The sequence below is a fragment of the Syngnathus floridae genome, chromosome 11 (assembly GCF_059516105.1).
Source record: "Syngnathus floridae isolate MCC-2025c chromosome 11, RoL_Sflo_1.0, whole genome shotgun sequence".
In the NCBI taxonomy this organism is placed as follows: domain Eukaryota; kingdom Metazoa; phylum Chordata; class Actinopteri; order Syngnathiformes; family Syngnathidae; genus Syngnathus; species Syngnathus floridae.
The window spans coordinates 13,222,808-13,444,370 of record NC_142423.1 but is presented as its reverse complement, the minus strand read 5'-3'; the positions used below and the strand labels follow the sequence as shown (position 1 = coordinate 13,444,370).

The 221,563-nt window shown below is 46.0% G+C and overlaps 22 protein-coding genes, 2 long non-coding RNA genes and 1 pseudogene across 39 annotated transcripts; 13 read left to right on the top strand and 12 right to left on the bottom strand.

Annotated features, from left to right (window-relative positions):
* Positions 1 to 18,133: 18,133 nt before the first annotated feature.
* LOC148391230 (uncharacterized) lies at positions 18,134 to 22,381 on the bottom strand. The gene is made up of 3 exons (XM_088389496.1): positions 21,859 to 22,381; positions 20,128 to 20,693; positions 18,134 to 19,532 (listed from the first exon to the last, which is right to left on the bottom strand). The coding sequence occupies exons 2-3, from the start codon at positions 20,684 to 20,686 to the stop codon at positions 19,003 to 19,005; spliced, it is 1,089 nt and encodes a 362-aa protein (XP_088245622.1). The 5' UTR covers positions 20,687 to 20,693; positions 21,859 to 22,381; the 3' UTR covers positions 18,134 to 19,002.
* Positions 22,382 to 23,049: 668 nt separating this feature from the next.
* On the bottom strand, positions 23,050 to 32,947 carry LOC148391229 (uncharacterized). Its single transcript, XR_015861289.1, has 6 exons — positions 32,711 to 32,947; positions 32,370 to 32,611; positions 26,953 to 27,022; positions 26,595 to 26,820; positions 24,917 to 25,035; positions 23,050 to 24,851 (listed from the first exon to the last, which is right to left on the bottom strand). It is a non-coding gene; the product is annotated as an uncharacterized LOC148391229 (long non-coding RNA).
* On the top strand, positions 29,759 to 33,813 carry LOC148391228 (uncharacterized). Its single transcript, XM_088389497.1, has 3 exons — positions 29,759 to 30,128; positions 31,396 to 31,873; positions 32,387 to 33,813. The coding sequence occupies exons 2-3, from the start codon at positions 31,402 to 31,404 to the stop codon at positions 32,887 to 32,889; spliced, it is 975 nt and encodes a 324-aa protein (XP_088245623.1). The 5' UTR covers positions 29,759 to 30,128; positions 31,396 to 31,401; the 3' UTR covers positions 32,890 to 33,813.
* A 960-nt stretch (positions 33,814 to 34,773) lies between these two features.
* On the bottom strand, positions 34,774 to 41,552 carry ergic3 (ERGIC and golgi 3). 2 transcript variants are annotated; one of them, XM_088389493.1, is made up of 14 exons: positions 41,355 to 41,552; positions 40,760 to 40,830; positions 40,382 to 40,469; positions 40,104 to 40,223; positions 39,930 to 40,026; positions 39,679 to 39,844; positions 39,473 to 39,530; positions 38,596 to 38,610; positions 37,933 to 37,964; positions 37,688 to 37,784; positions 36,500 to 36,564; positions 36,296 to 36,432; positions 36,136 to 36,191; positions 34,774 to 36,064 (listed from the first exon to the last, which is right to left on the bottom strand). In XM_088389493.1, exons 1-14 carry the CDS (start codon positions 41,440 to 41,442, stop codon positions 35,985 to 35,987), a joined length of 1,170 nt encoding a protein of 389 aa, XP_088245619.1. In that variant the 5' UTR covers positions 41,443 to 41,552; the 3' UTR covers positions 34,774 to 35,984. The 2 variants fall into 2 exon arrangements, with proteins under 2 accessions (XP_088245619.1, XP_088245620.1); XM_088389494.1 differs by lacking the exon at positions 38,596 to 38,610.
* Positions 36,718 to 37,645, top strand: romo1 (reactive oxygen species modulator 1). Its single transcript, XM_088389498.1, has 3 exons — positions 36,718 to 36,885; positions 37,111 to 37,247; positions 37,419 to 37,645. Exons 2-3 carry the CDS (start codon positions 37,111 to 37,113, stop codon positions 37,525 to 37,527), a joined length of 246 nt encoding a protein of 81 aa, XP_088245624.1. The 5' UTR covers positions 36,718 to 36,885; the 3' UTR covers positions 37,528 to 37,645.
* A 448-nt stretch (positions 41,553 to 42,000) lies between the features above and the next one.
* hesx1 (HESX homeobox 1) lies at positions 42,001 to 43,029 on the bottom strand. The gene is made up of 4 exons (XM_088389637.1): positions 42,996 to 43,029; positions 42,499 to 42,632; positions 42,320 to 42,421; positions 42,001 to 42,239 (listed from the first exon to the last, which is right to left on the bottom strand). Exons 1-4 carry the CDS (start codon positions 43,027 to 43,029, stop codon positions 42,093 to 42,095), a joined length of 417 nt encoding a protein of 138 aa, XP_088245763.1. The 3' UTR covers positions 42,001 to 42,092.
* A 1,298-nt stretch (positions 43,030 to 44,327) lies between these two features.
* Positions 44,328 to 45,014, bottom strand: LOC148391224 (B9 domain-containing protein 2 pseudogene; annotated as a pseudogene).
* Positions 45,015 to 45,392: 378 nt separating this feature from the next.
* On the bottom strand, positions 45,393 to 47,999 carry LOC148391223 (purine nucleoside phosphorylase-like). The gene is made up of 7 exons (XM_088389660.1): positions 47,842 to 47,999; positions 46,893 to 47,056; positions 46,724 to 46,827; positions 46,299 to 46,474; positions 46,038 to 46,228; positions 45,881 to 45,960; positions 45,393 to 45,748 (listed from the first exon to the last, which is right to left on the bottom strand). Exons 1-7 carry the CDS (start codon positions 47,862 to 47,864, stop codon positions 45,608 to 45,610), a joined length of 879 nt encoding a protein of 292 aa, XP_088245786.1. The 5' UTR covers positions 47,865 to 47,999; the 3' UTR covers positions 45,393 to 45,607.
* Positions 48,000 to 52,807: 4,808 nt separating this feature from the next.
* On the top strand, positions 52,808 to 56,945 carry LOC148391222 (tribbles homolog 3-like). Its single transcript, XM_088389659.1, has 4 exons — positions 52,808 to 53,190; positions 54,701 to 54,976; positions 55,080 to 55,372; positions 55,502 to 56,945. The coding sequence occupies exons 2-4, from the start codon at positions 54,701 to 54,703 to the stop codon at positions 55,998 to 56,000; spliced, it is 1,068 nt and encodes a 355-aa protein (XP_088245785.1). The 5' UTR covers positions 52,808 to 53,190; the 3' UTR covers positions 56,001 to 56,945.
* Positions 56,946 to 57,086: 141 nt separating this feature from the next.
* LOC148391221 (struthiocalcin-1-like) lies at positions 57,087 to 59,699 on the bottom strand. The gene is made up of 7 exons (XM_088389661.1): positions 58,951 to 59,699; positions 58,791 to 58,853; positions 58,659 to 58,686; positions 58,118 to 58,206; positions 57,668 to 57,796; positions 57,488 to 57,584; positions 57,087 to 57,392 (listed from the first exon to the last, which is right to left on the bottom strand). The coding sequence occupies exons 1-7, from the start codon at positions 58,951 to 58,953 to the stop codon at positions 57,262 to 57,264; spliced, it is 540 nt and encodes a 179-aa protein (XP_088245787.1). The 5' UTR covers positions 58,954 to 59,699; the 3' UTR covers positions 57,087 to 57,261.
* A 157-nt stretch (positions 59,700 to 59,856) lies between these two features.
* On the bottom strand, positions 59,857 to 64,564 carry atrip (ATR interacting protein). Of its 2 annotated transcripts, XM_088389657.1 has the most exons (17): positions 64,218 to 64,563; positions 63,586 to 63,905; positions 63,385 to 63,467; positions 63,137 to 63,307; positions 62,811 to 62,914; positions 62,539 to 62,657; positions 62,388 to 62,462; positions 62,166 to 62,304; positions 61,930 to 62,061; positions 61,494 to 61,686; positions 61,354 to 61,416; positions 61,133 to 61,281; positions 60,873 to 61,009; positions 60,681 to 60,772; positions 60,533 to 60,607; positions 60,169 to 60,454; positions 59,857 to 59,995 (listed from the first exon to the last, which is right to left on the bottom strand). In XM_088389657.1, the coding sequence occupies exons 2-17, from the start codon at positions 63,902 to 63,904 to the stop codon at positions 59,922 to 59,924; spliced, it is 2,211 nt and encodes a 736-aa protein (XP_088245783.1). In that variant the 5' UTR covers position 63,905; positions 64,218 to 64,563; the 3' UTR covers positions 59,857 to 59,921. The 2 variants fall into 2 exon arrangements, with proteins under 2 accessions (XP_088245783.1, XP_088245782.1); XM_088389656.1 differs by having other exon boundaries at positions 61,133 to 61,416; positions 64,218 to 64,564.
* A 1,479-nt stretch (positions 64,565 to 66,043) lies between these two features.
* Positions 66,044 to 72,864, top strand: LOC148391219 (uncharacterized). Its single transcript, XM_088390577.1, has 7 exons — positions 66,044 to 66,378; positions 68,145 to 68,377; positions 68,460 to 68,562; positions 68,641 to 68,736; positions 68,847 to 69,364; positions 69,537 to 69,955; positions 70,129 to 72,864. The coding sequence occupies exons 1-7, from the start codon at positions 66,337 to 66,339 to the stop codon at positions 71,025 to 71,027; spliced, it is 2,310 nt and encodes a 769-aa protein (XP_088246703.1). The 5' UTR covers positions 66,044 to 66,336; the 3' UTR covers positions 71,028 to 72,864.
* Positions 72,865 to 73,136: 272 nt separating this feature from the next.
* LOC148391218 (transcription factor HES-4-like) lies at positions 73,137 to 74,720 on the bottom strand. Its single transcript, XM_088390578.1, has 2 exons — positions 74,367 to 74,720; positions 73,137 to 74,277 (listed from the first exon to the last, which is right to left on the bottom strand). The coding sequence occupies exons 1-2, from the start codon at positions 74,466 to 74,468 to the stop codon at positions 73,957 to 73,959; spliced, it is 423 nt and encodes a 140-aa protein (XP_088246704.1). The 5' UTR covers positions 74,469 to 74,720; the 3' UTR covers positions 73,137 to 73,956.
* A 2,619-nt stretch (positions 74,721 to 77,339) lies between these two features.
* Positions 77,340 to 79,295, top strand: LOC148391217 (transcription factor HES-5-like). The gene is made up of 2 exons (XM_088389910.1): positions 77,340 to 77,579; positions 77,668 to 79,295. Exons 1-2 carry the CDS (start codon positions 77,478 to 77,480, stop codon positions 77,992 to 77,994), a joined length of 429 nt encoding a protein of 142 aa, XP_088246036.1. The 5' UTR covers positions 77,340 to 77,477; the 3' UTR covers positions 77,995 to 79,295.
* A 226-nt stretch (positions 79,296 to 79,521) lies between these two features.
* On the top strand, positions 79,522 to 82,373 carry LOC148391216 (uncharacterized). Of its 3 annotated transcripts, none has more exons than XM_088389955.1 (3): positions 79,522 to 79,660; positions 81,190 to 81,342; positions 81,716 to 82,373. In XM_088389955.1, the coding sequence occupies exons 2-3, from the start codon at positions 81,287 to 81,289 to the stop codon at positions 81,951 to 81,953; spliced, it is 294 nt and encodes a 97-aa protein (XP_088246081.1). In that variant the 5' UTR covers positions 79,522 to 79,660; positions 81,190 to 81,286; the 3' UTR covers positions 81,954 to 82,373. The 3 variants fall into 3 exon arrangements, with proteins under 3 accessions (XP_088246081.1, XP_088246078.1, XP_088246079.1); XM_088389952.1 differs by having other exon boundaries at positions 79,532 to 79,660; positions 80,243 to 81,342; XM_088389953.1 differs by having other exon boundaries at positions 79,533 to 79,660; positions 81,013 to 81,342.
* Positions 82,374 to 82,904: 531 nt separating this feature from the next.
* On the bottom strand, positions 82,905 to 84,182 carry LOC148391215 (transcription factor HES-5-like). The gene is made up of 2 exons (XM_088389951.1): positions 84,054 to 84,182; positions 82,905 to 83,602 (listed from the first exon to the last, which is right to left on the bottom strand). Exons 1-2 carry the CDS (start codon positions 84,156 to 84,158, stop codon positions 83,255 to 83,257), a joined length of 453 nt encoding a protein of 150 aa, XP_088246077.1. The 5' UTR covers positions 84,159 to 84,182; the 3' UTR covers positions 82,905 to 83,254.
* Positions 84,183 to 86,738: 2,556 nt separating this feature from the next.
* Positions 86,739 to 92,448, top strand: pank4 (pantothenate kinase 4 (inactive)). Its single transcript, XM_088389948.1, has 19 exons — positions 86,739 to 86,886; positions 87,199 to 87,281; positions 87,470 to 87,678; positions 87,880 to 88,063; positions 88,150 to 88,242; positions 88,383 to 88,536; positions 88,600 to 88,781; positions 88,841 to 88,922; positions 88,998 to 89,098; positions 89,685 to 89,840; positions 89,927 to 90,039; positions 90,150 to 90,237; positions 90,330 to 90,481; positions 90,614 to 90,669; positions 90,744 to 90,793; positions 90,910 to 91,014; positions 91,323 to 91,423; positions 91,496 to 91,564; positions 91,658 to 92,448. The coding sequence occupies exons 1-19, from the start codon at positions 86,757 to 86,759 to the stop codon at positions 91,878 to 91,880; spliced, it is 2,331 nt and encodes a 776-aa protein (XP_088246074.1). The 5' UTR covers positions 86,739 to 86,756; the 3' UTR covers positions 91,881 to 92,448.
* Positions 92,449 to 94,239: 1,791 nt separating this feature from the next.
* On the top strand, positions 94,240 to 100,813 carry draxina (dorsal inhibitory axon guidance protein a). Of its 2 annotated transcripts, none has more exons than XM_088389950.1 (7): positions 94,240 to 94,491; positions 99,011 to 99,407; positions 99,521 to 99,703; positions 99,771 to 99,888; positions 99,998 to 100,090; positions 100,169 to 100,258; positions 100,355 to 100,813. In XM_088389950.1, the coding sequence occupies exons 2-7, from the start codon at positions 99,036 to 99,038 to the stop codon at positions 100,465 to 100,467; spliced, it is 969 nt and encodes a 322-aa protein (XP_088246076.1). In that variant the 5' UTR covers positions 94,240 to 94,491; positions 99,011 to 99,035; the 3' UTR covers positions 100,468 to 100,813. The 2 variants fall into 2 exon arrangements, with proteins under 2 accessions (XP_088246076.1, XP_088246075.1); XM_088389949.1 differs by having other exon boundaries at positions 94,260 to 94,491; positions 99,011 to 99,411; positions 99,522 to 99,703.
* A 349-nt stretch (positions 100,814 to 101,162) lies between these two features.
* Positions 101,163 to 104,409, top strand: agtrap (angiotensin II receptor associated protein). 2 transcript variants are annotated; one of them, XM_088390170.1, is made up of 5 exons: positions 101,163 to 101,322; positions 101,799 to 101,833; positions 101,978 to 102,086; positions 102,201 to 102,411; positions 104,163 to 104,409. In XM_088390170.1, exons 1-5 carry the CDS (start codon positions 101,296 to 101,298, stop codon positions 104,285 to 104,287), a joined length of 507 nt encoding a protein of 168 aa, XP_088246296.1. In that variant the 5' UTR covers positions 101,163 to 101,295; the 3' UTR covers positions 104,288 to 104,409. The 2 variants fall into 2 exon arrangements, with proteins under 2 accessions (XP_088246296.1, XP_088246297.1); XM_088390171.1 differs by lacking the exon at positions 104,163 to 104,409 and adding an exon at positions 103,323 to 103,948.
* Positions 104,410 to 104,786: 377 nt separating this feature from the next.
* LOC148391210 (RING finger protein 207-like) lies at positions 104,787 to 115,497 on the bottom strand. 3 transcript variants are annotated; one of them, XM_088390167.1, is made up of 18 exons: positions 115,273 to 115,411; positions 114,517 to 114,707; positions 111,150 to 111,282; positions 110,926 to 111,070; positions 110,618 to 110,699; positions 110,439 to 110,514; positions 110,103 to 110,228; positions 109,755 to 109,801; positions 109,157 to 109,229; positions 109,007 to 109,075; positions 108,852 to 108,920; positions 108,657 to 108,763; positions 107,450 to 107,582; positions 107,205 to 107,390; positions 107,092 to 107,143; positions 106,887 to 107,004; positions 106,542 to 106,637; positions 104,787 to 106,443 (listed from the first exon to the last, which is right to left on the bottom strand). In XM_088390167.1, exons 2-18 carry the CDS (start codon positions 114,705 to 114,707, stop codon positions 106,383 to 106,385), a joined length of 1,764 nt encoding a protein of 587 aa, XP_088246293.1. In that variant the 5' UTR covers positions 115,273 to 115,411; the 3' UTR covers positions 104,787 to 106,382. The 3 variants fall into 3 exon arrangements, with proteins under 3 accessions (XP_088246293.1, XP_088246292.1, XP_088246291.1); XM_088390166.1 differs by having other exon boundaries at positions 104,788 to 106,443; positions 107,450 to 107,612; positions 115,391 to 115,497; XM_088390165.1 differs by having other exon boundaries at positions 104,788 to 106,443; positions 107,450 to 107,612.
* Positions 111,476 to 113,485, top strand: zpr1 (ZPR1 zinc finger). The gene has a single exon (XM_088390169.1). It carries the CDS (start codon positions 111,637 to 111,639, stop codon positions 112,999 to 113,001), a length of 1,365 nt encoding a protein of 454 aa, XP_088246295.1. The 5' UTR covers positions 111,476 to 111,636; the 3' UTR covers positions 113,002 to 113,485.
* A 784-nt stretch (positions 115,498 to 116,281) lies between the features above and the next one.
* On the top strand, positions 116,282 to 117,753 carry LOC148391209 (large ribosomal subunit protein eL22-like). Its single transcript, XM_088389571.1, has 4 exons — positions 116,282 to 116,371; positions 116,675 to 116,788; positions 117,052 to 117,176; positions 117,567 to 117,753. The coding sequence occupies exons 1-4, from the start codon at positions 116,360 to 116,362 to the stop codon at positions 117,706 to 117,708; spliced, it is 393 nt and encodes a 130-aa protein (XP_088245697.1). The 5' UTR covers positions 116,282 to 116,359; the 3' UTR covers positions 117,709 to 117,753.
* A 768-nt stretch (positions 117,754 to 118,521) lies between these two features.
* chd5 (chromodomain helicase DNA binding protein 5) lies at positions 118,522 to 137,921 on the top strand. Of its 4 annotated transcripts, none has more exons than XM_088389568.1 (39): positions 118,522 to 119,111; positions 122,478 to 122,632; positions 125,033 to 125,254; positions 125,432 to 125,550; positions 126,180 to 126,415; positions 126,490 to 126,602; positions 126,676 to 126,805; positions 126,911 to 127,077; positions 127,286 to 127,507; positions 127,603 to 127,812; positions 128,024 to 128,235; positions 128,345 to 128,476; positions 128,550 to 128,649; positions 128,720 to 128,911; positions 129,030 to 129,230; positions 129,302 to 129,439; positions 129,628 to 129,749; positions 129,869 to 130,042; positions 130,141 to 130,282; positions 130,358 to 130,489; positions 130,555 to 130,672; positions 130,767 to 130,891; positions 131,074 to 131,323; positions 131,432 to 131,604; positions 131,680 to 131,854; positions 132,424 to 132,489; positions 132,754 to 132,842; positions 133,124 to 133,257; positions 133,353 to 133,497; positions 133,578 to 133,737; positions 133,837 to 133,907; positions 133,985 to 134,246; positions 134,455 to 134,613; positions 134,704 to 134,812; positions 134,894 to 135,026; positions 135,094 to 135,289; positions 135,366 to 135,529; positions 135,596 to 135,725; positions 135,860 to 137,921. In XM_088389568.1, exons 1-39 carry the CDS (start codon positions 119,045 to 119,047, stop codon positions 135,976 to 135,978), a joined length of 5,964 nt encoding a protein of 1,987 aa, XP_088245694.1. In that variant the 5' UTR covers positions 118,522 to 119,044; the 3' UTR covers positions 135,979 to 137,921. The 4 variants fall into 4 exon arrangements, with proteins under 4 accessions (XP_088245694.1, XP_088245692.1, XP_088245696.1 ...); XM_088389566.1 differs by having other exon boundaries at positions 132,403 to 132,489; XM_088389570.1 differs by having other exon boundaries at positions 118,524 to 119,111; positions 135,599 to 135,725.
* Positions 137,922 to 138,655: 734 nt separating this feature from the next.
* Positions 138,656 to 195,754, top strand: arhgef10la (Rho guanine nucleotide exchange factor 10 like a). 4 transcript variants are annotated; one of them, XR_015861286.1, is made up of 28 exons: positions 138,656 to 138,970; positions 144,330 to 144,575; positions 145,588 to 145,615; positions 148,177 to 148,271; positions 149,345 to 149,416; positions 149,492 to 149,622; positions 150,492 to 150,587; positions 151,290 to 151,398; positions 151,844 to 151,944; positions 152,069 to 152,146; positions 153,141 to 153,320; positions 154,472 to 154,588; positions 156,396 to 156,488; positions 156,613 to 156,783; positions 158,928 to 159,073; positions 159,644 to 159,819; positions 162,541 to 162,656; positions 163,444 to 163,571; positions 169,937 to 170,037; positions 175,616 to 175,737; positions 181,785 to 181,871; positions 185,683 to 185,900; positions 186,246 to 186,403; positions 188,138 to 188,280; positions 190,852 to 191,023; positions 192,922 to 193,044; positions 193,214 to 193,928; positions 194,985 to 195,754. XR_015861286.1 is itself a non-coding variant. In XM_088389490.1 (27 exons), exons 2-27 carry the CDS (start codon positions 144,335 to 144,337, stop codon positions 193,762 to 193,764), a joined length of 3,753 nt encoding a protein of 1,250 aa, XP_088245616.1. In that variant the 5' UTR covers positions 138,656 to 138,970; positions 144,330 to 144,334; the 3' UTR covers positions 193,765 to 195,754. The 4 variants fall into 4 exon arrangements, 3 of the variants coding, with proteins under 3 accessions (XP_088245616.1, XP_088245617.1, XP_088245618.1); XM_088389490.1 differs by having other exon boundaries at positions 193,214 to 195,754; XM_088389491.1 differs by lacking the exon at positions 150,492 to 150,587 and having other exon boundaries at positions 193,214 to 195,754.
* LOC148391207 (uncharacterized) lies at positions 167,659 to 184,284 on the bottom strand. Of its 2 annotated transcripts, none has more exons than XR_015861287.1 (4): positions 183,998 to 184,284; positions 182,296 to 182,380; positions 175,146 to 175,330; positions 167,659 to 169,012 (listed from the first exon to the last, which is right to left on the bottom strand). It is a non-coding gene; the product is annotated as an uncharacterized LOC148391207 (long non-coding RNA). The 2 variants fall into 2 exon arrangements; XR_015861288.1 differs by lacking the exon at positions 167,659 to 169,012 and adding an exon at positions 169,629 to 170,457.
* Positions 195,755 to 221,563: the final 25,809 nt, after the last annotated feature.

The window sequence follows — 221,563 nt, the reverse complement described above, 5'->3', positions numbered from 1 at the left end:
AGTGACTGACTCAGCGGCCACGTCACGGTGACTCGGCACAAATTTGGCTGGCGCTTGTTGCAGTCACATTGCACCAGCTGATCGTGCCTGCTCGCACCAGAAGGGGGCGCAGCACACCGTGACGCAACTCCTGAGAAGGGGGACAAACAGCACACTGCAATGGCAAAAACATTTTTATTTTTAATTGTAAAAGTTCATCAAAAACTAACACTTCATGTATAGTGTATCTGAATAGTTTTAACAGCACTTACTTTTTCACTGTTTCCAAAATGAAACAAATCATTTTTTTGCCCTCAAAATCCAACATGGCACTTTTCATAACAGCAATTTTTTCTTCACACTTCATTGATACACCTTCAGGAATGAAGGTTGCACAAAAAGCCAAAGAAAAAACTGATGCCAATTCTTGGCTTTTTTTTTTTTTTTTTTACCCACACAACTTTGACCTTTGACTTCAATTTTTTTTATTCCTGCCGCATTCATCTCTACCGCATTTTTGTTCTTGTTGTGTTTGCTGCCATAAAAGACTCCAGCAGAGCTCACGAGATGCCCCTATCACATAGCGGGCGGCGGTGCTAACGAACTCAAGGTTAGCTGATAATCGAGCCGCTGTTGCCCCCACCAGTTATCACTAACCAAACAGTGGCGGCGAGACCAAAAGGAAGCAGAAGGCCGGCCGGGCGCGCTGTGCAAAGACTTGAGGCAGATAACATGTAAAAAACAACCAATCAAACTAACTGATGTTTCTACTCGCTCTTGAGGTGCTTGACAAAGTTGCCCTTTGAATGTCAAGGTGGTTGTGGGCATCACCTTGACGACGCACGGCCATTCACGAAGGGGTGTGGTTGCATCATGGCGTTGTGTGGAATGTTCACAATGTGATGCTCTTTGGCACACCACAACATTAAATCATGTATGATTAACGCTAAAATTGTTTAATATGATTTTACTTAGTGGTTCCGTACAAGCCTCGCCTCAAGTAGATGCCTCCTCCTATCTACATGCGAGTAAAAAAAATTCTCCGAGCCTCTTTTTGAGTCAAGACTTAGATGAATGTGTAACGTACAGATAAAAAAAAAAAAGTTTGTCCAAGACTTTCTCAGATGGTGGTTTCGGTGAGTGGGGGCGGTTTGTGTAAAAGGAGGTGGTGGCAGTGGGGGGTAGATTTATGCACAGCCGTGGCAACTACCCCGCTGAACTTTTGTACCCACTGCGTGCTTCCTCGCTGACGACAGTGGCGCTAGTCACGAGGAAAGGAAAAAGCCCGCCAAAGTTCCGAGCCTCTCAGCCAATGGGCAAGTGGCGGGGGCGGGGTCTGGTGTCTTGTGTGTGCGTGTGACCGCTGCAAGAAGTGACTCAGTGAGACTGAATGAGTCTGACTTGTTCCACTGGAGCTCACTTTTTGACTCAATCAAAACTTCTCTCTAGTTTCCATACGGAAAGTTATAACACTTACTGCAAAACATCATCATCTTACCCAGCTGTCAAGTACGCAAATTGTTATGCCTTGGTGGATTCCCGTGACCTCTTTACTTAACAACGAGCAGCAATTTGGCACAATTACTTAAAAATGAGGCTTCAGATAGCCAACATAATACTCACTGGCATATATTCTTTATCCTCCGTGAGTATTGCAGCTTACCAATTCACTAACAGTAGCTGTGAAACTCTTCTTTTCTTTTCAGTCCTCATGACTGTTTCACTGCCCTTGGTGGAGAAGTTAGACACGCTAAAAGGAGATGCAAGGTTTCTTATTCATTATCATGAGCAACCCGTTTAAGTCTTTCTATTTTGTTTGTTACTTTTATGACTAAGGCCTGACCGATATGGATTTTTTCACGCGATTATGGCCATATGAAATTCCGAAAGCTTAGTGTTCGGGTAGGTCGCGTTGACTTAAGTCAGGCTAGTTAAGGTTACGTTTTGCTAAGGATAAGACGCTACTTGAAGAAATGACCTTTCACTGCTCACACTTGTTGCCGTGCTGTTTTTTTTTTCCCGCCGGCGTGGTCGGAGGAGCGCCCGCTTGGCCTCCCGCCAACCGCGCATTCCACCGAGAGGGAGCGCACACGTTCAAAGGCGCCCGAGTCGAGGAAGGAACCACACACGCTGACGGCACTTTTTCATTCACAAATGACTGTGTGTGCATGTGTACTTTGGCCATGAAAGGAAACACTTATGGAGGTCCGCTCACCTAGCATTTACACTTTTAACGCTGACATACACGTGTAAAAAGAAGCTGGAAAAACAAATCTGTACAGAAGAAGCTGCAAAATGAATGCAACCAATACTCGTCATTATGGATATAATAACTGTTTTCCTTTTAAAAATAATATTATTCATATCCACCCAATTATTGTAGTTTTTATTTATGAATTAACAAATATCACATATTAACACACACCCACACACACTGCCTGTTGCGGCAAAGCAAACACTTCGTCTTTCAGTGGAAGGTGCGTCCACATGATACACATGCTTGCTTGACAAGTTGTGTTACATATTAACACACACAAGCGAGAGTGCAAGTGTACACCCACCTACAACGGTGTGTGTTTAAAACGACATTACCGGCAGAAAAGGCTTTGACGTTCTCTCAGCGCCACACTGACACATGTTGATGCACTCACATGTTCACACACTTTCACTCCACACACACACACAAGCAAGTTGGGGTATTTTAAGGACCCACTTGATGGTCAGGAGTCTTTGCTGAAGAGGGAAGACTCAATAGCGCCGTTTCGTGGAAAATGTCGTTGGACATGTGAAATCCAAGTCACACCTCAGCTGCAAGATAAGCCCCCTCGTCCCACCCACACTGCCCCCCCCTCACACTCACACACACACATACACAACGGTGCGTTATCACACCTGCTTGTCATAAACCATGTTACGTTATGCGGTGCTTATGTGAGGCCATACCAAAAAGAAAATCTACCTTGGTATCCACCACTGGAATTCAGCCCCTAGTGGGAGTTGCACAAGAAATTTGGTTGACTTTTCTACTGTAAGTGGGCCCACAGAAAAGGATCAGGCCTGAGAAGACTCAGAAAGTCTGACGCTTGGCTTGAGGTGGCCATTTTGCCTTGGACACCATGTCTGAAAAGTTGCGGAATGCTGCTGTTTTGTTTTGAAGCGTCCCCTTGAAAGACTTCCAGAGAACCAGGAACCCAAGTCTTGGCCCAAAGCGGAGGTTGACCTTGGTGTCTCAATGAGGAGAGGCGAACATGGGGTCAAGGGTCGACGCAAGATATGAGACAGGGGTCAAGAGGGGTCACATTCAAGCGGCTACCTTCTGAGAGCGGCTGGACGAGGGAAATGTCTTGGAAATCTTTTGGAGCGACCGCCTTCGCTTTCACACAGAGACGCAGCATCTGGCAAGTGGAGCCTGAGATGGGTGCGCTGACGATTGCTTCCAACACAAGTGGGCTGAAGTTCACAACCTTTCTGGCAAAGGTCGAAAATGGCAGCTTAAAGATGATCACCTTCTCAAGTTCGTGCCAGTGTCGTGGAAATGGCCACTTTGAAGGGGATGGAAAGTTACGACGGAAAGGGCCTCAACGCAATACCTCGTGCTGAACTTTGAACTTGAGAACAAAGACCATCATTAAGGACCCTTCACATGACACACAGCGAGGAAGACATCGTTTCCTACACGCACACACACAAGCTCACACAACGGGGTCATCGCTGATTCCTTTTGTTCCGGATCGTTCAGGCCCGGACACAATTGTGTGTCCTTTTCTTTGTGTGTGTGTGTGTCGAGGGATTTATACTACCAAAATAAAAGTATAGGAACCCCCTGCATCGCAAACGCCCCGGCCTGGAGCCCTACCCACTGCCCTCATTGCCCCCACCCCAATATGTCATTTTCCCGTGCCACCATCATGTGAATGAAAGCTTGTTGCTAACATCATCGGGGGGGAAAATGAATGTTCTGGTAGCTTCACACTTTTTTCAAATTTTTCAAAACTGAGCGAAGCATAAGAAAGCATTTCACTCGTGTGTGAGAGCATTTATGTCATGTGTCCCGACACGTTTATGTTGTGAGCACATGAGGGAAGTGGGTGGAAATATTTTTGCCAGACATCATTTCAGAAGTGTGTATGGTGCGGAATCGTTCACCTGCGAGGGTGACAGTCGTGCCTGTGAGAAGGTGAGATCTTTTCAATTGTGTGTATGAGAACGTTAGTCGCTTCCTTCCTTCCTTCCTTCCTTCCTTCCTTCCTTCCTTCCTTCCTTCCTTCCTTCCTTCCTTCCTTCCTTCCTTCCTTCCTTCCTTCCTTCCTTCCTTCCTTCCTTCCTTCCTTCCTTCCTTCTGCCCCGCCCCCTCCCACACACACACAGCCTCGTCCAATATCATCCCGCCTCCTCTTGACGTGGCATCTTGGCTTTTGGATGCACACCAGCTTCTACTGAGAAGTCGCTTGGCCCGTAGCAGCTGCTGTGTGTGTATGTGTGTCAGTTCTTGTGTAGTAAAACATGATATGCAGTTCAGGGAACTCTTAAAAGACTCACGTGTACAGGAGCGGTTTGCCACAGGAAGTGTCCCATATATCATGTGTGCTTCCCCCCCCCCCCCGTTTGTCTGCTCTACTCTAACAATGATAATGAAATTGCTTTTTTTGAATGGGTGAACATATTTTGCGTCTGTAGTTTATATTTTGTAAAAATTATATTTTTCTCATTGAAAATGTGCACTCTTTTCGTGGAAATATTCACGCGGCGGCTCAGTGGGTACCACGTCCGCCTCACATTTAGGAGGGTTTGGGTTCGATTCCACCTCCGGCCCTCCCTGTGTGGAGTTTGCATGTTCTCCCTGTGTCCGTGTGGTTTTCTCCTGGCACTCCGGTTCCCTCCCACATCCCCAAAACATGCTTGGTCGGCCGATTGAGCACTCCAAATCGTCCCTAGGTGTGAGTGCGAATGGTTGTTCACTCTGTGTGCCCTGTGATTGGCTGGCAACCGGTTCAGGGTGTCCCCCTTCTACTGCCCGATGACGGTTGGGATAGGCTCCAGCACGCCCGTGACCCCCGTGGGGACAAAGCGGTACAGAAGATGGATGGATGGAATCATTCACGCCCGCACAAGCACACACATAGCTGATAGTGTGATTCACTCATTCCTCAAAAGACTTTCCCACACTCGTGCCTGCACACCTTTCACACAGAGATCTTGCCAAACAATTGCATCAGACCTACTATAACATTTTGATCCACCTTGGCACTTCACACAGAACCCAGCAAAGACAGGAGAGTTAAACATAGGTTCTGTGCCCAAATTAATTGTGTATGTATATTAACACTTGCTTCTCTATTTTTGCTCTTATATGGCAAAAAGTATGAAGCAGGCTTGTGTGCATGTGATAAAATATCCTGCCTTTGCTGGGTGATGTGTGAAAGACAAAGATGAATACATGATGACATTACAGCCAGGCAAAAAATAAGAAAGGAGAGAATGAAGAGGGAACATCAAGACATAAGAAGCAAAAGTAGCAAGAGGTGGAAAGGAAGCAAAGAAGGCAATGAAGGAAGAAATGAAGGCAGAGAGAGAAGAAAAGGAGGCGCAGGGAATGAAAATAAGCCCTCAGCTTTTTCTTTTACAGCTCAAAATAAGAAAAAAAATAAAGAAGGAAAAAGCCACTCGAGGAATTCCATTCAAGCTTTTCGCAGAACGTTCGGGAATTTCTTGGAAGAAGAAAAAGCTCCCGTGGGAGAAGCTGTAAAAAAGAAAGGCTTCTGCCGTCGAATGTTTTTTTCTTTAAAACTTCGACAGAGCAGTTGAAATTGTGTGACTTCGTGTTAAACGGGGGATATTAAGATGTCGAAGGTTTTATTTAATTTGATGTCACTCAAGGTGGTTTGTTGATGTTGTGCTTTCTTTTGTTCTGAGTCTTAACCTGATTGTTGGTGAAGTTTGTCTTAGGCGGGTCAAAAGTGTGTCGGACTTTTTGTGAAAACAATACGGCGCTTTTGTTCCACGTATTTGACCTCTGTGTGATCTTGACACAGTGTATAAATATCAGTGTGTGCTCCGCATAAGTTATTGTCGACCAAATCTGCAAAATGTGATTGTGGTTAATTTATTTATTTTTTGTAGCATGTGTGTGTGTATAAAATGTGTGAATGTGTGTGTAGACAAGCCCTTGTGAAAACAACAGCGAGTGAATGAGTGCCCTGAGAAAACATGCGCCGACTGAATGAATGAAACTTCCCCAACGTGTTGTTCCAGTTGCAGGATGTGTGTGCGTGTGTGTCTGTGTGTGATGCCGGCCGCAGAATTCTAACCCGGCAAGCCTGTCTTTTGTCACGTGGTTGTCTCGACTCGGCTCGTCTGCACCGCTACTCGTTTGATTGAGCTCATCACTTTTCTTCTTCGGTTGTGTCCTTCTCTTGACTCCTTCATTTGCATCCTTCCCTTGTGCCCTCTGTTACGGCCTTCCCGCCAGACGTTAAACGTCTTGTGGTAAGAAAAGTCAAGTTGTTGTCATGTGTGGCAACTCACGTCCGGTGAGTAAATTAAAACAAGTCGTTTGTGTGTGTGTGTGTGGAATGTTTGCCTTCATCGGTGGCAACAAAGACGGGAAACAGGTTAGTCATTCGGATGTCAAATTGGAAAAAAATGTCTGTTAGTCACCCGGATATCAAATTCCGCTGCCAGCTGTGCTGAGAGCTGAGGTTAGTTCAAATACTCCTGCCTTCCTTTTTCCGGCCAATGGTTGCATTCTTGGCCGCCCACATGACTCTCTCGACCAATAAGAGCCCTTGGAGGGTATTCCATTCATTCCATCATGCTGAGTCCTGCTGTGTGTTTAAATTCCTGTATACTTACATTTCTATATATATTTTTTTTAGTTGCACACATCTTTTTTCTCCTTTCCATTTGTCCCTATCTTGTATTCTTTATTTGCATCCTTTTTTTTGCCTTCTCCTCTTGACATCCAATTGTGACTTCTCCTTCATTTGTGTGCTTCTTTCGCTTTCTACTTTTGCGTCCTTCACTTGTGACTTGACGCATCTTTTGCATCCTTCACTCCTCCACCTTTTGACCCCGTTCCTTCATGAATGTCATTCTTCTGATGCCATTAAAGCAACATAGGGGCCTTGCATCCTTGCAGGTGCCGTTTGCGATCAAATTCATTAGCCCTGGGATCACGGCCAGAAGAAGATGAAGAAAAAGTGAGCGTAGTAAAAAAGCTGGGTGACATCTTAACTTTTACGCGGCACCCGGAGCATCTCCCGGGGGGCCGAACATTCCATGACCGACATTCCACGTCATGTGATCTGATCGGCCTCAGAGCTCAGCACTTTCACGCTGGACTTCCGCAAGTCTTCCAGGCCTTTTTGAGGACCCCCCCCCTCCCACACACACCACTCCAGTCTTCCAACCTTTAGATAGAGCTCCTGCATCGTGTGAATGTATATTTTATACTGCATGCAAAATGCTTGAGTGACAGCAACAGCTGCGAGCAAATTCCTTCTGTGTTTTAACATACTCGTTTCGTGAGCTGGGGGGCAGGGGGGGGGGGGGGGGGTTACGACTCCCATACGAATGTGTATGTGTGTGTGGAAGGGGGTAGTGACTTAAAGAACCAGATGTTTTGGGGCTAAATGAATACATTGTTAAGAGAGGGAAAATGTGAGGCACAAATTGTCCCCAGCAGCTTCACCGATTGAAAATGTTTCTGTCAGTACTGACACAGTTTGGTAGTAATTTAAGTCAAGCCCCCGTTCCAATTCCCAGTTTGGACTTTGGGGTTCTTCGAAAAGCGCACACACATTCCCTGGAAAGCTGCAGCGAGTCATGTGTACAGTTAGTTGCGTAACCTTTTTGGGGGCGCCACGAGCAGCTGGCGTGCAAGCGTTACGCTTTCGCTTAATGGCACCAAACTGGTGTGGACAAGAAAATCCTCTCCAAGCACAGGGATCATTGTGGGAGGGGGGGCTTCTTCTTGTTGCTCATCTTCCTAATTCTTGTGCTGTGGCAGCTTTTACTTGACCTTTATTTTCCCTTCAGTCTTGTCGTGGTGTGTTCATGGTTTCACGTGAATTTGTAATTTGAAAGCATAACATTGCAAACCTTTGTGCAGCCAGCAGCGGCTGGAGGTGCTTCCAAGCTGCAGCAATGTGTTTTGGGGCAGGAAGCCAAGTTTCCTCTTGTCAAATTCCCCCACTTTGAAAGGAGTTGTGGCCCGAGGGTCAACATTTGCCTGAGATTTGCATGCGTGGGTGAGGCAATCTTGTGGAACATTCCTGTCCCTTATCTGACACCTGCTACCTGACTTGCGGGATGGCTGGGAATGCCTTGCTAAGCTGCTAGCATCTAGCTAACTAAATGCTACCTTTGACTTCATGCTTTAATTCAAAGGGCATGCGCTGCTCCTTCTGGTGTGTGCACCTCGACCACTAAGGGGCACTATAATCGTCAATTTGCAGCTCATCTGTAGTAATGTAAAACAAAACTAAAAGTCTCTATGCTATGCTTTCTTAAATATCAGTTATTAAAAGGTGAATCACAACTGCCGCAATATCAAAATACAAACGACGCATTGTGAAATGATCTTTAATTGTATTTCGTTTGACAGTAAAAGTCAGCTGGAGGGTGCAGTCTACATCTTGAAGTAAGCACACTTGACCTCTTTGTGTGACAATCATTGGGACTTTAACTTTTTTTTGAAGTGCCGTTTTCTACCTTCCAAACTCCACACGGCAGAGGAGGGCAGAAACTAATCTGTTGTTTTTGGGGCAGAATAACATTTGTCTTCCCCGCAACAATCTCTAATGCAGCAGTAGCAGCAGCAGAAGCAGCAGCATCTTCTTCCACTTCCGCTTGTGGGATGGCGGGGGCAGCCCACTTCCCTCGCCCCAGACACTTGTTTGGTCCCGTTGATGCAGAAGCATACCGAGGTCTTCACCGGCTAGCCAGGAGACAAAAAACCACTCTAGCGCGTCCCAGCTCGTCCTCTCCCGGTGAGACGTGGCCAACTACTCATTAAAGTGAACTGAAATAGAAAGATCTAGCCCACTTTTCAGGCTGCAGGGGCCATACCAAAACGAAAGTGTGAGTTGAGGTATCTCTCTGTGTGAAAGTGTGTGTAGTAGCGTGAAAGGGAGTATTGACGCCCCCGCAGAGCGGTTAGGGTGTGTGTTGGCACGTTGCTGCAACGGAAGCATCTGTCAGTCTCAGCACAATCACGACACAACGTGCCTTGAAATGGGCACAGGGAGGCTTTTGAATGACTGCATGTGTTCGTCTTAATGTTCTTGGTGTATGACAAACCATTAAAAGAAAGTCGACCATCTGCAGGGAGCATAAAAGTGGCTGTTGGGAGGGGGGGCACAAATAGTGTAGTGTCAGCAGCAAACCTCATCTGCTCAACTTTATTGCCTCCTCCAAGAAGGTTAGCGAGGATTTTATCAGTGTCAGGTTTGCTCCTTTGTGTTCCTTTGCAATTCTTCGCCTTTTCTATCTTCTCAGAACCTTGAAAGGCTGACATTACATTTTATTTTGTTGCCATATATATTCCAAGCAATGTGAGTGAGGGTCCTATAGTGCAGTGGTTAGTACTTTGGACTTTCACCCCAACGACGTGGGTTCAAGTCCTAGTAAGACCACAAACATTTTATCATAGAAACATTTGCAACACAGTTGCTCGTGTGCTGCCCCATGTAACCTTTTTAACTAGTTGCTTGTGAGCTGGTCCATAAGACCATATATATTCCGGTCAATGAAAGCAAGGGTTCCATAGTGTAGTGGTTAGTCCTCTGGACTCTCACCCCAGTGACCCGGGTTCAAGTCCCAGTGAGACCTAACTTATTTTATCATAGAAGAATTTACAACACAGTTGCTCGTGTGCTCTCCCATATAACCATTATAACAATTTGCTTGTGAGCTGCTCCAAAAAAAACATATATATTCCATTCAATATGAGTGAGGGTACCATAGTGTAGTGGTTAGTCCTCTGGACTCTCATCCCAGTGACCCAGGTTCAAATCCCAGTGAGACCTAAATTATTTTATCATAGAAACATTTGCAACACTGTTGCTTGTGTGGTGCCCCATATAACCATTATAACTATTTGCTTGTGAGCTGCTCCATAAAATCATCTATATTCCATTCAATGTGAGCGAGGCTTCCATAGTGTAGTGGTTAGTGCTCTGCACTCTTACCCCAGCGATCCAGGTTCAAGTCCCAGTGAGATTTAACTTATTTTATCAGAGAAGAATTTACAACACAGTTGCTCGTGTGCTCCCCCATATAACCATTATAACAATTAGCATGTGATCTGCTCCATAAAACCATCTATATTCCATTCAATGTGAGCGAGGGTTCCATAGTTGTCAAGCTCTAGTCCTCGGGGCTGCATTCCAACATGTTTTCCAAGAGTCCCTCGTTAAGTGCACCTGCGTGAAAACTTTTAGCCACTTTCACATTGAAAAGAAGCTAAAAGTTTTCACGCAGGTGCGCTTAACGAGGGAATGGCATGGACACTCGATTAGGTACACCGCCATTTTCAAGTGTACCTAATAACAGGCCACTTTATTAGGGTGCACTTAACAAGGGAATCTTGGAAAACATGTTGGAATGCGGCCCTGAGGAGTTTTAGCTCCTGTGACCTTTGACCATGATATTTCCCTAATAAAGTGGCCTGTTATTAGGTACACTTGATAATGGCGGCGTACCTAATGGAGTGTCCGTGTGATGCCCTCGTTAAGCGCACCTGCGTGAAAAGTTTTTGGTCACTTTCACGTTCCAAAGGAGCTAAAACTTTTCACGCAGGTGCGCTTAACGAGGGAATGGCACGGACACTCCATTAGGTACACCGCCATTTTCAAGTGTACCTAATAACAGGCCACTTTATTAGGGTGCACTTAACAAGGGAATCTTGGAAAACATGTTGGAATGCGGCCCTGAGGAGTTTTAGCTCCTGTGACCTTTGACCATGACCACATTTGCAACACAGTTGCTCGTGTGCTGCCCCATGTAACCATTATAACTAGTTGCTTGTGAGCTGGTCCATAAGACCATATATATTCCAGTTAAGGCCTGCAAGGGTTCCTTAGTATAGTGGTTAGTCCTCTGGACTTTTACTCCAGCGACCCGGGTTCAAGTCCCAGTGAGACCTAAATTATTTTATCATAGAAGAATTTACAACACAGTTGCTCGTGTGCTCTCCCATATAACCATTATAACAATTTGCTTGTGAGCTGCTCCAAAAAACCATATATATTCCACTCAATATGAGTGAGGGTACCATAGTGTAGTGGTTAGTCCTCTGGACTCTCATCCCAGTGACCCAGGTTCAAATCCCAGTGAGACCTAAATTATTTTATCATAGAAACATTTGCAACACTGTTGCTTGTGTGGTGCCCCATATAACCATTGCAACTATTTGCTTGTCAGCTGCTCCATAAAGCTATATAGATTCCATGAATGTCAATGAGGGTTCCATAGTGTAGTGGTTAGTGCTCTGCACTCTTACCCCAGCGATCTGGGTTCAAGTCCCAGTGAGATTTAACTTATTTTATCAGAGAAGAATTTACAACACAGTTGCTCGTGTGCTCTCCCATATAACCATTATAACAATTTGCTTGTGAGCTGCTCCATAAAACCATCTATATTCCATTCAATGTGAGCGAGGGTTCCATAGGTGTCAAGCTCTAGTCCTCGTGGCCGCATTCCAACATGTTTTCCAAGAGTCCCTCGTTAAGTGCACCTGCGTGAAAACTTTTAGCCACTTTCACATTGAAAAGAAGCTAAAAGTTTTCACGCAGGTGCGCTTAACGAGGGAATGGCACGGACACTCCATTAGGTACACCGCCATTTTCAAGTGTACCTAATAACAGGCCACTTTATCAAGGTGCACTTAACAAGGGAATCTTGGAAAACATGTTGGAATGCGGCCCTGAGGAGTTTTAGCTCCTGTGACCTTTGACCATGATATTTCCCTAATAAAGTGGCCTGTTATTAGGTACACTTGATAATGACGGTGTACCTAATGGAGTGTCCGTGTGATTCCCTCGTTAAGCGCACCTGCGTGAAAAGTTTTTGGTCACTTTCACGTTCCAAAGGAGCTAAAAGTTTTCACGCAGGTGCGCTTAACGAGGGAATGGCACGGACACTCCATTAGGTACACCGCCATTTTCAAGTGTACCTAATAACAGGCCACTTTATTAGGGTGCACTTAACAAGGGAATTTTGGAAAACATGTTGGAATGCGGCCCTGAAGAGTTTTAGCTCCTGTGACCTTTGACCATGATATTTCCTTAATAAAGTGGCCTGTTATTAGGTACACTTGATAATGGCGGTGTACCTAATGGAGTGTCCGTGCCATTCCCTCGTTAAGCGCACCTGCGTGAAAACTTTTAGCTCCTTTTCAATGTGAAAGTGGCTAAAAGTTTTCACGCAGGTGCACTTAACGAGGGACTCTTGGAAAACATGTTGGAATGCGGCCACGAGGACTAGAGCTTGACACCTATGGAACCCTCGCTCATGTTGAATGGAATAGATATTGTTTTATGGAGCAGCTCACAAGCAAATTGTTATAATGGTTATATGGGGTAGCACATGAGCAAATGTGTTGCAAACTTTTCTATGATAAAATAAGTTTGGCCTCATTGGGATTTGAACCCGAGTCACTGGGGCGAGAGTCCAGAGCACTGACCACTACACTATGGAACGGTCACTCACATTTCATGGAATCTATATTGTTTTATGAAGCAGCTCACAAGCAAATAGTTACAATGGTTATATGGGGCACCACACAAGCAACAGTGTTGCAAATGTTTCTATGATAAAATAAGTTAGGTCTCATTGGGATTTGAACCCAGGCCGCTGGAGTGAGAGTCCAGCGGACTAACCACTATACTATGGAACTCTCGCTCACGTTGCATGGAATCTATATGGTTTTATGGAGCAGCTCACAAGCAAATAGTTATAATGGTTATATGGGGCACCACACGAGTAACCGTGCTGCAAATCTTTCTATGATAAAATAAGTTAGGTCTCATTGGGATTTGAACCCGGGTCACTGGGGCGAGAGTCTAGACCACTATCCACTGCACTATGGAACCCTTGTTCAGATTGCATGTAATATATATGGTTTAATCGAGCAGCTCACAAACAAATAGCTCAAAATTGCAAAATAGATGTCCAAATTCACAAGGTCAAAGTTTACATTTCACCTTTGAACTTTCTTCTGTCTTTATCTTGAGTGGCCTCACTGCCTTTGTTTCCCTCTTCGTCATCTTGCATGCAGAGCTGCTCTCCCATTGGCCGAGAGCAGAGCTTCCTCTAACACCATTGGCCGACGGGCCAAACAGTCAAACACGGCCCCTCACGTGCTGCTGCATGCCTGCATGGCCCGCTCCAGATGCGTACATGCTGTACTTCGAGTGAATGCACCGCTTGAACTGGCTTTCGATGTGTCTGCGCGATTCCTGGAAGTGGGGAGTACGGCGAGATGTGAGACTGACTGACTGACAGCTGTTTTGCATTGCTTGCGATCATTTGCTTGCAACCGCATCACGTTCATTTGATTCCAACCGTCGACACCTCGCCAAGAGCTTCTTCTTAACCCAAACTTTTTCTTTCATATTCTCTTTCCTTGAAGTTTCTTCCCAGTGGCCTCCCGCAGCAGTGTGCACATACGCACGTGTAAAAAAAATAAAAATGTATTTGGCAAGCCTCTGAAAGGCTGTTTCAGCCTGTTGGAAAATTACCCTGAGTGCTTTTTAAGTGCTACAGAGTTGATATTGACTTACAACACACAGCAAGATTATAATGTCTTAACACTTTATTTTTTTTTAAATCTCATTATGAATGACCTGGTCCATCTGTCCCTTTCCAAAACGGAATGCGGCGCTTGAACACAACAATTACACACAAATCTTTTTGAGTGCATTGAATAGGAATGCATGGCGAAGACTACCTTGTGATTAGTTAAGACGGGCTACCCCAAAGAAGGGGCGGGGTGGGGGGGGATTAACCTATTGTTATAGCTTCTTGTGTGGAGGACCCCCGCCACCCTCACCTCTGCTGTCAAGGCCCATTGTACCCCCCAAAACAATGGCCGACGTTTGATCATGTGTGCAAGCCACGATGACCAGTCAGGACACTTTCAAGGTGCCCGCTCAAAACAAGAACGGACAATCATAAAGAGTGAGGGGTGGTCCTCGCAGCACATTACAGAGCATGGAAAGCCCACCCTACCCCGAGTCTCTTTTTCTATAGTACGCTTTTTCAAAGGCGCTCTTGGCTATAGGTGGCAGTGGGACGCATTCCGAGAAAAAGATGGCTACTTCTTGGGAAAATCTTGCGGGGGGGGGGAACATGAAGTAAACGTGATCCCAGAAGTGCTATCTGTCCATGTCTTGAGATTCTCACATTCTTCTTATGTTACAGCAGATGAATTCTCGCAGCATCTGGATTCCTTTCAAGTATGGGAAAGTCCAGCCTTTTTTTTTTTTACACTGGTCAGAAGTACAAATACTTTGTGACTGTCAATCAGTCAAACCAATGTCACAGAAGTGTGAGGCGATTTGATACAATTTAGGGACGGTTTGAGTTTCAAGTGGAAAGATTCGATTCGGTTTGATTCGGTGGACTCGTGATTACCATTCACTTGCAATGGCTTGAGGAGTTCCGCCTGCACAATAGGCCGTTCCGAGATTTGCACGGTAATGGCAACACTTAAGTTTTGCAAGATGTCATCTTTGTCACGTAAATGCTCGTGATTGAAAATGCAAAGACATTGAAAAGTCTTGGACATATGAAAGACTACCGCACCCAAAACTAATTGCATTTAGCGTATGGCGCCGACGCCCAAGATTAACGCTGCTTTGAATCCCAAATGCGAAGTATCCAAAGGAGGCATCACCGGTCCCAAAGAACAGGACTCCTTTGTTTTCCGGAAGTGAATCTTTTGACCCGTTGAGCATTTCAGATCATTAACTGCTGACCCCCACTCCCCTCGCTACCCCCGACGGCCAAATCACCTTTGTGCCCCCTCATTTGCAATCCCCTGGGAGAGGATTACAGCCTCAGTGAAGTACCCAGGATGGTGTCTCCACTAGATTAGGAGTGACTCCAGTTTCTTCTATGGAAGGTGCAGGGGGAGGGGGAGTTCGTTCACGGCCCATCAGCTGATCCTGCATAGCCGCATTCGTTTGAATGCCTGGCCTCTCTGCCCCCGCACCCGCCCCAACTTTCACACTTCCATTTCAACGCCGTGTCTGAGCTGATCTTCGTCACTGTGGCGGCCAGAGCCTCCTGCTGAGGGACCCCCAAGAGCTCACCAGGAGGGACATTTTAAGAGGGGGCACATTTGGAAGTCAAACGGATTGACCATTGTTCCTTCTAGCTATCTGTCTGCCTGTCTGTCTGTCTGTATGATAAGAAATGACAATCAATGAAGTGTGCAAATGCCCCAACACACTTTAATGTCGTTTCTGCCTCTGTATAGTCAAATCTGTCGCAAAGCTTAGATTTTTTTTCTGCTTTATTGTAATGAGTCTCAGAAATGCCCCCAAATTTACTGCAGTACTGGCACGCTGGCCTTCACACGTAACCCAGCAAACGCATGATGTCAAAGATTAGCAATTGACCGAAAAGACATCCACTCACAACGGCGCCATAAAGAATAAGTGCAAAAGTTAAAAGTCAGAAAAGCAACATAGACAATAACAAAGGAAAAAAGGAACAGCAGGCCAGCTGGGGAAAGGCCTAAATATTGTAAATGATCCCGAGGTCCGCCAAACAGCCTCCTTCAAGAACACCCCAAAACACACAAAAAGCCTCCACAAACGGAAAGAGAAAGGAGAAAAGAATCCCTTCTTTTAATAAAGAGAAAAAGAGGGAACAGTCTATCTATCAATCTACCCATTTTTCCATCAATTTTTCTATCAATTTATTAAAACTTATAATTAATGGTCATTTTTTCATGCTAATTTGGCAACACGTCACCTCAGTCTGTTCAGGTCAGGTGTGCACAGTTGCGCACTCTTATCTGTCAGTATGTGAGTAACATGTTGCACGTGAGAAGACTCTATTCATCCGTATAGTCCACTGACAAATGTTTCAAATTGTTCATACACTTGTGTTACGTGTGTGTGTTTGTGTGTTGCAGCTGTGCTCATCAGCAGTTGTAGCTGTTACCGTTTGGCGCTGCCTTTTGCTAGCATTAGCGTTGCATTATGCTTTGAGACTTCAAATTTTGTGCAAATATAACATTTCACGGTGAATAATTTACGTGTGATAATGAGTAAGAATTCATTCGATTTTTGGAAGACCAAAAAAAGTACAGTAGAAATTATATCAAAGCAGCTGTGTGAAAACAAATAAGCTTGCCTTCTGCACAAACCAGAGCGATTTTGCAGAAGCCGGACCCTCACGTTGTTTTTGCAAGAAGTGCAAAGTCAGACAGACCCCTTTGCCTTTTGCAAGCGTCGTCACCTTGAACCTTCAAGAAAGCAAATGTGAAGCTGCTGGCGTGTTTGTTGCCACCGACTTGTGAATGGTCACTGCAATGACGCAGGGACCGGGCGGGACTTTGGTTTGATATGCAACAGACGGGGCCCCCAAACTACTTCAATGTCAACAACGTCCTCCAAAAAGCACCGACTGGAGCTCTGCTTGCCCACATGCGAGGGCATCGTTGTTGCAATTGTTTAGGTGCTTCACTCAAGCATGACTTCACGTGCTAGCCTACAAGTCCTTTCCCGCACATACTTTTACTTGTGGGTCTGACTTGTCTCTGACACGGAGAACAAGGGTGGGGTATTTTTTAGGGAGCCCCCCGTTTCGTTTCTCAGCTTTCTTTCAAACTATACTAAGACAACAGCAAACACAGCTGGCCAGGTTTTCCCCTAAACAAGATGGCTGATCATCATAGGGGTGGGGGGGACAGTGCGTGTGTGGAGGAGGGGGGGGTTGAAGGAGCCCAAAGTGGGGGTTGCATGTGGTGATGGTGGTGGGGAGAGTATCACAGTGGCTCGCAGCAGTAACACAAACACTGCATCAGTTTTGATGATCTATCTTGAAACCCTAATCCTAGTTTGAAACACTACTTTGACACACTAATTTCAAACCCTAACCCTAGTTTGAAACCCTAACCCTACTTTCAAAACCTACTTTGAATCCCTAAGCCTCATTTCAAGCCCCTACTTTTTTTTGGTTGGGGGAAGAAAAGAACTATGAACTTTTACTTTTTGGAATGATGCATAAAATTTCCAAGTTCATTTTGAAATTTGTGAACTGAACCCGTTCATGTAGAACATCAACTTTCCCAACACTGATGTTGATACATATTCGGCTCGTTCTGCTCTCGCCTCGTTGCTTGAAATGACAAAGCCCACTCAAGTGAGAGGTGAAACGAAGGCGTCGGCTCAATGCATGCAAACTAGGGGCAGCACCAGGGAGCCCAAAGGGGCCAAGTTTGGAGGTTGCAAAATTCCCCTCTCTCGTCACACATCTTGCTTTCAAGTGACAAAGAACGGTCATCTTCTTAACAAATGACAAGAGTTAAAAAATGATGAATGTGTTGTTTGCTCAGGCTTGAGCAAGAGTGAAAACCACTCAAGAGCTTTTACAGCATCTGACCAGTTCACTTGCTTATCTTAAAGCTGACTCTCACCTTGGCCTACATAACTCACTCACACACATGGTAATGGATGTTTGCACAATACATGATTGTCATGTCAGTGCAGGTAGGAGCCTTACTCACACTTTGGCCTCCTGAGACCACGCTGGCAAATCTTGTTTTTCTGGAGAGGAAAAAGATGAAAAGCGCTTCTTGGACTCATGTTGGATAGTTTGGTGATTATCGTTTTCCTCACTTACACCACCTAAAAAGAAAAAGCATCAGATTTTATTGGACCAGTCCAAACTCAAGGTCACGTGAGGTCCTAATTTCATAAGAAAAACAATCTACTATGGAAAGACAATCAAAGTTCAGACACATTTCTAAATCAATGTGATAAACGTCAAAACTTCTGAAATCAAGTCTTCGTCTGATGATGAATGGATTAAAATTATAATTCTACTGCAGGAATGTACTTACCTTGGCTTCTTCTGAGCTACCCACAACAAAGTTCAACACAGATTCCTTGCAAGAGAGCACATGAGGCAACTGACATGAAGTGATACCATAAAAATTTTAATTCATAGGCAAAATCATTTAGTCGAAAAAACACATGGTACATTTTAGGAATTTCATATTCTTACATTCCTGAGGTGGAAAAAAAGGCACAATACAAAACCGTTGTATGTGCATGTAGAGAATCCATGCAGGCACAGTTCCCAACTGTCATTTGATTAAAAAAAAAAAAAAAAGGTGCTGATGAAAAGGAGAAAAAAAAAAATCACTTTTCAACAACCAAAACTAAATCAAACAATTGAAGAAAAAGAATAAGCACAACTTAAAATAATTTAAAATACAATAACAGAATGGACATTGAAATAAAGAAAAAATAAAAATGTACAGGTGATGAAGGTGGTCACAGGCGGGGCTGTTGAGGCGGAGGTAGCTTTTTGTCCATAAATGACTGACACAAAATTCTAAGAACTCGACCTGCCCCGAAAAACCCCGAAGGCCATCAAAAGGTGACGGCGGAGGGATTGGTGGTTGCTATGGCTACAAGACATCCTGAAGACATGACTCGCAAAGTTGGCCTTTGGTGTGAAAGTTCACGATGAAGCAGGGATGAAGCGGGGCTGCCTGTCGAATTTGCCCAGCCTCATTTTTTGCTTCACCCTGAACTTCCACGTGCAAGAGTGCCGAGCTTTGCCGAGACGTGCAGGTTCAAGTTTCACTAACCAGAACTGACCTCGTTCATCATGTGTGCGTATTTAAACAGTCGGCAGTCAAGGCATCGCAACGTGTGTGTCTCAAGTCCACTGAAAAGTCTGTCTTTGTGCATACACGTGCTCCTCATTCCTGAAAGCAAAACGTCAAGTCATTTGTACAAAAAAAAAAAAAAAAAAAGTCTCATTTCCTTCCATCTTTCACGAGCGTGCGGGTGTCCGGAGTTGCCGCAGCCGCGCTTTGAGCTGCTCCTGCTTGGCACGCAGTTTGTCCCGCTTGGCGTGCAGCCGACGGTCGTGCTCCTCCAGGCCGTGGATGCAGTCCCGGGCCTTCTTCAGGATGACCACCTTGGAGGCCTTGTCGTTGCGGGACAACTCGGGGACGTTGTCGCGCAGGCGCACGAAGCAGTTCTTGAGCTCGTTGCGCCGCTGCCGCTCCATCACGTTGTGCGTGCGCCGCCGCTCCTCTTCATCTTCTGTCTCGGCCGGGTGCCGCCACGACGCCTGGTGGTGGCGGGTCGACGGCAAGGCGTGATGGCCGCTGGGGCGGGAGCGTTTGTTGCACGAGGAATGCGGCGGCGGCGAGGCCGGGCGGGGGGCGGCGTAGTTGTGTTGCAACTGGATCTCCAGGTGGTGGCGCCGCAGAGCGCAGCGCTCTTCCTCCTCGTCCTGCTGCTTCTGCCGGCGGGCCGACGAGCAGCGCCCCACTGTCACCACGTCGATCTCCTCCTCTGAAAAATCAAAAGTCAGGACTTTAACAGTGCGTTCAACGGCAAAAGTGGCCCAAAAGCTATTTCAAGATGTTTTGAATTATAAAATAAATGGAAAGGTATTTTAATGATTAAAAATATAGTAAAGAAATTAAGTCATGAATAAAAAAAAAAAACTAATTTAACATGTTTATTTCGATGAGGTCAAATGTTCTATTTTAATCTATAATATTCTAATTGTTTTTAATGTCATTCAGAAATCTGTAAAACAGGAATACATTTAAAATATAGGTTAAGTGATTTCATTCATTCCAAAATTTGAAACAAAAACTTTTCCCTGCAATTGTTTTCTCATGATAGAAATTCAACGTTAACCAAAGCGGTTCACCACTTCCTGTGTGGTTAACAGTTAGTAATGCTGGAGAACCGAATGAGTCATGGCATGTTCATGGACGGAGTGCACGTGCACGCGCACACCCACACTTAAGCTGAGCTGTCAGTCACCAGCTCAGACTCCGCCCATACTGCCTTTAAAAAACGATTACGTTGGCAAGCATGTGTGTGGTGTGTATGTGTGTGTAGGCTTTTGGAAGAGCAGCGAAACTTTTGGTCTCACCGGAGTCGCTGGACGAGTACTGGGACACGTCCCCTCCGGCAGAGTAGTAGTCAGACGTGACCTCAGCCGTTTCCTGGCCCCCCAACAGGTTCTGGCAGTCCAGCGTGGAGCCGGCAAGCCCCTCGAAGATGCTGCCGTCAATGTCGGACAGCAGCGGGCTGGAGCCTAGTACGGCCGCTGCCAACTTCTCCTCCGGGCACTTGTCCGATGCCAGGCAGCGCCACAGGCTGTCCTCGCCGTTCTCCTCCTCCTCCAATGTAGGGGAGAGTGGCGGCCCCCCTCCCCCGCCACCTCCGCCCCCCTGTTTGTCGTAGATGAAGGTGCTCCAGTTGATTCGCGTGTCATCGTCCTCCAGCAGGATGTCGGACACGAAGCTCAGTTGGTCTCCGCTAGAAAGGGGCTTGGCCGTCCCGGCGGCGCCCTCCTTCATGGGGGGCGACTGCGGGGGAGTGGGCAGCGACTGCAGGTCCTTCATCAGAATTTGGCAGATCTCTTCTTCGTCAAAGAGCAGCGGCTCCGAGCAGAGCCAGTCCGGCGACTGGGCGAAGCTTTGCAACATCTTCAAACTGCAGACCAAAAAAAAAGACAAAATCACAGTTAAAATCTTAAAATGCAGATAAGCAAGTAAATCCAAGAGTGAAAGTGAACTCGACGAAAAAAGTGAGCTTTACTCGAAGTGGGCTGCCTTTTCTCCATGTTTACATCACTCAGGCTCCACCCACTCCTTTCATGGCTGCTAACCCATGAAAGAAGGCCACACCCTTTTCTCACCACGTCAGAGCAACAGCTGGAGAAAAGGGGTTGGGGGTGGGGGGTCAGCAGCACCTTCTCGCCACAATTTACGGTTTCAAACAAAAACTTGAAAGAGGTCAAAATATGACAACTTTCACTTTGGACACGCACACACTCGTAATAGTTTTGCACCCAGACGCATTGAAGCCACCAGGCGCGTGTCCGCAGGGCGTGGAGGTCATGTCACAATCACATGCTGCGTGGAGGGATGCGTTTCATGCTCGCCGTGGACAAAGCCACACTGTTTGGGATTAATGCATTTAAGACACGCACACACACGAGTACTACGTTTATGTATCCGGATGAATGGAGCTCCAGTTTTTCTTTTTTTACGCCCTTGTGTGCAAACAGGATGCACGCGTAGAGTGCATTTGTAAAATTTAAAGTTTCACCGAAACACGTCCACGCCGATTTTCTCTCCATGACAAAACGCGAAACCAGGCATCGCTTAATTTGCATAGAAAGACCCAGTTCCAGAGCAATGAAGGAGCGAGCAAAAAAAATGCGCATTTTCTAATGAGGGTTTGGCTCCTCCGCAATGACTTACAGAACGCCCTAGTGCGGCGTGAAACGGGATCCACGTGTGCGACTGCGGGGCAATTTCATGGCGTTTTAAGCACAAAAACTGACGCCGATTTCTTTCACAACACATTACACACAAACAAAGATTTTGAACGATTTGCCGAGCGTGGCGTGGATTCGAGTCATCAAGCAGCTTGTGAAAATTTCAGCCTTTCGTAAACGGGTTTCGACGCAGACGACACCCAGCGGCGCGTTTGCGCGACACATTTCTCGACTACCATTTAAAAGCCACGCTCGTTCCACTCCATGTTAACACGCGTGGGGATCGATCTCCGAAGCGTTTCCGTCAAGCAGCACCGGTTGTCGTCAGTGACTATGAATCTACTCGACGTCAAGACAAAAAACGGGCGTTCTTACCGGCAGTTGAGCTTCAAAGAGGCACTCGGATTTCAATAAAGTGGAAGAACAACATCCACGGAGGTCAAAGTCCAAGCAAAAGGAACGGTCCGTGGAGAACGGCGACTACTTGGCGGCGAAGACCAGTTGCTGTTGTGTAAAGTTGAACCGGGACAGAGGAAGCATGGTGCGGGGAGAGTTGTCCTGACCTACCGGTTAGCTGTTAGCACACAAAGTGGGTGTGGCCGACGTGGCCGCAGCGCTTTTATCGGCGCGGCTCGCCGGTGTGCGTCCGCAGACAAAATCCGCGCCAAATCGTTACCCACGATGCACCGACCCAGTACCGATGATTTAATCATTGGCATGAATGGGCATTTGCATCGGGTCTGGGTTGGAACGTGGCAGGAGAAGCGGCACCGTTGAATCTATCGTGGGAGCTGGGTCTAGTTCGTCTCGCCGGCGCAAGGATACTAGCGCAAGCTGGGATTCAAGAAAAGGGATGGCGGTAAATGTTAGCACATTCACACGTGGACCGAGAGAAGAAGCCGGGTGTCTCTCTGCCTGTCTGTCGGTCGGTCCGTCTGTCTCTCGCCAACGCCTGTCTGTTGCTTTCGTCGTTATTTAAAGTGGCAGTACTTGACCGAGCACCACTGCAACGCCGCATGCAAAATATCATTCAAAGTATATTTAATAAGTAAATTAATAAGTAAATTGTCGTGTTTCTATTATGAATTGAAAAAAGTTGTACATGTTATGTTTTTCAAAATAAAAGGTTTCATACAAAAATCAAATAAAGACGAAATTGAAAAAGCAAAATTGTCCAGATTTTTGAGTTCTTGAAGGTTTTTAAATTCTGCATGTACTTCAGCGTGCAAAAGTATATTTTATTTAATAATAATTTCTACTGTTATTACTACTACTACTACTACTACTACCGGCCCCCTTACATAATGGGGGTACTCGGTCGTACGGACACGTGCTGGCCCGTGCAGCCAATTGGAGCTGGCGTGGCCCCACTGCACGTGATTGCTCGGCATGCTCCAAGGAATGCTGCGAGTAGACGCCAAGCCTTCCGCTACCACTAGTTGAGACCCAAAATACGCATTGCAACTTATGCGCCACATATGCATGTCTCCAAACATGCATGTCCAAAAATCAAAAAGGAAATGGTCTTTCTATGAGATGATAAATAAAAGAGCTCGTACGAATGAATGCTTTCTAACGAATGACCCAGAACATTTTTACTCATTTCAAGTTTGGAAAACCCTCTTCTGAGGGAGAAACCAAAATACAATTGAGGGGAAAAAAAGTTGTTGAAACAATCATGAAAATACAACATCAAATGTATTTGGTCTTCCGTAGTTGTTTTTAAATATATTATTTCATTATTTCTTTTAAATGAGAACAATTTGATTTGATAAAAATATAAAATTGTTTTTAAAGATAATTTGACTCATTTTAATGTAGTTTTAAAGAAGTTAATTTGATTCAAAATGATCTTTTTTGTTTTAGAAATGATCAATATTTTAATGTCAAGTGTTATTCAAGATAAATTAGTTTCGCTGTAACTGAATAACATATTGCTAGTTGTGTGTTTTCAAAGGTTGTCTCGCGATTATTTGGTTTAAAATGACACCATAAATGCATTCATTCTCATGACTATATTTTTGAAATAGAGAAGATTATTTTAAAGCTGCTTTTTATGCCAAACATGTTTGTCCCATCACACAACGTGCTGTGTACGCCATGCATATGCTTTGTGTTTGCATGTCGCCCACAATAGACATAATAGTAGAATAGAAATATAAAGAGGCCATAATTGCAGCCTTGCAGGGAGTCTGACACATGGGAGCTATTTCTGCTGGGTGCAAATGGATTTTTATATCTCCCTAAATGGTAGCAAATTGCAACGTGATCTTTCCAATTAAAGATGGTGCTCCAGATTTGTGATAGGGGCGGGGCGGAGCGGCGGGCGGGGCTGGAGGCGCATTCTCTCGCACAAAGAAGGGAGGCGGCCCAGTCAAGAAGTGGGTTAATGTGCCACCTACAGGCTGACTGGCTGACTTCAGTGGGGAGCAGGCGCTGTCATGCGCCGGCTTCCCGGCTGCAAATCTGCGGCGGCTCATGAAATCTGTTTGCTTTCCACTCGGCGCAATTCTGCATGACACAACGTGTTCTTTGTGAATCGAGCTATGAATGCAAATATACAACTGGATTGAGGGCAGAGTTGGGCTAAGGGTTAGGGCTTGAGTTGCCGTTCAAATTATTTTCGAGTGAAGAGGAGTGCTAATAATGGGTTGGGGTTGGGGTCAGAGAGGTCACATTAGGTAATATTAGCAAATGGGGTTCAAGTCCCCGTAGAGTGATAAAAACGTCTTCTAAATTTAACTCACCACTGAGAAGTCTTGCTAACAAGCTAGTTAAATTGAAAATAAATCATAAGATTTCGCCTCATAACATGTGCTCAGATCAGGTCACACATAGGGTCAGAGCCAGGTCACCAGAGGTCGGATTAGACTTTGGCTTCGGTTTAGAAGCAAGTCCAGCTTCATTCACCTCACAGATGGAATGAAATGGGGCGTGAGGGGTGAATGAACCCACTTGGCCTGCTAAACTCTGGAGCAGGACACAGAAGTAAGTAGGGTGGGATTGCAGCCACATAGCGGGGAGGTCTACGGATGCGTGCGCTATGCACCCACCACTACGGTGATCTCGTCCTTATTAGGACTCTGCGTGCAGTCGGCGTGCTTGAGTTATGCTTTAATTAGACTGCAGCCTCTCAGTTGGCGCGCACGAACCTGAAGCCGAGAGCAGGACGGTGTCTGCTCAACAAGCTTGTGGGAGTAGAATCACTTCAATTGATGGCCTTTACAAATTCAAACTGGACTGACATAGAACTTCCTGTCAGGACGACGTCTGTGTTTTGAGCAAATGCCAACAAACGTGTTTTTTATTTTTTGTCGAGACAAGCAGACGTTTTAAACTTGACTCACGTCTGAAGCTTCTTCACTTCCCTCTCAGAAAAATGGAAAATATCAAACATGGTCCAAAATAAAACCATTTTGAGAGTGTGACTCACACTGATGGTTCTTCGTAGACCTTGAATAAGGGAAAACATTTCAAGGGTGCATTCCAACGTTTCTACATCGAGTAATGTTGGAGGAGGTTGTTTGTTGACATGCTTTGGGGGGGGTACACCTGAAAAAAGAAAGACAGATCAGCTCGGCTGATGTCATGGACTGCAAAGGTGGGGGCGGCAGTTCGGGTGCGCAATGGAGGGTTATGGTTACATGTGGTGAGGTTAGCAGGAGAAACTTTCCATGCCTCTGTCGCCCACCGCTTGCTCATGTGGGGGTTCAGTTAGGCTTCATTTGGGGCTCCTCTGCTGTGATTTGGTATTTGCTCTTTTAGGCTAGTGTGACGTTGAACACCGCACATGCCGTCCGGAGCGGAGCTGCAGATGTTGGCCCGCCCACCGTTAAACATCTGCAGTTTTACTACGCATCCCTCCATGAGCAGGAAGAAAGCGCACACTTCCATTTCACGCTCGTGTTGTATTCGAGGCTGGGAAAAGCGGAGGAGGCGCCAAATGACCTCGTCCGTCACGTGCCGAGCGGACGCCACGTCAGCCGCGTCGGCATGAGCGAAGGAAGGTCCCGATTTCATCATCACGGTTTCACGTTTCATGCGCTAGGAGCTTGCCATTCAGGATTCGCGCTGGAGGTCTCGACGTGCCTCAGGCGGGATTGACTGGTCTTGTCCCCTGCGATTGACTGGGAACCGGTCCGGGTACTTCGAGCCCAACGTCACCCCTATAATAAAACGGAAGGAATGGCAGTCCGGGGGGGACGTCGGCCGACGCATTCCCGCCTAAATTTGCAAGCGGTGTCGCCTTGCGTCCACCCGATAGCTGGTGACATGGTAGCACATTTACTTTCAGTCAGGCCTGTGGGGGTGCAGGGAGAAGCGGTGCAAAAGGTCAACCCTCATTTCAGTGCTGTGGTTAGCATAGCAACTCTTAGTGTGTTAGCATTTGGTTAAGTTTCATTTGAAATAGATGACGTCAAATCTCGCTTTTTCTGCTCTGGTTTTGCTATGTGCTAGCGTAGCATTTGTGAGTATTTTAGCAACACATTTTAATAGTCATCAATAAATATCGAGTTGCCATAGCTGTTCCTGAATTCAAATTGCAACATATGTTAGCATGTTATACATTTTAGTCTTATATTGTAAATAGTACCTTTCAAGTGTGCATAAAGAAGGAAGGGGGTGTGTTCTTGGTTTCGAGCCCAGTCATGGAGAGAGGGAACTGCGCAGGAATGCATGTGTGCAAAAGCGTGCATGTGTACACATCTGCCAAATAGGGGAAGAGTCAAAATGTGTCTGCAGTGTCTGAACTTAGCGGCTAATCGAATACAGAAGCCAAGCGGGACAAAAAGGATGGATGTCTACGTTCTGCTCGTTCGATTCAAACTGTTACAGTCCATCGAAACAAAGCGGTGACAACAACTGATGTTTGTTACACCAATTTGTTTTCGTTGACGGGAAACAGAAGATGGTTTTCGATCGCTGTCAGACAAATCGAGACTGCCACATTGGGTGCTGCTGTTCTGGTTAGCAAACAGAGTTGCATATGTTGCTTTCCAAGAAGTTCAACAGGGACTAGTTCCCTCTGCAGCGCGATGCAGAAATGTTCCTTTTTTTTCTGGTTAGCCTAAAAATAACGTGGGCGAGTGACACCACTCCACCGCACTAACCTGGCTCTCCCACTCCAGCCCGCCTCCTCCCCTTGATCGTTCCTCAAGTTCTCAGAATCCTGCTGCGGTTGTTCTGGGACGGTGTCCTGTGCCGTCCGCGGCTTCACATGCCGCTCGCATGTGCGTCGTCGGATTGGCCCGATGAGCTCAAGTCGGCCTTTCTCATTGGGCTGGGAGTTGTCTGTTGCTTCGTCGTGCCGTTGTAGCTCCTCCAGCTCTCGCAAACCTACACATACAGACTTGAGCTTCACCACAGGGTCTCGTTGGCTTAACAGGTTAACGTTTCCAAGGTGAACGGGCGGGGTCAAACTGATAAATCACAAAAATACTTTCCATCACATTTATTTGATCCTCTTACACATGGGAGGGAGCTCGCCAGACAGCTGCTTCATTTTGGTAATGATCGAGCGTGACCTTCGGTGGGTCGCCTGAGGTCAAAGTTCACAGGTAACAAGTTGAGAAAGGTCCTTGAGGCAAAGCTAACCTTTACAGGTGGAGAGGACAAGTGGGAGTAAAACAGGTCAAAGTTCAAGGCATGTCTCATCTCATCTTTCTCTTTTAAAGAATGCAAACTTAATTGATCTGTTCCAGTTTCACAAAATAAAAACAGAATTAAGAACAGCACCAAGAAAACAGTAAAGGCTTAGACATGCAAGGAGGCTGCCATGACACTTTGGAGGAACTGAATCAATTAATGATCGTTTTTATTCATGGGATTTCAATCTTTTTTGGTCTATGTGTTAGCTAGCAGAACTGAGGTCAAAGTTTTGTATCGGTTTTTGTTTGTCGATTGACCTCGATGGTGCATACGATCAACCGCTGGTTCATTGAGCAACAAGAAATACGTGGTAAGAAACGTTTGTCTAAAGTGGTGTGGCGTAACAAAGCCGCAGTCCTCCATACCACTTGCGACACAGGCGGCATAACGATCAAGATAAGGCTCGCTATCATTCAGTCGCAGAAAGAGGAAGAGCGAGAGCGTGGGGTGGGCAGGGTGGGGGTGCCCCGGGAGGCCCCTTCCTCTTCCGAGTCATGAATGAAACGGCAAACGAGAGGCTTCCGAGCAGGCTGAATGGAGAAGTGATGCGTTTGCAGACTGCAGGAACATTTTGTCTCCTGCAGCCTTCCTGTTGATTCACTCTTCTCTGTGTGTGTGTGTGTCTGTGGTTTGTGTGTCTGTGTGTGTTGGGATTGGGAATATTCTCCTCCAAATATGTTAAAATAGCTTTTTTTTTTTAATTAGAGTCTCAAGCTGCAATAACTTGGGTTCCCAGCCAGGCTTGAGGTTCAGAACAATGCCTGGGCTTTGGTCACACTTGCAAATTAGGGTTTTTAATTTGGGTTTCAAGACAGAATTAGAGTTGTCCCCGATGATGGTTTCAAGGTTGGGTTTCAAGTGTGTGTGTGTGTGTGTTGTCATGTAGCTGCTGATAGCACTCTGGGGATGAACAGTGTGATTTCTGTTTACTGTTGATAGTCTGATCATCACTCAGGATTCACTTATCTGCCCGAACACAACTACTGATTAACACACACACACACAGTGCAACTGATTTCCTCCTAATCCAGCCCAGGTTTTTGTAAGATTATCTCAACTGGCACAATCCCCTAAAATACAAAAAAGTTAAAGTGAATAGAAATTCATCATTCTCACTGAGCTGTGCTGCAAAAGTTTTATGACATAAATGATTTCAATTGTTGCAATTTTTAATTATAGTTTGAGCTTTGGGTATGAGTTTCAAAACAAGGATTCGGGCTTGTCTTTGTTATGGTTTGGAAAGTAGGGCTTCAAGGCTTGATGGCAGTTTAAAAAATGTTTCATGCAGGGATTGGAGTTAGGGTTTTGAATTAGGGTTTCCAAACTGGATTAGGGTTGTAAACAAGAGTCTACAAGGATCTAAAAGTAAAATTTCAAGATAGGGTTGGGGTTTTCATCTGGGGTTTTAAGATCAGGTTAAGGTGTTTAACAACTACTTTTAAGCCATATTTCAAATTAGGGATTTACACTTCGTGAAATAGATTGTGCTTCAAATTTCGAGGTGATTAGCTGACTGAAAGAATAATTCTCACGATAATGGCAACCGCATGGATTCCTTCCACAGCGTCCCGAGGTAAGACAGACAGACGCTTGCGATCCTGTCATGAATTCCTCGTCAAGCTCCACCCAAACCACTGGAAGCCGTCACAGAAGCAACCCCACACGGTGGTCTCTGCGGCCACGCGCCGGGAATATTCCCGTGCTGGGGGGAACAATAGTTACAGGCCCGTCACATTCCGCGCAACCTTGGGAAATAGCCAAACCAAACGCAGCTTCTCATTTTGGTCAGCAAAAGTTAAAAAAATAAAAGGCCAACGAAGAATTTGATGATTCAATTGTGTGGAAGAGTTCAAGTGTGACAATAGACGACTGCTTTGAACACAAACTTAGCAGCAGCCAACCCTGAGGAGACCCAAAATGGAGCCCTGCGGAACCCCTGTGACCAACTGCAGGATTCCTATATCTGTCCTAGCTTTCTTGCCAGGAAAGTCCTGGATTGGATTGCATCTTGCAAGTCGATTTTCAACAGACCCTCCTCTTCTTCTTGTTCATTGGATTGACCGGATTCAGACTCTTGAGGATGCGCTCACATTGCCTTCTCGGGAATGTAGGAAGTCTGTCATTACGCTTTGGCGACAAGGAAACTCGTAATTTTGGGGGAAGGATGGGAACACCGCGAGCATTGCACTCTTGCTTTTTGCGTGTGCGTGTGGGGGGGTACGTGCACGTGTGACTACTTCATGCAACAATCCGCCAGGAACTTTAAACCGTATGCAACCGCCATCGTCCCTCACTGGTGCTTGCTTAAAATGATCAATGAGTGCGTTCTCATAGCTGCAGTTTGAATAATTCTAACCAACCAATCAAAATCAGTGAAGAGTTCAACGAGTTGTGATTTATCCCAAAACGTGGAGTTTCTTAATTCAACATAAAGCAATGGCCGGGGACTCCCGGTTAAAGATGGCGACGAGGTCTGCTCGTCTTCAAACAGCCGAGGCCCACTAGTGGTTATTTATCTCTATGACAGTCGGCATCTCCGCTCGATCCACGTGCGTCAGGATCCTCGTTTTACCGCCTTTCATTTCCTGGAATCCCAACCCCTCGTAAATATCCCTCCACCGGATTTGATGATCTAGACCCGATTTGAAGGAACGATTGCGCACAGGGACTTTCGCCGACAGTTTTCCGGCTGAGTATAAACAGTAAAGCCGACTCATATCGTTTTCGAATCGATACGTTACGAGGACGTTCACACTTGGAGGCTCGTACGAACATTTTGGCGCGGTTTTTCGCCGTGGAGGGATACCGGCGAGTCGCGTTCATGGAATAGCACTGCGGCTCCTCGGGCCACGCCTACTCCGCGAAGTAGTAGCCGGCTTGGAAAGACTTCCGCACCACGCCGCCTCATCCCCGTTGTCTCCTTTGGATCTCAGCGTGGACTTATACAGGGACAATTTATTGAACGTCCACAATCTATATCCCTTTGAACGTGCAAGGTAAGAACGCGTCTTTTCTTTTTGTAATGACAAGACACTATAGACGATTCTATTCTGCATATCCAAAACCCTTGTTAGGAAACGCCCATATTTTAAATTTGCTGCTAAATTAATCAAAATAACATGCGAATCCCAAACAATTGTGCGGCATTTGTGTATGTTATGTGTTAGCAAGTAGATCGGCGTGAGTGTTTTTTTGTTTTGCAAGTTAATAAGAACATTTACTACAGAAACACTAATTTTGTTCAACTCCCTTATGTGCAAGCTTCGCTGGTAAACGTCTACAGTTATAACAAGGTACTAAACTATTCGAGTACAGCGTTACTTTCTACTAATCGTGCGACATCGAGGGTTGCGTCATGGGTTTAACAGTAGATCGGCGCGTATTTTAATTGTGCTAACTCTCGGACCTGGGTGCAACACGCATAGTTTGTCGTGCACATGGCATTTGAGCCATTGCGGAGGTGTGCGGAACAATCCCAAGAAACCGCTCGCATTTGTTGAATGCTGCTAAATTGGGTGTCAACCAAGTTTAAATCATGTTTTCGAGAGTCGATCGGAGTCGTTGTGAGTCGAAAATAAATCACACCGGTTGCTCCTGTTCCCATGCTTGCACAAGGGCGTTCCAACTCTTGGTGCAAAACCCTCATGAGAAAATGCGCACATTTCAAAATGCACGCAAATCCTGTTCCATCCTGATCATTGTTTGTCACCTATGTTGTAAATGTGTAATGCGTTTAAATCCCCCGTTTCCACGCCACACAAGGGCGCTCGTTCTTTTAACTCCGGGGACGTGTGTGTCCGCAGCACACAGTGTGTCTTTGTTGTGCATCGCAAGCATGCTCGACATCCAAGCGCCATGTGATTGTGACATGCCCTCCACGCCCTGCAGACAAGCCGAGTGTGTTGTTTGTCAATGGCTGCAAATGTCGTATCTGACTTGTGCGCCGTTTGCGCACTTACGTGTGAAATTGCTCAGTCCCAGACGTGACATGCTGGGAAATTTAATTAGCGGCCACCCAGTATAGATAATTTAGATCATTTGTGGGCATGAGATGCTAAATTGTGGCCGCAGAACTGAATTAAACTCTCTTCACAAATATCAACTAGTGATCGGTGAAACCGTTTTTTTTATATATATAAAAGGAAAAAGGGTTTCAAGTTGTTTGTTTGCTAAAGTTTAAAGTGTGGCTTGGTCTGGAGGATCGCTGTGGAGGTTTGGGAAAAACTGCAATTTTAAATCTCTGCTTGATCACTCTCCCTGCAGGAGACCATGTATATTTTGGAAAGAAGTATGGAGTGCCTGCCACAAGCCTTCTCCTACTTGGATGATGAGTTCTGCCAAAGTTTGAAGGATCTCCAGTCGCCTCCCGTGAAGACGGGCTTCTCCAAGGGTGATCAGCTGAGCTTTGTGTCCGACATGCTCCTGGAGAATCACGACATGCAGCTCAACTGGAACTGCGCCTTCTTCCACTCTGATGATGAAGACGATGGCGGTGGGGGGCGAGGGCGCCCCCAGTTCCCCGCGGTGGAGGAGAGCGGCGAGGACAGCTTGTGGCGATGCCTGCCTTCCGACAAAAGCCTGGAGGAGATGCTGTCGGACATGGACGGCAGCATCTTCGAAGGGCTCGTCGGCTCCACGCTGGATTGCCAGAACCTGTTGGGGGGCTGGGAGACGGGCGAGGTCACGTCCGACTCTTGCTCCACCGGAGGAGACGTGTCCACGTACTCGTCCAGCGATTCCGGTGAGCTTTTTGGCATCAAAGCTTTTTAAAAGCATTGGGCGGGGTCCGAGCTCAATAAGTGTGCTCTCCATCCTCGAGCTCCTAATGACTCATTCCAGAGCCGAGCCCTGTGGCATCGCTGACTAAGAACCACACAGGATGTGGTGACCTTGTTTGTTCAGTAGCCGGTTGTTTCACTGACAATAATGTTTGTTTAAAACTATTAACCCAAAAATAAAATTGACTATATAAAAGTTATTTTATATACTTCATTTCTTCTTTTACATTTTCAGATTTTTTTTTTTTTTTAAATATTTCACAACTGTTTTAGATTAAGATATTAAATTAGATCATTTTACAGTCATTATAAAAATACGTATGAATTACTGTATTGTAATTTTTACAAGTTTCCTGTTATTATAATGCTAAATACTTTTTAAAAATGTCATTTGAGGCAGCCGTGTCACTTTGAATAACGGAGCTAAACTGTTGCTGTTGAGTGTGATGGAAGTCTTACCTTTTGTTGTCTTGCAGAGGAGGAGATCGATGTGGTGACGGTGGGGCGCAGCCCGTCCAGACAGCAGCATGACGAGGACGAGGACGAGGAGCAGCGTGTTGCTCTCCAGCGCCAACTCCACTTTGACATCCAGCTGCAGCACAATTATGCCGCGCTTCCTCCCATGTCTCCGCCGGCCTCCTCATCCAACAAGCACTCCCGTCATCACCACCACCACTCGTCATCACGACATTTGGCGGAAACTGAGGACGAGGAGGAGCGGCGTCGGACTCACAACGTGATGGAGCGGCAGCGGCGCAACGAGCTGAAGAACTGCTTTGTGCGTCTGCGCGACAACGTACCCGAGTTGTCTCGCAACGACAAGGCCTCCAAGGCGGTGATCTTGAAGAAGGCCCGGGACTGCATCCACAGCCTGGAGGAGCACGACCGCCGGCTGCGTGCCAAGCGGGACCGACTGGGCGCCAAACAGGAGCAGCTCAAAGCGCGGCTGCGGCAACTCAGACGGCCGGTCCGCTGGTGAAAAGAGTGAGAAGAGACTTTTGGACTTTGCTGTGAGCAACGAGAGCGAGTTGTTGACGTTCTTGTCATTCAGGTTTCAAAATGTTGCTGGAACTAGAATATGTATAGTTCGCCAAATTTCCCGCGTTCAAGCTGCCAACTTCAATATGAAGAGACTGTCGTGTTCGGTCAAATTTTGTCCGACTGTTCTTCTGCAAGTTTGAATATTTTCGATACACTTGTGCAGAGTTTCTCATCCTGCCCGAAGGTAGAGGTTTTTCAGGCTTTCTGTTCCAGCAAGAGGTTTCTAATCCCCTGATACGGTTCTAGGCCAGAGACGCTTTCTAAACCTGTTTCCCGTCCTTACGAGAGTAGGCTCATCGTCAATTAAGTCCAGTTTCAGACTTTGAGTGAGGGGGTAAAGGAAGGTGAAGGCTCCAACAGGGAAAATGGCCAACTTATTTGAAAGTAGGGTAGCATCTATTCAGGATGTCTTGTAGCCATAGCAACCAGCGATCCCTCCACAGTCAGGTTTTCTCTGACGTTTAATCATTTCAGAAAGTTCTTTATCGTTTTTTTCAGGCGTGCTTAAAGCTCAAAGGTAGCCATAATTGATCTGATTAACACTGTGATGCTCATCAAGATATGCTGTCCTGTTGAATGGATTGTTTGTTACCAAAGCAAACATGGGGTGTCACATATCACAGGATCATGGACCTCTCTCCCCTTTTGAAAGTAGCCATATGATGCAATCTTCCATAAGCTATGAAGCAGTTCCTTAATTCAATCACTGCCGTTGATGACTACAGAAGTCAAAGACCAATTTCAAGTGGGCTGCCAGTGAATGAGTTAATGAAACGTTATGCAGAGGACCTTTAGTCCCAATTTTGTTTGTCTAGTTCTCTTGTCGCTATTAAATGACTTAAATAAATGTTTTATAAGATAATTAGTAGTCATTTGTTGTTGTTTTTTCTCCTTTTGGACTACAAATAAACTTGACAGCATCCTTCAATGCATTGAAACAAAGTGCCTCGTCAGCCAAGATGTCCTAAATTCTACTCGGACATTTAGTTATAGGAGATGCTGTATTGATTGTGGAAATGAAGCACTTCCTTCCATCCTCATCTTCCTTCCACTTCTCTGCCCTACTTTCCTTTGTGCTCTTTCCTTTTATACATCCTTGGAGGCCAAAGAGGAAGTTTATGGATGTGGTGAGGGAGAACATGCAGGTGACAGAAGGCTGATGTGGAAACTATTGATCTGGTAAACGGGAGCAGCCAAAAAAAGAAAGAAGGAAAAGTGCACCTTTTCTATGCAACGCATCTGACTCTGAAATGATCGGGATCATCATCCAGCTTCTGCTGATGATCTGATCATTTGAATTGCGTGACATACAAAACATGCATGACATCGAACCTCCGGACCGGAATTGTTATCTACTTTAAGCCGAACGTAAGAAGCCGAAAATGCTCGTGACACTTTTGTGTAAACAAGTTGATTGCTTTCCTGACCACTCACGAGGCGGCATTACACATAAAGCCAAGCAAACACACAGGCACACTCAATTGACCGATATTGTGCTCACATTTCCAGGACAAAAGTATCCCGTGAGGAATCTTCTGGCGTCATACTGACGGGAAGTTACTCAACCGCTTAAGCTACTTGAACAGGAAACGGGAAGGACACCACCTTGTGGTGACGTATGGCATTGCAAAAGTTGCGGCTCAGGCATGCATTTTATCTTTAGATAGAAATTTGGATAAAAGCATACAATTTGCATGCCTTTGTGATATTCATGTTACATGTTCGATCAAATTTGATCTAACATATGAGATTAACTCCAACTCACCCCCAGTCCTAACCAGGTTCCAGAAAAAGGATGGCGAGTCAAGTTTGTTCCAAAGTATTCAAGTGAGTGGAGGCTTGTGTCTTCCACATTTATTGTTTGTCATTTAAAAAACGTTTTGAGGACAATCAAAATATAAATACCCTCACACATTCACTCACACAGAACATAGACCGTACCCCCAATTTCACTGGGAAAGGGACCCCCACTTTTGTTCACACTTGAATAGTTCTCGGAGGTCTTCATGACCTGAACGCAACATCTAATAGTATGTAGGACTGCCTCGGCTTTACGGAGACAAAACTTGGGCAACTCCAAATAGAAAGGGAGGCAGCTCTTTGCTCGGATCATTGATCAATATAATTTGCTTACTTGCCTGATTATTCACATATGATTCAAACTTTCCCTTTCACGCTTGCTGTGATACTGTGTGGCCATTAGAAGTCGTCTGCAATTTACTTTGTGATCTCAAGCCACACACGCTGACATGTTGAGATGACAAAGTAAATATTGACATGACCATTTAAACGTAATGGGGGAAACTGACTTTCCATGAAGCAAAAAAAAAAACAGTAACAGAGGACCAAAAGACAAATAACCCCCTTATAGGATGCAAACAAAAGGACAGGGTAAAAGGACAGAACTTCGAACCTAGCCACAAGATAGGAAGCAAAAACAAGAGACCTGGTCCAAGAGGGCAAGGGGTGTCTCCATATAGAATGCAAACAAGGCACAGAGGAAAAAGAAGCAAACAATTATAAAAGAAAAAAGAGACAAAAATAAAGGGCCTAAACAAAAGACCAGAACAAGGCAAGAAACTCAATGAAGCGACCCAATCAGTGTATCGATCCAGTGGACACATAAGATGGGCAAAGAAGAGGAAGGACCTAATTAAAAGGACCAAGACAGACCAACATAAACGAGGGAGTTTGACTTGGGGTTAGGGACCAAGATGAAATGACATCGAGGAGCGTAGCCGTAGGCCATGCTGTTGTTTCCATGACAACGCACAGGTGAGATGGCATGGCACACCCTCTTGCTCATCCGACAGTTTGACTGTTCGAGCGGTGTTGAGCCAGCAGGGGGAGGCCTAGCGCTCGTAGAAAACCAACAAAAAGGGAGACCCGGCTGATGTTCCAACCCTGCCTCTCCATTCGTCTGTCCGTCTGTCTGACAGGACGACGCAAAGATGCTCGGTCCTCTGCCTGCCTCTCGACCCCCGTGCGTCATGCTCGGGGGGGCCACAGGGAGACCGGCGGGAGGCGCTGTTGTTAGGAGGCCTTCCCCAGTTCTATCTTCTTCTGAATGACACGCGCCGAGTGGTAGATGAGAGAGTCAATGAGGCCGGCAACTGCGGTGGAGTAAAAAACGAGACTGCTGAGAATTCATCCCCGACGTGAGGTGATGGACTTTGAGACAAACCTGTGAAGACGCCCCCGATGATGGCGCACACTCCGGTCAGGAAGTGAGTGAAAGATCTGAAGGACAATGACAACACAAAATGCATGACTTGGACTCCACGAGTCAAATCACGACGCAGATCATCTGTTGTTGTTTACAGGAGGCGTGTGTGGACACCTACCTGTGTTTCTCTGTGAATTTCACCATCATGGGCGAGAGCTCGTACAAAACAAAAACCCCGGGTAGGCCCTGGTCACCCACCAAGCCATTGGCCACCTTTTCGTGCCTGGTGACTGAAAACTGGTTGGTTTTTACAACCTGCCGACAAGACAAATAGTCCACGTCTGCGTTTCGGCTCAAAATGTTGGCGTAATGAAGCACTTACCTCTCCGTCCGTTTTCAGGTAAATGGTGGGGACGATTTTGACAAAATACTGGTACATCATTGAGGCTGCGGGACAAGAAACACAATTAGATTAACGCATTTACATTCAGTTTAACTGAGACTACGTTACAGTGGTTCTCGAGCTAGGAATGGGGAAGGGGCAATTCGAGCGTGAAGGCTGCACTACTGCAAAGCGCCACAAGACGACGCTGTCTGCATTCCTTTCACGTTTTTGTATCCTTCGAGCTCACTTCCTGTTTCCTTCTTCCTATATCCTGCTATGGAGCTCTGACATAAGGCGTTTAAACGTTGCTGCGCTGAAGTACGTCTGAAATCTTCAACCGAGGAGCGACTGAAGAAGCTAACGTTCATAACATTTTAGTCAAGGTAAAGAACATTTTAGTTTTAGCTCTTAAAAAAACGCATTTCCTTCGCAGGCCACGATACTTTAGCCCGCTAATGCTATTGAGTTAGCACGCGAATGCTATTGCTGGACATTGGCATGTAAGCAGGGTCAAGTCCACTTGTTTTTTTCTGGCGACTTTGTTGTATTGGCTGCAAAAATCATATCTTTTTTTACAAAGTTATCTATTTGACGTCTTGCTGGTCCAGATGCCCGTGGCTGTCGCACCTTACGGTCAGGGCCAGGCCCAGCCCAGCTGTTTCGACCGGGTCAAGATGGGCTTCATGATGGGCTTTGCTGTGGGCATGGCTGCCGGGGCCATGTTCGGTACTTTCTCCTGCCTCAGGTATTACATGAAAATAAAGCCAATGTAATTCTCACTAATGCGAGTAAGCGCTCCTCCAAACAAGTCCTAAACACTCTTTTAATATTGGAGTTAGAATAATAATTTAATATTCAATATCTGAAACGCTTATCCTGACCCTTGCCGATAAACTGACTATTGACTCCTCCGCAGAATTGGTATGCGAGGCCGGGAGCTGATGGGAGGAGTGGGCAAGACCATGATGCAGAGCGGGGGCACGTTCGGCACCTTCATGGCTATTGGGATGGGCATCCGCTGCTGAGGACGACGACTCGGCCCTGCCGTGCAATCCAACAACACTTCTGGGACTTTTGCAACGGCGGCTGCATTTTGGTCCGCTCGACCTTGTCATTGCTTCCATTAAAAACTAACTAAACATGGCAGAGTGCTTAGTAGAGTTTTTGCCCTCTCGCTGAACTGACCTTGTGGCGCCGTCACCTCCGTGCCATCCAGCGGGTTCACGATGCCGGGATAATCTTTCCCGAACGAGAGGTGTTTGATCCAATGGGTCATGTTGATCTAAAGCACAGGTTATCCATATTTAGCAACAAATTCAAATAGATCATAAAGGGTGCAATGCTTTAAGTAGCTTCCTTGCATCATATGAGACTTAAGTTCAGCGATTCACCATTGAAATGTTACATTCTGCGTTCAATCAGTTACTTACGTTGTCCAAGCCGAAACTCTGCAGGTCATGAACTGGGGGGAAGAAGAAAAATCGCATATCAAAATGAATGACTTGGGAACCCTATTTTGAAGAGTTCAACCAGTGCAATCTGTGTGATGACTTAGCAGTGAGGTGCACATGCGGTGGGGATGCAAGCTTCTCTTTTCTTGCAGTGGCCCAGCAAGAGGAAAAAATGGTTGGAGAGGCCACTAGCTAGCATCATAATAGGATTTCACAGAGTTGCCATTGCAAAATCTCCAACTTCTCAAAGACATTTGCACTGCTGTTGCTCTCGTGCGCTTTCATTAGTCTTACATTTTTGACTTGGTACAAAAGCACCTCTACGGCAACTCTTGTGTTCACTACATTTAAATGCATTCGAAAGCATTTCAGTTCAGCATTCACATGCAATTTCTACATAGAATCCATTTTATAGTTCTCATGAAAAGTGTCCAAATTTAAATATTTATAAAGTGAACCAAAAATGTCTGGCTAAACTTTCAACAACATGAATAATATTTGAAAGGGGAGGGGGGGTGTCACTGAGCACCAAACTTTCAAAGGAAGAAAATAGACAGGGTCAGTAGTAGCAGCACTTACAAATAAACAGTCATCTTGTAATAGAGTTACAAAAAAAGGTCTGCAAGGAAAAGATGGACTTACTTTCCACAGAATGCACTGCAGGAAGAAGAGAGAAGAAACACCACATGATGACTTTTGCGCAGACAACACGGCGCAAGTCATGTTTGCGCTCGCTGGGGCTGCACGGCACTCAACGCATGCGTCAAATTGTACTCCAAAAAAGCAACACGGTTCTGCCACAATGACAAATTCATTCGTAATGTGACCGTGCAGCACCAGAGAGAAAAAAAATTGTGGGGGCAAGATGAAGGCTGATGTGCTTCCCGTCTCATCTCCGCTGCAGAGCACCGACGTGTCGCACAAAAAAATGCGTTGGCGTGAAAGCAGGAAAGTACAGAAAGAAAACAAAGGCGGCACCATTTATTGAATTGACTCTCAGCACTTGAGTCAGAATAAAAGGCTGAGTTTGGTTGTCTTTAAATTCAAACTGAGTGGCACCTGCTAGCCTTCACGGTGATTTGAGTTTTCCTACTTTCCTGCACCAATGGGATGAGATGGTGATGAGGGGGAGGGGCTAACACTTTGGTGGTTCTTGATTGCTTTCAGTGTGGAGGCGGCCATTGCACCAGTGCTCCCTCTCACATTCCATTAAGAAGCATTTTTGCTTGTCCAAAGGTGCGAATGGTCTCTTGTCTATATGTGCCCCGGTATGATGGGAGGAGTGAAGGTGGAATTGCTCGGAGGGAGAATGCATACAATCAAAAGTTTCTGAACTGCAAATTCCTGCCAAATCGCCAAAGAATGTCTTCATTTTTTTTTTTTTGTCAGCGATGTCGAGTGAAGCATTGAAAGCTGTCGCTCTTGATGGTGACCAATGCCATTTTTACTATCTGGCCTCATTCAGAGTTCAGAAACCTTTGCGAATTGGTGAGCAGAGAAGGCTGACGGCTGTCCTTACCGTGCACGTGCGACTGCTGAAAACTTTTTCCCGGAGCAAAGTGGAAGTTTCCCGCTACCTGAAAGCCAAAGTTGAAATGAAAGGAGCATGTGCCTCGTCAACGACAAAACCGAATTTGTCAAAATGCTAAAAGCCAAGCACGCTTGCCTTTTCTTCAGGCTCTCCTTCGAAGGAAGTTGAAATTGCGCCTGTATCAGTGTAGTTACCTTGTTGACCTCCAGAACGCCGTACACTTGGCAGCCTTCGTTCTTCTGCTCTTGCATCTTCTGCGTGAAGCCTTCTCGCTTGCACTGCTCAATGGTGTCGGCATTCTTGAAGGCCCAGCCTCGGCGCCGGTACGCCTCACGCACGTCGTCGCAGTTATTGCAGCATCTGGGCGCAAACACCATTCGGGTTTTTTCATAGGAATAGTGCCGAAAGGTCCCCAAATCCAGGCGTTACATAAAATCCTCCTTACTTGAGTTCCTCCGTCTCGGCGCCGTAGCAGCTTTCGCACCGATCCGGGTCTAGCGTGCCGGGGTCAAACGCTTGGCCGTTGTCAGCTTTTCCGAGTTCTAAACAGAAATCCGAGCCGATGTCAAGAGTTTGTCTGGTGAAAAACTGATTCAGTCCATGGCGGAGAGCATCTTACCATGTTTCTCTGCCTCCTTCGTGACAGCTTGGAGGTCTTTGTCCAGCCGCTGCTTGAAGAGGTTGTGCTCCACGTCCAGCTGCTGCTCACCGGCCACATCCATGGCGTCGATGCTGAGATCTGATGGGGGGCATTGCGGACATATGAATCTGCTCGCAGAAATCTTGCTAAAGTGTATTTGAGCGTTAAGTAGTGTAAGAGTGTATTTGTATTTGAGCGAAATTTCAGCATGAACCAAAAAGGCACAAATGAAGCAGAGGTCCCGGAGTATTACTCACAGGCGCAGGGCATGTGAGGGAAGACCACATCAAGGTTGATCTTCAACTTGTCTCCTCGGGACGTGTCCACGTACAGTTCGGGATGCACCTGCCAAACAGGGAATTTGACTCCGGTTGATTTCAGTCTCCGTATTTTAAGTGACTGACAACATATAGGTAACAACATTTAAGTGACGAGAGCATGATGTTAAAAGATGTATCACCGCCATGTAATTTTGACCAATTAGGATCCTGTAAAACCGGTCCTGCAAAGGAATCCTGAACATGCCCAACTAAGACAGCCATCTTGAGCAGCACGACTACCACTCTTACAAAGTCAATAGAACCTCGAAGATGTTAATATTTATCAATTCTCCTGCATGAGAAAAGTCCACTCACCTCTTTGGTGAGATAATACTGCAACTCAGAAATGAAGAGGATTAACATGATAATGCCACTGATGATTGTCACTGTGGAGAGAAACATAATTTGATTAGTGAAATCCTACTTCGGAATTAAAAGACAGCTTTGATACTGGACGACTGCAGTGCCTTTCATTGTGCCATTTCAGTACTCCTCAAAAGAGACAGCTTTAATGAATCTTTTAGGCAATTCGATATCGTTTAAGCAGAGCAGAATGTCGAGTCCTAAATAGGGGGAAAGAAATCAGAACTCTGGATTTATATGGACGGCGTGGTACTTTTCACAGAATAAACATAACATTACTGAGGGAAATGTAGACTTTAATATTCAGCAGCCCCTTTCACACCTGTATCGGTACCTTTCACACAAAGTTAGAACAAGTCTGTAAAATGGTTTATCTATTTGTGACTCCCGCTGTGTATGCGTTTAAACGCAAAGGTTGACGTTGAAAACAATTACTTATAACAAGTTTGACCTGGAGATTAAACGCAACCGGCTAGCCTTGTTGTTAGCCGAACCAGCTAGCGCGGCAAATGACTGTTTCTCTCTCGGTCAAATTGAAGCCTCTCACCGGTCGCGCCGCCCCAAGTCTTCACCCGAAAATCCTCCAGAGTCTTGGGATAGGCGTCAAACTGTTTGAGTTTGTTGAGTGTGTCCATTTTCCGTATCGGAAACCACAAACCACTGACACCGACACAATCGCAGCACTCCGATCACACACATCAGTCCTGGGGCTTCCACTTCCGGGAAAATGGGCAAGACCTGTGTGTGTGGACCAATTAGAGAAGGACGCGTTAACCGCTACCACGCCCCCTAGAATGTTGGTTGCGATCCAACGCCGGCAGACTATAAATGAATGAAAATAAAATAAAATTAAATTAAATTAAATTAAAAAAATAAAGTAAAATAAAATAAAATAAAATGAAAGAAAAACAATTGTTTTAAAATATAGACTATACTATAGCAGACTATAAATAAATTAAAGAAAATACAAGAAAATAAAATTAAAAGAAACCATGATTTCAAAATAACTATCAAATGAAAAACTAGCAAAAATATATATTTTTAAAATTCTGCTTTGTTTAGCTCAGAAAGCAGAGGCACGCACACGCACACAGACGCACACACGCGTGCGCGCGCACACTGATCCAGTGTAGATCAATACGTTTACAGTAGGACTCCAAAATGATCAGGTGTAAACAGTTTAATCATGCTGATCACACAACAGTTAGAAAACATGACAGGTATGTATTATTATTAATTGTGAGTTAAATGGTGATTTGTATATAGAGGGATTAATGGAGAAATGTCATTCTTCAACTTCAACCTCGAGATCATCTCTCCTCAGCTGATCAATGACTTTCATCCCAAGATGAGCCACGGCCGATTGAACCGTTCTTAGTCGGCTTTCTCTGAGGGATCGTCTTAATTTGGCTCGTCGGTTCTGAAACCATATCTAGAGTGTAGAAGGGGGGAAAAAAAAGTAGGTTTTATTTTCTTGCATATTCTGTGTGTGTGTGTGTGCATGTTCCAAACCTGTATACGGTCCTCATCCAAATCCAAGCTCCTGGCCAAATGTTCCCTCAGGTGGATGCCTGGATAAGAGTTTACCTGAAACACTGCTTCCAGAACATTCACCTAGCCCACACACACAAAACACGGTCAAGACAATCCATAATCTACACGCCCAGGCTGCTTACGGGTTCCTTGATTACTTGGCTGCTGGTGTAGGCAGTCCGAGGTCGGCGTCCGACGTACCAGCTGGACGTCAAACTCTGAATGTTCAAGCAGGGAGGATGGTGACCGTGTTCTTGATGGTGAGCTTTGTTCTCCTCGTCGGACTCCGCCTCTGCATGAAAACAGTAAAACCATGTGCTCGTGCATTTGTCGATTAAAATACAATGCATCGGCACGATCTGAAAGTGCTCTAATAAATTCATGAGAAATAACACAAGATGCTTCCAGTCTTTGTTTACACATACACTGTATACATTTTCAGATTAGTTGGGCAGATTAGAATGAAATAAATCTGACCGGACAATAAAAAAAGAAAGAAAAAACGACGTTTCATGACTTCTTAGTTCTCACCATTGTCACTGCCAGAGAAGTCTCCTAAACAGATTGCTGAGCAAATAACAGACTTTCCTGCATTCTGTGTGAAATATTCTGTAGCAGGTTTCTTGGATATCTGTGTAAAACTAGCTTCACCCACCTGCTGTCTGGTCCCAAGGTCTGTGGAGTTTCATGCCTCTTCCTGCTCGTTTGCCCACTAAACCTAAAATGCGCTCGATTGAAAACTTTGCAACGATACTGACCGCTATAAAATCAATGCTATTTTGAGTTCATTGTACATGTTTTCCAAAATATGCAATGCTCTCCTCATGTAAAGCTCTTGGCGACTTGTGTGAGGAACGTGTGAAGAAGCTCTGATGACATGCCTCACGCTTAAATGGAAGGGGAAGGATTTAGTGAGACTGGCTGATGACCAATAACAATGAAGACATGTTTGTTTCCATGTGAATAAGATTCCCCGGGGTTCCGGCTAATCCGGCAAGTGTGTGTGAAAGACAACGCATTTACATTCTTAGTGGGTTTAGTTCAACAAATTATTAGAGCTACAACACGGGGTCAGGGGTCATGCTAATCAGTTCCGTTTTACACGCAGTGACAAGTACATAAATTGTGCTGGAGAGGTTACTTTCACACTATTTGTGTCATTAAAACTGTTTTCTGTATTTCATTAGCTAACGTAGCAGTCTATGTTGCTTAGTACTCTTGTCAAAAACGCACAAACATGCAGCACACTCGCCAGATTCAAGTCCAAGTTGCTCAATATTGACTCAATTCGAGAGTCCCATTGAAATGAACAAAAAATAGGAGGTAGAATTTACAAAACAAAATAGTCAGAGCAGTTAACATTGCTTAATGGAAGCAACACGCCGACGCAATTCAAATCAGCTAACGAGTTCAGCGTTAATGACAGCCAATACGAGCGATCCAGTGCTAATGCTATTAGGCTAATCTGCACGACGTTGTCATGCAGATGAAGTCTCGTAGCATGTGAATGCAGGATGAAGCAGCGGGGAGGCAAAGAATCTTTCAGGAGAAAATTGGTTTCTAATGAAGGCCCAGAGCAGCTTTAAACCAACAGGCACACTTGTTTATTTGATCCTCACTGCCAGTAAAGAATGCCGGGATGGACAAATAGAGGAGCAGGGAAGGCCCACTCGGTAACCTTTAATGAATTTAATAAGTAAGGTTTCAAAACAGGATAGAAGTTTATATGCAGCTTTCAAAATATGGCTTCTTGCCATATGTTGAACAACTTTAGGGTTTCAAGCTAGAGTTTAGGTTTTAATTTATGGTTTCCAGGCTTGGTTAGGGCTTGAAAATATGGCTTCAAGTCAGGTAATGAAAAGATGATTTGTAGGCAAGGTGAGGCTTAGGTTTTAAATCAAGTTTACCAGACTAGGTTCAGGTTTCAAATTAGGGGTTATAGGCTGGGTTAAAACATGCATATTATACATTTTAGTAGAGGGAGCAGTCAACATCCGATCACTTTTTTATTATTAAAATAACAAAACAGTAGAAACATTTTGAGTAGAAGTACAAAAAGGTAGAAAAGTGGAAGGTTATTTTGTTGTTAACTCTCCACTCCATGTTTGTCAAAGTTTCTCATAATGACGCCGAGCTCCAGCTTCACGATGCCCATGGTCTCGGTGTGAAGTCTGTATCTGTCCGCCCCGCTGTAGATGATGTCCGGGCTGCGTAGTTGCGGGCCTCCGCCGACGAACATTCGTGACAGCTGCTCCCACCACGAACCGAGTGGCCTCCAAGTGCCACAGCTGATTCTGTGATGCCCGGGGCTGGAGGGGACGTGACAGTAGCCGTATCCGAGTAGCTGGCAGCGGCCGAACGAGTCCTGGTGCCACACCTGGAGGTGAAGCTTGGGCCAGCCTTGGAGCCCCTTGGTTGCGTAATGGACGTCGATGGGGTGGCTCCAGTACGCCATGTCTCCCGTCTGGGGGTCGTCCACCTGAGTCTGGCCCTGCTTGGAGCCCGAGAGGAGACGCCACGCTCCTCCCGTATGAAATCCCCATTTGCAAAAGAGGCTATTGTGGGGGAAACCGGCGGCTCCGACGAGCTGGCCGATGATATGAAGCTCCGCCATTTCACCAAAAAGACGCTTGTAGCTATTAGCTTAGCATAGCAGCTTATATCTCCATGGCAACCATTAATGTTCCCCCTCTTTGTATTCTGTCAGGCGAATTTACTTCACTTAGATAAAGCCCCCAGATGCACAAGAAACAAATTTGTGCAACATATGACGCTGATAGGAAGAGTGAATTTGTCGTTATGTAAGATAATTTTGCAGTAGACTAGTGTGAAGAAGGAATAGCTTTCCTATAAGACAAGAGGGATGATGAATTTTTGTGCTTCACGCGAAGGCAATTCCATTTTAACTGCAGCGCCATCTCTGGGAGTTTGACAAATTACATTCAGTCTCTATTGATAATTAGTCCCGTCATAAATTATCTCTAGTCGCTATTTAGTGAAGGGCTGCCTTGTGCTTGGCAGCGATCAAAACGGGAAGGATAAAAAACAAAAATCAAACAGTATAAATTTTTAATTTGACCATAAAATAACAAAATGGCTGGATAAACGTTTTCTTAAATCCTACAACTAATATAGCCCCGCATTACATTGTATAAATATTTATTCTAACATATGTTGAAATAACAGCGGTTGATTAAAAGAAGTTAGCTGTACCATGTGACATCTGTACAAAAAAGAAAAAGGCGTCCCCTCTTAAAGAGTGCTATTTCAGCTGCCGCTGTTGTTGTTGATTTCCATCCTGGCGACCAGTTCGGTCACGAGCTGCTGCAGCGTGTGCGAGCGCTGCCGGCCCACCTCCAGAACCCCCTGGTGGTCCACACTTTCTGGGTCCTCATAGCTCTTTACCACCTGATGCAAACACAGAGTCAACTTAAAAAAGCATCTCATTTAGAATGCTTTTCGTTCCGTAGAATCTCAAAGTGATGAAGGTAAATCGTTAAAAAAAAATAAAATAGACTGGGCTCATTTGTGTGTGTTTACCTTGTTGGTGATAAGAGATAGGCCGAAGACCCTTAAGCCGCAGTGGGTCGCAATGACGACCTCGGGGGCAGTACTCATGCCTGGAAACACCAGTTTGTTGAGGTGCACGTGAAATATAAATCGGTTATATAAAAATCAAACAAAACGTGTGCCATACCGACAGCGTCCACACCCAGTCGATGCAGCAGTCTGGCCTCAGCGATGGATTCAAAAGTGGGTCCCCCGACCATGGCGTACACCCCCTCCTGCGTGAGGTTGCCCACGCCAATCTGCTTCGCAATCTCAATGGCCAGGGAGCGCAGACCTTTGTCGTAGCATCCCGACATAGCCGGGAAGCGCGGCCCGAACCTGCAAACACGGCAAAAGCTTCAGCGAGAAAACAACCAGGACGGAATTCATCCGCACGCGTCCGCCTCACTTGTCGTCGTTGGGTCCGTTGAGAGGGTTCAGACCCACCAAGCCGGGGAAGTTGATGTGGTCCTTGATGATCATGATGTCACCGGGTCGCAGGCCATCAGCCAACGAGCCGGCGGCATTGGTCACGATTAAGGTCTCCACGCCCAGCAGCTTGAAGACTCGCACCGGAAAGGTGGTCTGAAAGGTGGCACGTTAGAGGGGTGCGTGTAGATTTTACATAATGTTGGTGGTTGGAGCACTTGAGGACAAATAGTTTTAAAATGGGCATGTGACCACATACATACAAGCCTTCTTGAACATCTGCCCTTCAAAAGAATGTATGATATGATAAGCAACCTCCCCCTTGGTTTGGAAGGAACGAGGAGAAGCTCCAGAACATCACGACGGCAAGATGCAAGTTAGGCTGCGGTGCGTGTAGCGTGTTACCTTGCATAGCGAATGTCCCTCATACATGTGGAATCGACCCTGCATGCACACGCACGTTTTCCCCTTCATCTCCCCGAAAACCAGCCGGCCGGCGTGACCTTGAACTAGAGGGCGACATCGTCAAAGAACATCCCAGTTCCAAATTCACCGCCCGAGTTGGGGAGTTTACCTGTGCTCTGCGGGAAACCTGGAATGTCGGTGTAAGGGAAGGAATCTTGGCATTTGAGGGCGTCGGCCAACATGCCCAAGCCCGAGCCGCAGATGATGGCCACTTGGGGGCGATGTTTGGTGTGAGACTTCAGCCACTCCGCCGATTTCTGGTATTCATCGTGGCTAACATGGACACAAATGCCGAGGGGGTTTCGATTATGTTTCTAACCTCGCATATATCTTTTCTTATGTCATGATTGTTTTTATCATTTCCCGTGTGCGTCCTGGGCTAGCCGTGGCATTTCCTTCTAGCCGTGCCGTGAGCGCGGGTCACAAGGTGAGCATCACGGGAGCGTTGGCGGGAAATGTGTCCGCATGTGAGCTACCGTTTGACTTTTTGTCTCTTGGGGCGCACTCTCTCTCTCCCGTGTCCGCCTTGTGATAACACGTGGCCAAAAATGGGAAAAATGTGAATCCCACATTTCATTTCTACATCAAATGCCCTTCAAAAGTTGTCGTACCAACAGTTGATAATCTGAACATCTTATCCTCATGAGGGTGGAGGGCATGCTGCTTACATTAGAGATTTAATTTGAAAATATCCCAATCTTAAAAGTCTGTTTTGAAAAGCCAAAACTTGGTCTGGGACCCCATTTTGACACAGCAACCTTGTCTTGAACACCAACCTTAATTTAGAAACCCCCACACTGGCTTTAAGGCAAAAACGAAATCTAAAGTTGGCCTTGAAATCCTACCTTGAACCCCAAACCCAGGCTGGAAAATCTCATTTCCGCTTAGAATCTCAATTTAAATGCTGAAATATTGAATATTTAAAACAGTGCTTCAACTGTTAGGAAAAGTTGAACAACAGCACCTTCTTATATTGCACAAGATGATTTGCAAAAAAACTCAATGATGAAGATGATGTTGAAAGACATGATGTAGAAAAAAATTAACTTTTTTCTTACCTGATATGGTCTTTGCTGTGCATGATGGATGCCGCTTGACTGGCGTGTGTGTGTGTGTGTATGGTGTGTGAGGCTGGTTCCCATCAGCAGCCATATAAACAGGTCGCATTCTTCTGATTGGCCAACAAGATGGCCATTCATCAGCGGCAACCAATGAATGAAGGCGTTGTTTGTGCATGTGGATTCCTATCTAAACAAGAATGTGGGGGGGTGTTGTAGTTTTACTACAGAAATAATCACTTAACTCTCACAGTCACACAAGTGAATGAGAAGGATCTTAATAGTACTTATCAAGTGCTAAATCAATATTCAATGCAGTAGAGCGACCAAGGAAATCTGATTTGTTTCATAACTTGCTCGTGAAAGAAGAAAAATAATTATCACCAGATCCATTTTCTTAATTTTCTTATTTAGGCTAGCTTGTGAGCAGGCCTCCATCTCCGGCTAGCAAAAAAACAGAGCTCTTTTTGGTAACCACGAGGATCAGCAGCGTTGGCATGGTTAACGAGAAGCAACTGGGATGAAATTGCACCCGTCTCATGACCTCTAACACGCTAACTCACTGCACATGCTGCTGTGATCAGCTGACCTGACGCCGTGATGACCTCAAACGTGACTGACAAAGAAAACACAGCAATGTCAATCCCATTCAACCCACGTTGAATTAGACGCTCATTTTCACTATTGAGTGTGTAATTGTAACAATGTGTGATAATTGTGTTTGATATACTCGAAGAAGTGCAGCATTGTCGTCAGGCCGCAAGGAAAGCACATTAGCGGCTTAATGAGCAGAGCACTGCAGGCGGTTACGAGGAAATTAAAGGCATCGCCTCAGGGAGGAAAAAAAATGAGAGAAAAGATGAAGAGGAAGCACATGTTTGAAATTTAAGGATCACGGGCTAGGTTTATGTCAATGGAAAGCGCAAGGCTTCTTAGTGTGCATCCTTAACAATGTCAAGGTCACGTCAATAATGTGTCTTTTTCATACAATGTCACCAATAAATACATCAATAATTAAAATGTAGCCATTTTGTTCCTACACTCCCATCATTTCAAGCAAAAGCTGCATTTAAGGTAAAAACATTTTGTGTCTCTGCGATAATAATAATAAAAAAAAAGGGCTTGTTGACCTTGAATTAGTTAGGCTCCATTTTAAATGATTCGTATTTGGGCCACAATGCAAACAATGTCAACTATGTGTGCCAGTCAGACAGTGAGGCATTCAGTCTTACGTCAAAGCATCATTATAACCTGATATCCTCATTTTGTCCTTACGTGACCAATCAGTCAAAATTCCACAACTTAAAATCCAAATTTAAAACCCTAAATCTCGTTCAAGACACTTTTTTTTGAAGAATAAATTCAAACGAAGGTTTTTAAGTATTTTCCTTCAGTGATTAAATCTGTTGTGTTGCCTTCAGTGCCCCTCGTTAATAGGAAAAACAAAACACAATGTTTGTAAACGCCTTAAGAAGGGTTTGACTTTGCAAATCTCATTGTTATCACGTCAAACGAAGTTGATGGTCAGAAGTGGCCAAAAGTAAGAAATCAAGCTTTTAACGCCCTCTGGTGGTCGTGGTTGGTATTGCTCTCGCACCACCCCCACCAAAAAATCTACTTTGCAGCAAGACAATGTTTTGAATTAGACATAAGCATTTTAATTTGTAGATAAAATAATGCATTAATGTGAACTAAAACTGTGAATTTATTTTGTAAAATTGGTCATTTTAGTATTTTTCAATTTGTTTTCCTTTTTCTATAGCATTTGTCAAAGTTCTAGAACGCCACAATAACTTTTTGTGAACACGCTGCTGCCATAATGACTGGGCCATCCAAGACCTTTGACCTTTTGGGACAAATTTTTTAGTTTTGTTCAATCTGGGAGCAATTTTTGCAATGTTCAAAATCAATGTGGTCATTTTACCGTCTTTGCCCAAATTTTCCATTTTTGTCTAGCTCTTCAAAGTTCCCACAGTTTTGATTAAATTGATTTTCTCCTCAAAATTATTAAAGTGAAGCAAAAGGAACATTTTCAAGGCAATTATTAAACGAACAAACCTACCCACTTAATAACCTGGTTGGGGCAATTAAATGTCACAATGCTAGTGTTATTTTAGCATATGACAAACTACATCCAAAAATATTATGGCGGCTAACTAACGAGCTATTATGACACAGTGTTACTTATTGAAGTCTTGCCGACACACACACACACACATACACGTGAATGGAATGAGTCAATACTGTAACTCTTCTGCAATCACAGGCTGACTTCATCCTTCAACCAGCCCCGTGTGTGTGTGTGTGTGTGTGAGGGAGCATGTGTGTGTTGGTCAGCGTTGCGTGTTGATTGCACATCGTTACGACAGAAAGCAGCCTGATGGTGATGGAGGGAGCCAGTGTGTGTGTTTTATTTTGTTTTGTTTGTTTCAGTGGGAGATGAAGAGTGTGTGCGTGCGTGTGTGTGTGTGTGTGTGAGTGAAGGCTATTGCCAAAAGTTGCATTTGATGGGCAGGAGAGCAATCAAAGAATGGAAACACACACACACACACACACACACACAAATGATGCATTAATTAAATGTACGTATTTTATATTTCTGTGTTGATGAACATTTTTGTGTTCAACTGCAACACGCACGCAGAGAGTCTCGTCTTATATCACTTTTGCGTCATCCATGATGACCTCTGTTTGTGGGTATTAACACACACACACACATTCACAGACACACACACACAGTGGGCTGTCTCGGATTGTCTCTGTGATGAAACCGGCAGTAACTGTTGAAATGTCACCTCCATCCTCGGTGACATAGCGTGTGCGTGCGTGTGCACGTGTGCAACCTTTGACCCTCGAGCAATGTCGATCAACACTGCTGTCATGAGCAGAATCTTTAGTACAGGCGGCCATTTTTTTTTTAGGATTCCCATGAGAGCAGATCCAACAACAGGAGAGGAAATGATGATGAGAAGACTTCCTGTTAGTTTTCTGGGAGACTTTCTCTACTCATAAAAGACACAAAGTGGATGTTGCTAAGCCAAACTTCACAGTCCAGCTGTTGCGTCAAGATGATTCAGTGGTTAAAAAAAAGCCAGCAGTGACACGCGTGGCCTCGATCCCGTCGCAAATAACAAACAGCGTTTGGCAATCATGTGCAATAATGTCAGCCTGATGCTCCGTTGCTGGAGTCTTGCAATGTCGCCACTTCGGGCTTGATTGAAAAGACTCCAGCCAGCGAGCGAGCGAGCAAGCTGGCGTCAGTCTTGACACGTCTCCCCAGGTAGGTTGCATCAGTCCCTCCTTCGTTACGTCCGCTGCCGCTAAAGACTCATTAAGGAAGCGGTCTTGTCCCCATCCTCGCAGCAGGCCAGCCGACCTCCGATTGACGCTGATTGAATGCATTATACACAAATGATTTAATGATCGCCTAATTAGGTCAGAACGTGCCGCTCCATCACAATACTTGGATGTGACAGAGCTGATTGGTTCTAATTAACAAACCATTCATCCAATTAAATGACAGTTCACACCAATTATGATATCTTGGGACTTTTGTTTGAATCTGCTTTGAATCTAAAAAACAGTTGGTTGCAGTTGGAACAGGTTCCCCCCCCCCCCCCCCGGTTAGTCTTTCAAATATTTGGCCTAAATACATCAAATTCATGATATTATTGATTCTATTTAGCCTGATGGGGCAGCCAATGAGACGCCTCCGTTCGACCGTTTTGGAGGCACGTGCATGCACTTCCATGAACAATTTGCTCAGAGGTTTATTTTATCTCGTGTGCAGTCCAAGGCCTCTCTCAGAGCTGCCAGTGGGGAGGGGGGGGTTCTCCAGGGCGGGATGCCCTGGAGCTACGCAGACGAGAGAGCGCACGGCAGGAAGTAGATTCAAATCACAGGAAGTGGCATCGGGTGGGGATCAAAGCAGCGCAGGTGGCACAGCAATCCAGAGTGTGCGTGCGTTCGTGCATACGTGTGCGTGTCGCTCAGGCCGCAGTTAAGTCAGACACTTGGCCTCTGATTTCATCACGTCGCTTATGAATAAGAGTCAAGTTTAACGGGCTCGCACACACACGCACACACACACACTGCGCCTGTGTTTCTTCAATATTTCATCATGTGGCACAAAAACACACTAACCACGTGAAGATAACCTGCTGTGTGTGTGTTTGTGTGTGTCCAAACAAGGCGAGCAGAACTTATTACTGCGACGAATAGTAATATTATAAACAATGGCAACAACAATACTCAAAACATTGATTATGGCACAGGAAATATGAAATGATTTTGCAAAACCCAGACTACTTTTGCAGGAATGGCCGCTTCAAACCATGGCGGACATCACTCACTCACACAAAGCGTGGTGAGGTCGACAGGAAGGAAGCCGAAAAGCCAGGCCATTTCCCGTAGTTTCTGCGTAAAAATGTCTGCAGATTTATTTGGTTGGGGGGGGGGGGGGGGGGGGGGGGGGGAAGGGTGCGCCCTTCCACACCTCACCAAACTCAAGCGAGCACGCCTTGATGGTGTCACATTTAGGGTTGCAAAACTGTGTCCATTTTGAATTTACATAACTAAAGTGGAAACGTGTTAGAAGTGTTTTAATAGTAAAAAGGACACACATTGCAGAAAAAATGTTATAATAATGAAATTTTGTTTTATCCTCCAATTCTGTGCACTGGTGATCACTAGGATTTTAAAATTGTATTTTGTTTTACTTTCAATTTCTAAAAATAATTTGTAATAGTTTGCATGCGAATAACCCGTATTCTTGTCGTTTTAAAATCACTGTTATGGCTTGATAAGTGATCTTTTCAAACAGGAAGTGTGTCAAAGGTCGATTCAGACGCTGATATAATTAGTTTTGTTTGTGAATTTCACATTATGCGTGAGTGACGTGTCTGCTGTATGACGACGGATCGACTGTGGATTGCAACATGTAAACCCCGCCCCTTTGTAGTGACGTCACACCGCGAGGAGTGGAACTAAACAAAGGCGAAGTCGCTCGGCGTTCGTCCGCTTCTCGAATTTCTCAATGCCACGAGAAAGTTCTACTAAACCCGATCCGGACTACGTGGTTCAAGCCCACCCCCAAAAAATCTAATCTAAAAGTCAGTTGTTTTGGCGTCACCTGTTTCGGAGGTAGAACATTTTGTTTTTGTCTTGCTTTTCATCGCGCGTCTGTCGCTCTTTTGCGCAACCGAGGAGCAGGCGTCACACCCCGGCCAAGTCCGTCCAACCTGACCCGGGACGCAACTGCTGCTATGGCCTCGACGACTTGTCCTTAACGGGACTTGTTGTCCAGCTTCGCCAGGGTCTGCTGGACCCAGTGGTACCCTCCAGTCCAAGGTAATTTCTTTTTAATCTCTTTCTATGAGGAGCTCAATTCCAATTCAAAAAGCTATTTGTATTTGCCAACTGGACTTACACAAGATTTTTAAAGTGTAGTTCGTGGATCACTAATGGTAAAATATAACCCTTCAAAAGCGAAAGATAGCAGAAATGCGGAATTAAAAAATGCAAAGTTTATTATTGCTCCACGTTGCGCTCCTGTAAAGTAACCTCGTTGTAAAGATACATAACGCAGCGGCTCGGTGTCTTTTTTTATGTGTTTACTCTACACTTAGAAAATAGTGAAAACTGAACGCTTAAAAAACCTGCAAACCTGTTTTGTAAGTTAACATATTAATAATTCATGGTTCATTTGCCTTTACTTGAGCAGAAGCCTAACCTCTTAAACCAAAACATTCATATTGAGGGGGGAAAAATAATAATCTAATTATTTTTCAAAATTGTTCTGCCCTAATAAAAACAAATGAATCCAAGGCAACTCTCGATCAAAACTTAGGAAATGTCCTATGTACACCCATAATGAACTTTACAAACTTCTTACCTCTAGAAATGTGCGTTCATAATCAACCACCAAAACTTAGTCAAACATAGAAAATGTTTATCAACCCTATAAACTTTTTTGTTTGTAAAGTGATGTAAAGTGTCAGTCACATGGCACTTAGTTTCTCTATGTGTCATAATGAAACTATTTAGTTTATGTGTCATAATGAAACTTGCAAAGCCAACAAACCAACCTCCCCCGGGCGTGTGTCACAGGATGCTGTTACCATGGTGACTCAGCGTGTTTCACCAGAGCAACGTCAGTCAACAATATCTCTTAAAAAAAAGAAAACAATAAAGCAAAGCAGTTTTCGGGGAATAGGAGTGCGCTTGTTGATCGCTTGCTAAATGTGTGTGTGTGGTCGGGCGTGTGTGCGTGCGGTCGCCGCTATTTAAAACGGTTAAAACTATAAAGCCTTGTGCCCTGATGCAACGATCTGAAAGCGTCTGACAGCTTACAGGAAGTTGCATCATTGCAGCCTATAGACGCCTTCGCACGTGAGGGGCGCAGTTGGAGTTGGTACCCTCCCCGCTTTTTTACCGTACCAATATTTACGGGTGGCGGGGGAACAACAGAGGGTGCCGTTAAGTCAAGAAATGTAGACCTTCGTAACTATGCTCATAACTTTTCAAGCATTAAGTTCAGCTCAGATGTTTGTAGGTGGCCATTGAAGACTTTGAGCGCTGTATTTGCTAACCAAAACAGCAGGAACCTCTCAGAAGATTGTAGACCTTATGCTTATTATTTATTTATTTTATCACAAAATGAACCCCTGCTATTAATGTCCCAGTTCAAAAAAGTCTGTAATTGTAAGTCGATGGCGACAAAACACTAGTTCTGTCTAAATTAAATTTGTTTCAACTCACCTCAACATAGTAAAGTAGCGCTTTGCCACCATCTTGTGGCGAGGGTTGACTTTTTAAGGGAATTTTGATTTCACAACTTGTTTCCCTCCTCCACTCACAGATGAGCGTGGCCGAGCGCCGTTTGAAGAGATTACTGGACCAGCCCCAGGATGCCTCACCCAAATGTAAAAGGGTCTGTCGGGAGCTTCCTTCGCCGCCGCCTCCTCCCGACACAAGCCCGGTGTTTCCCCTTAGTCCGGCTAAAAGTCCCGCCCCTAAGTCCAGTCAGAGCCAATCCAAAGTCAGGGTTGGGCCTTACTTCCTGTTTGAGCGCTGCGAGGGCGAGGATACGTACAGAGCGGTGCATTCTACCACACAGCAGCAGTATACCTGTCAGGTAACTTTAACGTGCCTTCCTTACTTGCCACAGTGGTGACCACATCGATAGGTGGACGACCCCCCCTTCCCTCACTTAACCCGGCCGGTTTCCATGGTTACAGGTCTTGCCCCTGTCCAACCACCAGGAGAAGTTAGCGGCGTACGCCCGGCTGGGTCGCCACAGCAACATCTGCGGGGTCCTGGACACGGTGATTGGGCAGGACGGCGCCTATCTGTTCCTGCCTGCCCATCACGGCGACATGCACGCACACGTGCGCAGCAGCAAGCGCCTCAGTGAGGACGAAGCGGGGCTCCTGTTTGCGCAGATGCTGGAGGCTGTGGCGCACTGCCACCGCAACGGTGTGGTGCTGCGGGACGTCAAGCTGCGCCGCTTCGTCTTCACCGACAGATTCAGGTGAGCCCACAGTGGCCGCTGAGGTCTTTTATTTTGGGCTGTCGAAGAGTTAGGAACTCAGACATCGGATTTTCAGCCCTCGTCCTGCCCTCATCGTGTTTCAAACTCAACGGTTGTTGTTCCTCGCAGGACCCGCGTGGCCCTCCTCGGCCTCAATGACTGTGTCGTCCTCCAGAGCGGCGAATCCGACTCCCTGTTGGACCGCCACGGCTGCCCCGCCTACGTGGGCCCCGAGCTACTGGCCAGCGGCAAGGCGGCGTACTCTGGCCGCGCTGCCGACGTGTGGAGCCTGGGCGTGTCCCTCTACACCATGCTGATGGGGCGCTACCCCTTCCAGGACACCCAGCCCGCCGCCCTCTTTGCCAAGATCCGGCGCGGGGCCTTCAGCCTCCCCGCCTGGCTTTCGCCGCCGGCCAAGTGCTTGATTGCATGCATGCTGCGCAAGAATCCCGCCGAACGTTTGCGGGCGTCCGAGCTGCTGATGCACCCGTGGTTGAGCAGTCGCCACGTGCCGCCAGTGGCGCACCACGCCGCCACGCAGCGCAACTCGGGCCGAGGGCCGGAGTGGAGGCACAAGGACGACGAAGGCGGCGACCAGGTGGTGCCAACGTGCACCCAAAAGCACTAACAAAACTATCTCCGACTTGACACTACTCCAGCGTCCTGGATTACTTGAGCCTCGAGTGCCTTCTGCAACACCGGCTCGTTTTGAATCACCAAAATGCTGTACACAAAATACTCATTTGTTGTCTCAAAGTAGCAACGGCTAAGCACTTAATTTCACAGCCTGAACAAAAACCCACGCCCCCCCCAAACAAAATTGATTCGCCACAAAATAGCGGCTCATTTTTAAGTCAATGAATCGCCTCCACTTATTTAAATATAGTTACAAAGGTGCCACAAGATTTCCGCTGTACTCACTTCAACATTGTGCCTTGACAACAAAACGGTGGCAGAGTGTCTAAATGGAACTCCACACATTATTCACTGATGCCAAAAGATGGCGGGCAAGCCAAAATGGTGGGAAAGCAGAATTCTTGTCTAAAATGTCTAGGTGAAATGCGCCAAGATTTCACAAGGTGGCGCCAAATCTCAGTTGGCTAGAAATGTGCTTTAGCACCAGCTTGTGGCATCATTGTATCTTGGAACGAATTGATGGGGGAAAGTTTATTTTATTTAGAGTGCTTTTGTACCAGGTTGTGGCAAATGCAAATAATTATTAACCTTTGGGGGAGAGGGTGTAAGTTACAGAATTTTTTCCTGTTAAGTGTCCACAATTTGTGCGACATTCAAAGGCCTGTTTGAAAATGACAACCTGTCGGTGTTTTGCCAGCCTGACATGTTTACTTTCCGTGGAACTACGCCACATGCTCCCTTGTCTACCTCAGTTCTTGTCATTTTGCTTCATTTCTCCAAGATAGTCCTTTCTCATCCCCGCTAAACAACTGTTCGCTCCACATCATATCCAGTTGTAATCCCCCCCACACATTTCATATTTTGCAGTTTCGCAGATAATCCACCAAAAAACAGTGAGACCTGTAATAAAAAGACGTGACATAAATATACAAGTGTATCTATTTGAGTTTGTGTATTTGTGAGTTGAGCTGTCTTCTTCAAATAATTTTGGCACATATATTTCAACGGATTGACTACTGATTGATAATCTTGAGGCCAAAGTCTTCACTAAAGAACTTGAAGATAAAACACGATGCAGTTTTCAAGAGTTCTCAAGTGAATTTATATAATGAGATTAACATTCTCGGCTCAAAACACAAATGAGATCAAGAATTTCTGCAAAACTTAACATCCGTTTGTAACGCTATTTAGGGAGAATGACTCTGACTTTAGGGTTCGTATACAAGCAATTAACCCTCTTTACCATTCGAAGATCAAGAAATCTCACTCTCTTTGCCCAATATGTTGAAAATCTGGGTCTGGCATAGTGACACACACTGGAACACATCCCGGACACAAACGTAGGGCAGGTCTTCGTCACAACCGGTAACAGTCCATACAAATCCTGGAATAGAACACACAAACATGTTCACAGAATATAAAGGGACAGAATCCTACATGACTTTCTCTATTATCAAGGTGAATAAAGAATCCTTTTACCGTCTGGAATAATCGAGTAGCAGCCCAAAGGAAATACGCCAGAAAACTGAAGGCTGGCAAAATTGGTTTCTGAGCCATCAGTCCACATCAAACCGGTCTGGAAGAACAATATTTGTAACAAATCAAATCAAAGTTGATCTCTTTTGAAGAGAGGGAAGGGTGGTGGTGTTTTGATCTCACAGAGTTTGCAGAGAGTCCAATCCAGACACCGGTTAGGTCTAAAGTCAGCTTCGTGAACTCACTGACCACGGCCTGCTCGAAAGCATTGTGGATGGAGGCCAGATTGCCGCCCAGTTGCTTGCAGGACTGCTGTTTGGACAAAGAACAAAGCATCAACATCTGTACACAGTCGAGTGCTCCCTGCTGATAGAAGTTCCATTTATGCTGTGATCAGGTTTGGAATTTAACACACTTGTCTCTCGAATCAACTTCAACAAAATGGATGGATGGATTATTAGGTGGTGACTTGAGTGGAGTTCATTGCCAAATTAAGTTCGCGGCCAAAAGTCGGAGCAAAAAAAAAAACCTCATCCAACAGAGGACTCGAAAAATTTGCGAGTGGAGCCATTAGTGTGATAAAGAGTGACAAGCACTGGATCACAGAGTACTACGTCTGGAACTCTTGCCAACCTCTGCTTCATCAAACGGCAGCTGGTCCCCTGGGAGGAAGAAACAATGATTGTTCAGCTGAACCCAGCCTGGAGGGCATCTGTTGTTACCTGCAACAAAACAAGTCAACCAGTAGCATTCAATCCAATCTTTCTTACGACCTAAAGTAATCAACACGTCAGTCAACAAGTCGGAGGAGTCCTCAGATGCCGCCAAAGCAGTTAGGTGTCAATGAAATATGTTGAGGATCATCTGAAAAGTCAAAACAGCCCTCACATTCTTTAATGTCTTTATGAACAGCTCTTTCTTGATTCCTCTCATACCTTGGTGAGGTTCTCGCCTTCTAGTCTACCAAGGTGTGCCACAAGGTAGCTCCATAGCGAGCATCCAAGATACAAGAACCAGGGGATGGTAAGATTATAAAATTGAAATCTTGTACAAAGTGCAACATTGGATGGTTGGACCATTGCTTGAGGGTGAAATTTGACTCTTTATAAGAGAAACCTGACAAGATAATTCCCACAGAAGCAATTATGAGTTAAGTTACGGGTAGGTTACATACTTTGCGAGTGTATCAGGTCTGCAGCAGACTGTAATGAGAAAGAAAAGTATATGGTGTTACATTTGAAATATCAAAAATGTAAATTTTGAACAATTCTTCGTCATCTATCGTGAACAGTCGAGTTTGACTCACAGGCGTAAGGAACAGTTGGATGATTCCACAAATGAAGAGGAGCGAGCCAAGAGAAGACATCATCTGCGGAGTGACACAAATACATAATTGTTATTGTTTGCCTTTAGAATAAAACATGATCTTGCGAGGGAAAACAAGAGTAAAAAAATTAAACAGTTACCATTGCAGTAGAGATGTTCAATGTGTAGGATAGGGAGGAGCCATCTTTTTAAATATTGGCTGACATGTCACATGACTCACTTGACGAGTTCTGCCTGGAAAATGGAAAACAACAAAAAAAAAAAGCCATCTGCTGGCTAAAAAAAAATTGTTTAGTGCCAAAGCCATAATCTTGAGGTTTTGGATGACAAACAAAATGTAAAATTACTTCAGGCACATGCACACTTAACCTCTAAATTAGATTCAAGCATCTGGACAAAACAAAACAGTCCTTTTTTCTGCATCAAGATTTTCTTCTAGTAGATGATCGATGCACAAGGATTTTGTTATTTTTTTGAATGGCAATATTTGGTTCCGATTCATGAATCTGACTCAATATGAGAGCCTCAGAGCATGTTCCTGAAGCAGAAGGATCACAATGACACGCATTGAAACAAAACAAAAAAATCCCCTCAATTTACGTGGACTGCATTCCCGCAAAGTTACTCACGGAAGACTCCATTAAAGGTCTACATTCCGTACATATGCAACCCAGTATGCAAAGTCACTGTCGTGGGACTTTACAAAACCTCAATTATCATTTCCGTTTGCGCTCTGAGCCAGCCGCACACCCAGGAAAGAACGGAAATCCAGAATCACTCAAAACAAAGAAGCATCATTTTTCAGATTCAAATTTTTTACGCCCAATCCTCGGAACAACATTCCGACAGTATCGGGATGTGTTCCATCTTCCGCTGACTTAGCAAAAGTCAGCAATCAGGAAGTGCAAAGCTCAAATGGCACCAGAGGAGGCTATATAGGGGATAATTGACAATTACTGCCACTACTCTTACTGTAAGCACGGGAAGGAGAACCGGTTCCCGTGATTTGAAACATACGTCTTGTTTTAAAAAGCGAATCTGGTTGCTCTGGTTTTTTATGCCTGAACTGAACTTTATTGCACAGAAAGTGTCCATCATCAAGGCGACCCAATCAGGAGCCGGACTCAGTGTCCATGTCATCGGTATCGTCGCATTCCGGACGGGAGATTTCCTCAAAGGCCAGCTCTGACAAACAAAAAGGAATAAGTTTCACTTGAGTCATCAAAACATCCAAAAAGTTTTTTTTTAAAATGTCAATAAATTCTATTTACTTGTGACATACATGCATAGCATTTTTTGGCTTCTTAATCACCCAATGGAAGAGAGGAAAAGCATGCATCTCCTCGTTTTGAGCTCACCTTCGCTCTCGCTGAGCTCGGGGATCCTCTTGAGGACGTCGCGCAGGGCCGGGACGGCCTGGTCGTACATGTGCAGCAACGGACGGCAGCTGGCCGAGAACCCGCCGTGATGGTGGAGCAGCCAGTGAAGGAGGAGCACGCATTCGCGCAGCAGTGACGCCGGCGGGTTGCGCCACCAGGGCGGCGACGGCGAGGAGCCCGCGTCGGTCGACGTGTCCGGCAGTGCTGTCGAGTCGTAGAGCTCCAACCACTGACGGTGGAGAATGAGCACCGACGTCTGAACCACCTGCCGCGCACACGCGAGGACGCTGAGGCAAATGTTTTGGCCAATCTGGGTACATCATCATCGCCATGTGTGTGTTACCTCGATGTAGCACTGGCAGCTGCTGCTCTGCCAGTTCTCCGCCGTCTGACTGAGGCGGTTCAACAATCGGACCACCTCGAAGAGAAGAAAGAAGAGCCTTTGAGTCGTCTCCAACAAAGTGTCCCTCCCGCCGGGAGCGGCCGAGCACCTGCAAGGCCATCCGGGTGAGCTCGGCGTGTGGCGCCTTCCTGACGGGTCTTTTTCGCACGTGCTGCAGCAGCTTCAGGAGGACGCAGGGCTCTGCCCAGACACGCAAGACACGGAGATTGACGCAGCGTCACATGGCGGATCGAACAGAATGGAGCCAAAGAAAAAGCTTTTGAGGAGAATGAAAGCTCACCGTGATGGGAACAGAGTTGCCGAGTCAGCGCGTGGTGGTCGCACGCGGCCACCAGGGCGGCGGTGCACTCGGCGAGCACACGCGGCTTGCGGTGGGCCAACACGCACGCGCGCAGCGCCTGCAGCACGCACGCCAACCTGGCAGACAGCCAGATATCGTGTGAATTATTCCCCCCGCCACTAATGTTTAGAATTCGAATGATATCCTACATAGTGATAGACATGCATGCATCCATATTTCCCAAAGTACAAAACGGTTACCTGTCAGCATGCGTAGACGGCGTCCTCTCAATCAGGATACCGGCGACCTTCACGGCGTTAACCACCATCTCCTCCAACTTTCCATCGAGGACGCGCAACACGGAGCGCAGCAAGGCTTGGTGGGAGAGTAGTGCCTCGGTCGCATCAGTCTGTGATTCAGTGATGATCATCAAAGGTGGCAAAACACCCCCACGGACTTTGCGCTTTCTGTGTCCCAATACTTTAGTCTGGAGCTTGCTTTCCGTGCGGGCTTCGCTCTGTGTGCGGAGAAGCGCCTGGACCACCTGTGGAACATCAAGCACACCCAAGGGCTTCTAAATTCACGCACACACACGCACGCACGAGCGGCGTGTCAGCACACCTCCTGGCTGTGGTTTATCAGCAGGTAGAGGATCCTCAGCGCCGCCAACCCCGCGTCTTCCACACTAGCCATGTCTGCCTCGTCCCATCGCTCCGTCGACGACCCGGAGGCCTCCTCCCGTGCATCCAGCGCTTGGCAGAGGCGGGACAAGTGCGTGTCCAGCAGCGGCAGGAGAAGCACAGCCCCGGGACATCTGAGAGCGCACACACAGCTTATTTTCAACATTTCGAAGGAATGTCCACGGTACACGCATGAGTCATGGGGTGAGACAGCAGAATGAACAGATCGATGGACTGTAGTGAAGTTAAATTCAATTGATAATCTCTGTGAAGGTTCCACCGCACAGCTCTTACACCGTGAGATTGTGTACTATGTGGCCTGCACAGCAATTGGCCGCTAGAGGGCGATACGGAGCACGCTTGTGTACACGGCGCACCCATTTTCTTGCTCCTCTGCTGCAACAGGTTGGCTTTGACTCAGCATGTTGAGTCCCGTTATGGCCAAACTCTGGACTGGACTGAGGGTCGCTCGCAGGGCTCCGCCTTTAGTCCCGCCCGCACCGGTTGACCTGCACGCAAACACGGAAAAGTAGCTGAAAGCCGAAGTTCGGTTGACACGGGCATACATCACACAATATGTCTCGACAGACAATCCTGCATGTATGGGGCATACCTCATGTCCCTCATAAGAGTGGCTGAGTTGGGCCCTGGCGCCACGCCGACATCACTCGGGCAGACGGACAGCAGGTGCGAGAGGCAAAGACTGCCGGGAGACAGCGGCTGCTGCAGCAACAAGCCCAACAGGACGCCACCTACGAGCCGAGCCGAACGGAAGGCAAGTTGAAGAAAAGAAGAGCGTCTGAGCGAGCGGCAAGGGTCCACGTGCGGCACGGACCCGGGTGCTGCCGGTGCGGCGGCTGCTCGGACAGGAACGGATCGGCCCCGGCTACTTCCCGCTTGTCAAGTCCTTCTGCAGTGCAAGATTGGCACGGAAACATCCGTTGGGACACGGCGCAACGTCACCCTAGACAGCTATGGCGACTCACCGTTTCTGCGTGTCTTGCCGGGAGTTTTGAGGCGCTCCTTGGAGATAAAGCCGCTTCCCGTCGGCAAGGAGGAGTTGCCACTGCTACATAGCTGGGAAAGCCCGTTGGGCACTTTGGGGCTAAGCAACACACAGACACACACACATGCTTAGAGTGGCCATCTTTGATGTGTCAGATTAAGGCGTGCGACATGATTACCGCTCTTTTTTCTTCAGGCCTGAGCTCGCCTTTCACACCTCACGGTGGAGCCTGGACGAAGCAGAACAACTGACCTGTTTAGCGATGGTGACTTGCCCCTGTCGGCGCTCAGCAATTTGGTCTTTATCTGGTTGATCTCGGCTTCTTTGAACTGCAGCTCCGACTGCAGCGACTGAACCTGTGCTCAAAACGTCGCAGGGTCACACAACACAACATAACACAACACAACACAACACACATGCGTGACAGCAAGATCTTGGTGAAGCACCACCAGTACTTTTATCTCGCCGAAGGTTCTCAACTCATTTCAACATGGTGCCTCGGCACCACCAAACAGTGACTGGTGAGTTTTTCAGTGACAAATCTGTGATCAGGTGCATCCTCAATAATCTTGACTTGCCTTCTTGTGGAGCTCCTTTTCCTTATCGCTCTGCTCTCTCTGCTTCTGCTTCTCCAGCAGGGCCAGAGCCTGCCTCTGGGTCTCCTTCTCCTGCTGGGCTCCTTTTAGGGAGTCCCGGAGCAGACGGATCTCGCCGTTTTTCGACACAATCTCCTCCTCCACCTCCTTCAGCTGACACAAAGACACCGCAGAGGTCACGCTGCTGCGCTCATCCTCCACACTGGATGTTTTGAGACGCGCCCGCTCACCTTCCTCCGGAGATCCGCATGCTGAGCCTCCAGCAGGGTGTAGGAGTTATCTCGTTCGGCACCAGTCTGCCCAGCCTTGTTGCCTGAACACACGCAAACAAAGCCACGAGGATCAGATCAGTGTTTTCATGCCAAGGCAAGCAAGAATGTCTCAAAAGGTGTGTGCACAGTTTTGGAGAAAAATTGCTGGCACAAACCCACCAGTTGGCTCTCTGTCAAGGGACACCAAACGTCCTCCCTTGCTACCTTGACCGCCTGCGTTTTCTCTGTCCAGCGGCGGCCTGGTAGAGGGATGGAATCCTGAACAGTGCGCTTTGTCCCATTCAGGTTTGATCCCCTCTTTGGAGCCAAAACCCGACCCGGCCGCCAAGCCAATGGCCTGCGAGGCAATGATGTCGATCTCGTCCAGGTCATCTTGAGTGAAGTCTTCTTCATCCCCGAAGGGGTCGATTTCGACAGGATCAGCCCTTGGGACATCGTAGTTCGGGCCTCGCAGTCGCTTGCTGGGAGGCCAGGCCATTCTGCGTGCGGAAGAGTCACATGCGTTCATTCAAGAACTTCGCCCAAAGCACAAATACACAATCAATAATACACACGTGTGTATGTTTTTGTTGCGGCGTATGGGATAAACGTTTGTGTATGTTAGCATATTGTAAGATTCAAACAAGCAGACATTAAAGAACAATAAAATGCATGTAAATACTTTACATAATACACAAAAGGTTTTTGTTTGGGCAAGTAGAGGCCGCGTGCTAATTATTGCAATGGTGCCTCTGATGCCTCAGTTTGAATCAAGAATATGCTTAAAATGTGTATCAAATCACTACACTCACATGTTAGTGATCTTTTGTTATGTTTGTCACCTTTGAGTCCGATGTTGTCAACTTTTGATCAGCACATCCACCAAATTATCACCCAAACTTCTTCTGAATGGCAGGTTAGCCTGCTGCTCGGCTAACAGAGCACAATCCCCGTCAACAAGACGTTTGAACGATATCTAACCACTGGTACACCGACTATCCGCATCGCTCTGTCACTAAAACAATATCCGTCGAGTTAATGTACTTTTTAAAGACGTTATTGAGAAGTTCTAACCACAAAAAGAGCGTGACTACCAAAAGGAAGTGACTAGCTTTCATTCTTCTCCCTCCAGAGCAGGCTGCTAATCTGACCAATTAAAATACGACTCGGATTTTTTTTCCGGCCAATCAGAAAAGAGCCCACACACTCTGCTACGAGTACCTGGTTGGGACAAACAGTACCGATTGAGGGAAAAAAAAGTGAAAAAAAAATAAGGGAGCCTCAAAACACGTTTATAGTATATATTGGTTATATTACACTACTATTCATTAGAACTCGTTTTTAATGTGTGCTCTCCAATTTTAACCCGAATATTTTATATTATTATTATTATTATTATTATTATTATTATTATCATCATTATTATTATCATTATCATTATTATTATTATTATTATTATTGTTAAATCATTTTTAAAATTGTATGATTATTTTAATGTGGAAAAGGAAAGCTACAGTCACTGGTGAATTTTTTAACTGTTTATTGCTGTGAGAAGAGAAACCACCCCCGAGTTTGTTGCTGTTAAATATATGTGTGGGGAATTTTATAGTTATTTATCTTGAAGAGTATTTACTGTATTTGCCCCCGAGTGATCTGCTGGATGCTGTCCTGCTCCTCATAAACAGGAGAGTGTCCGTGCATCTCACTCAGCAACAGCAATTGTGTGTTCCATTTATAGACATAGTCAGGTCTGAAACACTGTGTGTGCGTGCATGTGAGAGAGGGAGATACATGCATACACACGATCTCTCTCTCTCTCTCTCCCCGCCTCCGTTCTCTAGCTCAGAAGTGGCAGAGCTCAGCGAAAGACACCGTGATCCATTACTGCCATCACACACATACACACACACATCTGCACACACACTCATCGGCACACGCACACACACATTTACTTTAGTTGGTATCCATAGCAACTAAAGCACCAGGGCAGGATCGGTAATTGCGAAAGAAGGCTTCATGCATGCAAGGTGTATCATTGCACGCGTGACTTCATCCCGCCTCTGTTACAGATCTGATACTACTTGCAAAGGTGGAAAATTGCCAGGCTGATTTTTTCACCCATTCTGAGTTTGTGTTGTGTCTACAGAATGGCAACATGTGGAAAAAGGCCCAACATTTGCATGTTTTACAGGAAGCAGCCTCTTTCACACAGAGATCCTGCAAAATTGCCACATCGGCGATATATAAGCAGATTAGACCTTCCTTCCCCTGACCTGACATTGGATCAATTTTGTATTGGTATTATTCCTTATATGGACCAAAGGTATGGCATTTAACAAACATTTCCTGGCCTGTTTTGAAGAAAGCAGTTTTCATCATCTGGAAATTCCAGACGGTGGTCCTGATGTCATCTAATTGATACTGTTAATTGACTGTGTCTCTACATGAAAGCTCAGGTTTGGCTATTTTACATGATCTTTGCATACGATGCAAAAAAAAAAAATACACGTTCTGCAAAGATGGATGAAGTGTTTCCTCTGCATTTGTCTCCGCATCCAGGCAACCCCTCTTTGCGCACGTCGCTTCTACCTCGGAGGCGCTGACATCCCGAAGGGAGCCCGCAGCAGCCCTCCATTGGCTCCCAGTCCGAGGAGGCGGCCAATCTCCTTCTTCGCCGTGATGCGTGTGTCCCCCCCCCCAGCTCCTCTCCGACTCCCAGCATTGCACATCACTTTCAGGCTTTCGCAGTGCTACATGGATTTTCGAGGGCTCGACAGCGAGTTTTTCAGAACCAAGATGATGGAGGAGGGGGAGGGGCGGGATGCACTTGATGCGGAGATGCTGAGGAAATAGACGAGGGGTGCGCCGGAGAATTGTGACGAGACAACACACGCAAGGAGGAGAGCAGGCGTTGTTGGATCTTCTTCCACTATGGGCTGCTGGCTCTCCGGACCATGGGTGGGCGACCCAGCGGTGAGTACCACCGAGCCCAGATCTGGGAAAGGGGGGGTGTGAGTGAAATGGGAGCATTCTATGGCTCTCCAGGTTGGCTGGGTACGTACGCATATATATCTCGAATAAGTAGCAATCTCTCAAATACATATATATATACATATATATGTATATACTATATATGTATATATACATACATATATTTATAGATATATATATGCACGAGAGATTGCTACTTATTCGAGATGCAACCACATATTCAGGTCATTACAGTACATCTGCTCATAGCAAAAAAACATGCACTCCGTCAGCCATTTTGTGCTTCTCAGATCAGTCTTCGTGTGTGTGCGTGCATGTGTGTTTAAGTGTGTGTGTACGTGTGTGTGTGTGTACACGGCCTCGCCACAATATCAGGGACACATCTCATGATGTTCAGCACAAATATTCCGCCTTGAAAAGACAATAATATTTTCACTCAGCGTATTCGTCTAATGTTTATTAATGAAAAGGATGGTCACAATGATCAATACATTGATTTATGCCAGACTCTACATGAGGAAATATGATTATTGCTGCAGCTGAACGCTGCCACCTGTTATTTCCTTTCCCTAAGAAGAGGCGTTTATTTGTTGAAGTGGATGACGCACCCTGGCACATAACAGCTCAAAAGAATCTGACTAATATTTACACTTCTGCTGACTATTTTAGGGGAGGCATGTTGAAATGGACAATTATTAAGGCCAACGGCCCACCAGAGAGAAATAACCTGACCGGTATTCATTCTTCTGGCTATTGCAGGAGATGTTTTTTGTATTACCTGAGCTGCTCAATGTAGACGAGATATAAAGACGCACTTTGAGTATGACTAAGTTCAACAATGAACATGCTGATAAATACATTGACCTCAATAATTGTTCAGCGTGTGTGTGCGTGGAGCTAAAAGTTGGTGACTCATACGTAGATGTGATGTGCAGCAGCTCATGCGTCTTGGATGGGCTGAGCCGTGCACGTCCGTGCGTGTGCCACCACGTCCGTCTTCCTCCCGTCACACGGTTGCAGCAAACCCAGAAAGAAGGCTGCGTGCGCGTCTGTAGGCAGAACGCCGCGTTCTGACCCAGTTGCATAATGTCGACTGTGGCGTGGTTAAAATGGTAGCTGCGAATGTGGGTGACGGTGTGTGTGGTGCAACTAAATGGGCAACGCTGGCACGCTTGCGAGAAGACGTTCTTAAATCGCACTTCTCAAATGTGCAAAGCAGCTAATTACATCAGGGTGACAGGGTGGGCTTCTTTTTTCAGCTCTGACGAGAACACGGCGAGCTTGTTCTCACGTATGAAAATAAGACGAGGAAGAGGAGGTGGAGGAAGGAAGTGTAGGGAACGCCTGCTGTTTGCCTCCAAGACAAGATAAAGCTCACGAGCTGCAACTGGAGCACATGAGCACAATCATCCAAGAAGCAATAATAGTGAAGACTGCTTCCAGGGACTTGACAGTAATGGTCAGGTTTTCTGGAGTTCAGGTGTATCACCCATTTTAACAAATTAACACCTCTCCTCAAATAGAGGCTTTCCTCAAAAGCCATTGCAATGGATCAGGTTCTCGCTCCCCAGAGTTCTTAATAGCCAGAAACGTCATTCATTCATCTACATAAATAGCCCTCAACTACACGCAGCTCCTGAAAATAGCAGGTTGTACCGCTAATTGTCTGTAATTACTATAAACACTTCACATAATCAACCGAAGACAAATTAAACACCTCCCTCAAATAAACACCTTTGTGGTTTCAGCTAAGCGGCGGCCGCAGTCTGGCGCACTTGAGTCAACGGGACGCCCTGCGTATCCTTGCGGCGAGTCAGCTCCCCGTCACCATGCAGGTCAAGAGTCAGAGGGGCCGCGGCGTTGTGGAGGCGGACCCCCGAGGCACCTGGGAGCCCCTTCCCCTCAACTTGCAGCACCTCAACCTGCCCCTGCCCAGAATGTCAGCGGGGCTCAACGCGCCCAGCCCTACCTATCAGGACAGGTGAGCTGCACCTTCATTGTCACACGTTCGATGGTTGCAAAAAAAAAAATGAAGCTGTAAAAGTTGTTCTCCTTCCTCCCAGACATTATTTTGGCCACTTGTCTCTACCGCAAGATCACTGTGACAGAGGACACTACGGGTACCTGTCCAACTCTCCGAGGGACACCGTGGACATGAGCCACCAGGTAACGGCGTGGATCGATACGGACGCCTCGTAGCCGTCTGTTCTTTTATTCACTTTTGATGGGCGCTGGCTCACTCAGGATCCAGAAGTGAGTGGGCGGCGAACCAAGCAGCAGAACTGCCTGATGGGATGCTGTGACGTCAACCTCGATGAGCCCAAAGGCTACCATAGCCAGGTAACAAGCCCGAGTTTCTGTCATAGTGCAGGGTCATGAAAAAAAGGATTCATCTTTACTACAGAAGATTTACAACGTGGCAACAACGTCTCACTCTGTTTTCCTCGCAGACGGACGATGACGACTTCATGCTGGACAAGCCTCTGGGCTTCCTGCCCCTCCACCATGAGCTGGACAGCGGCCTGGGCTGGACCGACGGGTCCCTCCACCAAGGTGACCTCTCCGGCCTGGAGACAGAGGAGGCTGGCTTGGAGGACTGCCACTCCCACAGCGCCTTGGGCCCCGGCGGCTGTGGGGTCTTCGGACCCGGTGGTGGCGGCTCACCTTCCTCCGAGTCCTTCATGTCGTCGGAGCTCAGCGACTCGGGCTTCTACAGCACTGGCGAGTTCCGCCACTTCCAGAGGATGCTGGAGAAGCGCATGCGGCTGTACAACGCCAGGCTGCAGCACCAGGGAGAGACGTGCGAGCGGCGCGAGCGACGCGACAGCTGCCCCATGAGCCACCGCGAGCTGCTGGAGGCCATCCCCGAAACGCTCACCATGCAGCCGCCGTGTCAGCGCATGCAGATGGAGATGGACGAGGCCGCTGGGGTTGCCGGCTTAGACGTGCCAAACCGTGGACTTTTCAGGTATGTTCCGAGTTAATAGATAGTATATGCTTCTATTCATACAGAACATGCGAACCCCAAGATTTGAACCCCGATCCTCAGAACAGATGTGCCGACTCATCCATGGTGGTTCTGCCCACGAAGCAGAACATCATTCATGCAACCGCATTCATTCTAAGGCGATTGTTTCCAGGGTGTCATCAGTCCAGTTCCACAAAGCGGACCGTCCCTGTCTGAACCGCCACAGCTCCAGCAGCGGGGCCCTCTTCAACCCCTCCCACGGCCACGCGGCCCGTGTGAGTGGCCCGGTCCTCTCCACTTGCAGCACGCCCTCCAGCCACCGGAGGCCGCTAGCTCCTGTGCAGCAGCCGCATCACCAGGGTTCCGCCTCGCTGGGGATGCTGAGGAGAAGTCGCACCCTGCACCACCGTCCCCCGCAGCAAGAATACCGGCGGAGGGCCAGTCACCCGGCCTCGCCCTCTTACTGCGCGGCCACCCTGCACCACTGCGGAGGGATCTCTCCTCATGGCGTCTTGCAGGCCGGGCTACCGGAGGAAACCGAGATGGGGGCGGCCACTGTGGCTTCCCCGCTCTCTGCACAGCGATACCCAGGTACCCTGGGCCACACTCTAAAAATTCTGTGTCTGTCAAACTCTTTGCAGTCCAGGGGCGACATCTAACCCGTAAAATCAAAACATAACTGCCCCCACCAAAGGTGTCATTTGAATACCCTGGTGCCAAACTCAGGTGAAAATATGACATGTCTTCTTTTCTCTTTCACCCAGTGCACATCCGGGTGCCCAGCGCTCACGAGCTTCATTACAATGCCAACCCCAACCCCCACCATGACTGGTGGCAGCAAATGAGCTTGATGCCTGACCCTCTGGCGGCGGAGCGAGACGACCAAATGGAACGGGAACAAATGGAGGAAAGTCTGGAGAGAGAGGCACAGATGCAAGAGGAAGTGGAGCGAGAGATGCAAAGGAGCCGAGGAGGCAGGGAGCAGCAGCAATTCCAGGGGTCGTTCCATCTCACCCAGCCAGGCGACATCAACGACACCTGGCCCAAGCCGGCAACTCGCCAGTCCCAGGGCGGCGGCGGAGGAGCCCGAGGCCTTTACAGCACCCTGGAGGGCCACATGGGAGCTGTCCCTCTTTCTGCTTCAGATGCAAAGAAAGACCAAGTGGAGGCGCTGCCGCCGACTTGTGGTGCACAACCCAAAGCCAGCACAACCTCACGCGTGTCCAGGAACCAGCTGCTGAGGGACCGGGCATCGCAGCTGGCTGACGAGCGCAGCGGGATGAGCACGGACGAGGAGACCAGCGCCGACATGCTGCTGGGCCGCTACTGGAGCCGGACGGAGAGGCGAGAACACTTCCTGCTGGCCCGCGAGCAGAAGCAGCAGCAAGCCAGGGGAGGGGGGCTGTGCGGCCCGTGCTCCGGCCCGGGCTCGGGCCCGCCTCGCTCCCCCATGCCGGACGGCCGGGCCGGCGGTACGCTGACGGACGGACGGTGCAACACGGTGCTGGAAATGAGCCAGAGGAAGCTGAGTCGTCTGAGGAACCGCAAGATGTTGGACGACTGGACCACGGTGGAAGAGCTGCTGACACACGGGACCCGGCTGGACAGCCACGAGCACTCCCTGCTGGCACATAGCCCCCTGCTCACCGTCACCACAGTCTAAAATGGGCGTTCATGAACCAACACCCCCACCCCTCATCCTTTGATCGTAATGCGCAGGTGGCCTCCAGAACTTTAGCAGCACTGTTGTTGACCAAATTCACACAAGCACCCCAGGGTACATAACCTTCCAACACCTTTTTTCAACTTATATTGATCCTCGTGGAAGGGTCACACACAAAGTCCCATAGAGCGATGTTGCTCAAATTTTATCGAGCCCAGGCATTAGAAAAATCTCATGACACGCCACCAAACAAAAAGTCTACTTTTGGCACCATTTCATTTTATTTGTTTAACTTTTCATCCTCTTGAATTAAGTTTCCTACTTTTTTATTTGGGCTTCAATGGGATTCTCATAAATATGTTATTTTGCTTCGATTGGGCTGCTGTTTTTTTTAATTCAATATTGAAACAAACAGCTTTCCTCAGATTGCTAATTACCGATGACCTAAAATGTTACTATTTGCAACAAAACCAACATTTCAGAGCAGCTGGGATTGTGTCATAAACCAACAACAACAAAAAACTGTGCAAGCAATTTACATTTGTGTTGTTTTTGAGCACCCGGCTGCCCGAGACGTGCTGCATACGGCACATCTGGCTTGACGCGGCTGCGTGTTTACACACCGTACCTCCCCACATGTTTACTGATAAACAATGCACGGACTGAAAGGATTGGTGCGCATCAAGCTGCTTGGATCTCCATGCATCAGCAGGTCAAAGGTCAAAGGTACAGGCAGGCTATCGTGCAATAATACCTCAGTCTCAGTGCTGCAATTTTAAAGGCAGACCCCCCCCCAAAAAAAAGCTGCACAAAGATCCTTGTAGATATTTATATATCAAGAGGGACCTAAGATAACAAACGATTTTTGCACATTTTTCGTTTTATACAAAGTTATAAGAGGTTTTCCCTACCTATCGCTCTCTCACAGGGACCGAGGCCAGTGGATGACTGTAGATAGAACACGTGTGTGCGAGTGTGTGCGTGTGTGTTGATGTTTTATTTATCAACTATCATTCAAAAAAAAAAAAAAAAAACACTTGACGTGTTTGAACATATTTCAATATTTTTCTTACTGTACTTCATTTGTTTTGGTAATCTTTATTGCACATTGTCTGCTTTCCAGAAAGATGGGACTCCGATTTATTTATTTTTTCTTCAAGTGAACACAAATTGTGTGATTATTCTCGTCTCCTAATTAAAATTTGACTGTTGTTTTGTGTCACTCAGTCGTGCGTACTTGCGTATATATTGATTTGCGGCCAGCGGGGTACTGGTGAAGGCGTTGCCAGTAGAAACAAGATGTGAAGCTTTCATGTTTGATTCTGTACAACTATTGCTGTTGATTTGGAGGCTGTACATAAATTGCATTGACACGATAGTTCCAGCTTTTTTTTTTTCTAGCAAGACTCGGACGAATGATGCCGTCTTCCAAACTGTTTATCATTTAATCATACTTCCTAACCACCAATCCCTACTTGCGTATAAAATAAATAAATATCGCTGGGTCTCTCTCGGCCTGTGACGCAAAACACTATGAATAATAGATGTTTTTTTTTTCTCCATCCTGCTCTCTTATAACTAACACAAGGACAGAAGGGCTGAGAATAGCATGTCCAATAGCGGTTCCTCATGTGATGTGAAATCCAAAGCACACTGGAGCGGAAAGTCTCGCTGCTGGGCCACGGCACACTCATCCACCCCTCCCTCCATCCATCAGTTCATCTGTCCACCCATCCTTCATCCATCCGTTTGAGCCTACAGCTTCTTCACAGCGTACCTTTCGGAATACGATGTACGTGTGGTAATAAGAATAAGAATAAATACGAGATTTTAATTAGCTGTGGCCCTCTGGTTCTGTTCTGTGTTAACCCATGCGGCAACAGCAACACATGGCTGGAGTCATTTAGACCTCAGGCAGATTCAGATTGGATTTTTTTTTGGGTGAAATAAGTTTCTTTTTACCAGCATGCTCTCAAAAGCTAAAAGAACTGTCCATCCACAGCGCATACATTTTTAAATGAATTGTGGATCACAAGCGTCTGCTGCTTTGGGGAAATACGAATGACTATTTATGTTTTGACGTGTATGAAAAAGACATAAATGACAATATATTTTCACATTACAATGTTTTTTTAATTGCTCAATAAGCCATATTGAGGCAAGTGATGATGCATCACAACGTAAGAACACAAGTCTACTCAAGACTAAAACATCGAATTATACATTTGTTGCTTTGCAACAGATCATACTGTTTTTCAACTCAAAGCTTTTATGAATAAAAGACTATTATTCATTGACCCTAAAACAGATCATAACTTGATGTCCACAGAAAGGACAAAATAATAATACATCATCATGGCATGACAAATGAAAAATATTATCACTAAACAACAGTGATTGCATGTCTTAATGGATTCTTTCACAAAATGCAAATATAATTCAGTCATAATTCAAATCTCAAGTAATGAGATTCACCAGAATAGATCATACAACATGCATGAAAAACATTCTTGCAAAAGATGCTTTGCTATTTTTTCCCGATTGGAAAATTCCTCCTACAAAAAGTAGGAGATCAATATGATCAGAAGTAACATCATCATGTAAGAATACATGAAAAGATTCACAAATGCTTAATAATGATTGTCAAGGCAATCAGACTCTTTATGCAACATGCACAACAAGATATTATTATTGCTGTTGTTTCCATAGGACCTCAACCAGCAAGACAAAATGATCAATATGATCAATAACAAATGAACATTTTCATATTTGAAAAAATATGGAAAAGAAGAAAATTGCAATTGCAATCAGATGTGATGAATGCATCGTGCATAACAAAAGATATTCCGTCGATGCGGAGTTTCCATTGGAAATAAAACAAGTTGTGGTCGTGTCATGAGAACGGCTCATGGGGGTCAGTTGAGTCTGTCTACCAGGGCCTCCAGGGGGCGCTCTGGGACAAGCACTCCTTGCTGCTGCTGCTGCTGCTGCCTGCAGAGCTGGGAGGAGACAAGTCCTCCTCCGCCACACTGTTCTCACAGGAAGACTCGAGTCGTTCAAAGCACGCCCCGGTTGGAGGGACGGACTGGAGTCTCCTGAGGACGCAAACGGTCATCTCCAGAATGTCTGCCTTCTCCATCTTGGAGTCTTTGTGCTGCTGGAGGAACTCGGCGGACAGGAGAGACTTGAGCTGCTCGATGCTGCTGTTGATTCGCTCTCGCCGGAACTTTTCCACCAGAGGCTTTCGAATCTGCACAGGGAATAAACCAAGGATGAGAACGCTTGTCCAGCAGCGAGTGTGCGACCATGATGAAGAGGGGACGATGGAGATGAACGTACCTTGTGAGTGGGAGTCAGTGAGTCTTGCAGAGAGGTTGCAGGTGCCATGGCTGGATGCATTTGTGTGCTGTCCATGCACAGTGTGTCCTCCCTGCTCTTCATGCCTCCTACTTATAGTCCCGCATCTCCATATCAATGTGGGCCTCTGCGCTTTCTCACGCTGGCAGGCAGCCAATCAGAGAGCAGCGTGGGGGGGCACAATAGTTACGTCTCAGGGGAGCAGCTGGACCACTGCAAGGGACCTAAGGGAGGCTTTGTGAGGGCTCTGGTGGGAAAGTGCTGACCCTGTAGAGAGCACATCTGCTGCCATCAATGACTTGGACCTGCCACACGCCATTATGAGTCTTCGTGACGTCAAACAGGGAGAACGCATTCCTCTATGTGCATCCTTAAGAAATAACCAGTCGGGTCATTTTTATATCAGTTGTGTGATGATGACCAAAATGGTCGAGTTAAAATATGTATCTCCTCATCGGTAGTCATGTTTATCAAACACGTGTGTTGACGATCCACTTGTTGCCCACGAGACACGTCGGTGGGAAGCGCTCGCGAGCCCGCGGGCCAAAGTTGACCCCACACGCCTAAACGCTCCGCTTAGCTGACTGGGGCTAACTGATGGGCTGCATAATGACACGCGCTCGCATTGTGGCCGCTGTGGGAAAGCGCGCCAGAGTCTCTCTCAGGGCAGATGAGCGACAATTGAAGCTGACTTTTGACCTCTGGTTATGGGACGAGCGTACAATCAGGATCCAACTAGAACCCAATTTAACTACCTAGCTACAATGTCACATCTGCTATCTTAGTGTTTGGTTTTTAAACACACGCTTTTAATTAATACATTCAGATAAAAAGATTTCCATCCCATTTTTCAAACAGGACATTATTTCAAATTGTGCAGAAGATACTAACTAACTCGGTTATTCCTGCTTTGGTCTGTGTCTTGCCGGACAAAGATGTTGATCATTGTTGTTCTATATTGGCTCATTTTGAAAGCCGAGCGTGTGAAAGTGCTTCGTGGTGACCAACGAGGAGGGTACCACCAGCGGGCTGCTATTCTCCAAACTCCAAAGGGAATTGGCACACTTCAGGAAACAGCTGCTGTCATTGGCCAATGGCGCCCGTTCCCTCCAGATGTCCCCTTTTGTGTGTGTAACCCGATCGGCCTTCATGCCGTGTCTTTGGGCTTGCTTTTGAAGCAGCGTGTGTGGGAAAGCGGCACGAAGCTTCTGCTCACAAGTCCCAGCAGTCACCATCAGACTGCTGCATGCCTGACAAGCGCCACAAGAACCAACACAAACAATAAGTTGACTCATAAAAATCAAGTTTGTCCGTCATGGCCTCCCTACGGGCGGGTTTAGTGGCGCCCGCCTAATGAGACACGCTTGGTGGAAGTGTGGGAACTGGAGGAGGGGGGCCCTCCCTGAGGAATCCCCCTGGGACAAAAGCCCCGGAGACGCCACTTCACACACACACCCTGACGTCCATCCGATTTGCACGTGCATCTCTTAGCATCTTGGCATAATGGCCTCAGTGCTTTTGAGTTTTAAAAACAGTAACACAACACAATAGCGATGCCATTCGTTTCCCATAAACTCATCATCATTCATTTCCAGGTTTGGTCCATAACATGTCAGAAAATTAAGTTTGGCGATGGCACCAAACGATTGCTTGATTCTCAAAACAGTCAACAATTCATCTGATCATTGATTAGTTGCTAATTGTGAGACCGCTAAGTTTTGCATGGATTTTTTTTTCTTCACTGTTTCTCATCATCAGTTGTGGTATCTACGTAGCGATCCCCCCCCCCCCACACACTCCCAACCAGCATTATCATGGCGTGTGCCGGGTCAAAGCTATTGATGTGCTCTCTCAGGGTCACCGCTTTCCCACGTGTCAATGGAGTCACACACACAAACACACACACACAGGATGACATCTGGAGGGAACGGGCACCATTGGCCGATGACAGCAGCTGTTTCCTGAAGCGTGCCAAATCCCTTTGGAGTTTGGAGAACAGCGGCCTGCTGGTGGCGCCCTAAACCAGTGAATTAAATACAAGCAAAGCGACGCAAGCGCAAGGCACTCCTGGAACCGGTTTGACGAGATCAGGTAGAAAAGAAAACTTACTGAGCAAAAACGGGACACAGGCGAAATATTGTCAGTTTGTAAAAACGACGAGCAAAATGTTCTTTACTACAATGTTAAGAAGATATAGACTTTTTTAGTTGTTTTTCGTTGCAGACTCATTTTCTATCTGTTGTCATTTATGATTGTCATATTGATGTGCTGAGGATTGTGTGCTCCACTCAGAGGTCAAAGGTCAGCTTCAATTGTCAATCATCTGCCCTGAGAGAGACTCTGGCGCGCTTTCCCATCGTGGCCACAATGCGAGCGCATGTCATTATTCAGCCCATCAGTTTGCCAGCTAAGCGGAGTGTTTGGCGTGTGGGGTCAACTTTGGCCCGCGGGGTCGCGAGCACTTCCCACCGACGTGTCTTGTGAGCAACAAGTGGATCGTCAACACGTGAACACACACACGTGTTTGAAAATGTGTTTCGAGGCACTCTGCTAATATAAATCACGGACTGTGATTGCTTCTAGCATTTATTTTCCCGTACCTTATTTTTCAAAACCACCTGCCTCTTTTTGAAAACAACAAACGGAGGTAATCTTATGAAACAACTGACTTTTAAGCGACACGTGAGCGCCGATGCGAAAATAAATGCGACACTGACGAGGAGATATTTTAACTCAACCATTTTGATAAAGGTCAAACACATCACACAACTGATATAAAAATGACCCGACTGGTTATTTCTTAAGAATGCACATAGAGGAATGCGTTCTCCCTGTTTGACGTCACGAAGACTCATAATGGCGTGTGGCAGGTCCAAGTCATTGATGGCAGCAGATGTGCTCCCTACAGGGTCAGCACTTTCCCACCAGAGCTGTCACAAAGCCTCCCTTAGGTCCCTTGCAGTGGCCCAGCTGCTCCCCTGAGACGTAACTATTGTGCCCCCCCCCACGCTGCTCTCTGATTGGCTGCCTGCCAGCGTGAGAAAGCGCAGAGGCCCACATTGATATGGAGATGCGGGACTATAAGTAGGCGGCATGAAGAGCAGGGAGAACACACTGTGCATGGACAGCACACAAATACATCCAGCCATGGCACCTGCAATCTCTCTGCAAGACTCACTGACTCCCACTCACAAGGTACGTTCATCTCTATCGTCCCCTCTTCATCGTCGTCGCACACTCGCTGCTGGACAAGCGTCCTCATCCTGGTTTGTTCCCTGTGCAGATTCGAAAGCCTCTGGTGGAAAAGTTCCGGCGAGAGCGAATCAACAGCAGCATCGAGCAGCTCAAGTCTCTCCTGTCCACTGAGTTCCTCCGGCAGCACAAAGACTCCAAGATGGAGAAGGCGGACATCCTGGAGATGACCGTTTGCGTCCTCAGGAGACTCCAGTCCGTCACTCCAGCCGGGGCGTGCTTTGGCCAGCTCGGGTTTTCCTTGGAGGAGAAGAGCGTGGCGGAGGAAGACTTGTCTCCTCTCAGCTCTCCGGGCCGTGGCAGCAGCAGCAGCAAAGAGGAGCGCCCATCCCAGAGCGTCCCCTGGAGGCCCTGGTAGACAGACTCAACTGACTCCCATGAGCCGTTCTCATGACAACTAGTTTTATTTCCGATGGAAACTATCGACGGAATATCTTTTGTTATGCACGATGCATTTATCCCATCTGATTGCAATTGCAATCTTCTTCTTTTCCGTATATTTTCAAATATGAAAATGTTATTGTTATTGATCATATTGATCATTTTGTCTTGCTGGTTGATATCCTATGGAAACAACAGCAATAATAATATCTTGTTGTGCATGTTGCATAAAGAGTCTGATTGCTTTGACAATCATTATTAACCATTTGTGAATCTTTTCAAGTATTCTTACAGGATGATGTTACTTCTGATCATATTGATCTCCTACTTTTTGTTGGAGGAATTTTCCAATCGGGAAAAAATAGCAAAGCATCTTTTGCAAGAATGTTTTTCATGCATGTTGCATGATCTATTCCGGTGAATCTCATTAGAGTCCGATTGCTTCGACAATCATGATTAACCATTTGTGAATCCCTTCATGTATTCTTACATGATCACAATGTTCATTTTCTTGTGTGTTATTGATTATATTGATCTCAGCTGTTTGCTAGAGTTATTTTCCTATCGGGAAAATAGCAAAACGGTCTTTTTTTAATCATGCATGTTGCATGACTCATATTGTAATTTTGCAAGGTTATTTTGTGACATTCTTATGGATATGGTTCCAATTTTGTTACTGATCATGTTGATTATTTTTTTCTGGATGACCTTTTCCATGAAAACAAAAGCAATACTCATTGTTTATTTAAAGCCCTTTGACACATTTTTGTATGTCAATGATGTTACTCCATCATGTGATTGATCATACTTATCTCCAGTTTTTGCTGGGTTACTTTTCCTATGGAAGCAATAATATCTTAAAATAACATGTTTATCATGTATGTGGCATTAAAATTATGATTGCTTTAGCAATTGTATTTTTGATTGTTGTAAGACCTTTTGATACATTATTGTATGCAAACGTGAGGACATTGTGTTTTATAGCAATGTTCTGGATCATACTGATCTTCCGATTGCTCATGTAAAATGAAGAAAAGATTGTCTTTTCAGTCTAATGTCAGATTAACATTCTGACCTGTTTTAAGGTGGCTTTTGTCACATCAATGCCTTTGTTTTGTTTGTTTGAACAAGTTGTGTCTTTTGTAAAGACAAATGTGTTTCCGACTGATTGTGTTATGTCTCATCACATTGCTGAGTTGAGTCTTTGTCACTAAACAAAAATGTCATCGGAAACACTTTGTGTTGTGATTTGATTTTGTATTACCAATTTACTGCATAGCATTGTCAGATTTTATATTTTTTATTGGTAAATATAATAAAAAACATTATAATAATTATAACTTCATCTATCAATACAACCATCCAACTTTGACTCATTGAAATAAAAAAAAAATCTGCGACAAGAATCAAAACGATGCTTGAGTAAATATAAATAACATTAACAGAAAAATAATTCACATTCGTCAATGCCGGAACTTAAATGAAGTAGCGTACCATCCCGGAACATAAAAATAAATGCACACAACACCTCGCAACGAAATTACTCTCAGGCAGAAATGATAATAAGAACATAACATAATTTAACCTGATATAATTTTCTAAAAAATTGCCTCGATCATGATTTAACGTCCAAATGGCAGCTGGTAAGAGTTTGCACTTAATTTCTTCTGTAAATGTTCGTTGTAGTTCTGTGCTAAGCTAACCCGAAAGTAGCTTGCCTACTTTGCGCATGCGTACGTACAGCAACGTTAATATTCATTGTTTTATTACATTTCATATCAGTGTCTTTTTTTTGTTTTGATTTTTTTGTTTATGAACGTGGCAGGCTTATCCTTATTAATGTGATTTTTCTTGAATTTTACACCCCTGATGCCATTCAGTGCAAGGTAAGGGCAAATGTGAGTTGTATTGTGCAATGTGGGTTCATGTATGTTTCAAATTCAATTTCAAAAATACTTTACTTATCCTAAAAGAGAAAAAGGAAAGAAAGAATACACAATATTAAATCCTAATGATAATAACTTAAATAATGATAATATAGAAGAAATACATTTATGTTTTGCATTTTTATTGTAGGTAGATCATTTTGACTTGGTCAGTTCTTATCTTGGTTATTACCTCTGCTCCATCTGTGCAGAGGTTTATTTTTGCCCCCACCCTGCACATGACTGGACATGCACAAGTGCCTACCCGTATCCCCCTCGTGCCCCCACCCCTCCACACAGGGACCTGGGAGCCGTGGTGACACACGACTTCCCACACTGGTGAAAGGCGGCCATCACAATAGAAGTGTGTCTAGTCCCACAAAAGCCTCGGCGCGATTCCCAGGCCTTTACGGGAGGCCATTTGATTCAGCCGCCATCTGCCCGCCGCCCAACCATGATCCGCTCGTGGGAAACACACAACAGCCTCAAGACACACACACACCCACAGGTCACTGTTACCATGGCAACAGCACAAGCACATGATGGAACGATTAAGAAGAAAGATGAAAATGATGGCTGACAGGAAGAAAAATAAATTGAGGAAAAGGTTTTGATGGAAAGATAGAAGGAAGGAACATGATGGATGGATGGATGGATGGATGGATGGATGGATGGATGGATGGATGGATGGATGGATGGAAGAAAGACGTATGCATGACTACTGCAGGAAGACTGAAGGATGGAAGAATGGTGATAGGAGTGATGATGATGAAGAAGCTATGGGGAAAATAATGGAGGAGGAAATAACGGATGGCTGGGTGGTAGAAGAAAGATAGGAAGAAGGAAGGATGGAAGCAAAAAGAAAGCTGTTGGAAAATAAGCAAGAAAGAGGGGAAAAGGTAGTATAAGGAAGGAAGGAAGTACTCATGAAGAATCATCCGTCATTTTATTCCACATTCTTTGATGCGATTTAGAATGATCATTTATGATTGGACACTTCCACTCTATCCAAAATAGTAAAGCATCCTTTCCATATTTCATAAATATTTTTCCTTGTGACTCTTTTCAAGTGAGACTCTGTCGCACGCTTGAGTCTCACGCTCGGGCCTCATCTGGGAGTCTCGTGGAGGGGGTGTCGGTCGTTTGGGTCGTGTCCACCCAAGGAGGAACATTTTCCCACTGACCTTCTGTGAACCGACCGGCGGCCCACCTGCTCCGCCATTCACGCCATTGTCCCCCGCTCGCAGCGCACCGGCCTGTGATTGGCTGCCGGTGAGCATAAATGAGACACGCTGGATCGGCACGTCTCATCGCACTCACTTGGATTCCAAAGCATAAGACATCATGTCTCTGTACGTAGACCTCGAACTTCAGGACAGCATCAAGGAGCAGCTCTTCAGGTGAGGCACCATTCATTGGCATCTTCTTTGCTTTTATTTTTGTGTAGTTTAATGTCATACTTCTAATATTTTGGTTCCCTTATTTAGTGACATAAGTGGGTAAAAATATTAGAACAGAACATTAAACGTTTGTAGCTTTATGGAGGGACACAGATGCATCAAAATATTAGGAACAGCCTTCAGTTGGATGCAGGTAAAGCCCTTCCTGTTATTTTGGTCACCTTAGTGAAGGTCAAAACATTAGGAACAGCCTTCATTCGGGTATGCAAATAATGAACCAAAATATTATGCAGAGTTGGATACAATTTTCTGCAAATTCTATCAGTCCCAATTTGACCAGTTGACAAAGATGAAATGCTTTTCTTTTGTTCAGGTGCAAGCTGCACACACTGGAGAAGAAATGCAGCGGTGGCTTGGAGAAAGTGCGCGCCCTGTTGGAGGATCTGGTACTGCAGCGCGGGCTCCCGCTGACCGAGCTCCTGGAGAAGACCAAGTGCTTCCTAACGCTGCGCAGGACGCTGCTTTCTCACCAGGGTTACTCTAAACCCGCCCGGGAACTCCTGCGGCTTTTCACCGACGCGGACGAGGACCTGGCGCCACTTTGCTGCTAGCCTCTGACCAACAATCGACTCCACAAAGACTCACTTTTGCCTCACTCAGGCAGTTTTGGAGGCGAAGAGAACGTTGGTGGCGGATCGTTGATGACTTTGCTGCTATTTTTGTCCCCACACAAAGTGTCTTATGGTTGTGTTTTCTTTGCAACCGCTCATTTTTACTTTTTTCTTAAGGCTGCAATCGTTTTTTGGATTGCCTTCGGAGCAGAATGTGCTTAGTCAAACTAAACCATGTGAAAATGTGCCATAGCGCATTTCCCATACATGTCCTGCCTTGTTTCAAGGGCTCACTTGCATTATATACCTTTTATTTTGTTTAAAAGGACTTTGCCTATTTGCATATGTTGTATGCTTTCAGTTTGTTTTGTGTTATTGACATTTTTTTTAAAATGAAAGAATAAATAATGCAATAATGTATGTGCGCCTCACTTGTTTCATCTTTTTGACACTGAAGGGCAATTTGGAGTCTTCAGTGAAGCTAACGTGATTTGAATTTGTGAGTCAAGGTATACCTGCAGAACATGCAAACGCCACACTAGTGCGGGAGTTTAGACTCAAACACAGAACCTCTGAACTGTAAGGCAGTATGTGCCATCCACAAGGCCACTGAGCTGGCCCGCAGTGACAAAATGGGAAAAACGAAACCCTCTTAACTGTGAGGCGGACGTGCTAACCAGTGCGCCACCGAGCCGCCCTGCAGTAAAATCAATAATACTAAAATGACAATTGTGGAAAAAAATAATTTAAGATTTCCGCAGGTGTGACGATGTTGTGTTGTCTGCAGCTCGTCGAGAATGCGACAAAAAAACAAAGATTAGAACATGCAAGACAAACATGCTGCATCAGCATTTTACAGATGTCTAGTTTAATTTAGCTTCGTGCTACAGAGGGACAAGAAGACATCAAAAAAGGTAATAAAATAAAAAAGAAGCACCAGAGAAACATGCATTGTTTTTTCATGATTGCTTTATTGCGAATGCCTTGGTTTGAAAGCAATACATTCATTGTGACACCTTAAATGAAGGTGTGTGTGTGTCATCTGCACAAACCCTAAAACACATGTGTAAATCAGACACATGTTCAACATGTATGACCAACGCTCCCACATAGAGGGAAAACCAAACACACCATTCAACGGTGTCATATAATGTGTATGCATGCCCAATGAAAAAAGTTCAATTTACTACACAAATTAACACTTGAACACTTTTTTTCAACAAAAAGAACAACAATGCAAAAGCTGTCTGCACAGCAACACTTCGGCCTTCACAAAAGGCGAGTTGAACTTGTTTCAATGTCTACCAGGGCCTCCAGGGGGCGCCCTTGGCCGAGCTCTCTTCCTTTTCGAGAGCAGACAGGTCCTCCTCTCTCAGCTTCTCCTCGCACGAAGAGCGCAGCTGGCTCAAGTGCTTCCCGGCTCGCTCCTCGGAAAGGAACGTGGCCGCCTCCCTGGCGCATTTGGCGTAACCGCCACGGGCGGACTGGAGTCGCCGGAGGAAGCAAACGGTCATTTCCAGCACGTCTGCCTTCTCCATCTTGGAGTCGGGCTGCTGCTGGAGGAACTCCGGAGCCAGGAGAGTCTTCAGCTGCTCGATGCTGCTGTTGATCCGCTCGCGCCTCAACTTCTCCACCAGAGGCTTTCGGACCTGAAACAGAAACAAATGAAAATGAGGATATGGAATTCTAATTTTTATATAAAAATACCAAAAATGCATCATATTAAATAGCTTTAAAATACAGGAGAGGGTAATCCCAACTATTGATTGTCAAAAACAAAAGCAAATATTTCAAAATTCCAATGAATTGTGCTAAAAAATAATATGGCTGTTATTCAATATCTTTGATATCCACTTTGACTCATGTAATTTTTGTCTTCATTTTAAGACTATTCCACCATGTCTTACCAATAATGTAAAAACCTTTCCTTTTGTATAGACAATTAAACCTTCAAATAAATCACTGTGCTGTACGAGTGTTGCAAATTTGCGCTATTTCAAAACGTCACCATGAAACTTAATTTTTCCTGCGAGTTCTCCCTGCAAGCATCCGAATATTGTTCAAACAATGCTTTCTATGAGATGCTGAAGATGAGCGTACCTTGTGCGTGAGAGTCAGGTGAGAGTCTTGCAGAGAGCTTGCAGGTGCCATGGCTGGTTGCGTGTATGTGCTGTCCACGCACAATATGGTCTCCCCGCTCTTCATGCCTCCTACTTATAGTCCCGCATCTCCATATCAATGTGGGCCTCTGCGCTTTCTCACGCTGGCAGGCAGCCAATCAGAGAGCAGCGTCACAATAGTAGATACGTCTCAGGGGGGCAGCTAGACTGACGGGAAAGTGGGGGTCTGACTGAGCTCTGTGTGAAAGTGCTGATCCTGTAGGTGGCACATCTGCTGCTTTCCAAGACGGGCAGGCACGCACGTGTCCCATAACTGGATTATTTCTGCAATTATTTGATGACAAATCTGTCTGTGGCAGCAACAGTGAGTGGCGAGCACGTCTGCCTCACAGTTCAAGTCTTGGCACAAACATAACTGAGCACTATTAAATGGTTTGCAATTTATTAGAATGGGGAAAATGTTCAAAATGCAAAGTTTAAGTGAAAGAGGTCAAATGTCATGGAAATTGTGGAATAATACTACAAGATGAATAATTTTTTGAATCCTTTGAGGGAGGTGGATGACGGAGGTAACTATGTCTGCATTGTTTGTCCTGGATAAAATGGTTCCCAAAATGTCCTGAATTTTGCACATTTTTCAAGTCAGCAGGATTTGACTTGCTTGACAACTATGGAAGGATGAACGAAATGTATAAAATGTCAACTTCACGTCTATGAGATTTCCTGCCACAGAAATGTGGAATTGAGGGAAACTACGGAATTTGTGGAATGTGGCAAAATATTTGCCAACTCGGGGAAATGATATTTGGTTGGTCATTAAATCCAACCCGATCGATTAATTCATTGTGTCCATATCATAGTTGATGAAACAATAAGCGCCATCTCATGTGATTAAACACAATGAGTGACGGGCGTCTCTTTCTTCCTTAAGGCTGAATACAAGCGACATAAACAGTCGGCTGGATTGCTGGCCGAGTCCTGGGAATCCTGTGCGCGTCTGCATTCTTGTTGGCCCTTGAACAAAAAAAGCTACGGAGACCCCATTGAGGAACGGTGGGAGTGGAGCTGTAAAGTGAGTCTCGCTGTCATCAATGTGATGTGCAAGCAGACACACTTCCTTTGTCCCGCACGAGTGTGTTGAATGGAAGCCAGTGTGGGAAAGGCCAAGCAAAGAGACTCACAAGCCCCACAGGCACAATAGACAAAATGGGAGGGGGGGGTTGGTCTCCTTAGATGTTTACATCAAGCGGATCATTCATTATAATCCGTATTTCCAGACCAAATATAATTTAATGATCTTTTGCCTGTTTTTTATTTTCTGGGAATTGCAAAAAAAAAAAAAAAATACAGCTTTTGCCTTTGTAGCATACATTCATTTGTTTGGCCATGCATTGGGCATGAGTGCCATCTATGCATTTGGAATGACATCTCATAAATGCAAATTTCCCCAGAATTGTTGTTTTGGGGCTCCTTTGCGTTTAATCCTGGTTTATGGCCTCACTCAAAATAATTTGCATTGTCTTCAACCAGCAGAGCCTCTGTCCAGTCCAAATATTTGCCCAAATTCCTCTCTCATTAGCAAGCAGCCGACATTAAAGATGAAGAGGAAGAGAAGGAGGAGAGGCACAAGTGGGTGGTGGTGGTGGTGGACTGTGTGTCTGGGGATGGGGGGAGGGAGACGGTCCCGAATGAGGGCGAATTAGCATTTAACGAGGCACATGTCCCTTCAGCGGGCGCCGGCTCAATCATGTGAGGAGTGTGGGAACGTCTCAAGCGCAGAGTCACAGTGCACGAGGTGTGATTAATCATGGACAACCCCCCCCCACCACCACTAAACAGCCCCCCTCCTCTCCACCCATCCCTGAGGGGATTTGGCACACTTCACAGGGGAGATTTGGTTGACGCCCTGCCACTAGTTAGATGCCTTTATTTAAACTCTCGTCGTGCCTTTTAAATGCCTGCAAACATACACAAAGGGGAAAACTTGGCTACCAGGCTGGGGTATTTTTTTTACAGTAACATTAATCCATCCATGCATGCATGCGCCCATCCATTGCGTTTGCTCCTCTTACTAAAGACACTGCTGACCTCTAGTGGTTAATAGGATTACTGATGATGCCATATGCATTTTGAAATTTTAATGAAGCATGAAATCGTTTTAACGTGAAGATTAACGAACCCAAATAGCAGATATTTTATTTATGGATATAGCCAGAATGGTAATGCATTTTGGGGTATATTATTTTGTTTGTATTTTCAACTCGATTCTGAATGAAATTTAAAAATATGATAGGGCAAATACGTAGTGAGAACACGAGAAAACCTCAACTCAAAATGTAAAGTAATCAGTAGTGTGATTGCTATTAAAGAAATAATAGCATAAACCGTAAATATCTTATTGAGAACGCTTCATTTTCACTGATATAGTATTGGTATGGTATTTTGTAATATATCCGTATAGGGGCTTTTAAAATTATGTTCCAAATAAAAGGTCAAGTCATAAAATACCGTACATTAAAGTATCAACCTAATTTCAATGTTATCATATTTTGTCGAACATTTTAAAATGTTTTTAAACCCCAAATGTACGGAATGTACGGGACCCCGCCCACCAAACTTTGCGTGCTCGCTGATTGGTCCAGTGCACGTACGCCTGCCTGGCTACGTCAGCACGTCGTCCACTATGGCGGAATGTAGCCTTCCTGACAGCAGGGACGTGAGCCGTCACCATACCATGGATAAAAGCATCACTCTACCTCCAGACGAGATATTCCGCAATTTGGAGAACGCCAAACGCTTTGCCATAGACATAGGTACCTGCAAATGTGCACGTTTACTTTCACCTTAACGCCGTTCGACTAAAATATAAAAGCGCAAATAGTGCTGCGTTCAAGAACCAAGTACAAGTCAAAGTCAGTTTGAAAACAGGCTGCCTTTATCAAAACCATCTCACATTAAGATGCTTCTTTTGAATCTAATCTAAACAAAATACGGAATTTAATTGTTCAATATCCTCGACGAGCGTGGAGTTTAGCAGCTGAAGCTAGCTGAGTTGTTTATGTTGCCCCCTCAGTTTACTTGGGTCACGTCTTTATAAATCTCCACTTTTGATTTCTTCTGTACAGGTGGATCTCTCACCAAACTTGCTTATTATTCTACAGTTCAGCACAAAGTGGCCAAAGTTCGCTCCTTTGACCACTCGGCCAAGGTAATTATTGTTTTGTTTTTATGACACCCTCCAACTGTATTATTTGACCCCGTTTTTTTCCCTCCAACTTAATTGTTATTGCCGTAGAGTCTTCAAAGTCCTGGGAATGTTTCACTGAGATTTGTGTATTTCAAAAATCACCAAACCGAAGGAAGGTGTAATGGACACAGATTTTTTTTGTCTCCCAGGAGGCGGCCGGCGACAAACTTTATGAGATCTCGGTTCAAGAGGAGGTGACGGCGCGCCTGCACTTTATCAAGTTTGAGAATGCCTACATTGAAACTTGCTTGGACTTCATCAAAGACCACCTTGTTAACACCGACACCAAAGTCATCAAGGCCACAGGTGGCGGGGCGCACAAATTCAAAGAACTGCTGGAAAAGAAACTGGGACTCAAGTGAGTGTTCTTTACAATATAAAAACTTTCTTGCAGCTGGGAGATGAGTCTCTTCATGTAAGGCCATTTTTGGTTTTAATTGTTCAATTTGAGCCAAGGCAGACATGCACACTTTTTTGGGGCTGTTGCAAATTTCCTGCTCCCTGCTCGTCTTTGTCACTACGTGTCGTAGCTTGATGATTGATTTGTTTGTGGTATGAGGGTGGACAAAGAGGACGAGATGACGTGTCTGATCAAGGGATGCAACTTTGTGCTGAGGAACATCCCTCATGAGGCCTTCGTGTACGCCAAGCACGCCGACTCCGAGTTCCGCTTCCAGACCACCCAGCCGGACATCTTCCCTTACCTCCTCGTCAACATCGGCTCCGGTGTCTCCATCGTCAAGGTCGGAACTCATTACCAACTCGCAGTGACGAGTGGAAAACGGATGCACGCAGCTCGTCTTTTCTTACTGTCTTGTCCTGCTGACAGGTGGAATCGGAGGACAAATTTGAGCGGATTGGAGGAAGCTCAATAGGTGGGGGGACGTTCTGGGGCCTCGGGGCGTTACTCACCAAAACAAAGGTATTTGGTTTTTTTTTAACTGTCAAAAGTCTCCGATGAATAAAGCAGTCGGGACAGTTCAGCATCCAAATTATGTTTGAGTGAGAAAGCATTTGGGGTCCCCAAATTTCATACTGAATATTTTTCCTCCTGTCCCGCAGAGGTTTGACGAGTTGCTCCAACTGGCCTCGAAGGGGCAGCACACAAGCGTGGACATGCTGGTCAAAGACATTTACGGAGGATCGTACGGCTCACTGGGCCTCACCGGTGACTTGATTGCCAGCAGCTTCGGCAAGTCCGCCACGGCCGACAAAGGTGAGGCGCCGCGTACCTAATGTTGTGGCCGGCAATACAGCTCTGCCGTGCGGTCCCTTTCAGAGTTCTCCAAAGAGGACATGGCGAAGAGTTTGCTGCACATGATCAGCAACGACATCGGGCAGCTGGCCTGCCTCTACGCCAAACTCCACCAGCTGCCGCGCGTCTACTTCGGGGGCTTCTTCATTCGGGGCCATCCGGTCACCATGCACACCATCACCTACAGCATCAACTTCTTCACCAAGGCAAGGACACACGTTCAAATTACGCTTGCGAGGTTCATTGACTGTGTGTGCGTGTGCAGGGCGAGGTGCAGGCCTTGTTCCTCAGACACGAAGGCTATCTGGGAGCCATCGGGGCTTTTCTCAAAGGAGCCGAGGAAGACAGTAAGAAGACAAGTCATTTTCTTTTTGCCCGTTGTTCTCTCAACTCAAAAGCTTGACGACTTGTGTTTGCTCCAGATCCAAACCAGTACAGCTGGGGGGAGAATTACGCGGGAAGCTCCGGCCTGATGAGTATTTCTCCGGAAATGAATCCCATGCAACGCGCACGAAGCGGAACGGTGAGCCTTCCGACAGCCCATGGCAACCATCATCTCATTTCCCCTCCGTTAAATTTACTTGAAATCTTTACCTGTCATCTTTGATTTAATCATGAAATCATCATCATCTTCTTTTTATTTTCTTCTGTCCCACTCTCCTTCAGTTTCCCGTAAGTACCTCCGCCGGGCCTCGCCTTGGTGCCTCGCTGACTCACCTGCTTGCACATTTTCTTGTGCACGTGGTTTGAGTTCTGCAGAGGGACAAACTTGCAAACTGTCATTTCTATGTGCAGCGTGTGAAGCGTCCAGTTAACCATTGAACCTTGCCGCCTGTCTTTTGTGACTGTTTTAATTTCTAAAACCGAATGTAACACAAATGAATCTCTCGTCAAACCCTTATTAGCTGCACAGTCAATGTAATACTTAAACTGCAATGATGTAAAACAGACTTGACATTGTTTTTTTTTTTTACTGAGCAGCGAGACCCTTTCCTATTTTGTAATAACTTTTATTTATAGCTTTACCGCTACTCATACCTCTACTCAATTTTTTTCCATAATTTTTTTTGGTTCACTTTTTGATTGATTTTATCTGTGGGGCGCTCCAGTTCGACATGCTTGAGATGGACCGTCTGGAGAGGCAGCTGGTGAATCTCCATCTGCTCCAGGACCCGTCTTCCTACATCCCAGACACGGTGGACCTCACCGAGGACGCCCCGGCCCGCGAATACTGGCTGGACTGCTTTGAGGAGGCCCTCGACGGGGTGAGAACACACGTCGAATCCTCTTCTTTAAGCCAGGGAACAAACTAGGACGCCATCTGGACTCGTGTTCTTGTCGTCGGGCGTAGGTGGTGAAGCGAGCCGTGGCCAGTCAGCCCGACATGGCCGAGTCGGCGGAGCGGGCCGAGAAGTTCCGCCACAAGTACAGACACAAGCTTCAGACCCTGCGTCACCAACCCTTGTAAGATGTTCCTACACTCCTCCCGCATTGGAATGGTTCCTGGTGTTAGCAGAGCTATTTTTTGCTCGTTTTTGTTTTGTCCATGGCTAACGATTTTTCTCATCACCCAGCGCTTACGGCTCTCTCACGGTCAGAAGTCTGCTCGACACGCGGGAGCACTGTTTAAATGAGTTCAACTTTCCCGATCCCTACTCCAAGGTCGGATCGCAGTCTGCCCACCGCAAATGTTTGCTCCTTCGTACATTTTTAATATTTCACATCGCCTCGGCCTTTCTCGCGTGTGCGTTTAGATCAAACAAAAGGAGAACGACGGCGCGCTGAAATACTACCAGAAGGCCGTCCGGTGTCTGGAGGCTCTGGGCTGGGAGCAGAGACAGTTCGCTCTGGTCCGGGGCGTCCTGGCTGGGAACGTCTTCGACTGGGGAGCAAAGGCCGTCTCCGAGTGAGTGCGCTGCCAATCTGGGGCCACTGGGAAGACATCAAGATGCACAGCCTGTTTCATTCTCCACATTCTGTTCCATGATGTTACTATTAATTGACTTGCTGAGGTCTCTCAACACTTCCTTCTGTGCAGCGTCCTGGAATCAGACCCAGAGTTTGGCTTTGAGGAGGCAAAAAGGCAGCTGGAAGGTAGTAATGAGACTAAAAAAAAAAAGATGGTAACCGCCATCCAAATTCATTTGTTTGTCTGGTTCTTCCTTCAGAGCGGCCGTGGCTGGTGGATTCATATGACCAATGGCTCCAGAGACTTAAGGTCAATTGTTTGTTGTAACCCCGCCGGCCGTCCTAAGTATTTCCTTTTTTTGCTCGCTCGTTCGCTGGCTGGCCAATGAGTGCTTGAATGCAATCCGTCCTGGTTGTGTCTTACAGGGGCGTCCTCACAAGTGTGCCTTGTTTTTCGTAGATAATAGCGGCGTAGACATCATTCTAGGAGTGATGCCTTTTGTCAGGGAGCTTCTCTCTCGCGGAACAGAGGTAAGACCAAGACCAGGGGCTCTCCATGTATGCTACCCGGACAAAAGTATTGGGGACACAACTCCTAATTGCTCGGGCCTACCTTATTACTGGTGTGATGTCAGTTCTGTCTTGATTATACTGCCCCCAGGTGGCCAAGTCATGCACACCAGAAGGGACAGCACGATGTTCAATTCTTTACATTCTGTTGATTTATGTCAGTACTCTTTATGATTTTATGAAACCCAGATGAGCAGTCGTATTTTCTTTTTCAAGTCAAACTACATCACTCGCATTTGTAACAATTGTTTCTTGTTTGCTGCGCGTAGGTGGTGCTGGCCAGCAACTCCGGTCCGGCCCTGAACGATGTCACGAACGGCGAGCTGCAGATTCTGACCGAGAGGATCGCCGCCATGGACCCGGTCATTCAGTGAGTGCTGATAAAGACCCCGTTAAACTTTTTTTCTTGCCACTTTGAGATCATCAGCCATCTTGTGATCAGGGCGGGGCTGAGGGACGACAGATTGACCTTGATTCAGAGCGGCTCCAGCTCTCCTTGCCTAGATCTAAGGTACCTTGAGATGCCAAGCACAGGCAAAGTCATCTCCCGGTGTTCGTCGTAGCGTACACGTGACGGATTTGTTGCGCGCTGCGTCACCTCCAGCCGCCTGGACAAAGTTTTGGCCATGGTGGTGCGCGAGCGTCACACGGACCTGGTGATCATCGAGGGCATGGGCCGGGCCATCCACACCAACTACTACGCCACGCTCAGCTGCGAGAGCCTCAAAATGGCCGTCATCAAGAACTCCTGGCTGGCTGATCGGCTCGGCGGGAAGCTCTTCAGCGTGGTCTTCAAGTATGAGGTGCCGGCCGGGAACGCCGTGTGAGCCTTTATGGACTCAACGTAATGAATGTAAGATGGATAAGTGAACGTTTTACAGGCGCAGGCAAGTATTACATTTACACTATTTCAAAACCATCATTCTTTTATTGTTCTGAGTCACTTGGCTGGATTTAAACTATGAGTCCAGGTGACTAATTCCACTCCAGTGCCAATATCATTTGTGTCTTTTAGCCTATTTATTTGCATTGAGCAACCGATATGCAGATATCCCCCGTAAATAAGAAGTCGAGTTGCTGTAAGTCGCAGGCAACTAGTCACAAAAGGTATTTGTCATGATCATAAAGCATCAACGCTGTGTTGCTAATATTGGCCTTGACAACCGCAAGTACTCAATGAGCCATCTAGAACCTCTCCCGCAGAAGGAGCCACAAAAGCCTTTTAATATCTGAAGTGAGGATAACACTGCATTTTTTTAGCTGTGTATCACAGTGGTGTGTTGCGTTTTTGAACTCAACAAAGTGCTACAGAGAGCACATTTTAATTCTGCATGAACTGAGAAAAACACTTGGGTGAAACCTACTTTGAAATAAAATAAGTCATTGTGTATTTGAGTCCTCTTTGTATTCATCAGCTTAAAGCCAAAGTATTTTATCTTGTGCTGAGCAGGCAAGTCAACTGTCAACTTGAATTAAAATGAACTTTTTCATTTATCAATGTGAAATGTAGTGAATTAAAATATATCTGAGTGGCTATAGTTGGGATATTTTGGATATATTTTGTGTATATTTGCGCTCGCATTGACATACAGCTGATACAAATTATTTTTTTGTATCCACATTTGAAAAAGGCCTGATTCTGATGTGTTTGTCTTCATGGTCCCACAACAGCTCCCAATTGTGTCACGTGAACCTTGCAGTTTAAATCCAGCTTTAGTGTTACTCACGATTTGGGAAGTTCCTATCAAGTCAGGTGTTATTTTTGACCTTACTCAAAATTGTGTTGAATGTGCCTTGGGGTTGATGGAAGTCATTAGTATTGGTTCTCAAATTTACCGGGATCCACAATAAATATTTGCACTGACTAAACACCACCACAAGATGGCAGTGTCGTACTGTGACAAAAATAATTTACTGCCATACTGATCAGTCTACTTTTATTCGAGTGGCAAAGAACAATTTCAAGCGCCTTAATAGTAAACCGTGCACCTTTACATCTGTTGTGTTCTAAGAATATATATATAAAGCACATTTGATTCATTGTTATTCTCCTGATTCATTTTTCTTTAAAAGAAAAAAAAAAAAGGATGACACTGGGTTTGTTGGTGGAAGTGGATCACAACCGAGGCCGCGCGTGGTCGTGATCTGCCGGCAGCATTCAAGTTTGACATTGCGCCACACGAGGCGTTTGATGCCTGCTGAGAAGCTGCAGGCTGCAAATGTACGAGGGAGCCCACCAGGGGGTCTTCCCTGCTCTTCATCTCGCTCCACACACATAGACAAATTCTGCCAGACACAGGCACTGCCATTTTCAACCAAGATTTCCCATCACAAGTTGGTGAGTATGTGTGTTTTGAATGTTAACATGTTTACTATGACATATGTTTTACACTTAATAATATATATGTAATGAAAAATGATGTTGGCTACTGAGTAATTGATTTACAATCCAGTGGTCCAAGTCTTGGTGAAAATGTATTTGTTGTTTCTCCGCTCACACCAAAGCAGGATTATTATTTGACAAATGATCTACCTTTCACAGATTTGTACAAATATTTGGTCGTGGCTTCATGTTTTCAAAAGAGATGAGCTGCACGACTTGACGTGCAAACGAATTTCAAGTGAAAATGGATTCCCCAATCCGATTGATGGCTTATTAAAACCAGTAAGCGGCCTATGGGTTTATAAAAAATACTTGACAATGAACATTCTTGTGTGCAGACACGCACACACGCATTGCAACACTTGACGCAGAGAGCGACACATTTCTTCCAGCATTACAAGTTGCACTTGTTATCTGTCCACTGCAGCCTTGGCATATTACACTCTTCTTTAAGCGCTTAAAGCAAATTAGCCAATCTGAATAATACGAACAACAATTTGTTTTAGCCAGACATTGCTTAGGCCTATTTTGGAAATGCCAAGCATTTCCCTCCAGATGTTAAAGTCAGTGTCATCTCTCTGTATTCACCATGTAGCCATCTACTGGGATGTCCCAGCATCCACTAGGAGGCGCTCTCCTCTGGACATTCGTGTGATGCTGTCATCTCAGCATCCTTTGCGAGATAGAGAAAACTGTTGCTCATCATTTGAAATCTTTCACTTGGGATATATTTGGAGTATGTCTTCAACGTGACGTCATTTTCTATCTCATCCCCAATCGCGACACCCAGATTGCAATCAAGAAACAAAAAGTCAATACTGGCCTAGCCCCTCCTCCTTCACGGGCGTGGACGCGCTCCCGGGCGCGCGCTCGCGCACGAAGCCGCCAGCAACTCTCGCCGTGTGACTTGTCTTGCACAGAAGAAGCCGCAGCCGTGTCGATTCTATCCGGCGGAGCCCAACCACCAACGACAGCAGCAGCATCACGATTGCAACAAAGGTTGCTTGCAACGACGTCACCACCCACCACACAGCTGATCCGAACAACAAACGCAGGTGAGACGCTCTTTACGTTTTTATGTGTTGTTAAATATCTCAATATTCCAGTAGAGAGATTTTGGACACAATTAAGACAAGCTATCTGTATGCTTATTTGTTTTCCTGTCTGTCGTGCAGAGTTAGTTCATCCCGCATAAAGTTCGGAGTTATCAGATTGTCCTCGTATCCCAGACTGATGAGTTGAACTTCAAAGTAGAAATAATCTAATTTTGACGTCTATCAAATCACAGCATATCATAGAAGAGTGGACCCCCGCTATTCACTGGGGATACTGTCTGGGCCGTCAAGTTAATAATCTGTGTATAGTAATTGATAAACGCATTGGGGGGGAAAAACGATTCTTTTTGGGTTTTTTCTTAACCTCAAAGAATCTTGATGAACCTCAATAAGGCCTTTCCACGAGAAAAAAAACCTCCTCCAGAAAATATATACAAGCATATAAAAAATGGGAGGGGGGTGTCGGAAAATGGATGAATATGCAGTGAATCCCCACCCAACCCGATTTTCTTGAGGTAGGGGAGGTAGTTCAATATGTCCATTGTAATTAGAATATTAGTCACCTGTTTAACAATGCATATTAACTTCATCCACTGAAAATAAACTTCAGAGACTTTTTCAACCAAAAGATACCAATTTTCATATTGTAAAAAAAAAAAAAAAATCTTCAAGAGGGATTGTATCAGATTCCATTCAGATGTAAATTAGCGGGTGGACAGAACATATGGAAATACTACACCAAATAAATCAATACGAGTACAGAAACAAGAAATAAAGAACAAATAATTGTGGTATAGAGATTTCATATTAGTCTTCCCGTGGAAATCTTCATGATACTTCCTTGACACCGATTCCTATTTCAACATGGTTTGCCAGCATCTCGTTCTTTCCGAAGGTGATTTGCGGTGAATAGCCGGGGCGAGTTCCCACAGGGGGAAAAAAAAAAGTGAATTCATGAATAGTGAAGCGCCAGAATGCGATGGATTACCTCTGCGTACCTTTTGGCTTGGCCTTCAACCTCAAACCTGAGAAGCTGCAATGAGTTTTTTCACGCCTCACTTGGGGATGATTGCTGCAGCCGTGTTGAACAAGTGTCCAAATTTCACAGGCAACGAAGCGCAAAGTTTGTTACTGCTTTGGGAGAGGAGGAAAAAAACTTCCACACACACGTTCCATTTTTAAAAAGGCAGCCTTTGCTTTCCTCCTCTTCATATTTCTTCCTCCTCTAGCTCCATCCTTTTGTCTACTTGCCGCTTTTGGCTCGGCGGGGAGCCGCCGATGTCGCTGGTGCATTGGAACTCGCCTTGGTGGGGAGGCTGGGGGGGGGTGGGTGCCCCTGCTGTGCGTGCGTGCACGTGAGGCCCTGCTAAACGCTCGATAAGGGCCCCATGGGGAGCCTGTGCAAAGCTCCTCATCTATTCGGTTTTCTTTGAGTTCCACCCCGATGAAGCCATCCTCTTTTTTTTCCCTTCTTTTCTTCGCTAACCATTTTAACAGCCAATACGCAGTTAATGGCTGCTAAAATAAGCAGCGTTAAGAAAATTGCTCTGCGCCGTTGTGAGTGTGACGGTGTGAGGCAAATTTGTGTTCCAATATTACTGAAGAGCATTGGTTGAACACTAAAAAATGTCTTCAAGGTTTACAAATGCACACTTGTTGGCTCACCTCCAGCCACTCGTGTCATGCCCAAGGTGTGCCTCGTTGTTTCGTCACTCTGCTTGTATTTAGTGGGCTGCTTTTACTCAGTCTCTGTTTGTGCGTTGTTTTAGCTGTTACTTGTCATTGTGTGTTTTTGGTTCCTTGTTGTACAGCATTTGAACCTTCTCATGTTTCATTTTTTGGACCTTGGTAGTTTAGTGTTTTGAAATTGTCTTGGTCTTTACCTAAATAAGATTGGTTACATTACGTTTGTTGAGAACACTAAGTTCTTCTCAAGACACGCTACGTAAGTTGGATGCGCTTCTGAAATAAGTATCATGCCCAAAATGAGTATGGTGGTTCATGGACAACACTAAATTGTCTTTGACGTGTGTGAGGTTGAAAATTGTTGCCGTTAGTGAGCGAGCATCCATTCCTGCTTTTGATTCCAAGTCAGCCAGGATAGATGTTAGCATCAATAACGGATTACACACCTTGAAACGGAGGGTCCGACTATTCGCGGGGTTGTGATGTTGTCCAGTTATACTCAAGTATATTTTGGGATGCAATTACACTCACAGCCAGTAGGCGGTAGATTCACCAAGGACTTTAAGACATTTCATGTTGTGGTGAAAATAAAAGTTATGCCGGGGCAGCGCATGGATGTGAAGGCCCCTCGATCACTAATTACACCTCCTGCTTTTGTACACCGGCAATCACCAGCGCAGCCGTGGCCCCCCCGGATCGGGGGAGGGTCTCTGCTCTTTGCTTCTGCATCCTTTTGTCTGCTGCATCCTTTTGGTTGCTAAGAGAGATCCGAAGAGGAGCAGCAGATGGCTGCTGGAGGTTTTCCATCACAGCAGGCGTTTTGTTTTCTTCCTTTTTTTTCCCCCAGCCGTCACGCCTTCTCATCTTGTCCTCTTGTGCATCTATATGATTTTATGGCACTTCCTCCCCCCCACCTGAAGTGAGCGTCTTTTGCAATTTCTTGCAAGATTAGCCATCACTTCACACGAATACGCCTCCCAATATGACGCTCGTCACCCTAGAGGAGGAAATGGTTGCACTCTTAAGCAAATAGAAGTATGTATGATCTCCACGCTGTCGCCTGGTTGATCTATAACTCAATTTTCAAGCTTTCATATGTTGGGAATAGGCCGTGCACACTTTCCACCTGGCTCATAAAGAGGTTTAGATGCCTAACTGGGGGTTTTTATGACATCTGTGTTGGGAATCCAAAAGAGGTCTCTGGGGAGGGGGGGAGATGAGTGACTGTTACGCTGATGGATAAGCTTGTGTGAAAGTGAAAGTCATCAGTTCCACATCAGCGCCTTGGCCCGGCATCGCCGTAACAGATGCTCAACCTGCTGCTAGCCACCCGCGAGACGCGCTGCTGGAAAGCCACCAGACATAAATGCATCTTTGCTTCATTTCGATTCAAGTGGATTCCATTTCAAATATGGATGAAAACCCTCAATGTGGTCCACTTCAGCAAATTCATGAATGTTACCTGTGTTCATAAAATAGCAGGAGTGGAGGTTACCTGTCATTATAAATCTCATTTACCATATTTTAAAATAGTGCAAACGGCAGCCTCGAATTCGCTGACGGAAATAGTCACCACATTATTTAAGCTCATCCGAGGAAGATTAAAAAAAGAAAAAAAGCTCCCCAAGCCGGTTTCACGTAGCTTAAAAAAGTCCCAAGACCAAAAAGGTGTCACCTCATCGTCTTGATTACCTGACGTCCACTTGCACTTTGAGCATCCCCCAACATGCTTTGCTCTCCACATCCCTCACTGCACACACACAAGCTGCCAAGCAACTGATAAGTCCTTGCTAAAGATTTCCTACTGGATGCGTAATCAACACACACACACCATCATCAGTCGATCAATACTCGCACCGCATTGATTGTCCGCAGCGCCATTTGTCTTTTGAGCTTTACTACACACATTATTATGCAGAAGAAATTCCCAGAATTTTACATTCAGTGCACTTGCATGCCAACTATTCATTCATTTGCATATTCATGAAAATATTAAAAAAAGATCCAATTTTTATGATGCATATTACATATGGTTCAAGGAGAAATGTGATCTTAGTTGAATAAAATAGTATTTTTGGAAAATAGACACTGATGCTAATGAGGCTATAGTTACATTTTCAACAAGATTCTTCTCAGCCTCCTTTTTTCTTGGATCCTGCTCGTTGTTGCCGAGGCCACCGAGTAAACGCTTTCCGTTAAAAGGCCAAATAAAAAGCGCTGCAGATTAAAGGGACAATCGAGTGCGCCCGTCGTTTCCCCTCGGGACAAAGCAATGCAGACATTCTCCGTCCCATTCGGCTTCCGTCACACCTCACTGAAGTGTTGACTCGCGTAATGAAAACCTGGCGAGCTGCGGAACGGACCGTTTTGTGTCGTTTCGCCCACAAGTCGCTTATTTGTGGGAGGAAGCACGAGCGTGTGACCCCGCGTCCACTCGAGATAAATGTGAGACGAAATCCCGGAGGACCAGCCCACGGATAACGGCTGGGACTTTGTGTTCTCTGCCGTCAACGGCTGAGAGTTGTTTTTTTTCTTCTTATCTTCCAAAGTGCCAGGCCATCCTACAATGGCAAGATGGATTGCCTCTTCACTTACAAACGGAGAGCCGGGTTTTGTGACTACAATGTCAGGAAAGAAAAAAAGATCATGTTTCGGAAGCACATCTGTATTGATTTGCTAACCGAAGAGCAGGAGGATTTTCAGAGGAGCTGAGTTTTTGCTGAAGATGATTGAATATCAATTCCTCTTCGATCCTGCCTTTTTCGTCTACAGAAAGCGACACATCCATCTTTGCGCAATATTAACCATGACCGCTGTTTTCTCCTCTCGTCAGGTGGCGCCATTGCGCTCGAGAGACGATGGCGCCCTCCTCGTTCCTGACGCTGGCCCTTCTTCTGGCGCTGGTGTCTTTTTCCCTCACCGCCGATCCTTCCGGCGTCCCTCGCGGCAAGAGAAGGCGCAACTCCGGAGGACGCTCACGGCACTCTCTGCGGGCCGCACCGGGCTACGGCAACTTGCGGAAGGGCCGTGGCGGGACGCCGCGTCACCCGAGCCGGTCAGAGGAGGACGGCATGGGCTTGGAGGGTCTGCGTCCGGTGCGGGTGGAAACGGGGCCGGGCCGAGCCGGCCTGAGAGAGAACCGATTGATGGGTACGCGTAAGGGAAGAGGACACGCCCAACAATCGCAGCTCCGGAAACAAGGGGGGAGAAGGGACAGGGGACGTCATGGACAAGGTGCGTGAGTGCACAATGTTATGCTCATGTGGCAGCTTTCACTCTGTCAAAAGACGATTTCTCCAAATATTTGGACCTCGCGAAGTACATCAGTGGTTTCCGTTTTGCAGGCTTGTTTGCGGAGCCCCAGCCGGGCGTCTTACTGGACCCACCTTCGTCCTCCTCTTTTTCGGCCCCTCTGGGCGACGGTGTCTCCTTAAGCTCCGTGACCTTCGGCTCCGGATCCTCCATGGTCGCCACGGTGACCAACGGAGATCCTCCGACGCTACCCCCGGCCTCCACCGATCTCCAGGTGACCCAAAACAAGCCGTCGAAAAATCTGATCAACATTGACGTTCGATCGGTGCTACTGCCACCAGTTCGGACGGGAGAAGGGACAAGGCGAGGTGATGCCCACCCTGGACATGGCACTCTTCGACTGGACCGACTACGAGGACATGAAGCCGGTGGACGCGTGGCCGTCCTCCAAGAAGAAAGGTCCGGCTGCAAAATCTTGGCACAGGCTTTCCATTTGTTCAAATTCTGAATTCATTTTCTCGAAGGTTTCGACGAAACGGTCTCATTTTGTAGTCATCTCCCTCCCCAGACAAAAGCCGGAGTAAAAACGTCAGCAGCGGAAACGCCACGGCGGCCTCTGATGACATCGAACCGTGTGACCACCATCTGGACTGTCTACCCGGTCAGTCGCCATCCGACGGCAATTTTCCACCCGTCGATCTTTGCTGGTCATTTCAAAGGTTTTCTTTGCCCGCTGAAGGTTCATGTTGCGACTTGCGCCAGCACGAGTGCCAAGCTCACAACCGAGGCTTGAACAACAAGTGCTACGACGACTGCATGTGTGAGGAAGGTGAGGATGGAGCTGGACTGGCTATACCCAAACTGATTGGACGCCAACATCCTGTACACTCCTTTTCCTTCAATATTTCTCTCTCTGACCTCACAGGCTTCCGTTGCTATGCTAAATTCCACCGCAAGCGACGCGTGACGAGAAGGCGTGGCCGCTGCGTGGTGCCCGAGTCGGTCAGTAGTGACCGAGGGGGCTTCATCACCGTCTGAGGAGGAAGAGGACGCCGCGACGCACTCGAGGAAGACGCCGACTGCGACCACTCGGACACGGGCGACGAGTGGATGTAAACGGGCAGACATTTGCAAGCACAAGGGAACGTCAAACCCATAACCCTAACCCCCCAACCTTAACCCAAGTGTAACCCAACCCAACCTGAATATCATCTGCAAGGTGATTGCTAATAACAAATAGCATTTGTATATATGAAGTTGAACTCGCATCATTGCATCAATTTTACTGATCCGCTCTTAAAATATTGCTTATTTATTTATTTTGTGTCTTGTGCTTCTACAACCTTGGTCGCGTCCAAGATTAAACTATTTGTTGTGTAACAAATGAGCAGTGGTCAAAATGTTATTTATTTATTTATTTATTTATTTAATTTAAAAAAAAAAATTCATTTATTTATCACGTATAATGAACTAATTCCAACATTTTTCTTCTAGGAAACAATGTAAATTTAAACAAGCCATAAAATGTTTCAGGTCACATTTTATCTTTTTTTTTTTAACTGGCGTACAGAAAATATGTCAAAATAATAATATTTTATAATAATAAAATATAAATAATAAATAAAAATATAATAATATTTCTATTTTCATCAAAGCAGGGAAAAGAGTTATGTTTGCTGAGTGGGTGGGGGTGAGTTGGCGGAAGGCTGTTGCGAGAGTGTGCGTGTGTCACATGGGAAGTAGTCAGGGTGCCGTCACATGGTTTGTGTTTGCAAGCCGAGGCTGACAAAGAAAAAGACAAAGTTTGTGCGCTGTGCCGTTCTTTATTTCCAAGCTCTCAAGTAGCTTTGAGCCCTGCTGCCTGTTATGGAAATTCCTGCCATCAATCTAAAGGTGAGTCTGCTTTTTCAATTCTTGTTTTCTAATCCCGTGGCGCCTTTTAGAACTTCAGCACACCTAACAAATAATAATTTAAAAAAAAAAAAGCATAAGTTTTGCTAGTGTGTGTTTCGAATGAATTAAAAGGGATTCAAATGGGCGTGACGAGAAGACAAATGAAAGGTTGTTGATGGCACCTCACTACGTCACTGCTGGGTAGGGTTTACAAACGACGGCTTGGGGGCCCAAAAGTGAATCTTTGCGGCAATCAAATTAATTTGGATCATATTTCAATCAGGCTAATAATATTGAAACACTAAATGTTTTTAATTGTTTTACTTTGGAGTCTCTGTGATTTCTTAAAAATCCTCCTGTTGTTTTGTGCAGGTCAGTATCATTACAGTTGGGCATTTATTTTTTATATATTCTTTTAAAAATAGTTATTTATTTTTATTTTTTTTATTGCTAATTGCAATTTCTTTGCCTGTCAGGCCATCGTTCTGGTGCACTGGCTGCTTACAGTCTGGTGAGTGAACACGCTTTTCTTCACAAACTTGAGGAATTTCTCCCCTTGTCGACCCGCCATAGGTCACCAAACACACACACGCACACGATATTGGTCTATGCTGTGTGAGTGTTCAAGTGTGTGTGTGTTTGTGTGCGTGGCCAGGGGTTGCATGGCGTGGCTGCCCACCTCGTTCGCCTGGGGCAACTTCAGCGTGCTGGCCGTGGGTGTGTGGGCCATCGCTCACAGGGACTCCATCGACGCCGTGCTGATGGTGAGCGTGATCCTTCAAAATGCCCAAACCAACATGTGGCCTCTTTGGTTTCAAAGTTGAGGTGATGAGGTTGTAACTCAGTTGTACGTTCTCTCTCTTTTTGTCATGTGCAAGTTTCTGATCGGGATGACGATGACCATCCTGACGGATATCATCCACTTTGGCATCTACTACTCGCTGAGTGAGCTGGCGTCGGAAAAGGGACGAGACGTGTTTCGCTTCAGCGCCGGCATGGCCATCCTGAGCTTGCTGCTCAAGCCCGCTTCCTGCTTCTTCGTCTACCAGATGTACCGCGAGCGAGGGGGCGATTACAACGTCAACTTTGGTGAGTTCTTGGTGGACTTGGGAGCGAGTGAAGGCCTTTGAGATGGCTGCGCTATTGTCACGCTGTCAGACTTGATCATTTACAGTCACAAGACTGTAAATGGCATGAAACCACGTGAAGCCACTTTGCCACTGTGGAGACACAGCGTGAAACTATCATTGCAGGCTCGGAAATTGTTTTCATCCCGCAGCGATCGATAAAGGCGAATCCATCTTCGGAAACAAAACAAGTGCATTTGGCTTGAGGCTTTGTCAGATATTTTTTTTTCAATTTAGTGGTGTCAAGATGAGTTGTTGGCAGTATTAGGTTTAGTGTTGTGGGAGGGCTTAGCATTGTCCTCTTTCAACGGACACATTCAAAGCTAAGCGGTTTTCCACTCTCACAAAGCAAAGTTGGAAAAGCAGGCCAAGTTTTTGCCCAGCTGAATATTTTGTCTTTATGTGGCTGATTGAACCGCATATTGATGTTCTACACCGACGCCAGCCGGCAGACTTGAGATGCTTATTAGCTGCGCGACGACTGATGTGCCTTTTAATTGGCGCCCCGCCGCATCCAGGAGCATTTAGGAGTTCCCCGCAGGCCAAAGCGCTTTAATGGCCTCGCAATCAGCCGACTTCATCTTAACAACACTTCAAATGTGACATCAGGTTTATACTACACACAAATACAGAAAATGTTGTCTTGGAAAAGCAACACCCAAAAACACCCATTTTGTTTGCATTTTAAAAAAAAGCACATTTCAAAATGAACAAAAATATTTGTGTGGACGTGAATGGTTTCATGTGGAAGATTCTCCAACCTTCTTTCCTCGCATGCCACATTCTCCCCGTGTGTGTCTCGTCTGGGAATGTTCTCACGTCCTCATTTGTCTCCTCCTCCCTCCCTACTCCCCTTTACCTTTGACCTCTCAGACTTAGAGACCTCAGTGGACAGTCGCTGCACGACGGACAGTGCTGACAGTGCATTTATCGGCCGCCGCTATTGACACCCCCCATCCCAACCCCCCCTCACTCTCTCTGCCAATCATCTCCCTTCCATTCCCCTCTGCACAGGAAGTGAGCTCATGAACAGGGAAGGACAAAAAGGACACTTTTTAGTTTCTCTCTGTCGTTTGTTTGTGTATTTATAAGTGTGTGTGTGCGTGTGTGTGTGTTCTCATCATGTATTATTCATGCCTCCAATCTCCAGATGCCCTACATGTGTGAATATTTGCATAGTAATCATAATACATTGGTGCTTTTAAATACAAGTAACCTGACTTAAGTTTGTTTTAAGATACGAGTCGTCATGCGGCCAACATTTTGGTTTGAAGAGGAACTGAAAAAATAGTCTTGGAGATATTTATTGCCAACCCTAGTTGAAGTTCGCTGCTAAACGAAACACATAAAAAAGACAATTACACCTTTCTGTTTAAAGTCCGCTTAACAAATGATGCAAAACAACATTTAGATGGACTATTATCTCATCAGTCAATTACTTTTATAAAGTAACATTTTATTGAATGCTATATTCACTTTAAAAACGCTTGTTGTTGTTTTTTAAAAAGAAGCTTTGAACAGATAAAATGCATTTCCATTCATCTCTGAAAAGTTACTGATTGAAGGCATGTCCCGCTTTGCACGTTACAATAAATGTGATAAGTGATGATTGCAAAGAACAACAAAAGAGTGCAAGTCTGTGACAGTGTGCCTTCATTGTCTTGTCACGATGGGTGTGTATTTACCCCCCCCCCCCCCCCCCCAACCTTGTAGGTTTCCCTTCCATGAGCCGAAACAGAGAAGCGTACCAATCCATCGACCCCCAACAAGACGCGTCCACCAGCACCGCCAACCCCTTCAACCAGGCACAGGACGTCAAGCCGGCTCGGGCCTACTGACGCCTGCACGCTCGCACCACTTATCTGCTATGATTCAGGTTGTTGCTCTTATTATTTTCTAAGTGTTTTCACATCAATATTGTTCATTGCATTTTTATTTTAAATAAAGTTTTGTAATTTGCCGTGGCGCTCGTATGTGGGACTTAATCGTACAGTCTGCAGTCAGTTTGTTAGGCACATACATACACTTATTATTATTTATTTTTTTAAGCATGATATTTTTGTACCCTCAAGATCCATTGGGGAGATGAAGGACATGAATGTAGAGGTGGGGGAAGGTTAGCAAAAATGAGTTGTTGATTAATAAGAGCAAGCTCGCACCCGTGACTCCTCTGAGTCAAGGGCGAGCGCGCGCTCGTGGCTAATTGATGCGCGATCCCGGAACAGCGAGTCAATTTGTTAACGCCGGCCGCCATTCTCCCCTGAGATGTTTGCGTGGAGTGTTCAGCAAAAGAAGGAAAGACCTCATTAAGTTACGATATCACGTTTTAAACAGCACACATATTTTATGCCACCGTTTGTGTTTTATTTTGATACAAGCATAAGCAAGCCTCACATCATAATAAATAGAAACATTGAATTTTCCATGACCATAATGTCCACAACGTTTGGGGGGAAAACACGCTACACACTAACCCTAAATCATATTCATCACAATATGAAATTATAGGGAACAAATAAATAAAATACATCTTAAAAAATCGATATATTTGTCCTTAAGTTACCAAAAAAAAAAAATATATATATATATATATTAATGCGCTAACGTGATTTTTCTTGTTTTCCTTAAACGTTGAACTACTTGACGACTTGAGCAACTACTATCTGAAACTATTTCAGTCACTTGAGGGCTTGTTAGCGTGATTTAAAAAAATAAAGGGCTGCTCATTATATAATTATATGTGTGGGTTTTTGTTTTTGCTGTAATTGTATTCTTCACTTTCCTTGCTGACCTAAATTCCCCTTCGTGAAGATGATTAAACTTTCTCTTTATCTTCCTTCTCCATCTTTAATGCTCAATTAGGGGCTGAAAACATGCAATGTGGCTTCTCACTTGCCCCCGAAACTCTAAAACGGAGCGCCAAAAATAAACTTTCCCGTGGCGTGAAATAACCTTCCGAGCGGGAGAATAATGAAAAGCAAGTTGGTGGACTGTCGGGTCGGCGTGATGAACGACCTCGGGGAGGCGACGCGCGAACGCGGTCGTTTGTTACCGGCCTGTCACAAATGTATTTTTAATGAACGTGCACCTCGGACCTTCTCGGCGCTTCCCTCGGGCGAAACAACGACTCGATATTTTCCCAACTTCATGAAATGTAAATAAGTTTTTTCCTCCCATTAGTCACGACTTTATTATTATTATCCACAAGCAGTTTGTGCGCCTTTGACAAAATTATGAAATGCATGAAGTAAAGCTATGAGACACAAGACTAGTTCGACTCAGCAAAATAAAAATTGAGTAAACCAGCCATAAAGTCTCAAGAAGCTGTACCCCAAAACCCACAGCAAGTTTTATTTTGGTGTCATCAATCCCAGAGGTCATACTTTGACGATCTCCTACGCTTTGATTCTATCGGAATCATTTTCATGGGGAAACAATTTTAACTTCAAAGTTGGCCTTGTGACATTCCACAGGGTTGATATTAAGTCATTAACACTTGGCCCCTTCTGAGCGGAGCGACATCTCTTCCTTCGGCCACTAGAGGGCACTAAGCTACTAGTTATGGTTGATGACATCCTGTTGCGTCACTCTTTCCAGTACGTGTTACCTGGTCATGTCTTCTCCGGAACCTTACGTGTAGGTTGTATTGCATCGTCAGATTTACCCCTGTGAGTTGTCTCATTTAATTATGATTTGTGTGTTCCTAGTGTTCTCTGCATGTTAAGTTTATTATGTTTGCAGAGCTCCTTCATCTCTGTCAATTTATGTTATCTGACATTGAGGAGAGCGACAATGAAGTGCGGCCCTGACATGGCCACTTAGCGCCGACACGCAAAGTTTTCTCACCCGCTGACAGACCCCAACCCCACCCCTCCCCTCCCAGCCTTGCTGCTCGGGGATTGTCACGTACTCCAGGTTTGGTACGAGGTGGTGTCACTTGAGCATGAGCGGGCGGTTGCTCCTGTCCTGTTCTGGGACGCGTGTCTGCTTGTCACTGTTGACAAGAAGATTTGCTCGGTGAGGCTGCACATTAGCTTTTGTTGGGCCCCCAAGCTTCATTCTGGAGCTGTGCAGAATGGACTTGGGTTTTACCTGTCTTGACTCTCTGTTGCCATTGTTGTGCAATCTTCGTAAATCTTCAACATGGTTTCAGTGCGGTCATCGCGGCATTCTATGGGCTCCTGCAGCCTACAAAATATTGACGAAAATAAATGTTCGTGACGTGCGACACTGGAGAATATCTTGTTTTTGGATACGGAATGATAATTTAAGTCAGGGGTGTTCTACTCTTTTTTTGCACATGATGCCAACTCATCTAATTGTTGACATTTAATTCGCAGAGGATGAAGAGAAAATCAGTTCATGCCTAAAGAAATCAATATTTTTGATGGATGGAAGGTAAACATTGTGGAAGATACGTGAAGCTTAATCCCCCACCTGGGTTCCAGTCGCTCTTTGACCTTGGCGATGGAGAGGATGTAGGGGCTGATCTGCCTGGCGATGGTGGTCAAGTAGGAGTTCTCCTGCTTCAGCTGCATCAGGTCGTGAAGCTGGGCTGCAAAAGTCCAAACGGAACAAATTTTAACTATAATTACCGACATAAATTCTTGTGTGGAGAAAAAGTCAGTCAAGCGAGACAAACCTTCGTAGATCTCCTGCTCGTTGGTGACCCTCTGAAAGGTCTCGTCCCAAATCTGTGAAAGGAAAACTGTGACAAGCATGTCAAAGTGAAAAGCTGGAAAAGATGAAGACAACCTCTTCAAACATGGCCCTCATGGTCTCCACTGTGGTGTATTGGGACGAAATCTGGCTGTCGATGTGCAGCGAGCGGTCCATTATCTCGCCCATTTGCTCCGTGTTGATGATGGAGTGGTGCTTGGTCAGATCTCGGTGCAGCTCCTGGACCTGGTCCTTCAGGCTCTGAATCTCGCTCTGAAGCGTCTGCAGGCACGGAGGGGCATTTTAGATCTGTCACGGTTGATGGTGGCTAAGGCGCTCACCCTGTAGGAGTTCTCGTAGTTGTTGCAGTGCTTGGTGAAGGGCGTCTCGCGCCCCTCGGCCAGCAGCACCTTGGTGCAGATGTTGCGGTGAGACGTGGGCCTCCTGCCGAACACGGAGCCGAGCGGCATCTCACTGAGAGACATGGAGAGAGGCGACTGCAGCCTGAGGTGAGGTGAGGTGGGGAAAATATCGATCACTGCTGCTTTCTTTTGGCACGCTCGGCCATTTCACAGCAACACGTGAGCACCAGTACGGGAAAATGAGGCACCCGGTCAATGGCACCAATTTGGTGGAACGACCCTTAAAATCAAACAATTTACAGATACAGTTTGATTTTGGCGGTAACTTGGTACTGATGACCCAGGTTAAACTTAAAATCAAATCGATGATCTTTTCGAGGAATTTCTGAGGATGCCTTGCACGGAAAACAACGTTTTGAATTGCATCTAAACATCATCAAGGAGTAGTCACGCTCAACAGGCATTCCGGCATTCAAAGGTCAAGAGCGCAGAGCGACAAACATGCACAGCGGCAACTCACGCCGATTTATCGATCAGTCGTCACGGATGCTCGAAGACGAAAAGCTGCGCTAAACACACCGAGCCAGACTCCCGGACGCGCCGCACCGCGCCCAGCTCTTAATAAATGCCTCGCCCGCCCAGTGACATCAAACGGCCTGGAACAAAGCTGCTGAGACGTGCCAACTCGCAGATTAATTCCAGAGGGTTCTGTGAAATTACGATAAAAATAGTCGCGGCCGATCCCCGGGCCTCTCAGCGTGTTGAATGGTGAGCGTCGTGATGGAATTACACGTGGAGAAGGACACAAAGTTGAAGGAAGACTTATTTGTTTTCAATCCTTTCTTTCTTGCGAGAGTGCCAAAGTAGAAATACTTGGTTGCTGTGTCCTTGAATTAATTTTTCACCTCTCTTTACTTGAGTATCTACAGTTCGGGTGTCTTTGTACTCACTTCAGTGGAAAATCGAAGGACTTTTCGCACTGTAATTAGCAAGACGCTGTCGACAAACCAAAAGCATCGGAGTGACTGTGTTAGCAAAGCGCCAGTCGTCACTCAGCCTTTGTAATTGCAAACCTTTTGGGGGATTGCGAGTCGGGATGCCTCGCAAAGTGCCAAATGTTCCCGCCGCCTCGTCGGATTTCCCGGAACAATCGATGCGGAAAAGGCAATGTCGGAAATGACCTCACCTCGTGGCCACGCTGGAAGAGCCGGCCACCGAAGGGGCACGGCGCTGGCCAATCAGGAGCAGCGGCTCCAGACAGCGGGCAAACTCGCTGCGGTAGTCGGTGTTGATCTGATGGGAAGGTGGACGCTATGCCGTTACGGTGGGAAGATTTCAAAGCAAAATGTTTGCATCAGACATCGCTGGACTTTGCACTGACTTTGCTGCTCTGCACCGGTCTGAGGCGGTGGGGAAGCTTGACGATCCGCTTCAGTCGCTCCATCAGTTGCTGAGGAGCAAAAAAACATCTTCATCCAGCAGATTGAATGGGCCCACGTGAAGACTACTCATTGGTAATTTGTGGAAATCACTCACGTAACCCATGTCCAGAAACTCAAACATGTTGGCTGAGCTTAGAAAGGCTGAGCATGTGACCAGATGAACCTGCAATCACAAATGAAGAGTTTGAAGTTTTTAAATGGGAGGCTTCAAGATGAGATTACTCTTGGTGTGTGTGTTGACTACCTGGAGTGTTGGCAGCAGTGAGGTGAGGTGTGAGAGCTGCTCTTTGAGGGCTTTCTCCTTCTCCTCGTGTTGGCTGCAAACATATTGCTATACATTAGTGATTTCATTTGGGTGTCTTGGGTGTTCAGCCCTCGCAATATTCCATCGACAGAAATCGTTTGATAGTGGTCATTCACGACTCTCAAATCAGGATGGAATTGATTCTAAAGCTGGAACGATTAATCGAATAATTTTTTTAATGACAGCACTATGATGGGGCGCAATTGTGGACGTGGAAGTTAATCTGTCAGTGCTCTCCTGTAACTTGCACTCAGGCCCGGCACGTAAATCGCAACCCAAATAGCCTGGATCGGCCTTCCAGGAAGCGACCGGCCAGCCGTCGGTTGAGCTGGACCGCTTCCAGCCAATGGCACAAAACATCCGCAGGGCGCAAACGAATCATTTTCCTCGCAACCCGAAATGGTGGAAAAGGTTTTGTTCAACAATGTGATGTTTTGTTGCAAATGGACGCCCATCAGTTATCTTTCACTTGTATAAGGAATACATTTTAATTCAACTCTTATCAGTTTACGGTAGTTTTATTTTGAGTCTGTTGTACCTCTGTGCAGTCTTCAGCAGAATCTTCTTCCTCTCAGCCAGTTTTTCCTGCAAAACACAAAAGCATACACTGCTCGGAAGGCTCAACACATTCTCACAAGTGTGAAAATATTCAGTGTACTGCGCTCTAACAATGGTCATTAGTCTCGGTTGTCTCACAATTAGCTCAACAGCGACCTCCAGTGGTCGCAGCGTGACATTTTTCTTTGGCGCACGAGATTAAAATTACAGTCCATTCATTGCATTGTCCACATTGCTAAAGGGGCCATTAACCGCCTCGCATTTCTAGATGAATCCACATTTGCAAAAATGTGTTTTGGTTGCACTTGAGATGGACTCACTCGATTACCTGCAGACTGTTGAAGAGAGAGCAGATGGCGCTTTCCTCCTCCTCCACGTTCAGACACACTTCGCCTATCATGGACCTCAGCAGGAAGATGGCCTCTCGGGTGGACGTCTGCAGCTCCTTCACCACCTGCAAGTAGAGGCTTTTAAATTATTACACGCAAGTCCAGATGGGGCACTAACAAATTCATTCAAATGGATTCTTGGCGAGATGAAGCCCATGTCTGTTGAGATAGTATCGGCACACTTTATGAGTATCGAGTATGGAGTCATTTTTACTTATACTCAAGTGTGATTACTTTTGCCACCTGAGCACAGCTCTCAATGCCACCTCTCTTACCAGCACGGCCTGGTCCAACATTTCACATCCTTGCATGTAGGCCGTCTCAATGTCAATGCAGTGAGTGCGACTCTCCCTATGGCACACACACACACACCGAGGGAAGGTGATGTCAGATGATGTCAGAATGAGGACAGTATTGCGTCATCAAATCGGTTTTGTGCGGCGTGTTCACTCACACTTGCATATCTCTGAAACACTTAATGCAGAGCATGGACTTGTTCTCGGTGGAGAAGAGGATGTAGGGTTCCTCGTGCAGAACTGGCAACACATACATATTCACTGAGTTTAACTCAAAAGTTCCAAATGACTGTTGAAGCACTCATGGGAAAGACTGCATATTTTATGGAATAAATATTCCAATTGAGGTTGTAAATCTAGGTCAGTGCTTCTGATAGTTGGGTCAGCGGAGAAGGCCTTGTTGGCCTTGACGTCCCACCACTGCCAGACTCGACATCATGGGCGAGTTTTCCCAAGTGTCACTCACCACATTTCCTGTGCTTGGCTTTGCTGCGCTTGGACAACGTAACAATGTCGTGGTGGGCAAACATTCGGGCCTTGTGTGTCAGATCCCTGCAGGCGCAGCACAGGGGCTGGTTACAGGTGTTGCAGTAGAACATCATGCCTGTGTCCTGAACACAAAGCAATGTTGGAAAGATCACAATCAGAACTTGTGACACAAAAATATACTTTTTTGTTGTCACTTTGAACCTTTTTGTTGCTCTCCTGGTCGCAGTTGGCACACTGTACAATCTCATCAGCGTCTGCGTTGTTGTCCACCAGGAATTTGAGCAGACGGTCTTCTGGCGGGAGGCTGTTGTTCCCCTTTATGATGGATAGATATCTGCAAAAAGTGAAAAAACGTCTAAAAGTAATCAAATCATCTGATTCCTATACAGTTGAAAGTTGAATTCAGTGCCAAGAGTAACTCAATTTTGAATTTCTAAAGCACTTAATAAGTAACAACCAACAGTGGAAAAAAGTAAATACATATCAGTTGCAGTACTCGGAAAAATCTGAGGAGGCAGCAGAGGCTTCACAAGTCGCTCACGCCGAAGAAGAAAATGCGGAAGAAGCCGTGCAAACGTCAAGCTCGCGTGTGTTGACGGTGTGCTTTCTAGAACTGTCCTCCGGCTCAGCGTCAAACGACATTTCAACCATATAAGCCAGCGAGAAAGATTTTCATCGACACAACGAGATGTCTGTCATTGCCCAAGAGCACGTTCGAGGTGGGAGCGTCTTCAAAGACCTGAGCGCCGACGATGAAGACTGGCAGCCCACCGAGATCGAGAGCTTGTGCATGAACTGCTACCTGAATGGGACCACTCGTTTGCTCCTCACCAAAATCCCCTTCTTTAAAGAAATCATCGTCAGCTCGTTCAGTTGCGACAATTGCAGTTGGTCTAACACCGAAATCCAGTCCGCGGGGCGCATTCAGGAGCAGGGCGTGTGCTACACTCTCAAAGTCACAAGTAAAAGCGATTTAAACCGCGAGGTGGTCAAAATGGACAGTGCGACGACCAGGATACCCGAACTGGATTTCGAGATTCCTCCGTTTTCACAGAAAGGTGCATTAAGCACCGTGGAGGGCATTCTGGACCGAGCCGTGGCCGGACTAGAGCAAGACCAAGCGGCCAGGCAGGAGGCAGACCCCGAAGTGGCTGACAAAATCCACACATTCATCCAGAAGCTGAAGAAGTTAAAAGATGTAGAGGAGCCGTTCACTGTGGTGATCGAGGATCCGTCAGGCAACAGTTTTGTGGAGAACCCGTTCGCCCCGCTCAAGGATGAGGCCCTGACGGTATCATCGTTCCGGCGCAGTGTGCAGCAGGAGAAGCAGCTGGGCCTGCGGGCCGATGACGAGCCGGACGATGAGCCCCCGCCCGGTGACGACCTGGACTCGATGCGGAGCGAGGTGCTGGTCTTCAACACAAACTGCCCCGAGTGCAACGCGCCGGCCTCCACCAACATGAAGCTGGTTCAGATCCCCCACTTCAAGGAGGCCATCATCATGGCCACCAACTGCGACGCCTGTGGCCACCGCACCAATGAGGTCAAGTCGGGCGGCGCCACAGAGGAAAAGGGCACCAGGATCATCCTGAACATCACCACCGCGTCCGATATGACGCGGGACCTGCTCAAGTCAGAGACCTGCTCGGTCTCCATCCCCGAGCTGGACTTTGAGCTGGGCATGGCGGCGCTGTGTGGCAAATTCACCACGGTGGAGGGCCTCTTGACGGACGTCAAGGACCTGGTGGTGGCCAAGAACCCCTTCGTGTGCGGGGACAGCGGCGACTCTGGCCGCGCACAGAAGCTGAAGGAGTTTGGCGACAAGATCGACAGCATCATCGCAGGGCAGATGAAGGCCCACCTGATCCTGGACGACCCATCCGGCAACAGCTACCTGGAGAACGTGTACGCGCCCGAGGCCGACCCGGAGATGACGAGGGAGACGTATGAGCGCACGTACGAGCAGAATGAAGAGCTCGGGCTGAACGACATGAAGACGGAAGGCTACCAGGATGACACTGGAGAAAAGACAGCGCCGCCCCCAAAACCTTAAATCTCAGATTTACCTCCAATCTCATGTTTGTGTTTTATGACATCACGTTTTTGAGGCGAGCATGATAGCAGGATAATCTCAGTTCCATTTGATAGGGCGCTCTGCTTAGTTACTATTGAGACAAAGCAAGGCCACTCGTTGACAACTTTCAAGTTCTAGCAAATAATATATCGATGAAATACTCGGACCAGCTTTCCATGATCATTATTCATTGGCCAGGAAGAAATATTTTAAGGGCACTCAAGGATTCTGTCTTGTTTTAGATTTGCCAGCATCATTTGTCAGAAAAGCATTCAAAGTGGAAAAACTCAACTGGGCACTTTAGTAATTGTGTCAAATTTTATTTGGATGCCCTGCTGATAATTTTGGGGACCGTTTGAGGCTGCATACCCCACTGAAACGAATGTATCATGTTTCAAAGATAATGTGTTGACATTGAAGTCCAAAATGCTTTTCAAATAAAGGTGTCATGATGTTATCAACATTTGACGATGGCTCATCTTTGTATTCCCGTATCAATCCAAATTGATTATAGAACATATGAACATTTGATTGACATACCTGATTATTATAGTTTGCGGTGGTGCGCAATCAATGCGAGTCTACAAACAATATTAATCCTGATTCTAAAGAAGTGTAAAGTTGACCAGAAGACCATAACTTTTACTTTGATATTAACGGTAAACTCATGATCACGCTCAAGACTTTGCCTCACACGGCGTGACCCCGGCCGGCCTGAAGGTTACTGTACCATTTCATCGGAATGAAATGCATTGCTATCATGTGACCGCGTTTGATTTGCTGTAAGCTGCTGGCTATGTTGCCAAATGCCGCTACACTTTGTTTTTGCAGTGTGACTCGTAGAGCTAAATCTGAGACTGGGACGACCCCCCCCCCCACACACACACACACACCGACTCCCCGAGCCCGGCAGCTGTTCTGGCTACTCAGGCCTGACTGAGCGCGGGCCAACGGAAACGTAGAGCCGACACTCACCAAAAGCCGCAGAATTTTCCCCCAATGGTCCAAATACAGCACAACCAATACGTGAATCCCAGCGGACGGGGGCGAGCGTGGGGATGCTGCGCTCGGCTCAAATTGCATCATTTGTGTCATCATGCTGTAAGTCAACAATCAGCCCTTGACCTTTGACATCTGGCTGTTAACACTTAATTCATTAGACTTCAAGGAAGTATTGTTCATGATCCATGCAAGTGTAGTACGCTTTGGGTCAATTTTGATGAGAATAATCATCTATTTAAGTTGATTTGTAATCTACAATTTTATCTTAAATGACACAGTAGTTATTGTAAAAGTATATAAAAAGTCAGTTGTGAATTGTGTGTGGATTTGGGAACGGAGACTCTCCACACTTGGTTGGGAAAAGCTTAGATAGCATTTTTGATTAGCCATTACATCTCCAGTGGGCAAATATTTGTGGAATAAATCATTTTTAAAATCATCTTGTTATGATAATGGTGATTTGGACTCCTGAGTTACGCTTGGATCTCTTACCCGCAGAGGGGGCAGCTGAGTCGACTGTCGTTGGTCCGGCCCAGCAAACATCGGGCGCAGAAGATGTGGTAGCAATCCAGCAGACACGGCGACTGATACTGCTGGTGGCAAAGGTGGCACACCAGGGGGTGCACATTGGCGCAGTCCACGTTGCACAGGTTGTCCAAATTGCTGACAATCCCTCCGGCCATCTGTGATGGGGACCCACAATGAGTCAGTGAGTTTTTCTTCCCTTCCCTTATCGGGTGCGTTCCATGTCAGATTTATAATTGAATCACAGCTACGTTCCTCCCTTTGTAATGTTGGCAAACCTGATGTCACAATTTGGCTAATTTACATATTAACTGCCCCACATCAGGTATCTCCATCCATGACTTAGAAGCTGGCCTAGGTGAAACACCAGAGCCACTTTCAAGCTACAGCTGAACTACTCACGTCAAAGCTAAGCACAGCTAATGACAAACTGATGCGAATATAAATAGATATATAAAATGTAATATAAATATTATATAAATATGTATAAAATGTGGTGGTTCACAGCCCTGCAAGTGACTGGCGAGCAGGCCAGGGTGTCCCCTGCCTCTCGTCTCACCGGGCCGTAACAAATTCGGTTAAGCGCTTTAGAAAAGGAATTGCAATCTCCTTCAAAAGCCTAGAAACATGTTTCATACAGTCGCAGCTAGCTTGCTGCTAGTGTAGCGGGAATCAAATAACTCCCACAGCGATTAAAATAAACAACAGGGGCTGCGCTCTTACCTTGACATGGGATCAGTGCTTTCAGCGCGAGAAAATCCACGGACGAAACAAAACAAACCAGCTCAGACGGAACAAAGCCAAAGTGTCCAGCGAGCGCAAAGGCCAGCCGCTGTCTTACCTTTCAGTGGCGCTATCGGCCTGCCCCCCCACTGCCCCCCTCAACAGGAATGACAACAATGCTTCAATAGTAGGCCCTCGGGCCGCCTCTGCCAGGCAGCTGACGGCACACACCTCATGCCACCACCCCTTGCTGACACCCTCGCGCCACCAAAGTGCAACAGGGAAGGGGCATACAAGTGACGAGGACTCAGTCCAAGTGCACGTGGGGTGCCGATGAAGGTGTGAAAATGACATCGTAAAAGCTAAACAGTGGAACGTCCATTCGGCCAACGCAATTTCTCCTGGTATAAAAAAGCAATTGGCGGTGAACTGCATATTCAGCATTTGTGAATTTGCCAGATATTTATGGAGAACAAGGCCATGTCTAATAGAAAAATATGACTTTGGTGTTGGATTGTCAATACTATTCCCACAATGTATATGGCAATGTATAAGGGGTCACCATGGGGTCACCACCACGCAAGGATCACATAATCACAGAAGTAACCCACAGGGGTGTTCTAAAAATAGCTCGGCAATGATATTTTCTAGAAGTGTTAAAAAATCATTTAAAAACATGAACACTAGTCGAGATTTGTGAAACATTGTGATGAATCATTAACATGATCAGTGTCTTCACAAAGATGAATGACAATACAGTATTAACAATAACACACACACACACACACACACTATTAAGTCATGTCAAATTTATTTATTCACAAGCCCTCAGATAACAAATGTGTTATTTCATTATTATTATTATTATTATTATTATTATTATTATTATTATTATTATTATTATTATTATTATTATTATTATTATTATCATTATCATTATCATTATTATTATTATTATTATTATTATTATTATTATTGTTGTTGACTGAATCGATCACCGAGTCATCGATGCGAGCTGGCTATCGCAGGCAGGTATGACACGTCGTGCGCAGCGCCCCCTACTTCCTTTTCGCTGAACGTGTCAGCCATGGCGCCGATTGTGAGTACTTGGGCGACCAAACTACCCGCACGCGATAACTCAATGCTCACATGTTTCCTCACCGGAAGAGTATGACAATATAGCCGAATGTCTCGCCTGCCAATCGGGGTAGTTTTGTCACTACTCGGCGTTTTCGTTTCGCGGAGGTTGTCCAAAATGTTATTGCTAACGTTAGCTTAGCAACAGCTGCACCCAGTCAGCCTATGTGTTGCGTAGCGTGATGATTTTTAACGAAACAACTTATGCATGTCTTCTTCAGCTGTATTTTGTGTACGTAACTGGCTGCATATTGTGTTTCATTAGAAGAAGCATGTGATGGTCAAAAAGACCGGTGGCAAGAGGAAGAAGCAGGTCTTAAAGTTCACGTTGGACTGCACGCATCCGGTGGAGGATGGCATCATGGATGCTGCCAACTTTGTGAGTTGACCTCAAAATATGTTCTTGCCAAACAGCTGTAACAGGAGCTACTCCAGGTCACTGTCTGAGGTCTAGGCGCCAAAGTGATTCAATAGGAAAGTGATAAAGAAGAAATGACGCAATTAGTCTGCTGGATGTAAACAAGTCGGTCCATCATGCACACCCACCCCATCCTCTGATTTTGCTAGGTGAAGTGTGTAGTTACCGATGATCATGCCTCACATCAACTGTCCCACCATTTGCTGTCATCCTTCCCTCAACAGGAGCGATTCTTGCACGAGCGCATCAAAGTCAACGGCAAAGCGGGAAGCCTTGGCGGCGGCGTGGTGTCCATCGAGAGGAGCAAGAGTAAAATTGCCGTCAACTCTGAAGTTCCCTTTTCTAAGAGGTATGTGCGTGTTTCTCTACAAACAAGAAATGTCATCGACACCTTTTTGGTGTCGAACGTGATTACTCCATTTATGACAGTTGTGCCTGCTGAAATCTGAAATGATGATTGTGTTCTTGACAGCTTTACAATCTCCAAAAGAAAGTCTGGAAGTGAGTCAAATTCAATGAGGATTGTTATTGTCTCAATTCTCATGACGTCTTTTGCTGTACAGTGCGTTCTTTTTCCGCTAGAGGGCGACACACAACAACGTTTTGTTTTTATGCCCTTCCCCAAACTGCAACTAAACCTGGCTCTGGAATGTATAAATGCAAGTCAAAATGTGCCCCCCCCTCCCTAATTTATTGCTGTTGTGTCACAATATCTCCTATTTGGGGGTGCACCTACTAGGTACCTCAAGTATCTGACCAAGAAGTACCTGAAGAAGAACAACCTGCGGGACTGGTTGCGTGTGGTGGCCAACACCAAGGAGAGCTACGAGTTGCGCTACTTCCAGATCAACCAAGACGAAGAGGAGGAAGAGGAGGACTAAAGCCGACGACATTTTTAATAAAACGTCCCAAAGGTGGAAGCGTAATCCTGCCTTTTGTTTTCATTTTACTTCAGGAAGACGTGCCAGAATAGACTAACAACGTCTTAGGCTTTTCGGGCAGAAGTGGTGTACTGCCGAGGTCAGATTATCATTTTTAGGCTCAGTAATCTACCCCAAGGGGTCAGAATATACCAGCCATCGATGATCCAATGCAGCTGGGTGAGCTACAACCACAAAGCTGACCATGCTAGATTGAGACATCAAACCTGAGCTTTATCTTTTAAATGGATAAAGTGCTTCAAAAGAAAAACTTCATAGTATTCAAGAAGTGCAAAGAAAATGAAAGACAGAAAAAAAACCTCTTCAATCATGACAAAGAAATTATTTATTTTGCCGAAAAAGCACTGTTTACCTTGAACACTTCAAAAATGACAAAGAAATGATTTTGTCATTGCCAAAAAAGCAACATTTACCTTCAACACTGTTCAAAAATGACAAAGTAATGATTGTTTATTTTGCTAGTGCCAAAAAAGCAACGTTTACCTGGTGAGAGAAGAATGTGTGACTGTTTGTTGGGGTGCATTGGGCATCCCGTGCTGATGCTGCGGTAACCATGACAACCAGAGAGCCTGTCCCCTTCCTCAGTCTGCGTCCACTTCGGTTTTAGCGAAGCAGTAATTTTAAAAAAAAGTATTAAAACATGCATGGATGCATGAGCCCCCGTGCATAAATGACTGAGCCTCCATATATGGCTGCAGACGGGTGGCTGTGTCGGAGGGGCGGCGGGGGAGGGGTTTCTTTTCGAGTCTGCAGCAAAGAAGTTTGCCGCTCAATTCTGCGGACGTCTGGCGGGAAAGCTTCCTCCTCTGGCGCCTTTTTGGTTTTTTGATTTATTTTCGCGTGTGCACACATTTGGAATCCTTTTTTATTCTTGATCTCTTTTGCACTAGTAGTAGAACTCTGCAGGCATGCCTAACTAGTTGTGGCTGAAATTATGGGATGCATCGTCATGGCAACAGACCAGACGTCACAATCTGGGCATGTGTGTTCCATTTTTTCCCCCCTCTTCTCTTTCTTCAGTGTGTGTGTTTCTTATTTTAATTCCAGACTGGCAGCCCTGTTTTTTTGCTAAGAGAGCCCCGTGAGCGGATCTCGCCTCATCACATTTGAATGTTTTTGTTTCATCACAGTGCTGCGGATTTAGCGGCGGCTGACGAGGGGAGGAAGAGCGCCAGGAGGTGGAGGAGGACGAGAGCGGCGTGCCGAGGGTTAACTTTCACTATTGTCAGCCTAAAAGGAGCTTTTTGGAAGAGGAGGAGGGGGCGATGAGATCAAGATGCCCGGGTCGCTGAGCAATGAAGACGAGGCGCAGGACGACATGGATTTTGACGACGAGATGCCAGGTGAGGAGGGAGGGACGAAGGGAGGGAGGGAGCGAGGGAGGGAGAGGCGGAGGGGCGAAGGGGGAGGCGGAGTGTCCTTCAGTTTATTTAGCGTCGCTTTGAATGTTGGCCCAAAGAGAAAGGGCTTGTCTGAGGAGGAGGAGGAGGAAGACGAGGAGAAGGAGGAGGGATGGGCTGCAAAAATACGCACAGTCATGCTGTTATTTTTGCACGATTTTTGAAAGGAGACACAGAATAGGGGACTGCGTGGGGGTGGGGGGGTTGTTGCATGGAAAGAAATGAAAAAATAATCATATAAAAAACTGCTTGCATGCTTTTGGAAGCAAGAGGGGGTCCACCGACTTCCAATGTCAATGGCGTGGGGGTGGTGTTTAAAGTTGATTGCAAGGATTGTGTATGTATGTGTGTGTGTGTGTGTGTGGGGGGGGGGGGGGGGGGCTGCTGCTACGGCAAGACAAGAAAGCAGACGCATTCATGAGTTCAACTTTAGAACAAGTCAACAACATGATCCTCAAGACCACTGGATGGAGGGACCATTTGTCAGGCATGGCAAGACAGGGCAGAACAGTTTTAGCTCTGGAGCACATTTCATACACAAAGCAATTCGGTGCACAGCCAAAGTCATTCAAGGCAAAGCAAAGAGAGCAAAAGTAGAATGATTAAAAGAAAAAGCAATTTTCTAAACCTGGGTTGCCGAGTAGAGTATTTACACTTCGCTTCTGTCGGCAGCTTATTCGCTTGCGTGCAGCATCACGGTTAAATTCCGCTTCACCGTCTTTGCTTTGAGTTCTGGGTTGCGCTAATCAGCCCTAGTCTGCAGACCTCAGAACCCGACGGGGTTTTTGTTCAATGAGCATTGCTTGAATGTAGTTTAGACCCAAACCATTCGGGGATTTTAAAGTCTGGGTGTCACATTTTTATATTTTTGTTAAAACACACACGCACACACTCTCGGCACCACGTAAGCAACCTGCAGCAACGAGTGCACCTAAATAATAATTAGCTTCTCGCCACAAAATCACAGTCAAACCAAATAGCTCATTGTGTGATGCTCGCTGAACTCTTTGCGTCACAAACCATCTTACCAAGATTTTGCATTTGTGTTTTGGTTCCATCTTGAGATGGGAACGATGCACCCCAAACCACCCCCAACATCATCAGTCCCACCCCCACCCCTTTGATTGGAACTGCGTCTATTTTTGTCTGGTCTCTCTGAAAGTTGACACCATTTCAATCCATCTGCCTGTGCTGCATTCCCTTTCCGTCTCCTCCCTTTGATGAATGCGTTATAAGCATCACTGGTTGAGGCACTCCGGCTAGCTCCAGTAGTTTGCTCCCTCATTGGAAATAAAACCTACATGCTAACATTAGCATGCTAGATTTATGGCCTGCAAGTTTTTTTCCTTGCACTATAGTCGTTGTGTGATGTGTTTTCGGCACTGTGTGTGTTTCTGTAGTGTGAGAGTTTTAGCTGAGCTTTCCAATTATGTGGAAAACCGTGTTGTGTGCGTGAGGGTGTATGACATTCCGATTCCGTGGCTTATCCGAGAGTGTTTTCATAATGAAGAAGAGCAAAAAAGAAAACAATCCTTCGTGTGAGTGAGTTTCAGTCGGCTGGCTCAAATAGTTGCAGTTTGCTTTGAGAGCGTTTCGTTCTTGTCCTCGGTGTGTCGCGACTTGCCAACAAAAAGAAAAGCTGCTCTATGGTTAATTTTTCTGTGAAATTCCAAAGAGTCGGACTTGGGTATGGATTTTCCATGCGGGGCCCGAGTGTCTTCGCTGCGGCGGTTCTCATGAATCTCCCTCGGCTCCTTTCCGCCGCCAAGAAGGTCAAAAGCGAGTCTGTCGTCTGTCGGGGCTGCGCGAGGCTTGTTAGCCTGGCCCAGCTGTGCTCCCGTGACTAATACAACCTGCTGCTGACCTTCACCCTAAAACTGCCCCTCCCCTCACGGCACGCTCAGCCGGTTGTCGTTCCCGGGAGGGGACGTCACGGGCCATTTAGCGGCGAAGGAGGGGAGGAGTGCGAGGGGAGGCAGGTGTTGAAGGCGGCGAATTATCACTGCTGCTGGATGGGAGAGGCTGTGATCTGTATGACGGCTCGCCTGTAATTCACAATTGCCTCCCACAAACAGGACGGAAATATTCTCAGACACTCTTGTGAAAGGTCCTCTGAACATCCTCCTCAACTGTATATTTCCGTTCAGTGTCATGCGTTGGAGATTTCAGTACTTGTTTGAGTAGTTTGTGTCAGTGTTTTAGTAGCATCTGTGTATTTCAGGCACAGGTGTCAAACACAAGGCCCGGGGGCCAGATACGGCCCGCCACATTATTTTATGTGGCCCGCGAAGACAAATTGTGCATCAAATTTGTGTCATTACTAGAATTGCAAATTGTCTTCACTTTTAATAATATCTTTTTTTTTTTTTTTAATATTTGACCAGTTTTTACTCGTCTGATTTGAAAACGAGTTTTGTAGCTTTTACTGTATATAATAAGAGGTAAATAGCTTCCCCAGAAATGAGAAGAGAAAAGCCAGGAGACTTCCCGGCTTGAACGTTTCCATGGCAGTTGTGTCCAGGTACTGAACACAAGCATCCGCCACTCTTGATATGAACATGCAGTGTGACTGCGTGAGTGGTGCTGCCTCCTGCTAGCGCTGCTAAACTGTTTGTTTTGCTCTGTCTGCTTGGACCAGGAGCCAGACCCCCCCACCCCACCCCGCCCTCCCGGCCAGGCGGACAAATGTTGGCAGGTTGATCCCACACGCTGTATTATTCATGTTGTGTGTTTGTAGCCATGTAGTTGGCCCGGCACACGAGCGAGGCGGGCCGCCGGGCTCAGCAAGTGGGCTCATTTGTACGCAGACGCTTCGACAAGCGGCAGCTGGGAAAGGCTCAGCGGTCCTGCGGTCCAACCAAGGGAGTCCCCCGTTCCCCGCTTGGCGCTCCATTTCTCTCTGCTGTGACGTTTTATTTCCCGCGCAAGCGATTGTTGTCCCATTCGGACACGTGGTTCCGGCCGTTAATTCACGCTCGTTCCTCCAACAACACTACTTGAAGCTCTTCTGGCTGACTTCCAAATTTCAATATTTTCCCCCGAATGGAAAGAATCAATCCGCCCATTTTCTATTGTGCTTGTCCAAATGAGAGTGGCAGTGAACTGAACAAAGTCTTGGGGAGAGAGGCGGGGTACAGCCGCACTGGTCACCAGCCAAGCCACAAATTCTCTCCACAAGCAACCGCATTAGAACTGTCAACCTAATATTCATGTTTCGGCTATGTGGGAGGAAGCCGATGGAGACGCTGTGTACCACCACCATGTCGTAAATACCTGCCTAACGTTCCATGCCTGTTTTTACGCACGCAGATGAGGAGGACACCCGCCCGGTGCTGCCCCTGGCCTCCATCGGCAGCTTCTTCTCGGACGACGACGACTCCCTCAAGCAGCAGCAGCAGAAGAAGAAGAAGAGCAAGAAGATGAAGGAGGGGAAGGTGGCCAAAGTCAAGAAGCGGAAAAAGGAGGTGGGCCAACAAACGCAACAGTCATCCGAAGCACTAAATCTATATTACAGCTTCTCGATATTAATTTGTGTTTTATTTGACCTTTTTCACTTTGCCGCACGCTGATTACTACGTTGCACGGGATATTTCAAAATACATGCTACTTCATCTTATATGTGATAATGGAGACTTTGTATTGTATGCTATTGCTACATGCTAGTTGCATACATACTTCTGCTATGGCTTACTTCATACTACAGATTGAATGAATAAATATTTTTTGCACATTATTGACATTTTTTTTGTTTAGCACAATTATCGTCAGACTTTTAGGATTTTGCAGACAAAAATAGAGTTTCACATAGTGCCGCTGCCCTCGAATAGTGTTGAGTTGTGATCTCCGGCATCACCAGCGAGCTAACTGTCCATCAACCCAATAAATTTCCTTTCCATCTTCCCGCCAAGCACAAGCAACTAACGTTCATCGATCCAGCCAAGCTCCCGACCAAGCGAGACTTGATCCGATGATCTTTTCTTCATCTCTAGCACGTCACCTTCCTTCCTTCCTTCCTTTAGTCACAAGAATCCCAGTCGGGATTTCCTTGTTTATCCAATCGGCAGTGAAACAAAGGCGCTCGAGTGTGGAGCCAAGCGAAGCTGTTTTTGAACCAGGCCTCAGAACAGCCCGCCGTGTTGATTTTACAGTTCAGCTGTGAGGACAAAGAGTTGTTTTTTTTTCTTTTTTTTTTTTTTTTCCTGGATCCCACTACAATATTCACCAGCGTGCTCATTGGCTGCCTTGTGCGGGGCTGAGCGCACTGCACTGCAGTTTTCCCCTTCGAGGCAGAAGCGATATGCAGGAGCATCTAATTTGATTAGGCTATCAGCAGTTATCTGATTGTTCTCCCTCCGAGGGGGCCAACCTTCCTCCTCTTTTGTCCTCTTTTGCCCCTTATGCCATGCGCGGGCCTCCTCCATCTCGCCCTCGCCGGCTGGTTTCATCAGCCACCTTGGCTCCCCTCTTCCATTTACGCTCCTCAATTTACTGCCCTCCTCTCCCCCCTCTTCCTTTTTTTCTTCCTATGCATAAATGAGATTTGTCTAGACGGCAAAGGGTGGCGGAGAAGCACGGGCCTTTGCATAACAAGCTCGTTATGTGGGGCTATGTGATTGGATGGCGCTGTTCTATTAGCTCCTGTGTGTATGTATGTGTGTGTGAGTGTGTGTGTGTGTGTGTGCCCAGGGTGAATGGAAGAATAGGAAGGAGTGAGAGTAGAAAATTAAATGGGGGTGAGATGTGCAACCAGAGGAAAATGAACAGTGGTGTGATTTAGTGTGTGTGTGTGTGTGTGTGTGTATTTTTGTGTTTGTGGGCGATGAGAACGGCAGCAAAACTGGGGGGGGGGGGGATTGAGAGAGAGAGAGAGAGAGAGACTGCTCAAATGTGGTCGCCATGGCAACACTGCCAGGCTGCTGGTAGGGTTGGCGGGCGCTGCGGCAATGCGAGCCTTTCCACTGCGCCACAGAGCGAAAACGCCCGCAAGTCTGTGTGTGTGTGTTTGCGTGTGGAAGCAACAGGCCGCATGCACACACACACACATTCACATGCTGGACTTTATTATGCACAACATGAAAGAAATACAAACAGGAGAGACAGAAAATGCATGCAGATGTGGAAGGAAGCAAAATACTGAGCTAACATGGAACACACACAGGCGTGTACACACACACACACATATACACACACACTGGATGTGTTCTTCTGCACCTGGCCAGTGTTGAATCATGCAGCCTTCCAGATGTCTCTTCGCTAATATGACATAGATGTTCTCTTTGTTCATGGAAAAGAGCAGCATTAGAGTTGTTGCAGCCTAGTAACAACCGTGTCGCCTCGAGAAACATGTGACCCGACTTAGCGGTTTGCTGATATACAAGCAATTCCTTGGGTTAAAAAAAAAACAAAAACAATTTTTTTCAAACAGAGTTTTCGAGCACTCTATTGCCACTCCCAGTTGAAGCTTTCTGCACAAAACAAAAGCAGTCACGCATGAAAGCAACCACGTAACTTGGACTTAAAGTGTGTTAGCCTAATGGTACCATAGCCAGGCGAACAAATAGCATAATTAACCCTTGCAAAAATTCTTACATTCGTCCTCTTCTTTTAAATACAATATTATAGATGATTACTGTATTATCGAGTGCTATTTTTCTATTAAAAAACAAATTACCGTATTGGCCCGAATATAAGACAATGTTTTTTGCATTGAAATAAGACTGAAAAAATGGGGGTCGTCTTACATTCGGGCAAAAGGTATCCAACAATACAGGAATTTATTCTCTCTGCAACTTGTCTGCCTTAAAAATCAGCTTTCCTAAAATGGCTCAAAGCTGAACAATCAATGCACATTGTCTGGTCCTCAGGGAGGCATCCAGGTGAGCGTGGATAGCGAACAGGAACGTGCATCTGAAGTGGAGGAGGATGAGCCGGACCGTCCCGAGCGAGGCTCAGGGAGCGACACCGGCATGTTCGGTCTTCCCAAGAAGAAGAAGAAGAAGCCCAGGGAGAAGAAAGAGAGGAAGCCCAGGAAGAAGAAGCGAGACGAGGAGGACGACGATGAGGACGATGACGACGGGAGCATGAAAGTGAGTTGTGAAACGGTGAAGCCAAATTTGAAATTTCTGAACGTGACCCCTCACATGATGAGAAAACAGACAATTTTGCTCACCGTCAGAATCTAATATCGCCTAACCACATGCGGAATATAAATAATCTTTTCGAGACACGCCCTTTCATCAATACTCAATTTCGCTGCACCTCAGGAGCCCAAATCGTCCAGCCAGTTGATGCACGAGTGGGGCCTGGAGGACGTCCAGTACGGCTTCACCGAGGACGACTACAAGACTATCACCAACTACAAAGCCTTCAGCCAGTTCCTCAGGCAAGCGTCCAACTTTTTTTGCTCTGTGGAGCAGCGCACATTACTGCTTTTGTGTCAAGCCGATCCAGCTTCACCTGGGGCGCTCTCGAGCGTTTAAAGCACACGCGCAGGCCAATATGTGCAGTCAGCTGCTCGCTGGAAGACTGTCAAAGCGGGGGAGAGGGGGGGGTCCCGGGGGCTCGGACCCGCCGGTCTCTTGTAGGCCGACGTGCCAAAGCTCAAGCTGCTGCCTGACAAATGACAAATATGACACAGCAAAAGTGTTTTCCGAGCCACCACGTGCGTTTGTTTTCAGAATTGGCATGAATGCCACCTCGGCTTTGAATGGAGGACAATTCATTTCCTCATACAGAGTCAAGACCAAACTTTTTTCTTCAGTTTCTTGTTCATTTCAAATACCCTAAAGGTGGCCGCTCTCAGCACGGATATCTTTCCATTTCCATTAACAATACTGCCCTAATTAGGGGTAGGTTCAGCAAAAGATGGATTTATTTTCTGAAATGTCAATACACGGTCAAAACCGTATCGTACACTCTTTCATTGGTCAAACTTAAACATGAATCATGAAAATATTTCCAAAAGCTGACGTGCCAGTGTCATTTTTTTTCCATGGTCTTGTTTCCTCCCAGACCTCTCATTGCCAAGAAGAACCCCAAGATCCCCATGTCCAAGATGATGACGGTCCTGGGAGCCAAGTGGCGCGAGTTCAGCGCCAACAACCCGTTCAAGGGCGCCTCGGCCACCGCCGTGGCTGCCGCTGTCGCCGCTGCCGTGGAAACGGTCACCGTGGCGCCGCCCACCTCTGTTGGCCAGCTGGGCGCTCCGCTTGGGCCCATCAAAAAAGCCAAAACCAAAGAGGGAAAAGGTACGAAGAATTCGTAGAATTCGGCCACCATTGCATTGGATTGTGCTGGGGTCCCTAATGGAGTGTCTGGTCAGGGCCCGGTGCTCGAAAGAGGAGCAAAAGTGCAAAAGACATGAAGAAGAAAGTGAAAGCAAAGAAGACCAAATCCAAGTCGGGACAAAGCGGCAAGAAGAAGAAGACATCCTCGGTGAGCCTTGCTGGCTTTTTTTTTTGTTGCTCCGTCCAGTCGTCGGGCAAACTGACTTTTGCTTCTGTGTCAGAGTGACGAAGACTTTCTAGACGAGTCAGACTTTGACGACATCAGCATCCTCAGTGCCTCGGTGCTTTGTGACGCCTCGGGGCCCATCGCCGCCAAGAAAAAGGCCAGACGTGGACGCAAAAAGAGGAAAAGTAGGATGGGAGCCTCTATGAGAAAACACAAAGCAGTCCTCGTGACAAAAAAAAAAAGATGTTCCATCCATCCAATAATTTGGGAACTTCTTCTTGTTCTTCCAGAGGAGGACGGCGACGGCTACGAGACGGACCACCAGGACTACTGCGAGGTGTGTCAGCAGGGCGGCGAAATCATCCTGTGCGATACTTGTCCACGGGCGTACCACCTGGTGTGCCTGGAACCAGAGTTGGAGAAGGCTCCCGAGGGCAAATGGAGCTGTCCGCACTGTGTGAGTAGCAAGAGTTTGTACTTCAGCATTGTACGTAGCAGTAGACAAATATCTGTCGGAGTTGAGTGAAGGGGTTTCCTTCCCAAGAAGGGGCTTCAATGTCCACAAAATGGCAGCAAAGACCTACTTTTGTCTAAATGAAGCTCCTCCACTCACTCCAAAGCCTTCCCTTGGCACCATTCTTTTTTTAAAAACTCTATGGCCTCAGGAGAAGGAGGGCATCCAGTGGGAAGCCAAAGATGAAGAGGACGAGGAGGAAGACGAAGCAGGAGGGGAGGAAGAGGACGACCACATGGAGTTTTGCCGAGTGTGTAAGGACGGCGGGGAGCTGCTGTGTTGCGACGCCTGCCCGTCTTCCTACCACATCCACTGCCTCAACCCGCCGCTGCCCGAGATTCCCAACGGGGAGTGGATTTGTCCGCGCTGCTTGGTGAGCCCATCACATTATTAAATGAACTACGACCCCCCCAAAAATGCAAGAATTTAATTTTATTGCTAATTTTTTTTTTTATACTCTTTTCTTAGTGCTCACCTCTGAAAGGCAAAGTGCAAAAAATCATGCACTGGACGTGGGGTGACGCCCCCCTGCCCGCCGAGCCGCCGGCAGGCCCAGACGGTCACCCGCTCGTCGATCCCCTGAGCAAGCCCCCGCTCAAGGGCCGCCCCGAGCGGGAGTTCCTGGTCAAGTGGGCCGGACTCTCCTACTGGCACTGCTCTTGGGTCAGCGAGCTGCAGGTGACAATTTTAGGAACGCTTGCCCATTCTTTATTAAATTCTTAAGCTGAGCTAAAACTTGTGAAACCCAAATACAAGGTTGAAGTTGTAATTTGAAAGCATCACGCCTCTTTTGAAACACTAACTCGGAATTGAAACCTTAAAAAGTATAAAAAAAAAACAATCATTGATGAAAAATCAACATTGTGCTCATGATGTTGTGTTTTCGCAGTTGGAACTGTACCACACGGTGATGTACCGCAACTACCAGCGCAAGAACGACATGGACGAACCGCCGCCGTACGATTACGGCTCCGGCGAGGAGGAACTCAACAGCGAAAAACGTAAGAGCAAAGACCCTCAGTACGCCGCCATGGAGGAGCGCTTCTACCGATATGGCATCAAGCCCGAGTGGATGGTCATTCACCGCATCCTCAACCACAGGTGCGCCTGCTACACGCCTGTAAAAAAAAAAAAAACTTTATTGAGAAACAAAAAACAACAACCTGCATGGCTTAAAAGAATTTCCACGGCTGCTGTCGTGTGTGCGTAGTTTTGACAAAGATGGCGACGTGCACTACCTGATCAAGTGGCGGGACCTCCCTTACGACCAGTGCACGTGGGAGGTGGACGACTTTGACGTGCCGGAATACAACAGCCATAAAGTGTCCTACTGGGACCACAGGTTCGCCAAAGTCACACTTGGCATCCCAGTCCGCTTCGCAGAGCAGGCCGAGACCTTCTGTGTACTTGTCCAGGGAGCAAATTCTCGGCGAGGACCAGCGCCCCGCCAAAGCGATGACGCAAAGAGAGGAGCGGCCCAAGCGGGAGATCCCCCCAGATGCTCCCATCATCGACGTAAGCTCTCAAGTCTGACAAGACGGATGGCTAAGCGCCGTTGCCGATAACGACGGGTTTGCTCCCGCAGCCGACCATCAAGTTCGAGCACCAGCCGTGGTACATCAACGCCACAGGGGGGACGCTGCACCCGTACCAGCTGGAGGGTCTCAACTGGTTGCGCTTCTCCTGGGCGCAGGGCACCGACACCATCCTGGCTGATGAGATGGGCCTGGGCAAGACCGTGCAGACCATCGTATTTCTCTACTCGCTCTACAAAGAGGTCACACAAGACCTGCACGCCTTTTTTTTTTTTTTTTTACCCCCCTCGTGCTTGCCGTTGTCTCGCCCGTGTGCCGCGTGTGAACGTGTTCGTGAACGAGTGTGCTGCGCTCATCCAGGGTCACTCCAAGGGTCCCTTCCTGGTGAGCGCGCCGCTGTCCACCATCATCAACTGGGAGCGGGAGTTTGAGATGTGGGCCCCCGACTTCTACGTGGTCACCTACACCGGAGACAAAGATAGCCGCGCCATCATCCGGGAGAACGAGTTCACTTTCGAGGACAGCGCTGTCAAGTTGGGACGCAAAGCTTTCCGCATGAAGGTTCCTCAAAGTCCACTTACTCGCTATTAAAATGAGGAACTTTGATCTCAAAGTGTTTTGCCATCCGGCAGAAAGACACGCCCATCAAGTTCCACGTGCTGCTGACGTCCTACGAGCTGATTACCATCGATCAAGCCATCTTGGGATCCATCACCTGGGCTTGTCTGGTGGTGGACGAGGCCCACAGGCTGAAGAACAACCAGTCCAAGGTTTGATGTGTTTTTGGACAGTCCTTGAATGCACCTTGAGGACAATCAAAAGGGGGGAGATGACGTTTTAGTATGTTTAGTTCCATTGAGTCTTATTTAAGCTCGTAGCTATTCTAGCTAACACTTTTGATGAGCCTCATGTGAAGGCAGTTTATGAAAGAATTGAACTCTAAGCTTGTCCCTTGCAGTTTTTCCGAATCCTCAATGGCTACAAGATCTACTATAAGCTGCTGCTCACCGGAACTCCTCTCCAGAACAACCTGGAGGAACTTTTCCACTTGCTCAACTTCCTCACGCCGGAGCGCTTCAAGTAGGTCCAGCTACTTCAAATCGTTGGCCATTCCGCTCACTCAGATATACTGTAACTTATTTCCGGTTGAGAATGATTTTGCATCGCATGAATCAATTTTTTTTTTAACTACTGCACAGTAACCTTGAGGGATTCCTGGAGGAGTTTGCTGACATCTCCAAGGAAGACCAGATCAAGAAGCTCCACGACCTACTGGGCCCACACATGCTCCGGAGGCTCAAGGCGGACGTCTTTAAGAACATGCCGGCCAAGACGGAGCTGATCGTGCGAGTGGAGCTCAGCCCCATGCAGAAGTCAGTGGTGGCCACAAGCTACAATGTTGCAAGCTCTGAGCCCAGTTTGAGAAGCCTGAAGGCAAACAGTGGGTGATTTGGTGTGTTTGCCCCCTCAGGAAGTACTATAAGTTCATCTTGACGCGGAACTTTGAGGCTCTCAACTCCAAAGGCGGAGGCAACCAAGTCTCCCTGCTCAACATCATGATGGACCTGAAGAAGTGCTGCAACCACCCCTACTTGTTCCCCGTGGCCGCTGTGGTACGACTGCAGGCCGAGATGTTTCCCGGAAGAGCTCCGTGGCGTCATTGACGTTGCCTTTCCTTCCTTTTGCAGGAGGCTCCCGTTTTGCCCAACGGCTCCTACGACGGCAACCAGCTGGTCAAGTCGTCGGGAAAGCTGACGCTGCTGCAGAAAATGCTAAAGAAGCTCAAGGATGAGGGCCACAGAGTTCTCATTTTCTCCCAGGTAAGTGCAGGAAAAGTGCGATTCAGTATTTTCTCTTACATCCCCCATTTTGGATTCTTGTGCAGATGACCAAGATGTTGGATCTGCTGGAGGACTTTCTGGAGTTTGAAGGTTATAAATACGAGCGCATCGACGGCGGCATCACCGGAGGCCTGCGGCAGGAGGCCATCGACCGCTTCAATGGTGGGTTTTGCTCAGGACTCGGAAAGGAACCCAGCGGAGTGGAGGACGGTTGTCAGGCCAATGTGTCTTATAAATGGCTTGTGTTGGGTTGCAGCGCCGGGCGCTCAGCAGTTCTGCTTCCTGCTCTCAACCCGAGCCGGAGGTCTAGGAATCAATCTGGCCAGCGCGGACACCGTCATCATCTACGACTCAGACTGGAACCCTCACAATGACATCCAAGTGAGCCTGATTTATTTTGCAGAAAGGGAACCCTGCCTAGTCACAATTTGCTCTTTATAGCTATCATAGGCTCATAGGAAAGTAGTCATTTTTGTATTTTTGACTTGAATGAGCTCATATATAAGTATTTTGGGGTAGCACATTACATCCTTGCATTGTTTTTTTTTTGTACTTCTTTTCAGGCTTTCAGCAGAGCGCACCGCATCGGCCAGAACAGGAAGGTGATGATCTACCGATTTGTGACGAGGGGCTCGGTGGAGGAGAGGATCACTCAGGTGGCCAAGAGGAAGATGATGCTGACCCATCTGGTGGTGCGGCCCGGTCTGGGCTCCAAGACGGGCTCCATGTCCAAGCAGGAGCTGGACGACATCCTCAAGTTTGGCACGGAGGAGCTCTTTAAGGACGAGATGGAGGCGGCTCGCAACATGGGCGGTACATATTCTTAAATTCATACAACTTTTATAGAGAACCGCAGTAATCAATAAAACGCCGCCAAGCTTTATTATGTTGTCCAACAAGCTCAACGAAATATTTCGTCAGGCGACAACAAAGACGGCGAGGAGGGCAACGTGATCCACTACGATGACGACGCCATTTCCAAGCTACTGGACCGCAGCCAGGACGCCACGGAAGACACGGAGATCCAGAACATGAACGAGTACCTCAGCTCCTTCAAGGTGGCCCAATACGTGGTCAAAGAGGAGGACGGGGAGGTGAGGAACGACAATTTGTAGGGGCATAGGTCTAAAAAAATAGGGCGCTACGTTTAGCAAGACGTGTGTGCGCAGGAGGAGGTGGAGCGCGAGATTATCAAGCAGGAGGAGAACGTTGACCCGGACTATTGGGAGAAGCTCCTGCGTCACCACTACGAGCAGCAGCAGGAAGATCTGGCCCGCAACCTGGGCAAGGGCAAGCGCATCCGCAAACAAGTCAACTACAACGACACCACCCAGGAGGACCAAGGTAGGTGCCACTACCAAGCGAGGTTGACGCGCTTGGTGTTAGTGCCCGTCTTCGCGGCATGCTTCAGTCATGTGCGGGATGGACCACATCTTGGACCGTTCCAGTGGAACTGGAAATCTGGCACCACTCATGAACACTATTTGAAGTATTTTAAACGATGTATCAAATTTCTACTCCAAATGTTTTCAGTTTTTTTTTCCAAAGGGAGAAAATATTTTCTTGCTCGAGGTTGACGTTCCACTGGATTTGTCCCCACAAACGAAAGTGACATGCATGTACTGCAAGTTTGTCTTTGTTGTTCGATGCCATGAGGACGTCGCCTTGTCCTCTTTTAGCGCTGTAAACGAGTCCAGCTTAGCTTTTGCACTCTTGCATTTTCATACTGAAGACATTTCAATTGGCTTCCACGTCCAGAACAACCCAACGAGCGTTGTCTCTTTGAGTTGTTCAAACGCTAGGGCGCGCTTGCTGAGCTGGCCGGCGCGACGCCCCCAGGTGGCATCCGACGGAAGCGATGTACTGTGCTGTTTCTGATGTGTGGTGCTCAGAGTGGCAGGATGATGTTTCAGACAACCAGTCGGAGTACTCGGTGGGGTCCGAGGACGAGGACGAAGACTTCGAGGAGAGGCCGGAAGGTACCCTGCTCCTTTCATTTGCGACTGTCTGTTGTTGGTGTACCTAATGCAGTGTCCGGTCCGTGCTTACAACACGATAAAGTAATATTCAACTCTAACATGCTGCAAAGACTCTCCATAACATCTGCAAACAACCCAGGCTAAACTTGGGCTCTTTCAAATAAGTCAATTTGTAAAATATTTTAGTCACAAGGCGGGGGGGGGATGATGGAAATCATTTATCATTATCATTTTGATTTTATTGACTGTTTTTCTTTGTGGCAGGTGGGCGCCGACACTCTCGCCGCCATCTGAGGAATGACAAAGACAAGCCCTTGCCCCCCCTGCTGGCCCGAGTTGGCGGGAGCATTGAGGTAAAAACTAACCAATCTGTCAGTTGAAGTAAAAGTATTTGTCCCATCCTCTTTTTGGATTTTCTGCTAGATGTATCATCTGTTCATCAAGTTCGTTTCTAATTTGATTTAATAAGGGCAACCTTTCAGGGCCTATGGGAAAATGTAATGTATTGCTTATTTTATTTTATTTTTTAAGCTAATTTATTTGCCTTGCGTTGAGACAAAAGCTGAACTTTTTCATGTTAGATCTAGAGCAAATAGTTTTTCCCTGTGTATGTACGATGTGCATTGCTGTCCAGGTTCTGGGCTTCAACGCCCGGCAGAGGAAAGCCTTCCTGAACGCCATCATGCGCTGGGGCATGCCCCCGCAGGACGCCTTCACTTCCCACTGGATTGTGCGAGACCTGAGAGGCAAAAGCGAGCGCGAGTTCAGGTGAAACTTGCTCCATTGTGACTCAAATGAAAAACACACTTAATGTATTTTTTTTTCTTTAAACATGACCATGGTCCTCATTGTGTCTTCACCAGGGCCTACGTGTCTCTATTCATGCGACACCTGTGCGAGCCTGGCGCCGACGGAGCTGAGACGTTCGCTGACGGCGTCCCACGCGAGGGCCTGTCACGCCAGCACGTGCTCACCAGAATTGGAGTCATGTCGCTGGTCAGGAAAAAGGTCAACCATTCAGTTCTTGCAAACATAGCATGCCGTTGGTGTAGCCGTGAATGATTATTTGCCGTTGTTTACTTGGGAAGGTACAAGAGTTTGAGCACGTCAACGGAAAGTTGAGCTCGCCGGACCTGATCCCGATCGGCATGGAGCTGAAGAAACTGACCGAGAGTGTTTCGTCAGACCCCAACACCCCGCTGCAGGCCAGCCCGATCGCCACGCAGCCCGGCACCCCTGACCTGCCAGGTCAGCAAAAATGACCACATAGCAGATCTGAAAATGGCTGGATTGTGTCATTTCCAGATTGCCCTCGAATGCAACAAATGTCCTTTTGTGTATTTGTAGAAAAGACCGAGGGTCCCACTGAGGACAAGGACGCAGCTGAGCAAGACAGCAAGAAACAGTTGGAGCCAGAAGTGCGTCGTTTTCTTTCTTTCTTTCTTTTCTTTCTTTTTATCAAAATGTGACAGCATCATTTGTCACATCTGCACAGACTTGCATAGCGCCGACACATGCGCACGAAGAGGAGGAGGATGCGCACCGACGCCAGGAGAAGGACTCGGCGGACGGCGACGAGAGCATGGCGACCTCTGAGGAGAAAACGGGACGAGACGACAAGGAGGACAAACAGGCGGATGGGCCGGGCGGTCGGAACTCACCTACAAGTGAGACTCGGCCTACATGTGAGAGTCGGCCCAAAGACTCAGAAAAGCCTCCTGAGAGAGGAGAAAGCAAGGAGAAGGAGAGCAAAGCAGGTAGGTAGGCTGTGGACTGCTCCTCAAAATGACCACCTGCTATTAATTCATCGGTTGTGTGGTTCTTTCCAAAAAGGGCCGACCGAAATGTATTCTCTTAAGATCACAAGTTGTCTCTTTGTTCTTGTAAAGATTGCAAAAATGTTTCTTGGTTGAAAATACAACTCTGAATAAAGCCAGAGTGATTTTCCGTGTGTTGCCGGTGCAGATGAGGTGAAAAGCGAGGACACTGCCGCCGCAGCAGCTGCAGATGCTCGCCTAAACGGTGACAAAGACACAGTGGACGAAATGGAGGACGCCAGGAAGGAGGATAAGAACGGATTCAAGACCAAGTTCATGTTCAATATCGCCGATGGAGGCTTCACAGGTGACTTTGGATCGAAGGCAAAAAATAAAAAAGCTAAAACAGAAGCAAGTTTCTGCTCTTCACGCACGCTAATACGTGTCCCCGTCTCAGAGTTGCACACGCTGTGGCAGACGGAAGAGCGAGCGGCGCTGTCGTCCGGCAAGATGCCCGACATCTGGCACCGTCGCCACGACTACTGGCTGCTGGCGGGCATCGTCACGTATCCTTGAAAGTGGACTTCGGGGACGGGTGGGATTCGGATGCCTTTACGCACGCGTGTGGCCCCTTGACCGGAGAGCAGGCACGGTTACGCTCGCTGGCAGGATATCCAGAACGACCCACGCTACGCCATCCTCAATGAGCCCTTCAAGAGCGAGATGCACAAGGGCAACTACCTGGAGATGAAGAACAAGTTCCTGGCCCGCCGATTCAAGGCCAGTGGGGGAACAAACGGGTGGCGGAGATGCCGTGTGTGTTTCAACATGTGTTTCTGTGGTGCAGTTGCTGGAGCAGGCGCTGGTGATCGAGGAGCAGCTCCGGCGTGCCGCCTACCTCAACATGAGCCAAGACCCCGGGCATCCCGCCATGGCTCTCAACACGCGCTTCACCGAGGTGGAGTGTCTGGCCGAGTCCCACCAGCACCTGTCCAAAGAGTCCCTGGGTGGCAACAAGCCCGCCAACGCCGTGCTGCACAAAGGTCATTTTTTCACACTGATGCCGCTGCCTTCATCTTCGGGGGCAAATGGAATTTGAGAGTGTGCGTGTGTGCGCAGTGCTGAACCAGCTGGAGGAGCTGCTAAGTGACATGAAGGCCGATGTGACGCGGCTGCCAAACATGTTGTCCCGCATCCCACCCGTGTCGGCTCGACTGCAGATGTCTGAGCGCAGCATCCTAAGCCGCCTCACCAGCCGGGGCGGCGAGCCTCCGCCGCAGCAGGTGAGTGCTCCAACACTTTGGACTTAACACAGTTTCCCTCACGCTCTCTTTTTTCTTTTTTTGAAGCAGACTTTCAGCCAGGGAGGCTTCACATGCTCCCAGTTGTACGGAGGCACATTCGGGGGTGCATTCAGGGGACCCGGAGGGCAGCCCATGGTCAATTACAGTCAGATGCCTCTGGGGCCATACGTCAGTGGTAAGAAAAAGCATTTGTCATAAAATCACAGAAATGCTGAGCAAGCTTGGTGATGATTAAGATGTGTTCTTTTTTTTACTTTGTTTGTTTCTTTTGGTCCATCCGATATGAATCCGTGGACGGTTTTCTTTCAGTGTCCAACGGTCCTCCCAGCAGCCACCTGGACAAGAAGACCTTCGAGTCCCTGCGAGACGCGGCCACACCCGACCTGAAGTCCGGCAAAGCCAGCGACGTCATCTGCATTGAGGACTGAGACGCTCTCTCCTTTCATTTGATTTGTTTTTCTTTTCATTTTCAGACATATTGAATCTGAAGAATTGCACTTTTACCTTTGCAGAGGTTTTTTAACTTGATATTTTGACTGAAAAGCCTCAGACGAGATGTCAGGACTGAGGTAAAATGTGACTTTTTCCTCATTTTTTTCTCCCCAGTGGACGTTTGAGCACTGTCTGTGTTGTCATTGACCTAGTGTTGATTTTCTCAAAGTCTCTTCATGGATGCAGTAGAAGGCTGGAAGTGCGCCACCCCCTGGTCGCGATGGTCTTGACCTCACGTGGATGGCCAAATTAGCGACACCTGCAGGACCTTTGATGCATTGCAGCGTGTTACGCGTATGATACTGGTGATGTTTTCCATTTTTTCCAGCGTTTGTTGCACCCTCATTGAAACTGATTCATTTGCCTTTATTTGTGGGACTGTTATTCCGAGACTTTTTTTTTATATTTACATTTTCCCCTGCTCAAAAGATGCCTTTTGCTTGGTTTTGATTGTTTTAAGACTGCAATGGGACCATCAAAGCTATATTGTGTCCTCAGTTCTCCGTGAAAGTTTGTATTTGTGGTTTTGATAGGCTTAACACCCTAATTGGAAGCCCTGTCTTGAAAGCCAGGTGGTTTCAAGGCAGATATGGGAGCATCAAAGCTTAGTTTGGCTACACTCCTGGTTTTGTTGAATTCAAGTAGGATTTCTCTTTTCAAGGCTCGGAACCCTAACCCTGTATCCAAATCCCAACCCAATTGCCATCCAAGCTCAATTTTGGCTTCAGTCATCTCCAATCGTTTGTGGTTTTGTGTCAAATGGAGAATGTTGTCCAAGGCTTGCAACCATACCTTGAAATCCTAGTATGAGTTAGAAAACCCAAACTCAGAGGCTTTAAGACTGCAACCGGGCCATCACTTCTTGCCTCAGTCCTTCACAACCGTCAGTTGTTTCAACTTCAGCTGCAATCCTCACTCCTGTCTTCAAACCCTATTTTTTTGTCGCTAACCACAGTAAGGCGGCACCCCTAAGCCAGCTGGTTTCAAGACCACAATGGGTCCATCAAAGTTCAGCTCTGGCCTTGGTTCTAATTTTATGGTTTTGTGTCAGTTTGTCACATCAAGATGTAATGTAAAGACTTGAAACCCTAATCCTGTCTTGAAACCTTAAAATGAAGCTCAGTTTTGCTATACAATGACCATGGGCCCATGATTTTTACAATCTATTTCCACAATGCGTAAGATGTGTGTAACAAATGGAATGATGACCCCTTTGAGATGATTGTGACAGAAGGTCCGGTCAGATGACCTTCTGGAATTATTGTCCAGTTATGGATGTGTAAGAACCCCAATGCCCCCCCCCTGCCCCAAGCATACTATTTATTTCATGTGAAAACTGTGTTTGAAAGCATCTTTTTCTTTTTGCACTATTTGTTGTTTTTGTTGTTGTCGCAAACAACTGGTGTTGCGGACGAAACCTCAGAACCGTGTAAATAAAGCGTCAAAATTCAAATAAAAAATGAATGTCGGCCGCGCCGTCACCTCAAAGGGACATCAGCGACAACATATTCTGATCAAATGCAATCAAACTGGAGTCAGGATGAATGTACTGTCTACAAAAAACAAACAAAGCAAGACTTCAGTCTAATATTATAAATATTGCGTATGTACATGCTTCAAATGAACACGGCTTCAAAAGCTAGAAAAAAAAAAAGAAAGAAAAGACCTTGACGAGGCACCTTTTGTTGCAGCGAATGCACAGCTTCTGAAGCTTTTTCTATGGCGGTTCACTTTGGGGCTGGTGGGGCGTCCCGAGACGCGCAGGCACGTTCTTCTTCTGACTTGTGCTGTAAAGCGACTGGACGACAAAGTGAATGGTCATCTTTTGATTTGTACTGTGGATTTGTCTCATTGTGTTTTAATAAATCTTCCGATGACAGGTTTGTGCTTCTTGTTGGCTAATAGTGCTGAAGAAAAGGGGACATTTAATCAATTAATTAATTAATTAATTAATTAATTAATTGATCAATTCAGTCAGTCAGTCAGTCAGTCAGTCAGTCAGTCCTTCATTCATTCAGTCATTCGCTTCGTTCATTCATTTATTCATTCGCAATTTAATATATATATATATATATATAATACTAATTATTATATTATAATATTATATAATATATACCATTAATAATTTCATCCAGCAATAACAATACTAGGCTCGCGTAATTTATTATTTTCATTTGTTTGTATTATTTGTTTCTATATGATTGTAGTTATTACCATAAACCGTGAAGCTATTTCGTCACATTTTAAAATAAAAAAATATGTATAATTATCTTTGCAACTATGATGCATCAATTTATTAAATTTATTATTAGGCCACAGTGACAACACAAAAGTTATGGGAAAATAATGCACATAGACTTATGGTAAGATAAATCAAACGCTGGCAATAAAATCTTTACTTTCGCTTCTCTATGGTTGAATTTGAACTACAACTACCCCAAAACTTATAAATGTGAAGCGAAACGCGGAAGTGGCCGTAATTGGCCACAATTCCTTTCCACCCGCCTTCTTTGCCCCCTCAACCTCTGTCACAATTGGTCCAAACCCCTACCCCGACGCCTCCCATTGGCCACTTGCGTGGTTTTGACCTGCCTCGCCATTGGCCGGCGTCGCGTGAGAGCTCTCCCTCAGTAGCGGAGCTTTTGTGCGGCTGTCTGGGCAACAGCGCAGGGTCGCGGAAGGTGGGAGCAAGGAGGCGAAGCAAAGAAAGGACAGAAAGGGATGGAAACGGGGGCGAAAGCGCCGTTGAAAGGGCGGCGAGGGCTTTGCAGAGAGAGGCACGACGACGCACAACCGTAGCCGGCTAGCGAGGTGACGTATGAGCGAGGACAACTTGCCAGCAGGACGCCAAACAAGGAACCGCCAATGATGAGAAGTTGCATTTTGATGGGCGTTTAGCAGGAATAAAGCAAGCCAGAGGACGAAGAGGTGAGCCTTTTTTCTTTGCATTTTGCAGACGCAGAGGGAATCATTGATGGGGGTGGGAGTAGTGCTGGCTCGGTGGAGACTTGGGGGTCCAAGGGCCTCAGTTTGGGGGTAACGTTCCATCCATGAGAGGAGGATGAGACTTGTGGTGGCTTGACGCCTTTCAACAAGGCCTGCCTGCATGCACTACTCGGAGATGCCCTTGTAGTCCATTCAATTTCTTTGGGTGAGGCACGGGTTGCACCCTGTACTGGTCCCCAGCCAATCATGGGGTCACAAATAGACATGCATGCTTTCATTTTTAAGCAGCCGTTTCGGTCTCCTCTGAACAGAACATGCAAATCACAGATTGAAGAAATCAATGCTATTGGTAAAGTATAAATAACTCGCTGTCTATAATCATACCATGTTTAATTACAAACAAAATGAATAATTATGATATTGCAGCTGATTCTACATGACAGTGACAATGTGTGTCTGTCCCAGCTTGCTGCTGGCGAGAGAAGTGCTCCACAATCTGGACTGGTCGCCGGCCGGTCTCAGGTCACATGCAGTGCAAGGGCAAGGTCAACACCTTTGTCGTTTAGTACTGAAGACATTTGGGTTTCTCATCGAAAGGTCAATATTGGCTATGCTGTTTGTGCAAATAGCTCTTATGGTTTTTCCCTCTTCTTCCCAGCTTCAAAATGGTTTCGTTTTCTCCCACAGTCAACTCTTTGCTCTTCATGTTTGCCTAACAGCAAATGAAATATTTGTGCAATCGAACGTAAAGGCAAGTCACTTGTTGCAAGACTTGAAAAACCAAAGCTGTTCAGTTTTGAGTCACAAAGTAACACATCACAAAGTAAAAGCTATTACTCTAAACTTTCATTCATGTTATGATCCGAAACCCAAATGTCTTCAGTGTGCAACAAAAGCTAAGGAATTGAGAGCTTCCCCTCTGGAGACGGACGTCACGCTGTGTCTTTGGGGGTCCCGGGCTGGGAAATTAAAGAGGAAGAATTTACATTTCCTCCATCTTGAAGGGAGTGGGGGGCGCTGGGGGTGAACGGGCTGACTGTATGGCATTGTTGTCTTCTTAGTCACAGATTTTAGCCCGATCCATTCAGGCACCCCGGAAGCCCGCACATGCACGCAAAGGCCTCCTTTGAGAGGCTCGCTTGACAACAGCACCCGGCTGGGAAATATTGCACAACGGGGATGTGTGCCCGCTGCACAACAAGGAAAGGGAACACTGAGCCTCTGGTCTGGAAGACTTCCTGATGGATGGCAGGAGAGTGTGCCCGGGCTCCTTTTTTGCAGTTTGTCCCAATTCTGTTGAGCAGTCTCAGTTTTTTTTTTTTTGCAGTTTGTCCCAACTCTGTTGTTGAGCGGGTTTGCTCGTCCCCACCAAAGTCATCGAAACACGCCTTCGCCAAACATGCTTTTTGAATTAGGAACAAACAAATGCCAAATTTCAGAAAGTCTTTCCTAGATGAATAATTGTAGGCAATACAAGTTTTGTTTGATAACAATTATGTATAATGAGGATATTGATTTAGCTTGCCTCATATGGTTTGTTTGTGTTGACTATTCGGAGCGTCCAATCAGAAGGGGGCATGTTTGCTATGATATGATGTCTCTCAGCATTTGTTATCTCTAGACCAAAACCATATCCTGCTTTGTTTACTCTCTATGATCTTCCAAGCGTTTCCAATGAGTCTCAATTCACTCATTGTGACTCAGGGTTATTTTATGCAACAGGCGTTGTGTGTAAATCTTCTCGGGAGTCTGTGAGCTCCAGAAGCCTCCCACTCAGGTTAATAAGTCTTGGACTGCCAACCAAAAACATTTTGGGCCCGTCCCCAAGGACCCGGGGTTTGCTAAATAATCTTTTTCAAGATCGGAAGTCTTCAGACAAAGCGGAAGGAAACGCTGCAGGATCATCAGCTCCCTGCAGCGTTTTTGGAGCCTCGTCTTGCGTAGTCGCTTACCCCGAGTAAAATCTAAAAAATTGCATTTCCTCGTCTCTGCTCACCCCCGCTTGTGTTTTGATCGGTGCTCTCATTTATTCTTAGACAAGACTTTTACGGTCACTTGGTGCACTCTCGCTTTTTTGTGCGTCTGATGGCAGATTTACAGTTGTTTGCAAAGTCTTAAGTGCTCCTCACGTATTTCAAGCGGCCCAGTAAACTGCTGCTTTCAACCAGGCTCGTGTTGCTACCGGCAATGGCATCGGTGCAATCGGCGTTGCCACTAATTTCGATTGCTTTGGTCCATTTGGCAATCCTACTCCAGTTGGTTCATTGGTCACTCCACTCAATACCACCTTTGCTCAACAGTGGGGGGATTTTTTTTTGTATGTAGGTCAGGAGATGGGTGTGTAGGAGTCAGTTTCATCTGCATTATGTCATCTTAACCCCCCCCCCCCAAGAAGAAGAATAGCATTTTCTCTGTTCACGCCCGGCCTCTTTGTTTTGTCCAAACTGGAGTCCTTTTATGACTCATCCAAAAACCTTTCATCCCACAAAATCTGCACGGACTACCTGTCAGGTTGGTTCTTCAAGCCTAACCGAGAACCTGGATGAATTTTAACACTATTTTTTTGTGCATCAAGTCATGTCAATCACTCGTGGATTTTTGCTATCGTAACATTAATATAGGGGAGCGATCACAAAATCAAAGTTTTCATGTGTCACTTGTCAGAGAAAAATATACGTTTGCAAAAATAAGCCTGTATGCAGGCTGAATTGGACTGGAAGGCGTCAGTTGCTTTTTAATGCAAACATATCCATAACAGCAGTCACACCTCACGCACATTCCACTGCAGGCTAAGGCGGTGCGTCCCGGCAAAAAACATCCAGAAATTAGTCAGCGAGACTCGGGTTGCGAGGACATGCCAGAGCTCGTCGTCAAAAGCCAAACTGACTGCATTGTGTAAATCGGAGATGAAAGCAGTCAAGAAACCTCAATGATGCCTTCACCCCAAAAAAAGTTAGCTGGCTAGCTGGCTAGATTGATTCTGTAGATAAGTAGATATACTCAGGGCTGTTGTTTATTTAACTTTTTACAATTATTTAATATTCACCTCCAAGGTCTGGTCAGACTTCAGCTTGGTTTCATTCCCGGTCGCTATGGCAACCAAGCTACAATGTTCCCGTGACGTTCTAGCTCCTAGGTGATATTTTTCTTGGTCCAAGTATGTATACTCAGGAAGCACTGACCTAAAGTGTCATCCATTCATCTGTCCATCCGTTCATCATCCGTCCCCTGTGGAACACCACATGACATCACGCAAAAATGAAACCTTACAAAACAAAATGGCATGAAGAAAAGCCTTGCTCATGGGCAGTGTTCAGGAAACAGACTACCTGTAGCGGTCTACCTGCAACTACATTACATATTTGGTCATATTTGTGAGGATTGAAGTCTTCCATCCTCCACCCCACTAAGCCAAAAGCTGGTTATGCTTTTATTTTGGACTTTTCTTTCAGCCGTTGTCCCACGAACAGGAAGTGTCCTTCTACTTTGACACGAGAAGCGTCAAAGCACACAGCTCGCAGCCGTGGCCCAAATGACCTGTGAGCGAATGAGCAAGCACGGTGACGAGTGAAGAAACAATGCTTTGCTGCAGGCCCATCCGAGGTTTTCTCCCCACAGAAGGCTCATTGTTGCTGGCTGGGGGCAGCGAGCGGGCCGGCTGGACAAAACCGGAGGATGAGACCAGCCGTGGAATCTCCTCTGCTTGTAAACAGAAAACATTTTTGAAGGCGCTTGCACGCTTTGCTTCGTCGGCTTTCAATTGATTGAAAAATATGCACGGCCGGGGATTCCAAATTCAAAAACGGCATCGTCGAAAAGCAATGGTGAGATGTAATGAGATGGTGACAAACATTTAGATGCTGACGACAACTTTTTTTTTTTTAAATTTTGGACAATTGACACGTCGTTCTGGCCTGCTGGAGCCCGAGAATGTGTGGGTAAGGGAGGCGCTGATTAAAATGCAAAGCAGATGTGACGGTCTCACTGGGCGCTATGTTAACATGAGCAGAGAGGTTGTCGCATAAAATCACTGTTTTGTAGAGCTGAGAAACAATTAGCCTGCGTATCTTGAAACTGTAAACTGGAGCTCAAATGTACGATTTAATCACAAGCCTTGATTTATGTGCTGCTTTGTTGAAGGAACATGATTTCATTGCCATTGGGGTCAATGTTTCATTGTCCTTTAGCACCTCATAAACTAGTTACTGTGGTTAAGCATCCTGTGATGTGGTGAGCCAAATTGACCCATTCTCAAGTTTTAAAATGGAAGAGAAAACAAAAAAAACAGTCCTATTCTTTTATTACCCTCATTTACTTTAAATGTATTTATATTTTTAAATTTCTTCAATTTTTTTTAAATTTAATATCTATTTAAAAAAAATCTTTAATTTTCTTTAAATTCCAACATCATATTAAGAGAATTGTTTTAAATGAAACAAAATGCGTCATGATTTGTTTGTGTAAATATATATTTTTAAATTTCTTCACATTTGTTCAAATTTAATTTAATTTTTTAAAACGTTTTTTTTCTTTAATTTTCTTTAAATTCCAACATCATCGTATTAAGAGAATTTTTTTAAATGAAACAAAATGCGTCATGATTTGTTTGGCACACCCTGTCTATTTTTTATCGACTAATCACGCAGCAGTTCACGCTGACCCTTGAATATTTTTGTTGCAGCAAAAGCAAACATACTGTAAGTGGAGGGCTCGAACTGTAAAAGCAGTCCAGGCACATTTCCTCTATTTTACTACCCACAGAAGTAACAATTCCTTTCGACCGATGGACGACGTGGTCGGACGCTGTGGCCGCGGGGGGGAGACACACACGTCTTAATTAATCCGCCCCTAAGCCGCCTTCGGACCTTTTGATTTAGCAGACAGACTTGCGAACCACCATATGTCACACCAGTTTTGCTCTTTTTATACTCTTACTGCTTCCGCATTTTGTTTGGATTTACTGGCCCCCAAAGCTTCTGCATCAACATCTCGCTGGCAGTTGTGTAATGTTTTTAATAGGCCATTTTATCTCAAAGGCATTATATATGATTTTGTTAAGAAGCTTAGGACATTCCGGCCCCCGCAATCTGTCTGCCTCATTCCCTCTACCCAGTTAAGTCTTATCACAAATGATAGAAATAATAGTTTTCTTCCTGTTTCGCTGCCCGCAATGGTGACGGTGAACATTTCCTTCCGCAGTGAAAATCTGGCAAAGCAACGAGTCTTTGGAATATAAGGCCTAATTTTGTCGTTTTAATGAGACACTCTCAGTAATTTCTTTTTGTGCTGACCAAGGTAAAAATGGCTTCCAACGTTTGATCTTCCTAAATGTCTTCTTTAGGAGCCATGTCCACCGCCTTGTCTCATCAACCGCCAAAGCAGGACAAGGAGGTGGTGGAGGAGGAGGAGGAGGAGGAGGAGGAGCAAGGCGAGGAGTTTGTTTTTGACGACAGTGAGGACGAGGAGAAGCCCCCCGGAGACGGTCACCGGCTTCAATTGTCAGGTCCGGAAGTCCTTAAGACGTGCGAGGACGCGCCGCGGGACGTCAATGACGTCACGCCACAGGAAGGAAGCAGCGGCAAGGAAGGTGAGACATTCCTTACCGGCATTTCGGACCTTCCAGAGAGGGCTCGGCTCCTGTTGACTCTCTTCCAAGTGTTTGGCAAAATATGAACCTTCGGAATTTTGTATCGTTTGATTCCTGGCACGAACCGTCATTCTGTTTCGCATTTTCCTGTTTTGTGTTGTGACTTTGGTGACGCAAGGGGGAATTCTAATCAAGTGTAATGGGGCTCCTGTTATGTAAGAAGAAGAGTTTTCAAATCACCCACGTTTACGCCTCGGGCTCGTGACACTAGTTTAACCCGCCGTTACCTTTGTCGGACGCAGTAAAGTCGCACATGTCCGACCCTGGTCCCGCTTTACGACCCGACTCGAAATAAGCGTCTGCAATCACTTAGCAACACCGAGCACCTCCTGGGGATGCTTTGGCCTCCCGCGCAATGTTGCACATGTTTCGGCCAAGAACGCAAATCAAAACCAGATGGCTGACATCATTGCAGTTTTGCAAGTCTCGTAAGATGGAAGGCCCCGGTGAGAATTGATCTCGCACGACCATGCAGTGGTTCAAATGAGTGGTGTAATCACTGAGCCTCAGCCTCCCCCCCCGAGTTGTCACCGCGACCATCAAAACAGCTCTCAAAATATCTGTTGACGAGCCAAAATTGAAAATACATCACCAACGCGGAAATGGAGAAAATGAGCAATAAGTGCTTCTTCTTGTTTTGATGGTTCTTTGAGAAGCTAGCAGTGAGAGTAGCGATAGAAAACTGGTTTACTAGACCAACCGCTGAGCTACCAGGCCACGTGTTGACCCTCAAAAAAGCAAATTAATCTGGTTCTGGCCTACATCCTTTTATCCAGATCATGCTTAACATTGCCACTTTGACCACCAAGTCCAAACGAAGCCCCGAGTACATCTGCAAAACGCTGAAATAATCCAGAAACACAACAATGCCACAAAATTGCCAAACCACGTTGACTCAGTCAAGGTTGTCATTCTTCTTGCTTTCATTAATGCCTCTTTCTCTTTTTGACAGATGTTCCAGGTGCCGATTCAGCTCGTGGGTAAGTTGCTATCACATCCCAGAGATGCTTTCGAACAACGGTAAAGTCGAGACGTACTTTAAATGACTTTAAATTTGAGTTGTGATCACGATGACTCCCGTGGTCGCTTCATATTGACCCCCCCCCCCGCCCACCTGTCCCGGTTGCCCCAAAATGTGGCCTTCTAGGAAGTGTGCTCAGAAACCTTTACTCTCGTAGGCAGGATTCCTGTGGACTTTCCTGTGCTAGGAAAACTGGCCCAGGTGCAAGTCGATTTGGGTGTAGTCTTGTTTCCCACTTTAGTGGGTACCACCTAGACCGTTTTGTGCACACTTTGGTTCTCTTTTTGTTCAAATGTATATATTTTGGATTGATGTCATTTGTAATTCTAAAAATTGTGATTGAAAACTACTGCATATAGTACTCAGTGGTCAAGATGTCACGTTAAATAGTTTTTTTTTCCAGGCGTGGCTAAAACAGCGGCCAGTTTGGCATCCAACGTGAGTCCACAGTGCTGAACGAGATAATAATTTCGAGCTAGCATGTGCTTTGTTATTATCCTGAAGATTTATGGAGCATCACAGAGAAGAAATGTCTCTGGAGCCTGCTTCTATTTCATGTTCTCAGGTGGCCCAACAACATTAGCGATAGTGTACAATACAAAATAATTATAAAATACACGAATGAAAGGTACAATAAAATCAAATACAATAAAATAAAAATAAAACTTTGCTAGAACTTTTCACCTATTTTATTTCTCACACTGTTTGCTAATGTCAGCAAGCCTGCGAGATTGTCGAGCTACCTCATCAGCTAACAGTTTTGCCCCCATTTTGAGTTTATTTGTGCTGCTTTATTTGCTTATCACCACTCAGTATGGCGAAACTTCTTCCTGTTTACATTCTTGTGTCTAATAAGAGAGTGAGGTCACAGGGTACTTTGGAATTTTACTGAAGAGCAAGGCGAGAAACAGACTTTGTTTACAAACATGATTGGAACCGGAGACAACATCTCATTTTCTTTCCCAAGAAAAACAGACTTTGATTCGCTGCTGTCTACAATTTCAAATGTACATAGCGAGTTGCTGGTTTCATTTAGTCAAGCTAGTTCTGTGCAGGACATTAATAGAGGAGTGGCGTGTATATCCATGCAGACCCAAGTTTTGGTGCCTACAAGCCCAAAAAGTTTGTTAGTAATTGAGCATAACGTGATGAATTTATGCTATATGTAAATGCGAGGGCTGCACAGGGCCCAGTGTGTGTGCGAGTGCATTTGCGTGTGTGTGTGAGGAGTCACGACAAGGTCCTGACTATTTCTTGTGCAGGAATAATTTCTGCAGAGTCCACAATTTCTGCGTTGCCTCAGTCAATAAGTTGAGCTCTAAAAACGGTGAGCTATCAATAGCAACTTCCCACCATGGAGGTGTCAAGAGTGTCAGCACTTTTAGGAAAAATATTACATTACTTTCCTTTTGTTATTGTCGATATATTTCTCCCCCTTTTTTAATATAGCCGTTACTAAAGGCAGCGTTCCTCTTGTTCCTTAAGGCCAACATTTACTTTTGTTCCTTCTTTTTTACACGCTGACGGATAGTCTTCACGAAGCCCACCAAGAGGCAACCATGACAACTGAGTGCGACTTTATTTTTCAGCACTTTATCTCCACCTTGGCTCTCTTTCTAGTTCACGCTCCTCCCGGGAAGCTCCTTTCAAGTGCGTTTATCTTTCACGTAAAGCCCTCCCGTCACCTTGGCTCCATGTGCTGCATAAGCAAAAGAATTAGCTAGTAGGTACCATGAAGAAGTAATTTTGTAGACTGGGAGAATGGATAATGACAGTGAAAATTCATTTTTACGTTTCTACTCAAGTATCTTTCAGTTTGTACTTGGTTACTTTCCCTAAAGTAAAGGATTTGAATCATTCATTTTACGCAGGTGGATATTACGCGATAGTTTCAGCAAAGCTCACAAAGCCCAAATGATCGCCTCCTGTCACCTCATATTTATCTACTGTCGAGTCGTAATGAGCCTTGTAAGTAATTTAAAACAAAAATCACTTAGACGTCCCCTTTAAGTGGAGCGTGTGAGTACTTTTGCCACCTCTGTTTCCACTCCATTGCAGGAGTGGTTCAAAGAGAGGAGATGTCAGTTGATGGGTCTCAGGCCTCCAAAATGTGCAGCACTCCCTGCTGGAGGCCAGGGGGCAGCACAGGAGGAAGGGCGGCGGGCTTAAGAAAAACAGATGGAAGTCTGAGGGATTTCACATCCACTTTGGGCCAGAGTCGGCGATATTTGCACTGGCCGAGAGATTCTCACGCCCTCTCCTCCATAAGCTCCCCGCTCTGCAGACAGGCAGTGTTTGAGTTTAAACAGGAAAATATTTGCCCTATGTTGTAATGTGTTTAGAAAACAGTTAATAATTGGTTAAAAATTGGTCTCGTTTTGCCCAAAAACTAATATCGGCCGATTAAATGAATAATATATATTATTCATTATACTGTAAACATTTTTGAGGGGAGTTAATCTCTTGTTTTTTTTTTTTTTACTGTTGGCCTCACTGTGCTGATGTTGTGGCATCTCGCAGGGCCCCTGCAGCAGTCGAGCCAATAACGCTGGAGCAGGATTTGGGAGGCGGCCATGCGCAAACCGAGAAGGAAAGCTCCGGGGACACGCCCGAAGGTACGCGTCGGAATGACTTTGACAACGGGAAGTATCGCCGCCGTAGATTAAAGCCGAGCTCACCTCAGGAATCGAGTTCATTCCGACATTTGGCTTGGATTGTTAAAGCGGCTGCGGGCGACAACGCGGTGACGCGGGCGGCAGGGGAGCTTGATCTTAAATGGAGGCAGCGCTTCTCACGCTTGATTGATTTCTCCAGCCAGAAATAGGCAGTGGTTTCTATCAAACTACGTAATCCTCTGTCACCGCGCAAACCTGAGCCCAATCCGATTACGACGGGGTGAGGATCAATTGCAAAACATTTCTGTGCGAGACAACTGCAAAGAAAAAGTTGCCTTGGAAACGAGAATTCCAATACAAATCGGTATTTTCATCAAATTCATTTTAGCTGACTGTTGTTGGTCTGCTGGATACTTCCAGGCTACATTAGCAACACTTTGTACTTGATTTCACATATTTTTTTAAAATATTTTTCTTTTACAGTATTGATCAGAATACCGTGTTCAGGGTTGTTAGGTTGCACCGAGCATGATTGTACTTTCTTTGACTTAAATTCCCTGCTTCGTGCAAGAGCCATTTTCCCTCCAAATGCTTTGAAGGCTCACACTCGATAGCTGCAGTCGTTGTTTTCCCCCGGCAGCACAAACGTTGGTGTTGGTAATCCTCTTTTGTTTTTTGGTAGGAAAAACAGCAGCTTTTTTTTTTTGCAGGGAGCTGCCTTGGAAATCGGCTGAGTAATCCGTGAAGGAATAGACTTTTCTAATCAGATAAATAGAAAACAATGATTACGTCTGTTGGGCGGCTCAGGAGAAAAGCCACGCAGACAAATGACAAATCGATGAATGCTTAGCGGGCTAAATTTGGCTCGTAGTGACGAGGAGTTAAGACGCCTTGCAACGTGCGACAAAATTAATGGATTATTTTTATTTTTTTTCCCTTGATAGTGGTGAGAGTAGTAGGTCTCAAAACAATCACTGCTCACGTACTTTCATTGCAACACATTTGCATGTATTTTTAAATTTTCTGAGGTGAAATTGTCACTTAATCGTAATATGCATACATGTCTCCACCAGCCACACGTGAGGTCGAGGTTGACGTCATCTATGACGACGTACCGTGCGAGGAACCCCTCTCCCCCGATGAAGGTGCGTGCAAGATGATTCCACCTGGAACCTCATGTGGGATTTATTTTTTGATACCAATGGGTGTGCGGTCCGTAGATACGCTCTACGAGGACGTTCAGCGGGACTCGTACGCTCCATCCAGTGCAGGCACCGGATGGAGCTCCAGCGAGTTTGAGAGCTATGATGAGCAGTCGGACGGCGAGAGCAAAATGCCTACACGCAGCAAGGTAAATTACACTCGGTTACATCTGCCAAGCAGCCCGAGCTGTTGCTGGGAGTTCTTCATACGTCCCCTCAACCAATTCTGCAATGTTAATAGTGTTGGGGATTCATCTTTGTTTTTTTTTAAGTCACTTTCTAAGTTGTGATTGTTTTTTTGGGCCGGTGTTTGGTGAATTTTGCCAATTTACAAACATATCCCAACGACATCTGTTCCTCTTTCATCCACTGGACGGCGCTGTGGCCACATCTCACCACCTGGCCTGTGCTCTATGTAATCTACTAATATGAGGGAGGTTATGCTTTTTTTTTTTTTTTTACCCAGCTGCGTGCAAGAGTTTGTTATTCAAGGGACGCTCAATCGATGGCAGCGCGAAGAGGGGGAAACAAAAGCGTGATATATGTAGACACAGAATGACTTGCTCAGGTAATTAAAGTGCGGGGGCCTTTGGGAAAGTCTGTGCACTTTTCAGTCTGCTGAAGAGCTGACTTTAAGAAGAAATGCTGGAGTAATTACTGAGGAAACATTAACTATTAGGTTTTGTAGTTCCATAACACATTGCTTTTAATTTGTTTCACCCAATTAGTTTTTTTTTTTCCCCCTTTCCTTTTTTTTTTTGCTTTCCCACTGTGGAACTGCGGGGCTTGATTTTTCTTTTACTTTCACACTTGACCCTTTTTGACGGCTCTCATAAATCAAACTCCCCGAAACACATTAACTGCTCCTTGCTTTCACTCCTTGTCACTCTTCTGACTCCCGTTTTGGTTCGCGTTGATCATTTGCGTCGCTGCCACCCTCCTTTGCCCTCTTTTTTCCGGCTGCCTCCCCATTGTTTTTCCTTAACGCTGACTCGCCACCCCCTTGCCTCACCTGTAGCTGTCCCCCGAAGTGCGGCGACTGAGGGAGCGCTGCGCCCGGACCAAGCGTGAGCTGGCTATCAAGCTGTCTGGCAAGCACAACTATGACCTCAAGGTATCTCCCATGTGTGTTTACGTGTTTGCCAACAGGCTCTGCTGACTCTCGGGCCATACTCATCCTTTCCTGGACGTCACAGAGACCTTGTCTTTGTCATGTCTATTGTAGTTCTAAAAAATGAGTGTAATTCGACGACTGAAGTGATAACTGCTAGTCGGTTCAAAATGCATGCTGGCTACCAATCCAAGCATCTGCCATATGTGTTTTTTTTTTTTAAAGCCAAAATATCTGAAAGTTGAATTGTAGAAATAATTATAACTTGAGTGGAGAGGCAGGGGGTGCTCCCATTTATTTCAGCTGCTTGTGCTTGCAACTCATCCTATTGTACCGTTAAATATGAAAATGTCATTGTTGAATGCTATATTTTTTTGGGGGGCATTTTCTAACCGCTTTCTAACAATCTTTTAATGCACGACCTACTTGTCGTGGCGTGTCATCTAAAAATATGACAATGATGTGATGCGTAGTGTATTCTGGGCCCCACGCGGGGTCGGTTTGCCAGGCTCAGGGGTGGACTCTGACACACTCGTCCTCAGACGTGACTCTCCCTGCACCGCCATCATCTCGTTCACCGGTCTGATTAGGACTCGCGGGGGAGCCGCCAGATGTCGAGATTCCCACCATGATCACGTCCTGTTAGTAGGCCATGGAGCCAATGACAGAGCTCTGATGACCCCCTCCCCTTGCACCCCCAACCAGGTGCAGCAGCTCATGAAGGCGGCCAGAAGCAACACCAAGGATGGACTTGAAAAGACCAGAATGGCTGTTATGCGCAAAGTCTCCTTCCTTCACCGGAAAGACCCCATCGGTAACCTACTTAAATATCTTTCTTTTGAGCTTTAGCCTTGACTAGTAGCTTTTAACTGTTCACTATTCAGCAGCCCTCTAGTCTTGGTGGGGCCCATCGTTTTTCTTTATTAACCATTCAGGTGACCTTTTAAATCCTTTATCATTCTTAACTATTTATACAAGTTAAAAGACAAGGTTGAACACTTTATCAGATTTTGAATTAAGCCTGTGTGGCTTTTTGCGGGTTGTATTGATTTAAAGTTGAAAATTCAAGAACGAAGACACACAAAGGTCCAAAAGTGGGCGAGAACATTTCAAATCCTTTTTCTCTTAATAGTCACCCTCACAAATATTAAGGAAAATAAAATTTTAATAAATTGGAAATAATCATATACATTAAGATTATTATTCAGTTAAGTCTGTTGCTTATCTTTTTTCCCCCACTTGTGTGTTTGTGGCGACAGTTGAAGAGGACGACGCGGGCTACCTCGATGTGGTGATATCGGACGTGACGCATCCGCCGCCGCAGCTGAGCGCCATGCCGGAGGGCCTGACCTGCCACCAGGTTACGATTTTAAAACTATCATCCTCCTCTACCTGTCGCCGCACGGTGATATGCTCTAGCATCCGTAAGCCGCAGCCCCGTGCCGCCGCGCCATCTCATCCTCTCATCCCTGTTGTCTTTGCAGGTTGTCAGGCGCCACATTCTGGGCTCCATCATCCAGAGCGAGCGCAGCTACCTGGAGTCCCTGCGGAGGATCCTGCAGGTGAGCATGGGGCCTCTCCACTGCCACATGCAACCGAGACCTGTCATGTGATTAATGGGATCGCTCCTCTTGCCAGTTATTCGTCATTACCTCCACCTTGAACAGTAGTGCGAGATCAAAGATTTCATTCAGCCGTGGGAACGCACACTTGCTATTAATGCAGTCTCTGCTCTCACTTGTTATTAATTACGACCGCCGCCTCGTGCAGTAGAAATGAACAGAACGACTAGAAATAATATACGGAGTCAAATAAAAAAAAAAAAGTCCATAGCACATTCGATCACCTGGGAGCTTATGTGCTCGTGTCCTACAACTAACACAATCGCTCCTCTTGACAGTTGTTCATGATAGCCGGCGCCTCGCACAATAGAAATCAAACACGAGACAATCCCGTGACAGCTTTATGAGTGATTGTTCACGCGGGACAAACAAACAACACAGCCAGATGGGATGCTTTGCAATGTGCAGCTCGCTGGAAAAATGTCTGTCTTGTCACAACGTCCAGTCGAGTGGTAAAAGGCGGCTTGTCCACAAGCCCAATTAGACACTGAAGGTTGTGACGTTCTTCACTGCTGGATGGATTTTTCGGGAGGGGGTGGATGCGGACGAAAACAAAAAAAGCGACCACCTGGCACACATGTCCACTTGAAGACATGTGCCAGCAGGCTCCTTCTCGGAGGCTTTAGCAACATCTCAGTGAGTCCTCACGCCTCGCTCACCTTTTTACTTCTAAACAAGTTGAAATCACTCAGCTTCACTTTTCTCCTCGTCTTGTGTTCAGTAGAAGAGTCACAACTCTTTGCTTTCGTTCGCTAAACTAATGGGCGCTTGTATATTTGATGCCAAGTTCAGTAGATCAGTCACTTGAAAATCTCCCGGAATTCCCGATGGCCACCACGTTCCCCGATCGGAGGGAAACATGAACGTGATGGGTGTCTTCACATAGATGAGCATCGCAGACTGACTGATTTCACTTGCTACTCTGTGTGTGTAGGATTACCACAAACCTCTGCTGGAAGCCGAGCCTCGCATCCTGAGCCCTCGCAAGATCCGGCCCATATTCCACAGAGTCCGGGAGATCACCCATTGCCATTCCATGTTCCAGATCGCGCTGGCGTCGCGCGTGGCCGAATGGGACAGCTGCGAGAAAATCGGAGACTTGTTCGTCGCCTCGGTCAGTATGAGAAGCTGTCTTTCCGTTCTCAGTGAATAATGCATGGCTGGCTCGGGTGACCCTCCACCCGAATGAGCACAAATGGTATCGATGCCTGAGGTTTGAGCTGAGTCACTATCTGACTCTCATACAGCATCCCTGTTGCTAACCAAAACAGGGGCACCTTCTCGACTCTGTGCAATGTTGTGGGTGCTATTTATTTTCCTGCGTTAATGAAAAAGCGTCCGTGATAACTTCTCAAAAGTAAGCATTACTTGCACTGAGGAGGCTTGGTTATTTGTTTGCACTCGCCGTGCTCGCTCGCTCTCTTTCTTTCTCTCTCTCGCTCTCTCTCTTTCGCTCACTCTCTCTCGCTCTCTCTTTTCAGTTCAAGTGAGCTGCAGGAGTTTGATTGAGAAAATTGGCAAAGGTGGGGGGCTTGCATTGTGGCCCCAAAATGAACGTGTTCAGCAGGACTTTTTTTTATTGTGCAGCTCCGCAGCCATTATCTCTACTCATTTGTCCATCAGCGCCATGGGGTCCAGCCTCTAATTCTCTGCCGGGCATCACGCAGTGTTGCTTTATTGCTGTCCGCAGACCGAGTGCCAAATGAGGCCTCGGTGGAAAAGAAAAGAAAAGAAAGTGTAGGATGGGATTGACCTTTCTTTTCATCCAGGAAGAAAGCGCAAGGAAAGCATTGCAAATACGTAGAGTATGTGAGTAGATTTTTCAGGGACTTTATATTCTGTCAACTTTTTTTCTTTTTCTAGCCTTTCTTGCTTTGTCAAAATAGACTATGATGTAAAAAAGATGTTAATGGAGCGAGGGCAAGTCAACCACTGTTGAGAATAATCCCCATCCATGGTTTTTAGAGCTTTTTTTTTTTTATTATAATCATGATAGCTAAAAATGATTCACGGTGAACGTGTTGCCACCAACTTCAAAGTGAATCATTCTAATCATTCGCTAATTTAAGCAAAGCTGGGAGAACATGTCAGTAATAGTTCTTAAACAACAACACGCCACATGTATCTTTTTTTTTTCTTCCTTTCAACATATGCCCCGAATGAATTAAACTCATAAATCGCATGAAGTTCAGTGTGAAAGCACCTTTGCCAGAGTGAAGAGAGTAAACACTGCTCAAGCCGCTTTGCTCCTCGGTGTGTCCTCAGTTCTCCAAGTCCATGGTGCTGGATGTCTACAGTGACTACGTGAACAACTTCACCAACGCCATGGCGCTCATTAAAAAGGCCTGCCTGTCCAAACCAGCCTTTCTGGAATTCCTCAAGGTGAGCTTTGGTTTTACACGCCATTTTTCCCCTCAAATGAAGATGTGTTGTTTGTTTTCCTCAGCGACGTTTTGGGCTGATTGTGACTCGTCTCTCGTGCCCCCAAGGGTGGTGGCCCTTTAATAATGCATACGTCTTGGCTTTGGAAGAAGACAATCGAATACTTTTCACAACTTACCTTTTTATGTGTTTTATAAATGTCCCGCTCTTGTGAAAATAGGTCCTATTAGATGTAGGCACATTTTATGGTTTGGGGATATCTACTCCATTTTCTCAAATTGCAGCCAGGGGCAGTTTATTTACTAGGAAGCAGCAGCGGGTGTTTATTTGACACAGGTCGACGGAGAACGGTTACTTCCGTGTTACGGTGGGAAATGTCTTACTGCCTCATATTATTCCCTTTTTGGCTCCCTTTATTACTAATTACAGTCCATAAAAGTAGTTTAGATGGAGTCAAAGTGAACAAAATGAAGCTAAGCAATCCATGTGTGTTACTTTGCTTGTGTCACGGCCCTGGGTTGAAACCGTTGAACTACAGCGCAATTGAGAATATTCGCACCGGCTGCACAAAAGTCAGCCATGTGAGTCACTACGCTTTTTTTTTTTTTTGCTTCTAATGCTGGCTTCAAAGTGTACAGATGAAAGGGCGTGACGTCGCTTGCAGACTGAAGCAACAGCCGTTATCTCTCTGGTGGTGAACAAGTCACATGATCTGACTCCGAAATTGTACGTGCTTGAAAAACTTGACTTTGAGTTGAACTACATGAGTTATCCTCGGAGCATTTTCACCAGAGAGTGCCTTTATTTATTTTTTACAGAAATACTTCCTGTGTCATTTGCACAAACCAGGCAACGCTGTGACCCGCAATGCCTTTTGTACTGCTGAGTGAATTTGTGAGGAGCAAACCAAAAATAGATGGAGGCTAGACATATTAGTTGCTAATGCCCCCCCACTCCCTCCACCATCATTCCCTTTCTACAGCTCCACCACTCTTACTGATCCTCCAAGGAGAGGACCACTCAAGCTAATGGTGGCAGAGGAACATTAGCACCTTGTAATTTCCATGGCGTCAAGCCGCATCACTTGGATTCTCCTGTCGCCCGGCCACCTGGAAGTGACAGCGCAAAGAATAACAAATCATAAAGGAACCCCGCCGGGGGTCCGCACTACCATTTGCCGGCTGGCGGCTGTGACTCCGCTTGATGCCTCCCACAAATGATTACTGGAGGCAGGATTACTGCAGGTGCTGCGTTTTGTATCCGTAGAGAAATTCAGGTCCTGTCCTCAATGTTCAGTCAGGTGGTGTATATTATTGTGCCAGTCATTCCCGGCCATCTCTGTGAAGCCTCTGAGCTTTGAGCATCACTGGCCTGATTAAGAAATTGCAATGTCCTTAATCACAGCCGCTTATGTATTTTCTATTATTCATAGCATTTTGAATTATTGAGAAGCGTCTCCACTAGTGGAATTGAACGGATTCTCCAGCTTCCATCTTTAGTCATACCCCAATAAGCCGTAGGCTTTTCACAAATTCACCCCAAGGAAGTGTTTTGGAATGACATGGCTCGACTATTTGAGATCTTGACAGTATGACTCGAAGGGGTTATGTGGAGCCTGGGTGGCTGTCTTCGATGCATGAGAATATGATTTGGGATTAACGCTGTTTTATAGTTTGTTTTATCGTTTTGGTTGAAGGTATTAATATAGGCAAACGATTACTCATGTAGAGCAGCAGGTCATCGATTTTCTGTCAATGACAATGTGCCGTTGTGCCCTCCTCTCCCCCTTGGGTCCTGCCCTCTGCAGAAGAAGCAGGCGTCCAGCTTGGACCGCATCACGCTCTATGGACTGATGGTGAAGCCCATTCAGCGATTCCCCCAATTCATATTACTTCTGCAGGTAGGCAGTGAATAAAGTGTGCGCTGCTTCCGCCACATACACAGATCCGTGGCATAAATTTAAAATGGGAAGCGCCGCTCCCGTGAGTGAAAATGCCAACCTTCGCTTTTACGGACCCCTTCAGGACATGCTGAAGAACACGCCCAAGGGCCACGTGGACCGCCTACCCTTGCAACTCGCCCTCACCGAGCTGGAGACGCTGGCCGAGAAGCTCAACGAGCAGAAGCGGGTCGCCGACCAGATTGCTGAGACGCAGCAGCTCGCGCGCAGCGTCAGCGATCGTCTGCTCAGTAAGGTGACCAATCAACATCTTTTGAGTGCAAATGAAAAATCGGACATATAGCATCCATTTTCCATAACGCTCCCATAGACGCATAAGACGCAATTTATCAAGAATCAATTCCAGACATTCTCCAGAATTCTTATTAGTAATCTCTAGTGGAGAGGTGTTTTTTTCATTTTTATTTTATTTTGATTAACTCCAGAAAACGACGCCTATTATCATAGCCACTCTCCATTAGCATCCCGAAATGAGATCTTGCAGCCGCACGTCTCAACAAATGCTCCACTGTATAAAAAGAATTAGACGCTAAATGACACATTTAATTGGAAGCTGCGTAGAGCGCTTTACTTTTACGCTCCCACAACGGAAGCGGCACCAAAAGCCCCCCCTAACCCAAAGCCGCCCCCCCCCCACTACTTCCTCCTCCAGGTCTTCTAGAGGAGCCGATTGGGCCAATCCGCCTTTATCCCTCGCACCCAATTCACCGCAGTGACACTGCAGAAAGGGAGAGCACCTCTTCTTCTATTGCCCCCATAACTGTCCAATGAAATATTCATTCTGCGCCTCAAACTGTCTACGCTGGCCAGATTGAACAGATAACAGTCAGAGTGTGAATGCGTAGCCACACGCACACACACGCACCCCACACATAAATGTGGCGCAAAGCCCATTGTGGCCTGATACTGCCGACTTTAAGGATACGGTCTCACAGGAAGGAAGCCATTAAACCACCAATCACTCCCTTTATGGGCGCGGGCCGCAAGCAAAGCGCCGGGTAGACGCTGCGGTAGTAGGATGTCCTCCAAGATGCATCCCCGCACTGCGGGTGGCGGACACGCCTTTTTCGTCATATAAACATCACATTATGAGAGGCTTGAAATCCCAATTTTCAACGAGCTACTCGCTGTTGGCAGTATTGTGAGACTTGCTTCAAATTGGCAAAAGTGCTCACACGGGCAGATATGTGTGTTAAAAAAATACGAGTAAAAGAAGTACAGTGGTGCCTTGAGATATGAGGCGTTGTGAACTCTTTCGTTTTTTATTTTTATTTTTTAACTTCGACTCGGAGGTAAAAAGTTGGCCAGCAGCAACACGGCAGATAGTGAACAATTTTTCCAAAACAAGTCTCCAAGCTAAGGTTTTCTGCTCCACTAAGCAAAGAAGAAAGAGAATCACATAATGTGGATTGAAAACAAGCTCACATTTTGCCTTGTGCAAGCTTAATACTTGGGCAGATTGCAAAACACCATAGACGGATTAACAAATAGCACCAGTATTTGCTTTGACTGCCAAATGTAAACAGAAAAGACAATAATCACATTTCCCTTATCCTCCATGACAAATGACTCACATTACTGTTTACTGAATCACTTACTTGTGAAGGTCTTCTTCAAATGTTTCTTCTTCCCCCAATGACCAAAGCATGCGCACCTGAAGCAGTAACAATGATTTAATCATGATGCACAACCGGTTTAATATTTTACATTCCATTTATTTCTCATTCATTGTATGTTTGTTCAAGTAGAGAGTGCCACACGTATTTCCCTGATAAATAACACAAATGAAAAGTTAAACAAAACTATATTTGCTGTCAGCTACTGTATTCATAATACCTTGATTCGACATTGATGACTTCTCTGCTCGCAAAATAGTTGGCCTCTTTTATGAACTTGCATAGTGCCCGTACTGAGAAAAAAAAAAACAAATCCATATTCGACTGAGCTCTTCACTGCCGGCAGCTTGAGATTGGCGCGTGATGCATAAAAAGCAGGCGGACGTATTGATTTAGACACTCGTAAAAGAAGCGGGATAAAGAGATAAAAATGCTTCCTTCTGAATAAAACGTTGTTATTGGGTGCTTAAATTATGTATGTAGCAAACCTGATACGCAGCAAAGTGCGTCTCTATCGTGTTTGTGGATATTCTTCTTCATCCAGTCATTGCTCTCTGAAGATGGATCGCAACTGGACCGCGTCGGTTGTCAAAATCGAAGTCGCGGTGGTGCGATGTCACATATGATAACCCATCAAAATGCACGAAGGTTTTCACATAGGTGAAAATTACATTGCGGGTTACAAGCGAGCAAGATCTTGAGCTCCTCACACCATCCTCACCGGACTCTCCTCTGATCTAAGCCATTCAATTGTCCCACGCAGCAATTGAACCTCGAGCAAGGCTCTCTGGTCCAGTGCGAGACACTCATCGAGACCGTTTACGGCGAGCGCGGACAAGTCCTCAAGTCCAAGGAGCGCAAGGTCTTCCTCTTTGACGACGTCCTAATCTGCGCCAACATAAATGTCAAGTAAGTCCCGCTGAGAGAAGCAAAATGCCGCCTTTTTCTACTGGTGTATTTGCGGGAGTTGAGTTTTCCTCAGGGGACGAGGGGCAAATGGCAATGAGGTTACTCCATTTTCATTTGAAATCTTTTTTTATTTCTTTATTTGCTAAAGATGCCGCTTCCAGCCTTCTTGTCATAGCAATTATCGTTCCGTGTATCGAGTCCCCAAGTTGACTTTGCCCGCCTTCTAGTCTCTTGACAAACTGAGCGCAGTGTTGATTGTCTGCGTGATTGCACGAATACATGAATGGCAATGAGCTTGTCGTCGCAGCATGTTGTCTAGTTTGGGTTGGCAACACGTGTGATGCGCCACATCGGAATTGCAAAAATACAGAAGACACAAAATTGTCCGCCAAAAACACCCGGAGAACCAGTACCAATTCAGGATATAAAACCAAAAATATGAGCGGCCGGTTCAGTTTCAAATTTTCAAGCCGTTGTGTGCTGAAATTCCGGAAACGTATTTTTTTGTACGTGGAAATGAAAGTGGGCCGATCGATCTCTGACAGATGCTTGCAATGTTGTCCCCACCAGGGGCTCTCCAGACATAAGCAGCCTGGTCCCGGTGGGGCCCAAGTACACCATGAAGTGGAGCGCCCCTTTGCAGCAGGTGCAGGTGGTGGAGGTGGGCCAGGATGTTTCCCAGGGCAAGGAGCCCGCTGTCTACCAGCAGAATGCGAGCAGGCGGCAAAGCAGCTCACAGGCCTCAGGTGAGCCCGAGCGTCAACCGCTTCATCCAATTGCCGCATATGCGTCTCCGTCAGATTGATTCATCAATTCCATCTTGAGACGTGTGGACCGCCAATGTTCTTTGAGCCGTAGTTTGGACACCCCAGAGTTGATCTCATCACGTACGCTCACTCGGCGCGGTTAATCTGTTCCTGCCCTCGAGTGTTCCGCGCAGGGCTGCAGATGAGTCCGCTCTGCTTGTCACTCTGATTGAGGACAGATTTTTTTGCAGCGATGACGGCCACTTGTTCCGGCGCCAGCCTTGACCCGCTTTATCTCGGACAGAGATGCCAGGCTAGACGAGCCGCACCGTCACCGCCGGCTCATTTCCCTCTGATAGACCACAAACACATCCGCAGTGCCGTCATCAATCTGGCCGGACTGTACCGCCATTTTTCAGGTAGAGGGCCCCATGCGTTAGTTTGGAACTGGCGGCCAAGAGATTCAGACACAGCTTGACCAGATTGAATGTTAGAAATATTTAGAAGGAAGAGAACAAAGCCACCGAGTGCGAATCTTACTCTCCTCCTCCTCATTGGAGTGCCTTCATCGTCCTATGTGTTTCGGCAGGCTTTGGATGCGGATCAGACAAGGCTTTACATTCACCTGTTCCCGCGGAGAGACTAGAAATCCATCGGCGAGCGTGAATGCCGTCACACTGGTGCGACTTAGTTGCAGAAAAGCCGATGTTTAGAGCGAGCGCTCCCGGCTGGCGGCTGCCCGCGCACGGCCATTTGAGAGCGTGAAAACCCGCATCCCGTCTTTACGGGATTACGCTGGATTACAACTCAGCACATTCACCTCGGGAGGGTTTTTCCCAGCTCAAATTGAGGCAGAGGTGCTCCTGTTCTGGTCATCCGCACTGTATGGCGGCCTCATGTTTTCTTTTTTTGATGTATTTTAATCTGATATTTTCATGATTTAGTTCTTGTTTTCGTTGTCTAAAAATGCTTGTCGCCACCTCGCCTGGAAAAACACGCTTATTGTACGACGCGTAATGGGAAAGTTAAATCCAAAATGTCCTTTACGCTATGCAACCCCACTAATCAAAACAGGGTATTCTAATGAGTATTGTTAGTGGCGTATGTATGAAGCAGCAAAATCCATCTCTGGGGGCGGCCATTGTGCCGCTGGCTGTCAAATAAAATTAACATCACATTGCTTAAGGGCACTGCTTGCAAACACCACATGACCAAACCCAGAAACCAAATGAGCCGTAATTGGTCGTTATGAAGAATAATTTCTTGAAAAAAAAAATGCAACAAAAGTCTGCTTGCCTTCATGTTAACAAACTTTGCAAAACGCCATAGATGGGCTGAAAAGCAGCATCACTGCCATGTTCTTAAAACATCTTTAAATCTATTATGTATTGACAGAAAATATAACAAGACTTTCAGACATTTTCTTTATCCTCATCGAAGAACCACGGTTACTGTCCGTCATATGTTTTTATTGTTTTGCCTCCGTGTGGCCAAGTTGCACACACCAGAAGGAGCGGCACATAATGTCCAATGAACTGAAGTAACCAATGTAGCAAAATCCATTTGGTTCTTCTGGGAGTAACCCGAAATTAGGTGCAGGAAGCCTCTTAGAAATCCCATATTGAGGGGAAAAAAATTTCGTCCCGCCTGTGAACAAGTCCATGCAATCCTGCGCTTTCTTTCTTCCCACCCATTGATTTCCTCACACGCACGGCGGCTGTCTCGGGCTCCCCACGTCTGGGATGCTATTAAAAGCAAAGCCCTACCATAGAGCTTCTTAAATGAACATCTCAAGGCCATCCAAACATCCTCCCGTTTCCATTCACCAGGATAGACAAGAAGTCCTCAGGGAGGGGTCGCTAAGCCCGCATACAGCACCCTGTGATCTGTCTCTTTGTTTATTACACGCTGGCAGTGACGGTGCGCGACACCTCTGCAGTCAAATGCACCTTGCCGATTTAATTAGGCACTCGCGGAGGCGCGCCATCGATTGGCGGCAGTAGGCAAGCGAGACTTTGAAGCGCCGGCTGCGAATCGATGCCGTCTTTTGCGTCTAATAAGACACCTGCGCTCCTCTTGGCCCAGAAAAGGGCATCATAGGCCCAAATAACACTTTCTACATTCCATGGCTGGAGCTCCACTCCATAATGATGAAGATCGATCCAGCCGCTACGCAGCACACCTTTTTCATTTCTACCTCTGCAGTTTGTGAAAACTACCGCTCCTATTTGTTTTCCGTGTCTACCAAATCCTTATCCGTTAGCCAAGAGCACGTAGATTCTTTAGAGGAAGTGCATTTTACTCTTGTTTGACATCATTTCACATGCAGGATTAGCGGTTAGCACGTCTGGAGTTCCACTTTGGGGTCTGGTTTTCCTCTGTGGATTTTGCATGTTCTCCTCGTGCTCGAGCAGCTTTGCTCGGCATTGTCAAAATGTCAACTTTGTCGTACCTACTTACAGTATGTGAATACTTTTACACGATGGAAATCATTTTTCAAATCTTATCTATCAGTATTCCAGACGTTATTTCATGTGCACAGCACGTTGCTCATTTTCTAAAATATTAGCTCACCTGCTATTCAGAGTGTGCAGTGCAGTCATGAATAATAAAGTGTTAAAAGAAAATTGGCTACTCCAAAGTGTTTTAAGTCATTTCTTTGCTCGTTGATTTCTCCTCTGTCATCTATTGTAGTCTTGACGACCATTTTGAATGTTTTAGGGAAATCCATCCTGGGTCCTCCTCGGCTCTACCAAGAACTGCAGGAGCTTCAGCATGACCTTTGTGTGGTGGAGGACGTGACGCTACTTGTGGGTACCCTGGAGGGGACCTACCAGGTGCGTTTAGGATTTAAACGTCAATTGAATTTTTTTCTCACAGATCATTTGTTTTATTCCAAAAAGTAATATGCAAGGAATTACTTTCGCCATATTTGCATTCATGAAATCGTATTCACATTTTGTCTTCTCCATAGTTAGTGACTGAAAACCTTCCTTTTGCCTTGATTGTATTGCTCAAACCATAGTGTTGTCAAATAGAAAAAGGTTTTCATCAACCAGGCAGGGGCGATACAAGGCTGATGCCAGAGTCCGCCACTCATCCCGCAGTGTTAAAAATCAGAACAGTCTGCAGCTGACACTGTGGTGCATAGTGCGGGCAGAAGACGGGTGGAGGTGATATCTGGCAATCACAGAAGAGCCTCTTGAACTAATGGTGGCAGTTTTGCCTTCATGTGCCAAGAATGTACTCATTGTCCTCTGGAGATTGCTGCTCTGCCAGCCAAAGAGGCAAAATTGATTGAGACTCGCCAGTTGCATCCTTTCAAATTCTGATGACAGTATGATCAATTGAATTTTGACTCGCACCAAAGCCATTCAAACCACTTGGGACCTGGAGTTTGCCAAGTGAGCATGCTGGGATGATGAGAGTCAACTTTGCAGTAGAATGATAAGAAGGACTCCAGGTAATCCACCAAACAGAGTCCACAGTGGTGTGATGTAACACAAGAGCCTTCATGCAATCACCTCCCAAATTCCAATGGCCCTTTTTCGAACGGCATCTGATGACTGTGCCGTTTGTTCCCGCCCCCTTGTAACTCCGCTTTGCTTTTGTCTCCCATCAAAGAACCTGAACACCACCGTGGCGCAGGACTGGTGTTTGGCTCTGCAGAGGCTTATTCGCATCAAAGAAGAGCAGATCCAGAGTGCCAACAAATGCCGCTTACGCCTGCAGCTACCTGGGAGGCCAGACAAGTGAGTCAAATATCACCCAGCAAACACTGGTATGCCAGTAAACATAGTTTTTTTATTTTTTTATTTTAATCTTGTACTTTACTTTTAACACGCAGTTCAATCTTGAACTTTTAATTACAGTATCCTACATTGTATTTAATTCAAGCCCTTAAGACATGTTCACTGAACGACATGACCTTTTGTAGACCCACAAAAATGTCACAGGAAGCCATACCTGAAAAAAGTCATTTTTTTATTTTTTTTTATTTGAGTGGTCCTTTAGAGATATTTGCTATATTGTACAAGAGCTTTTGGCAGACTGCTCCCAAATTTGAGCCTTGCGTGCTAGAAAAATTGCAGAAAATGTCTTTGTCATTGTGTGTAAGCATGACATACATGTGGCACACTTGGATCACGCTTGTGATGCGTGCTGGGTTTTGTGCCATTTTTTTTTGCCTCTTTAAACACTCTGAATTTCTTCCATAAAGCATTTCCACAAGCAAACAAACAAAATAGCAAGCGTAATCCTAATGGCTTGTGTGCAGCTAACAAATGTGCTATTTTGGACGACGTAGGAAGCAGGAAAATGAAATAATGGCGTTGGATAATAGATCCCATTTTTCCGCCTTTGGCGGGGGAAAGAGCAAGGATGCGGCGTGGTGAGGGATAAAAAGGACACTGATTGCGATGTCGACACTTGAGTCTTTCTGAAAGAAAGAGTAATAATAATAATAAGAAGAAAATGTAATGATTGAGCTCCGCAGTGAAACGCTCGAAGCGGGCCGACTGCCCGCGGCGCCGAGCTGAAGTGACAGCTTGAATGTACACATTGGTCGCATCCGCGTCTCCCGCTTCCCTCGTCAACTGTCACAGCGGACTTGCTGGGCCGATCTGCTTACGCAGGTGTTTGATGGCTCCAGATGTTGCCCTCGCGTGAGTCCCTTGAAAGGGCGGGATCCCCGTTTTCTGAGAGAGGGCTTTTCAAACTCAGGGACTTTTTTCCCCCAATATGCAGCAGACTAGAAATAATCCAGAGAGTCAGGAAAGAGAAGATTTTTGTAGTATTGTTAAATGAAGTGAAGGCAGACCTCAAGCCCGAATGCTAGATGGCGACTCCACAAAATTGGTCTGGAGAAGTAAAAGCCAACAAAGCCAACTGCAGGGGAGACAACTCCCGCCAGGTCATGGAAGCAACTCTGCTTGCGTGCTTACAACGGAATTGTGCCGTGATGTTGTTGCAACCTGCCGGTGCGGGCGCTGCGAGCGGGGTGGGGGGGTGACAGGTTGCACAGCGGGCGCCCGTTCTGACGCTACCCAGGGTCTGGCAATGGCAGATTACAAAGGGAGCACAAAACAGCAGGCAGGTGGACAAACAAATCCACTTTGACTTGATTTTGCCGGCCTCCTCGCCAAAATGTTTACATGTCATTTGTGGGAATTTACTGCAAGAAAGCAGATGAGCTGTTTGTCTTAAATCATGAAACCGCTGATAGTCATTTACGTGACACGGCTTCATGATCGTATACGTTCAACATTGTCGGTACTTTACGATCAGCTCTGTTTTAATTGCTTTGCCACCATCTTGTGGCATCTACACGCATTACAAAACATTCAGCTTTTCACGGCATGAGCTGCTTCCATCATGTGTTTCCAAACGTCTCCATCTCAACTTTCATTTGAACATTTCCTACAAATCTCACAAAGTACAAAGGCCTACTTGGCATCGGAAAGAACTCGGCGTGCGACGCGCATGACCGCGCCAGAGCGTGGGAGCGCAGCAGGGACCTCCCTCTTCTACCAAGCGGCTGCCTTCCTGTCTGGCCGCGAGCGACGTTCTGCAGTCAGGCAGGCACATCACAGGCTGCACACCGCAAACAGCGCGTACGTGGGGAGAATCCCGACACGCCTCCTCAAAGGCAGCGAGCAGGCCGCTGTGTGTGACAGCGCTTCATTAATATGCCGCCTTCTCGCGCCGCTGCGGGAGCCGCCGATGCGCACTTCAAATCTCATTCAACGCTGACGTCGCTTTATCTTCCTTTTGCTAATGGCACCTCATTGGAAGTTCATCCAGGCAGAGAGGCTCGCCCAAATAATGCACCCCCGCTAACACACACACACACACCTCGGAGACTCCTTGTGATCTTATCTCGGTGACCGCGCACTACGTGGCACTACAATGACTTTGCGCCGTAACTCCCGTGAGGAGTGGAGAGAGAGGCGTGGATGAAAATGGACTCGCTGCCATTCTCCACTTGCAGCGATTTGATCTGAAGGAAATAGACTCAACTTCCATCATCGGGTACTGGAGCCTCTACCAGTACCGGTGCTTGTGCACAACTCGTTGGGCCGGATTTTATTAAAAGTCAAGCAGCAGCGAATGAGAAGATAAAATAACACACTAAAATAAAACAGCACGCTCATTTTTAGTTTTAATCAAAAAGGTTGCTTTTCACTCTGTATTTGTCTAAAGCAGTTTATCAAGTTAGTTTGCATTAACTTGACAGCCAATAAAATAGCCGCCAGCATTTCTCTCCCGGTCGGCCACCCAATAAAAATCAATGCAAGTGCAGGTTTTGTAAGCAATACTTGAGGGAGATGAGGTCAAAGATCAAGTCGTGCCGTGTTTTCGCCGACGATGCATTATTAAAAAAAAAGTGGGTGCTAATCCACATGCATTATGCGGCGACCCCAAAATGGAGATGGGGGGCGGGTAGTGACATTTAGCCCCTGCCCAAACATTCAATACGAGTTCTTGCATTAACATTTCATAGCAGAGTGGAGGAGGCAGAAAATAATTCAGGGCCGGTGCCAGCAGGTCAATGGCTGCAGGCTGCCGTCAGTCCAAAGAGCGCCGCAACTTCAAGCCGCCAACGACTCGGAAGCTTTGCCACGCAACTGTTATTCATCCACCCGCCTCCACAAACATAAAACGAAGCGGGCGCAGCATTTTGACGGGCCGTTATAAAGATTTGATGCATGGCGTGAAAGGTGGACGGACAGAAGACAGCCGTTATCTTACCCACAGAATCACTGTTACTCCTTTTTAATGCTGACTGACTGAAAATATTTCCCATTGAGCTCAATTATGATTGGGAGTATGTATCATAAACTTGCACCATTATCAAACTTTAACAATGTGTGTGGTCGTTCGCGGTGAAGGAATGCCTTCCTTTGTGGCAGGGCTCGTTCCACATCCTCCGAGAATAGCCAGACTTGACTGTATCCAAGCAATTATAAAGACATTTTCCCATAATATGTCCCCTTTAATCCACGTTGACACTCTTACGCAGCATGTTTCCGCTCTGATGATGGCGTCTTCTTGATGAGCAGACTCTCACTGAGCGAGCAAATGTCGGCCTGCCGCTATCTCGCGCGTCCGTCCCGGTGCGGCCGTGTCCTTGTGCATCGGTGTCACGCCTGCGCCTCTCCGCTCACCTGCCGTCATAAATCAGCTGGATCCTTCCACCCTCTCCATCTTCTCCTCCTGCTCTGCCTCCCCTACCTCCCAGCGCCTTCATCTCTTCCGCCAGTGTGGCGCGCATGCACTGCGGCTGTCAATCATCCAATCAGAGGCCGCGTTATCACATCGCAGGCCCTGTGGGCTCGAGCTGTTGTGAAAAAGAATCCAACTGAGTGAGCAGTTGCGTTTACCTCACACGCCCCCCTCCGTCTCCTTCTCCGTCTTTCGCAAACTGCCTTGGCTATATTTAGACAGCAAATAGTGTGAATGACACTTGTGCTTGTCCGTTGCATCGTCATCTTCTGGTACCTCTTTTTGGAGACGGCATGTGTCAAAGACAAACAACAACTTCAATTGGCATGCAATGGAGAATAACAAACCTCTTGTCTTCCCTTTATGTAGTTTTGCACTGTTAATATATTATTATTATTTTTTTTTTTACAAAACCATTGTAAGCTATTGTTAGAAAACTAATTTTAGGTACGATATTCTGTATATACTCTCCCAAACATATCAATGATGTTTATTATCAAACTACAAGAAACACAAAACGTTGTTTTTATTTTCAAAAAGTACACATAATGCCATTTTGTTTAATTTATTTGCATTTTATTAAACCTACAAATGTGTCAGATCATTTTGCCGGACTCTGTTTGATGGTACACTTAAGTGTTAAAAATAGATGACAGACACCTGAAGTTAAAAAAAAAAAAAAAAGGCATTCGCTTTCAGAGGTCAGAAGGCTGTGTGAGAAAATGATGAGCGCTGAGTGCTGTGGCCTCGCCGGTCACTTGTGCTCCAACGCCATTAAACACCAGTTAAAGATGTCACGCTCCTGAAAAAAGACACGGACCGGGCCATGGAATCGGAGGCTTCTCGGTGCACCGCCATAATTCCATGGCTCCGAAAACACTTTCAAACTTTAATTACACACGCACACGCACGCACATGTCTTCATGGCCACAACCATCTGCTCACTCACTCGATTTTTGTTGTTGGCGTTACAAGCAAGAGAGCCGCTACGTGACTTGGACCTGCAAGGTCAAGTTGGGCTCCGAGCTCATGATGAAATGCAACACACACACACACAGACACACACGTGCATGTGTGCCTGCACACGCGTGCATGTGTGCCTTCACCTTGGGCCATTTCCCATGTGTGATTGTCACAAGCTGCCATGAATGACGACTACCCGCCCGCACTCGGGCACTTTGGAGTGACAAGCATGCAGTGGTTGCCCTGCTGACAGAAAATTCTGTGTATTAAACTTAAAGTCCCATGAAATGAAAAATGTACTTTTCTTTTCCACCTGTCGGCCTCGCACAAAAAAAAATCTCTCCTTTTGGCTTTCTTCTTGCCATCAAAGTCGTCCTTGTGATGTCCAGCTTTTTGCCACAAGAGGACGAGGTGATTTTAGTGCATTTATGTCTTTTTGCAGGGGAACAGCGTTTATTTTCAGCTGGTACCATTCTGACACGGGCACTTTGCCGTGCTCAGACCAAAAAGCTTTTTCCGGGAAACTTTTAAATGTATTTTCGCTGTTCAAAGCGAACTTGGTTTATTGTTTATCAGAGCACCAAAATAATTGGAACAAGGGATACGCCATTACTCGGAAACTGCCTGATGGCGAAATGTCCTGGCAAACAAACAATACGCAAATCTGAGATGCTTAAACTCGGGTTGAGTTTTGTTTTTGCACCTAATTGGTATATGAAAGTAAAACAATATTATAATTCCATCCTTAATTACAAATCGTTGTAGATGTTGGGAGTTGAAAAGAAAAACCTGTTAATGGTTTACGGAGTGATTTCAAACTTTTCCTAAAAAACAACCAACAAAAAACGGTTTTGCAGCCAAAGGTAGGCCAAAATTTGGTGGAGGTGTTTGTCTTCAAGTTGGAGATGCGGCAAAATCACAGCGGAAACATCAAGAGCTCTTTTTGTCTTGTTTTTTAGCCCACGTCGAGTTTGCCAGCTCGCTCTTTGGCTGCTTGTCAATCCATCTGTCGAAAAGAAAATCACGCAGTTACAGAAAGTGCATTATTAATGTATGGCTCGTCTTCCATTAGCAGTTTGTCCCGGTTACGGCATGAATGCCCGAGAGACAGATTAATGAGCGATTGTTTCTTATGAGCGTCTGTCATCCAGCACGGCTCGGATGTTGTGTTGACAGGCTGGCCTTTGTCGTCCTGTGAAATCTTCTGATCTGTGGCGGGTACCGGCGCCATCTGTACATTTTGCTCGACGATGGATTACTCCTACTCATTTGTTTCTGTTTATTTCCAAGTATAAACTTTTAAGTTTCTTGCTTGGACATGCACATGGAATGAGAGTGTCACCGAATAGAAATGTTGTGAATTAGCTCAGCCAGCACCGAGAACAAAAGCTTTGAAAGCAACACAATGCTTGGGATTTTCTTTTTTTCTTCAACGAAGAAAGAATGATCGATAGCGAGGGAACACGCTTCTCTGACCTCATCTAACGGCAGCATCTTGTGTCCCTTTAAAAATCAATAAGACAGCCAAGTGTGGTCCAGGACCCCGGTTATCTCTCTATTACCTATAGATACCTGCACTTTTCTCAGCGAGTTCGCATGCAGCCACCTTCGGCCGTCTGAGCTACAACTCTTAGCTACTTGGCAGACCCCCAAACTCATGACATCACGAGGGGCAACATCTTCTCATTTATTTGGATCTCCCAAAACAAAAACAAAACCTTTACAAATCAACGTGCACGTGATGCAACTTTCTCCAAGTCTGGGGAGATGGCAAAAGCGGCCAATCAGTGAAAAGGCTTTCAAATTGCCAAAGATGGAACGGAAAGATTAAAAGTCTGCCCCTGATTGCTAATCCAGGTTGTCTCATATGTTGCCCACAAAATCAAGTCTCTTCCAAATCACCCGTCTTGTTGTCGTTGTTCTCCTGAAGGTCCGGTCGTCCCGTCAGCTTCATGGTGGTCTTCAACACGCCAAACCCGCTCAGCAAGATCTCCTGGGTCAACCGGCTGCACTTGGCCAAGATTGCGCAACGTAAGTGGAAGCGCACACACACGCATGAAAGATTTATTTTTCATATGATGCAACCTACTTATGATATATAATGCTCCAAATAACAATAATCAGGCAGGATTTAATGCCTACCCCAAAATAAAAGATTTGAATTGCCATGAGATGGTGACATTGAATTGAAAAGCCTTCACTCATGTCAACATAGTTCCTTGACACCAAGATGCAACAAAATGGTGGCAAAGTAATACCCCCCCTGCCCCCGATGCACAATGCCAACCTCGGGTGGCAGCCACAGGCTCTTGACTCACTGCAGCACATCTGCAAGCTCTCCGGTGGAGCGCTCGGGCGAGTCGCGGCCCCCCACTCCCCGCGGCTCCCACCTTTTTATCAGGCCAGCAGCAGGCGGCTCGACGGGGGCGCTGGCGTCAGCACAGCGTGTGGCTACGGGGGATAGTTGGAGACAAAATGATGCCAGAATCATGTCAAAATAACTGCACAGTCACGGCAAAATCATTTCAGGTAGCCGTGGATACAAACTTTCCGGGCACCACTTAAGCAATCAAGGGAATGAAAAAGTGTTGCAAAAAACAAATTCATATTTCGCTCGGGAAAAAAAAGTTAGTCTTATGAGAATAATGACTTAAAAGTACTCACAGATGTATTTTTCCAGGCTAAAAATGTCGTAACCTTATGAGAATAAAGTTCATGCTATGAATTATCCACCCGTTTTCTGAACCCCTGAGCAAACCCGGGTACGCCGTCGACCTCCGAAGCGTGCGAGACAAACGTGCTAACCGCCAGTCAAGCGTGCCGCCCTTGTGGTCAGGAAATAAAAGGCAGATGCCTTTCATAAAATGACAGCCAAATGAGTTTTTATATTGCTCCATCAGCTAGCTGCTTTTAAACTTCAATGTCACTCAGTAAGGCAAGGCAGGCAGGTTCATTTGCTAAGCGCCATTCACACACCTGGTAAATATGTTGCAAACAAATTCCAATTAAAAGCAAGAGTCAACGAAAAGATGTAAAATCGAGACGAAGGCCTTGGATAAAATACAAAGCGTGTATTGTTAACTTTCTGGCCTCAGTCTTCGTAGTTGTTATTTTTTTTTGTCAAAATGCTACAGAAGTATTCTGCAATTACTATCTACGGCAATTTTGAATCATGTTGTTGGAAAAGGTTTCATGTATCCAGGAAATGACAAGAAGCCCTCTTGAACGTCAATCAGCGCCGCTTTGGTCATCTCGGTGTTAATTGTATCACGCCCACACGTTGCCTTCCCATTTAAGCAAGTGTAATTACAATCAGGGAGTGGCTGATTCAATTTCACGGCTGGTGTGCCGTCACAGCGCTTTCCTCGCCATCGTCGCTTGTTCGACAATCTGCTTGATATATTTGCTTTTTGTTTTGTTTTTTTTACCAGCGCCGCAATTGATCCTCAAATCTTTGTGGGTGACTTTCATCCATCACGCATTTGAACGGCAGAAAGTTGCCTCAAGAAACGGTGGTCAAAGGTTATATCGGCGCTGCGGGCCATTAACAGCAGATTGCCGCACCCCCTGCGGCAGGCTTCTGGCTAAATTGTCATTTAACGACATTAGCCGCCATCCGAACGTCGTGACTGTTTAATTATGAAATGTTACAACCTGTCGTCTTGGTTCATTTTCTTAACTCTTTCAAATGAAGACAAAACTTTGCCCACGTTAGATGGCAAAAACAAATTGGTGTCAACAAAAAACAAAATAGGACGCTCGCTTCTTATTTCGATGAATTTGAGGACGTATTTTATTCGTATTCAAGTCCTGCATATCACTCAATTCAAAATGCGAATAATGATACAGTGACTTTTTTTGGTTTCCCAAACCACTATGGTGTGCCTTTAAGTGCAGCCTTTTGATTGTGGTATAAGCTGACGTGACGGCGTTAACGCACTACGCCACCGCTGTTTGCCAGGGCTCTTTATGAACTAGCCTGAGGCGTTGCCTAATTAACAGGCTTTGCCTCTTGCGTAATTAATGGCTTCCCCGCCGAGCTGGGGTCTAGGTCTCGGCGGTGAGGCTGAGGCATTATGGGAGGGGAAACAAGAGACAGGGGCTGTTGGGATGATTGAGACATGCAATCAGCCTCGCTGTGGGGAACGGAGGGGTCGGAGGGGGGGGGGGCTCGCCCGCGGCTGCCTGCTTTTATAGACCGCAATATTGCATAACCATGCACCCTCCAAATAAGTTGTATCTCTAGAATCCTCCATAGCAAAGCTTGAAAAGATCACAACGGATGAATCTCAAGAGAAATTGTTACAGAAGTAATCATTTTTCTCTATTTTTAAGAACAAAAACATTTTTGGAGAGAATATAATCCCAAGGTGACCTTTCCAGAGTGAAAGGTGTCATATATTGAGAATACAGTTGTATTTTTGAAATGTACTATTTTCTTCCCTTGGTAAACTTTAATATCACATAACATTACGAGTTGATCTTGGAAAAATATGACTTTCCATATCCTGGCAAAATAGAGTAGATGCCGTCGCTATGTGGGCAGATTTGGAGTGTTTTTGCCAAGAGCAGCGGAGCTAATATTGCCACATCAAGCTCGACCCCAAAAGACGAGTGTTGTAGTGAAAGCAAAATTGCCGCAAGTGCTAAGTGTGAATATTTATGCAAATGGTGTTTGTGCATTTTTGACTTTCCTTTTCATTTTTCCCCTCAAAATATTTCAGTTTTCCCTTACTTGTGGTGTCACATTTAAAAGTTTTTAAAATATGGATTTGTTCTGCAACATATTTTGTGATACATTTTTAAAGTTTTAAAAATACGAATTAGACATTGAAAACATGCAAGACCCTTGAGGACCAGAGTTGCCTACTCGTGCTCTACCGCACTGGTCTCCAACCTCCGGGCCGCGGACCGGTACCGGTCCTTAAATCACTTGGTACCGGGTCGCACTAGAAAGTATAAATAACTTGCATTATTTCCGATTTATTTATCTGTGTCTGACCAATCGTTTATTTTGAAACATGTAAAGTTGCATAGGTGTTCGCATACAGAACCAAGGGTTGAAGGGTGTGTGTTCTTTCTATTTCTCTTTTCACGAGTATGTTCAGTACAGTTTTTTGCGACACACCTGCGTCTCTTTTCTTTCAGCACCACCATCCCATTGTTTTTATGCCGGTTGTATCATTTTATTTTGTTGAACTTTTGAAGACGTCATGCTATGTGATTGGCTGTAAAGGAAAAGGTTGGTCTCTTTTTGCTGAAATGGGATTGGAGCTCAAACGTAACTTCTGAAACAATGTGCAGTCGGTGATTATTTGATTTATTGATGTTTTGATTTTGATTTGTATTTTCTAGAATTGCTTTGAGAAGTTTTTGTCGCAAAAATCGTGACGTCATCAAACACTGGTCCGTGAAAATATTGTCTGACAAAAATCTGGTCCGTGGTGCTAAAAAGGTTGCTCTACGGTATACGTATGACCTGTTTTCGGGCGTACACACGCTGGCACACTGACACTCTTTCTTAATTTCACTCGGCAATAACCTGCCCCATGCCTACATCCGCCAAATCCACGGCACCCACGTGGCCTTCAAGGTCTTTTGTCATCTGCGTTATGTTCAGATTGCCAGGTTACCATAGCGACCGCGCGAGTTCAAACATCGGTTTAACCCCGCATATGACGCTCATCTGTTCTCTTTTGTTGAGTTGACTCATATCTGCTCGATGAATCGACTCATTTCTTAACTTTTTTTTCGTCCTCCCGACCATTAAAGGCGGCAGAACAAAAGAGGCTTTCAGCGACCGTGCGCTTGAAGGATGTTTGCACAGCCTTGAAATTAAGCCTTGTCAAACGGCTGCGATTATCAAATGCGTGCGGCCTCCTCATTTGTACCCCCCCATCCATCTCGCCGTGCTCAAACGTGGCAACTGTTTATGATGAGTAAACATTATCAAAGATTTAATTAACAGATCCCGCACTCGCATTGATCCGTACTGAAATATCAATTGCACTGGTGTATTTAATTAGTCCATATCTTTGGCCTTTATGTCATGGGGGCGGTGTCGAAGCGAAGCAGGGAGGGGGGCTAACGGAAAAATTCTGCTGTGCAAATTAATCTTTATCAGCAAAAGCTTTCAATCGGAGGTGCGCTTACCATCATTAATATTCTGAGTTTTCCACCATGTCCACTTACTTAGGTCTCACATAAGTCTCCGTGGACCAAGACTTCTTCTTTTTCGTCGTCTTCTTCCAATCGGAGCTCTAATTTTAATATTTATAAGTCGCACCTTAGTATAAGTCACAAGAAAAAAATTTCGACTTATAGTCTGCCAAATACGGTACATTCAACTAGAACCTGTATTGCACAGCGTATAATGGAAATTCCGTGGCTCACGTGTGTGTGTGTCTGCACACGCTTTCACGCATGTGCGAGCATAACCTTGACTTTGACTACTTTTGCAGACAAATTCCACATTAAGTTAATTGGGGGCATTTTGTTCAATTAAGGCCAAAGTATGCGCGTGTGTCCCCCCAATTAAGAAAATGCTGATTTTCGGGTGAGTGTCCAAAGGTTAGCCGTGTGTCCTTGGCTGCGCTCTTCTTTCTTTAAAATATTAATACAAATAACATTAAATAATGCATCCATTGAATTCTAATTAGATGGCACACTTGCTGATTGGTTGTTATGGCTCTGCAGGCACGCGAGGTCACGCAAGCATCCGGTAATTACCACCAGGCAGCTGACATTAAGGCCGTCTTTATGGCAAATCTATGCTCATCACAATGATGTGTGCGTGCGCGCAATCGTTCCATGCAGTCGTTTTGTGAAGCAAATATGTTGACGAGAAATAGCATTGATGTTTTCTTACCATAATGTCCACGGGTGCACACGGGTCATGTTCTTTGTACGTTCTTAGGTAGCAGTAAACAAAAATCTTTTTGGTGTTTTTCTTTCATTTTTTTCCCCCTTGAACGTATTTGACCCTTTTTGTCTTGAAAAAGTTACATCACAGTAGAAAAGCACCAAGGTGGCCTTTCTTCTTTAAAAAAAAAACAAATCCTCCATGCACGACGTCGACAGGACACCTGCCGTTGCGTGTGGGCTCGTTAATGTTGTTTACTGTTATTCATCATCATTACCGGGTTGGGAAGATGGAAGGTCAAGGCTAATTTGTGTTCGCTGCCGCCCGCCGCCGCGGACGCTCCAAAGCTGTCTTTTCATGGATGAGAGGAGAACCAGCTCCTGTAGAACTCCACCCATCCCCAAAGATGACTTGACTGATCTCCACCTGAAGCCTGACTTCAAAAATCTCAGTGGGCCCATCCTGAAAAAGTCAGACACAAACAATACGAAGCACGAAATAAAGTGGAACCTGCCAAAATGGTATGAACGAAAGGAAACACCATTGCAGTCGACAGCAAGTGACAAAATGACCGCCTCCAAATTGCTTTCTCAGTTGCTAATCCCTCAGATCTTAACAAGTGTCCATTCTGTAATGTATGTGAAAATACGGTAACTAGTTCAGAGGGGAAAGAATTTCCAAGTGGCTTTGGCATCCTTTGATTTTTAAGCACTCCCACTTTAACGTTGGTCTTTGCATTTTTTTCAGGCGAGGAAAATTCTCCCGGCTGGCTCTATGGCGAGCACGAGGACAAGACGACAACACCTTTTTTCTGTCCGCTTCTGGCTTGTCACATGCCCGTTTTCGCTACCAAATCCCCCGAGAGGAAGGTAAGTCAAATAACCGCCACTATTCAATGTTTTTTACTATTTGACAAAATCTCTGTGTATAGAATGCACAAGATTGAACTAGTTGAAGTCTGACTCCAGTCTAGTCATGTGACTTGAGTCCAGCACTCGTAATGCACGCTGTCAGGACGCATAGATCAGACAAAGACCACAGGCACACTTGCGGGAGTGCTTCCGTAAATCCGTCAAAATGCTTTGTAATGACTTTGTGGGGCCCTGAAAAGTGATATTTCAGAGCACGTTGTCAAGCCGTCTAATGCGGTTATGCCGGAAGTCGGCGGCTGATAGCGGATGAGGCCAGGCAGGTAGTCAAATTACTCCAGCCAGCTGAGAAGAATGTTCTAAAGTGATCACACAATTATCTTTATGGCTGCGGGACATCCGAGCGTAAATCAATGTCTCATCATTCCATTAAGAGCTCTACACCGGCCGTCTGCTGCTCGCCTCACCGCAGAGCGGGAGGCCAAGGTTAGATGAGGTAGGTGAGGCATCAGTCCGAACCTCCCAGAACGCCTCGCCAGACGTATATCCTCACCAAGGTGCGTTCCACCTGACTGCAAGCAGCGGCGATGAGTCAATTAATATGTTTCTAGCGGGGTTCCGCACGTCTTCTCAGAAATGAAACACCTGAGCACGCCGGCGGCAAAGTCCAGCGGCGAACTGTCAATTTACGAGATGCATCCGGCTGATGATACTCGCATGTTGTTTGTAAAGATACGATTTGGCATTCTCTCAATTGGAAATGACTGAAAAGGAATCATGCCGTCGAACTACACTGGCCAAATTCCATTTTGAAGTTGGAAGTAAAGTTAATCCACTCATGGCTCACTGCTGCTTTGTCAGTGCATTGCCCAAGTGGTTGGCATGTCTGCCTCACAGCCTTAGTTTCTGAGTTTCAATCTGGGGTGGCCAATAGTGAGTGCAGGTTTTGTTACCATGGCAACAGATCAGCGTCCAAAAGTCCACTGCAAACAAACGACATTTTGTCGTCTGCAAGCATAAATGTGGGAATTTTGCTGAAGTGAAATCTTTCACTTCTTAATATTTAGAAATTGGAGGTTTAAATAATTTGACAAATGTTTAATATAAAGTCAACGTCAAGAGTATGATAAGAAGCCATGGTTCCGTGTGTTAACAGACTCGGGTGAGTGCAGCTGCAAGGTTGCACAATATGCACGTCAACATGGCGGACGGGAGGAGGGGGGGGGGTGGCGTGTGCCAGCAAGTTAGCGGCCGTATTACTTTCCGATTTTTGACTAAAGAGAAGCCGGCATTAAATGGAGTGACTCTAAGCCCTTCATGCAGAGGAGACGCTGATTAGGGGCTTAACTCAGCAGAAGCACTGACCCCCCCCACCCCCTTCCTCTCCCTTCCTGCCACCCGTCCCACCTCGTCTCCATCTTTGTGTGCTTCTTCACCTTTGGGACGCACCCCGCATCCAGCGCCTCCTGGCAGGCAAACTCACATAAGAAGACAAAGGAGAACATTTGAGATTAAAAGGCCAACGTGGCCCCAAATCTTTTCCAAAGAAGCCATGGCACCAAAAAATGTGCGACCCACAACGGGAAGCAGCACCAGAGAGGCTGACCAGGCCGACTTGTTTGCCAGCGCAGATAAACCTTATCACAGCGGGGCTGAGTGGGACCCGAGCAGACGGACTCCCCGTTTATCTTTTTCATTTTCTCCCTCCCTCGCTCGAAAACTTTCTCACACTGCGTCGGCGTTATCGGCACTAATAGAGCCGGCGCACGCTGATTGTTTTTTAGTCCACGTTTGCTTTCTCTACACTCGCTGCCATTTTGAGTGATGAAGACATCCTTGGCAGATGGGTCCGGAGGGACCGAGGTGGTTGGGGCTTGGAGGGGAGGGGGGGGCGGTCCTTCAAAGAACATGACTGCGGCATGGACTGCACTAACAAGAGTGCTGCATGCACTCCAACATTCATTTGGAGCATTCTAACTCGGGTGTCAAACACGACCGTGGACTAGTAAACCAAATAAAGTGCGAAAAAGCTCCAGAAAGGCAACAGTTTGTCCGCTCAGCAAAATCATTAACCCACCCAAGAGGTTTTATTTCTTTTGCTGTCGCTTTTTGATTCAGTTTGAAGAAATGTCTGCTTTTACTGGAGGAAGCTGCTAGTTTCAAATTCCTTGGCGGAGAGCCTCCTCCTTTGCCTTGGAAACTCTTCAAAGATTTCAGCCATCCAAAGCTGCACAGAGTGTACAAGCAGTGCAGGCTCATGTTCTCCCCACACGCTCCCGCCCGACTCAGTTTATGAGGCATTAGGCGAGGATGGGCCCGCCATGACGGCGTTGCTCTAATACCTCGGGGTGCGGGAGGGTGTGTGTGTGTGAGGGGGGGTTCATCATGTACGCTTTCAAGTGCTCAATGACAAACCGGTTTGGGCTGCATCAGGATTAGGAAGCTGCTGGCCCGCTTCTTTTTCCTCCTCCTCCTTCCTCATCTTTAATACGCCGCACTGTAGCTCACATCACCCTTGTTTATCATTCACCATTTCCATTTTCAATTGGCAATCAAACAAATGCAAACAAAGTTTGACTTGAAATCCAGATTTTCATGACCGACATGAAACCTACAGTGTGTTGAAATAAAAGAGCATCAATAAAGATCCCAAGAAGCTCCACTGCCATCCTCATGCAAATATTGTCATGTCATCACAGCCCGCTGCGCAACTCAATCTTTAATTAATTCACTAAACAGCTGGAGCAGGGATGAAGAATTGGATTTGGGATTTTTAATTTGCGACTGTGATGGCAGCTCTAATGACGAAGTCATTCCATCCTCGCCCCTACCCCCCTTTGTAATTTCTCGCTTTAACTGCAAACTGGAATCGTGTCAACTTTCTCCGCCCTAAAATGAACCCCCTCTATTCTGGGACGGCGGTTGTAAATAGCCGAAGCCCACCAATAGTCCCCCCCCCCTCCAAAAAACAAAGTTATTTAATTGCATGTAGAGTGCAGAGGACTTCATCAGTTGCCGTGGCATTTAGCGTTCCAATTACACTGGCTCAGAGACGCTTTTAGCCGCGCCTCCGAGAGTTAGTAGACTTCGCGTCTAAATAAATTGTCCACCCAGAGGGGAGGGCAGGGGGGGCATGTAAATGGTCTAAAGATGATGATGTGCTGCCGTTCCTGCCCCCTAATTAGGCAACAATGTGGAACGAGGCCTTCAAGGAAGTCTTGAGTCTGAGAGCTTCATTGTAGGCTATTTTCATCTTTTATAAGATGGATTCATCATTGTGCCGGAGAGAGCAGAGTGCTGGAGGCAGGCACAAAACAAAGACAATCATCTGTGTACGATGGGCCCAACTGAACTTGTTTTCAGAAAAATGGGAATCTCCGAATGTGCATAGCGACAGCGTGGCAAATTTTGCATCACATTTACTGGCAATAAAAATGGCCTCATTGGCATCTCCAGTGACATTAGCACGCTTTTCAGCCCGTCTCGTTGCTGACAGCCGCCCCATCGGGCCTCCTTCTCGAAATTTGAATGGGCAGGTGGTGGTGTTGTCTGCGCCCCAAATGACCAAATCACAAACGTCAACCTTGCCGCTTGGCCGCTTTGCTGCTTGGCCGCCTCGCAGCGTGAGCTTCATTAGGGAGCTTCACGTATCGGTCATACCGTAATGAGCAAACAACAATTTGCCGGCCCAGCGTGACAACTGTCAGCTGTGTGTGCATTTGCTGTCTGTGAGGCGAACGGATTATACCAAAAAAAAAAAAAAAATGGCAACAAAACGCATCGGTATGCTCCAGTGGAACTTCTAATGCGACCACCGAGTTGCCGCTCATTAGCGGGCCATCAGGTGTGCCACGCTAAATGATAAAATCGGACTTAATTGCTCCCACAATGTTTTTGTAATTACCACAAAAGTTGTTGGTCACGCTATGCCAGCAACGTGCAGTGTGAAGGAAGGACCCCTTGCCGATCGTGCATCGTTCACAATTGAAGAAATGACATTTTCCTTTCATTGTCTACTCTCTGTTTTTTATATATATATAAAAAAACACAGTATAAACATATTTGTTGCATTTTTGAGGAGCTTAATGTGGCCCCAATTCTTTTGCCATGTCGCTGGCGAATGTTGCGCTCGCCATTTGTGGAATGTAGCATGCTTTGAATGCAAGTCTTGCATGTAGCCCCAAGGTGGTGGCGGCACCATCGGGGAAAGCGAGGGTGCCATCACCGGTCAATTGCCATTTAATAAAACAGTAGGAATATTCTGTTAGTGCTCATTAGGCCGTGTAAAGAATGTTGTTGGCTAGAACATTAGAATTAGAATATGCATGCTAGCTTCATTGAAGAATCGTTCATCAGTCTGAATATGAGGACGCTTGTTTGTCCTCACGGTCCCTGCCACGGACTGATTACCGTTTGGGTGTTCTTTTGCCATAATTCAGCTGAGATAAACTCTAGCTGAGCCACGGGCCTAACACTAAGGACAAGCACTATAGAAAATGGATGGTGGGATGGATGAATGGATATTCTGGCTCGCAGCAATGAATCTAATCATAGACATTCATCTCCTTGAGAAGCTCCTCTGCAAAGCACCTGTCCTCCAGCATATGGGCCGACGCCCTCCCAGGGTAACGGGCAGGGCAAAACCGTGGGGTCTCGGCTCATTGGCACGTGCGGGCTGCCCTCTCGTCACATTGACAAATAATTAGCTCACCTGCCTGCTTCAGCCCCCTTTTTGTACGTTCTGGCGTGACTAGTTACCCATTGCCAGGTAGGATTGCTTTTTGCTTCGAACACAGGTCAATAAATGAGACAATGAGCAAGGTAGCAGACCTGACCTTTGAGTAGCAGCAGTGGTCCTCGATCACAAAACTTGAACTTGTCTTTTTGTTACGTTTGCTCTCACGTCCCCCTCCATCCATCAAGTCATTGCCTTGTAATGACAGATTGAAAAGTCTAGTCACACAATTCTCAGCACACATACGCCGGGGACTACTAACATAAAGCAATTTGAGCTTTGGAAAATTATTTGCCATTCTCACGTGGCTGATAAAACTCCAGTGGAAGGCGTTGGTCCGGTTCCCAGCAGAGTCGCTCTCGTGCCCCCAACCTCCATATGGTCCACTGCTATGGCTGGTAATTAATCAACTAAAGAAAAAAACGTCCTTTCTTGTGATGTGCTGCAGTACTAGCATAAGGGGAGAGGTTGAAAAAGTTTTCCGGAGGAAGGAGTAAAGTCCACTTGTGTTTAATGATGGAGACAGGCAGTCATGATGTGCTGCTGGTTGGGAGGGGCGGGGGTGTTGTTGGGCGTAATGGATGGAGAAAACAGCAGCCGTTGACCTTTTTTGTTTACAAACATACCCTGGAGAAGAGAAAAGGGGGCGGACCCTGTCTGCCGGGGACAATAAATCACCTGTGATTGATGCTGACCGGTGAGGGAGATGACAGCGAAAGGCGGACACCTCCCAATCCCCCCGCCCGTCCGCCGATTAGCCGCACTGCTTGTTGCATGTCCCACGTTTGACAGTCACACTTGAAAATCACAAGAATCAGCCCAGTGCAGATAGAGTTTTTTTCATAGCTTAGAAGGTCAAGATTAGCCGCCGACTCCTGGCTTGTTACGGCGATTATTTACAGGGATTCCCCGGTATTTGCATTGTAAGCAGCCAAGCCCGGCCGCAAAACGTGAAAATTTGTGCGGGGGTCGCTGTACTGCGACTTTTAAAGTGGAATCGAGATAGCGCCCCCGACTGTCTTGTACTCCCGCTGCCAGTTTTGATGTCACTTCCACGTGTGGTTGCCCTCCAACGAGGCTGGAGTGTCATCAGTCACTCACAGAATAACAAAGTCCTTAGCAAAGGCCCATCTGAAGCTTTGAACCAAATCGAATTTGCGGAAAGTGTCAGAGCCGGCGCCAATGTGCGTGTCGCTTTGATAAAATGCAGCGAGACAGCTTGGAAACAAGAAGGAAGGAGGAAAAAATAAAGGGGAAAAAAACAGTGGTGAAGTGATGTATGAGAAATCAATATTGATTTTGTCTCCTGTAGCTTCAAGCTGCCATCCACAATCCTGCTCACTGTGCAGTGTTGGGCTTCTCAGCAGCCAGCACATCCTTACCTCAAGGCTTCCTCTGGGTGAGTAACGCACACACACGGGCACACACACACACGCGGGCACCCGTATACACTCCACACCAAGAATCAATGAGAAGATAAAGGAATCCACTTTCTACTGTTTTCCATAATCGTTTCCACTTTAACCCTACCGCCATTACTTTTGAAACGATTCTCTATGTTCTTCTCATTCGCATTCACGTTTGAAAAATAGAACTCCAAAAGTAGTGCCTTGACTTGAGGATGACACGTATCAATTTCTAGCTAAATGGACCATCGCTCACCCTGCTGGAACAGATTAATGGCATCTCCGTTCATTGAAATTTTGGAGGGTGCTCACGTAACATTGCAAGGGCGCGAGTCAAAACGCAAGCCCAAATACAAAGAGCAGGCAGATGTTGCTAGGAAACTGAGTTGGGATAACATGAATGAAAGTTGTAGCTACCGTATGTGCTGCCGAGTCTTTTTCCAAGCGCATGCCGACCCACATCACAACGCAGGCCGACTTGTGGGAGTTGAGCTGCAGCTGCCTGGAAAGAAGAAGAAAGGCTAACAAAGGGAACGAAGGAGATAATGCAGTATTTATTTTTGGAATGCTTGTGGTGGGCAGCTGATCAGGTAATCCTCTCTTGGCCCAGGAAGTGGCAAAAGCTGGCGTAGGCAGGCCATGAGCAAACAGTGTCCTCACTTTGATGGCTTACGTATGTGCCATCATTCATTCAAAACATTGATGCCACTTTTACAAGGATAAAGACACACACGCTCATGTCAAGTTACCCCGTGAACAAAAGGACTCAAATATAATTTGGAACTTAGAAAAACGGATGGAAAATATTTGAAAAGGGTAGGAAAATATGAGACAAGAATAACCACATTCGACAAAATTTCATCATGTCCCTAAAAAATCGCCAGCCGGGTCCTGAACCTCTCCCGCCCTGAAAGACAAGCGCAATGTGTCCTCACACTTCCCAGCCCCGTGATTTCCCTAAACAGGCGTTATTTTCCCGAGCCATCTCTAACCAGGCCACTTTGGGGACGTGCTGACTCTCATGCGTGTCGTCTTGACACTCAATAACTCCAAAAGCTCGCTCGCGCCGGCTGGCAAAAAAAAAATCAAAGAGCAATATGAATGAAACCCTGAACGTCCAATCGGGAGCTTCTTCCATCTCGGCTCTGCTGGGAGTTGCTGCCTCATCTGGCTTGGCTTGTCGAGGACGATTTGCAGATCGATGAATATTGACATTTACGCAACTATACTTTGCGCTCCATGTGTTTTAGAATACTCACTGATAGATTTTTTTTTTTTGTATGTGGACACGGACGCAGCTATTTGCTGAAAAACGTCCCTTTTTGTGCTTCAATGGGTTTGTTCGTGGAAAGTATCTTAACTTACTGTCAATACAAAGAATACCAAAGTGTGTTTTTTTCCCTTCATGTCCGTGTCGATGCTGAGTCCTCGAGGTCACAGGTTGAACGACCGGACTTTTGTAGTCTGTTTTTTTTGTTTCGCGGGAAAATGACGTGAGCAATCATGCTGTTGGGTTAATGAGTTGCCACACGCCACCCTCTCTTTGTAATTTGCCAAGCTAATAGACTCGCTGAAGCAGCTGTTAATGGGCACAACGCTTTTCCTAATGCCACACTGTGGTTTCCCTTTGTGACTAGCGAAGCACGCGGCGTGCAGGCAGCCCGCGGCCTTGAACACCGCCGCCACTCTTTAGCACACATCTCCCGTCATTTCACAGTGCAGCGGAGGCATCGGAACACATAACCAAGGCGGTTGTCCTTGCTTTTTTTTTTTTTTTATGGCTTCTCATTGGCTAAAAGTGCCTTACGTCAGAGGTCCGCCTATTTGGCTTTAAAATGAAGCCTCGTTTGTGATCAACGTGGCTTAAGTGGCATTGTGTGTGTGTGCCAGAATATTTGCTACTTTAAAAAGAAACCTCTCGATTTTGTTATATTACGAAGTGTACTATTGTCATGATTTATATTTTTCCATGATATGATGCAGTATGCTGTTTTTAATCTTTTTTTAAGAAGTAGCAGTGCAAACTTGTAACAATCATTCAAATGCATCGCAAGTAGCCCTCGCATATTTTCAGCCTTTGCAAAGTCTCCTTTTCTTCTTTGATTGTTGGAAAGCTCACCTATTTGCTGTCGTTGCAAATGTCAGCATCGCTTTAGCGCCATCCGGTGGCCTCTCAGGATGAAACCTTTTTGAGTCTGCGCCCCGATCCCCTGCGAGTCGCGCATATTTTCTCTCTCAGTATCGTTTTGTTTTCTATTTGCATTAGTGTGTTGAATGAGCGCCGGCGAGGCCAAAAAGCGTCAGACAACGACTGGTGACCCTCGTCTCCGGCTCTCTCACGCGCCTCCGTCGCCCGCCCTGCTCTCCAAAGCAATCTAATTAAAGCTGGCAAAGCATCTGGGAAGCGCCTCCTTCCCCCTCGAGCGGCGAGCGGGACGGGCTCCAGATCATGACTCCACATCGCTAGTTTCCCTAAATGAGTGGCGAGCGCTTTGCCAGGAACGTGGCGCCGGCTGTCACGAGGGGGGGAAACGTGAGCGTGTGAATTTGCGAGGCGGGCGGGCAGGCAGAAGGAGCGTGTAGGTGGAGAGGCGCTACTTGAAACCATCTTTTTCTTGAGCCCCTCGCGGCGAGATAAGTCCTCGCTATCTTCTTCCCGGCCTGTTCAACAGAGCATTATTTGTTCTGGCTCATCCTCCAGGGCCCACGGGATCTCTCCTGTCCACATCCTGCACGCTGATACAAATCAAACAAATGATTGCATGCAAATAAGGGTGAGTGTGCAAGAGAGGGGCTAAAGACTATATTTAGCTCCTGTCGCCATGGCGTGATGTGATTTAGGCGGGGGAACAAATCTTGGCTTTCCCCCCGTCGAGAAGGGCTCACTCGCGAGCCGAGGCGTCGCGCAGGAAAGATTCCTAAACGCGATACGGACGTCGTCACGTGGACTTCCAGGTCCCAAGAGATGGCGCAGTTTGCGTCAGTGGCCTCGAAATCTTTCATCATTTGAGAATACTGCGGAAAAACGGCAGAAATTCAACAGCCGTTTTACAATGCACGTGCAAGAGCCCCTCCCTCACGGTTTACAGTTTTTATTAATATGACCGCGCAACCTTGATCTAACCCCAACATCATCTTGACCATCAAACTTCCAAATGTCAGCAGAAGTTGTGAAAAAAAAACTCCAGCGATCAATTCTTTCTTGACCTTACAAACTTGCTAAGCAACACAGATCCTTTTTCAGAGCTCACTCGAGCTTTTTCTCCCACGGTGAAAAAGACCACTTTGTGAATATATTCACGTGTTTAACATTCAACGTGAGCAGCCGGCAGCTGTAAATGACAAACTCAAAATTGATTTGCAGGTATTTTTGCTTTCTTTAAACTGCTGACTGGTGAAGGCCGTCCAATCAAACACACACCGTTCCCACCAAAGCAGCAAAATACATTTTGAAAATTGATTGCTAACATTCTAAGAGTAATTTTTTTTTTCCTCCTGGATTATTTCTGATGTTTTTTTTTAAGGTGATACTGATTCTGCGTATTGATATATTGACCGATAAACTTTGGATATACATTGTGCTTGAACACTCTTATTTGAACATTATTGAATTACACTGTCAACATAAGTAGCATGAACTGTATAATAACTAAATAACTCTTTATTTTCATGCCACCACTCAGAGATTTCATCTTCACCAGTTTTTGTGAGGGTGTTGCGGTCCACATGAAACAACTTCTCTTCCTTTTTACTGGAGTGTCTCAAAATTAGATCATTTTCAAGCAGCCTCTTTTCTCCCCGCAGGTGGCCTCCGGTGGGGAGGAAGCCTCTCAGGGCCAGATTGAGATATTCTCCCTCAACAGGCCTGTGCCGAGGGCCGTCAAGAGTCTGCAAGTGGGCTCCGCCGTCCGTTGTCTGGAATACGTGCCGGAAGCATCTCCCTCTGAGGAGGCGGAGGTCATGGCTCACAAAGTCCCGTCAGGGAACGGCGCCAGCATCTGTGTCGGATTAGATGATGGACGGTGAGATGACAAATTCATGCGCACTCATTACCATTGTTGTTTAATCATACTAAATCTATTTTTATACGATTAATCGGCGGAGTGATCGGAAGAATACGTAAAATATTCAATAGCTGCAGCCCTAAACACGATTAAGGTGAATGTTTTATTTTCTCGCTTTTGGAAATTGATTGCACGCCCCTGCTGTATATTCAATTACGGAATAACACCGAGGAGGCTAGGAATTGTAAACTTGTCCCGCAATGCAGTTCCGCTTTCGTCCTGTTGGTAGAGGCGATGCACCTTTGATTTCTGTTTTTTTAACACTGTTCCCTCCTCACTACACTTGACTTTGTCGCTCTCCAGAATTCTGGTGTACGGCAGTGCGGACACTGCAGCTCAGTGCCTCTTGAGCCTCAGCACCCCTCGGGGCTGCCCGGTGCTGTGCCTGAAACACTCGCCTTGCTTCCTGTTTGCGGGCCTACGTGACGGCACCTTGATGGTTTACGGCAGGAGAAACAGCGGTAAGCTTTCCTCGGCAATGAATCGAACGCGGTCGATCGGCTTGACACTTACTAGCGTCCACGTTGCGCAATAGGAATGAACAAAAGGTTGCCGCTGCAGCTTGCTCCAGCATATTTTTAATGCAAGCGCTTCTTCAGGATAGCTGCCATCTGGCACAAAACAAATAAAACTAAACTACGATAATTAATGCACAGTCAAAAAAAAGAAAACCTCAACGGCCCCATCGATCGATCATATAATTAACATCATAATTCCTCTCGCTACTTTTGCCAGATAGATGTCATCTGGGACAATAGAAATCAACACAACTACTGGAAGTAACCCATAGCCTGAAAGAATTTCATCACATATTTTTTTTTTTTTTTTTAGAATCTGCCGCTCGTATGTTACCTGCCAAAAATGAGGCTCGTCTCACTAAATCAGCGGCAGAGCACCTTTCCCTTTGCATTGTTTTTGTCAGTGCAAAAACAGCAGCATGCGCCAAACATGTCAGGTGCAGTAAGGCGTCCCGCCCTCGCGGCAGCAACATCTCCTCCATACCTGGAAATGCCATATCGTGGCAAACAGGCCCCTGCTGCACCCCCAGCAAAAACAAGGATGATTAATTACATGGAGGATAGAATGTTTGTAGTTTTGCCTATCAAAAGGCAAGACGCAAGACTCGGGAGGCGCCGCTGTTAAAGATTCATGGCCGACATTGACTGGAGGGCTTTGCGCATATCTATAAGTTGTTTTTTTTCCCACAAGTGGGCAAAATGACCTTTACATCGTGCCCCACGATTAGCCCGCCATCGTGAAAAGGCAAACTTAAAATTGAACACCGCAGCTATTTTAAAACATGGACGAGGCTCGCTCGCCGATGTGCCACTTTGCCGGGGTTTCGCTTCTCTGAGTGGATTTTTTTTTTCTCCTCACGAAAGGTGGCAAAAATGACCTTTTCATTACGCCAAGCAATTAACCTGCTTGAGTCAAAAGGCATTGTAATGCAATGAAAGCCAGAAATAAACAACTCCAAATGTTAATTAAATGGCCGGTTGCGGCCCGCTCTCTAATTTGACTTCATTGATGCGCTGCATCGGAAACGCTTATGTAATTCAATTTATCATCAGGCGCCTCGGTGGCAGCAGCTAAAGCGTGCCTCGTGATTAATCCTCAAAAGAGGGAAAGGTCCACTTTCTTCGCTTGTGGCCAAGCGAAACGTCAGAGAGGTGGCGACCAAGACGGGGATCAAAGTGAAAGCGCTCTCACATACTTGATTCCGCAAAATTAAAAGGGCAGTGCGTCATTGCTTAACAAAACTCACTTCAGCATGAAATCACCAGACACTGGCTGGCAGATATGATGCTCGTTAACTTGCTAACTTGTATCCATTACATACACAGATGAAATTTAAAAAGCGATACTAATGAATGCAACATGAAGCTGAAACGATCCACAGTCTCCCTTTATATGATTGGATCGTTGCCAAACGGGAAGTAGTTCGACTTGATGTTTTTTTTTTTTTTTTGGTACACACTGATTTCTTTGTCTTGCTTATTCACAGAGCCAGAGTTCAAATTCAGCTATTTGATTTTGGCACAACTCGTTTATTAGCATGTTTTGTGCCACAAGAAGCTGCCGAAAGCTTTGCTAATAGGAAAGTAGTAATGCATCTGTCAGGGAGGGGCAACCAGTGTCACACAATGGATTGTGCCCCATCATGTCATATTTATGATGTGCATATTATTTTCCAGATGATCTCTGGGATCCCGATTCCGGGAGAAGCGTGAACTTGGGTTCAGATCCGGTGCGGACCCTCTTGGTACTGGACGATTCGGTGTGGGCAAGCTGCGGAAACTCGGTCACTGTGGTTGACATTGGCAGCCTCAACACTCGGGTAATTAAAGCACTTTTTCATCTCGTTGCTCTGGTCAGTTTTTCTGTGATATTCTAATATTCGGTGGAGTGTCCTATAAATTCAGTTTTAGAAAGGCTCATGAGCTCCAAACTGTATTTAATGAGGGGGTGATATTATAGGAAACATGAAGGAGGCTTGATCATGTCCTTGGACTGCTTTACTCTTCTTGGAGTGAAACGTTCTTTTGTCACGGGTCCTCCGATATGGTAATGACCCAAAAGGCCCATCCAAAGAACGGTCTGGATGGAGTTCGACAGGTTGGATGAAGTTGCCCTCCTCCAAGCCGAGGACTTAATGAGCCGAGCTGACGGCTCTCCTCTGCCGTAACGGGTCAACGCCGGTTACTCCTGAACTAACCTCGTTTTCCTCACTAATGTGCCCTCGCGGCAGGCAGAATTGGCGGTCAAACGGATCATTCGACGGGCCTCGGAGACTCGCTGGCGCGTATCATCTCACCTCCGTACGGGGATGTCGACATTACATACAAGGTTATGATTAGCCTAGCATAGCTCAAAATGGCTTGCTGAAATTTTCCTTGAAATCAAAGAAGTCATTCACAACTGGATTGCCGCCAAAGCCATCAGCATCCTCCATCCTAGATGTTGTCAAGGGTCAACCCGTGCACGCTCTGCACTTAGCAAAACAGGACTGGCCTCGGCGCTAGATTCCCTCAAAAAGACGATATTTTCTCAGGCCAGTGACTTTGGCTACTCTGCGGTGAGAAAACGCTAACAAAGCAGAACGTCTGCCGCCGCTCCGCCTCTGATCAATAGTGACTGCCACACCTCGTTCCTTCCTCTTTCCATTACTTGACTCATCCCTAGAGGAGGACACCTTGTCAGCCGCCGTGACCGAGAACTAATGAGCTGTTCAGACCCGTCGCGTCTGCGGTCGCAGCGTTTAAAGGTGCCGCTTCTGACGGATGGCGGGAGCGGGACATGTGGCCGCCGTCAACCTTGACTGACCACCTCGTCTGCGCAAAGCTCGCCGCCGTATTACTTCACATTGGACACGCTCCGCATCTATTGAAAGCCATCTCACTGGTAGGGACATTTCGGTGGAGGCAAACTGCTGCCATTCACACAGCTTCTGTTGCCAGGCAACGGAGAAAAGCCACAAGTTTGTCTGTCTTACAAACGGTTTCACTCGAAATGCGTTTTGGGCGGTGGCTGTGTGCTGTAACTTCTAACACGCTTGAAGTTGCTGATGAGCTTTGACCGAGATGGGGGACACAAATAAGTCCAATTAGGGGCTAGCTTCATTTAAAAAAATCCCTCTGACAACCGCAAATGGGAGTGTCAAATATTCGGTTGACAGCAAAATAACGACTTCCTGCGTCTTTACGAATGGCTCCGTGCGGGAGTCACCGTCAGTCGTTTTCTTCATCTCCAAGGCTCTGGTCGAGCGAACGTCTCCACGGCGCACTTCAAGGTTTTTTTTGAGCCGAGCTGAGCCGCCGCCTACTGCCGAATAGCCAATTAGAAGAGAAAACACATCAAAGCTGGCGTTTGAAACAAAGAAGCGCCCGCCGGCAAGGGCGCCCAAACAGGTGCTAATCCCTGTCGACGCGGCACGCACGTGATGTCGGCGTTCTCATGTCGCCTCGCTCCTTTTCACCCCCTTAATTGCGCGCTGACAGCCATGCGGCCGCCGAGATGACACCCCACAGCAGGCCTCGTCACGCCACCGACCGCGAGGGCTGCTTGTGTTGCCGCGATAAGGATAATTGCGTTTGTTTTTGAGCTGCTCATTAAACACCGGCGCCCCGAGACTGTGCGCCGGAGGAGCTAAGATGGGGAAAATGAAGCAAAAACATGACGTCGGACGTGCGCTAAACTGCAGAATGGAAAGGCAAACTTCAGTCGCAGGCTCACTGTTCGTGTCATCATCATCATGATCGTGGACAGAAAACCTGGAATACTCCCCCCCCCCTCCTCCAATTTATTATATGCACTTCTCAAAAAGAAGCCATGCCAGAAAAGGTCTGCCGTTTTGCTTCAGGGCAGCCATTTCAGGGTCTTTCAAAGGCAAACTTACACTCAAGATTTTTGAGGGAAAATTCAGCCCCAAAAGTCATTTGTAGGCATGTCCATCAACAGCAGGGCTCGAGAAGGAACAGAAAGTTTCATATTTTGCTTTGAAGAAGACGACATGCTCATGTTAAGGCAGTTCCAAAAGTCCTTCAAAGACAAACTTTGCCTCGAGATTTTTGCCCCGGGAGCGAGTTGACAACATGAAGTTTAGTGGGAATAGCCATCACAATTCTTATTCTTGTTTTTTTTTTTCCAAGAATTTAGCCCAGGGAACCATTTTCATCAAGCAACATGAAATTTGGTGGCCATTTATCTTACTGTGAGTAGACCCACACAAAAGAAAAACCTCTCAACAGGCACTTTGGTTCGAAAGGGACATTTTAGGGCTGATCAGGGCATTGTCAAGTGCCCTGTCCTTGCTGCTTCTACGAACTCTTCTTTGGGATTGCTACCAAGTAACAAACATGGGTGAAGCTGTACTTGTTTCTTTCTCTAACAGTACTTCTGTGTGCTACAGAAAGTGGAGGTTCATCCCGACCCGATGGTTAGCGTGGCACACGTGGCGCGGGCCGGCGGCGGCGTGTGGATGGCGTTCTCCGAGGGCTCGTCCATCCGTCTCTTTCACACCGAGACCTTGGAGCTGCTGCAGGAGATGAACATCTCCACGCGCTCCACGTTGCTCAACACCAGTGAGTAGACGGCACAAAAGCACTCATTCAATTAGGATCATTTCTTCTGCAATATCAACAGATATGCTTAAAAGCTCTAAAATGGAAAGAAAATCCATCATCCATGGCTCTTCTCATGTTCGTGGAAGATTTGAGGAGCGGATCTGTTTCTTGAACCAATTTGATTTCAAATTGGCCTGACTTTCGTGCGATGGGCAACCTCAACCAGCAAAACACGTCTGTAGGTAATCCCCATCTTGCGTACGTATGGTGGATTTTATTTAAATCTTTTTGTCACGTAGGCTAAATATCGATTTGAATTTGATGGCACAACTACTGAGGGTCCAGGTACCAAAAGCCCCCCCCCTTTTTCTTATTCTCATCTCGTTCAAGTCGCCCCTTTTGCTCCTACACGTGGGGGAGCGACATGAATAAATAAGCAGCCGGGACACGGCGCAGCCGCGGGGGGTGAAAGCCGGGGGATTAATATGAATGAAAGAGTCACCGGGGAGACGAAACAGCAGCTCCGATGCAAGGCCTTCCTCGGGGGCGTCGGTGCAAACACCTGCCGAACGGATCCACGCCTCCCGTGCGCCGCTGCTTATATCTCCAAACACGCGCCTCCTTTGAGTTAATGCGATGCTCCGTGTTTGTCCTACTTTTTTCCCGTCGGCTCGTTTCATCTCATCCGCCGGGCCGTAAATCCTCTCGGCAACCCCGGTGCCGCTTGCCCTCCCGCTCCCAGCCTTTCTTTGGCTGCGGTCCATTTAAGATGCCACACGTAGCCCGCCGCGTGCCTTCTCTGGTCCTCGGCCATGAAATATTTATGGCAAAGTTTGCCCGTTGTTGCGGCAAGAAGTGGCGAACAGCAACAACAGCAAACTTGAAGTCGGCTAATGACGATGTGCCGAGGTTACATATTCGGCATGGCAGATATTCAATCCATTCCCTTTGCACTCTTAGCAATTTTTCAAATATTTCTTAGAGCGCAGAAAATGTTTTGAAGTCACATTTGAACAATCACCGTCTTATTAATCAAGGACTCTGTCGCATTGCCCCTGATGAACCTTCTGCCTCTTCCTTCCATTTCTTTGTATGACAGGTAGATGTACTGAGGCTCTGCTCGTTGACGAGAAGCTAAGAGCTGCTGTTGACCACAGCTCACGCGGTATTTTCTCCTTGCAATTTATACGCATGCTCATAAGAGGGCCATGACTAAGTTCAAAACGCTCGCTTGACAAACAAGTGCTCTGTCATTTGCAGGAACAGCGATGTGAGCGAGCCGCTAAAAATGTTCACAAATGTAAAGTGTCATCCGAGCCTCGCTGTGGTTCAATTACAGGCATTACGCCCGACGTCGCTATCGATAGCTAACCAAGCCCCGATGGGAGCCGACGGGAGGAAGTGCTGAAAATAAAACGTGTAGCAACTATGTTTTTCAGCCCTTTGTTAGCTGCCTGAAAGCGTACAGATAATAATAGAGTTAGAGTACGCAATTATCTTGTTGAGCAGCAGAACACACGCAGACATCAGACAAATGCTCATGCGATGATGCAGTTGTCGTTTGAGCCCGGAACCAACACAAACCTTTTCATTGTCGATTGGAGAGCTTCGAGTACTTTGAATAAATTGAATCTGGTGCATACTGTTGTGTAAAATACCTTGACTGTTGCAGCGTCAACCTCTCAAACATTTGATGATAAGCCATTTCAAATGCTTAGCCTCAGCTTTGCTGCCCATGCTATTGCGAAACAATCCCTTTGTCGGCTCCATTGTGTATATTTGGATCCGTTTTGTAGAAATAATTTGATGTAATTTATTGCGGATGAATCCGGTTTGAATCGCAAGGACACAGCGGAGCAAGGTGCACCCCGTTGCGTTTGTTTTTCATCTTTGCTTTCCTGCTTTTGATGTTCCAGGTCAGGAGAACATGCGAGTCACCAGCCTGCTCATCTGTCAAGGACTCTTGTGGGTCGGCACCGCCCGAGGCCTCATCGTCACCCTGCCGGTTCCCAAACTGGAGGGAATACCAAAAATAACAGGTCATTGCCAATCTATTGCTTCACAAGAAGAGGCCGATCCCAAGATGACATGTTGTAACACATTATTGTCCAGTATTTCGAAAACACTCGTTGCCATAATACAGCGACGGGGCATTTTTCAAATAACAAGCAGTACGCCTCCTCATTGGAATGCGTTGCCGTCCTCCAGGAAAGGGCAGGATCTCGCTGAACGCTCACAGCGGGCCGGTGGACTTCTTGGCGGCTGTCAGCGGCACCTTGTCTCCGGACCTCCTGAAGAGGGACTCGGTGGAGGACGGGCCTGACTCAGCGTGCGGTGGCGAAGATCCCAGCGACACCTCCTCCCAGGAATCTCTGCAGCGCCCAGACGAGGGCCGGCCGCGAGGCGGTGGTCGGGGCCGCGGCGTCCTGTTGCAATACAAGCTGCGCTCCACCTCAGGGCTGCCTGGACGCCCGCTCACGGCCGCTGCCGACGAGGCCTCCGACTCGTCCCTGGAGTCCTTGGAGCACAGCGTGGAGGACGGCTCCATCTACGAGCTCAGTGACGACCCTGAGACGTGGGCGCGCGGGCGCCCCTCGGAGAAGGACGCCAGGGCCAAAGACAGGGTGGTGTCGGCCGCCGTCGTCTCTGGGGGACGGGGGTTCCGCAGGCTGCAAGAGGGGGCGCCCGCCGGGCCCCGGACAGCCGGGGACTCCTCAGAGAACGTCCTTCTGGTGTGGCAACTGCCATTGACTGTCTAACTTAGAACTACAACACACTTACCCTCCAGCGCTCTCAAAAAGATGAATGGTATGCGATGAACACAAGGGAAGCACTTCAGCTCACTTTTTAGCATTTGCCAGTCCACGGAGAGTCAAATTGGCCCAGATTTGTCCCATAATAATAGCCAGTCCTACCAAAACAGGTAAAATGCATGTCATGAAGGTTGTTGTGATCTCAAGGGAAGCACGTTTTGTACATTTCCGACTGCACACATTGCAGAATTGTCTGGCTCTGTTTGACCGTTTATGAGCGGCTTGGAATCTGCATGAGCGCCACCTGCAGGACAGGAGTAGAACAATGCCAAGCGCTTTCCATGACATTTTGTTCTTCTCAAGCCTTTGTGACGCATTTTGAAAACACTTGGTTAGCACGTTAGCATCATTGGCGGATCTTCTCATCATGGGATATGCCCTCCTTGTGATCGCAGCTGCTTGCACAAGCGAATCAATGACCACTAAACAAAGGAGCTTAATTGTGTTGCACATTTTTTAAGATTACTTTTTTTTTTTAACATTTGTGTCCACTATTTTTTAGGAGCATGTAGCACTTGTTCATCAGTGTCAAACTAATGAAAGTTATTTATATGAAGGTGGAGTTGGGGGGAGATAAATGAGGATGCTGCCGTAAAAAAAAGTCATCATGGTTCAAAATTGAAGGTGTCGTGGGAGACTATTTTTGTCTCAAAAGTTATCCCCCCCCAAAAAAATAAGATTCCTCTCAAAAATTAACTTTTAATATCAAAGTACTGACTGTTTTCTTTCATTTCTTGTATAAATGTGATGCATCTGAAAAACTTATTTTTTTCTCCCAAAATTTCATTTTTTCCTCCTGAAAGTGTGACGTTTACCGTAACAACGGGTTCTGTTTTCAAATGTCAGTGTTCTGCAGTCCATCGTCTGGTTTACTAGAGCGGTGGTCCCTAACCTTTTTAGCACCACGGACCGGATTACTATCAGACAATAATTTGACAGACCAGTGTTTGATGAAGTCCCAAGTTTTGCAAAGAAAACTTCCAAAATCGATTCTAGAAAATCAGAATCAAATGTCGAAAGCATCAAGTAATCACAGATTGCAAATTGACATTTTGACAACATGACATGAGTAATGTTATTATTATGATGTTATTTATTCTTTCTTGTGCGGCCTGGTTGGGGTCCACTTTTCTATAGTTCATTATTCGTAACCATTTCATCATCAGGAAACCAAAATGCTGGTAAAGGAGACGTCACGGCCGGAAGCCAAATCCGGGTTTTGCTACAAGGCGACTAACAGCGAAGGTTACCCCGCTCTGCATCTCCGCCTCCAGTCTTGACTTAACCTTGGCGCCTTGCGAGGCTTGCCACCATATCCTTTCATCATCCAGCTATCGGCGGGAATCGTTCCGCTGAGAAGCCGACGCAAAGCTGCCTCGCCGGCTGTCATCTAAATGGAAATGCATGTGCCGAGCGTCTGGACGCACCTTTGCTGACACGCCCTCGTGGCGAGCAATGAGCTCTTTTGTCTTTTGCGTGTTTGTACTCCTGCAGATGAAAATATGCATGATCGCCCAACAAACACGGACTGCCACCATTGAACCATGCGCTTATGTCGGCATATGCCTGGCAAGTATTTTGACCTGTTATTTGCTAACCCCTCGTGTGTACTGTACATACAAGTCATAATTAATTGAAGATGACGCAGTTTGCGTGTCTTCTATAAGGAAAATAAGACTGCAAAATGTCACGTCTTTTCCTCATAGCATCCTGAGGTTTTTTTGTGGATATACTTACATTTCTATCCTATTTCATATCTTAAAAACAACTTTGATGCACACAGCTGCAAAATGTGTGTTTCACTCCAAATGTGAGCGCCTAAGAAAATGAAGAATGGCAAGATGAAAGCGCTTCTTTCTTCCCACTGTGCTTACGGCAAATAATTAAAACTGCAAGCGGCACTGCACGAGTGTCATTAAAGTTGTTTAATGCCAAAGTGTCGTCCGATGAATGTTTTTTTTGTAATGAAATGCATTTTGCAAGTTGCGATTTGACCGCAAAGTGAAATTATTGGTGCACTTTTAGCGAAGGATCCCCGCAGTTCGGCAAAGGACGCCTAATGAACTTATTGTTTTATGAGCAATTACGGCGGCTTGTTAACATGGTGTGATTTTTTTCCTCCCGCATGTTTGTAAGACTTTAATTGCAGCAAAAGTTCAGAAGAGCCCAGCAATTACAAGACACACTTTAGTACATATATATATGTGTATATATACACATATATATATGTGTAAAATAGACAATTCAAAGATAGTGTTGAGAGCAGGATGTTGTTGCACAGCAATGACTCCGAGACTCTGTGTGAGTTCATCAGAGCGACAGCCTGGGGGTAGAAAATGTGTCTGTGTCTGCTGGTTTTGGCGTACTGTGCTCTGTAACGCCGTCCGGAGGGGAGTACTTCAAACAGATTGTGACCTGGGTGAAAAGGGTCTGTGGAGATGTTACTTGCACATTTCCTGGTCCTGGACAGGTACAAGTCTTGGATAGATGGGAGGTTGGTCCCGATTATATTTTCTGCAGTCCTGATTGTCCATTGCAGTCAATGCTTGTCTTGTTTGGTGGCTGATCCAAACTAGACAGTAATGGAGGTGCAGAGGATAGACTGGGTGATGGCAGTATAGAAGGTCTTCAGCAGCTCCTGTGGCAAGTTGAACTTCCTGAGCTGTCTCAGAAAGTACAGCCTGTGCTGGGCCTTCTTCCGGGCAGAGTCTATGTGGCTGGTCCATTTCAGGTCCGGCGAGATTGTGAATCCCAGGAACTTGAAGGTGTCTGTGGAGGGAATAGCATTAGTGAGGATAGTGAGAGGTGGAAGTCGTGACGGGTCTCTCCTGAAGTTCACTGTCATCTCCACGGTCTTGAGCGTGTTCAGCTCCAGGTGGTTTTGGCTTCAACAGTGGACCAGCCGCTCCACCTCTTGTCTGTACGCAGTCTCGTCACCATCCCGGATCAGTCCGATGAGAGTGGTGTTGTCCGCATACTTCAGGAGCTTCACAGAAGAGTCACCTGAGGAGCAATCATTGGTATCAAGAGAGAAGAGCAGTGGGGAGAGGACGCACCCCTGGGGGGTGCCAGTGTTGGTGGTCCGGGTGTCTGATGTGATGGTCACCAGCCTCACATGCTGTCTCCTGTTGGTCAGGAAGCTGTTGATCCACTGACAGGTGGAGGCAGGGCTTCTGGTGGAGGATGTCAGGAGCGATGGTGTTGAACGCCGAGCTGAAGTCCACAATCAGGATCCTGGCATATGTCCCTGGGGTGTCTAGGTGTTGCAGGATGTCATTCAAACCTGTGATGGCGGGCTTCTTGGCCACCAGTACAATGGTGGAGCTCTTGAAGCACGAGGGAACCTCACACAGTTCCAGGGAACAGTTGAAGATCCGTGCAAAGGTGGGTGCCAGTTGTTCAGCACAGACTTTCAGGCAGGAGGGTGACACGCCGTCTGGGCCTGGTGCCTTCCTGATCTTTTGTCTCCGGAACATCTGACACACCTCCTTCGACGAAGCACAGGGCGGCGGATCTGCTAATGTCCGTGTTCCTTGAAATGAGAAGCAGCAGTTCGTCTATCTTGTTAGCCAGAGAGTGGACATTCGCTAGATGTATTGATGGTAGGGGAGCACAGAACCCTCTCTGCCTCCGTCAAATAGTCTGAGTCAGTGAAAACCGGAGAGAAAATATCAGGAGAAGACTGTCTGATGCTTAATAGTTCTTCTCTGGTAAAAGTGGACCGGGGTAGGTAGCAGAAGACACACAAAATAACACAATTTTATCCACGTGTATAATTGGCTTGTTCTGATTATACAGAAAGCAAATGCGTTTTACAAAAATACAGTCATCAGTTGGCTGAAGCATGAATGACAGGGCTAATGATAGCTGGCGCAGGCCATATTTTCTTTGGAATAAGCACTCAAACGAAAAAAAAATCCATTAGATATTCAAGAAAGTCTTTAATTTCAGCTCTCAAGCCAAAGTTAGTGTTCAGAAATATGGCGAGGATAAGGGTTTCAAACAAGGTTTTGAAATTAGGGAAATTAAGAACCAAATTAGGAGCAAGGTTTCAAATTAGGCTTTCAAACTAAGGTTAGGGTTTCACACAAGAGCGATACCTTATTTCAAAATAACTTTTCCAACTTGGTGTTTCAAACAATGGTTGGCGTTCCAAATTAGATTTTTCAAATTAGGGTTACTTGATAAAATGTCTCGTGTGAAGACCAGCATCAGTGGCTGCATATTTCCAAAAGGACCTCCCTCAGGGAAATAGACCGCAATGGACCTTTCTCTTCCTCAAGTCATCTATGTTTTATTCACAACGCTGTCTGTATAGCTTATTAAAATATTTATAACATTGTCATCATGTGGAACTCAAGAGAGGTCACCGCTGGTATAATGACATTCAGTGTGTGTATGTGTGTGTGTGTGTGCCTGTGTGTGTCCAGGTGCTGTGCTACAAGAGGTACTGATGACATCATTTAATGTTTACATTTCGGCAAATGATGATTAGTTATTCACAGTACAGTTCTAAGCTTGTACGGTAAGGGGGCTCAAGTAGGGGTTCAAGGGCACTGGTCATTTTAAACTTTGGATATGGTCAGTGTTTGGGTCTCAAAGTATGGCTTTGAGACAAGGATAGCATTTGAAATAAAAACAGCCATAAGGCTTTAAAAAAGACCATGTGTTGTAAGGCCTTTGTTTGAAAATCACCAAGTACAGTAGGTTTAGGGTCAGGGTTAGGGTTACGGCCCGGAGGTTAGAGTTACAACCGGGAGGTTAGGGTTACGGCCGGGAGGTTAGGGTGAGGGCTAGGATGAGGCTTTGGAATTGTGCAAATGCAAGTTCTTCCTACTCAGCCCACACAACAATCTCCTTCATTCAGCTCGTTGAATCGTGCTGCAGAGATTTTTGGTTTGTGGGTCAGTGCACCAAAAAGGAGAAAGCAGAATTCCAGGACGGCTTAAGGAACCCAGATTATAAAGTCAAGATTTCGACGGGTTTTCCTTCACGATGACAGTGCGCATTTCTCAGACACCACTTTGAGAGCCTTTTGCCACGTCTCCGGTGTTGTTAACGTTGCATCCGGCAGACCAAAGTCAAGAGGGGAAAACAAGGCGACTCATGCGCATACAGGCTCATTAAGATTGATTTTGCCGCTTAATCAAAATAAATGCACAGGCAGGGAGCAGTTAAGAGCCTTGGTTTCTTAAAAGCTATCGGGAATCAATGCATCCGGTGACACTTGTGATTTTTAGTCAAAATGCTCTTGCAGTTGCTGAATTGTGATAAAAATTAGATGAGGGTGTTTGGCCGTACACTGGGAATCATGGTGGCAGAGCGCCAAGTATTTTTGTTGGTGGCACTTGGTCTAAACCAGTGAATTTTTGCCGATCACGGGTAGGTCCGGGAGGTAATTCTCGCAATGCAGACTGTAAAGCTTGATTGTTGTCCCTTTGGAGGCCCAGCCTAATCGTCACTCACCATCAATGAAAACCGATTCACTATCAAGCTGTCCGAAGTAAAACAATGAAGAAGAGATCCATTTCCAGCATAACGTTTGATTTGATGCTCATGCACGCTTGGGAATTCAAAGGCAAATGGGATTGTGAAATCAAACGGGATGGATGGAACCAATAAAAGTAGCGAGAATGAGAAAGAACACCGCCGACACAAGAAGCATTACCAGTCGCTAGGGCGCAGCTCGAGAAAGATGGCGCTTATGGGGGAACTGTTCTCACTAATAACTTGAGTTTTTTACGTCCAGGATGAACTGCTTACATTTGGGATAGATGAATATATTGCTACCATTGGTATTGGATAGACCAAGTGACCATGTTAGTTTGGGACTCGAGGGTCTGTTCTTTGTTGCACCTGGAGTGTTGCCTTTGCATTAGTCTGTTGCAGCAGCCAGCCAAAGCTTCATCCAAACCTGGGCAAGCGGCCCAAAAGCGGCAAGAGAAATATTGCCGCTGGCACCTCCTCCGCCATGTCACACGTTAGTGAAAACGTTACTGCTTGGAACTTGATTTGAGTTGAGTTTTCCTTGACTGTTTACTCAATGTGCGCGTTATAGAGAGTCCCAAGTGTCAGATGGTATTTGTCAATCAAACAGATGCCTGTCAAAATGCTCATTCCTGTTCCTCCCATTGAAAGAATGTACATGGAACTGTTGCGTTATTTATTTGGATGTATTTCCTGCTTGGCAAAAGAACCTAACCCTGAGTAAATATTGAAATCTTAATGATGCAATCACAATGGCGTACACCATTTGAATTCATGTCGCCATGAAAAAGAAAGGCAGAGATTTATACTCTTATATTATCAAGGGTATAACTTGCTACCGTAAGATTCGAGCGCATCTTTTGTGTATCATGTTTGATCTTTGCTGCAGATAATGAAGAGATACGCACGGCCTTCGTTTCTTTTCATCTCAAGGTCGGCGTACGGAACGTAGAGAACTCTTACGTGGCCTCATCGCATGCATGCATCGGCATTTGCACATTCCCAACACGAAGAATTCATTTGCACACTTTGTAGTACGATGGCGCTAAATTATACAGTCACATTAGCGCCCGCTTCGGACCTCGCTGCACACCGGTAGACTAATTAAAAACACTTGTCTGTCAAAGCTTGGACAATGTGGAGGGCAAACCTTTAATATTCTTGTTTTTTTTTTTTTTTTTAAGGTGAATGACATCTTTTTTTCTCTGATTTGCATAAAAGTCTGTTCACATGTAAAGCAGCGAGAGGAGACCGGTGAAATTCAGATGTAAGCGTGCAGCAAACAAAGGAAACAGACTGGATCTGATTTTTGGATGTGGTTTTCTAAGCATTGTGGGTAAAGTGTTTCAACGTTGAGGTGAGTTTTTCAAGGCGCCGTGTGAGCTGCACAAGAGGCGACTGAGGGGCATAAATGGGATGTTTTGTCTGCACACCTGCCCTCAAAGCGAGCGCAATCAAAGCGCAGTCAAAATCACTGACGAGCTCTTTCGACTCGAAATGATTCCGTTCGACCTGCGTTATAGAAATAAACAACCACGGCTGCTCACAAAGTGTTGTGCATAAAGTAAAAATCAGATCTTGTAAAGAGTGGTGACACACCAGGGCGATTTTCAGTAAAAAGGTTCAGGCAGAAATGGGACTGACCCAGGAAGTTGGGCTTGTTTAAAAAAAATATATATTTTGGACAAAACGGTTTTGTCCAAAAATGTGTTTTTTTCTGGCAAACATCTTTTTTATTTGCCCCAACTCATATTTGCCATGTTTCGAAATTCCTTCTCGCTAAATTGCCATTTCTCTTCTGGTTTTAGTAAGTCAAATGAGGCCGCATGCCTCCTTGTCTGCCACCTCTGCGACTTCTCACAGCGGTTGTCGCGGGCTCGTTATTAGTGAGGGCCATTTCATGAAGTGCTCATCTGATTGTCCATTGAGGGAGCAAATGAAGCAACCACCCCGCCAACACCGAGGTGGACAACCACCTCAGCCCTCGGCAGGCAACTCTCCCTCGCGCGCTCTCTTTGTGTTTGTGATGATAATGACACGCCTCTCCTCTGGCTTTCCGCTCCGATTTACAGCACAGCGGAGAATTTATTACCTGGCACGCTGGCTGGCTTTGGATTATTTGCTGAGCACGTGCTAAGAGAAAGAAAGAGGACGGCAAAAAAAGGCTTGGGAAGGTCGCGACCCTAAAGAAGCACGTGCTTATTTGCGGATTTCACAGCTGCAGTTCATATCGAGTTCACTTGGTGGCTTTGCACGATACTTTGTTACAACAAAGTCGACAACGGCTCGCTTCATTTGTCTCAAGTGTACAGAAACACAACCTAGAAGTGTCAAACGATCACTGAGATGTGCTAGTGTTTAATGATAACAGCCAGCTTGCATATTTGAAACAGAATCGCAACATATTGATGTCGACACCGATTTTGTGATGAGTTCACTGCCCATGCTCAATTTTTGTCAGAACAAAAAAGAAAAAAAATGAAAAATTAAAAATCATCCGCTTGGGTTAGGGCTTCCTTGCCAATCAGTCAGAGTAACAGAAATAAACAGAACGACTGGAAGCACAGGCCAGCAGGGGACAGAAGCACTCTGGCCCGTTTCGGTGCAGTCTGACGCCCATCACAAGTGACGTTTCGCCAAAGTCCTCGTTATTCCAAAATCCGGTGTCAGCGTGCTACCTGCTGTCCAGAGAGGTCTCGTTCAAATATAATTGGCTGCTCTTGTCAGCGCTATTCATGCCTTCACGTGCCGCCATCCTGCACTGTGTGACACAGTAACCTTTTCCGCACAGTGGCTAAATGGCAGCAGGATAAAAAGAGAAGCAAGCAGATTTATAAAGACTCTTCTTGACTTAAAGAGGCGGCCCAATGAATCACATTTTCCTCCTACGCTTCAAAAAGAGGAGGCTTATAAGCACCGTCTTAAACTCCGCGTTTGGAACCTTAACCTGAATCGAATGACATCAAAACTGAACCTGTCCTGAAATCCTTCATTGAAACCGTAAATCTGGTTTGAATGCCAATCTGGAAACTCGGCACTGTGGCCTGAAACCAAAATCCTGAGTGCTTTTTTTCCCTCCTGCTTTTGAAAAGGGATTTTGTGTGACATGACATGTGAGAATCATCGGGCTTCCATCATCTGGACTAAAAATGACAAGTTGACATATTTTTCCTTCTTAACAACTTCCAGACTTTGGGTCCCATGTCGAGACAAGAAGCAGCTTGTTCCTTTCAGCCGCTGGACGGAGACGACATTCCCGTGCGTGTGTGTTTGGGCCAAAGTATGTGACACGCAGCCGACAGGCCGAGTGGACGTTTTGACACGTACTGACGTTGCCATGGGGCCGCCTCAGATGGGAATGTGCAACTGCAGAAGATAATCCAGAGTGATGAGGAGCAAGTGGGACGGCGCCCTACAAGCTCCACTTGATGGAGTCGGTGAGGAAAGATCTTTTTTCTCAATGCACACAGCATAACACAATATTTGAAAACAAAAGGTGCAGCAACAAAATGAGCCAGACAAAATTACAGCTCGGAGATGTCAATCCACGCATGCAGCTTCTCAGACCAGAATGTAACACTTGATTGGAGAATCTGCGGGAAACACCAGAAATGCTTAAGTTAAGCGGCCCCTCGGGGGAGGACGGAAACTCGCTTGTCTCAAACGAAATAATTGAAGGCGCAAGACCGAGTGAAAATCAATTGCATTCCCGCCACCCATCGTCTGTCCGCTTTTGTGGCACTCTTTGTTCCCCCGCAACAAGCATGATGAAGAATCCAAATCATTCCCTGGGCATCGAGGCAGCCTCTTCCTTGCGCACAACAATCAATATGTGACAATGCATTCCTAATTCAAGACAGCGTTTTAAAACCAAAGTTAGAATTTCTATCTAGACTTAAGGATTTGATTTAGGGTTTTAAGCCAAAATTGAAAATTGCATCATTATGGACCCCATCTGGTGGCCTGCTGACCCCACTCACCCCTTCACAATGACATAAATACCGTGTGAAAAGAAACCGACCACAGCGCAGCTACAAACATTTCCTCGCAACAATAATAATAATAATCCTGTTCCTGAGCGTGTGGAGGTGAAAGCAGGCAGCTCAGACGGAGAAGGTGACATGCCGAATACTGCAGGTCGGGCTTTGGCTTCTCTGTCTGCTCGCTCTTTGCGTGCACATTCGCACTCAAGATTCATGGATACACGCATTTTGCTAGATGACTCCATTTGTTATGGTGCCAAAGCTGAACGTCTGATTTATGAACAGTCAAGAGGCTGCGAGAGCCCATTAAGCAGCACAAGCGCGGCGGGCCTACATCTTCACCGTATACATCAAAATGCAAGATAATATTACTCTGCAATATACAGTCTTTGTGTTTCCAGCGCGAGGATCATTTCACTCCGCGTCATACTTGTCTGCCACCTGGATATGAATATGTTATTTTTTGACAAATATGTCAAAATGTGATGACAGTGACAGTCATTGTTGATAGAATGACAAAGAACAATAAGTGACACAAGATGGTCACGAGTCAGCAGAATTGTCTCAGAATGAATAGGTAGAGTTCTTGCTCTGACAAAGAACTCTGGATTTTAAAGCAGGGTTTCAAGCCCAACACTGTTTTGTAATGTTAATTTGACACCCTATCACTGTCTTGAAACCCTATTCTGAATAGCCTAAACCACGCCTGACCCTTTTGCTTGCATATCTGGCTTGATATCCCGAGTTGAAAATCTAACCTTGGCTTACAACCCTCATTTCAAACTTGCGTCGAAACCTTGAACTTCAATACAAGTCTTGTCTCGAAACCTACATTGAATTTAAACCCTGTATAAAGCTCAAGTCCGAACTAACGTCCTCAATTAAAGCCTTGGCCTAACTCGAAAGCCGACTTTAAAACCTTACACATCCATTAGACTCTTAATCAGAAGACAAATGTTACACACAATATTATACCAATGTTGTACATTCTATTTATCACCAAGACACCAATCTATTGCGTGCGTTCGCCTTTCAAGATGGACTCGCTGTGTGTGTCAGACCGAGCTCGACTTGAGCTCACTGAACTCTCGCGGAGCATAATTCCATTTTGCAAAGACACCAAAAGTCAGCCAGGCGTAGATTCATTCGGGAGATCATGGCAGATGTTGCAGATGCCAGCATTCTCATCTGCACGACGGGGTGTAGTCATTTCTGCGACTTGACAGGTACATTGTCTTTCCGCGGAGGCAGCCGATTACAAAGCGTGCGTGTGTGTGTGCGTCTCACATACGAGCGGCGCTGTGACAGCTTCACTTGGCAATGCCGGCATACGACTGCTTTCATTCAGCTGAATTATGCTGAATAGGCAAACAACGCTAAACCAATTATGAGTTGAGCGAGATAGATCAGATCCTCCCTTCAAAAACACAGATACATCTTAGCAAAGTTGGATCTTGTGGAAAACTTTATTTCAACAGCTCCATCCAAAAAATTGAACCACTTGTATATGTTCTTGAGCACAGATAATGAAATATTTTAGCTAGTAGCCCAAAAATATATTTAAAGGGTTATTATACAGCGGGTATCAATGCTAATCATTAGGCCATCAATGGTGTTTTCAATTATGTGTTAGCGTTACGCGAGTGGAATTGTTTGGTTAATAGACATTGTTTTTCATTTGTGTCGACTTTGACAGTACTCTTGATCTAGCCTCTTTTGAAACATTGTTCACCTACTACTGCTTGAGTTTCCCCGTACTGTGTTTGCATCTTAACTTTGCGCTTGCCTGGCAAAGCAAAAAAAAAAAAAAAGGTCAAAGTCTGGTCACTCACATTTCAAGGCAATAACCACTTTTCACCCTTCAAGAATACACTCAAAGGAAAAGTCCTCATTGGTCAACTGATGATGCATTAGGAGCAACTGGGAGTTCAGTGCCTTACTCATGGACACTTTGACATGGTCACATGGTCTCAGGATGGAAGGCAGCACTTTGGGGTTGCTTTGGTGATGATCATTCGAGCACGTAAGGGAATTGGGGAACCAGTTAACATGATTCAAGAGGGCACGGTGAGTTCTGGTGAAGCCTAGTGCATTTGAAAGTGGAGATAAGTGGCCCAGACCGCTCAGAGGAGTAGGAGGCGGAGGAGGTCGGCCTATTACGGAACAAATGGCTTGAAGAGCAGGACAAGCTTCCCAGCAGTGAATTCAGCTGAATTAATCCTTTTGAATTCTCAGTGATGAGTGCGAGTTCCAGTTGCAGAAGACGACAGCCCGAGGTGTCGCGCGAGTGACATTTGGAAGCTGAAAAGGATCTCGTTACACCACGAGTGGAGAAGGAGAGGATAAAAGGATGCTGGTGACTTGCCGTGACAGGACGACGTTGGCACACTGCTAATTGGGGAGGCTAAAGATTTGCTGTTACCCTTGGGTGTGTAAGTGTACACAAGTTATCAGCGAGACAAACTCCTTTCAAAATGAATACGGGAGTCCGAAAGTAGCATTCAAGCTCCAAGTGATTTATTGAGCGGCACTGTCGCATCCAGTCAGAACCCGAGTGAAACTAAAGCAAACAAACAAGCAGGGATAAAAATAAAATAAATGCAGAACGCAACCCTAGTCAACCCGTTTGATGCAGTAGCTTATATTCTATGCGCCTTTTAATCCGGTGTGCCCTATATATGAAAAATTTCTAAAATAAAAAATTCAATGACGGTGCGCCTTATAATCCAGTGCGCCTTATAGTGCAGAAAATACTGTGTGTTACACACACGTACATATTCAAGTCACACCTAGGTCGCACTTGGCCTGCTATCTGATTGTGTGTCTGGGGTAATCATTTATGATCATATCATTGATCTTTCATCAATGACATCAATTATCTCCACAGCGGGCTCCAATAAAAGAGCGTTAATACATTAGTTCAAGGGCTTTCACCTCTCGGAGATGTTAACGGGTCTTCAAATTCATCAAGTGAATACCCTATGAATATTCAATATTGTACTAAGGCGCCACACGCAACGGGCCATATGGGTAAATGATGAGACATGAGCCCATTAGCCCCGTGGGAGGTCCTGCTAAATGGTCCATGGGCCTCTTCTGGATCACCTTTGAGAAAGACCACGTTCATGCTAATGGCTCACAACGGAGAGCGATGCATACAGTAGTAGCCTCCAGTGGGCTGCTGTATAATTCCAACACACACAAAATATGGAATACATACTTTGTATATTGTATAAAGTAAGTTATAGTTCTGTATATTGAGAGGTGATTGTAGATTTCTGTAGGGTACAGTTGCCTAGTGAAGCTCTTGACCTCTAGCGAGGAGACACAATGTCCTCCCGAGCAGCCCATGACTCGTAACAACACAACACAATCTGTGCTGATATAAAGCTTCACATTAGGAGGCGCTGATCAGAATTGGCTTGCTTGTGTTGAAGTATGGCGTGCTGGTGACAGGCCCCCTCCCTCTCATGGAGATCATTTACACCGCCAGAGGCGCAGGCCCGACAGTAAATCGCACCGGCACAAAATCACCAAAGTGCAGCCCGGGCAGAACGTGCAGAGCAGCGCAGCGCAGGTGCTGACTTATCTCTTATCTGAGGCTCCGTTTACACTGCGGCTCTTTTAATGCCCAATTCCCATTTAGTGGCTGATTTCTTTTGACGGCCTATTTACTTTTACTTTCAAGTCAGCCATGTCCACATTGCTCTTGCGGCACTCAAAGTTCATCCCCTATTTTGATGCGCGCCATCATTTCATGAGGAAACGCTGGATTATAGCAACTATCCTATTACGACTCAGTGAGCCTTTACAGGATACCAAAGATATGTTTTCGTTCAAAAGAGAAAAAAATACGCCACATTTTTAAAGCCCAACATTAGCACAAAACCACTTTTAATCTTCATATTAATATATCAATTACGGAGATCAAAGTGCTTGTGAACGAGACATAATTGAGCAAAAATTCCAGGATGACTTCATCCAGCCATTGACCGTTTTACGGATCAAGACAAGAGCAGTTTAGGGACCACTGCCTGATGGGACGTCATGGGGAGATCGCCTTCATCCGGCCCAGCAGGGGGGTGCACAGCCCGTTGTCCGAGCACCAGCGCTTATCTGCTCAACCAGAGTATCTGGCTCTCGTCCGGGGTTCATCCTCCACGTGCGATTCATTGGCGTTCCTTTGTACAGAGCAAAGCTAATACCTGCGCTCGGGAGCATCTTATCACACTCGAGCAAGCTCCCGGCCCACCAACGGAGGGAGGGAGGCCGCTCTTGTCGGGACGCAGGGGCCGGCTGCCCTTATCTAAGCGGACGCAGCACTCTGGGTATCCCCTGGAAATCGGCACAAGCCTTCCAGATTAGCAATCCCCTCCCTGTACCTCACAATGCCCCTCCCAGAAGGCCGTGGGATACACATCATTACTGTGATTATTGCTGTTTATCGGGCTGATGAGCACAGCACCGAGCATCAGGGCCGCTGCGTGCAGGGGCAGCTTTGTTCTGGTCCGATGTTTGTTTGGTTCACGGCTTTGTCACGGAGGTAACGAGGATGCCTATCAGGCGTGCGCTAACAGGCCTCAGGGGGCCGGGAGGAGGAGGGGGGGCAGAGGAGGCTTTCATTCCGACATCAGGATTTGAAACGGGTTCAAATTTATAACATCCTCCATCTGCTTTAGTGTTTTAGCCTTTTTGCACACAACATAAGCCTTCCATCTCTTTAATGTTGTCTATTTGTAAACACGTGACGTGTATATATTCTCGTGAAGCAATCGTCTCTAGAGAGTCTTTCAATCTGCCCGAGCCTGGCCACCCAACAAAACCATCGCCCAGTGTTAACTTGAACTCGACCTGGCACTTTAAAACATACATTGCAACCTACATCCTTGTACCTCTAAACCTGACTTGCAACTCTAATTGTTTTTCTTAAAACTATTGAATTATATGGACCCTTTACCTTTCCACTGTTTGAAACCGTGATGATAGGGCGGCTTGAAACCCTACTTTACAAGCCCAGCCCTTCTTTTGAACTCCTTTTTGAGCCGATGTTCTAAAAGATGCCATTCCTCAATATGACTTACTGTGCATTTCCACATGGCCACACACACCCGCCTTGTCCCGGGTAATAAAACTATATGAGAAATAATGCAATGCTGCAGATTAATGAGTCTTTATGCGCTTACACAATGTATTAGAGGTGAAGTGTTCAATTAAAGCCAGGCTGCTGTTGTTTCATGCTAAACCAACACCGGGGCATCTGTTGGTCTATGAGTACAAACAGGCATTTTAATTAATTCAAAAGGGGCTTTAAGCAAGGAATTATTCAAATCAAACTCGCTGCGAGAAATTGAGTTGGAATGCGTTTGAAATATAGGAAGTCAAACAGTGGAAGGGGACAAAAGGCGTTTAATGAAATCCCTGTCGTCGTCATTAGCCTGCGCCCCGGTTCGGTCGCAGCTTACATGTGACGTGCTAAAAAGCTGACAGGCGCTTTTATTCCAAAGTTGTTAAGCACCCAATTACATCTGCTTTTGTGCCAGCGCACAGTTTTTAATCTTGCCCGCCAACTTTGGCAGGGGGATCACTCGCCCCGCCCCCGCCAGTGCGGCCAGTCAATCCTTGCGCAGGCTGACGGTGCCAAATGGCTCACCCTCGTCTCAATATGGTGCTCACTCTTTTTTACCAACTTATACAAGAAAATGAAATCACTTGCCGCATCGCCCTGCATTTTGGGCTACACCCTTGATGGTGTCAATGGGCCCTAAATGAACACGTTAAGTGAGATTATGTGGCATGTGAGCTCATCTTCCCTGTACAGAACTTGCCTGCAATCACCCCTTGCTTCATCCAAGAAAAAAAAAAAACTTTCCCCTTTAATTTGAATATGGCAGCGCGAGGGTTGGCTCAGAGCTCCTGCAACAAAAGGACACTTAATTCCTCCAGTAAGCTTCAGTAGCAACCGGGCCTGACGACTTAAAACTGACGAGAAAGTCTCGCCCAAACCCTGGATTTGACAAATATATACACTATTTGCTTTTAATCTTCTTATTGAGTCCAACTCTAGCTCTTCTTTTATTCAAAAGAGCCACGAGGAAAAAAAATTGGAAAGCACATACAAATGAGGAGTAATTCTAATTTGCGAGGCCTGCTTGTCCGTCAGCGAGCGTGACCAATTTTGAAAGATGCGCCTGGTGAAGCTCATCTCAGGCGATGGGAGTCAGCATCTTTGCCGTGTTAGACGGCCCGGCGTGGTGCAGAGGGCTTGCCCAAACTGGCGGAATGTAACCTCCACACATATTCATGTGTGTCCAGCCATTACACTGGGGAACAATTTGTAGAAGAAAAAGAGTTGGATTTTGTTGAGTTAGATTTGAATGCTGATGAAAACTGCTGCTTCCAAAATTGCAGTCAGTTTTGCTTGAAGCACAGGAATCTTTTTTCCCCTCTTCTTCCATTAGATGAGCAAAATTCCATTAATTTGCAGTTGTAAGAAAGAAGAGCTAATTGTGATTTAATTTTATGTACAGCTACGTGGCAACCTATTTGCGTGGCCACAATTATGTGGCGAGAGCTGTCTGGGGCTGCCAACAGGCCACTGCCATCAAGATCTGCAAAAAGAAAGCTATCAAATAATGAAAAGGATTGTTGCTGGCGTTTCTCTTAACCTTGTACCCATGAGCACATCATTGTAAGACCAAACCTGTGTTAATGTTAATGGGCTGGAGCAGTTATTAGGCTTTCAAAATCCACTAGCCTTGTTATTTTTGAATGTATAGTGCAGAATGCATACATTTGATCTCCTTTGAATTATGGCCCAAGGACTCTGATTGCACTGGAACAGCGAGCAGAGAGGCTTTCAATGTAAACAAACGTGTCTCCTTGAACATGGACTCATCTTACTTGATGCAAATTGACAACTGGACCAAAGTTAGCATGTGCATTGTTCAAGGCTGTTATTCATAACTTGGTTTCCATGGCGACAACTCCACAAAAATAAGGCCATGCAGGCGAGTGCTAGACCAACAGAAACTTCAAGATTTGTGACAGAGGACCCTCATCTCGGTTTTGATTTCTTCACAGTGGGGCTCAGATGTGTGCCATCCATCCGTTCGTCCGTCCGTCATCCATCCATCCATGTCAAACTATGACAAAATCTGCTGCCGCTCATCTGTTTTGGTTTTAGCTCATTTCCACCATCTTTGTTCCCCTGATATTTACACTCATTTGCATAATGCGATTAGGACTTTAAGATGATTTTGCATGACGAAAACTCATTTAAAAAGGACTCAGTGAGTGGAGGGTGTATGGGGGGGGCGGCTTACGTGGTCATAATGGCCATCCAACTGTGTAATTGGTCATTTCAAACTGTTGAGGCAACGTGATGACAACAGTGCGGCGCATTGAAAGTGACTGACAGTTGAATGGAGAAGCAACATGGACATTGCGAAAAGCAGATTATGTAAAAAAAAATAAAAAAGGGATATGATAGATTGCAAGACTGTCACATAGGCCCCAAAACAAAAGCCATCATTCCTCGATACTTTCCTAACCTTTCTGTCTGTCTGTGTTTTTTTTTTTTTTTGCAAAGTAGATTAGCTGTGAAGAACCAGAGTCAACGACGACGAGAAGGACAGCTGGTTTAAAAAGAAGAGAGAAAATTGCTGGTGGGATTTCACCGATAGCATCCGACATGTCGCTTTCTGCGGCTAAAAAGCGTGAAGGACTCTGACCTTCTTTCTTTGGTTCACTTGACAGAGGTCACGGGAGAGTTCATGTATGAATACGCAGCGCTCCCACTCAGCTACTGTCATTCCAGCAACTATTTATAAACCCCGCTGCAAGGGAAGAAAAACACAAAACAAACTTCACGTCATGCATACGCTTCGAGCGGCATAGAATAGTTCGGAAAAATAAATCAATGACAACTTTATGACATGTAGATATGTCAAAGGTTTGCAGGGACTGAATTTTAAAAGTTTTAAAAGTACATTTGTTCATTTTATTTCAACTATTAGGTCAATTTTTCCATTCTGTCTTCAAACATAGTGTGCAGCCAACAACAGTGCAGCTCTGCTCAGCTTTCTGCTTTGACACATTTCCAGCTAGCTCGGATGCCTCTTTGGGCGCTATTAAGGAAAAAAAATGAACTCAACTGTGACGTTAGAATGGGCCAAACTCCAAATGGCTTGCTCAAATCCATTTTCTTTTGACCTACTTAGGTAATTTACTAACATTTGGCACTCCCGAGACTCAAATATGAGCAACTGAAAGTTCGTTTTCTATCATTCATCTCAATGACTGTTTTGCCATTGCGAGTGCAGTACAAAAAGATGGCCCAGCACAAGTAATTCAATATGGCGCAAGTCGTGAGAAGAGTGAGCGTATAAAAGCTTAGCTTTTTCAAACAGCCACACTTTGGCAGCACTCGTACAGTTTCATCTGATAGTTAACGACACACCTGGAATACAGACAACGCAGTGTTACTGGAAGGGGATTAGCGTCCGCCGTGTGGAGTTTAGGCGAGCTGCCCGCTGGGCACTCCAGCTTTTCCTGAAAAGCCAAATGAGGAAAGTGAATGGCAAGAGTAGGAGATTGCATGACCACATTAAGCACCGCCGGAACGGATATACGAATATTAAAGCCGACAAGGATTTGCAAAAGTTTCCGTGGGAAATCATCAACACTGCACAACGTGCTGACGTCACAAGCGACTCGTGCTAATCACTTCGGTGTTGTTAGCTGACATACTGTATGAATCACATGCCTTTGAATTCGTTCCAGTATTGGAGGGGCAAAGAGAGATTGGATTCTTCTGAGATGGAGAGGCGGGTCTCTGCTTAGCATCTCTATATGGCGTTTTGCCCGCATTCCTGGCTGATAAAATAATTGTGTGCCAATTCCGAGCAATTGTGCAATGACATGTGGTGGAATTTCAGAATGACTTTCACAGGTCAAAATGATTTGTTCAACATTGTTTTGGTACTTTTTACACAACTGGCTGTTCTCAAACAAGGAAAGTTGTGTGGTAAAATTCACAAGATTTTTCCAAAGTAAAAAAAAAAAAAAGCTCAAAACATCTGCTAGCGTGGAACATAATTCAAGTCGCATCTTGAGGTAAACACGAAAGTTTTGGCGTTGAATAGAAGATTGTGATTGCTCTGGTTGAGCTACATTTGGTATCTTGTTTGGATGTTGATTAAAATAATTTGAATTTTTTTTGTAGTGTGAGACTGGATAGTAGCAATCATTACACTGGAAAATAATGCATTCTCAAATCCACCTGCCTCTTGCGTGGACATTGAAACTAGCTCTTCCAATGTTTACATGGGATTCGATACGTTCATTGTTTTCTTTTCAAATGATCAAACAGCGTCCTTCTTTTTATGTTTTGTTTACACGGTCTCCAAATGCTTTTTATGAGATAATGTTGGTGCTGAGGCAAATTGAGCGGTTTCCATTCTTTCAGGAGGGAGAGGCGCTTCACGCGCAAACATTTGGAGTCTTTTGTCAGCAACGATTACATTACATATCAAATCTCGTGTAGGAGCAGCGACTGAAGATAAATATCACGGACATCCGCAGTCGAGGCAGGCCATTGGCCCGGTCGTTTGTTTTGATTGTAACTAACCGAATCCACTAGGCCACATCTGCTTGATGTTAAAAGATGATTATTAACAACCGTTGTGAGTGGCAGCCGCCCAGCAGTGTTCTCTTTTCCACTTCATTTCCCTCTTTTCTCCTTTCTCTTTCTTTCTATTTGTCCATTCGGGGATGCCGGTGCCTTCTACCGCACCTCAACCCTGATCTTAAGCTCCCAAGAGGGCAAGGAAAAACTCAAAAAAACCCTACTAAAAGAAAGAAATAGTTGTATTATTTTATTTCATCGTATTTATATATTTATTGTAAATGTATTATTTATTTATATAAATGTATTATTTATTCATATAAAGGCCGGTCCGCAAAAATATTTCTGACACGTAACCGGTCTGTGGTGAGGTTGAGGACCACTGAGCTAGTATTTGCTTGTGAGCTGCTCCATTAAACCATATATATTCCATGCAACGTGAGGGAGGGTTCTATAGTGCAGTGGTTAGTACTCGGGACTCTCACACCGGTAACCTGGGTTTAAATCCCAGCGAGACCTACAATATTTTATCATGGACAAATTTGCAACACAGTTGCTTGTGTGCATTATAACTATTTGCATGTGAGCTGCTCCATAAAACCATATAGATTCCGTTCAATGTGAGTGAGTGTTCCATAGTGTGGAGGTTTGTACTCTGGACTCTCACCCCAGCAACCCGGGTTCAAATCCCTGCGAGACTTCAAATGTTTTATCAGAAAAATTTGCAACACGGTTCCTCGTGTGGTGCCCCATATAACCATTCTAACTATTTGCTTGTGAGCTGCTCCATAAAACCATATAGGTTCGAAGCCATGTGAGCGAGGGTTCCATAGTGTAGTGGTTAGTCCTCTGGACTCTCACCCCAACGGCCTGGGTTCAAATCCCAGTGAGATGTAAAATATTTTATCATAGAAACTTTTGCAACACAGTTGCTCGTGTGCTGCCCCATATAACCATTATATCAATTTGCTTGTGAGCTGCTCCATAAAACCATCTATATTCCATTCAATGTGAGCGAGGCTTCCATAGGTGTCAAGCTCTAGTCCTCGGGGCCGCATTCCAACATGTTTTCCAAGAGTCCCTCGTTAAGTGCACCTGCGTGAAAACTTTTAGCCACTTTCACATTGAAAAGGAGCTAAAAGTTTTCACGCAGGTGCACTTAACGAGGGAATCACACGGACACTCTATTAGGTACACCACCAATTTCAAGTGTACCTAATAACAGGCCACTTTATTATCTTGGAAAACATGTTGGAATGCAGCCCCAAGGACTAGAGCTTGACACCTGTGACCTTTGACCATGATATTTCCCTAATAAAGTGGCCTGTTTTTAGGTACACTTGAAAATGGCGGTGTACCTAATGGAGTGTCCGTGTGATTCCCTCGTTAAGCGCACCTGCGTGAAAAGTTTTAGCTCCTTTGGAACGTGAAAGTGACCAAAAACCTTTCACGCAGGTGCGCTTAACGAGGGAATCACATGGACACTCCATTAGGTACACCGCCATTATCAAGTGTAACTAATAACAGGCCACTTTATTAGGGAAATATCATGGTCAAAAGTCACAGGAGCTAAAACTCCTCAGGGCCGCATTCCAACATGTTTTCCAAGATTCCCTTGTTAAGTGCACCCTAATAAAGTGGCCTGTTATTAGGTACACTTGAAAATGGCGGTGTACCTAATGGAGTGTCCGTGTGATTCCCTCGTTAAGCGCACCTGCGTGAAAAGTTTTAGCTCCTTTGGAACGTGAAAGTGACCAAAAACTTTTCACGCAGGTGCGCTTAACGAGGGAATCACACGGACACTCCATTAGGTACACCGCCATTATCAAGTGTAACTAATAACAGGCCACTTTATTAGGGAAATATCATGGTCAAAAGTCACAGGAGCTAAAACTCCTCAGGGCCGCATTCCAACATGTTTTCCAAGATTCCCTTGTTAAGTGCACCCTAATAAAGTGGCCTGTTATTAGGTACACTTGAAAATGGCGGTGTACCTAATGGAGTGTCCGTGTGATTCCCTCGTTAAGCGCACCTGCGTGAAAAGTTTTAGCTCCTTTGGAACGTGAAAGTGACCAAAAACTTTTCACGCAGGTGCGCTTAACGAGGGAATCACACGGACACTCCATTAGGTACACCGCCATTATCAAGTGTAACTAATAACAGGCCACATTATTAGGGAAATATAGTGGTCAAAAGTCACAGGAGCTAAAACTCCTGAGGGCCGCATTCCAACACGTTTTCCAAGATTCCCTTGTTAAGTGCACCCTAATAAAGTGGCCTGTTATTAGGTACACTTGAAAATGGCGGTGTACCTAATGGAGTGTCCGTGCCATTCCCTCGTTAAGCGCACCTGCGTGAAAAGTTTTAGCTCCTTTGGAACGTGAAAGTGACCAAAAACTTTTCACGCAGGTGCGCTTAACGAGGGAATCACACGGACACTCCATTAGGTACACCGCCATTATCAAGTGTAACTAATAACAGGCCACTTTATTAGGGAAATATCATGGTCAAAAGTCACAGGAGCTAAAACTCCTCAGGGCCGCATTCCAACATGTTTTCCAAGATTCCCTTGTTAAGTGCACCCTAATAAAGTGGCCTGTTATTAGGTACACTTGAAAATGGCGGTGTACCTAATGGAGTGTCCGTGCCATTCCCTCGTTAAGCGCACCTGCGTGAAAAGTTTTAGCTTCTTTTCAATGTGAAAGTGGCTAAAAGTTTTCACGCAGGTGCACTTAACGAGGGACTCTTGGAAAACATGTTGGAATGCAGCCCCGAGGACTAGAGCTTGACACCTATGGAACCCTCGCTAACATTGAATGGAATATAGATGGTTTTATGGAGCATCTCACAAGCAAATTGTTATAATGGATATATGGGGGAGCACACGAGCAACTGTGTTGCAAATTCTTCTATGATAAAATAAGTTAGGCCTGACTGGGACTTGAACCCGGGTCACTGGGGTAAGAGTCCAGAGCACTAACCACTACACTATGGAACCCTTGCTCTCAATGATAGGAATATATATGGTTTTATGGATCAGCTCACAAGCAACTAGTTATAATGGTTACATGGGGCAGCACACGAGCTACTGTGTTGCAAATGTTTCTATTATAAAATATTTGAGGTCTCACTGGGATTTGAACCCAGGCCGCTGGGGTCAGAGTCCCGAGCACTAACCACTACAGTATGGAAGCCTTGCTCACATTGTGAGGAATATATGTGGTTTTATGGAGCAGCTCACATGCAAATAGTCTATGATAAAATATTGTAGGTCTTACTGGGATTTGAACCCAGGTCGCTGGGGTGAGCAGTCAGAGTACTAACCACTAGACTATGGAACCCTCACTTGTGTTAAATGGAATATATATGGTTTTATGGAGCAGCTCACAAGCAAATGGTTATAATGGTTATATGGGGCAGCACACAAGAAACTGTGTTGCAAACTTGTCTATGATAAAATATTGTAGGTCTTACTGGGATTTGAACCCAGGTCGCTGGGGTGAGCAGTCAGAGTACTAACCACTAGACTATGGAACCCTCACTTGTGTTAAATGGAATATATATGGTTTTATGGAGCAGCTCACAAGCAAATGGTTATAATGGTTATATGGGGCAGCACACAAGAAACTGTGTTGCAAACTTGTCTATGATAAAATATTGTAGGTCTTACTGGGATTTGAACCCAGGTCGCTGGGGTGAGCAGTCAGAGTACTAACCACTACACTATGGAACCCTCACTTTTGTTAGATAGAATATATATGGTTTTATGGAGCAGCTCACAAGCAAATAGTTATAATGGTTACATGGGGCAGCACACGAGCTACTGTGTTGCAAATGTTTCTATTATAAAATATTTGAGGTCTCACTGGGATTTGAACCCAGGCCGCTGGGGTCAGAGTCCTGAGCACTAACCACTACACTATGGAAGCCTCGCTCACATTGTGAGGAATATATGTGGTTTTATGGAACAGCTCACATGCAAATAGTCTATGATAAAATATTGTAGGTCTTACTGGGATTTGAACCCAGGTCGCTGGGGTGAGCAGTCAGAGTACTAACCACTAGACTATGGAACCCTCACTTGTGTTAAATGGAATATATATGGTTTTATGGAGCAGCTCACAAGCAAATAGTTATAATGGTTATATGGGGCAGCACACAAGAAACTGTGTTGCAAACTTGTCTATGATAAAATATTGTAGGTCTTACTGGGATTTGAACCCAGGTCGCTGGGGTGAGCAGTCAGAGTACTAACCACTACACTATGGAACCCTCGCTTTTGTTAGATGGAATATATATGGTTTTATGGAGCAGCTCACAAGCAAATAGTTATAATGGTTATATGGGGCAGCACACGAGCACCTGTGTTGCAAATGTTTCTATGATAAAATATTTGAGGTCTCTCTGGGATTTGAACACAGGTTGCTTGGGTGAGAGTCCCGAGTACTAACCACTACTCTATGGAACACTTGCTTACATCAAGTGAAATCTATATAGTTTTATGGAATAGCTCACAAGCAAATGGTTATTTGGGCTATATGGGGCAGCACACGAGCGACTGTGTTGCAACTTTTTCTATGATAAAATATTTTAGGTCCCAATGGGATTTGAACCCAGGCCGCTGGGGTGAGAGTCCATAGCACTAACCACTACACTACAGAACCCTCGCTCACATTGCTTGGAATATATATGGTTTTATGGACCCTAGCCCTAACCCCTAACCCTAACCCCTAACCCTAACCCCTAACCCTAACCCTAAACCCTAACCCTAACCCTAACCCCTAACCCTAACCCTAACCCTAACCATTGCACTAACCACTACACTACAGAACCCTCGCTCTCATTGCTTGGAATATATATGGTTTTATGGACCCTAGCGCTAACTCTAACCCTAATCCTAACCCTAACCCTAACCCTAACTCTAACCGTAGCTCTAACCCTAACCCTAACCCTAGCCCTAACCCTAGCTCTAACCCTAACCCTAGCGCTAAAACTAACCCTAACCCTAGCTCTAACCCTAACCCTAATCCTAGCCCTAACCCTACCCCTACCACTAACCCTAGCTCTAACTCTAACCCTAACTTTAACCCAAAGCTTTAGGGAGGTGTATGGTTATATGGGGCAGCACACGAGCAACTGTTTTGCAAATTTCCTATGATAAAAATGTTTTCATCCCAATGGGATTTGAACCCGGGTCGCTGGGGTGAGAGTCCATAGCACTAACCACTACACTATGGTGCACTCGCTTACACTAACTCGAATCTATATAGTTTTATGGAGTAGCTCACAAGCAAATGGTTATATTGGTTATATGGGGTAGCACAAGAGCGACTGTGTTGCAACTTTTTCTATGATAAAATGTTTTAGGTCCCAATGGGATTTGAACCCGAGCCGCTGGGGTGAAAGTCCATTGCACTAACCACTACACTACGGAACTCTCGCTTACTTTACTTGTAATCTCTATGGTTTTATGGAACAGCTCACAAGCAAATAGAATGGTTATATGGGGCACCACACGAGCAACTGTGTTGCAAATGTTTCTCAGATAAAATATTTTAGGTCTCAATGGGAGTTGAACCCACGTCGCTGGGGAGAGAGTCCTGAGTATTCACCACTACACTATGGAACACTCACTCTCATTGCATGGAATATATATAGTTTTATAAATCAGTTCACAAGCAAATAGTAATAGATTAGTGGTCCCCAACCTTTTTTGCACCACGGACCGGTTACGTGTCAGAAATATTTTCACGGACCGGCCTTTATATGAATAAATAATACATATATATAAATAAATAATACATTTATAATAAATATATAAATATGATGAAATAAAATAATACAACTATTTCTTTCTTTTAGTAGGTTTTTTAAAAGTTTTTCCTTGCCCTCTTGGGAGCTTAAGATCAGGGTTGATTTTTTATATGATGTATTTTATGTGCTCTCTTTGCGTCCATTGCAGCCTGGTGATCCTGACAGCAGGACATGTATCACCCTTTCTCATTTTGTGTCCCCAAAGACATTGTCGGGTGTGTTCAAATGAGATTTAAGATGACGATGAGCATAAAATGCTACTTCAGAAGTAATTCATGGGATTGCCTTGAGCTCTTTCTTTGGCGCTGGTCTGTGCAGCTGTGAGCTTAAAGTTGAAACTCCTCTCACTTTAGGAAGTGATTCGTTCACTCTCGTTCACTGAAAAGATTCGTTCTTTTGAAACCATCGTTCATTCACGAGCCAACACTACTTCAGCACGCCCGCCTAATGGCAGCTGCTCAGGACATCACTTGTACTTTCAAGCATTTACATTTGCAGTCAGCATAATTCGACACCAACTTGATAGTTATCCTGTTATCCTGCACTTATAATCATAATGTCGTGGCGGCTACACTGTGCACACTCCCCAAATTGCAGCGCTCTGAGCCATCTGCAAGCACCCTCCCCCACCCCCTTAGTGAAATCAACACTCCACCGCCAGTGCGGCCCGCTCCCTCGGAAGCCGCGTCCGCAGCTCTGACAGATGCTAATAGACGGCTGATGGCTGGCCTCGGTGCCGGAGCTTTGCCGCATGAGGCCATCAGTCAGTTCCCAATCCAACTGATGTGCACGCCGTACTGTACGTGGATGACGACTTGTTTGACAGTGCACAAAACTCCTGTTTTGCTGCGACCTTGTATCTTGTATTGATGAAAAGAACAAAACAATTCTGCATGGCAAAAAGCAAAAACTTCACAGGTTAAAAGAAGCCAAGTCATTTTGTAGAGTGCTATCAAAAGTCTGCATCGGTGTACCCATCGTATGTGTGCAATCCAGATGGTTCTGCATTTAAAGCTTGTTTTATATTCATTTGCTAACGCAGTTGATGTTGCTAAATGAATGTTTCGGGAAGCCTGGTCCTCCAAGAGCCAAATCCTGCCTGCTTTGTATGTGTCTCTCTGGTACAAAATGATCCTCATCTGCAAGCTCTGGAGAACCCTGAAGCAATCCTGATCACTTGAACTAGATGTGTTGCAGCAGGAAGTGTTGGAAAATGATCCGCTTAGCAACAAGATGGAGTTATTTAGTAAAGAATTACGCAACATATTTGAGTCACTTTTGCATGATTATGTCGGTCCTTCCTGTCCTCCTGCTCCCCCCCCCCCCACACACACTGTCAACACAACAGTTGTTGTTTTATTTTTTGTTAGGTTTTCTTTAAGCGAGCTACAGAGTGCTCCGTACACAGTAAGTGCAGCGCGTGAACATGAGCAGTATGATTTATGTGTCTTACGTCAGCCGAAATGTTGAAAGGTAGATTTTTCTTCATTCAAGAAAATGAGCTGGAAAATGAAGTTTGAGAGGCGGCAGCCCGAGAAGCTGCCGGAGTAATAAGTGAGTCATTGGTATTGATCAACAACGCTATCAGGTCCCTCAAGATCCATTATGCTCATTTTGCGCATCAGGGAAGCAGAGATCATATCGCGTCATGGTAATCTGGGCTTTGAATATCAGCGGAGTAATTACCTTCCTTTGAGGGGCCTCTTTCGAGCGGACGGCCGCGATCCCTCCGACGGGACGGTACGTGCTTGGCGGCGGCCTTGGCGTCGATTGACTCGTCTCCAAAGCGGGAGCCGTACGTCTCTGTCAGCCAGCCCGCCTGGTCAACGGCGGCCATTAGCTCTTGTTTTTTGCAGGCTGCATTAAAATGCTATCAAAGTGACTTACGGGTGGTCAGAGGCACATTAGGGCAACGTCTGCCTCAACCTTTCAGACGACTGACTTCACGTCGGACACCAATTTCAAGGTCATTAACCGCAATTTGTTCTCACGTTTGTGGGGCCGGGCGGGGAAGTCTGATTTACTCACTCAGCCATCTGTGAAATCATATTTACACACTTGTTGGTCATGTGTCCTTTTCTAGGATCGAGGTCTCCTCTTCATTTATAGTTGTGTAGATACGTGAGGGAAAATTGATTGATCTCGTGTCATTTTGTATTTAACCTTTTGGTGACATTTTTGTCAAGTTGAAATGTTTTCCAGGGTAATTTTTTTCCCAGCCGCTGTGTGTTTCTCGGCTGTTAGATTGAGAGGCTTCACTTGCAATTTGGGCCGAGATAATGTCATCTCAAACCCGGCCGGTGTGCGATGACACTCTGCCTTGCTGATTACTTCGCACTCGCAGGAGGCGGAAGCGAAAAAAAAATGTCTTGCCTCAATTGTGTGTTTCTATTTCTATTCTCACCTCATCCATCTGCCTGGTTATTTGCAATAAGGTCGCCAGAATCGCTCTCCTCCACCGCCTCCCTTCTTTATCGACGCGCTGTTTTTACCCCGACGGGAGGTCGGCTTATGTACGCCTTTGCTTTTTGTTTCTTTTCAGCGCACGCCCGGACACCTTGATGTGGCTCCTTCTCGTTATCGAGTGAGAAGGAGAAAAGGCATCGGCACGTTGAACGTAACATTACTTGCTCCGATATCAGCCGTATTCCCAAAGGCGCTGGGGCCAGCAAAAAAGGAAGGATAACATGGATTAGTACTCGAGACTGAAATGCTGTATGAAAGCAACGTGAGATATTCGGCTTTGAAAACAAACCAAGTCAGTGAAGAAGTCCACGAAAAGGGGAAAGGTCTTTTTTGTTTATGTTCAAATTTGCCCATCAAATCGATACATGAA

Bases quoted from the DNA above. Each gene is read 5' to 3' on its own strand.
- LOC148391230 (XM_088389496.1), bottom strand. From the start codon at position 20,686: ATGTTGCAAAGCTTCGCCCAGTCGCCGGACTGGCTCTGCTCGGAGCCG. The intron at 19,533-20,127 runs GTGAGACCAAAA...TTGATTTTTCAG, and splicing joins GTACTCGTCCAGCGACTCCG to AGGAGGAGATCGACGTGGTG.
- LOC148391228 (XM_088389497.1), top strand. From the start codon at position 31,402: ATGTATATTTTGGAAAGAAGTATGGAGTGCCTGCCACAAGCCTTCTCC. The intron at 31,874-32,386 runs GTGAGCTTTTTG...GTTGTCTTGCAG, and splicing joins GTACTCGTCCAGCGATTCCG to AGGAGGAGATCGATGTGGTG.
- romo1 (XM_088389498.1), top strand. From the start codon at position 37,111: ATGCCCGTGGCTGTCGCACCTTACGGTCAGGGCCAGGCCCAGCCCAGC. The intron at 37,248-37,418 runs GTATTACATGAA...ACTCCTCCGCAG, and splicing joins GGTACTTTCTCCTGCCTCAG to AATTGGTATGCGAGGCCGGG.
- ergic3 (XM_088389493.1), bottom strand. From the start codon at position 41,442: ATGGACACACTCAACAAACTCAAACAGTTTGACGCCTATCCCAAGACT. The intron at 40,470-40,759 runs GTGAGTGGACTT...CCTGTTTGGCAG, and splicing joins AGTATTATCTCACCAAAGAG to GTGCATCCCGAACTGTACGT. The intron at 37,785-37,932 runs GTAAGTAACTGA...CCTGTGCTTTAG, and splicing joins AGAGTTTCGGCTTGGACAAC to ATCAACATGACCCATTGGAT.
- hesx1 (XM_088389637.1), bottom strand. From the start codon at position 43,029: ATGAAACTCCACAGACCTTGGGACCAGACAGCAG. The intron at 42,422-42,498 runs GTAATCAAGGAA...TGTGTGGGCTAG, and splicing joins CTGCCTACACCAGCAGCCAA to GTGAATGTTCTGGAAGCAGT. The intron at 42,240-42,319 runs GTTTGGAACATG...TCTACACTCTAG, and splicing joins TGGATGAGGACCGTATACAG to ATATGGTTTCAGAACCGACG.
- LOC148391223 (XM_088389660.1), bottom strand. From the start codon at position 47,864: ATGCACAGCAAAGACCATATCAG. The intron at 45,961-46,037 runs GTATGGCACACG...TGGTGTTTCCAG, and splicing joins ACTGGGTGTGGACGCTGTCG to GCATGAGTACTGCCCCCGAG. The intron at 45,749-45,880 runs GTAAACACACAC...TGTTTGCATCAG, and splicing joins TATCTCTTATCACCAACAAG to GTGGTAAAGAGCTATGAGGA.
- LOC148391222 (XM_088389659.1), top strand. From the start codon at position 54,701: ATGAGCGTGGCCGAGCGCCGTTTGAAGAGATTACTGGACCAGCCCCAG. The intron at 54,977-55,079 runs GTAACTTTAACG...CCATGGTTACAG, and splicing joins AGCAGCAGTATACCTGTCAG to GTCTTGCCCCTGTCCAACCA. The intron at 55,373-55,501 runs GTGAGCCCACAG...TGTTCCTCGCAG, and splicing joins GTCTTCACCGACAGATTCAG to GACCCGCGTGGCCCTCCTCG.
- LOC148391221 (XM_088389661.1), bottom strand. The intron at 58,207-58,658 runs GTATGTAACCTA...GTTTTGTTGCAG, and splicing joins AGACCTGATACACTCGCAAA to GTAACAACAGATGCCCTCCA. The intron at 57,393-57,487 runs GTAAAAGGATTC...GTTCTATTCCAG, and splicing joins CTACTCGATTATTCCAGACG to GATTTGTATGGACTGTTACC.
- atrip (XM_088389656.1), bottom strand. From the start codon at position 63,904: ATGGCCTGGCCTCCCAGCAAGCGACTGCGAGGCCCGAACTACGATGTC. The intron at 62,915-63,136 runs GCAAGTCAAGAT...TTTTGAGCACAG, and splicing joins AAAAGGAGCTCCACAAGAAG to GTTCAGTCGCTGCAGTCGGA. The intron at 60,773-60,872 runs GTGAGCTTTCAT...GTGTCTGGGCAG, and splicing joins GCAACTCTGTTCCCATCACG to AGCCCTGCGTCCTCCTGAAG.
- LOC148391219 (XM_088390577.1), top strand. From the start codon at position 66,337: ATGGGCTGCTGGCTCTCCGGACCATGGGTGGGCGACCCAGCG. The intron at 66,379-68,144 runs GTGAGTACCACC...TTGTGGTTTCAG, and splicing joins CATGGGTGGGCGACCCAGCG to CTAAGCGGCGGCCGCAGTCT. The intron at 69,365-69,536 runs GTATGTTCCGAG...GATTGTTTCCAG, and splicing joins CCAAACCGTGGACTTTTCAG to GGTGTCATCAGTCCAGTTCC.
- LOC148391218 (XM_088390578.1), bottom strand. From the start codon at position 74,468: ATGAAGAGCAGGGAGGACACACTGTGCATGGACAGCACACAAATGCAT. The intron at 74,278-74,366 runs GTACGTTCATCT...TTCCCTGTGCAG, and splicing joins CACTGACTCCCACTCACAAG to ATTCGAAAGCCTCTGGTGGA.
- LOC148391217 (XM_088389910.1), top strand. From the start codon at position 77,478: ATGAAGAGCAGGGAGAACACACTGTGCATGGACAGCACACAAATACAT. The intron at 77,580-77,667 runs GTACGTTCATCT...TTCCCTGTGCAG, and splicing joins CACTGACTCCCACTCACAAG to ATTCGAAAGCCTCTGGTGGA.
- LOC148391216 (XM_088389955.1), top strand. From the start codon at position 81,287: ATGTCTCTGTACGTAGACCTCGAACTTCAGGACAGCATCAAGGAGCAG. The intron at 81,343-81,715 runs GTGAGGCACCAT...TCTTTTGTTCAG, and splicing joins ATCAAGGAGCAGCTCTTCAG to GTGCAAGCTGCACACACTGG.
- LOC148391215 (XM_088389951.1), bottom strand. From the start codon at position 84,158: ATGAAGAGCGGGGAGACCATATTGTGCGTGGACAGCACATACACGCAA. The intron at 83,603-84,053 runs GTACGCTCATCT...TTTCTGTTTCAG, and splicing joins ACCTGACTCTCACGCACAAG to GTCCGAAAGCCTCTGGTGGA.
- pank4 (XM_088389948.1), top strand. From the start codon at position 86,757: ATGGCGGAATGTAGCCTTCCTGACAGCAGGGACGTGAGCCGTCACCAT. The intron at 87,282-87,469 runs GTAATTATTGTT...TTTGTCTCCCAG, and splicing joins CCTTTGACCACTCGGCCAAG to GAGGCGGCCGGCGACAAACT. The intron at 89,099-89,684 runs GTGAGCCTTCCG...GGGGCGCTCCAG, and splicing joins AACGCGCACGAAGCGGAACG to TTCGACATGCTTGAGATGGA.
- draxina (XM_088389949.1), top strand. From the start codon at position 99,036: ATGGCGCCCTCCTCGTTCCTGACGCTGGCCCTTCTTCTGGCGCTGGTG. The intron at 99,412-99,521 runs GTGCGTGAGTGC...TCCGTTTTGCAG, and splicing joins CAGGGGACGTCATGGACAAG to GCTTGTTTGCGGAGCCCCAG. The intron at 99,704-99,770 runs GTGACCCAAAAC...TACTGCCACCAG, and splicing joins CGGCCTCCACCGATCTCCAG to TTCGGACGGGAGAAGGGACA.
- agtrap (XM_088390170.1), top strand. From the start codon at position 101,296: ATGGAAATTCCTGCCATCAATCTAAAG. The intron at 101,834-101,977 runs GTGAGTGAACAC...GTGCGTGGCCAG, and splicing joins CACTGGCTGCTTACAGTCTG to GGGTTGCATGGCGTGGCTGC. The intron at 102,412-104,162 runs GTGAGTTCTTGG...CCAACCTTGTAG, and splicing joins CGATTACAACGTCAACTTTG to GTTTCCCTTCCATGAGCCGA.
- zpr1 (XM_088390169.1), top strand. From the start codon at position 111,637: ATGTCTGTCATTGCCCAAGAGCACGTTCGAGGTGGGAGCGTCTTCAAA.
- LOC148391210 (XM_088390166.1), bottom strand. From the start codon at position 114,707: ATGGCCGGAGGGATTGTCAGCAATTTGGACAACCTGTGCAACGTGGAC. The intron at 111,071-111,149 runs GTTCAAAGTGAC...CTTTGTGTTCAG, and splicing joins ACCAGGAGAGCAACAAAAAG to GACACAGGCATGATGTTCTA. The intron at 107,005-107,091 runs GTTTGTCTCGCT...GGACTTTTGCAG, and splicing joins CGAGCAGGAGATCTACGAAG to CCCAGCTTCACGACCTGATG.
- LOC148391209 (XM_088389571.1), top strand. The intron at 116,789-117,051 runs GTGAGTTGACCT...TTCCCTCAACAG, and splicing joins TCATGGATGCTGCCAACTTT to GAGCGATTCTTGCACGAGCG. The intron at 117,177-117,566 runs GTATGTGCGTGT...TGCACCTACTAG, and splicing joins GAAGTTCCCTTTTCTAAGAG to GTACCTCAAGTATCTGACCA.
- chd5 (XM_088389566.1), top strand. From the start codon at position 119,045: ATGCCCGGGTCGCTGAGCAATGAAGACGAGGCGCAGGACGACATGGAT. The intron at 125,551-126,179 runs GCAAGCGTCCAA...GTTTCCTCCCAG, and splicing joins GCCTTCAGCCAGTTCCTCAG to ACCTCTCATTGCCAAGAAGA. The intron at 128,236-128,344 runs GTGCGCCTGCTA...GTGTGTGCGTAG, and splicing joins CACCGCATCCTCAACCACAG to TTTTGACAAAGATGGCGACG.
- arhgef10la (XM_088389490.1), top strand. From the start codon at position 144,335: ATGTCCACCGCCTTGTCTCATCAACCGCCAAAGCAGGACAAGGAGGTG. The intron at 148,272-149,344 runs GTACGCGTCGGA...TGTCTCCACCAG, and splicing joins CTCCGGGGACACGCCCGAAG to CCACACGTGAGGTCGAGGTT. The intron at 149,417-149,491 runs GTGCGTGCAAGA...TGCGGTCCGTAG, and splicing joins ACCCCTCTCCCCCGATGAAG to ATACGCTCTACGAGGACGTT.